Source organism: Balearica regulorum, chromosome Z (genome assembly GCF_011004875.1).
Source record: "Balearica regulorum gibbericeps isolate bBalReg1 chromosome Z, bBalReg1.pri, whole genome shotgun sequence".
NCBI lineage: Eukaryota > Metazoa > Chordata > Aves > Gruiformes > Gruidae > Balearica > Balearica regulorum.
Window position 1 is genome coordinate 44,599,848 of NC_046220.1, and position 288,358 is coordinate 44,888,205.

Here is a 288,358-nt window from a genome sequence, read left to right on the forward strand (position 1 = left end):
GTAACTAAACTTTTTGTTACCCTTTGCTGAAGAAATTAATACTATTGAAGAAATAAAAAGATATATTGCTGGGTTTTATTTCCCACTGGCAGAGTCTAAATATGTATTTCATACAGGTAAACACATACATACACACACATTAATAATGTGGTGTTTTTCCTAGTCCATTTCTGAGAGCTACTGGAATGAGTTCATCTGTTCCCTGGATATGATGGAATTTTTGCTCCTTAGATTTATACATCTGGGGGTTTATATCTTTTCGTTCTCTGAATGTGATTCTGGACATGCTGTGGTGTAAGAGTAACTCCCTGAAAAACAATACATGCAATCAGCTTACAATGAAACAGAATTAGGCCTTTGACCCTGATTTAGCTGTAGAGGCATAGTTAGCACCTTTCCCACTTAAAGGACAGCAAAAGGTAACAGCAATAATTAAGCAAAGTCTGAGACAGATATGTCAGCTGGAGATAGCTCTGTGTTTTATTGCTGGCAACAAATGGCCATGAATACAATAGCAATCAAAATGAGTGAGAAAAAAATCATCTCTATGCAATGTTGTTGAATAGCAGTATACAATAAGTTGAATATAGAGATACAGGAAAAAATTAAGCTGCATCACAACAGAGCTCTACTGTCTGTGCTCTTTTGCTGTCCTTTTAAATTGACTGTCCTACTACCCACATTAGCAACAATGCAAAACAGAAGCACCTTTTCCATTCCTAAAACCTACATACCTATCTGATGTTACTGTGACAGCCCAGATTTTCTTAATTTAAACAGAGTGCTTGATTTCCTTTAGAAGCTAGTAGTAACTGTTCCAAGAAGTGCCATAAAGTACCTTGGCTAAGTAGATTCTGGAGGACGATCTCAACCAAGGTTTTGTGCCAATTTTTACATTTGAAAAGGAGCCTAATGATAAATAATCAGGTGGGACAGAAGCCCCAGTTCAGTTCAAAGAAGCCAAACTGCAGTTTTTACTATGTTACTTTTTTTTTTTCTGTTTAAACATGAGCAGAAAAATAAAGCAGCCAGATCTCTGAAACATCTCTTTCCATGCTGTCTTCTTTTCTTTTCTTTCTTTTTTTTTTTTTTTTTTCAGGTTAAAGGATCATGTTAACTTTGGAGATCTTAGCGCTTATAGCCAAAAACTGCATATGCAGTCTTAAAAGCCACACAATTGGACAGCATTGTACAGTAGGATGCACACCCAGGATTTCAAAATCTTACTAGGAAAGGGTATCTCACAGTAACTAACATGTCATCACTGATCCTCTCAAATCAAACAATTGCTTTGATGAAAAAACTTTTAAAGTGCTGCCTTCTTGTACTGGATGGATGCCTTCCAGCCCTTTGAAACACTGGCTAGACAACTGTTTCAGTTAGTCACCTGATTTCTCTTCTGCTCGTATGATAAAGTGCCCCAAACTATATTGGCTTCAATGGGTTGCTCAGTATTTACATCAATATACAAGACAATGAAACATGTTTAGCTCTATGGAAAAATTGTTGACAATGTGAAGAAAACCTTTTTAGCTTGCACAGGGCAGTAAGACTGCATATAACCCAGGTACTAATTGTCTCACTAACATGGGAAGACACAGAATACTACCGTGAATTTTTCTTATTTTTTTGCATGAACGGTTCGATATATGTAATCCTATAACCCACTCAGGTAGGATGCGTCTTTTGCAATTTTGCCACCTCTTCTATATTAAAAAAAAAATAAAAAAAAAATCATGTTGCCCAGAAGTATGTATGGAATATTATCTTTGGCACAGTTTTGGAAAGTGCAAAACAAATGCTTAGGAGCCACACTTTATATCAAGGACTTCTTGGGCAATAGCGAAGTAATGTTGCAACTACAGAAGTTCTAGTGGCAGCATTTGCCCTGATCCTGGAGAGGTTCCGTGATGTGGACAGGTTGGTTCTCTGCCCTCTTGTCTAAGAGAGACAGAAGGCAACTTTCGGTATTCCAGAATATTCAAGTGAGGGAATGAAGTCTGGCATGAAAAATTTATCCTTTTCCTTCTCCTTCTTGACCTTCCTTTTTTTTTTCCTTTTTTTCTTTTTTTTCTTTTTTTTTCTTTTTTTCTTTTTTGTCAAGAAACAATTTGGTTTGCAGAAATAGACTGGTTTAATAAAACTGGTCTTCTTCCTTCTACTAAGAGTTTACCTGCGAGAGCCCCGAACATAATAAAATCAGATTATGAAGGCAATCATATTTACTTGTAATAAATCAAATCTTGCAGACATCAGTTAAGTCTCCCTTACTGCACTGGGACAATATCACGCATGCATACATCAATACCTGAGGTGTCAGAAATATATTTCATAAGTTCAGAAAAATTGCATACACACTTGCAGCACCATTATAAGCAGTGAATTTGTAATGTGAACATTATGATGTATAAAGTGGCTTTGTTCCTACATTTAATAAGCACCACATGTCAAGCCCACAAACATAATGGAATTTGCTGGTGATTTCTTACCATTAGATGTAGGTTATTGTTTTCAGGAAGAGAACTTTTCCACACTTTATCAACAGTATCCAATTTTAAGAAGCCATCTTCTTTCTCTCCTATGAATGCAGCAGATTCTTTAGATTAGTGAAATAAAATAAAATCCCAGCCAGTGGGATACTCAATTAAGTTGAACTGAAGTAAGCGCAAGACAATTCCAGTTGCAGGGAAAATGTTTCCTTTGGACTACCTCTGCAGAATATATGTCTTTATTATTCTAATTCTGGTAAAGGTTAGGATGCCAGGGAATTTAAAAAAATCTTTACATAACCCGAAAAGGTTGGGTTGCAGAGAGAGATTATTCTTAAAGGACTCTTTAGGTCTTACCTAAGGTACACTGCTCCAGTCCAGCATAAGAGCTACAGTATAACACTCATGCACACGTGCAGAGGTATTTTCACTTGTTTTCTCACCTAGTAAGGTCCATTGACACATCACAGACTTTTTTCAGTCTAAATAATAGAAAAGCAGAATGGTTTTTTTTTCTTCTTTCTTTTAGATATAGATAAAATGAGAAGACATCTACATCTCTGTTGATGGTGAGCCATGAAGGCCCCAGGACTGGAACACTTGCAAGGCTCTGGCAGCCTGGTGACAAGGGTTTCAGAAGCTCCAGGGTCACAACAGGAAAAGTGAGCCAGGAACGTCAGAAAGGGATGGGACTATCAAAAACATCCTGAGAGATGGGTGATCCAGCAACTCGGTTTGGCATTTTCTGTCAGTGAATGATCATATGAAGAAGAAGAAAACCTATAGAAGTGATGTGTATGATGCTTCATGTTTTCTGTACAGATTTGTCTTTCTTGAGGCTCAGGAAGTTTTCCTGGCTCAAGTAGGTGTAATTTCTGGCCCTGTGCTGTTGAATATGGTTTAGTCCATGAAACAAAGAAAAGGACTGTGTGTCTACATTGATAGAAATTCTACCTTTTCATGTGTTACTGTTCACACATTCATTAAAACTTTACTTATTGACCTTTAGAATAAATACACCAGAGTCCAGATCAGAAATTCAGCTCAAGAAACTCTCACAATTTGAATTTCTCTCTGACAATTTGTATTAAATGTTTTTTCTTTGGATCAGGATAATCTCTGACTGTGCTTGCCTGGTGTCTTGCAGTGAGGGTCATCGAATACAGTAAGTCACCAGCTGCCTGCATAGGACAAGCCTTTTGAAATTCTATCAATAAACAATAGAAAGAGAATACAGGAACTGTGTTATGCATAGATGAGGCAATGAAATCCTATACTTCCCAATGATTTTACATTATCTTGTGCAATGCAAATCTATGTGAACCAGGGATCTCAAAAGTTTATCAAATCAAGTAACTTTTGCCACGTGTTTCTCAGAGAATTCACTGAAACATTTCAACTTACAGAAAGATCAAGGCTAAGTAACTCCCTTCTTATCCCAGAAGGAGTCAACAGCAAGGAATTAAAGCACTCTCTGTCTATATATATATATATATATATATAAAATGCCCAGCAGTATAAATGAGCAGGAGACCTGACTCTTCCCTGTTGTACAGTTCAAGCAATCAGTCCTTCCTTTGCATTTCTTATCATCTTCCCATGTGCTCACATTACACAAGTGCAGGCAGTGGAGGATAAAACTGTCTGAGCAGCAAAAAAAATGCAGGCTAGCAACATTGTGGGGGGGTTTTTTTAACAAAAAACCATCCACAATATCTCATCTTGCTCTCACCATAAGCCTTTTCCTGTACACATGCATCGTTATACTGGTTCTGCCACCCACAGTCCAGCTGAGACAGTCTGATGCATTAAATCCAGATAGTCTTTGTTCCAGTTTAAGCTTGTCTAGACTGCAGTTGGAAAGTATACCAGTAGTTTATGCAGAGATAAAGTAACTATGGCTAGTTTGTATGGCAGTAGCAACAGTAAGATTGGCTTCCAGTCCAGGCTGTACTAACTTGCCTGGAACCCAGACTGCTGCTTCAGGCAACTAAAGCACTAGCAAGACCTTATTTGTGTTATCTTGAGTATAGACAACAATTCAATTAAAGCTAGGGCTATACCTACAACTTTTAGAGTAATTCTGTGGAATACACTGCAGAGTCATCATGTGAGATCAGCCCCTTATGTGGGCAAATTGATCATGGAATTAACTGGAATAGAGACTGAATATTACATGGAAAGAAAAGAAGCAATTGAAGACTGTGGAACTGATGGCCAAAGAGGAAGACAATCATTTTAAGAACATTTGATACTTGAGACCCAAAATTAATTGCTAGTGCAGTTTAGTGTCTAGAAAGGTACTGTTCCACCTGAAAATGATGAACCCACATGAAATAAACATTCCTTGAAATGAGTTTATTTTCTTCATTATGGATAATACTATACCACTAGTACATTTAGAGGACAAGTGCTTATCTGCTTGCTGTGCACTTAAGTATTATCCATTAGAAATATTTTACTGGGGAGAAGGTAATTTACAATATTTGAATATCAAGCTATGGACATCTTGAATATTGAACTGTGGAAACAACTTTTCTTTAACTATGAGGTAAAAGGTCTTTAACACATACATATTAAAAAAACATCCCTGTAGACTTTAATGAAGTTCAACAAAGCCAAATGCAAGTTCCTGCACATGGGTTGGCACAATCCCAAGCACAGCTACACGCTGGGCGGAAAATGGATTCAGAGTAACCCTGAGGAGAAGGACTTGAGGGTATTGATTGATGAGAAGCTCAACATGAGCCAGCAGTGTGCGCTTGCAGCCCAGAAGGCCAGCTGTGTCCTGGGCTGCATCAAGAGAGGTGTGACCAGCAGGTCAAGGGAGGTGATCCTGCCCCTCTACTCCGCCCTTTTGAGACCCCACCTGGAGTACTGCGTCCAGCTCTGGGGGCTCCAGTACAAGAAAGACATCGAGCTGTTGGAGCAAGTCCAGAGGAGGGCCACGAAGCTGATCAGGGGGCTGGAGCACCTCTCCTATGAGGACACGCTGAGAGAGTTGGGGTTGTTCAGCCTGGAGAAGAGAAGGCTTCAGGGAGACCTCATTGCGGCCTTCCAGTACCTGAAGGGGCCTACAGGAAAGCTGGAGAGGGACTGTGTGTTGGTTTTGCGTGGCAAGGTTTTGGTAGCAGGGGGGCTACAGGGGTGGCTTCTGTGAGAATCTGCTAGAAGCTTCCCCTGTGTCTGATACAGCCAATGCCAACCGGCTCCAAGATGGACCCGCCACTGGCCAATGCCAAGCCAATCAGTGCCTCTGTGATAACATATCTAAGAAAGAGAAAAAAACAGTTAGAGAGCTCTTTTGCAGCCAGAGACAGGAGTGAGAAGATGTAAGAAACTCTGCAGACACCAAGGTCAGTGAAGAACGAGGGGGAGGAGGTGCTCCAGGCGCTGGAGCAAGATTCCCCCTGCAGCCCATGGTGAAGACCATGGTGAGGCAGGCTGTCCCCTGCAGCCCATGGAGGAAGGATGAGGGGGTGTAGAGATTCCACCTGCAGCCCGTGGAGGACCCCACGCCGGAGCAGGTGGAGGCACCTGAAGGAGGCTGTGGCCTGCGGGAAGCCCGCGCTGGAGCAAGCTTCTGGCAGGACCTGTGGCCCTGTGGAGGGAGGAGCCCACGCTAGAGCAGGTTTGCTGGCAGGACTTGTGACCCTGTGGGGGACCCACACTGGAGCAGTATGCTCCTGAAGGTCTGCACCCCGTGGGAGAGACCCACGCTGGAGCAGTTCGTGAAGGACTGTAGCCCGTGGGAAGGACTCACGTTGGAGAAAGTCGTGAAGGACTGTCTCCCGTGAGAGGGACTCCATGCTGGAGCAGGGGAACGATGAGAGGAGTCCTCCTCCTGAGGAGGAAGAAGCGGCAGAAACACCGTGTGATGAACTGACCGTAACCCCCATTCCCCATCCCCCTGTGCCGCTGAGGGGGGAGGAGGTTGAAGCCGGGAGTGAAGTTGAGCCCGGGAAGATGGGAGGGGTGGGGAGAGGTGTTTTAAGATTTGGGTTTATTTCTCATCCCTCTACTCTGTTTTGCTTAGTAATAAATTAGATTAATTCCCTCTCTAAGTTCGGTTTGTTTTGCTCATGATGATAATTAGAGAATGATCTCTCCCTGTCCTTATCTTGACCCATAAGGTTTTTTTTCATTGTACTTTTTCTCCCCTGTCTAATGAAAGAGGGGAGTGATAGAGTGGGTCTGGTGGGCACCTGGCCCTCAGCCAGGGTCAACCCACCACAGACTGTTTATCAGGGAGTATAGCGATAGGACAAAGGGTAACAGGTTGAAACTAAAAGAGGGTAGAATTAGATTAGATGTTAGGAAGAAACTCTTTACTGTGAGGGTGGTGAGGCACTGGAACAGGTTGCCTGGAGAAGCTGTGGCAGCCCTCTCCATGGAAGTGTTTAAGGCCATGGGGCTTTGGGCAACCTGGTCTCGTGGAGGATGTCCCTGATTTTTGAGGTCCCTTCCAACTCAAACCATTCTATGATTCTATGATTCTAATCCTACCAGGTGACATGAGCCATTAATATTTACTAAGACAAAAGGAGACTGTGTACAGTTGGGCCCTACATTTTTGCTGGTTTTATAATGGGAATAAAGACAGTCAAGTGTGCTAGTTTCATACCTTGCAAGTGCTGTTTTACATTCTCTTAATAAGACCATTCATAGTGTTGTAAACTTTATTCAATGTTGCGACTTACTCTCAAGCAAGTTTACTCCGTAGTGTTTGTGTGTTTCCCAGCAGAGCTCATAAGATCAAATTTAATCAGTAGAGGTTCATATTGCCAATGACTTCTCATTTTGTTTTTGTTTCCTTTCTCCATATGAAATTGCCTGAGGGTATTTACAGCTCTGTTCTCAACAATTTTTTTTTCTTTATTTTTTTTCCCTGAGTAACATTAAAGCAATCCATTATTTAAAAGAATTGGTAAACTTTATTCCTAGAAAGACACTAGCTCTACACCCCACTTGCTCTCTTATAAGCCAGGCCCAGGTTTCCCAGGCATTTGTTTAAGGTAACATTTGTCAGTCCATGTTCCCTGTCCGCTGCCCAGCTGTTTTTTCCAGCCACCATTCCCTTTCCAGTGCCCCCTCAGTTGCCCCAACACAATGTTTGCACAGTCTGGTATAAGGGAAGAAAACATGGTTTCAGACAACCCTGAGAATTGCCTGGTGTTTGGCTGATCACTTCCCCAGTTAGATACACCATTCCGGTAGGAAATATTCTGGCACAAGTGAGGTAAGGCGTAGAGGGGGAGTCTACCTGAATTGTACTTGTCACTGACTGGAGTGCCCAGGAAACCTCTCACCAAAAATAACGTCACTATCTGAAACAGGCAAACATGAAGGAACATGCCACTGTGTTATCCACAGTCCTCATTTGTGTGGCGAGAATAAAATGGAGGAAGAGACAAAACACATGAAAACATCCCAATTTGTTTCGAAGCACACAGCAGATCACATCCCTAGCACTTTAAAAAGGCAAAAAAGTAGGAACAATCAAAATAAAATAAAGCCCCAAATACCTTTTCAGGTCTAGTTCCCTTGATTCATAAGCACTGATAAACTTCACCACACTCCTGTGAAGCATTATATAGCTAGAACTGCATACAATGTTTTAGATGAAATTTGGGGGTTTTGGTAAAAGTTCAGATTTTGAAAGACAAACATTCTACTGAGAGTCATTTGAAAATAAACCCCATTAGTTCTTAAAAATCTAACATTTTTATTTTGGCCTTACTAAGATAAATATTTTTGATACAAAATATTTTCAATGTTTCTTAAAAAAAATTGTAAGCTCTTTTTAAAATTGTTTTTTTCAACATTTCCTTCAACATTATGGGGGATATTTAAAATTTGAAAATCTAGGTGAAACAGATAAAGAAACCTTTTAAGATCTTTTTGATCTACGTTTTTAGGTCTATAAATTCTTGAAACTCTGACTTAATTAGTTCATTATCTTAAAAGAGTACCTAAGCTGTTGTTATTATTACCATATGGATTTTACAAATGAAAACTCAAGATGCATGGAGAGTAGAGGCAAAATGATCAAAGTGTCCATCAGTATGGTGTAACCAACTTGAAACAGAATGACTTGCTTTTCCGCAGCACACAGCTTTGACAAAATGCACGTTCCATTGATTTCAGTTGCAGATGTGAGCACTCAGCATTTCTACAAATCAAGATCCAGGAATCTTAAATTAGTATCAGAAAATGAGAAACATACTCAATTAACCCCTTGGAGAAACTGTGATTTAAAAGTCTTGCCCAAGATCACACGCAAACTTAGTGGGAGAAACGTAGAGTAAGGTGTTCCCTGTAGGACAGCCATCTCCCTCTATGGGATCACCTTTTCTTTCCTTTCAAAACTTTGTGTCATTCATCTTCAGATGAAGTCACCTCTCAAACAAAAGCCTAGTTTATCCTCAGAAGCACTAATAAATGAGGCAAGTGTCTTTTGAGAGGAAAAATGTATTATATTTTTGTGGCTAACTTTTGCCCTGGCACTACTTAAGTTCTGAACACTTTATTTTACAAATTCAGTAGACTATACTGAATATAACAAATAATGGAAAACATTAGTTCTGTTACGTGGAAATGTACCTTCCTACATGCTCATCATCAGTACAGAAGTCCTGTGATTTTAAAATATTACTTATTATCTGTCCTTTAGAAGTTCATATATTGGCCTTATTAGTATGGTCCTTGAGTATCTTCCAGTAGAAGAATGCTACATGATTTATTCCTTCAGTAACTCCACAGACATATGACCGTCTTTGGTTTAGTAGGATCTTCTTTTCTGTTTATGACTTTTGTACAGATTATTAGAAGGAACCTGTTTACCCTGCTTTCAGAGAAAGGGACGATATTGAGAGTTGTGGTGATCCTTAGCTTCTGTGCAGTGGCTCCAGGGAAAACATGTTATATGATAATATGATTAAAACCATATCAGAATAGATACCAGAAGCAATTATTCCAGAAGCAAGAAACTTTATAATTTATCCCCCTTTGAGAACTTGATCTTCAAATTCGTTGTCATAGTGTTAATTTTAAAAATAATTTCATGAACAAAAAACCAGCCAACCAACCAAACAAAAATTTCCCAAGAATTCTTACTATGAAACCACCTTCATCTCTCAAGTAAAAAATTTAAATACTCGGCATGGATTTCTGCTACTTAAAGTAATCAGATTAAGCTGATTGTAGAGAGTTAGTTGGTTACTGAAGTTGAGGAAACAAAGCTTGGCCTTGTGATTAAACAATAGAGGCACACAGAATGTGCAGAAAATTAACAGACAGCAAAGATGAGCTTAGTATTTCATTTTGATTATCCAACAGGTGTCCAGAAAGAAGCAGTCTGTAAGAACAGTTAAGGCAAGAATTTTTTTTTTTTTTTCATTAAGAATTCTGTTTGCCGCACTTATCTGGAAAAAACTCTTTGTCATCTTGTGAGAATAGAAGACTCCTGCTCCTTCTGAGTTATGGATATTACTTCTTCAGATTGGCTGGATTTAGTAAAGAAGTTGGGGAAATCTTGAAATCATATGTCGTGAGAAAGCCTACTTTACTCTCCCAGAAGCTATGTTTCCACATGAACCAGTTTTTGAAGCCAGATGGTGGGTGCTGGTGGGAAGGTATTTCTTTAGCCTGCTCCTGGGACCAAAGTAGTTCAGTCATATCACATTCAGGTCATATATGAAACTCTGTCCTCAAAGCTAGTGTTATGGAGAGATGCTATTTTACCTAATCTCTCCTGTGTACAACAGTCACATTTTAAAATGATCCAAATCCCCAAATGTACTTCAAAAATTTTCAAAAACTCTACTGATTTCTCTGCCAATATATGTGTGTTGGCAGCTGTTTTCTGCTTGGTCTAATGATTCAAAGGGGATTCCAAAATACTAAAGTTATCTGCTTACAAAGCCTTGTCTCCATGGGCAGATAGTTTATCACTTTGAGCAGCAGTTCATCATTCATTCCTTGTTGTATGCCATGTAAATTTAACCAGGAAAAGGAAAAACATTGTCCAAAATTTCCCACTGTGCCTTTTGGAAGCAAGCCATATGCATCATGATCTCCAAGAATGCAAAGAAATTCCACCCAGACAAAACCAATTCAAACAAACAAACAAAAATACCATTGGGCATATTGTAAAAAGAAAGGAAATCCTGGAGGCATTGCACATCAGCACAGTCTAAAAAGTCTTCAGGACTAATAAAAAAAATGCTAAAAAAATTTAGAAAAGCTGACTGAGCAAAAGACTGCCTAGGCACAGCAAAATAATAGTAGACACTGGAAAATATGCTGATGTGGGTGGTCTGAAGTTGCAAAATATTACAGAATGGATGCAAATAAACCCTGCTTGAAAATTGATAAGCTGGCATGTGTAGGTAGACATAGTGTCTGTGATTAACAGCAGATACAAGGGTGTTCTTCTGGGGATGGTTTTACACTGAGGGGTGTTACACTGGGGTTAGAGATACCAGTAGCTTGACTAAATTTGAGATTACTTTGTCTGAGAAGCAGCCTAACATTTCTACCTCCACTGCTATCTCACAGAGTAACTCAAATGTTCTCATGATCTAACTTGCTCCAGCTCTTTACCTCCATAATAGCAAAACCAACCGAATCTGGCTGTTCACTTTAAGAACATATTGCGCACATTTCTCTCAAGAGTGTGCTAATATTTAGCCAAACCATTGCCACAGATTACTTCTGCAGACCAGATAAAAAAAGTGAAGCAAAAGTAATAACCACTCGTGTCAACATAACAACATTCCTTCTTGCTTGACACCCAGCATGCTTCTGAGTTATGTCTACAGTGCTGGATTAAGACACGGACCTCTGTGTCATAGTGCCTTCATCATTCTTGGCATTCTTCTCATTCTTGATGTACTAAAGAGCCATGTGTGTACTTTTCCCCCCCCTTTTTTTCCCAGAGAATGGGTTTATCAGTGCAGAATGTTGTGTTCATCACAGAACATTAGCTACTTTGCTCTTCTGAAAGAAGAGAGCACAGAGATGCTCTGTAAAGTGGACATTACTACCTAACTTCAAACCTCTTCAGAATTCTCTCTAGTCAAAATTGTTCACATTTTCATTAAATGGCAAGGCATTTTGTCCTGTTTAGAGTAAAATGAGATGCAGAGAGAATAAGAAATGAAAGCCAGGCAGCAAGGCAGAAAAGAAGTAGAAAAATGCTCAATGGGGCATCATATAAGAAGGCAAAAGCTGCGGATTCTTTTTCTGAAAGTTTAATACTGAACCAAATGTAATTTCTGTATGATTGCTATAAAAATTAAGAACCAACTGAATTCAGGTGGGAACTTGCATGCCTACTCAGCAATGCTGTGCATCAAAAACACTTGATCCTACTCTCACCACAGCCAAAATGATTCAGATGTGGTTATGTAGGCTGAGGAGGTGACCAAGACATTTTTCACTGATATCAGCACCAGCAGGCTGGAAAATACTTGCCCAGGAATAGCAGAAGCTTTAGGAATTCACCAGCATGAATTTAGGAATTCTTCTACTCTGGAAGAAAATGACACACAGTCCTACATGACACCAACTTGTGCCAGAGAACTGAAGGGTGGCTTCCTGTTTCTACCCTGAACCTTTGGCACCCAGGATAATCAAACCATCCTGTAATTGCTCCGAGAACAAGCAAGGTTTCACCTATTCTCTGGGCAAGAACCAAACGGCGGTGGAGTGCTACACAGGCAGACAAAGAGGGAAGTAGAGATGACATTTCCCTGTCTGTCAACAGACATTAAGTACATTGAAAATGAAAGTAACTTTTTTTCAGCAGACAGACAAACCTGCTGTGAAAGGGGGTGTCTGCATAGCACAATATACCAGAAAAGACACCTGGTAGTATGGAGCCACCGTTGCGGCAAGAACAGAGGAAATAATGAAAACTATGTAGAGATTGAGTGATTTAAAAATTTGTCACAGTCTGTCATACTTCACTTCTTTCTTTTTTTTTTTTTTTTTACTTTTTTTCAATGGAGGCAAAGGGACAGCTAGTAAATTCCAAAGCATTTCAATTCGTCTTGCGTTAATAAACAAATTGATTCATTAGTAGTCCACTTTATATCATCTGATGATGATTGGAATCAACAGCATTAGAGCTGTCCACTCAATAATTTTTCAGTCATTTCTTTTCATTTTATATTCTTGTCAATAGAAAACAATATCAAAGTTCTGGCTGAAAACAACTTCTCATAGTTTCACCCTGGAATCACCATAGAGAAGGCACAGTCTCAGCATTTTAAAATTCTTCCTGTCCTGCAGGACAAATTCTGTTGCCTAATGTCATTTTCCTATAAAACAAGCAATTCAGTGAAACATTTCTTTCCTTTAGGCATAAATGAATTTTACAGTAAAAAGTGTAAGCTCACAGAACCAATTTTTTTTAAACAGAATTCATACCTTCTTTCCATTAATATAAATTAACACTGTACAGACTTGGAATACATAAAGCTGTATGAACCAGTGGTCTGTGTCATTAAGGCAATCAGGATAAAAATATTGCAAGGAAAGAGACCTGGTGTGTGGACGTACAGTTTAGATGGCATGTGCAAGTGACTCTCTCTCTAAGGTGGAGTTGGGATGGGCTGTTGTAACTGTTGAATTAAAATGCTGAAACTAAAAGGAGTTATTGATCTGGGCAAAAGGAATTTCAGGACAAATGCTCGGGTATGTTTGCATGGCCACAATGTGATAGAGAGCTGAAATATAAGGCTTACTACTCTAAGCATCCACACAGCAAATGCTCTTGAAACTAAAATTATAACTGGGAGCTTGAGCACAGGATAATTACAGTCGCCGATGAAGTATACCAGCACTCAGACCTCAAGACTTAAATCAGCTTTCTTGGGAATGGCCCAGACCTTTTACCCAGAAGACTTGCATATGGAAACGATTTGAGAAGCTTCCTCTCAGCTGTTACCTAGTAACTAACTGCGCGAGTGCTTCCAGTCCATTTCACAGCAGAGTTGCACAGGTTAGCTTAAATGGCTCTGCCAGGCAGCCAGAAAGCCCGGGCAAATCAATGCCGTCTGCATGTTAGCAAGGCATTCAGTGGGTGCTCAGGAAGGAGAATGCACCCACATTGAACTTCAGGAAATGTCAGGCAGAAGTATGTGATTCTTACCATCAGGAGTAAATTTCTGTTGGTGGGATCAGTGTTGTCTAGCTCAAGGCAGTGACTAATTACTACTTGGAGCAAGCTGTCACTATCCATCAGCTGCCGGGATGTAGGAGCAGTTCATACGTTCTGATCAGTGGCCCTTTTCATCAGTCGTGATTGCTTATTTATGGAGATAAGCTGGCATCGCTGACCAGCTGCTTTACGCTATGGCTACCTCTGGGGATAAGCAATCACCATGAGGCAACAGATTATTACCGAGGCTGCAAATGCACAGGTATTTACAGCAATGAATTTACCACATAGCGGTTCTTAATTACAATCAGGTGGTATAACTACCACATCCATGTACCTCTCCAAATTTTGTCCTCCCCTCTTTTATCCTCCTCCCTACCCTTTGTTCCAGCACCCTCTACCTTTCTTTGTCTCTGTCAGCTGTCTTATCCATCCTTTCCAGGCACCCTCCTGCCCTCTCCCTACATCCTGCCCAGCACATGAGGGGCCAGGACCCCAGGCGAGCTGCTTAGCCCAGGGGGGTCAGCTGGCTGGCTGGGGGCAGACAGCCTCCCCTGGGGGCATGTGCAGGCTGCTGTGTGCTGGGGGAGGTGGGGATGCCAAAGACCCTGCGCGGGTGCAGTGTTTTGACCAGGGCCCATGTGTCATGGCTTACATGGCTTACATGGCACAGGTATTCAAACAGCACCCGGGAAAAACACAGTGTAGTTACAGCTGCCAAACCCAGCCAAACCCAGTGCTGTGTGGTAATTGTCTAAGCTGGTGGCCACAAGGAGTTCAGAAGCCGAGATGTCAGCCAGCTTGAACATGCTTACCTGTGAAGGTGTACTTCTCTCTTTTGTTCTACTTCTGTTGAGGCAATATTCACTATTTGATCCTAACCTGCATTCATTCACAAGATGAACAGAATACTTTTTGAATGAATTCTGCTTTATAATTAAGACTCTTATATCTATAGACTTGACACTTCTGGAAAATGTCTAGAAGAGTTAAAACTCTGTTCCCAAAACTAGTAAAAAATTTAGAGTTAAAATCATAATTTACACGAAGTCCTGTTAAAAAGTTACTGAAATGCTCATGATCGTTATTTTCTGAATTTGTTATTTACTGTTCTACCATTCCCAGCTGTCTGTACTTTAAAGAAATGAATGTTTTGTCTTCCAAAACCCTAAAGAGAATTGCCTTGGTCATGGTGATGAACTCTGCTTACGCAGACCTCACATGCTTCTCAGAGCTCTTTAGGTTGGACCTGAGCTCTCCAAAACTGAACAAGAAAATGAGGTTTTGACACTGTTGGGTAAATTTCATGGTGAATGTCCTTCAAACAGACACAAAGACAATGTTGCTGTTATCTCTGAGGTTGTTTGAAGTTTTGCCAATGATTTAATTCGGTGTGGAACAAACCTGTTATCTTCTATTTGTCTGAGAGGTGTCATGAAAAAATATGATATTTAATAAATAATTGCCTAATGATGTGTATGTCATCTAATCAAATCCAGCTCAGTTTCTGAGTTGCTCTCTGTCCTCTTAGAAGCTTTCTATTTGGGCCCTTTCTGTCTTTACTTCCTGCTTCTCACTCCACAATTCAAAGGTCTCTTTTTTCTATATGCAGGTTTGTTACAGATTTTGTTTCCTTATTGCCCATATTTTGAATTAACTTGTTTATTCAATCCAGTTCTGGCAATAAACAGTGCTTCCCTGTTTCTCTTTATCTTCTGTGTCTGAACATGGTTACAGTGATTCAAATGGAGACAGAGAGACTTTAATATGATTCCAACACAGTTTTCTTAGTCAGTAGGTAACACAAACCAGGCTTCCCTATTTGATTTTGCCTCTCTACATATGTGGAGTATAACATCTGCGTAATGGTTTCAAATACAAGCAATAAAAGTGAGTGAGCCTACAGTGAACAAATATTGCTTTCTAAATATTCATACTGAATCAATATGAAAGAATGGATGGGCTAATTGTGGCTCAAGCTGTACTAAAGAAATAAAGGTTTTGCATTGCATTTCACACTGGGCTTGATTTGCAACAAAATCACAGAATCATAGAATGGTTTGGGTTGGAAGGAACCTTAAAGACCATCTAGTTCCAAGCCCCCTGCCATGGGCAGGGACACCCTCCATTAGACCAGGTTGCCCAAAGCCCCATCCAAACTGGCCTTGAACACTTTCAAGGATGGGGCCTCCACAGCTTCTCTGGGCAACCTGTTCCAGTGCCTCACCATCTTTATAGTGAAGAATTTTTTCCTAGTATCTAATCTAAATCTACCCTCTTTTACTTTAAAGCCATTACCCCTTGTCCCATCACTAGATGCCCTTGTAAACAGTCCTTTTCCAGCTTTCTTGTAGTCCCTCTTTAGGTACTGGAAGGTACAAGAGAGGGTCAATCGCATATCACCAGAGAGACAGATCACTGACATATTCCAAAGTGCTGCAGTGGAGAGGTGCCAAACATTTTCTTGCTCATTAGCTAGTGAAAGCCAGACTCTTCAGGGCATGAGAGGAGGTGAATTCACCCATCAGCACATAGCTCACTGCTGAGGCTTTGATCCCAGGCCCTGCTTTGCCTCTGACCATCCAAGGTCTCCAACATCAGCTACCCAAATTCAGCTGCATGAGCTGGACGTGAGTCTCTTGGTGTTATGGATATAGCATGAAAGGGAAAAGACGATCTTTGTTCTTCTCTATTGAAACCATTTTAATTTGTGTAAATGAATAACCATAGGACTGAAGCGGGAGGGACACATGGATGGACACAGACAATGACAAAAGCAGGAAGCTTGACTGTAAAGCCTACTGGTGGAGAAATGACAGAAGAAACAAATCCCTTTACTCTTTCCATCTTTAGTTAAATAGGCAATGTGGAATAACTCCATTGTAAGAAGCTGAGACAAACATGCCTCAGAAGAAGAAATGGCTTAAAGTACCTGCCTAAGATATGGGGACTGGTACCAGAATTTTCCATGTTCTAGATTATGCCATTACTAGACATCCTGCAGTATGCTCTTGAACTATTATCCTGCCAAAGTTTATTTTTTACATTTCAGACAGTTTGGTTAAAGATGCATGAAAAATGATGAATCTTTTGTCTGATTTTTTTTTTTCCAATTAAAAAAATATTTCAGTAAAACATCCCTAAGCAGTTTTATTTGCTATGAACAGATCAGACCAGACAGTGACACTGCCAATCTCCTCAGCTCTCTGTCTTGTGTTCAAATTATACCATGATAAGTTAAAAAGGATATATGACCTTGTACTCTGTAGAATGCCTGAAATGCATCTAGCATGAGTATCAAAAGAATACGAATTGTTTGCAGACTATGAATATTTTTTCATTTCAGCATGAATTTTAGCCAATTAGAATATTCAAAGAATTCCAGCTGAAGCTCTACCCCAGGAACACTTTCTACATGACAGCATTATCAAACCCCTTTCCTTTCAAATATGTTTCCAAAAGAAATAATGACTCTTCTAAATTTTTTGCTTGCCATCCCTTTCCTTTTTGCACATGGTCATCTGTTGCTTTCAAAAAACGTGAACAGTGACTCACTTTTTTTTTTTTATCTTAAAACACTGAGAAGCCAAGACTCCCTGTGGAATACAAAATTTCATGCTGAGAATGCAGTCATTATTAAAAAAAAAAATTAGAGAGGAAAAAAATCCATTACTGGGATTTTGTATATTTAAAGCAGAAATATCTGATTATTAAATCCCATTTTCATAACTTTCACAATAATGTCTAGCAGTACAGATATACTTGTATTGTTTCAGTCACTTATGTTGTGAGAGGTTGTCCTCTTCTTTTTACACTTATTGAAATTTCATACAAATCATCTTACACTGAACTCTGACAATACTGTTTTAACCAAATGTAGAGATACTGAAAATTATTCCAATACAGAGATTTTTTGGGGAAATGGATTCCTTGAATGAAAAGAATTCGAGTTGCAAAGAATAGTAACGTAGTTCAATAAGATTTTTTTAAATAAAGTATTAAAATTTTCAAAAGTTACTTCTTTATGAATCAGTTTCTTTAAAGAATCTTTTTTAAAATTCAGTTTGCATTAAAGTCTCTGGGAGACAGAAGATTTAACAAAGCTTAAAGAAGGGTATTATTTTACTGTTCCTCATAAAACTGGCAGAGGACAATCCTGTTCTCATTAGAGGCAAGCAGGAAATAGAATATGAGCTTTGAAGAACCCTCTATTCCTCTCCCTTTCCTTTTCCCTTTCCTTTTGCCTTTCCCTTTCCCCATTCTCATTCCCTATCCCTTTCCCTTTCCCTGTTCACTTTCCCATTTCACCTCTTCTTTCTCCCTGCTTTCTCTCCCCCCCTTCTTCTCTCCCCCTTCCTCCTTCTCCCTTTCCCCCTCCTCTTTCCTTTTTCCTCTTCCTTTATCCCTTTCCCCTAACCTTCTTTGCTTCCTCCCCTTCCCCCTCCCCTCTGTTCTGGAAAAGTTTTGACCAAGTGTGGACATCACTGTTAACATCTAAGGAGAACTGAAAACAGATTTTCTAATACAATTATCCCTAATCTTTGGAAGATGTTTGAATTTGATCCAAGCCTATACATGGACAGTCCTATACAACATCACAGACACTAAGCCTTGGCAGTGGCTCAAGATGTGCATTCTTCCTACAGGAGGTGGTCAAATAATTTACTGCAGTTACTGAGCAACATACATTTAACTCCCAACTTTCTAGCTAGTGAGTGATTTCTGAATGTTTATTTTCTGTGTAGTCTGAACAGGATTAAAGCTATGGGGCATTTGCACACTGTTTAATTTTTCTTGTTCTTTATTAGTGCCACTGGATATATCCCTTAAGTCAAAAGTATTTTTCTCTTCCCTGGCCAAGTGATGTACTTTTTATGCACAATAAAAATGCATATGTGAGTGGAGAAATAGTTACAAGCAGCACCCTTTCTCCAAATATCTGTGAGAACTAAGCATTCATTCATATAACAAACAAAGATAATAATGATCTTTTGATGCTTTCTAGAGTTTGACCCAAGAAGGCAAAGTGGATTCACACTATGAATAAAACAACTGCATGGTGACTGTCTTGTCAATCTTGTCAAACACCAAGTTGATGCTTACTCAGCCACCTGTTGTACTTTTCTGCTCATCACAGTCCAGTCTAATAAAAAAAAAAGGTAACTTAAACAGTTTCTGCAGTATCCTTCTGACCCCTGTACTGAAGTCCTGAAGGGTCAGATTGACAACTGCTGGACATATTTCTTCTATTCAGAGATTTTTCCAGAAAGTATCTTTCCTGGCACCTGTATGGAGTGAAGTGGCATAAAGAGCCTGTGGGGGTGGAATTTCTATCTTTAAACTTACTAATTTTGCAAAGTGCCTTCAGATTTCCACAGCTTGAAAATATCCTTAAGCAATAGTAATTTATAGGCTCTTATCCTTATTTCAGATGAATGTCTTTTCACAACTATTCACATGATTCTGCTTAGAGTAATGAATTAAAAAGGAAGACAGTATTAGCAATTAAAATCACGTGTGCCATCAAGCTTCTAGTAAAGCAACTAGGACAAGTAAATTAGACAACCTCTACCTTAATTTGATAATAGTGCACAAGCCAAGGGGTTTTTTTCTGCCTAAAATTCAAAATCAGAATGATAAAAAGAGGAAATATAGGCAGCTGCATTACGTTTTCTAAAAGATCCCTAAATAAGAGCGAGGGTTTTTTTCAAAATCTAGTGATGCACCAACTCCTACTTTGAGATTTTTCAAAAGACCGTGTTATCTAACATGTTTGGAAACATGGCAATTTATTTCAATGCTCAAATGAGGAGGAGCAGGCCAGGAGGGCCTTGTTTTCCTAGATCCCTGAGAGTCCCACTCATTAGGCTACCTCCATTGACTTCAAATGACTATAGCTAGTGAGTACTGGCAATTCTAATTAATTTTTCTGACCTTCCCCACTCTCTGATTTGCAGTCTCCCTTTGGCAGCAACTGGAGATGCATGACATTTGGTCTTCCAAGCCACACCCCCTTCGAGCAGTGACTCTCATCACCTTTATCCCTCCTAAACCCTGAGACTGAATTACTTTCTCAGCACTGGGTAGGTCAGAGCCAGACTCTCTCTCTCTCTCATCAGTTCTATTGTCACATTTGCTGCTCTGTATATCCCTACCCTCTTTCCTTCACAGTTTCCCACCTATGAAGTAGAGAGGCAATATTTCCCATTCCTCTCTCTCAGCTCAGCTCCAGTTGCAGGGCCAATTACCTCTGCAGAGTTGTTATTTGAGCTCTCCACCAGTTACCTGGTCCAGCAATTTCTTGAGCCACATTAGTGATTCCTTTCGAGTTCAGCCTGCACTCTGTATATTGTGTTTTCTCACACTGAACTCAATTGTTCTGTATAGGAACTCATAAGCCTGAGATGCTTGAAAATACAGCAAGTGCCTAAGCAGTTGTCCCTTGCTCTGCGTGAGGACCGTGAGTGCAGTGTTACACTGGAAACCCTTTTAGCCAAATTAGCAAGTCTGATTTTCAATGCTGTCTACAGATTACTTAGTGCCTACTTAAAGACTGATGCAGTAAATGACAGTCACTCCAGGGAGATGAAGCCCTGAATATTGAAATAATAATATATCCATGTTGTTTTAGAGTTGGAAGAGTGTGTCTTTCCACAGAATTGGAGAAAGAGCCAGCACAAAAATATATGAGTAGAATTTCTTCTGGGAAAAGATAAGATGAAGACAATTCTATGGAACATATTTGCTCTCCTCTCTGCCAAAGCAAATTTTTCTCTTATTCTATGGCCAAAATTTCACAAACTGCTGAGCCCCCAGCAGCCTCTTGTGGGACCCTTGTCAGTAGAGTTTCAAACAATTAACAACCTATTAAATAGAGAGCTTGTTACAGTCCCATTCACCCTTCCCTCTGTGTGTACATACCTATGCACTCTGCTATTTAAGTGCCGTTTCAAAAAAGACTGGTATGAATGTGGCTAAAAAAATTCTGCCTTCTACTCTCAACTTTTCTGGGTCAAGCATGTAGGGACCATATGATTCAGCTTCCCCTCTTTTACACAGCCACTGAAGACTATTCCAAATTTCATGGTTTCACTCACTTAAAATATTCTTCAGACAACATGACAAATACAGAGGTCTGTCTCCTTTGGCAAATGGATGAGAATATACTTCCTTCAGAAGAGCGAAAAAATGGAATGTAGCCACTCAAGGTAGCTGCGTCCCTCTCACAACAGCCCCCTTCCACGGTCAATAATTGCCATTTTTTATTTCTGTTTTCAAAGGGCCTTTGAAATAAAGTAAAACTTCTGTAGCAGCAGGATGCTATCAGTTGCTGTACAAGCACCGTATGATGCAATATATATATGTGGTATATTATATACATTTTTTAATCTTTCAATTTGTTCTCTGCCAAGTCTCTTGACACCATGATATGCTAGGAAATAAGTTTAAAATGTTTAACTTCAGAAATAACCTTCCTTTCTGAAATCTCTTTTACGAAAAAGCCACAGTGACACGATGGAACAGCTTTATATATAGGAAGAGAGATTTGCCCCTTGAAAAAAAAAAAAAAAGATACTCAGAAGGGTGCAGAACAGAATCCCCACAATTTTAAGAAATTTGCATTTCTACATATTGCATTGAAACACTGACGGTGCCATTGGATGCAATCAATTATTTGAATCTAACATTTATATAAAAAAAAAATGGAGATTGTAAAATGGAATTTGACTGACTTCACTTGCAAGAAACCCTATGCCATAAAAATGTCCTTTCTCTAATCAAAATATCACCTGAATGAAGTCATCATGTTTGGCCTGATTGCATTTTTTCTCCATATATGTGCAGCTGCATTTGCCTCTCCATAAATGTCATTTGATTATGAGAAAATAAACAGGGAAGGACTCACAGGGAGTTGGTACAGGGCCTGCTTGTTTACCTGCCGCAGCTTTCCGGGCTGAAGAACAAATGTCATGCAAATGGTGCACCAGCAATGAGCTGCCAATCATCCCGCCTTGGCATTCATGGTGATTTGCTAAATCATTTAAAGAGACATGCTTTACTAAATGAAAAAATATCAGCGGCAAGGGCCTGTGTTTAAACATGGGGCTGAGTTATTATCCCGGTAGGCTGGAATGAAATGAAGACATCTTCCAATTAAAGCTTGCAGATGAACCCAGACAAACCCCCCTTTTTTCATAAAGACAGGCAGATTATGATTGGGAGAGAACAGCGACAGAGGCTTTCATTACAAGCTGATTATGGTGATATAATTCCCAGTGCTGTGTGTCTGCGGGCCCAACTTCACATTTGAAGGTTTTTAATATAATTTCCTTAGGGTGAAATGCTGAAGATTTATTAAACTTTATGAAGGGCTTACAGATCCAATTTAAGAGGACATATCATAGGGCAAAACTGACAGACGATAAAATACATTCCAAGAAGAAAAAAGAAAAAAAAGGAAAAGAAAAGAAAAGAAAAGAAAAGAAAAGAAAAGAAAAGAAAAGAAAAGAAAAGAAAAGAAAAGAAAAGAAAAGAAAAGAAAAGAAAAGAAAAGAAAAGAAAAGAAAAGAAAAGAAAAGAAAAGAAAAGAAAAGAAAAGAAAAGAAAAGAAAAGAAAAGAAAAGAAAAGAAAAGAAAAGAGAAAAGAAAAAGAGAAAAAGAGAAAAAGAGAAAAAGAAAAGAGAGGAGGGAAGGAAGGAAGGAAGGAAGGAAGGAAGGAAGGAAGGAAGGAAGGAAGGAAGGAAGGAAGGAAGGAAGGAAGGAAGGAAGGAAGGAAGGAAGGAAGGAAGGAAGGAAGGAAGGAAGGAAGGAAGGAAGGAAGGGGTTTAAGTTTGGAAACCATCTAAAAAGGATTATTTGTTTATTTAAATTCCCCCTTTTTAAGCAACAGCTTGAATTTCCTCAGGCTTGTCAGAATTCAATTATTCTCAGGTTTGTTTCATGTTTAATAAAACCTAAGTGTTCAGATACTTAAGATTTGGGTGCTTTAATTTTATTGGTTCAAAGGAAAATGGACTAAAAAATAGTGAGATCATCGATTTTTTTTTTTTCAGGTACATATTGTAAAGACCAGATGTATTTCTGCATTTACATGCTCCTTGACACTCCATCTCATTCAGATGTCACTATGTGATTTTATGCAGGTGCATATCCAATTACCTATACATCCATTTGATTGTAAGTAAGAATAAGTGGGTAAGTAAATACACAATAATAACTACAAACATCTAAATAATTCTGAAAAGTCTCAATTACACACACATACACACAATTGCAAGCATGCACATTCACATAACAGTTGGCAGTGAGATTTTTCCCCTACTACATGTGTAGCTGTATCCTTTGACATACAAAAGAATATCGGACTGTGGTTATAATGTATATTCTAGAAAAGATAAGAATAAATCAACACATTGGGTTGTTCTGAAATGGGGATCAAGAGAGATAATAGCAAATTACAATGTATTTATTTTATTTTATTTTATTTTATTTTATTTTGTTTTGTTTTATTTTATTTTATTTTATTTTTTTCCTACTTATGTGCCAGGCTATTTGTTTAGCTTCCAAAACAGAAGAGGAAAGAAAGAGAATACAAATGCAATGATGAATGGCAGCAGCCCTTCACTCTAGACAAATTCAAAAAAACTAAGTCCACCTGGCAAGCACAAGGGTGAGCTAGCAGGAAATATTGTCTCTTTGGGAGTTTCAGTCAATTTTTACATCTTCCAAAGATGAGTTTAGTATTCACGAAAGAGAAAAATTCTGATCACAACTCCAACCTGAACTAGAGGTAGCAGAAGCAGCCAGCTGCTTTGTATCATTGCTTTTGCAGTTTCATCTGCAGAAATTAAGACTTGCCAGCAGAAAAACAAGGCATTAGAGGTCCAATCTCTTCTTTTTACAGGTGCACATCATCTATTCATTGGCTATGATGAACAGGGATCGAATCCTAGTTGAGCATACCCTACCATATCTACACCTTTGATTAGGTAACTAAATTACATTTCCAACATCTGAAGGAGATCCAAAAGTCATAGAAAGTAATCAGTTTCCTGCATAATCAGGATTTACAGAGGAAATCTTACACGGTGATGAATTTTGTTGCCTTAATCTGAAATGACGTCATTAGATCATGCTCTAAACTTTGCCACCAAGTTCATTTTTAGTTTTGATCTAAGTCAATGTTTGATCTCAACTTTCCAGGGATATCCAACAAATATGCTAACTCCAGTTCTAATCTGGTACACAGTAAGCATATTTCACTTTTCCTTCAAAATATAAAGTGTTTTCTAAAATATTACTGTACGAAACTGTAAAGAAAATGAATGCTAACAGACGTACTAATTTAAAGACATTTATTTAAGCTCTTGGTTTGGCTCTTTCTCCTGGAAAGGCCACAGGAAAAAAATCAGGCCTTTTGTCACCCAGCCTTCTGCTCACATCACCTCAAGATATATTTTGATTGACTGCGTATTAAGAGACATACCCACGTCTTATTCTCTTTGAAAATTATGTTCTGTGAAAAGATATTTGAGTTTCTGTACACAGGAAAGGAGACATTTCATCTAGCTTCTTGGCTTGGGGAAGCCATAGCATACCTGCCAACTATTCTTGGTTTTGTTTTATAAGCATCTCTTTAAACCTCAGATCTTTAGGAGAGCAGACGTCTGTTACTCCGTGCTTGTACGGCACACAGTAAAATGGGCAAGCCTTTGCAAACATAGTCTAGGGATACAACAGCAACGGTAAGATAAATGCATTAGACCCTCAGACAGCTAGGCTACTAGCTTGGGTTTGCCTTTTGTAAAGAAGTAAACACAGGGACACACCAAGTACTACACAAGGAATTAGAAATAATAGTGGGGTTGCATGAAACTGTGTTTCATTACTGTGAAACTGAGATAATAAAATGGGACTAAATTTATGAGCTGCTTTGAGATCAATAAGCAAAGATTTAATAAAAGACTTAGCTAATTTCTTCTTGTTATTTCCATGCAACCTAGAAATAAGGATAGTCATCACATGGTATTTAGCTACCATGTACTGATCAGACCAGCCTTTAACAAAAAAATGGCTTTGAATGGCATGGCATATTTGTGTGAGTAACGTTTGGTTATCGTACTGCACACCTCCACGCTTGGATGAATACAAACAGCACAGGCAGCACGTCACATCACTGATTATTATGTTGAGGTGCTGACAACTCTGCAAGGATCCTACCAGTGAATTTGTCTGATGTCAGACAAGATTAACCCTGAGCCACACCACCTCACAAAGACAACTCATGAGCAATTTTAGTTAGTGGCCAAAGCATGCTCTTAGCAAAGCAGTATGTGCATATTGCAGGTTTATCTATAACATCACCTTAATATATGTATATTAAGCAACCCACTGACAAGCTTGAATTACATTTCCTAAATCACAGCCATCACAGTTTAGACCTGCAGAACCTGGCTAATTTAAATAGTGGATATTTATTATTTTTTTCTTTAGATCACATGTTGAGTGCAAGCCACACCCTGGACATTTCTGTGACTGTTTCCCCACTGAAGAATAACAAGGGATGAGATGATTCTAGTTCTGTTCACTCAGTCTTTCTTTGTCTCTCAGCCTGACCTGGTTGAGAAGGTAACTTTATTGTGGTTCGTTCATTTCCTTCTGTCTGAATAAAAGTTCTAATTAGCCATGGTGTCTACTGACGCACAATCAAATCCTCCTGCTATGAACCAAAATCCCATGCAACTTTTAACTAAAAAATGGTTCCTTGATTTCAAAACAAAATCATCACTTTCATCAGTTTGAGACACAAAATCCTATACAAAATCCTATTCAAAACAGGAGGAAAGTCAAACAAGGCATCATCATGTTCTGAAGACTCTTCTGCCAGACTGTAGGCAAAAGTGTATTGATAAAACAGGGTTTAGTCATTACCAGCCAAGCAAAAAAATCCAGGCTTGCTCTAGCCCCAGGTGTTTGAGCCGTATCAGTCACATGCACAGCCAAAACACGTACTCCAGTGCCTGCCCATATTCTCTTATGCTTCCATCAGACATTTTATGAATGCAATCCTACTAGCTAAGAATCTTACATTCATTGCTTCTATTCCAATATGGTTGTTTCATACCCATGAAAAAGGTGTGAAAAAAGTAACCTCTCTCTTTGTATTTCTCCTTTACTCTAGCTACATTTATATAGGACCTCCCACTGTTACACAGAGTAACAATCCACCTTAGTTTGCACAGTGGCAAGCTAAACAGGAGTTTAATTTTGAAACAGATTTTCTTAATTCATTTAGTTTTGGGCCTGTGACTTGCGCTGATATAAAAACACATAAGGTACCTTGAGAAGACTTGTTAGCATGTAATGGAAGGATTAAACAGGATTGATTTCTCCAGGATATGTATATATAAAGCTAAAGTTAGTTGTTCACCAAAAGTTCAGGCTCTGGTGAATGATCATGATTTTAATCGTGCTACAGTTCATCCACAAGGCATGTCAAGATGAAGAGCAGATCAGAAACAATACCTGTAATCCTCGAGAAATTTGCCGTCAGACTGACTACGTATTCTCTAATAGGATTTTTCCCACTTTTAAATCAGACACATTATTGACCTGTAGAACTCACTCACTTGTTAATACTTGCAAAGTGTTGAATTATTAATAATTATAATTATTAATTATTATTAATCTGAGGAGACTAAGTGATGTTCCTTCAGGATGTTTCTAAAAATGTTTAGAAGGCCACATGATGAAAGTAATGTCTGCATGTACATGTGGTAGGAAAAAAAGAATATTATTCAGGCTTTATGGCACAAACAGATCACTACCTGGGATCAAGTGAAGAAGATATGTCACTCAGCTGAGAGATATGTCACTCATTTGAAAAAATTGCACATTTTGAGCCCTATGGTTTTTATGCATTTCGCTAGCAACTCCAGAATTGATTATGATTAGAGATTTATACCAGAAGAGAATGAATTTATCCATTCCAAGATCTTTCTGGCAGAGCAGCCCTTAAGGAGTGATCCCTTCTGATGAAACGGTGAGATTACTCCTAGAGCCCCATAGTAGGGACATATACCCAAGCGCTATAGGTTGATTGCATAAAATGCATGACAGTAATTGCTGTGTATCCAAGAATGACTGTCAAAAGAGTACTTTGAAGTCATTTTCTTGCAGCATTAGGAAGACTGCAGCAGAGAAGCTGAAATCACAAAAACTGTTCTCAGGCTTTCTCAGCTCTGTGAAGTACAGCAACTAAGTTGTATTTCCCCTAATCTTTGGAAAAGTTAGGAAATATAAACCTTAATAGTTTGACATTTAGCACAAAAAATATATACGATGTGCTTTTATAAGTACTGTCTGCTCCCAAAGTCATGAATTTAAAAGCTATAATACTAAGTTCAGACCATGAATAGCTTTGGTTTAAGGGTAAGCCTGGGATATGATGATTCTGAGTCATCTGTAAGACTAAATTATTAAGGACTTGCTTTGTGCTCTGGGCAAAGATATAAGAACTGAATAAAACATATGTGCTTCCACACTAAAAAGAATTGCAAGGCTCATGTTCTGTAGAAAGGTCTATTTGCCAGTCAAGAAACAGGAAGAAGGAGAACTGTAGGTGTCAGCAATAAATAAGTAAGACTGAGGACTTGTTTAATAATTCTACAGGTGAGTGAGAGGTGATTTTTCTGCCAAGTCCTGCTATCAGAAAGTGTTTCTCCTGCAGGAGTTATGCTCAAAACACATAAGCACAGAATAAATCCCACCACATAAGAAGGACCATTACAGGATCCATGGCTGAGCTTGTGCAAGAGAGTGTCCCCAGATGTAGTACCTGATCCCTTCAGTGTTAATGTCAGTGGATACCTTCAGCAGGTTGCAGAGTATGATGCAAGCCACACTTGTTTGTTCAGAGTTTGCATGCTTTTCTTTTTTCCTGACCTATCAATATGAAAGCAACTGAACAGTAGAAAACAAGTGCTTTGGTGTCAGCAGGATTGAAGCACACCTATATTTTGGAAGGAGCAAAATTTTCAGTGATAACCATATCCTGCAACATGCAAAGAATCCCTGCCATATTAAAGACAAACTAATCAGGGGAGTAGCTGGTTGTCAGAAATGGATCCCAAATTGATTTTTATTTTTGATCCAATCTGATTCCTATCTACAAACATACTGTGCAAACTTAAAAATTTTTGTTTTCATTTTTCTCTTTATTACACCTCCATAAGAACCTAATGTGTAAAAGCACAGAGAATATGTAACATACTTCAATCCATTTCATTTCCATATATCACTCCCTCATACAAAATAAACACTGCACTGATAGAGAATTTACCACTTTTGAAACCTCTTTTTATCAAAACCTGGGATATAACATAAGTAATTAACGTAGATTGTTGGGAATGGGTAGTAAGCACAGACTTATGGATGAGATCTACTTTGGTTAGACAAACTGGGTAGAATCTGAACCCAAAGGAATGTGGAATATATCATTAACACATGAAGCAAAAGACTTTAACCTCATTCAGATGCCTATGATTTTCACCAGTGACTGATGTGAATTATACAAGTAGAAAGTAAAAATCATCCCATATCTGGTCAGAAAGAAGAGACTGAGGAGCAATTCAGCCTTCACAGGAGCTGTGCTGTAGGCAAGCGTTACCTGGCTAGCCAACAAGTGAGGAAATCAAATAGAAGCAGGAGTGGAAATAGTTCACTGAATCATGGGACAACCCACGAAAATTCATGTTGATTACACTTAGGCTTGCCATTTGTATCTCCAAATATCATTGAGAGAGACAATCTATTGATATGAAAGTGATGAGAAAGCTATGGAAATGTGGTGATCTTTGGAGGTATTGAAAATACAGGTGAAGAGCAGGAATAATGCAAAAGGGATCTCTGTAAACACTTTCACTTGATGGACCGTATACACTTGCAAAACCACAAAGTCCTGCCTTATGGCTTAATGAAGCCATAAACACTTGAAGAGTGGAAACTCATAGGTTTGGAAGTGTACTTAATTTCTGCAGATGGGAAAAACTCAGCTATAAACTCCTACAGTAATTATGCCCGCTGAATGTGCTATATGTGAGAGATCCACTGAGAAAAGTGAAAAACTGCAACAGAAAAATAAATTAGAACAATCATAATAATTAAAAAAGATTTAAAAAATCATTCTATTTCTATTTTTTTTCTCTTCTTTTTCCTCTTTAAAAAAGCATTATTCTGTAGGCAGGTATCAGCTCTTTCAATACAAGGATATTTTGTTACTGAAAACAACAAAAAATATGGCTTCTGAAAAATCATTATTTTTGCTCACAGGAAAATATTCTAATGCCTCCATGAAAGAAGACTGATATGCCAGTAGAAAGGTGGAATTTGAGCCAAAATTGACCTTCTTTTCTCTCCTAAATCTCCATACAAGAGACAAGAACAGAGAGAGACTGCCGTCACCAAGTGGACCTGTTTCTTTGCTAAGTTCCTCTAGACTTTCCACCCTAAACCAAATCAACTCACACACCAGGGCTTAATCCAGTCAAGTAGCTCACCTCATAATAAATTTAACAATTAGCTGGTGGATTAGATTCCTGTATGGCACTGTATCAAAAGCTTTTGCTAAAATCCAGGTAAAATATGACCATAGCTTTTCCTCTATCAAGCCCTTCAGATACTTACTCAAACAGTTCTTTCAGACATATTAAGCATGACCACATTGTGTGAGCTTAAGCTGATTTATGTTTAATTAAGTCATATGTGTCATGGAGAGTCCTCTGTGTTGCCTTCCTCATTTTTTTTCTCTTCTTTTTTTTCTGATGGCTTTCATAAAAGTTACTTAAGATTTCAAAGGATTAAAACATAAAGCAAAATAACACAAAATGTCTTAGGAAAGGGTGATTTCTATTATGACTCAGAAAGATCACAGCTCATCAACTTTAGTAAATGTTATCACATTTATTCTCTGGTATTGTAGGGTAACACTGTACATGTATTATCAATCCTTTCTAATCACACACTCCATTGAAAGGTGCATTTACAATGCTGCCTGCACAAGCGGAATGAAGCACTTAGCTAAATGTCCTGCCTGGGCCCTCAACTGGATTAAATTAACACTGGAGATGCTACAGAGTCACAGCAGCTAAGAAATTGGACCTCTGCTTTACCCATTGATAAAGCTCTTGAAATAAAATTATGAGATATATGAAGGAGCTGTATATTTCAGGTTTGGTTCTGGCTTTTATATTTGTCAGCCCTTGCTTCTCTGCTGCAAAGAAAAGAAATAGGGCATTATTTAAATTTCTAAACTTTTAAATTTTAAATTTTTTTTCTCTCTCTCTGTGTATTCTTTCTTTGAAATGTGTACAGGGAAATTCAGGATGTGAGCAGGGGTTGTCTCCAGATCTAATGACAAACTTTAACAGCTTGTGGTTGTTTTGCAGAGATCTTGCCTCTAAGTCTACTATCACATATCCATGCATTACTCATAGCTATGGCAAGAATCAGATCTTTTTCATTAGCCAGATGCTGTTTTTCTCTCTCATGCATCCATAGTTCATGGAATGAGTGAGGAGAGAAAGGTTTGGCCCTAATACTTACCTTTCCTTAAAGTATAAAAGATCAAATCATTTTAATGCCTGTAAAACTACTTGGTTCATATCCTTTAACCAGTATGACCTGGCTTATATCTGCAATCTCTCATTGTTAGGAGATCATGCCTTTTACAACCCTTTCCAATTTCTTTTGCTATCTCATCTTGTTCCCTTTTCTGAACAAGTTATCTCTGTCTAACTAATTCCTTTATTATATTCAATTTCAGGCAATAATGATTATCCCCTTATGCTAGTTCTATTGTCCTGGAAATACTCCAGTTTTGGTAATTGCATTCTGTTGACATAAAATCCCTTCTGCAGCTTCAGTTGGATACCATATTCTCCTTTACTTCCTGTCCTAAAGTGCCATGTCTCGTCACTGTGCAGTTCTAAACAGCTGCTCTGTTCTGCTCCACTGCTTTCTGCATTTAACCGATTTGTGCAGTCACACGCTCGTATGCACGTACACAGGCACACTGGTTTGGAAAAGAGAGTCAAGAACCCTTTAGCTGCAATTGCAATGCAGGTTACTGTGTAAATAGAAAATTGTAGTTACTTGACATTTTCCTGTTTCTGTCCCTATGAAACTTTCCCTCATATATTTTGAATACTTATCTGCATTCTTTGAACATATTCTTCCAGCAATAGTTATTTTCTTTGTCATGCTTCTCAAATATAGACACCTTAGTCTTTTTCCTTACCTCTACAGAGGTTTTTACCTCTATTTCATTTAATATGATTTCTTTTTGCCTCTGTAACGTAGACTTTGATTTCACTGCTTGGTAGTCATCATCTTTTTTTTTATCTTTTTTTTTTTCTTTTTTTTCTTTTTTTTCTTTTTTTTCTTTTTTTTCTTTTTTTTCTTTTTTTTTTTTTTTTTTTTTTTTTTTTTATTTTTTTTTTTTTCTGTTCAACTCCCTTCCCATGTTGTGCCTTTTGAAGTTCCTCTCTACTGACCTCATCACACAGATATCCCTGTATGTCTTTTACCACTTTCATGGAACTTTATACTATTGCTTTAGGGTGACTTATTCTGAGTGTTCCACCATCTACCGGCTTCAGCATTGCTTGCTTGCTGCTATTAACCCCTTTATACAAATCATTTCTATCTGGGCAGAACTTAACACACTCTCATGCATTTCAGGGAAGCATCCTACATATTTGACTGTGCCGACAGCCTTCCTGCTTGTGCTGATTTTTTGCAGTTTTACATTCAGTTTTCAGAATTGCCACACTTAAGTTGTGCTTCACTATGCTAGATCGCATTCTCATTTCATGTCTGAGGTTGCATTTTCCTATGATTAAAACAGAAAAGGAAAAAGTCTTCTTCAAATTTGATGTTCACACAGCCTCCTCTATCCGATGTGGTCTGAATATCCACCTTCCTCAACCATTTCAGAGAAACATGTGTTGGAATAATTTTGTTAGTGAAATACATTGAACAACCCTTTTCTTTAGTACACATGTTTTACACTATCACTTTTCTTGCTAGATTCTGTCAGACTTCTTCCAGTACTGAGGTTATGATGTTGAAAAGGACCAAGTTTGCTGTAGTGTTCATGTGATTCGTGTGAGACCTGATTTCTAGAATTTATGAGCACTGACGGTTATACTGAGCTAAGAAACAGAGGTTTAGGGAATTAGTGCATACTTTTTTTAACATCTAGCTGTAAATTTGTATCTGTTATCCTTCTAATGCTTAAATTGAGATGAAAACTTCAAATGAGAGAAATAAGAAGCAAATAATAAAACAGGTAAAACTAGAACTCATCAATCTATTTGAGAAGCATTTTTCTGATTTTAGAAAAGCCCCATTTAATGAATAACTTGTAATCAGATCCTTGTTTTGCCTGCTGTAATAAATATTTATATTTTTTGCATAGTTTGGATGAATAATTTCCAGTTTATTAAGTGATTCAAGAGAACACTCTAATATGACTAATTCTTATTTGTGGTATTCTACTGGTTGTCTAAAGCTTATAATATTTTTTGTACCCCCTCAACAGAGTAAACAGTAGAAGTGAACAACAAATAATGAGCATTTTCATTTATGCACACGTATTTTCCCATTCAGATGATTAACAGTCATTCCCAAAACATTTGCTTAAGGCATCTGCCTATCTTGAAGAAGACACTTCAAGTTTTTCTGCTTTTTTTTTTTAGATTGGACATATGTGTTTAATCAATACAATAGTAGATACAGAAACTCACGAGGCAGCACACAATGAAAGCAAAAAAAGTCCGGAGCCACTAAAAATCAAGCAGTTCTAAACTGATTGTAGCCACTTAGAAAAAGATTTGAAAAATTCCAACAAACTTTTAGGCTGCATTGAGAAATGTGTAAAGAAAAAAATGGCAAAATATTATGCTGTTATTATGCAAACTGACAACATGGCCTCACTTTTAAAACTATGTTCCATCTGGTTGCCTTACCTCCAATAGGAAATAGCAGAAAGAGGAACGATGCAGAGAAGTGCAACAAAAATGACTACAGGAAAAAGAAGAGATTTAATAGATAAACTAATGGACTGTAGCATTGGGACATTCAAGCCCCAAAATGGCTGCATTTTAGAGAAGTGACATAGTTCCTATGTAAAGTGCGTAAACTGGAAGATTGTAGGCTACATGTAGGCTACTACATACATTACAAAAGAAAAATTTGATTCACATACTCAGCAGTTCTGCTGTTTTTCCAGAGGGAGCAAGCTAGGAACCGATTGCTCTTTTGTGACAGGGATGTTTCTTCAGATGCTATTTGTTTGGCTTGAAGGAAGGGGTGATTATTTGGATCAGTTCTTACTTTAACTGAAGCGAACTCACCCGTATATAACACAGGGTAGAGCAGACATCAGGCTAACCTTCCTTCACAGTTCAGTAAATGAATCTCGGACCTCATCTCTAATGTATCACTATTATTCCAACCTGGCACTCTGCTGAGCAGAGAGCTCTGATCATGTCAATTTTTGCTGCGTGGCACTGTAGTTTTTCGACAGGCTAGGAATAAGCCCACTAGGAGCTAGATCACAGCTACTTGTCAATGATATCCACCTACTTTACTACTCAGGCCTTGCACTTCTAAGTAAACAGAGAGCAGCACGGTGACATTATCACACAGCAGATTTCCCCAGTTGCAGCATCGATCCAGTTAGGGCTCCACACTTAGCTAATGTATGTACAGCTACTTTTTTTTTGTTAATTACTTACCTCAGAGATAGCCGGTTTTCAAAGATGCACTTTTAGCTCATTAGAGATCAAATCAGCATTCAAATCAAGTACTGAGTCGGCAGATTTTTAGGTTACTGTAATAATTATTTTAATTTTTTAGAAACAAGAAGCTGCTCACAGTTTGGGGGGTGTTGATAATGTTATTTTATCATGGGAACTATGCTCTGTTTCAAATATTGTTTAGCAATGCAGATGAGATTGTGAAACGATACATCTTTAGCAGGCTGTAGTTATGGATGCAGTACAATGCTAGATAAAATGTTAATTCTTTTTGTCTTAAAAAGAAGTTTAAAAAGGGATATTTTTTTATTTTTATTTTTTAGGTTATTCTCAAGGAAAAAAACAAGTGCAGTTTGGTATTCAACTGATGACAGTCAATTTTTTCTCTCCCATGCACCATTTCTTATGATAAAAATCAAGAGATAATTGATGCAAAGAGAAATTAAGCTGGGGAAAGTTTGGATTAAAAATAAATGCAGTCTCCTTTTGCATTTTTTATATTTTTTTAATGTGCACAAACATAGTCACACATATGCTGTATAGCTAGAATAGACACTTATAGATCTTTGAGTTTTGGAAGGATAGCATATGGAAGCTTCTATCCTAATACATAGAACCAACTTGCTTTTTATTTTTGAAACAAACCACAAACAAATAAAAAATAGTGTAGTGTTTTCTCTGTCTACTTTGAATGACACTCATACATCAAATGTTTTCAGAAGTACTGTAAAATCCTGAAAACTCTGTTTGCTTACTGCTAAAAATGTATTTGATAAGAATTTGTTCAGCCAAAAAGCAACATCATGGAATAAAATGGTGTCTAAAAGAAATAGTCCTAAAAACTCTTCTACCTGTTTCCATTCAGTTATCCATCAGTGGTATCATGTTGTATTCCTAGCTGGCTGTTTGTCTAGGTGAGAAGTTGACAAAAAAATGAGACCTGTTAAGCAATTCATGTTCCTCTACTTTTTCCAGTTGCCACTATGTCCTTTTATTTTGGAGGAGGAGAAAGATGCCCAGTTATGTGTCCTTCTGTTCTGCATTGGGAGAAGAGGTACAGGACACAGAGGAGAACCATTGCACTTTAGGCATCCTCACCTGACCCTTACCTGTCCATTGCAGAACAGCAGAAACAAAGCTGGTGACCTGTGATTTTCCACCAAGAAAAGGGAACCAGCAGCAAATAGTCTTCCTCCGTACCTATCACCTTGAGCTCCAGTAAAATAAAAAAAAAATAAAAAAATAATAAAAAAAGAGAGAAATGTGGGGTGATGGTGTGCTTTCAGTAGAAAAGTTACAGTTGAACTGGACAGAGCTTTGCATTTTGTGAGATGGCCAACCTTACCACAGTTCAGAGACAATAAGCAAATGGCACAGCTCAAGCAACCTTGTTATGCTAGAGCTAGAATGCAATTCTTAGTCAAACCGGTAAAAATACTGCAAACATCCAATCCCTTATTTGATGAAATGAATATAAGTTTGCATGGCTATACACAGAGCTCTCTGATATAATGGAGCTAATAAAACATGTATTACAAGCATCATATGATTCTGCTTTAGCAGGCTGTACACAGAAGCAGTCATAGAATCATAGAGTCATAGAATCATAGAGTCATGGAATGGTTTGAGTTGGAGGGGACCTTGAAAAGTCATCTAGCACAATCCCTCTGCAATGGGGCAGGGACATTGTCAACTGCACCAGGGTGCTCAAAGGCTCATCCAAACTGACCTTGAATGATGCCAAGGATGGGGCATCTACAGTCTCTCTAGGCAACCTGTTCCAGTGTTTCACCACCCTCATCGTGAAAAAATTATTTTTTTATATCTAGTCTGAATCTACCCTCTTTCAGTTTAAAACCATTACCCCTTGTCCTATAACTACAGGCCCTACTAAAAAAACCCTGTCCTTTTCTCTCTTATAAGCCCCCTTTAAGTATTGAAAGGCTGCTGTAAGGTCTCCCTGGAGCCGTCTCTTCTCCAGGCTGAACAACCCCAACGCTCTCGGCCTTCTTCACAGGAGAGGTGCCCCAGCCCTCTGATCATCTTTGTGGCCCTTCTCGGGACCCTCTCCAACAGGTCCATGTGTTTCCTGTACTGAGGACTGCAGAGCTGGATGCAGTACTCCACGTGGGGTCCTTGTACCAAAAGTACATTTGTATCATAACACCATATTGTTTGAACTCATAATGGGAGAAACGTGTTCTGAGCAAAAGAGAGTTTTGTTTATCAGTTAAATATACATCACCATTTTCCATTTCATTTCTTCACTTTTAAATTAGACCCTAATGGAAAATGTCATCTTTTTGAGACTAAGACTCAAATGTAGAAATGTACAGTAAAGCATGGGACAACTAGAGGGAGGACCCATGATTGCAGAAAAATAAGTGCTGGCAATATGGCTTTAAGTGTACTGACTCTATTGTGTTATGGTTTGACTGCATGGTACAAAGCAATATCACTGTCCATAGTCACAGACTATTGATACAGCAGGACATTTTCGTTTCCTGACTAACAAATATTAGTGCAATAAGGCTTCCTGTAAAATAAGCCTTCAGTTTTAAGGAATGCAAAGCACTAATTTTTTCCTATATTAGCCAGTGACACCACTTATATTAAGACTACATTGAGGTTTTTAAAGTGCATTTTCCATTACTTGTGACCTACAGAAATATCCTCTAAGGACAGAGTTTAGGGCTTATTTGTTTTCTTTATGAAAAAATTTGTTTGGCTAAATTGGTATGTCAGCTCTCCAAATACAAGCATAAATATTTTTCTCTTTTTAGGCAAGTTTTAATATACTCTTGTTCATGTAAATAAAGAATGGCATAAATTTACACTTTTAAGTTCTCATTCACAATTGACTGCTTGTGCTGATTGAAAGAAAGGACAAGTAAACAAGTAATAAGTCTTTTAAAACTGCTTCATGCATGCATCGAAGCAGTATTGGCTAATGCTGTAAACTGTTATGCGATTTGGTTGCTAATATTTGTAGACTAAGTTTTCCTTGTTGAAACAATCCAATGCCACATACTTGACTTGACATTCTGCTGAGAGATTTCAAGAGGACTTTGCAAAATAGAACATAATTTAGAACACCAGAAATGATTATAGAGACTACTATACAGGCAGAAATAAAGCATCCTTGGGATTAATTCTTTTATACATTTGAATATTTTTAAATGCAAGATTTGTACGGTGAATTCAGAGCCCAGCAGTTACATTAGGCATATCAACCCCATGGCAGCGCATAATAATTATCGTAAATATTTTAACTTTTTGGCATATGTGTACTTCATTCTGGCATCATTTGTCAATTTGAGTGCTAGATAAGCCATGGTGTATTAAAAGAAATAAAAAAATAAAAAATAATAAAAAAAAAAGAGCTGCAGTGTTGGTTATAGTTCAGACTACCGAATTCTCCCAATCTCTTCCCCAAGGTATGACTGCACAGGGTGCAGACCCTCTGCTTGTGGCCAGCACCAGTGCCTTTGTGACTCGTCTTCCATGTTTGTGGGAAGTGTATTTATTCCATCTCTTAATTCAGTGTTGTATTACTGCTTATTGAATTGCAAAAGGCTATTTTAGACTTCCTCCTTCTCCCCTTTTCCTCAGGAACTGTACCCGACCTAACAGGAGGGCTTGCGTGCTTCAGGAAACCTTAGCATCATAGGGGTAAAAGACTGATGACTTGAAATACTAGAAATGTCAGGGAAGTGCAAATGAAATTAAATTCTGCCTCTTCCTATCCTCTAAAAACCTGAAGATAAATTAGATGAGGTTATTAGTACTGTTAAAACAGGGTCTCTTTTCCTAATTAAAGTATCTAAGACAGTATCTAGGATACAGCCAGGAGATTTTAGGCTCCTTCATTACATATGATGCACTAGTAGATCAGTGGAAACCTTAATTGACCTGAAGCTTTGTTGTTTCCTATCTTTTCCTACATTTCAGCTATTAACATATCAAGGGAGATCTGGGAGGCAGGGCTGATGGCTAAAGCTGATAGGGAGTGGGCTTTTCCTCAGCTGCCAGAACATCGGACAGTTTTTCAGGTGTTTGTTTTCGCTTTTAGGGACTTATTTAATAAAAGTGCATTGGCAGCAGGGTGTCTAGTATCTTGTCCAATATACTGCATTTTGGCATGGTGTAAAGGGGAGAGATAATGAATGGAACTTATTTGCATTTCCTTTTGTGTCAGCCACAATAGGATTTTTCATGTAAGTAAAGCAATGGTATTTTTCCCCTTCACCCAAGAAACTTCTTTATTCCAAGACATTTTCAGGTGTTAACTACACATGTTACCACTTCTCTGGTAAGAAGAGGCTAGTTTAGTTACAGGAGGCCTTAAACTAACAGGAGGTTAGCCAGGACTAGGAGATGTTATCAAAATGGCTCCTGTTGAACTTCACATTCAACCTCAATTTTGAGGGGTGTGGCTCTAATTCAGTACAAACAAGGGTGCAAAACAAATAAAGTGGATTGTTTAGGGCAAAAATATCTGATAGGCAAAATTTCCATAAAGTTTATCTCAATGGTCTCTTACTGGCATGGGCTTTCAAGCAACAGTTAACAGCTACTGTGAGGTTAAAATAGCTCATCATTTTATCAGGATTATTGAGGGTATGGCTGAAGACTTAATAGTCTGGTAGTGCTTTTTGTCACAATTTAATGGTATATTGATCTTGCGAGTGAACAAGCATGACCTTCAACTGCTTACAGGTGCTTTCAAGGGGAAAAGGCTTAAGGAGGTTATTTCTGGGCAACTGGATATGGTGAGCCATGACCCATCTGGATGGGTGCAAGGAGGCCATCTTAAACAGCATGGCATCTTGGGAAATGCTTACCTATGTAATGACAACAAAAAGAGAAAGATCACAAAATATTCATGACCAGCCGTTATTATCACAGGCAATCAATAAAGCAATCATGAGTATCATTAGCAGACAGCAGATTCAAGTCTTAGGCTGTTTAGCATCTATGTTTAGAGATGTCTTTGCTCAGAATGCAGCAAGCATCAAGACAGGATTACTAACCAATCAGGCAAACCTATGGAGTCATGTTTCAGTGGCATTACGTAAAGATAGTGATTTGAAGGGAAGTGATTGTGGTCCAGAAATACATCAAACTCTTTTAGGGGCTGTGCTATCAATGCACTCTCTCATGCTGTGATTGGTAGATTTCTTGTTTCTGATTTTATTTCTTTTCCTCAGCTATTCTCAACAAAACTTAAAAATAATGGTAGCCAGAAGGACCAGATAAACATTCAAAAATTCAGAATCGTCTTCACAAATCCTACCTTGGAAAATATTAGCCTTTCCTTTGACATGCTCAGTCCTTACATACAGAGATTATGAATGTGGATCTTGATATAAAGGCAAAGATATATAAAAAATTCCCCCACAAAAAAAAACCCAACAAAACCCAAACCCCAAAACCCACAAGACCACCTAACTACCATTATTTATCTATACATATTTTGGGTGAAGAAAAGTGTGTATCCAGAAAGGGACTCTGACTATAGTTTCACATTTGTAAATTTTGCACATTATGGGTGAGATACCTGTATTTTCTGTCATCTGATAGCTTAATATGCCTTTGGCTGAAAAGAGTTTTCTGCCAAAGCAGAATACTCCACTCATTTGCTCCTTAGTAAAGTTTTGCAAATGCTTCTTATGTCATTCATTGCATTTCGTAACATGGCAGCATCAAGCATGCTGAGTGACAGGCTTACTGGAAAAGCACTCTCTTGTCTGCTTTGACAATGGCACATGCTAGTAGGCATTTTCAGTCTGTCAAAAAAAGTTGAATATTTAATTATTGATATACTTAGACTCTACAATTCTACATCCTAGTTCTAATACAGTTGATGTGATTTTTACCATCAGCCTTGCCTTAAGTGAAAATTAGCTCAAATGAGCAAGGAGCTGTAATGACCTTTAAAATCCGCCTGTATACTTTATTGACTAAAATGCACAGAAAACAAGGCAGTGCAGTAAACCATATTGAATGTGTTTTACATGGGGAGGGGGGAAGAAACAATTTGTCTCAAATCCAGTAAACAGCCAATAAAAATTCACCTTGCCTCTATATTGTCCTAGGAGAGGCAATCTCATTTACATTTATTAGAAGTAATGATGTAGTGTCCTGCAGATAATTAACACAATAAAATGCTGCTAATTTCACAGTGTCATTATAAAATTTGCCAGTTTAAATTAGAAAGTGATTAACCCTCTGAGTGAGGCAATGACATTTCCATTCCCAGTCTGCGAATTAAATTTGCAAGTTTTTTTTTCACTTTGAAAGTTCATCTGTCTCTCCACTGATATAGTCCTTTACTTTTCCACCCTCCCACTCTGTCCAGTGAAGAAATCTGTTGGCTAAACAATCTGAATCCATGACAATTTCACACTGCTAAGCCAAGCTCATACTGCAGGCATGGATGTGTTAGTTACTAGAGGATAAAGTCTCTCTTAAAAGAAAAAAGAACTAATAATCCCTGATAAGCAGAGGTTCACTGAGTAATGAACTTCTTTGTTGGTGCATATAAGAAAGGAAGGTTTTTCCATTAATGAGGTGTCTCCAGAAAGAGCTTCATTTCGTGTAATGACAGCAAATCCTTAACCTTTTGCCTGGACACTACTTTATCCATTTACTGTATCTATCTCTTCCACAACCTGCTTTAATTAATACCTTAAAACAGGAATAAACTCATTAAAAGAATAGATTTATTGCACAGTAATTTAAATATTCTAACTCAAGTGAAATCCTCTTAAAGAGTGTTTAATGAGGGTACAAAACCAAAAATGAATAAAAACTCAGGTTAATGATAGAATTGTCCAACCCATTAAAACAACTAATAATTGAATAAATTTAATGCATGAATTTACAATGCTGCTAAAAAGACAGTTGGTTAGCCCCCCCCCCCCCCCCAAAAAAAAAAATCAAGATACAAGAATAAATTAGCAATGTACAAAGACTATACTTTAAAATGGAGGAAATATTTCCAAGGTACGTAAGTTTAATTGGCAAATCCTGTTAACTAATAATGAGATTTAGGCTCAAACACTGCTAAAATTTAATTAGAAATAAAATCCTAAATAGTATCCTGTAGATTTACCATATGTTCCATATGTTCAGGGTTCTTCTTATTATAAGGAAATACCTCCACTGGAAAACTTGTTCCAGCAGAAAAGGAAAGAAAAGATTAATATAGTACAATTCTGCATATCAACCTTGCCTTTTTGTTAGACCATTCCCAAAATGACATTCACACTTAGAGTGCAGTGACCATGAGTAGATTTTGACAAGGCTGTTGATCGCTGTTTCACCAGGAGGTACCAAATGGCATTGATGTCTTTGCAGTATCTCACTGGATCCTGTTCCAAGTCAAACCTCAGCCACTGTCGACACGTGGGGAGCAGAAACTCACCTTCGGTCGTGTAAATCAGTGTGAAGCAGCGCACTAGAGTGTAGTGATAGCCACCTACACTCAAGTGCACAATGTGGACCAGACTCTGAAGCAGAACAAGGCCTCATTCTTGCTTGTCTTGCAGAGAAAGGGATGCTATCCACCACATTCAAAGTAAGTAAGTATGACAATAATTTTTGTTAGCATCTAGATTTGTCTCTTTAAAAGATTTTTTTAAACAAAGGACTAGTGATACATTCACTTCATGTAACTATTTAAAAAGTTGTTGTAGCGATACACAGTAAACATATAAACTTGGATTCTCAACTAATTTTATGTAAGTCATCTTGTATTGGGTCTCGCTGAGGTGGAGTTAATTCTCCCCGTAGCACCTCACAGCGTTGTGCTGTGTGTTGGTAGCCAGCAAGGTGTTGATACCGCACCCGTGTGTTGGCTACTGCTGAGCAGCGCCGGCACACATCGAGGCTGTCTCTCCAACACTTCTCCCCCCCTCAGCAGTAGGCCAGGGGTGGGCAAGATCTTGGGAGGGGACACAGCCAGGACAGCTGCCCAAACTGACCAAAGGGATATTCCATACCATACGACGTCTGCTCAGCAATAAGAAGCTGAGAGATAGGGGGAGGAACTGGGGGGCATTCAAGATTTATGACACTTGTCTTCCAGAGCAACCGCTACGCATACTTAAGCCCTGCTTCCCGGGAAGTGGGTGGACATCGCCTGCTGATGGGAAGTAGAGAATAATCTTTGATTTTTGCTTTGCTTCCATGCAGGGCCTTTTGCTTTTACTACTTTAAACTGCCTTTATCTTGGCTCGTGAGTTTGGGGTTGTTTTTTCCATCTTATATTATTCTCCCCTCCCTGCCTTGCTGAGGAGGGGAGAGATAGAGCAGCTTGGTGGACATCGGGCATCCAGCCAAGGTTAAACCACCATGCATCTAATAGAGAGCTCCCATTCAACTTCATGAAATAACAGTGCTGCATTGATTTAAAGTACTGAAAGAAAATAGTAGCTGTCTTCCTGCACTATCTACAAATACCCAGTTCAGGCCACGTGAAGTCCTTTGCTCCAACAAATTCACTCATGGAAGTAGCTGCAGCTGCAGTAGCTGCAACAGGACAGAAGTCCTGAAACCGGAGAGAAGATCATCTGCAGCTAGTCTGGAGGGAAAATTTGTACACAACACACACAGAGGCTGAGTGATTAATTTTTGGTTTGCTATGAAAAAGATGTCAGTGCAAAGATTCCTTTTTAAGGAAGCATCTCGAACCACTCCGACTGTTTCAGCACAGCAGCCTTTCTACAGAAGTCTCCTGATCAGCTTGCATTTAGGGGACAGACACATTCAGAGCAGGAATAGACCAGCTGGCCCACCTGGCTGGTAACTGTCTTCAGCCTCTTTAAGCTGTAGATTTTGCATAGCTAACCTCCTTTCCTTCTATACCAGGCCATTTTTTCCTCCCCAAGGAATCACATGTCTGACCTTCTACACAAAGCCCCTTCCTTGGTTTTTGATGGTGCCTTTCTGGCATCTGCACAATATTTACTTACAGACCAGGGACCGCTGCTCTCCTGGCCCTACTGGCAGCTCATTTCCTGGGAGAAGAGACTCAGTTCCACCTCTGCATTGGCTCAAGACTAACTCTTTCGGGGAAGGAATTCTCCTACAGCAATTCTTCATCCCAACCAGTTCACTGCTGCTCACATAAAGATAGATTTATATAAAAAAAACAATTTATACTTCCTCAAATTTCTTAGGCAGAAAAAAAATCTGGTTTTTGTTCTTTGTTTGGGTTTTTTTTTTTTTTTAACTTATGAAATTACGTGATTTCATATTGAAAATTAAACAAAAAAAAAAGTTTGAATGCAACCACATACAACAGAAGAAATGGGGGGACTGGGCAGTGAAGAAGGAGGAAGGGCAGTAAAAATAAACTTTCCACACAAGTATCTAGTGTATGAAAGACAAATGTTAAAGCAGAGAACAGACAGCAGCTGAGGTAAACGTGAATGAGTATTCGAGAGCACTACAAATCTGAGTAATACAGAAATTTTCTTCACAAATATTATTGCCATTAATCTTTCTACAAAACCTAGTGATATTCTTTTCTTATTCATGTACCAAAGTTTTTATATTATTATAGAAATCTTATGGGTAACACCTGCTACATTTAACATTGCAAAATATTTTGTATTATACTTACTTGTCTTTGCATATTCATGACTTCCTGGAACATTCATTTTTGGGGCCTGCAATTTTTTATAGTTTTTATCTATGTCTGAAAGTAAGTACTTTTTAAAAAGCCCTGCAGATATTTTTTAGTTGAATGTGGTTGCAAAATAATAATTCATATTCTCATTTAAAACCATGACTGATTTCTTTTTTAATCTGGAGCAAAAATACACACGTTTGATCCCTGAAATCTGAAACCTGATATTTGCCTAGAGTACTGTACATTCTCTTGCTGTAATAAACAAAAACTGTGAAACACCTGACACGTGACCAGTTGATATAACTGAAAGAAGTGGATGAGCATTTGGGTTCAGAGTTCCTTCACTGGAGAGGAGAAAAAGCAGCCAAATTGTTAATGAAACATTCTAGCTCTGCATCAGTTCAGAGTGAGCTGCAGTTATCCCAAAATTTGGTAAGGCCATGGTTTGACAAATGATGCAAGTCATCACTACTGCTGAAAGAAGTAGTCCAAAATACTCTCTCTTCTTGGCTGCTCATCCCTGTCTTGCTGGGTAGCGAGCCAGATCAGTGGTTGAAAAATAATGATTTGTTTTTCTAGGTTAGTTTTCTGCTCACATTCAGGGCAAGAGTAAGTAGCTGAGGTGAGGAGGAAGATGGGATTTCAGATGCAGCATCAACTTGGCTTGATCAATGCATTCATGAAGTTACAACTTGATTTCAGTAGACCACCTATCCATGAAATGCAGATTGAAGAAACTGGGTTTGATATTTTTAAATTATTTAAAGCAGTCTGAACTTCATGATTTCAGCTAAGGCTATCCTGCATGCAGCTGTAACTTTGACTGATGTCTTTTAATTTGTATTCTTTCACCCATGCAATGGTTTTTAAACTTCTCTTTCTCACCAAAAATCTTTTGCTTCTTGACTTTAGGAAGAACACTGTTCTGAGATTTGCAATGAAGTCTCAAAAATGGCTAAATATGAGTAATCTTCAATTGTATATCAGGTTAAATCGTCTAAAAAGTCTGAGCAAGATTTTAAAACCTGGATACCAGATAGCAAGACTTCAAAACCTTAGTTTGGGCACCTTGGTAGTTGCTTTGATATTCAAAAGTGTTACTCAGCAGCTCCTAGAGAAATCACTGGGAAAATGGACGGTGCAGAGCTATTTCTGGGTGCATATTATTTATTGGTTTTGTCATATGGTGGTTTTATGGATAGAGTGTAATGTGTATGGAGATTTCATGAGTTATATTTTTACTCTTTTATAAAAGGATCTAAAGCCTGAGAAAATGAAATTTTATATTTTACAATGAAACTGTAAAATAAAAAAACTGTTTTTGATAGAAATGGTGTAAAACTCCAATTATTGGATGCAATATATAAAGAATTAGAATTTCAGTCTCAGTTCAGTTCATGCGTCTATAAAGCTTATTTATACAGTCAGGCTCTCTTTTTGTACTTTAAAGTTTCAGCTTCTATCTACAGATGCTAAAATTAACTAAAATTGCTGGGATAACACCTCAGACCCAATACCATGGATTTTCTGGGTAGAACTATTACCAGATAATAGAGCATGGCTGTTATAATTTAGAAATTCCCATGCCAGCTACGAAAATTAGACTGAATGTTGGTTATTCATTCTCAGAAAGGGGTGCACACAAGCTAAGTGATATCCCTAGTGTTCAAATTATAGTGACTTAAGGCAAAACTTTGCCTTGGGTTTCATATGAGCAAGAGCCTGCTATGGGACTGGGACTATCCCATCATTTGCTAAAAAAAAAGGTTTGCCTACTGTTGCATCCTGTTGCTTACTCACCTGCCCTGTGGGCATCTTGTGAACACCAGTAAGCTGTTTAAAAGGTACAATCTCACTTCCTGTTAGCCTTTGCCTTAAAACTGTTACCCAGTGAAATTTTCTTCTGCTGTCAAGGGCAAAGCTGATGAGGCTTCAGCTGTGGGGATCTCCTGCCCTGTACATGTGTGATGTGGTAAGGAGAACCACCATGGAAATTGCAGAATTGGTCTCTGCCCTCCTTTTCCTCTGAGGCCCTGAAGAAAGGGATGGCCTTTTCTCCTCTCCTCCCGCATGCGTCACTAGTGAAGCATACCCCAATCTTGCCATCCTGTTGCTCTGGGATGAAGGACTACGCAGTTCTCCACAATCAGGACTGACCATTGAAGGATATGAAGCATGGACTGGCAGAGCCTGTCCAAGGTCCTTCACCATGAGCCATTCACTTTTTGCATCAGAATGTCACCTCCTTGCACTATTCCAGGTATCTGACAAGGATCTGACTGTGTGCTTATCTTTCCCTGGAGCTCCTGTAGATGTGGACATCTCTGCTTTGGAGTGCCAGTTTCCTGGTGACATTACCAAATGCTCTGCCTGGTCATCTCAAAGGTAAGGTCATCATCTCCTGTCCTCCCAGATGTTTTTCTGAACCACTGTGCATGAGCATGTAGTGCTGTGCATGAGCATATAGGATGGGAGAGCAGGGCATTGCCAGGATAGGCACCAAGTTGTATCACAAAATGGAATAAAATTTAAATTATTTTCAGATTACCAGATTTTGAGGTAAATAAGCTACTGGCCAGCTACTGGCAGATAAACAAGAGGTTATCTTAAGAACTCTTTTCACTATTTCTGAGTCAATTAAAAGTAAAACATTATTCAAATTCTCAAAAAAATGTCTTTGTCCACTACAGCTTTAGTCCTAACTTTGTTCTGAAACTTTTAAACCATTTGCAGTTTTGTATGTATTGTCATCTGGAGGTGAAAGTGCAAGTGAACTCAGGCAGCTGCATGACCCCATGATGTGGTAATTCAGAACTGTATTTCATGCAGCCATGCTCACATCCGTATGAGGAAAAAAGTATGCTTATCCCCACTTCAGAAGTAAAAGGCTTTAGTACAGAGAGACATGAGGGCTATAATCCAAAGCTGACTTTAATGTATAAAGTGGAATGTAGATAAAATTTAGGTGTCCAAGAATTGGTGCCTTAAAACTTATCATCTCCTACCTTAAAATGTTAAAGTCTACAGGTGCTTAAGCCTTCTGCAGAGAAATTTCCAGATGTCCTTTTGCTTGGGACTGCTTTTGTTATGGACTTCATGACACTCTCTCCCTACCAAAGCTAGCTCAGTATTTTCAAACTCAGCATTCTTCAAAATGAATGTTCCCAGAAAAGCCATATTCAAAAAGTGGCTTTTTCTCCTGTATTATTCTTTTGCTTCTAAAATAGCGACTCCAGAAATACTGCTGCGGCTACTGTCCTGTTTACCCACAGGTGAAAGATGTGGTATTATTCACCTACACAGACCATACTTAGATTTAGGACAAAGATAACTTCAGTCAGATGACCTGATTTCTGAAACACCTCCTCTTCTTCAAGGGATTCAAATACCTCTGCTGTTAATAAGGCTGCCACAACTATTGAGATGCCCTTCACACACATACAGCTGTAGATATTGTGGTATTTTGGGGAAACAGAGAAAAAGATTCTTAATTTAGGCAGACGAGAGGAATCATAGCTCTCCAACTAGGAATTATAATATTTTCATCTGTAAGAGAATTTTGCACAAGTATTTTTAAACTAGTGCAGGTATGTCTACACCATATCATTGTATTGCAGACTCAACCCTTAATGACTTAATTGTGATTTATTTCCAGATAAGACATTAAACCATTAGATACAGCATAATTTCTTCAAATCTGTTAAACGAACATAGGAAGAACACCTCCTTTTAACACAGATAGCTGTTTGCAGCAGTTTGTGAAGATCTCACACATTTCTTGCCTTGTTCATTGAAGCTGGTCTTACTGATCCTCATTTTGTAATGAACATGATGACACTTGGCAAACATCCATAAGAAGTGTTAGGGGTAACTTTTCTAATATCCTATTCCTTAATGCTAATGAAAATATCATTCATCTATGTTCTGAACGGTACTTTAAATTAGCTACGAAGATCTTGGCAGTGCATGCTGCAATGGGTGAACCCATAGAAAAAACCTTTGGCTTGTTAATTGCTTTGCCTTCTCCATTATGGGCAAGAAATTCAATGCTTATACTTAAGTCAGTAAATACTGCATGCCAATCCCTTCATTAGTGATTTCTAAAGTCTTTCTTCACTCCTTCATTCCTCGCTCTAATGTTTACTAACAAAGGTGTAAAATGCCATAGCTATTATTTTGCTGCCATTGGCAATGAGATTTTAATGTTAAAATGGTGGAGATTGATAACTGTGGATCTAATACTGGAAAAAAAAATCAACCCAGTTAAGTAGCCAGGACAAACTGGGGGTGGTCAGCAATACTTACAAAGTTACACAGTACTTTCAGCATTTGGACATTAATGTCAGCTTTCATAAAGACAACTAATTTAAATACTGCAAAATACTATTTTCATATCTTTGTAAATTCCATTCCTTCATAACTAGGATGCCTCATTTTGTTGTGGCATATGTTGCTTCCCAGCCTGAGAAATTTAGGATCCAAGTAAATTTTAGAGTTCATGTATGATTTCACACTTTATCATTCTGTTCAGTTTCTACTAATCTAACTAGGCATCACACTTGTGAACAGAGAATGTGCCAGTGAATAGCAGGTACTTTGATACTACCTCATATATCAGCTTGCACGAATTGCCAGCCTATGGTGTCTCACCACCACTTCACTTTTTTGTCATCACCAGAAGACAAGGACTTCTTGTGTTTTGTTCTAAATTCATATCATGCGTTCCATGTCTCAAATATCTAGGCTCATATTTTAATCACTCTAACACTAAAATTAAACTTGACTTTAAGAGCAGTTACAAGAGAGCTAACATTCATAACAATAGATTTCTTGCAGAGTATTTAAAACACTGCAGTTTGTTTAAAAATCAACAGGTTCCTACAGAGGCTAAAATTAATTAGCTAAATAGGAAGTTATATGTTAGGTATCACATTGACATTTACCAGCAGTTTAGTACGTCATTTAAACACCCATTATCATACTTGTTTTATTGATTGTATATAAATGTATTAGACACTTCATTTCTTCAGGAAGGTAAGAGTTTGTTCCGAAGGACTTTTCACTGGAATAAACAAAATACTGACATACGTCAAAGAAGTTGTGACTGGCCTGTGAAGTCATGTATCACTTCTAGTTCACTTGTGCTTGAACCTTTTTTTGGTTAATATTTTATGCTTTCTGTTCCTCAGTGAGTGTATCTGGTGTTATTATTCTTATTAGCATTTTGAAAGAAAGAAACTTAAAAGGAGTCTGGAAGAAGAGGTGACTGTTAAGATCCTATAAATCCTATAAAACTCTTAAGCGAGCCCTTAACTTTAGAGATCACTGTGTTTAAGTAAATAAGACCACTCACATGTCTGTTTTCTGTGCTTTTCTTAATCAGGGTTAAAGCTTTGATTCTGTTAATTAGTGTTTGTGCATTAGATTATTTAAAAAAAATAAAATGCATAAATTTGCATTCTTATGAAAATTTATCTTAGCCTCCTGCATGTATTCTAAAAACTAAAAAAAAAAAAAAAAAAAAGAACCATAGACTATTAAGTAGCAATATAAAATAAAGCTGGAATGTATCTGAAGTGCACAACACAAATTAGAACACCAACATCTGAATATAGCATGTGCCACCCACTGTGAATAACAGTGGAATAAGCATTAGCTTCACAGCTCACAAAGCTAAGAGGCTACAGCTTATGGGCACCTGAATGCCACTCTTCCATTTTATATTTGCTCACCTGTTAATTCCAAATTACTTAACCCCTTGGCAGAACTTGCCCAGCCACAGAATCATTACTAAAGGCCTGATTTTGCTCAGGGGAAGTCAATATATTTTTGTATTACTTCAAACTCTCCATGCTCAAAACCTAAAACAGCAGAAAATTTGAATATTCAGATAGTTGTGGGAGTATTTTTATTTAAAAAACAAACAAACAAAAACCACAAAATACCCCAAGCAAACAAAAAAAAAAACCCCAACAACCCACAACCAAACCAAAGAAAACACAAAAAACCAAGAAAGGATGTTTTAAGGATTAACATTATTCAGGCACTGTATGTTGTGGGATCCATGAACTCCGAGATAATTCTTGCCCTGATGAGCTCCTAAGGATGTCCACCTCTAAAGGCAAGCAGTTGTATAACATAGTCAGCAGACCAAAAGAGAATGTGGAAAAATCACAGCACAGGTTACTGTCTCCATTTCACATCTATCAAGGAAAAGAAAATCATCTTCTTTGTGAAGACAATGATGTAATAACAGTCAATATCTCTTGAGCACATGCAGAGCCAGAGAGAAGGGGAGAGAAAACCACATAGATGAAAAAAGAAAGTGAAACCCTCTCCATATTCATAAAAGAGAAACACCTCCAGGTGTGACCAGTCATAGTTTAGCAGCTGAGTGGCCCAAATCAGTAAAAAATTATAAGAAAATATAAAAGATGAAAGAAGCATGCCAAACTAGAAAGGTCAACCCATGAACATGACTATCAGACAGTATCTTAGAAGTGAGCTAGGAAAAAGAAGTGTTCACCTTTAGCCTCAGAGGGAGTGAATGGAACATATCAGGAGCTCATGAGCCTGTAACAAGTCATGGGTTTCCATTTCAGCATCTGGCTCAAGATCCAGAGAAAGATTAGTGCTTGCTATTCAGCAAAAGGAATTTGTGAACCTGTCCCATTGTAGATGGATGAGGTCATGAGGTCAGTGCCTTCCTGAGTTAAATGTCATACTGTTCACACTTTGTCATGATACTAGCTTGTGTTGTTTAGCTCATTACCTGCAGTATGCTCTTCAGTTACCATTTCAGCAGCAGCAAAGGCTAGTGCCTTAAATCAAAAGCAACAGAGAAAGAAGAGTTTCATTAATTCCTTGAATGCTCCTTCTACACAAAAATGCATTTCCTTAATATATATTTCAAGAAATGGATTTGACAAGACAGCATTTGCTGCAAAGCTCAAATTGTCATGAAATTTACATTATAAAGGTTGACAATATGATCATTATATTTAAAACCTCTTGAACAAGATCCTTTTCGCACTGATGTCAATGACTTCAATTCAAGCAGTGTTATGGCCCATCCTGATGTTCTGTAGGGATATTTCCAAAGAAAATCAATCTATTCTGATGCGATTTATTCTCTTGTGGCACTCTCAAAATTCATATTGCAGGAGTTAAGAGTAGAACTTTTTTTTTACTTTACCACGTTTTAACAAAGGTTTTATTACAAACACTGAAAAAGTTAAATCAATGGTAATGATGGCCAGAAGTATTTATTTGCAAATACATGATAGACCTAGTATAAACTCTGCCATTTCTTCAGACACCATTTTGGACTGGCCTGTTTGAATAAGAAAAGCATTTTTTCTATGATATTGGCAGCTATGTAGAAATTATGATAGAACATGCAAAACTCACTCATTTTGTGTTTATATTCTTTTGTGGGTTTAGTATCTGTCTTGTAACATTTGGTGATTTTTTTTTAAGATTTCAGGTCTGGAATCATGAGTTTATGAAAGGCTCCAATAGGATTTTATTCTGTATCGGGGGGGGGACAAAAAAAAAAAAAAGGAAAAACTGGAGAGGGACTTTTTACTAGGGCATGGAGTGATAGGACAAACAGTAATGGCCTTAAGCTGAAAGATGGTTGATTTAGATCAGATATTGGGAAGAAATTGTTTGCTGTTAGAGTGGTGAGGCACTAGAACAGGTTGCCGAGAGAAGCTGTGGATGCCCCATCCCTGGAAGTGTTCAAGGCCAGGTTGGATGGGGCTTTGGGCAACCTGGTCTAGTAGAGGGTGTCTCTGTCTGTGGCAGGGGGCTTGGAACTAGATGATCTTTAAGGTCCCTTCCAACCCAAACCATTCTGTGATTCTATGAAAAGGGAGATACTAGCTCTCTCAGCACATGGCTATTTTCAACATACCATTTCCTGAAAATTCAAAACCCAAAAGTAAATAATAACTATTTTTTCCCCAGGTAAAATATAAGGTGTTTCAGGATCTGTCTCATTGTTTTTCTCATTAATTAATGCATAGTTGCTTGTGGCACTGGGAATAGACCTGTGCTATTCTGAGCTAAATAGATCTTTCTGTAACAAATAGCAAACTATGAAAGTGGCTGCAGAAGTTTGCCCAAGCAAGAGCCAAAGACCGTGATAACAGAAGGTGTATAGTTAATATGACATAACCAATCAGTTGCTTCAAGATAACTATAATAAATAGAAACAACTGTTTTTCAAAGCATTAGAAACTTAGTTAAGATTTTCCATTAAATTCTAATAGAGAAAACACATTCCTTAGCAAATCAGGAACATTCAGAAAAGGTGAAAATTTCTATGCACTTCCAAAATGAAAAGAAAATACATATAGAAACCATTACAATCCTAAGTAAACTCAATCAAGCACCCTGAAATATAGATGAATATGGCAAAATTATTAATATATACTGATATCTGGAAGTAAACAGAAGAGTGATGTTAAAGGAGAAAAAAACATCCAAACAAAAAATTACAAAACCCCACACATCCTAACCTCCATTAACCATTGAATCAAATAAGCTGTTAATTACAAAAGGATGAACACCCCCGGAGACACCCGCATACACAAACTGTCAATAGGATGTGATAACATCCAATACAATCAAGAAACATTTGAGTTGAGCAGAGTATTATACATGAGGACCAGAGGATTATGAGACAAGACATTTCTGAATCCAGTAAACAGAAACCACAACATGCCAGCTGGGGAAATTATGGTGTGAGAAATGCAGTTGTGATGAATTAATCCCTGTGAAAACAGTCAGATAAAAGTCCTCCACTATCTTGGACTAATTTTTCAGCCCATCTTGAGGGAAAGGATGGTGTCCTGCTGCTTTTGAGATGTGCAATTCCAAAAGTTTGTTATTTAATTTTTCCTCTAACAATTAACTTATTGCCACTGCAAGTACCATTCATCTAAAGCAAGATATTAGAGAAGCTGCTGTGCAGATACACCTCACTTTTTTTGGAAGTTGTATCACAATTTTTCTAGTCTTGATCCAATAATCCCCATTTTACTCTGATAAAACACTTCCTGCAAGGACCTTACAAATAAGCTCTTCTTTTATTTCTCATCATGATATGCCTTGTCACATGTGCTACCATCATGGACAGTCCACTTTTACCTATGTTCCTTTTCCTTTGTTTTCCAATAAATGTCTCTACAACCTGCTTTCTGAGACTTCTCTGAAGTCCTATCAACCTCTTGCAGTCACATACCTCAGCTGAGCTGAATGACTCACATGCTGCTAGTCAACAGGTTCTCAGCAAGATTCCCAGTGCTTCAAGGTCTAGGGTAGGCTGTTGTTATTCCCTCTTAATTTTTTTTTTTTTTTTTATTAAAATGAATTATTCTGTTATTTTATCACTTCTGATTCTGGTAATATGGCAGTATATAGACATAATTCAAATATTAATGAAATGATAAAATTGAAATTTTACAGCTTTCCTTAATTGTTGTTATGTGAAAACTTGGGGTGAATATTCATATTCAATGCTTAAGACTATTTGGCTCTCTCCAGTAGAATCCCTTCTTGCTGACAATCCATTCTCTGTCTCCTTGACAAAGCAGAAAGGAGTTTGAAATCCTTGTTATTCCAATTACCCAGGACCTAGAAATGGGGGATAGATGGACACCCATCATGATTAAGCTCATCAGTTTAATTCCCTAGATTCAAGTCTGCCAATGATAGAATACTTTAAACTGAATTTGTTGTGCTTGTGATGGTTTAGAAATTGCATAATGAAGTATAATCTGTTTCTTAGGACCAAAATGAGAGGAGGCTTGGTTGCTATAGTATTTATTGTCAATCTATCAATTTATGCCTTTGCTTTAATTCTTGTTTTACCCTGAAAATTCATGTGTACTTACAGCAGGCATTGTACCATTCTCTAGGATTCCACATTTTTCAATTGTAGTCTCTGTCCTGCTGTCTAGTTGCCCTTTCCTAATAACTTTTATACCCTTCTGTCAAATATAATTGAAACCGGTCAACAGGATTGAGTCTCAAGGCACTTAAGTTCCTACAGGTGTCATGAAAATTGGCATTTGGACAGAGAAAGATCTTGTCCTCTCCTGAGGGAAAGGATGAAGCATAGGTAAAATTCTCCTCCTTTCATTTGGCCAGCCAGCCAGCACACACACATCCTAAGCAGCCACACTTGGTGCTGTCTTTGCCAAGTACTGGTTTTGGACTTATTGCAGAAACTTGGTAGGAATCTAACTTACCTTAGCTAAGATATCAGTAATCACCTCCTAGCTCTCAATTCCTCAATGAGTAGGAACAGACCACAGAGCCTATTCACTCAGAGGCACAGATGCAAGGTGTTGTCAGTGAGCTGACAAAAAGACTTGCTCCTCTCTGCAAATCAGAAAAGGCAGGCACCTGGGTTCTCCAGTGTGCAAATTAACAGTACCCCTCTCACCTCACCTAACAAAGAAGTGAGAATACAGCTTGGCCTCATTTGAGCAACTCCCCTGTTTAAACCTATTAAGAGCCATGGACCCCCTTCCATTTGCAAAGGCTACAAACTGCTGGTCATTTGTTCTGTGGTCTCTTGCCTTTTTTTCACGCATGGTCTCCAGCTCTTACCAGAAAAACATCTCTGCTTTTTTATCATACTTCAAGCTTAGAAATCACTGTTAACCACATTAAACTGAGCTAAGCCACACACGATCCTGCTTGCAGTTTGAATGTTGATTTACTAGGGCTTGACCTGCTGTGTTTATTTAAAAATTCTTGTAACAACCAACCTGGATTTTGCTCCTGCCTCCCGATATAGCTAAAAAATTATAAGCTGATGGTTCGCTAAACACCTGATGTTTTCAACACTTCTTTCAACACACTTTGTTTTTAATATACTGCTGTTATAAGCGTCCTTTTCGTACCCGGTTCTATACACGATGAGGCCAGGTCAGTGAACAGCTGAAGCCTCTTTTTTGTTTTCCCCCTGAGTCAGTAATACTGAATGTATTGTTTGTGAAAGGTTTAGAGCTGATAGCAAAAATAGAGGTAGCACTAATCTGGACTTTTGCTGTCAGAGCAATTTGATTCTGAATTCATTGCATGAGGGTGAGACCACCATCTCCTGGGTAATAAGTCAATCCTATCTTTCTGTTCATTGAGCCCATAGACTTCCTTTGCCACATTAATTCCACTTGAACTATAATAACCTCCTGGCTGGCAGCTGCAATTGATAAATCACAAGAGAAACTGGCAAATCGACATTGGAGGTGGACAAGCAAATGTGAACAATAGAAAAATTCATAATGAAGTGTGATCAATAACTAGCATTTTCAGGAAAAAAAACCACACCAAAAGCATTGTTTTTTTTCCTGATTTCAGTCAGATAAGGACATTCTTAAAGCAGTCAGGCTACTGGAGTAGTTGAATACCCGTTACTATTTTACCTCAGGCAGAATTTTTCAATCAACTGTTAGTTAATTAAATATGAAACAATCCAAATTACATTAACCAATCCCTGCTTTCACTCCAATTTACAGTCATCATCATAATACTTTGTTCTTCTGTCTCTTTATCTATCTTTGCAGAGTTTTATGCTTCACTCATGCAGCAGCTCTCAAGAACCTGCTCTGGATAATACCTGCTCTATTCAGTGAATTCCTGAATGATAATAGTCAGACTGTCAGAAACAAAATCATCAGTGGTTACTTATTTATTGGAGGAAAAATGAAAGTTGCAACCTTTTTATCCATAACTGGAGCACATAACCATCTATTGTCATTAAACGCCATCCTCAGCTTCACTTCATTTTACATTTCCCAGTGCATTCTATGCACTGTGTCTTTTCCCCAGTGGTCTTGATCTTCCAAAACTCGCAGCCCTGTATAACTCCATTTATGCAAGCAATCTGACTGAAATCAAACGGACTATATGCAGCTAATGAAAATACACATGGTTTATATGCCCTTGAGAGACAAAGGACTTAATGATCCCTTCAGGACTGGATTTCATCTTGTAAAATGCTTGTGGCTCTTCTAATTCCATGATATCATGAACCTGGGTGAGGAATTTTTTCATAATTGGTAAAGCTGATCAAAATATGGCTATTCCTTCTGTGAAATGTATCCTCTATGACCACTTTCCAATTTAAAAAGAAAATCACAAAAAACCTAAAAACTATGCTTAGAAAGGTACGCATTTTGAACTATTATTAGAAGTGGAAAACAGATTAGCGGATGATATTTTCAATTGAAATTTAAGGTGGCTGTTTGTCCTAGTAAAAAGATACATACATCTCATTTGAAAGAAAAGTATTTTAGCTCCTGTTTTGTTTTTTTCCTCTAGTACACCTTGGAACACTAATACCTTTTAAATAAGTTCATTTGGTTTTGAAACTTCCCATGAAACAATCTATGCTGATTAACTTCCTCATTGACATATGCCATTTTACTTACTAGTTGAAAATCTACTGTGGTAATCAAGCAAAGTACACATCTCACTTGAATGTGCTGATGTCAATGCTTAATTTCACCCCAGCACAGTATCTTGCTGTAATTGCTCTGAAATTTTTGTACTTTGTGCTTGCTAGCCATCTACTTTTTTTTTTTCTTTTCTTCTTTTCCTTTCTTTTCCAATAAAGGGTATGGGGAATACTGGTGGTGAGGGTTTAGCGGATTCTTAGGTGTAATAGCACACGCAAAGATCATGGCACTGGTTTAAGACAGGGGATTACCGTTTCAATCCCTGCCCCATCTCAGTTTTTATGAGAGTGCTTGAACAAGTTCCACTGCAGCTCTCTACCTCAATTTATCATGAGTAAAAGGAGGAAAATGTTTGGGCTTTACCTCACTGGATCTTGTAGGTAACAATTTCATTCAGGAACATCAGATGCTATCACAGAAGCCACCTACATACCTTAAACAGTGTCTCAGATTGCTGCCTTGCTTGCGATAGGAGGAAGACTTTGTAGCAGGGCAGTCCTCCTGTGGAGACTGATGGCCGCATGGGACCAGTGGGACATGGCACGCAGAATTTCACACCGAGTAACCCCTGGAGACTAGAAGGATAAAGCAGGGTGTATTGAGAGATCAACAGTGCTGAATAAAGGCTGAAAAAAAAAGAAAAAGATGAATACTTTCACTCCACTGGGAAGATGAGAACTACTTAATATGTTGGTGGGCATCCCTAGAATGGATTTTTAATCAACAACAGTTCTCATTTACTGGAAGAGTGAGCCTATGAATAGACTAATACTACTGAGTGACATTATGGGCCATTCGTCTGCTTAAGTTGTCTGAAAATTTCAGCCACCAGTGAAGGATTATTATTGATTTTCAGGCTGTCTTTGTTAAATACCTGATATACTGTACCACTCTCTTATTCCCCTCTCCCTCCATTGTCACTGATATTAAAATGAAACCCACCTATTATCAAATCAATCATTCCTGATAAAACTAGTCAGAGTAAGGTGATGTGCATCATATTTACCCACTGAGACTGAAAGGTGGGATTTCAATCATTCAGAAAATATGTGTTTTATTTATTTATTTATTGCTTTTGGTAAGCTGTGTACTACTGCAGCAATTAATTACAGCTCTTTAACAGATGCTATAGGAGGCAGGAATGATTGTATTGTGGTTGAGATGCTGAACTGATGCTCAAGAGCTGTCATTTATGTTTCTGGTTTTAGCAAAGTCTTCTAATGTAACCTTAGGATTCATTTCTCCGGACCACAGTTCTGGTAATAAAAAATTAGCTACAAATTTTCTGTAATTTAAAAACTAAAGACAAAACACCACTTTTCTTGGGCAGGTAGCTATGCAGACAGGTAAGAAATGGGGTAGTTGGAAAAGTCACTGTTAAAGAGAGAGGTTTTGTCATAGGAAATAAAAATATTCCTAAACAATAGACATTTTCTAACTTATGGTAAAAGAATGCAAACTATAACACACACATTGCCTCTTCTGAACACAGAATATCATTACATGCTTTGGTTTTTCATGAAAAAAGAGGGCATTTTTGCTGAAAAAATATAGTAACAAAAAAGTTCTATGAACAAAAGATAGAGATTTGTTTTCCTAATACACAGAATGATATCTCATCTTCCTGATCTCACATTCATCCAGCCGTCTCCAGGTAGCACCATTTGTCCAATTCCTAGGTCTTTTTTCTCCTCTTCTGTTAAGAAAGGACGGCAGGACTTCTTACAGCTATCCCAAATCCTCCACAATACTAGATTACTGAAAATATTCTGAGCTTCAGACTAAAATCTAAAAGAAACATCCACTTTTCTCTCAATCAGTTCACATCTCAGTTAGGCAAGCTCCTGAAGGATATATGTTGATTCTGTTTTGGTTTGTTGGTTTTGGGTTTTTTTAAAATAAAAAAAAAAAAATCTTGCACTCCTTTTTAATTTATGATGTACTTTATTTCTCTCTATCTGCTCAGGTGTATCCCAGTCATTGCAGTCAGTAATCTGTCTTCGTACTATTTTTATCAATCTGTGATTCAAGAAGTTTAATCTGAAGTGTATAACAGAAATAAAAACAACTCTACTGTCATAGTTTCAGAAAGTAAACTGTTACCAAAGTGATCTTTTCCATTTTTTTCATTTACAATCAACTAGAAGTGAATTTATGTTCATACTGAACTGCTTTAGCATTCATCTCTACTGCTTCTATACCTATCCTGTGTGTTACAGCCTCCCAATTACAATACCCCCCTTGATCGTCTTGACTTCATTAACCTTAGAGGTCCACCTGCAGCGTCCTGAGAGCACTACAATCACACCATATACAGTTCATGGATCCCCTAAGCTTTATAGCCTACATTACCTACCAAATTACTTGCCATGGCCTACACTCTCACATGTGCCTCTTAAAAAACTTCAAAACAAACAGCATCTGCAGCTCTCTCAATTACAGCATGGACACAACCAAGCCAGTCTATAGCTTCTAAGTCTGGAGGAAACTTAGAGATGATAAAAGACGTCCATTTCAGCAATGGGCAACATGAGACAGTTGACTTGGCAAGAAGTATATCAAAATGGGCAGAGAAAGGACCTCACAGGATGTAAAATACAGTAGCAATGTCAGTGTTAGGAGTAGTAATTAAGATCCATAACATTCAAGGGGCGGTCTTTTTTATCCTTTTTTGTCAGTAAACAAGACATGAGAAACTTACCTTTCATCTTTATTAGTTTGAACCTAACTTGACTAGATTACAAGTAATGAACATTGGACAAAATCAGAAAGCCAGCCATGTCCTGGGCTGCATCAAAAGTGCGACCAGCAGGTCGAGGGAGGTGATCCTGCCCCTCTACTCTGCTCTTGTGAGACCCCACCTGGAGTACTTCATCCAGCTCTGGGGACCCCAGTACAAGAGAGACATGGATCTGTTGGAATGAGTCCAGAGGAGGGCCACAAAGCTGATCAGAGGGCTGGAGCACCTCTCCTATGAGGACAGGCTGAGAGAGTTGGGGTTGTTCAGCCTGGAGAAGAGAAGGCTCTGGGGAGATCTAATTGCGGCCTTCCAGTGCCTGAAGGGGCCTACAGGAAAGCTGGAGAGGGACTGTTTGTCAGGGAGTGTAGTGATAGGACAAGGGGTAAAGGGTTTAAACTAAAAGAGGGTAGATTTAGATTAGTAATAAGGAATAAACTGTTATTTTTATTAATGGGAGGGTGTCCTGGCCCAAGGCAGTGGGTTTGGAACTAGATGATCTTTGAGAACCCTTCCAACCCAAGCCATTCTATGATTCTGTGATTCTAAAATGTAAATATTTTCTACTCTCTTCTGTTGTTTAACTCTGTGTAGTACTTTTGAGCATGAGATGACTTTCAGAGCTTACCTGTTGCCACCAACCATTCTTTGTTGAGTCTGAGATGGTTTGCTTGCACTTGATAACAGCAAAATATTATTATGCTTGACTGCAGGAGTTCATTTTCACACTATAGAATACATGTCTGTTCTCAGTGCCTTGAGGATGACTGGAGAACAGGAACTGATTCTGCAGTCAGACATTCAGGAAGCAGGTGAGCACTGGCATCCAGGCAAGCCTTGTGCAGAGGCTGGCACAGGAGACTGCTGTCCTCTTTGTCCTATGCTGGGTGCCAGCCAGGGCAGCTGGTTTCATTATCCCTTGGGACAAAATCCACAGCTGCTACATGGCTATTGGAATATACATGGCTGTGTCTGTGTCCACTTGGTAAGGATTCAGAAGAAGACATGATCTTTCTAGTTCTTATATGGACTAACCCTAGTTAATAACAAGTTCGAGTATCATTTTTGGTCTTTTGGTGAATTTTATAAGCTGAAGTGACCCAAGGTAACCATCATACAACCATGAACTTTCATCCTGTTTTTGCAGAAAGGAAAGTGTCCAGAAGACAGGAAGCAGTATCCAACAGTGACCCAGCTTCAGCAGGTTTCAAGAGAATGTGTGCTTGGGAATATACAATCCACGGCCAGTATCTGCATGTGTGCCCAGGGTTCACCAGCCAGGAACAATGCCCAGGAATGATCTAACCTAGCAGCTCAAGGATAGACAGTGAGATGGAGATTTCACATTGGCACTCTAATAAGTAATAAAATTCCAGGTCATCAGTACTCTGTCATCTTGGATGTAGTAAAACCTTGGAAAAAATCATAGACACAAAAAGTTTAGGAGTTTGAACAGATGCAAAAAGAAAAAAATCCTAGTTCCTGGGTTTTCCAATCGGCAAAGATCTAATCCTGACAAGGAAATAGCTTATAGGTAGATGTAAGAAGCAGAAGGAAAAAAATACGTATTTTGTTGAAGACCTATATTTACTCTAATGGACTTGAATTTCTCAGTCTGTTTCTCTTAGAGTTAAAATCTTCACAGTTTTAATACAGTTTGGGTAATCTGTGGACACGTGTCCCGAGAGAAGGCTTTCTACACTGTCTGAAGAATCAATAATCTAATGACCCAAACAGTAAAGTCATGTCCCCTTTATATGCTATGTTACAAGTAGGGCTAGCTGATGTAAGTAAAGCAGCTAATGATTGTTAATGATACCATAGGAAGATGTAATATTTTAATATTTTAGAAAATATTCTGATTATAAGACTACCATTTTAACCAATAAATCTTTAGTATACCTCTAAGCTCCTTCTGGCAGAAAACACCTGATTTAATCTGTTTCCAAACCATACCATGGCTGCATTTTAAGCAGACTTACACTTGGAAGAATTGTAAGGCAAAGGGAGAAACTGGTGGTGCACATGTTGTACTTAAATAGCACTTATATGTTCACAGTGGATTTATGAATAGTTTCACTCAGTAAGGAGGGAGATAAGGTATGAATTCTTAATAGAATATATATATCAATAAGTTAAAGTCTTAAAATTATTCTCACTGTGTATACTGTCTAGTCATGGCCTCCAAGAGTCAAAGAGCCATTTATTTTACACCTTTGCAAGAATCAGGCTAGTTGATAGAGACAAAACATCTCTCACAATATGATGGCTAAATCCTCCCTTCTGCAAGAACACTGATACAATATCCAGTAGTTGAGAGTTTACTGTGCTAAATTGCTAGGTGCTTAATAATACCTTTTCTTTTAGCATAGAAGCTCTGTACTATTATTATCAAAGTGTCTGTAACAGAGTTTCTTTTGGAGCATGAGACATTGTCTCTAACAAAAGCAGTAAGAAAAACAACAACAATTCTATAATGCTGTACTCCAATTACCTTTGTATCAAAAAAAACGTTAACTAGAGAACCTGGGGATAGCATCATTCATTGCTAATACGAGTAAATATTTCAGTTCTCAATAAGCAATTTTTCCCCTTTTAAACTGGAAGCAAGAAAAAATAAAATGTAAGCAAGCATTTCTGCACTTTCTTCATGGCTTTCTATACTGCCCCAATAGTTTTTATTAGTAAAGGGACCTAGCGGCAGCATCAGAAGAGCCATGGCCACCAGGGAGTTGTTCTGTTGTGGTAAGACTGGAGACAAACTGAGGAAGCAGCCAAAAATGAGAAGTGAAATAGGTGAAATTTCTACTTAAGAGAAAGCAGCACCTTCTGTGTTTGTCAGATGCCCTGTGCTGCTTTTCTTCTGGACAGGCATCCTGGCTGCATGGTTCCAGATATGTTTCTTACCTTCTCTTCTGTTCCCTCATTTGTAATTTTCAGATCTGCAAAGATTTTTCATTGTGTTAATAATACTGGGGTTCTAGATGAATCTTCATTTAACACTGATCAGAGGAATTTTAGAGGGTAAAAAGACAGATTCTCAGATGATGTAAATCAGCATACCTCCACTGTTGCTGCTGTATAACTGCTGAAACTCTGGTGCACAGAGTTCATAAAGTACTACATTTGTAAAAACAGTGGTAAAACATGCATTTTGTTACTGCAGAGGGCTTACATAGCCAGATAGAAATTGCCCCTCCAGGAAAAATAGAAGGAGCTGCAGCTAAACTAGCCCATCTTGCAAGGTGGCACTTCCATCTTCTTCACATGCAACACCTGTTACTCCATAGACCAGGTGTGCTGATGGGCCTTTGTGAAGAGGCCTTCCCAAAGGTAGCCTAGACAGTTTCAACAGAAACCTTTGACTGACAGATGAATAGATAAATAAGCCTCTCCACTTGAGAGAATTTCCTCTCTGAGTATTTCTGTCTACGTGTTACACATGTATTGGGAAAACTAATAAGGACATTAATTACATCAGACCAGACAGCGCTAGCTATACTGGTATTATCAAGCCATGATACATAAAACATAGCATCACCCTTTCCATCTCCGTGCAGAAAGTTGCTTTTCCCTGTAATGACAGGTTGAGAAGTACTCAGCTATTCTTTGAGTCAGTTGTAGAAACCAGCAGGATAAGACATTAACAAGCTTAAAATGTATTACCTGTCTAGCCCTACCAGGAGGTTTATGCTGACTGTAGGGGTTTCACATATCTCTTATACTTTCATGAGGGAATTAGTTAAAATTGCCATAGTGGAAAGTATTTGATTTAGATTAATCTCGCTTTCTCAAGCAGTGGAGACTCATTACTCTGATTGGCTGTTCTACCCATACTGCCCTTAATGCTCTAACTATATACTCAGGAAAAAAAAGCCTTCAGTTCAAAGCTCTTGATGGATAAGTAAAATGGATCATTATTATCTTTTCATGAAACCTTTAAAAGACTTGGAAGAATAAACTGAAAAATATATGGAAGTGAGAGATATACCTCCAGCATTCAGTCTGGGCATATGTCAAATTTTTGCTTTCTCAGACGACAAAATTTCTCATCCCGAGAGCAAAAGAGTGTTAAATGTTAATCTTTTAACCTCAGAAATAACCCTGACAATCTTATGGTGCTGATGGGATTCGTCTCCTGTTTCTAGCATGACTGCACGGCATGAGGTGGGATGTCCAAGGTATGCCTTGGTTAGTCTACCAAAACACAGCATATTTTCACGCTTTTAAACATTTTTAGTGTGACTCTTCAGTTCTGCCTGTAGATACAAACTGCAGATCTTTCCAGGCATGAAACTGTCAGAAGCATTAATGGGGACATACAGGAAAATGAGAGTTTCAGTGCCAGAAGCCCTCTGACACTGTAAGAACAGGCTACCCCCGATTGTTTTGTCTGGAAGCAGGTGCCAATCAGCAAAGCTTCACAATGCTGATGCAAGGATGAGTGCCCAATTATGTTTTAATGTCTAACCTTTTAGCCATGCAGGCTGCTAAATCTGTGGCATACAATAAAAACACTGTTTAGGTCCTTTGGACTGTGGTTCGGGCTCAGTTTTCAGTTATTTTAAAGAAGCAGGCATACAAAGGGAATAGGCATGTCATGGTACTAAAGACTTTCAAGTGAGCTAAAACACTAGATGTTTATCTTTCTTTATGGCTTAGACACAGTTATAAGTCATAAGATATCCATTGATCTTGCTGAGATGGTTTTTAACAACTATTAGGATTATTAACAGATCAGTGCAAGCTTGACATCACCAACCAATAATTCTTGCAACTGTATATTTATAAGATCCCCAATGCTAATTTCTTAATGTCAGAATTACCTCCAATATAGTGATTCAGAGGCAGATGATCTGACAGAGGAAGCTACATTTTAAAAAGTGCTATCAGAGATAATGTGTGGAGTCTTGACCTGATTCAATTAGAGCTTTGCCCTTATGTTACCCAAGGGCATATTATCCAGCATTTATAAAGACATTGGCTTGGATAAATGAAAGAGAAAAAAGCACTATTGTTTACTCAGCAGGAGATGGGCTGTGGAAATGGTTAGATTACCCTCTCGTAGAGACACACAATCTTATAAACAAACGCATGCACACAGAGAGGCACAACACACACAGAGAGGCATGCACATGCATAAAACCCTTACAAAATCTCCTCAAAGTCCTTCCCACTACCATAATTACGTATTTTAAATATGAGAAACAAAGTTGGGCGATTTTGATTTTTTTTGGGGGGCGGGGTGGGGGTGGTGGTGTGTGTGCAATAGCCGGGCCCATTTTCAGTGGTTTATATACATGTAATTAGCAGTTTAATTTCCTCTGAGGCTAAATTAGCCCTATGATTTTATTTAATAAGAATGAAAATTTACTGCCATGGCTGAGGTTGCGGTGCCAGCCTTAGCTCTGCACTGCCCTCTGCTGTCTCCCCAACACTCACTCCGGCCAGTTCGAGCTGGAGCACCACATCTGCAAACTACCGTCTGGATGCACGGAAATTGTCTGAAGGAAAGGGTGAGGAAACATTTTCCAGCTTATAACCACATTTTAAGAGGATTCCCCCCCTCCCTTTCTTATCCTCCAGCCACCAAAAATGCAAGAAATATATTCCTATGCTGGGTTTTTTTTCAGCAAACTCCTAGATTATACTCATTACCATATTAGCCTTGTAACAAACCCTTTCACATGGTTTAGTTCAATTATAGATTACATTGTGTGCCTGTACACAGTCCACAAAGCTCAAGAAAATAATGTTGCACAAAGCAGCATCCATCATGCCTGAAGCAATATGATTACTCATGGTGTGCCTCATTTTTGTAAAATCTAATTCAGGCATTATATTTTACTTAAAAATATCTTTTAATAGGGGAAAGCAAATCCATCTGTTGCAAGGGAGGGACATCTTCTCCTGGGACACACCGTACTGACCACCAGTTAATGTCAGAGAAGTTAATTTGTCAGCTAAGAGACTGCCTGCTACTCTCATTTAAAAGGCTTACTCTTCTAGATTTTTTACACATCCACCTCCAGAAGTACATTTTGCACCTAATAACGTTTATACAGCACCTCTCATCCAAGCACTTCAAAATGCGTGGCAGACCTTATAAACTGATTATATATAAATTATAATAATGCTGGCTAACATCAATGGCAAAACTCAAAATTATTTAAAAAACACTGTATGTCCCCACAGAATGCACAGATTACAGTATTCTGAGAGATTACTTTCTTTGTTGCTTGAACTGCAGCCAGTTCTGGTGTAGAAGATGACACACAGAGCACAGCTATACAAAAAACAGTACAAGGGGAGGAAGCGGGAGGGGGGGAATAAGACAAATAATCTTATCCAGTATAATTGCAGAGGGAATTTTAAAAGAAGCAGAAGGTAATGAGCCTACTGGAAGTTAGCCAGAAATAATTGCCCTTTGTTTCTGATGTACTTAAGGAACTACAGCTGGCATCACATTGGCTAATAAGCACAGAAGTCTGGCAGGAAATGAGATCAATTAATTTGAAGAATTGTATTCTGACTAGATAGAGATTCAGGACCAGACTGCATCTGTAGATATGCACAGAGAGGGACCCTATGGAAACAGAGAGTTAGCTCCTGGCAAACAAAACAGCCAGCTCAGTGACATCTAGCCCACACGTTCCTGCATTGTTTTCATTGGGCTGGAGCCATGTGTAGGAAAGAACAGACTCCATGAGAAATTGAGAACTGTGGTTCCCTTTTCAGCCTTGACCAGTTTCAGGCAGGTATCTGGGAAAAGGTAGATGTGGAAGCTATACCCTACACATGGAGAACAGAGGAAAAAAAGGCACAAAGCCATTACAGAAGAAAAAGTTCTTCATGAAGATGGCCCTCATCTTTTGACAATACTTTAAATACAAATCTGGCCAGTAACACAAACATAAATCCTGCTGTCTTGATGGAAGACTTTACTCCAGAAAGTACATTTCACAGGCTTTCTCTTATTTCTTGGTTGTTGTGGGAAAATATAGTCTGGCCTTCATTAAGGCCATCTATAAATCAAATAGTTCTTTTACCTCTCTTTCAAAATTGCAAACCAAAGAAGGTGACTTCTTCAAAGACTTGAAAGAGCTGGTCCAGCAAGTTAATCAGTATAATGTCTGAAGAATTTCTCATTTTCAAATGCTGCTACAATTCTGTCTCTCAGTGCTGTTCTTATGATCTCCTCTGTTTGAGTCTGAGAGCAGGAGGTGTATAGAGTCCTATGTTCTGATGGCCATCGTGCCTCTGGACATTTTTCACCAATAAATGAGCTACTGAAACTTTTTTTTAGGGGAGGGGATAAATTCTGGCTGCTATTTTCCTTGCCTAGCACAGAGAAATCAAATGCAGTGCACTGCTATGCAGGTCCATTATTTCCTCTTCTTTTGTAGGAAATTGACCCTTGGCACTTGAATTCTGGATCACTTACATTTGAAAACAATACAGGAGTTTGAACATTGCAAGGCACAAGGATCTCAGTCATCCTTGCATGATTAATGAAACGTCACAGAGTAATGGGGAGCTGCCAATAGGTTTCTACCCACTTATGTTCTACACTTTGTTGGCTAAGTGTCTTGGGAAATGATACATGCTGAGAGACAATGCACTGCTTCTAGAAGCTCTGATTCAGTTTTGTGAAAGCCAACAAGTGGTAACAGGCAATTTGGCAAGATCATCAAACAGGGCTGGCTGGCTGGCATGTGGCAGGATCCTTGAAGAAAGAACATGGAAAATAAATGTCACCCACTTCCAACTGCTGTGCTGCCTTGGGAGCAGAATCAGATGATGAATCCATTGTTGTAAAATGAAGACACTCTTTTGTGAGGCACTGTGGACAGAGAGGAAAGGAGGTCAAGGAGTGAAGTAAAAAATTTTGTCAGAGGTTGTGCCCCAATGGCTAGTATTACATTTCTGAGGAAACACAGCCAGAAGGAACCACTAGATCATCTCATCTCACCTCCTGTATATCACCCACTTTAAAATGTCATCTAGTTATCTATGTATTAAACTCATTAATTTACATCTAACTGAAGCATAACTTGTGTTTTGACAAAAGCATTAATCACCCTCACTATGTGTGATTTCTTTCCGGTTTGAAATTCCTTCAGGGTCTAGCCATCAGTTCTTGTTTTGCATTTTTCCAAGGCCAAGCAGGACATTGTCTCACAAGCAAAAATGAAGGACCTTGGAGCTCTCTTTAAGTGTGGTTACTGAAATGCACAAGGGACCGTCACTGTCCTGGATACAGACATATTCATTAACAGACGTCATTTAAACAGATTTCACCCCTTCTACTGAAATGGAAAACCAAAATACCACTACAATATAGAGATGTTGCCAAGACATTTTCTGAAGTTGGTCAGGAAACTTCATTTGCCTGGCTTTTCTGTCAGAATTGCTTAAGCTTGTACAGTCAAATCATCCTCTAGCACAACTAGTTTAAAATATGTATATGCCAGTACAAGAGTTTTTGTTTGGCCTTTATTGTTTGGTGTGGTGGCTTTTTAAGACATACAGTATTTTAGACATGGCACTAGTACTATGAAAATGTTTTCTCCTACTGCTAATATACTCTGACAGCTCTTAGAGCAACGTATTGTCAAGGTAAGTTTCATGTCACTCCTGTTGATTTTAGCTAGAACCACTCAGCAAAAACCTTGGTGGATTCACCTCAGTAATTCTAGATGTTTGCGAAGTGTGTGTGTATGTCAGGCCTACTTCTCTGGACTCCTTTTGCAGTTCCTGGATAGAAGGTGGCATATATAAGGAGCAATCCTTCTGACCTATTTTAGCCTTCACCTTCACTAAAATGAGATAGTCTCAAATAAACACCTCTTCCTTCCCACTGACTATATAAGAATGACTCTCCGGGTTGTGGGCATCTACCCCGTAGCTGCTTAAGGTTAGATGGCATGAATCTCACTGCTTCCATCCCACTTGGAATTAGTTATGAATTGCCCTAGCCTTACTAGTATCTGACCTTTGTAGGCCACTGTAGCAGGGAAAGCAATGAGGGATCAATGACTGGTGGAAGCTTCTTTGATTCATGAGGAGACTATGGCTGATACACAGATGTTGATTTTTGCATTATCCCAAGCTTCACAATAGCCTGCCCTTGCCTGGCAGCTCATCAGGATTGGGAGCATCCTGCTATAGGATCGAAATGCCTGCAGCTGAGCAGGATGCTCCAGCGCTATCAGAGTCCATCATTTTGAAGCAGAGAGCAAGATTGTGAAGAATGTTTTATAAAGCCGAAACTGCTTTTCCCAACTGCTGGTTGGGAAAAACTGCTAGGAAAAGAGATGTGGTTTTCAGGATATTTTCATTCTTTAGGAACTGGGTTTGGAGGGAGACAAAGGATCACTGGTTAACGTAAACCTCTCTACGAAAATAACAGAGAGGAGTGAACCTCGGAGCTGATGCAGAAAGCACTTCATATTATCAGGGCTGAGAATTTGATAGCCAGATATACCCTTTCACTGTGTGTTATCCAAAGCTCTTTTGTGTTTATAATCATATAGGAAACCAAGAAACCCTACTGGCAGGCAATAACCCTTAAACTGAAGCTAAATGAGGAAAGGACCTTATTTTTTTCTCCAATAACAACAAAAATTACTTATTACTTAGTGCAGGTCAATAGCATCACTGAATGCAAAGAAATTCATTTGAATGATTATAGTAGCATGTCTGCTTCTCACTCAGTGTTTCCTCTAAAGCAGCAATTTTTCTGATTCATCCACAGGCTCGCGTTATATCGTATCATACAAAACTCGATTTCATCTGACCTGCCACAAAACAAGTTACAAACCAGCGTAACCAATATCTAAAACAATGTATCATTATATGTACACAATACCATGCTAGTGATCTGGACAGCAAAGTACAATTACACAAATTGCCATTTTCGAAATAAAAATACACTTTATCAGGTCTTCTTCATCGTTCCCAGAGAATACGTGTAGCTTATTCTCCTTTCCTCAGGATAGATCTAGAAAGCAGGCAGACAAGCCCTGGGCATAACTCTACAGCAAACTCTCATTGTCAAATTGTATTCAGGGATTGCCTGTCTCTGCTTCCCATGGTACCTCACAAGGCAGCAATGACTGTATTGCTCTGAAGGAGACCATTACCAACAATGGCTGCAACTTTGGTATGGGCGAGAAATGGAATTTCATTATAACTGCATTCAAAGGTATTTCAATCAGCACTGATTGCTGCCTCTTTTTAAAGAAAAAATAATTTACTGAGTAGATTCAGTGGTTGTGGGAATCACACCCCATGATTTCCCACTCTCTGGTCTTTTTTTCTCCTTACAAAAACAGGCATGCACTCTCCTGCTCATCTTTCGGCACTGTCACTGTGCAACCTGAAGCATTCGAAAGGCTACGTTTTGTCATGTAATCTAAAATAGCTAATAACCACACATTTGGGTTTGGGTTTTTGTGACTTTTCTTTGTTCAAGTCAACATTAAAACAAGGTAAAGGAATTTAACTGTACTGACAGGTATCAGTTGGGCAGGCTTGATTTCTTGTCAATAAAATTGATTCATGGCATTTTCCCCAGTCCTGACCCACTGGTGTGCCTCTTCCCTTCCAAGACACCACAAAACAGAGTGATGTGCATCAGACTGCTGCTGCCTCGTGTTCTTTAGCCCCTTAGTCTGAAGTGCAAACTGTGATGGCTGTGCTTTGGAGGAAACAATTTTCTTTGCTAGTTCAACCCGGACTGAGACAGCCAGAAAAACCTACTGGAACAAGTGCCAGTGGCTGCTGCTCGCCTGGCATAGGTTTAATCTGGAAGTGTATGAATTAAAAGAACAATACTATTTTATTAATAAATAGCCTTTCTACCATTGCCCAACCATACTTGGAACAAAAAAATAATTTTACAGATGGTGTTCAGCATAGAAATGTTAGCAAAACATTTTTCATAACAGTGACCTAAGACAACTTAGACAACTAAGCAACTGAGATAAATCCTTGGGGGTTTTGTTCTTTTCTGGGTAAACATTTCTTAAATACATCCAAAACTAAAGTAAAAGAAAAATATGCATATGGAAATGTATACATACATGTGCATGTATGTATGTATATAAATACATAACTGAATATTTTTTTTAATGTACCTCTCAAAAGGCAATATTACTACTTAAGAGGAATGCAAGTCCATAATTATTGTCCTTCCACCACAGAAAGCTGAATTCAGTCTCCTCTTAAGGTTTGGAGATGGCCACTTGTGGCTTTTTAGGATCCTTAAAAATCAAAATGCCAGAAATTGGTGGGAGACATATTCCCAGAATTTTCTGGAGCCAAGCAAGGACTGAGATCAACACCCTGGACAGGCCTCTACGGAAGCAGCAACCCAGCCTGCAGAGATTTAAAAAGAAATTACCCAATTAAGATGTAATGGCCCTCCAGCCTTCCCAGGCTGTGAATGAGAGCAGACGTATTTACAATCACAGGGTATCATAAAACTCTATCCAGTTATATCAAATCAGCAGGGCTAAATTAGCCAGCAACATCCTGATTAGGTGCTGTGCCTCTGTGTGTGTGTGTGTGTTGGATGATTTATGATAAGATCAGTTAGGACTGTCAAAAGAGATTTTAAAATGACCTTCCAGGGGGGAAAAGGGGGGAAGAGAGGGATATTGAGGTTTCAGGAAGACAATTTTACTGCCTTACTGTGAAGGATCTCAGTGAATAGAGGTGAAGAAAGATTACATTTGTCAATGTGTTTGTATGGTGAATACTTATCCGCAGTCTCACACATACTCACACACAAAAATATATAAAGGCAAAGTTCATTTCCCATTGATGAGTTTTGTTATGGTAGGGTTCCTCATCACCATTTAATTATCCTTACAGAGGGATTTACCTTTTTTAGAATGAATCTTATTTATGATTGTGAGCACTGAAGGACCATGCGAGCGCAGCAAAGTGGAGTCCTCTATTTATCCAAAGGTCAGAGATGATTGTAGGCAGGTGGTCCAATTACCCTGGGGAAAAAAAAGTATCTTTCTTCCTGCATCCCTCTCCCCACCTCGTTCTCTCCAGCTAGTCCAGGAAAAATGATAATCAGAAATTTAACCTGGAGCTGCATAAAGAAGGCTGTCAGCCTTTTTGCTTCTGAAGAGAGCAGCAGTACAATTTGGTGTAAGTATAGTGTGTTCATGAATCCAAAACATAAATCACTGCCTTCATAATACTGCGAGAAGGCAGGGAAGAAGCTTCTTTCAGCCAGGAGAGCAACAGCAACAACATCTCAAAGGTGAGGGAGATTAGGCTGCGTTTTTATTTGTCGCCATGCCTCTGCTTTTTCCGCTTCTCCACGGCATTTCTTTCCCTGATATGTGCCCTACCTCTCCAACCCCTGGCCACCCTGAAATTTCTCAGCTGACCGCCTGAGCCCACTAGGTGTGACGCGCTCCAGAAAGGGCTTTCCATGCTTGTTAGTTCCCTCTGCTGCCATAATCCTGCAAAGGAAATATTTTTACAGGGCAGTAATGCGTGGCAGCCTTCACCTTCCCTAAAATATGGATGAGGAATGGTTTCAGTGATTGAGCACAAAATGAAAAAGCTCTTATACTGGGTCCCCCAAAGAGAGAGGATTATCCTCTAGGCCATCATTACAGCACAGTAAAAAAAAAAAAAAAGGAAAAAAAAAATGACAGTACTTTATACCAAATATAGCTTCTGAGGACAACAGCATGCACCATGAAGATGAACACCCCATCAGCTGTTCACAAGCTGGGCACTGTGCCATTGTTATTTCTTAGGAAGCTATTATTACTATTACTATTATTCCAGCTTTGCTAAGCAAATAGGAATCTTCATCTGCCCTTCATCTGGAATTTCCTGGGCATCCGAGGTTCTGCTGAACGATCTGATAACAAGTGAGCACATAGCCAGCCAACAGGTTCAGAGCCCACAGTCACTGTGAGGCTCTGACTGCTAACCCTGCTCCGGTAACCTGTTTAACTTCACCAGGTGAGGTCTGCTGCTCCTGATGCACAGTTTTCAGCAGAGGAAGAGACAAGAGACAGTGTGGCCTATGAGGAGAGAAGTAGGTTCTGCAAACTGAGTCTTTCTTTGAGAAAAGATTTTTATCTTTTTCAAACACAATTGAGGTATGCAAAACATACTCTGTATAATCCAGTTCTCAGGGATGAAAAGTGGTGACAATATGTGACAAAAGAGGTCAGACAGCCCAGAAGGTGGAAAAAATTACAAATTAACAAAGTTCAGCTATCTGACTCTGGTTTTACAGGTACTATAGAGGTACAAAGAAGATTTACACTCTCTAGGGATACAGTGGGAAATCTCATGTCATTTAAGGAACCCTTAAAAGGCAGTAACCCAACACGACCATTCCTCTACCATGTTTCTACAGGGGCATTTCAGCCCAGTCATGTTGCAGCTGCTGGCTGACCAAGCAAGGCCATCACAAGCAGCAGCAGCAGCAGCAAGAAAGGCAGGGGCTGGAGACACCATTCAGGTCCGGGTCCAGGTCCTCGCTTCCCGAAGCATTCACAGAGTATTGGTGAATTCCAGTCCAGTGCTGCTCAAACTGAGTGATTTATTTTCTCCCTGCTGTGAGATTTGATGCCTAAATAAGGCTCTACCTGAGTGCGAACAGGTGACTTCACCAATTACAGAATTGCAGAACTGCGAGGTTTTGAGTTCAAAAGTTTTGAGTTTAAGGTCAGAGTTACTTTTCTGTAACTACCTTAAATAAGAAATCATTGGTATCAAGTCTTGTATTCCTTTCCTTACCTGCTAGGACTTAGGAACTGCACTTTGAAACTTCTAAAAGAAACAATAGGAGCCCTTAAAATATATCTTTCAAGCAATTTCTCTGCCGGATTGAGCCCCAGATGAATACAATAAACTAGCTGAAAATAGATCTTCTCAATTTCCCACTATTTTATTGTCACAGGCAACTTTTACACACTCACTAAACATTCACCTTCTTCCCCTTCATCTTTTTCTGGATTGTAATTCTAAATGAAATATTACTTACAGAGAAGATGTATTCTGTGTAAAAAATTCAATTACATATACAGGGTTAACCAGGGTTTTTTTAAAGATATTGTTTATCTTACAGAAAAAAAATCTTTAATACATGAAGTTTAGTCATTAAAATTTTAATTATGATATTCCATAGCTTGTGCCTAATTATAAAAAGTTATATTGCTAGTAATCTTCTTTGTGCCTTTAATCCTCTCTAAGATGGATGAATGACATATTCTCTTTAAGAATAAACGTGTGGTAATATTGTATTTGTATCTTAGCAACCCATACAATAATTGTTTATATAACCAAGAAAATTAGGTACTGGCCTAAGGTTACTGTAATGTTCAGAAATGTTTGAAATGTTCCTGTGTACCCTTAATACTTACGTAATTACTCTTCACTTGGTTCTGCAGCTGTCCAGAAATGCAGCTTCAGTGTGAAAATGGTGGCATTTGGTCTCAAGGTTCACGTGCGCTGAGACAAGCTAATCACCACCCACCTAACGGTGCTGTATTTGGTTTTCTAGCTGTAAATACATGAGTATTTCCAATGCTTGTCAGCTCCTTGCCCACACTCGCATGCTCTTGGCACAATATTTCTGTTCGTCTCTTTCTGCCCTGTTGGGTGAAAAGTTGGAAAGACTGCAGCTGTATAAAGCAATGGCTAGCACATTTTTTATGAGTAAAATTTATGGAGTAATGTATCTACTTTTAGCATGACTATTGTTAAACCTGGAGATCAAGCAAAGTGACACTGAGTATATTGCTTTATCAATTGGATTCGTTCAAGTGAAAAATGCTGATCATGCCATGTCTATCCCCTGGGTGCAGAAACACTACTTCACTACTTGAGCGGTCGATACATAAAAGTCAAATTCATTATAATTTGTAGCTTTTTTTTCTTGAAGAAGAACGCAGTTCTCAGTACATCAATATCAACTCTTAAATCCACATTGGATGGAGAGGGTACAGCACAGTAATTCAATCTCTTTACACTTAATATGGTCAGGAAGGGAGAATGAAAACAGCCTCTTGTAAAATGATGGAAAAAACAGGATGCAATCATTCTGATGGAGCTGTGCAAAGGAGTCATTTTACACCATTCGTTACCAGGGCAACAAAATATAGTGAGCCCCATACATCTAACAGGTGACATTTTAGCTAAGAAATTGCTTCTTTGGTATTTTTTCTGCCTATGAAAAACAATGTTACTAGCGTTTTCACTTGTCATGTACTATAGGGCAACATATTCCTGCTGACAGGCCCATAATGGAAAAATAGAGCAGTTAAATAGTATTACAGTCTAACTTTTAGGATACATGCTAATCTGCTCTTTAAAGAGACTTCAGACATTTTCAAACACCCTGGAGACTTGAGTGACTGGAAATTTCTGCATGAGTGTATATAGACGAGCAGACAGATGTGTTTAGTGGAAACAAAAAAAAAAACCCTTTTCCAATCTTTTCTGATTTAGCTAAAACCTGAAAGGGTTTTTGGTTTGGTTTTTTTTGTAAATAAATACACTGCAGTGTTTGTAAATGGCCACCCACAAACATACTAGTGCCAGATACATCAAATGGCTTGGTTTCCACACATTTCTACCAGTTAATGTATCAATTATTTCTGGCCTGTATGCATGAAGGTCACATTTCAAATTTCTGTACAAGTGCTACTGAATTCATGAGGGGAAAGAGGCTCAATTTCCATTCCGTATTTTCACATCCGGAGGGGACTGAAGACTTGACATGGGATTTAGTGGGTTTGTGAATGAACCTGTGCATCTCATAAGAGCTAGATTTTAGATACAAATAAACTTTATCAATAACCCCTTTTATTAATTGCAGATGCTCCAGAGGTAGCATAGAGCCCTGGAGCTGGTGCCGCCATGATGACTGAGGCCAGCTGAGAATTGATGTTTAAACATCTGTCTCTGGTCGGTGAAGTATCTGAAGTGAGGGATCGGCACTATGATGGAGTGGTGACAGCCACCAACAGGTCACAAAGATGATGGCATAGGATGAAGATTAGGAAATACTAATGAAAACCTTGGATAAAATTAATGTAATACTCAAAGAAACCTTTGTAGGAGTGCGTGAGGGCAGCACATGCCAGTGGCTAAGAGAAGTCCAGATGCATAGAGATGGCCAGAGGTGACAGAGAATATTGGGTCACATTGGTAGATACAAGAAAGGCAACATACTTGATATAAAGGCTGAGAAGCCTCAGGCCTAGTAGAAAATCATTGACATCAGCTGTGGAACGTGATGTGACCAGCTGGGCCCAGGTTATGATGTGGGGGATTGTAAAAAGAGCAGCACATTACACAACAAGAAAGAGAGGGAGTCATTCTCTTCAGTGGCAAAACAGAAGCAGAAATACGCAGGATCAAGAGAAGAAGCAATCCTAAGGTTAAATGTATGCAGAGGAGACAGGAGGATGAAGAGTAACACCCAGTAGGAAGTGATTCACACTTTCACAGAATAGGAAATTAAAGTAGCAAATCTTCACAAGCCTTGAAATAACTAAGTATGAAGAGATTAGGGTAACTGGAGGTTTGATAACGGACTGTACTTGAGACTGCTTCCCTTTCCCATACAGAATCAGAGCTCAAACATTTAACAGGGTGAGATTAGCCTATTCTGGCTAAAGAGATGGGCTGACACACATAGCTGCGAAGGCACAGAATCATCTATGAGACTGTCCTTGAAATGTGATGTTATGGCCAGGACTTTTAGAGGAAACACTTATTTCTGTTTCCTATGTCATGTACAGTGATTAACGATAGGTATGGTATGAATTGACAGCTTACTGGTTGTTAATTTCTAACTCTTGAATTTAGGTGAAGATAATTTGTCCCTTGCTTCAGTCCTTAGGCCTTACTACTCCCTATGGTGCAGTGATGTGTGTATGGCAAGGCTACAAAACAATACTTTCCTGTAAATGTAAAATGCATTGTTCCTGAAAGCTGCTCAGCTTCCTAAATCATTGCCAATCCATCCTCCCTGAGTGGGTAGTGGGATTGCCAACAGGTCACAGGTGGGTAGAGAGGTGTGTGTGAGATAGACACATCTCTCCAGGATCCTCACCCGACAAAGGACAGCACAGCACAGGCTAGTGCATTGCAGGTCACAGAAGGTGTCTGCTTTTAAAGGTGCCTCCTTTGCTTTGCCCCGTGGATCTGAAATCTGACTGCAGCATTAGTCTTCCTTACTACTCACCATGCATGGCTGTGTCGAGCTGGACTGTGCTTGGGCTGTGCTAGAGCTGTGCCCGAGGCCTCTCTGACCTTGGGCGATGATGATGGAAAGCTTGATTTTGAAAGATGTGATTTTGGAACGCTTGTTCCTCTGACAGTGTGACAGGGCTAATCTGTGCCCTACAAACGTTACCCTCCTGGCTATATTATTTCACCTGTTTCCCTCTCTCTTATCTCTCTCATTTGTTTCTGTACCAAGCATTTAACCCTCCTGTATAGGACTCTCACATTTTTCAATGTGCAGGCACTCCCTGCCTCCGGCCAAGGTAGCCCTAACAACTGGCTGAGAGAGGGCTGCGCAGGAATTACACACTGGTTTATTGTCATTTATGTGCCGGGTCTTCTGTGCTTGTCCGAGTGCTCTGAAACAGAGTAGTCACCTTTGTACACGGACGTATGCTTGGAGAGACACATCTTTTTAGGCATGCCCCCATGCAACAGTGGGGTCGCCCTCTATGTTAAGGAGCGATTTGATTGTTTAGAGCTTAATGTTGGTGACAATAGGTTTGAGTGTTTATTGGTAAGAATCAGAGGGAAGCCCAATAAGACAGATACCATGGTGAGATGCTGTTATAGACCACCCAACCAGGATGAAGAGGCAGACATAATATTCTATAAGCAGCTGGGAGAAGTCTCGTGAACACTACCCCTTGCTCTCCTGGGGGATTTCAATTTACCAGATATCTGCTGGAAATACGATTCAGGAGGTTCCGGCCATGTGTGGAAGATAACTTCCTGACACGGCTGGTGAGGGAGCCAACTAGGGAAGGTGCCCTGCTGGACCTGTTGCTTATGAATAGAGAGGGACTTGTGGGTGATGTGATGGCTGGAGGCCATCTAGAGCACAGCAATCACAAAATTACAGATTTTTCAATTCTTGGAGAAATAAGGAGGGTCAGCAGAACTGCTGCCTTGGACTCCTGGAGGGCAGATTTTGGCCTGTTTAGGAGCCTGGTTGACAGAATCCCTTGAGAGGCAATCCTGACGGGCAAAGGAGTACAGGAAGGCTGGACATTCTTCAAGAAGGAAATGTTAAAGGTGCAGGAGCAGGCCACCCCCGTGAGCCCAAAGACGAGTCGCCGGGAAAGAAGACTGGCCTGGCTGAACAGAGAGCTTTGGCTGGACCTCAGGAGAAAAAGGAGAGTTTATGGCCTTTGGAAGAAGGGACAGGCAACTCAGAGAGGCTATAAAGATGTTGTGAGGTTACGTAGAAATATAGGTTATGAGAAAATTAGAAGCGCTAAAGCCTTACTAGAACTTAACATGGCTACTGCAATTAAAGACAATAAAATATGTATTTGTAAATACATTAGCAACAAAAGGAGGACTAAGGAGAATCTCCACTCTTTGACAGATGCAGGGAGGAAACATAGTGACAAAGGATGAGGAAAAGGTTGAGGTACTTAATGCCTTCTTTGCCTCAGTCTTTAGCAGTAAGACCAGTTGTTCTTTGGGTACCCCAGCCCCCTTTGCTGGAAGACAGGGATGGGGAGCAGAATGAAACCCCCATAATCCAAGGTGAAATGGTTGGGTGGGCATATGCTTCACTGGGTAAAAAACTGGCTGGATGGCCTGGCCCAGAGAGTTGTGGTGAATGGAGTTAAATCCAGCTGGTCACAAGTGGTGTTCCCCAGGGCTCAGTATTGGGGCCAGTTCTCTTTAATATCTTTATCAGTGATCTGGATGAGCAGATCGAGTGCACCCTCAGTAAGTTTGCAGATGACACCAAGTTCAGCAGGAGTGTTGATCTGCTTGAAGACAGGAATGCTCTGCAGAGGGATCTGAACAAGATAGATCAACGGGCCAGGGCCAATTGTAAGAGTTTCAACAAGGCCAAGTGCCAGGTCCTGCACTTGGGTCACAACAAACCCATGCAACGGTACAGCCTTGGGGAAGAGTGGCTGGAAAAGTGCCCAGCAGAAAAGAACCTGGGGGTGTTGGTCAATAGCCAGCTGAATATGAGCCAGCAGTGTGCCCAGGTGGCTAAGAAGGCCAACAGCATCCTGGCTTGTATCAGGAATAGTGTGGCCAGCAGGACAAAGGAAGTGATTGTGCCCCTGTACTTGGCACTGGTGAGGCCGCACCTCAAGTCTTGTGTTCTGGTTTGGGCCCCTCACTACAAGAAAGACATTGAGGTGCTGGAGCATGTCCAGAGAAGGGCAACGAAGCTGATGAAGAGTCTAGAGCACAAGTCTTATGAGGAGCTGAGGGAACTGAGGTTGTTTAGCCTGGAGAAAAGGAGGCTGAGGGGAGATCTTGCTCTCTACAGCTACCTGAAAAGAGGTTTTGGTGAGGTGGGTGTTGGACTCTTCTCCCAAGCACCAAGTGATAGGATGAGAGGAAATAGCTTCAAGCTGCGCCAGGAGAGCTTTAGATTGGATACTAGGAAAAAATTCTTCATGGAAAGGGTTATTAAGCACTGGAACAGGCTGCCCAGGGAAGTGGCTGAGTCACCATCCCTGGATGTATTTAAAAGACGTGTAGATGTGGTGCTTAGGGACATGGTTTAGTGGTTGGACTTGGCAGCATTAGGTTAACAGTTGGACTTGGTGAGTTTAAAGGTTTTTCTCCAACCAAAACAATTCTATGATTCTGTGATTCCAACTCTTGAATAATTTGTGGACTTCATTTGTTTCACATGCATATAGCCTACATCAGATTAAAATGTTATCCAGTATGGTGTTGGAAGCTGTGGTACTACGTGAAGCAAAGTATTCAGGTAAGCATAGTGCAGATGTAAAAATAGACTTTCGTGTTCTCTCAGATGTACAGATGCAGCATCCAGTGACCCAATCTGTATGTATTGTGTAATTAGGAGCTATCATAGCCTATCAAGCCTATGCTTGAAGATGCAGAATTAGGCCCTTAAGAAGAGGAATTGGGCATGTAACTCATCTTGATTCCTTTTAAAATCTCCCTGTAACAATGAACTGATGAAGATGCTGATCGAAGACTGCTCTACAGTTTCCTGTTCTGTGTTTATGGTTTCTTTGAAAACCAGAATGGGAGTTAATAAAGAAGAATCTCAATAACTGTGTAATATTTGTATGTTATGAATTTTCTTAAGTTCTGAATTTAACAAGATTTGAAAAATTAGTCAGTATTTATGAAGCTCCACAACCAAGAATAATACTTCTTTTGTTTTCTGTACACTAAGTGACACGTACTTTAATCAAGTACAGGAGTGCAAAAAAGGCAGAGTATCTCATAGTACTATTAATTACTATCTTTGTCTGCACAGTCCTTTAAACTTGTAAAGCCAAAGCACTAAGAAGATTATAAATTAATATAAAACAATTCATATTCCCATTCTTCAAAAATAGTATACTATTTAAAAGACACATTAACATATTTTCACTTGAAAATTTCACGCTGAGAACCTCTACTGTACATCATAGTTATTCAAAGCAGCAAAACATCTTCAGATTTTTCCTTTTTCTTTCTTAGCAAATTGTTTCTGTGATATTAATGATCTATACTGTAATTGTTTTAAAATAATGTTCTAAGAAGTATATAAACTTTAAATCTTTGAAAGCATCATTCAAAATAAATACACACATTCACACAGATGTTACAGATTCCTATTTATTCAAAATTACTTCTCTCAGATTAAAGCAGATATACAAACAAAATGCACATAAGAATTCAATTTGTACCTATTTCATAGTATAAACATTGCTTGCTGATGTACCTATTGCAAATTCCTATCTAAGTAAGTATTAAGAAAAGAACAAAGAAAAGAAAGGTGCAGAGTCATTTTTAGATTAGACAGTGTCACTTAGGAAGGTCAGTCTCAGAAGACTGTCTACTGTGCCCTAGGTCATTAAAGAGAATGAGGTAGTGTGAATATATATAAATAATATCCCAAAAGCCCTACATAACACTCATGGTGTCAAATGTCTGTTCTGCTTACACTATGAAGGTAAGATTTACTAAGAAGTTTTTCTAGCATCAGCCTTTTATTTGTTTCTGCATTACAGATCTATTCCCTAAGAGCAAGAGAGTTAAATTAGTTGCTCATTCATTTCAGTAAAATAGTTTCATTATTATCAAAGCCAAACTAGAAGGTGAATTTGAACACCCTAAGAATATAGCAGCAGCTGAACTCTTCCTTCTAGCTTTTTTTTTTTTTTCAGTTGTGTTAGTAAATGTTCATTCTTTTGTACTAAAATAAACAACATGCTGTAAGTTCAGAACCTTGGTTTCAATTCAGCATGTGAAATTTAAGGTCCTCGTTGCTATCTTCCCTTTCCCATATTAACATCTTCAGAGCATACACGGTCAAGGTATCCCTGTAACTGGTCTACCAAACAACCCAGAAGCAAGCACCTGCTTTTCATTTTACTTATCCTTACCACTCAAGGTTCATTGCTCCCTGGCACTTCTCCGTTCTCACTGTATGGTGTTTTGGTGCCAGGGTAGCCTCTTCTCTATTCAACTGCCACTCTCCTAACCACTGCCAAGATCCACTCCCCTAATGCTTTTGAAATGAAGGCAGCATAGTGCATGCGAACTAGACTAAATCTGTATCATGTACAATACCATCTGGCCTGGAGAACAAAGGAGAAGACTGGCGGCTGGTTGTGAGTTCACTCAGGGATTATCAGTGGGACTGCAGAGGTCTACAGGCTGTGGTAGGACCAGAAGGACAGGATAAAAGTTCCCACTGTACCAAACATCACACAATGTTTTGACTGGGCAGGCTTACTTTCACCTGAAAACCTGTTGTTTGTCCTATTTACTCCCATCATTAAAAAATCTATAGTCCTGAAAGTTGGGAAGGCACAAAGTGGCCAATTTGCTGTGGAGGAGGTAAGTGCAGGACAGAGACAATCTGTGTATGAAGTTACATGTCAGAGGAATGGACAATTAAAGATACTTGATGTTGTTTACACCAATACAGTGCAGACTGCTTAGAGATGATTAATTGCACAAAGCCTGATGTGGCCATCAGAGTTGACAACCAATCTAGGTAGCCAGAGAAGCAGGAATGGAGACAGGAAAATGTCCAGTAAATTGGATTTTTTTTCTATATAGCTTAACCAATAGTACAAGCCATAGAGAAAATGGATTTGGTTTGGGGAACCATAAATACTTCAAATGAGGGATAATCTTCTTTTGATATGTTCAACAACATGTTTTAGTGTGGAAACTGATAAGTGAGAGTGCAAAGGAAATAGGATGTCAGGAAAACATGGGAAACTAGTTGAGGAGAAAGTTAAGTGGGACAAAAATCAAGTGAAAGATTACTCTTGCTGACATCTTTAGCACTGGATGTATAGAAAAGAAACTACTGGTTAAGGACAAAGTTGTCAGACTTGAGTGTCTGAAGTGAAGCATCTAAATCAATATTTAGGCAACCCAGTGAGTGACCTGGATTTCAGAGATACTAAGTCACTTCAGCTCACACTGATATAGCATGCAACACCTGAGAGTGTCAGACATCTTTTTAGATGCCTCAATGTGAATTATAAATTTATATGCATATAGACAGGTGCTCAAGGCTTGCCTAATTGTTAATAGAGGCTCATCATCACATTAAAACACAAAACCCAGACAAACAGAGGGATATTTGTATATGTGACATTTTCACAGGTTATTGTGATTATTAAAGTTTTATAGGATGAATTTTCCTTTTACATTATTCTATCTGTTTGTGGTCTTTGAGACACCAAGTGAAGGATGGGTCTTCACTGGCAGCTATTAAAGATTGCTATAAATACCAGCACATGGAGTACTGTAGCCTGGGTCAGGCCTGGGCAGATTTCCCCTTGAACAGATGCAATGTATGTGCTGATAAAAAAGAGGTATACAGCCAAACCTGTTCCTCCTTCTCATTTCTTCCTATACCAACTCTTGGTGTTGAAAAAAGAGGAGATGGTGCAAAAGGCTGGTAGGCACAGGAGAAGAAAACACCTCTTTAACGGATACTCCGATAGAACTGCCTGATATGCAAACTCAGACTTGAAAAGATTTCAAAATGAATGTGAAGGAAAGTAAATCTTCAAAACTAATGGAATTTGGGTATGAAGAATCATCTTATACATGATACAATAAGGTGTGATGATAGGGTGTTTCTAATGTCTGCTTGTTTGTAGGAAAATTCCAAGCATGTCTGATGGAAATGACCTCCAAAATCTCTGAATATTGACCTCACAGAAAAAACATTACATTAGTCCTTCAGGAGAATCTTGTTTGAAAGTCTTGGCTTTGTTCTTTAAATTGAAGTAGCAAAGTATACATTAAATCTAATTGTGTTGGGGAGTGTTCATTAATGATTTCAGCATGCTTATATTCCCTTCTAGAGGTGATGTGCAAGTATCTCATGGAAACTATGCTAAGATGAGGTAAGCCGAGGCTCTTTTTCCATGTTTCACCTGTAAGCTACCAATCACTTTGCATTAGATGTGAACACATGTTCATATGTATGTGGCTTTAGCAAAAGCTCACTCAATGGTGTTTATTCCAGTTTTGTAAACTAGGTAGGGGAAGACAGATCATACTGAAGTTACCCTGAAGTCTATCAAGAGAAAAATAGCGCTTCAAAAGTATTTCAAATGAGTTTGAAGGAACAGAGGGAGTTTGCACTGACTCAGCACTACATGTCAAGTGGTTCTCCATTTTTGGCCTTGTACTGAAAATGTTAAAATGGGATGCAATCCTATCTGCACTGTAGCCACTCTGTTCTCCTAGCACATAGAAATATCTAAGATGCCAAGGCAAAGAGCTTCATCTGCAATTAAATTCCTCAGATTCTTTGTAGCTTAGGTCACATATTGGTTACATGCTGAATACTGAGGCAAAAAACAAACCCATACCATTAAGCGACTGGAATTTGACAGTTTCAGTTCATGATAACTCAAGCCACCCTATATTTTTTCTTAGACATGGAGAGCCTCAGGTATTCACCATGTGGTTTGTACTGCTGCATTGCTAGATGGATGCAAGGTGTTAGACAAATGACCAGGCCACCACCTCATACACAAGCTGAATTTATGCAGCATTTTGAGCATGGACAGGAGAAAACCCTAAATACTGTCTGCCCACACTCATTTTATTGAGTACTGTTGTTCCAGGCTCTGCATGATTTATCCTTATCCCAGTTACCTACATGTCCATGGAACTATTGTTTCTAACTCAGCGTGTTTTAAAGTACTTTAAAGATACAAGGTCAAGCATATAAAAAGTATAAGATAACCCAAATTCTTATTGACAATTGAAGAATTCTTACAAGAAAGCATTTCTTAGAAGCCGCCTTCTTATCTAAAGATGTGTAGAGGAAAATGCTGCAATAAAATAAGTTCTGATTCTTTCTAACTAAATTCGACCTTATTTGTGGGGTTTTGCCAATACAATGTTTCAGATGTACATTGGTTTTGAAAGGGAAAGCTTTCTCAGGGGTATCTAATTATCTATGAGCTGATCAGAGATATTTAAATACATGCTACTTTAACTCCACTAAGGTCCATGAAAGCAGTAAATAAATTAACCTACCTTAGGGAATTGCTGTTCTCTGAGCAGTGGGTCATTGTTAGTGGGAAGCATTGATTTTGTTTGACTTTTGCATGGCACAAAATGAGATTGACCCCAGAAAGCTGTTCTGGAACAGTTCATGGCCACTGACCACTGAGAATGCAAAATTTCCCAGTTCTGCCTTAGAAGTGAATTAAATCCATTCCACTGATTGATTGGCTTGTCCAAGCAAATAATCACTATTTAGTCCCAGCCAAGTTCACTGGTTTTCTGTTCTCAAAGGCTGTGAAAAGCAACTTCACTGGTGCCATATTGCCTATGCAAAAGCTAGTATAAATGACAAATAATTTTGTTTTATTCATTTACCTCAAGTAAGGTATTACTTCTTACTGAATTCAGCTGAGCTATGCCACCTCACACCAACTCTGAATCTAACCCCTTTCCTCAGACACCAACTTTTGGGTTCCTGGGTTGTATTTGCCTGAAAGATACACTGATGAAGGGAGAATCATCATGGAGCTGTCTTCTCAAACTTTGCTGAACAGTGTTTATATCCTGAAGAAATTTATGTCAGGTTATCTCTTATTAGATCTTTCTCTTTAGGACTTTTGCAAAAAAAACCACTATGGATTTGAATTATTATCACTAGGAAACTGAGGGGTTTGCGTTTCTGTAGAGTGGACATTATAAAGAAATGCCAGAGTCCATGATTTGGATATAGAAAAAAAATTTAACTAACCTTGAAAAGAGGAACACTGTGTAACTACAATGCACAAGTGGGAAAATGCATTGATTCTGCCGGTGAGACTAATGTCCTGTCTTACTTCGATGTGGACTGTCAACTCTGTCAGTTTAGGTAATTATTTGCTCCTTTAGTTCTAACCAGTTGCCCAAGTGTGTGAATTGTTAATAAGAAACAGGAATGCTTCTGCTGGGGGAGTGTTAGCTGAGAAGGATGGTCTACTGAACTTGTGCGTTAGCAGCAGAGATGATCAGGAAAATTTCTGTACAATACTTTTTGTCAGTGTTGTTGCTTTAGCAAGACGAAAATTTTTCAGAAAAACTTGTATTTTTTTCTGGTTTCTCTAGTGCATGCTTCAGAGATGCTAGAGGAACAGGTGTTACGTGAAGGAAGGCAATTTCTCCCTAAAGAGATTGAACTCCCTTTCTTAGTAGATCTCCCAACCCTGGAGGCCCAGAAAGTGAGAGACCATATGGTCCTATATTTGCTTAGTGTCTTTTTCACAAAGTATGAAATCAGCGCCCTGTTCCACTTATGTTTGCATCTTAAAACCTTTCTGCCAGCCGTGGCTTAGGCAAAACTCTGCATTCATTGCACCTCTCCCCCTCCCCAGAGTGCTGCAATCTTGCTTTTGTTCACTCCCTGGGCTGAGCAACGCGACAGCAGCTCCTCAGCAATCCTCTAAGGAGCCTCCTATGCTCCTTGAAAGATCAAAGAGGACAAGTCTTTTCCATCCGCATTCAGGTCTTGAATTCCTCCCCAAAACAGCCAAGAAGTCAGTGATGACTGTGACAGCAATGTTGGGTTGGTGGCAGTCAGGATTCAGGATGGGGCCCCCTTCATCGTTTCATAACCCCATGTAGCAGCCACTAAGCATAATAATTTTCAGCCACCACACCTTTGATCACATGTTCAGCCACCAGCCTAGGGTTGAAAGGCTCCATAATATTGTTACTAAACCTCTGTTCCATCCAGTTCTTTAAAGCCAAACTATTAAAATTTACTCCAGGGTGAAACTCAGCCCTACTATACGTGCACCACATTTCTACTAACAAGATTTCAACCGCCACCAGCACCACCCACCACAAGCAGGTCAGCATTCAGAAAATATTGAGGAAAAATTACAAATAAAACAAAAACCAAAACAAAAATCCTGGCTGACATGGATTGCAGACCAGAGGAAAAAAGGACAATGTAATTTATAATGTAGAGGAAGGGGAGGGGAGGGGACCAGCACTGGTAATAGGGGTACTTTGTGTTCAAAAATACTTGGGCAATGTTAACAGACAGGTTTAGATGTTGTTCTATCATCTTTTAGCTGTTGCTACCAAATGTACAATGTGCTTCTGTGTACTGTCATAAGTCAGCTAAAACATGTGTAAACATATGCTATGTCAGTCATTAAGGAGAAGGCTATAATTACACTTTTAAATATGGCAAAGCATTTTGAAAGTAGTGTATAATTTTCCAGAGCAGGAACCTTCATGAAACATATCTTTCCCTGAGTGTTTATACAGCCTGACATCTCCAGGTTTGTTCAGATCAAGAGCCCCACTGTGAACAAGCAGGCTTCAGACAAAGGAGGTAATTTGTTCTTTAGGTGCCATTTCAATGAAAGGGAGAGGCAGCAAGAGGTGCAGGGGGGGCGGGACAGGGGACGGGGACACGGGACACGACAGTGAGAAGAGGAAGAAGAAGGGCACACAGTGTTACTGCACACGGTTCAGAAATTTGCAGGATCTGGCATAATTACCCTGGGAAGGACTGTTGAGAGGTGCTTAGTGTCAGGGTGCTGCTTTCACTGCTGGCAAATGATGATGCTGTCATTTTATCCTTGATAGAGTCGAAGAAAGGTATGGAGTTTATACTTCTAATTAAATTAAATAGGCTCACTCCTCACTTGGGGGCAATGGGATCGTGTAATCTTACTGGGAAAGAGGAAGAGCAGGAAAGTGCCAAGGGGGCATCCTACAAAATGCTCATTTCCTCCTTTTGGTATGAGCCCTACACAAGAGGGATTTGCAAAGCCAGGCTAGAAATCTGAACACCCTCTCTCCATTAATTTTGTCATTTTTTTAGGTAATATTCAAAATTATGATCTTTAATGTTTTTAGGCTTCTGAGGATAAACAAAGGCTCTGCATTATTCTGCCTACTAAGCTCAGCTGAGCCATCAGGCTATTTTGGCTTAGCAAGTTACCACTCATCAGCTGAGCCATGATAATCATCACTTCACTTCTATAATACCTTCAATGACTGCAACACAGTGAGATCTCAAACCACAGTAACAGACGAAGAGAAAATTAACATTTGCTAGTACTTGCAATAGGCCAAAACCATATATGAACTGCCTCATTCAGCTGACAGGCAATTTTTTGCATGTTTATCTTACTCCAATACTTACTTTTTTCTAGATATGAAGTATTCCTTGTCCTGTGAAATATTTCATTTTGTCTGGGGGAAAAAAAAAAAAAAAGAAAAAAAAAAGATGCTGATGCTTGTTAAATAACATAAAATTTATGTTTTATGTCCTTTGCATCTTTATAACAGTATTCTGGAAGTCCCTATTAAACCATGGTGAAAGTTTATATTCAATAACTGGTAAATATTTGAAAGAGATGAGGAGATTATAAAATTACTATCAGTGAACACTGATACAAACAATGTTAGGATGATTCCAATCCTCCTTCTCTTCCTGAGAAATTATGTTTTCCCCAACAATTTATTTCTAAAATATAGAAGGAAGATAATAATTGTCCAATCGGTGCTGTTTTCATGTCTTGAAAACAGTAATCCACATCTCTTGCTCACTGTCCATGTTGGTCACTAAAATGCTAGAGCAAGTTAATTTATGTCTGCCTGCAGAAGAAATGAAAGTCATATAGAATACCTATAGAAATAAATATAGAATAACCATATAGAAATAGCCTTGGAGTTATAATGAAAAAGAATCTGTGTATGATAAAACTATGACTATTAATTCATTGCACTTTGATGATTAAGAAGAGAAGTATTTTAAAGTATTAGATACTACTGCTTCACTGCAAAGTGGGAAGAGTTCCCTGTGGGTCCACATACATGTGGAAATTTGAAGGTTTCTAACTGCTGGAGCAGTCATTCACCAAGCTGAAAATGGACATGGATATTGCTGCACTCCTGTAAAACTCTCCAGAGTGCCCAGTTCTGTGCCTGAGAATTTGAACTGTATTGGAAGTTGAGCCTGGGCAATCTGGCACAGTGATCTAATTTTGCTTTCTCATTTTTATTTGTTTCCCAAAATTCTTGCAAATATTCTGAATTTCTAAGAATGTTTTTCTGCAGTGCTAGAAGAATTTGCCCCAAATTCCCAAGACTGTAGCCCAAGTCAAAGTTTAGATAGTCAAGCCCACAATTAAATTGTTTTGAATGTCATGCAATGGTAATTGTCAGGTGAATTTTGATCTGCTGCACTCATGTCTTAACTATTTTAACTGTAGTATAACTTTAATTTATTTCTCCATCATGCTTCTTTGAATTTATATCATACTGTCTTTATAGTCATTTTTAGTTTTAGTTTTGGTCTTACCATATGCCAGAGTCCTGTTTGGTATGGCTGAATACATGACATACAGGCATAGTCAAATGCGTTGTTTGTGCTGCATTCAATAGGCCAGTTGATAACATGATTTGGATCACAGACCACAGCAACAAGACTGTGTGGAAAGAATCATGCAGATTTTTGTTCTGTCAGGGGAAAAATTAATATTTTCATATTTTAAATACCTCTGGAGCTCTCTAGTCCACACCATTTCTTTTGTTACTCCATATGCAGGCCCGAGTCCAATAAAAACACTGCACATCATACACTTAAATTCAATCCTGATGAGTTATCCCACTGAATTTAGCTGCATTGTTCCTATGATCTGTGTAAGATTAGGACTTTCTGTCACAGCAGCAGCCAAAAGTCCCAGTCAAGACAGGTCTGGGCAGTAAAGAAGCAGTCACTTGCATGGTTTTACTGATCATTTATCTGAAACAAAGTACTACAGACAGCAAGGAAAGTCCTAGAGACCTGCATGCTGGTGGTGAGAATGAAAACTGGAGGGATATAATCTTATACATACCTTCTTAGGACCAGGTGCGAACAATAGCCTTGTAATGCGTATTGGAGTTGTCTTTCATATCACTGTGCTGCACCAGATTCTTCTGAAATTGGTGGTTTATCTGTCCTTACCAAACTATGCGTGATGTTCTTCGACAGCAATGTTGATCCTGCTATAGACAAAGCCAAAATGTTATAGCCCCTGAGAAGAAAAAATTAATAGAAATTTATATGCCTCAATAGAGATTTCTTTTCTCCAGTTATCATTGTCCACACAAATTTAGCACTTAATGTCCACTGTCATTAAATTAAAAAGAAGCTGTGTCTAATACAGATTCTAAGCTTGTTAAGCTTACTTTTTCAGCATAACTAAAACCAGTTTGATTTCTACAAGAGAAAATATTTTAAATTGGTTTTAGTAGCAGAAAGTAATTTTAAATATAGAATCTTGGGAGTGGGACTTGATGTTGTAACAAAGTTGTAACAAAGAATGATGGGCACAGTGTTGAGCTCTTACACAGTAAGGGCCTCTGAATCGACCGTTAGCACTCAGTGTCATTCTGGGTAATTCTCTGAAAATGTCAATTCAGTGCTCCGCAGCAACTAAATAAGCAAATAAAATGTTGGGAATGTTAGGACACAAACAGAAAATGGAAAATATGCAAGGTCACATATTGATTATAGAATGGTTCTGGTCCTATACTACTCCTTTAAAGCAGATAGCAGAACAGGAAATGACGCCAAATGCTGTAAAGGTGATCAGAGATCTGACATCTCTCTGAGATATAATAAGTAAATTAGGTAATTTTGGAAATGATGCAGCAGACAGGACATTATTATAAAGGCTGATAAAATTAATGCATAAGGAATGTAACAAAAGAATGATTATGCACCACTTCTCATTATAGAAGAACCAGGAAAGCTCTGTGCAATTTTGAAATAATATGTTGTAAACAAGCAAAAGTAACTACCTTTTCACAACACACAATTTACCTGTGGAATTCTGTGGAAAAAAATCAAAAGACTATTATCAACAAATATGCAGATAGTACCTTTTGATTAAGAAGTCCACAAGCTGCAGTTTGCTAGAATCTTGGAGAATGTGCTGTCACTATCTACTTACCTAGTTTTAACACTCTTCCTCAAAGCATCAATTGCCAGTCACTCTTGAACACCAGACACTGGACAGGGAGGAACCCTGCTTTGGTCTAAAAATAAAGTTTGGTCATTGCATATTTTACCCTACAGCATTTTTAAGACTGCTAATAACCATTACTATTGCATTACAATAAGTTTATCACAGCTAAAATATTTTTCTATTCTTTCATTTCTAAAGCTTTAATAGCAGTCTCTCTTCCCCAGTTTTCATCACATATGCTGCCTAGCAGATATCTCCCATAGCTGAAGTGACTTTATGTGAAAGCTTCTTTGAGAGGGATTTTGTTTTCGAGACAAGTCAAATGCCCCAAGTTAACATGATTCTTGGTCATTCACTCATCCTTGAAAGGTAGCTGTAGTAATAATAAGTAACCTAGTAATAAGATTAAGTAGCACTGACTAAACGTTTAAACTGAACTTTTATTACTTGTTTAAATCCTGGTTGTTTTGCCACACAGCTAAACCAGGCTTTTCCTAGGCTATTCCTCTTGCTATTGGAATAATTTGCTTAGAGCACAGGGAGAAGTTTCTTCTTTTCCAGTAGAAACCAAAGACTGAAATTAATCTCTGGATTGGCTGTGTGCACAAGTCACTTTATGTGTTTATTATTCTACTTGGCAACATGCAGTCATGTAACAAAAGACCCACTGTCATAATTTAAGTACTGGTATAGATGATGGGAGCAGCAATAAAGGTGACCTGTAATGAAAAAGACCTCTACACGAAACTCACACCTTATGCAATTATATTTTCATCAGTTTAATTATAATATGTAGAAGGAATTTACTTACCCTGATGATACAGTTATGGCCTTTTTATACAGGGTTTTAAAAAGGCTCTTAGGCCACAAAATATGTGTTTCGCAAAGTTGAATCATTTTCAAAAAAGCAACACATGCTTAACGGCAAAACAGCATCGGTAGCTGTATCAAACCAATGAAGCAAATACACTTATTTGAAAGATGACCAAGTAGAAAAAAGAATTTGAAGAACATCGATGCAGCCAAACCGCAACTAGAGAGTAACTACAAATTGTTCAATTTTTCCTTACCTCAGTTCCTTGGTGGTAACTAGTTTTTTTTGATGGATTGCTTTCTTTAAATAATTCCACTTTGGGAGAAGTGTTAACAACATGGGACCATAGTTATGAACACTCTTATTGATTACTGCATTGCGTTTTTTTATCTTCCACATACAATTTGCCCAAGAAAACATGTAGAGATTGAATTTAGCATAACTGATAATCAAGCCATGAATACTGAGAATCTACTTCTGCATGTTCTCTAAATGCATAGTCAGTGTACGGTCTGTTTTACCTAAAAGAGGAGAAAACAGCATATCTTCTGAAGTTATCAAATTAAATTTTCTTTTGAGTCTTATTTGAAGCTAGAGTAGATGCACCATTTTTCAGTTTGTAGCGTAACATATTCCCTTACACTGGTGAGCAATAGTAGGCTTACACTACAGAAGAAAAAAGGCCATGCATCTTGTAAAGCACTCATTAAGTAGCACAAATTGTTCCAATTACATCACAAGGATTCTGGCAAACCTTCATTTTCTTCCATCTGATGCCTGCTCATATAAGAGGATATTGTTTCAGTGAAATGAGTTAAAACAAGGAAAACAGAAAAAAATTATTGGAATGACAGAGTTTTCAGAGAGCACTACTGAAAAATGTGTTGGGGTTGAAAAAGACCAACAGAGAGAAGTTGAGAGAAAAGGAAACATTTCCATATAGAGACCTATATCACCTAGTAAAAAGATTAAGTATACTTTGCACATGTACCCAACCTGATGTTGCTTTCTGAAAATTTTTATTATTTCATGTACAAGAAGAATAACATTACTTATTTTGCTCAGACTGTGTTTCACATATCTATTCCCATGGTATTTTGTCTCTAGGCTTGATAGATCTTTGTAGAAAGTCTGTCTGGCAAACAGCTAAATGGAAGATGGGAGACAGCTTAAAGACCTCCCAGGACATTGATGTTCTGGCATTTAGCCTCACAACTAGATTGGAGGATAAAATATAACTTAAACATACTGAACCTTTTGAGCAATAACCTACAGAGTTTCTTATGGCACCTTCAGCACTGCAGTAGCACAGCATCTTAACACAGAGTAATTAAACGATATGATGAACATCTAATATGTGTAGTTCACTATGTTTTTCATCTCCTTCTCAAAAAGGAAAAGGGTATGTGCATTATCTTGTAATGTCTTGTATGTCTCACAAAGTTTGGCTTTATTAATGCTTAAAATCTTGTGCTACTGAAGTTTAAATGTTAAGAGGTAGAAGTCCTACTCTTATCTCCTCTCCCACCAATATTTTGAAGGGTGACTCCTCTTCGCCCCCACTCCTTCCCACCTCAGACTAGGCTGTACAGTGCCTGGCAGTCTGTACCTGTACAAGAGTAAAAGTAAAGGTCAAGGAACAGGGATTTACATTGCAGTTAATGCTTTTAAGTGTCCAAACATCTCTCTGTGCTACGTGTTATAGTTTGTCACTGAAACGTCACCGCTCTGGCTCACTGGGCTGCTCGTGCTTTCCTGGGAAGGAAGGTGAGAGAGAGGTGGCAGTGGCTTTCAAAGCCACACAGCTGGGGTTTGTAATCCTCCATTGATGGGCTGGTGGCATGCTGCCTTCCACAAGAGGCACCTGCTCTCCGGAATCAGAGGCAAGGTGTGAGGCTACCAACAGAGTGTCTATGAGAAGCTAAAAGGAAATGTCTTTGCAGATGTATTCTAATTTCCAAATCTTCCTCTTGCTACATTAGCAAAGCCAAAAGCAGAGCATATTCTTTTCTGCCCCTATTGTGCATCAATGTAAGACTTGCCACCTCTCTTAGATGGAAGGTTGTTGATCCAGGCCACTTGAACACATTAAATCATAACACAAATAGTATCACTGTAACCCAATCATAAGAGAAAAGACAAAATGTTTTATTAAAGCATTAGTTTTAAAACAGCATGCATTATAGAGGAAATGTTAGCCAGGATTCACAAATGTTGCCTGAATTATGATGGGTTTTCCCTTTCTTTGCTTTCTATTCCTCATAACACACCCACTACAATTGAAAAGAGAACCAAAAAAAGAATGTCAGAGACCCAAAGGCTGTTATTGGCAATGTTCAAAGAGGGAGGTGTCATTTTTTTCAAGGCAGGAAGTACCAACTGTGAAGAAATCCCCTGACAGGGACCTCTCTGTTTCTTGCATGTGGGAGATCCCAGAACATGTGAAGATGCTGTAGGCAGTTCCTGCGTCTCCAGCAGATACAGGAAGGAGGTGGAGCACAACTTTTTCTGCCCCACTGTGCCCAAATGTCATGTGAACTCTTAGGGACAGTTGGCAGTAACTTCCCAAGCTCCTATAATCTTCTTTGTAGCCCTGGCTAGAGAGTTAAAAGGGACCCCTGGCTTAGTATTTTATTCTACGTCCAGTGCTGAAAACATAGACACAGGAGAGTCAAAAAACCTTCCCACAATATCCATTCTGGATCTTGCTATCATGGGCAATTGCACCAACTAATCTCTCTCAGAAATGATAAAAATCCGTTTTAAAGTCTCTAAGGGTTCTTGTCCTCACCGCTGTGACTGGAAAACTCTAAACTACATTCAGCATGTAAAAAGGTAGTTAAAATAGCTGCAAGTTAAAAAATAGCTACCAAATAAACCAGAAAATACCTAGCTAAAACACCTGGGAAAATGACTACATTTTCTCTGCTGAAAAGCCTATTCTTTTGCCTTTTCCTGAACGAGGTTTTGCACTCCCCTGCCCATTGCTATAGCCTTCTCTGTAGCTATTCCACGTCAGTTTGGTATTATGGGCATGGGTGACCACACCAAGATGGAAAATGCAAACAAGTTCTCCCCATTGCCTCGTATGAAGTCACTGACATCTTTCTCCCTGTAATGGAAGTATGTCATCTGATATATATGTTTTGTACCACAGATCATGATACTGTTGTGTCATAGTCATCTGACAAGTTACTACATTCTCTCTGCTGACGGTACATCCCATTTTCACAATTGTCCTTGAGACCTCCCCAGTTGTGGTATACCATTTAAAATGCCTGTTAATTCCCAATAGTGGAATCCAGATTTTTGAAGGTGTCAGATTCAAATACAAACTACTGTCTGTAATTAAAAGCTTATTGGAGGCACTCATGTTATTATTTAATTGGTAGCTCTGCTGCTGTATTATATATATATATATTTGTATGTATAGAGAGTGATTTTTTAAAATCCATGCTATTTACCATACATTAATGTCATTAACATGCATTTCATTTAACCCCAAGGAGTCATTTAAACCTCTTGGGTGAATTTACATTTATGAATGTTTCCTGTGAAATGTGTATTATTTATCCACTGCATCATGAGAGGTTTGAAGGAGCCACAAAACTGTAAATATGTGTGTAAGGGTATGAAAAAGAAGCTTCATAAAAAGTCTGATTCTGTAACATCAGTACTGCTAGTCCAGCATCGTACTCCAGGAATAAAGGAATTAAAAAATAAAAAAGATATAAATTGAACTGAGCAAGGCATGGATGAAGAGGATGATGTCAAAAAGGGAACAGGAAAAGCTTTATTGCTTAAGTGTATCTCCTACGTTGTCTAATACTGAAGCTGAATATAGTAGTTAACACAGATACCCAGGGGACTGGCAGAGAAGGACCATCTAAGAGTTGTAATAATCTGGTTCGACTGTGGCTTCTGGATCTTGGATATCATCCACTGCCTGCATACTGGTTGCTTGCCGTGAATTATCTCAGTCCCTTACATATCTCTTGAGGTGGCTATTCACTCCAGAAGATTTTGGACCTTCTCCATCCCAAATGACTGCTTTGCACAAGTTGCCGTTTACACTGCTTGCATCCCCCATGATCAGCTCAACAGTCCAAAATAACACCCAGAAATAGTCATTGCTTTCAACTTGTAGCTTAGCACAAACCATCAGAATCCCCCTCAGATCTTAGTAGAAGCAATATAAGGGTAATGAAAGAAGAGCTACAGGAACATCTGTAAATTAGCCAAAGCTGTATTGGAATAATAAACAGAAAACAGAGGAAAAAATAATGTGTTTGGATGGCTTAAGTACTTCTCAAATAGAAAACTTTTTGGAAAAAATATCATTGTCAGGGATGAAACATATTTAATCTATGCTGACTGAGCATTAAAATGCTTTTGCTACATTGAAAACTTTCAGAAAATTCTATTTTAACTTTAACCCAATTTATTTTTTTTTTTAACTTTGGGATTATCAAACCCAAAATATCCATTATTTCCTTGCCTGTAACTTCAATATATTTCTACTGGGAGATGGATCTTCTTCCCAGAGTAAAAAGAATAAAAAGCTTGAAAATATTCACCCCAAACCACAGAGGAACTAAGAGTCAATAGTGCTGCAAAAACTATTTAGGATACCTCTGCTTAGTGTGCTTTTAGCCACCAGGTAAAAATAAAGGCAAACACAATACCTCAGGCCTGCCCCTATGTCTTCCAGTCCTCATCAGATATTTGGAAACAGTGTCCTGCTCCTGCCCAAGGTGGGCATTGCTACCTCCCAGAAATAATCCATTGAGCCTGAGAACAGCATGGCTTTAAAGGATGGTCAGACACTGGCCACGGCTGTACCTGTGGACCACCACCTCGCTGCTGGAGGAGACTCAGCACAGGTGAGCTGCGCAGAAGGGCACAGCTAAGGATGGACCTAAACAAGATACCATGACACACGAAAACTTCTTCAGGCAGCCTTAGAATCAGTCATTCTCTTCATATTCAGTTATTTTTTCAACAGTGCAAGTTGCTCTCTGAAATTTGAATTCTCTGCAGAGAAAATGTGCTTTTAATTCTTAACAAATATGTCAGCGGCTGTGATCTTCCCTGATAAGAGTTTAGCCTCGAGCATATTTTTATGTCCAAGTTATGATCCCATGAGAATGTAAGTTTATAGTGGATTCTGACAGATCTCTTTAAAGTCTACAGTGTCGCTATCGTTTCAGGTGTTATTTATTAATTTGTATTAAAACATAATAAATATTACTTAAGTAACAGGGATTTTTTAAAGCAAAATTCTGTTTTGAAAGCTGTCTCAAATGTCAAACAGAACGCATATTGCATTGGTTCTGTATAAATTTTTATTGAATTCAAACTTTTAAATAAATCTTCCTATATCTAATGCCTCTTATCAAAGCATGAAAACCCATTATCTGATTATAAGAAGAACCTCAGAACTCACTGACTTCAAATTTAATGGACCTCTGATGCTTTCTTCCCTGCCTAGACTGTTTTTAAGACATTTTACAGTATTTTATACATTATAAATGGATTCCATTCTTGACTTAGTAATTCACCTAATGGACAATGGATAGAAAAAAGCTCTAACTCCAGGGACATTAAATTGGTTCTAAACTCTGAAAATTACAGCTTTTACAAAAAAGAAGAAAATACTAAAAACATGTCTAATGCAACACTGCATCTCATTTTCCACTACTTTCAGAATCTGTCTAAAAGCTACTAAATTTCTTAATGACACAATATGTTAAAATTGCATTCCTTTATATTTAGATCTCTAAAACATCTTTTCTTTTTTACAACCCTGAGGAGATCCACCAGCAAATGGAAAAAAGCATGCTTGGCATTCCAGTAGCTAGGAACACAGAAAGCACCACATTGTACAAGATAAATGCTGTATTTTGTATATGACCATGGTCGAAGCTAAGTACTGCATAGAAAAGCAAATACTCTCTTGTAATGAATGGGATTCTACATCTCACTTTGGATAAGCAACAGTACATAATGATACTTAACATAAGACACACAATTGTACTGTACAGGAAAGTCCACTGTAAAGACCTTGAAAGTCTTTAATCTGAAACATAATTCCTTCCCTTGGATCCTCTGCTTTAGGAATTTTCAGCAGCCATCAATACAACAGATGTAGCACCATCTCTCTGTCTGCTGCTCTCTTTCCTGCCCCTCAGCAATGCTCTGGGATCTACTCTTTGACCTTACACAGCTTGACAGCAACAACAAGCCATACAGAGAAGAGAAGAGAAAAAGCAGGTTTTACTTGCCCCATTAATTTGTATTGCTGTAGAAAGTGGACGCGGGGGTGGAGGAAAGTATGCTTTTCTAATTCCTGCTGCTAACCTATCACTTCCTGAAGCAATGATGTTTATGGCATTACTATAGTAAAAAAAAAACAACAAACAACCATATTTAAAAAGACACACCGAAAAGGGGAAACCTTTCAAGGCAAGAAAACATTATTCTTCAACTGTCTGCTATCAGGTAATTTTTCACTTTTAAAGCAAATTTTTTTAAAAGTATTGTCTTTTATTGGTCTTGTGTGTGCGTACGTGTGTGTATATATATATATGTACATGATACGTATAATCACTTATATTTCCACTTATACTACCACTTTTGTTCTGGTAATAATAATAATAACAAAAAAAGAATAGACCGAGGAAAAAGTATAACCTATTCCATACAATTCATATATCCTCCCTTGTACAGTAAGCACATCTCATGTTACAGTCCCAGACTCACACAGGTTGGACAGGATCTACGAGTTCTTTCCGTTCAACTATCTTCTCAGCATGGTATTAGCACTGAATTTAGACAAGATTGCTTACGACTTTGTCCAGTCTCATCCCCCAAACCTCCAAGGACTAAGATTTTAGAAGCTCCTCGTGCAACCTGCTCCAGTGTTTAATTAATTCCATACATCCACTTAGAACTGGAAATGTTTAATCTTTCCCTAAGTCAAGGTTGGTATGGATCAAAGCATGTCAGTTGCCTTTCTTCTGTTTTTTCTGCCGCATTTGTGTGAAATCAGATAAAGATTGCCAAATACTGTATTCTAGGTTAGTGATACGGAAACCTGAGCAGATGGTAAGAGCAATATTCTCAAAGCTTACTGCCAGAAACTGAAGCTAGCTTTCCCATGTTTGTACCTCTCTATTTGTAAACCTTAATGTGAATAAAGATTTCTTTCCCAAACAGTTCATGAAAAAAGAAATTTAAGCCCTCAGCCATTTTTTTTCCTGATATACACATCTTTATGAGTCAAGCATTAAGGCTTGGGTTCAACAACATCCATGTTAATTTTTAGCTTTGCAGTTTGTAGTTATGAATTGCAGTTATAAGGCTGTTTTCTTAGCACAGTGGAAACTTTTTAAACGAATGTTCACACCCCAACTATCCACAGTAGACAGTCAGTGTTGCAAAATGAGTAAGATATGAAATATAAGAGTATACAAGATGGAAAAACAACACACTAAGACACCCCATCCAGTCCAAACTGACGATTGCATTGCCACTATCTTCCTTTGTAAAAAGACTCAAAGAAGAAAGAATTGTAAATATTGAAGGTGTAACTGTTCCACATACAGCTTTACCATCTGAGCACTGAAAACTACTCTGCTCCAGGAGTACATGGGGAAAGATTGAAGGAGAGAAGGGGAGGAAGACAGGCGAGAGAGAGAGAGAGAGAGAGAAGGGAGGAAGGGAGGAAGGAAAAGAAAGGAAGGCAGGAAGGCAGGAAGGCAGGAAGGCAGGAAGGCAGGAAGGAAGGCAGGAAGGAAGGCAGGAAGGAAGGCAGGAAGGAAGGAAGGAAGGAAGGAAGGAAGGAAGGAAGGAAGGAAGGAAGGAAGGAAGAAAAAGAAAATGGAGAGCTAGAGAGAAGGAGAAAGAGAGAGAGAGCAAGTGAAAGGAACTAAGAGAAGAAAGACTTTTTTTTGAGTGTTCTTTGACAAGAGGTATTCTCTGCCTAAATCAAGAATCTCTTCCCTGCTTTTATGTTCTACTTTCATATGAGCCATGCCAACTGTGATAGTCTTCAAACTTTCACTCGTAAGTGTTTGTAGTTTTTAATTTCATAAGGTCATTTTCATTGACCTCTTTACTACTGACCTGTTATTTTATTGGATTTGGAAGGATCATTTACACTGACCTCTGTTGCCTTACTGGATTTCTCTCCTCTTTGCTCCCATATCACCCAAGCAATTGAATTTCAGTCTCAATTCTAGTTATTGGATACATAAAGTAATTTCATTTGTATTGCTATTATTCCTAGCTGAATTGTCTTTTTGCTGTATGCCTTCCCCAGCTCATAGTTTAAGCCTTTTTAATATTCATTACAGCAGTCTGTTTCCTTCTGGTTATGGTAGAGACTATTCCTTATATTATAGATAATTCCGTTCTCCAAAGACTCCCTTGCTCCTAATAAACTCAAATTTCTCTTATCTGAGTAATCTTCTTAGGCATGCACAGACATTTTCTAATTCACCTGGTGTCCCCATGCTAGAGGTCAGCATCTCTACTACCAGCATTGAGTCTATCAAGTCAGGTGGACTTTGAGGTGCTTTGCAGGGAAAGATCAATGATCTACTGGTTTGTCTGTTTTGTCAGCTTCCCTAGAATTTCAGGCTATCAGCATTGCAACCCATTGCAGGATTCAAGAACTCAGACTATACTCTTTTCCAGATTTTCCCCAATGGTAAGTTTGCAATAAGAGAATATTCCAACATGGTTATAGGCTGGTTGAGAGCAGTACTTTGCCTTCCATGCACAAGAGAAAGCAGCTCTCATGGATTCTGCTGCAAGCTTTCTTTTTAGAAATAATTATTTGTTTTGCATTTCCCCAGCTTCACAAATACAAATGCAAAAGCTATCATTGGCAAGAAGTTTCTCACAGATTTATAGTTCCTAAATTTTTTGTCCAAGGCCCAGTTACAGTCAGTGAACTTTTGCCCCACATTGTGGCACACATCTAGATGGTCTCATTTCAGATATACAAAGTTCAATTAATTGAGTATATTTTTTTAAACTATTGTTTTGATGAAGAATTTTAGCTTATTTGGGACATTGTAACAATTTTCAGAGAGTTTAAATAAAATCTACAATACAGTATTAGGGAAAATAGTGCTCAAAGTACAGGCATACTATTATGGAGAATGTAGCTGAATTGTAGAACTAACCAAAATCCAGCAACAATTTGAAGGGCATGCAGAGAATTTCGCTGTGTAGATTGGCAGCTCCTGAGCTGTGTTTTCAGCTATTTCATTGTAACTAGTTGCTTCACTTTGAAAGTTTATTTCATTTTGAGTTCCCATAGAAGTCTTAGAAGTATTACTGATTTTAACTATGGGAAATCTATATTCAACCATCAGCATCAAGGGAACTTTTAAATCCTATACCTTCTATATGATATTTTACTCATATTGTATATGGATGCTGAATAAGAAACTGATTATCTTGACCTTTTCCATCTTTCTGTCTCTTCATGGCAAAACTGTGGTGTTTTGGAAGATTCAATGTTTAGCAGATGAAGAGTAACTTGCAAAGATTAGCTGAGAAATGAAACAGTCCTAAGTATGGCCAAGACTAGAAAATTCTGGTGGTATAAGAAAGCTGTGTGCTTTTCAGCAAAAATGCACATTTCTTACACATACTTGGATTGATTCTCTGGACTCAGATCAAATTTGCACTTTGCTAATTTGTTTCTTAGATTTTTTTTTTTAATTACAGAAAAGTCTGATGACATCATGGCAAAATTACCAGATGTCCTGGTTCTGGCAAGGATAGAGTTAATTTCACAAGGAGCCGGGAGAGGTGACCCAACCTGGTCAGGGGCTATTCCGTACCATGTGACGTCATGCTCACCATAAAAGGGGGCTAGTGGGGGCGGGGGGGGGGGGGGGGGGGGGGGGGGAAGGGAGGAGGTTCGTCATGGTTCCAGGACAGGCTGAGCATCCCGTTGGTTGTTGGATCGGTAAATCATTCTCTGTTATCACCCATTGTGAATATCTGTTATCAGCACTGCTGTTGATTGTTTCCCTCTCCCTTGCTGTCCCAGTAACCTGTTCTTACCCCAACCCTCGAGGCTTTGCCGTTGTTTTTCCGTTCTCCTCCCCATCCCACTGTGGAGGGAGGGGTGAGAGAGCGGCGTGTGGTGCCCAGCTGCCGGCTGGGGCTGAACCGTGTCACCAGACTGCAGGAAACTCAGATTATAGAAGAAGTAGGAGGAAGGAAAAATAGTTGCAGGTTAATCAACATAACCTATAGGTGATAACACAGTAAAGGGCTGCAAGTTAGGTCTCTTACATTATGTTCTTTGCTTTTCAGTTGATTTCAAGTTAACTACTAAATTACACATTTTTAAATATGGGCATCTAATTTACATCCAGAGATTATGAGATTATGTGTTCATATAGAGTAGTCAAGCCATTACATACCTCAGTATCCCTTTAAAAGCTCATTTCAAATGAAGCAGAGAAAAATATGTTACTTTTAAGGAAGGAAAGGCATGGATTTTTACTGGCACAATTTCTGAGTCAAGATTTTAAAGATTTTCACATGAAAAATGGGTATTATACTGAAATGTAGCACAACCTACCTACTTGACAAGAATATTGCAGGCTTTAATGGAAAAACACTTGGAAATTTTCAGATGAGGGCTGGCTATGGTAGAGCAAGGTGCTTGGGTAATAGTCCAATTTACACAGCTAAAAATAAACAAACAGTAGAGAAAAGTAGAATAACAATTAGAAAATTAAAAACACTTGCTTAAAATAGCCACCACTCTGGGAAAAGGATAAATATTCAACAAGAAACCTGAAGTCTTAGGGCTCACAAGGTCCTATTGCAAAAGACATTTGAAAGAAAAAAATTCCAGCATATTAAATATGTTTTACTTGTATTAACTTCAACATGTGAAACTGTGCCTGACTTCACTATGCATTTGCACTCATTTTAGTTTGCTTTGGAAAGCACATTGTGGACATTGGAAAGGAAACTTCATTTTTTAAATTTATTTTTTTGACAGAGGAAAGTCAAAGCTTCTGAGCCAGAAAGAAAATTGTAATACTCGGTTCCATTGTATGAAAATGTACTGAGATTCATTGTCTTCATCTTGACATTTGAAGACCTAGCATGTGGTTGCTTTGTCCATTTTTTAAGAGTGTGCAATACACTAACATCAGAAAATGTGGAGATATACGTTCTTAGTAGACTGGGGGGCCGGGAAGAGAAATCTCAAGGGCTTTATCAGATTCATGAGCAGCCACAGGAATATGACAAAATACAGATCTTGTTTTCATTTAAAATAAAGGATACTCTGGGAGCAGCATTACATAAAGGGACTGTGGCATTGTTACAGATCAGCTGTAGTGTTTTATGTATTTTGCTTGTCCCTTCCCTATGCAGGAGCAGGTGATGCTTTGGTAAATGCATAGCACATTGGATCAGGACACAGTGCAATAAAAAGACAGAAGAGCCTTCTCTGAACATAAAATGAGGAAAGTTTCCCTTAGAGCAGCCTTCTGGATCTCATTCTGGCTGAGCCTAAAATGTTTTGTGGAATAGATGTAGTTAGTTTCACAGCTCCAGAGGGGATAAAATTCAAGAAGTGGAATAAAAGGTTACTGAAATTTCTATCTAAAAAGGTAGTGTCCAGCAAAATCTGTGTATCTTGAAGAAACCATGTAGAATCCATGTCAATGTTTAAGTGTATGTGTTGGCCTATGTTCAACATGGTATTGTTATTTACTGGTGAAGGGGTTGAGAAAAATGATACTTTTGAAAATCTTCTTGTCTCTACTGTGCACCTTTTCTTTGTTTTCTGTTCACCTATGTATTTATCCTTGTGACGTGCTTCTAACATTGCATGAGGTTTGCCAGCTCTGGCTGCTGTGGAGCAGAACTGATGGCTGCCTCGCTGACACTTCTATGGTGAGGGGTCATTTTTAAGCAGGAGAGCCAGCACCCGCATGCACATTGGATCTCGAACTTCAAAGGCTGGAATGACAGAGACTCCATCATTGCTTAATCCCTCAAAAGTAGAGTCACTTTGGAACTTTATTTTGGTGAATGAGAACTAGAACAAGAGCAGAAAGCTATATATTTTCTTAATAGGAACTAGAATGAAAACGACAGTTTTGGCAGAACTAGAACTGAAAGGTCAACTTGTTTAAAGAATGAGATTTTTTTTTAAAAGCACTATTCAGTACAACCGATTTTTACTGAATTTCTTTGTTATACCAAGAATTACAAATCAAAAATTACAGACCCACAGAATTTATGTACTGACATATATGTGTATATATATATAAAAACTCCTTTCTTTATCCTAACAGTAAATTTCCATACACATTTTTTTCAAAAGGTATGCCTATATTTATTGTAAATCAGGTCTGAAAATGAAAACGTGGAATTTAAATCGTGGATTTTTTTTAAGAAACTAACAATGATGTGCATGGAATAGAGCAAGAATTGATATCAATTCATTATCATGGATATAAAATAACACTCCTTTACTTAGCTTTACCATTAATCGATTGAACACTTGTGTGTGTGGATGCAAACTGCATTTTAATGGATGAAGGAGGAACAAAGACCACTTAGTATGGTCAATTCCAGTAACAGAACTAGGGCACTAAGAAACAGTTAAAAGCAAGCACGTGGGAGATCATGGGGGCTTGTGGTTAGTTGCGTCGTCAGAGGAGGTCTGATGCACTGACAACAATTGTACCAGACATTGCAAAGGGCAGAGGCTCTACCGTGTTAAAAGGAGAGCAGACAGACAGACAGACTGACTGACTATAGGGGAGCTGGAAAAGATACAAGCAAGGAAAATGGTCTGACAGAAAGGAAGTTTAAATCAATTGGGAAAAGAGATAATTGAGAGGAGATGTGACAGCAATATATAGAGTCATGAATAAAACTGAAAACATTACCTAAAACTGCAATTCCTTGTTTTTCCTGTGGTTTAAAACCAGTGGGCCTTCCGTGACATCAGCAAGAGGCAGCCTAAAACTGAGTCAAGGAAATACTTTATCACATGAAATGTAATTAATTTGTGGAACTTACTGTTATAGAATGGAGACACAAAAAATTTTAAGGATTCAACCGTTGGAAGAAAAAAATACATCTAGATACATTAAAGAAAAAGACCCAACCAAGTCAGTCAACTATGTCTTTGTCTTGCTTACATTTTTCCCCAAAGTATCCGCTAGCGACCATTGGCAGACATAGGATACTGGGCTAGATGATAGAACTATTATCACTAAGTATACCTGGTTTTGAATCCTTAGTTACTCTGCACCTTATAGGTGTGCTTGCTAAATAAATGGCTATTTAGGACAGGCTACAAAAGAGTCTGACAATTACAGAGGAGGCCACAATGCTTGCAGTCTTCTGTATGCTTTTTTCCCCCCACAAAATAAAGTGGTACAACAAGGTTGTGTGTTTCTTCTGTCTTTCACAGTTATTAACAAAATGTGTAAAATATGCATTCACAACTAAATCGGTATAGTAGTTAGGAGTTCCACTCTAGTTAAGGAGCATGACATTATCAGGAAGGCAAAATTTCAAGTGAGTGGGGAGTAAAGACCTGAGGAGGGAAATAACATGAGGTATAGAAGGAACATTATTTGTCAAAACATGTCCACTTGCTTAAAAAGAGCACAAAACTTAAGAAGGAAAATGCAAACTGATTTAGGATTTTGTTCTTCTAAAGAATTAAACTAGAAAAATGCATCTATGTCTGGGGTAAGAATCCACTTTAAAACAAACAGTCAACACAGAGAAAGTGTTTGGTTAAGGTGTTTCACCTTGTTTTGTTTCCATTCCGTTAGAGAAAAGGCTGAAAGAAAATTGGCCATATGTTTTGATTCACAGGAAACAGCCAAGTGGATGGCATAATTGCCATTACCTCAATCAGTCTGCAGGTAAATGAACATGATAAGCAGTGTATCATCAAACTAGTGGAACTAATATATGTCACAGATACTCCTAAGTGTGCCTAATTAATGAAAAATTCTTAGATATTTTCTATTTTCTGCAGAGATCTAATGACCCTTTCATTCATTTAAAAAATGAGAATTCCCTTCAACCATAGAATATGCCATGCATTTTTATACTGCTGAACACATTTCATGATGTGGGATATTACCAGCAGAACCTGTGTTTCTGCCAGGGGTCGAGTCACAGTTATGCAAAAGTACCCAGGTAGCGAATACAGAAAGGTTTGTGACTGGCACCGGTGAAAAAGGCCATCTAATATTTGGGCTAGCCAGCAGACTAAAGATTAGATAGTTAGACACTGGGAGGTTTCCCTCACACTTTACACCCAGAGATGCACTGGTAGGTTTCTTGCCTTCTGACCAGAGACCGCCAGCAAGTGATGTTCTACTACATGCATCCTGAGGACTTGCACATGACGTGCACAGTATGGTCAAGTCTTGGTGGCTCTGATTAAATGGTGAAAAAGCTTTCCTCTTTTTCCACTGGCTCCTCTGCTTTCTGAGAGCTTGTGCTCCTCATTGGTCTTATGACCCTAACATTCATCTTGGCTTTGCCTTCATTTTCCCTTTTCTCTACTACAATTAATGTGGCCTGTTCCTTCATCAAAGAGCAACCAGTCCTTCTCCCCGTAACGTTTAGGTCACATCTTGGATTTTCCTTCTAATTTATTGTCAGGCCTTGTAACCTTACCTCATTTCTCTTCCCTTATCCCTTTTAATATTTCTGTATTACATTTTATGTGGAGCATCTTAACAGCTGCTCCAGCCCATCTTTCCATCTCTCAGTTGCATACACACTTTTAAAGCAGAGGCAGATTTCAAGCAGAAAGATCTTTGTCCTCCTCTCCAGGCTTTGAATCAAGCATTAAGCTCAAATTTTTCATGACAGTCCTCTCTCAGTGACATCTCATGAAGAGGCACCAGAGTACGAATTATTTGTACTTCTACGTGGCTTAGTGTTCAGACAAATCACAGATTTTCTAGGTGGACCCACTGATGACACATTTGAAGGGTCTGATGCAGAAAGACAGAGGCATAATAATAGGAGTTGTTAAAGATCACAGGGAGGATGGTGGAGTCAGAAGAAAAAGAGGATTTATAGGAAAGAAATACCTGAAATTTAAAAAGTGACAGAGCTCAGAATACTCTCCCCAAACAAATCAAATCCCACCCATCATTAGTTTTTCAGTATTTATGTTTAAATGCTCTTGTCCATGATTTCACAGGCAAAGCTAGGAATGCCGAGAGCACGTTTGACCATTGCACTCAGAAGTCAGCGTCATACTTCTTTTACAGCCCGCCACACACCATGACATCTGCCAATGCAGAGCAGCCCATCCTTTTACTGGTTCAGAGAGGAAGTATCGATCAGATGAATGTACTTCTCAGCCAGATACTTTGTCTGACTTTTTCAAACACTTTTGAACCACCAGCCTTTTTATCTTGCTACCGAATGGCAGCCCCACGCAGGCCAGATGTTCACCTGAGTGCAGAGGCACAGGAAGCTGGGCTCTCACTGGACCCCTGGGCATACATGCCTCAGGTAAAAGAGTCTGGATTCACCTGCCGCTGCTGGACTGCATTTAGCACAATGCTAGCGGTTCCACACGGGAACCAAGGCAGACTGACAGGGATCAGATGAAGGTCAGAACACTTATCAGCTAGCAATTCAAAAAGCATCGGGGAGATGGGGGGTGAATTCCTTTCCCCACGGATAAATATGTCCTTGAAAAACATCCTTGTGATACTTTTACCAGCCTGATTGCTGAATCTGCACCTGAGATTACTTATGCAAAAAGGTTGATACAGAAAAACTGTTATATCTGAGAAATAGTGAAGAAAGAAAAGCTGTTCTTTTTGAGAACAAGAGTATAGCTGGAAAAAAGACTACCTTCAATACTTAGAGCTAAGGACTCACATCAGCTTCTTTTGCAGTGTCTAAAATTCATTCTGTTTTATTTCTCTTTGCAATTTTTATTTAATAAAGCTAAAAACTGCTGTCTCCACCTTTCTAAAGATGAATAGTCCTGTGCTGCAGTGTGTTCCACAGCCTATCCATGAGCTTTGTGAAACTGACACTTCAGTAGGACCACATGTCCAGACTTGATGTTTTCCCAGCATTTTTTCAGCTGTTCTTTCTTCAGAATCCTTTCCATCTATCTATTTGTTTATATTTAATATTTCTATTGAATATTTCTCAAATTATGTATGAGGGCTTCTGCAGTCATCACTATGGACCAAATGCTACAATATCTAGAGTTAGGGTTGTAAGAGGGTGTGTTATTCAGAGTCCATGATTATAATGTCTTACTGGAGGGTTATAAGGTATGCATGGAACAACCGATGGAGAGGAGGTTAAGATGAAGAGCTCTGAATTTGTACCCTGCAACAGGTAGCAGACAGCTTGGAAATTGTCACTGGAATCAGTGCATGATCTCTAAGCATTAAACTGTTGGATTGGAAAGTTTGTTGCAATCAAGGAATCAATCTCTCTGCACTTTTTATAAACCTTCCCTCACCAGGATAGAGAACCACTTTATGGTAGACGGAGAACAAAGAGGTAGACCTTTTATATGTGGTTGCATGTTGTTGTTAGTAGGTGTGTGGAGTTGTGAAGTTTTGTATCTGAAAACAATGAAAATTCAACGTAATCAAAGCTTCCAAGGGAAAAGTAAATCAAAATGAAACTGCTTTCAGTTATACAGCCAAAGTGAGTGGAATACACATAGGAAACTACTCTTGTCTGAAAAGTAACATCAGAAGTTAAAGTTCATGTACGTATAGGCAACTTGGTCCTCAGAAGTGCTGGCATCTGACTTTAAGTGCTTTTCACATGCTAAATTCTCCAAACCTTCACAAATTTAATTTTCATACATTAAATTTATTAGCCTGAGCTCTGTAAATAAAAGTCCAAACGAATATATGCCAAGCACAGATAGTAAAGTTCACAAAAAAAGTCAGTTCTGTTTTTACCAAGTGTTAGAAAACAGTAAGAAGAATTATGCGCTTTTTTATGTTTTCATATCCCAAATGTCTTTCTCAGTTGCACTGTGTTTGAAAGCATTGGCAGCTGTTACATATCTCATTCAATAGAGAAGGGAGATAGAAAGTTATATTAGAATAGTAGATGATCCTAATAGGCGGTAAAGATCATTCCAAAAGAAACATTATCCATAAAGATTATTCAGCTTGAGACAAGCAACCTAGAGACTAGGTTGTAGAAATAACAGGTTTGTGACCAAAAAAGTGTTGAAACAACATGTCATTGCAACACTTTCTATACCATTAACCTGCTATTTTCTCACTTTATAGGTCATTCATAAACCACAGGATTTATCAGGCTGAGTTATATCATCATTCTGTGCTTTTACTTCTCTAAAACATCAATTTCAAAATATGCTAAAAGTTAACCTTTTTTTCACTGTTAATAAGTTTTTCCTTTTAAACCTGATAAAATCTCTACAAGTTTTTTCAGAGTTATTAATTGATATAGCATTATTTGGTAAGCCAAAAATCAGAAGTAATCACTGGTCTTTGTAAAGGAAAGTAATTAATATTAAATCTAAAACTCCTATATCATTTCTTTCTCTGCCCACTCTTCTATCTCAATTGTGATATGTGTCAATGATTTCCACAAGATGATTATTCATGCAAAAAAAATTTATGTTGATTTGACTTGTTGAGTTTGCAACAATTTATGTTAATATTATGACATTACCATATTTTTATATACAATTATTTGTATTTATTTTAATTCAATTCCATCCCACATATATTAATTTATACATTGTTGGTTTTGTTCTTTTCTGTTTAGTTATTTCCCTCATCCATCACTGCATATAACAAAGATAATTTCATAGAATTTTACTTGATGACACCTAAGGTCATGTTACTGAGCTGTTGCAGTTAATTTAGAACAGAAATGAGCAGAAAGAGGGTTTTTTTTAATTTTCTTCTAATTCACTTTGTACGTCAGACTTCTTGGCAGAGAGGTCATTTACCGCAGTGCTCCCCATTCACTGAAATCATTCTGTTACCTATTTTCAGTGGCAGTCTTCCTGGTGTGCCCTCCTAGGATTCTGCTCACCATGGCACCCAAACTGGCGAATCCATTGGCACAGGTGGCAATATGCCCATACGTCACCCACATATGCAGTTGCCATCAGCATGGGTGCACACCCAGACCCAGGAAATCAGAATCATTTCTGGACTCATGGAGTAAAATTTTATCTCTCAGGATTTACTGAGTAACCACTTTCTTCTCTTGGGTCTTATTCAAATACCTAATTGTGCGCCAGCAGTATACATCTCACTCCCCCTTTTCAAGTACACTAATAACTATACTTTAAAGAGATCTAGACCATTATTATAAACTATATTTATATGGAAGAACCAGGTATCCCTATCTTGCAATCCTAAAATTTATATATGCAGAAAAACTTTAAAACAGTACTCTGCAGCATAGTAATAAGTCTGTTGTAATTTAACATTAATTAAAAATAAATCTTTATAACTTTTGTCTAATATATTTGTGATGTTGTCTCCCAATAAACCATATCACTCTTGTGCTGGCATGTTAGTACTACAATAAACTCCAGTATTACAGCCTTTGCTTGACCAGAAGGAAGAAGTAAGGTAAAACAATTTGCACAGAGGCAGTGAGAGAATGGAAGGTCTCACCTGTTTCCTTACTACCCATGGATGACTATCCTTTCTTAATATGTGGCACAGCTTTTAGAAGAAGTGCCCTGGCTCTGCTGACCTCTTTCTTTTTTTCCCACAAGTGTTCAGATGTAATAAACACTGATGCATTTTGAAAGTGGTATTTAAACAAAATTCTAACTCTATTTCACCTGAGATCTGGGGATATTTTACATCACCAGGATCTTATGAATCAGTTTATATAGCAAGTAAGGCAGGAGTAAAATGCAGCATTTCTGATCTGACTGTTTTTACATCTCTTTGTACTCATTCGAACAAACAAAAGTCACCACAAAAGAGCAAGCCGTGCCCCCCACCCCCAGTAGGGCATTTAAGAATATTTAATATTCTCAGACAAATTTTTTTTAAAGACATAGCACTGAAACAAGGAGCAACTCCTTGTGGGATAAGTCAATCAGAGCAAAGAGAGCAATGTCCAACAGTGTGACAGCATTCCCAAGGGACCCATAGACAACCAGTATCAGCAGGTTGCAGTGGGGGGGGGGGGGTGTGTGTGTGTGTGTGTGTGTGGTTTTTTACTAAGAGATTCATATTGTGTTGTGTGGGTGTCCTGTACCTGTCTGACACATTTTCGGAGAGTTCTATTTTCTTCTATGGACATAATAGCATTGTGTTTATTTGTTTGAGACAGGACATCTGGGAGAAGAAGCTAAAACATATACATACCATGGGGAAGAAAATAAGAATAAGCAAACATATGGAGTGTCTGGACTACAGGATACAAACCCCACAGGATCCAGAGAGCACACATTTTTCCTCACAATAAATGGTAACCAGCTGCATCTACCCTTTTATGTCTTTAGAGCATTTGAGCTTCTATAGACAGAAAACTATTGGAATCTGAAGAGACATAGACTAAGTTGCTGCAATGTAATAATGAAATATTTTCATATGTATATCTTTTATGCTTGACAAAGATCCAGAAAACACTTCTCTGTAGTACACACACGTTTCTTTCTGACTACAACCCTCCCACAAACTCTCTTCTATTCAGACTATGCGCTAGAAGTTAATTTTCTACTGCTCACATGAGAATCTGTGCATTGCATCCATCTCAGTAACTCTGTTGCTTCCATAGCAATTTATCTTGTCGAAAGAGGAGAAGAACTTCTTATATGGAAACAGCAAAGCATACGCAACAATATAAACACAGCACGTCAACAATATAAACAGCATGTCAACAATAAAGTATGCAAAGCCTGAGGCTGAAGGAAAGGTTGCATTGGTGCTCCTGGGCTAGTACAAGATAGGCTTGTAGCAATTAGCAAACACATCCAGAGTCATCACAATCTCTTCTGTTTTAGAAAGAGAGGCTTTCCTGTTACTTAACACTTTTCACTAGTTCCATTCTGCACATGAACTCAGAAATAAACACATATTATGGCTTTCAAACTAATTTACACTGACTGATCCAAGCAATATCACAAAACTCCTGGTTAGATGGCTCTGCACGGGTATTCCAATGCTTTCCAGGCACAACTGAAACAAGTTGAACAATAAAACACCAACATGTCAAAGTTTTTTCCAGTAGTTCCTCCCACCGAAAAGAAAAACCAGAACTCCGTGTCTGGTGGAGCCATCATAAACATATCTGCTAAACATATGCGGAGCAAAAATATGTAACTTCCAGTCTTCATAAAGTCACTGCCATAGTCATCTTCACTCAGATGCCTCCTGAGAACTGGATCCTGCCATAAGAGCATTAGTAGACAATAAATTTTTGCTAGCAGTCAGAGCAAGATTTGCCTTTGACTTCTGGTAATATTGCTAAAAGTGATGGTTCCATCCTTACCTTATTCTGCCCAGCTCCTCTGCCACATAACTTCTGCTTGTGTTTTTTGTTCGCAAGCTCTTTGTAGCAAGGGCTGTCTTTTTAATTATGTGTGCTAACAATACTTGGCTCGATGGAGCAATAAGGAATACTGTACTACAAAACGATAATAAAATACCCTTTCCTTATGGAAGAAACTAAATAAACAGTTCTATTCTTTCTGCAACCCCATTAGAGCACAAATAAACAGAAAATCCTGTACCAAGCTTTAGATATAATGCTCGATCTCTTCAACAGAAAACATGAAACCCACAGAGACTAGAGAAAAGATGAATTTCAAATTCTAATAGACACAAATGGACTTTAATATGTCTCTCCAAAGATCTTCCAACTAGCAAAAATCACAGGGGAGAAGATTAGACAGATTATAGCAAGTCACAATCATGTGTGTATCTGATATGCTTTTAAACTGAACAACAAATCTAAAACAAACAAACAACACATATTCAGAATGGCAAGAACTACTTTTTTCCTGCTTTTGTTCCCTGCTTAAAAATTCCCACCTATCCTGTTTTACTTTCTCCTTTGAGAACAGCTTTTTTAACATCATTCAGACAAACGGAATTTATCACAAAAACTTAGGACATGCAACAGATCAGGACTTGACCTGGTACAACCAATTGCCAAGAGGAAAAAATACCCAGAGACACACAATGAAATCAACAGAACACAACCTATAGTATCAAAATATTACACAAAACTTTGTCGAAAAATGGCAATCATTACAACACTTACAGAAGAAAGATGTCTAAATGGAGTATACTGTTCAGTGGGCAAAAATGGAAACAAAGCTTAATTTATTTTTTTTTAGCAACTTTGCTTGAGCAAATCCAAGCAAGGACAGTGTGAGTGCAGAAGTGGAGAAGGAGGGAGCTGCAGACATCCCTGAGTAGTGCAAAGATTTTGGGGGCAAGTCAGACCTTGGAGGCTCTTGGGTGTAGACGAACATTTGGATGATGATTTTTGTGAGTATTAGGATGCAGGTTCTCTTTCTGATACATGATTTCATCCCAGAAATGACATCCTTACAACTTTATTGCTAAAACAACCTCAGATCAATTCAGTATTTTATCCTCTTTTATGTGCTCCTTACATCACTTTTCATCACATTTTGGATAGGAAACTTTATTCTCACTTTCCTAAGATATTGGTGGCAAACACTGGAATGAGCAAATATTGGGATATTAGAAGAGAATCCACTTAATACAGTTTCAGCCCTATGCCATGCATATGTCTGATAAACATCTGAAAACAAATAAATGAATTTTTTAACATTTGTCTGAAAGCTTAAGTGTTCAACCCTCAGAGGGTGTTCTGTTAATTCTGAATGATCAGCCTTCCAAGACATGAAAAGCAACACCTAATATTTTGATAATCTGTGATGCTGCAAAGCCCACTCATTGTATAAAAAATAATGCTTTTGTTAACAGCACTTACTGCACATAACTGTTGCAGTGTCCAGTGGTTTCAATTGTTTAGAAAATTGCAGGACTCTCAGACTATGATGTGTTTTCCTTTGATTGTGAATGACAAACAATGCACAAATAACAATATATATTTTCCAATTTGTTACTGTGTTCTGAATCACCTAGAGCCCTTCATGATCAAGCTACTGTTTCATACATTTATTCTGGGCAGTTTGCTATGAATTCAAAAGAATAAAGCTGAATTTACCAAATTCTTTACGCAGCAATCAACAACAAATCAAACAAAATAAACAATGCCACTGTCTCATGTAGAACCTGCATAAACTAGTGACATTAGACCAAACAAATGACTGCACTTTCCTTGTGAAATAATTACAATCTCAATAGCTAAGTTTTTTCTAGTCATCAATATTGTACAGATACTGAGCTTGCTTCTCTGTTGCTCTGCAATATAAGCTGTATATAAAAGGGGGACATTTCAAGGAACAACTTTTTTATATCAGTACCAGTTCAGTTAAGACAAATCTAATTCTAAGCATCTTTGTTTAGATTGTTCATCTGAAAGAAAGACCTGAACAAGAAAGCAAATTTTTTTTTACAAAAACATTCTGGTTTCAACTACTGGTATCCTAGAGTTATTTCTCTGCCTTTCTTGCAGGGACAATGACACACTAAATAATAATTTGTATTGCTAACACCAACAGGAGTGGTTTTAAGAATTGGTTTCCATAGGATAGAGATGCAAATGGTTACATGAGATGCAAGATAATGGAAAATCGAGTCCTATTGCGTTTAGGTTGTTCTCCTGGAAGTTACAGAAATGTTGACAGACAGAAGCAAGAACCAGTCCTTTGTCTGTACAATGGATCCCCTAAGTGGTGAATCCTGTTTTTTCATTTTAGATGACTTTCAGGTCTTCCTGTAAGCTCTAACAAATGTATGGTCTGGTGCAAAGTACAAGTCAGTGTAAACACTCCCATCTATTTAAATAGTCTTCAAATAAAGCCTTTAGATACTTATTGCCAGGGAGTGATTGTCCATAAAAATAAAGGGGAAAAAAGAAGGCACAGGGTAAGAGGAGACAGAATGAGATTTTAGTGTGGAGGAAGTCTGTTTCACCTTCTGCTCTTAAAAGAGATCGTGAAAAATTTTCAGAGATATTTTTAACACATTAAAATACTTGCACACCAATATTAGCAACTTCTGGGAATATTTGTGGGGTTTATGTTTCAGTGAAACCAGAAGCAAAACCAAACCAGCTTCTTTTACTTCTTTCTCCACTTTAAAATGTTACAAAAGTCTTCTTTCCCTTCTGACACTTAAAAAATTTAAAACTTTTACTTTCCAAAAGGACAACTTCAGTGCAGTAAATGTATGCATAGGAAAGATTTTTCAAGAGACTATGTTTCTTTTAAATTAGTGTTACAGTTACTTTTGCCATATTATTGAAGGGGAAAAACAAAAAAAAAAAGACAACAAGACGACAGAGCTGTGGCCTTAAAAATGTTGTCCTTGATTTAGTACCAGTACAGAGCAAATGTGTGCATTTGAGGGTGTGTTGGGTTGACCCCGGCTGGAGGCCAGGTGCCCACCAGAGCCGCTCTATCACTGCCCTCCTCAGCTGGGCAGGGGAGAGAAAATACAATGCAAGGCTCCTGGGTCAAGTTAAGGGCAGGGAGAGATCACCCAGCAATTACTGTCACGGGCAAAACAGACTCAACTTAGAAAAAATTCATCTAATTTATTAACAAGCAAAACAGAGTAGAGGAATGAGAAATAAAACCAAATCTTAAACCACCTCCCCCACCCCTCCCTTCTCCCCGGGCTCAACTTCACTCCCCATTTCTCTACCTCTCCCCCGCCAGCAGCACAGGGGGACGGGGAATGGGGGTTGTGGTCAGTTCATCACACGTTGTCTCCGCTGCTCCTTCCTCCTCAGGGGGAGGACTCCTCACACTCTTCCAGCGTGGGGTCCCTCCCATGGGAGACAGTCCTCCACTAACTTCTGCAACGTGAATCCTTCCCACAGGCTGCAGTCCTTCACAAACTGCTCCAGCATGGGTGCCTTCCGTGGTGTGCACACCTTCAGGACCAGACTGCTCCAGCGTGGGTCTCCCACGGGGTCACAAGTCCTGCCAGCAAACCTGCTCCAGCATGGCCACACTCTCTCCACGGGCCACACGTCCTACCAGGAGCCTCGTCCAGCATGGGCTTCCCATGGGAAGCACTCCTTCATGTGCCTCCACCGGCTCCAGCATAGTGTCCTCCATGGGCTGCAGGTGGATATCTGCTCCCCATCATCCTCCATGGGCTGCAGGGGGACAGCCTGCTTCACCATGGTCTTCACCTCCAGTGCTTGGAGCACCTCCTTCCCCTCCTTCTTCACTGACCTTGATGTATGCAGAGTTTCTCACATCTTCTTACTCCTCTCTCTCACTTCAAAAACTGCCGCTAGCTTTTGGGGTTTTTTTCTTCTTAACTATGTTATCCCAGAGGCGCTACCACCATCGCTGATGGGCTCGGCCTTGGCCAGTGACAGGTCCATCTTGGAGCCGGCTGGCATTGTCTCTGTCGGACATGGGGGAAGCTTCTAGTAGCTTCTCACAGATGCCACCCCGGTAGCCCCCTTGCTACCAAAGCCTTGCCACACAAACCTAAAATGGTATAAGCACACACATACATGTATATATTTCTTTCTCCTCTCTGCAAAGTGCTGTGGATAGAGAACAGCAGGGAAAGCTTTTATCCACATTCTGGCATGCTTCTCCAGATAACTATGGTCTACATCAATGTACACAATAAAAATACTTAATGTGAATGTATTTATACTGAAACTATTGACAGGATACAGTACGTTGGACAAATATAACGTAATGTTCATAAGCAGTGTTTTTTGTTTTCCAATCATATGCACACAGCAAATGACAGCAGGGAACAGGAAATGCAATACAAGGGCAGCTCTCCAGTTGAGAGACACCAGTCCTAGATGACTTGAAGTATTATCTTGCCTAGCCCTTGTAATGTCAAGCCTAATGCATTCTGGTTTCTTTCAGCCTCCTGCAATCTACTGGGAAGAACTTTATTCCAGTTTTATACAATGATGAGACTTGCCCTTGCTAGTATTTATAGTATACACAGGGACCTCAGGTCATTGTGAATCACTCAAGGTTTCTTTTTTTTTCTTTACTTCTAAAGAAATGTGAGCTACATCATCCAGCACAGACCACATATGAAAGGAGTTCAACAATCTTGTTAAGTGGCTGCTGGACAATAAGCTGCATCACATGGTAAAGGATTAAAAATAGGAGTGTGTTAAAGAATAAAGGATGGAACAGCAAGTTCTCAAATTAAAGGCTGATTTTACAGAGCTTGAGAGAGGTGGGAAGGCTCTTAACCCCTTATATTCAATTTCAGTGGGAGATAATCCTCTGGAGTTCAGTCATTCACTTGTACGGCCTCTGCATTGGAGCCATCAATGCTAGTGCTGTGCCTCAAGGAATCCCTGCCTGCTTGCCCTGACTCCCCAGCAGACACACTGCGGGCTCTGTTGCATGCAGGTCTTACCATGGGACTCTGTGTCCTCACCACTGAACCTGCATGATAACATAAAACAGCCTATAGTAAAGTAATGTACTCTAATGTAATGTACTGTACTATTCAGTACTATAAAACTTTGCAGCAATGATTAAGAGTAGGAAAAAAGCACTCATAACTAATAACAGTTTGTTATTGGTAAGGTTTCTGTTATCTGAAATATCTCTGTCTCCCAGGTTTGAGGTCATTTATCTCATCTAAAATGTGGTCACCACAGGTTTTGGACAAAGCCTGGTGTTGTGGTTTAACCCCAGCCAGCAACTAAGAACCATGCAGCTGCTTGCTCACTCCCCCTGCAGTAGGATGGGGGGAGAATCAAGGGTAATAGTGAGAAAACTCATGGGTTGAGATAAAGACAGTTTAATAGGTAAAGCAAAAGCCGCGCGCACAAGCAAAGCCAGACAAGGAATTCATTCCCCACTTCCCATGGGCAGGCAGGTGTTCAGCCATCTCCAGGACAGCAGGGCTCCATCATATGTAATGGTGACTTGGGAAGACAAACGCCATTATTCTGAACATCACCCCCCCTCTCCTTCTTCTTCCCCCAGCTTTATAAGCTGAACATGACGTCATATGGTATGGAATACCCCTTTGGTCAGTTGGGGTCAGCTGTCCACAGCTCCCAACTCCTTGTGCATCCCCAGCCTCCTTGCTGGTGGGGTGGTGTGAGAAACAGAAAAGGCCTGGATGCTGTGTAAGCACTGCTCAGCAATAGCTAAAACATCCCTGTGTTATCAACAGTGTTTGCAGCACAAATCCAAAACACAGCCCCATACAAGCTACTATGAAGAAAAATTAACTGTATCCCAGCCAAAACCAGTACACCTGGCAAGAATTGCAGGTAATCATATTTGACATTAACTGTTGTAGTTTGAAAGAAAGTAAAAAAAAAAAAAAAGACCAGGTATTGGTGCACAAACCCATCTTCAGGTGTGCATAGGCAAAAGTGATCTCTAAAGGGATGTCTCACATTGCTGTATATTGAAGATTTAACACAGGGAAGGATATTATTAAGAGAAGGGGGAAGGGTGGTGTTTTGTATGACTGTACCATGTGTTAACATAACATTTGCATTAATAAACTGGGGACAAAGTGGATAGCAGACATGTCTGTTGCACTGGCATGACCAGCTAATGCAACATCAATGTTTGGGGTGGGGGGGGAAGAGAGAAAAAAATTAATGGTAATGAGATGAATTGTAATGCAGAATAAGAATACAACCTCCTATGGTTTAAGACATCGTCCTAAATTAACCTCATATTCCTATTTGATGAAGAATTATTTGATTAGAGTTGACTAGAGTTGTTACTTGCTCAAACCAAAATTAGCTTCAATAATAACTTCAGTACAGAGAGGACACTTCAAATGACTTTTGTGGATGACAAAGTACTGGAAGATTTCATCAGTATGGGAGATGACTAGGTGTTAGTTTGCCCAATACACTCACTTTTAAGTCATCCTGAATACAGGAGTAACATCAACCATACTTTGTAGTATGGTTGTACAAAGTGACGCATGCTGGAATTAATTAGAAAAGTTTCCGTTAGCTGTATCAGCTGAAAAAAATTGGATGTTTCTTTGAATCACACTCACAGAATGCCATCATGAGAAAACTAAAAGGAATTTTAGGATAGATGAAATGAAGCATCAGGATAATACTAGAAAGCATTTGTGCAATGGTAGAAAGAGTTGAGATATATCTGAAATTTGAAATACTGGCCATCAGTGAACGTTATCTCAAACTAGAGTCTGAAGGTAATGAGAAGAGCCTGTTCAGGGAAGCAGAAAACTGTCAAACAAGTCAAAACTAGGTGATTAAGACAGCTTCTGCTGGAATTATCCCTTACGAGTCACCTAGCCAACACTACAATAGTCAGATTAGCTGGTGAAAATAATAAGACATGGTTTCCACAAGTGCTTCATGCATTCAGCCCTTCCTGTGGGCTATAATCTCTGCCAAGACCAAATCCCAGGATCATCCACCACAGTCTATTTAGCCACAGAAGTGCAGAAGTTATGGCCAAAGCATGTAAGAACAAAAGTCACTCAAAATAATGTTGCGCCATAACAACACATAAAACTGAGTTTGTTTGGTTTTGGCTTCTAGGCAGAGACAACAAAAGTGAAGAATCAGTACCCAAATGTAGAGGTTTAAACATTTGTGTTCTTCCTGTCTGACAGTGCTATCAAAGGAACATCTTTCTTATTAGTTCCCATTGTCATATCTGACAATCTCTGAAGACTTACCATCTTCCTTAAGATACACCTAATACTTTTTAAACTGAGTAGCAGGGTCTGTTTTGATTTCTCACAAGTTCTGACACACATGTAAGACAGTGGATTTAACAAGCAGACCAGAGAAGGCTGACACAGGAATTGCTAAAGGAAAAGACCTAAATCTCACATATCATTGAATATCACAGTGCAAGCCTTCCTAATACGTTTTATATTTCATGAATGACATGGATTGCTTCCCTTTTCTGAAGCCCGAGCTGAATAGCAAATACTTAAATGTTCTTCTGCTCTGAAAAAAACTGTCCTCAGCTCCTTTCTGATCTACATTTGCTCCTGCATATAGAAATTTAAATTCATAATGGCTTCTTTCATTTCTGCTCTGAATACATCTTTACTTCTGTTATTATGATAAAGCCCATTTATTCCTGGGAGAGAGAGCACAAATGTAGTGGGTCTGGTGTGTGTCATCAGCAGAACTGCTCATGAGGATTCCACGGTGCAGACAATTATTTCCCCAGTTACTTCTGTGCACTCTTTCTGTGAAGAAAGAGTAAAGGCAATGAAGTCACCTATGTATAACTGAGAAGACTATATGATCTGTTACCAGAAACAATATATGTGCCAGAAATATTATACATTGCTGTTTCAGCAAGAAATACTCCAAGCAAACTCAAATTGGAGTTGTTTAGGAAAAAAGATTCTGGGATTATTATCTTTCCAGAATTGTTAGAGAAGGATTATATTTGAGCATGGATGGAAAGAACAGCTTTGGGAAAAACAAAGTAGTACCATAACATGCTAAGCACTAATAGCCAATACACACAGCTATCTAAAGCATTACAAGATGAACATTAAATGCTATCTGTATCTCCTTCAGTAAGCCTTTTGATGGGGCATGTCACACACATTTGTTCTGTACCTACTGTTTTCACTTCCTAAGGGAGTGCAGTGGAGTCAGTTTTGGAGGAAAAAAGGCTAAGCAAACCAGCTACTCACGTAAGTCTCAAAAATGAGCTCTAAAGTAGACCTTGAACTCCCACAGGGCTGGCTCTGACATCTTCACTGCCTCAGTGCAAAGCTCTTCAGAAAACAGCAAGATGTTCAGAAAACTCACAAGGTGTACCAGTCTGCTGGAGCACCTCTGGGAAAGACCACTGCCCCAGTTGAAGTCTGAGAGACACCTCAGTTGTCTAGTAGACTATCCACACTTCCAAAATTATCAGGTATCATCTTGTTAAAATGTGTGCTTTACATCCCATGATAATAACATTCTATTCCCTGAGTCCCACCTCTGCTGGGCTCATTACATTCAATACAAATAATTATACCTTGAGGCTCTGTGCTTCTGTGGTGTCAAAGGTCCTTAATGATTTTATAGCCAGAAGGATATCATGGGGGTTAAGGTTGGTGCAATGATCTCTTCACTGTGGAAGTTCCACAGGCATTGTAGATGTTGTTGTAACTTTGCAGAGAAGCATGAGCTTTGAAGATCCAGTTGCTCGTGAGAGGTGGGGCTGAGCACAGCTCTGAGTGCGGGGAAGAGCCACCCTCCTCTGTGAGGAGGAGATGCTCTGAGAAGGCACAAAAACAAAAATGAAAGCATCCTTGCAATCCATCCCCGTTAAAAGGAAGCACACATTTCTTCTTAATGCAACCTTGTCTTTTAAAGCCCTCTTTCTAGACCCAGCTAATGATGATTGGGACCCACTTTATTGATCCAGCTGGGCTTACTGTAGCTACATACAGATAACCTATATTTTATTTTCTTCCCTTCAGTTCTTCCCGCACACACTTAGAGTTTCTCAGGCAGAAGCAATATGTGCAAGGTCACTTCTTTCCTTCATATTTTCCCTGCATGACTGGGAATAGCACAATCTATGTGCTACTTTCCCTGGCCAGTATTTTCAAAAGGCTCAGACTTATACTTTTTAATGTAACAGATCGTTCACCATTGTCACTGTGTGTCAGCTGTTGTCTCATTTATGATTTACAGGCTCTGTTATTAATATATAGTTAGAGGATGCACATATGTATAACGTGTGTGTGTGAGCATATACAGTGGGTGTATATAAATGTAAATATACATACATGTAAGGGGGCGCATGTACACACACATAAGATATAAAATCTCAGACCCACACCGAAGCAGCGTTTTCTCAAGAGAGCATTGTGTCAGAGTGGGGTGAGGAAAGGAGCCTTCCTTCTCACAACGGCAACAGGACAGCCTGGACTGCGACTGACTGCAATGCACAACACAAACGGTCCTTGTTTCCCCCGGCTTTCTCTCTCTGTGAGGGACAAGCACGGGAAGATTCATTATAGCTTACTGGAGGACACAGTATTTACAAGTTACCTAATTTTTATGGCACCAGTCAGCACCAATATGGTCAGTGACATTCAAGGGCAGCATTACCCAAGCCAATATAATTCTTATTTAATTGGGAAATGCAAATCAACTTGAGTGTTTTTCTTCCCTTTGCTTCCCAGCTGAGGTGCTGCCTTGCAATGCACATACATAAACAAGCATAGTCAAGCATGCGGGATGCTCAGTGTTGCCACACATAAAGGACTCAAGAAAGAAACGTGCTATTCAGGCTGCCCAGCTCTGCAATGGTATTTACTTCCTATTTACAAGCTGGCTGATCCTCTGAGGACTATCAATGTATATTCTTGTTTCTGATGGGAAATGATTTCACATTTCAAAGCCTCAAAAATAGTTGGGAAACAGAATCTTTGTTTTAAAGTCAGATACATAAACTAATTGTAACATGGCAGAACTTTGGGGTTTTTTCTGTAAGAAAGCATATAACTCACATTCAGAACCCACAATTTTTGTGTAATGTTAAAGAAAGCTAAATTTCCAGCTCTCTGAATCTTCTCAAGAACAGGTAGTGCTGTATAAAGGTCTGTCACTAGGAATTGCTGGGGAAAAGATGGGTTTGGGCCTGACACATCTGTAATCTTGATCCAGAACTTTGTTTAAGCATTATGAAATTAAAAGTGATATTGGGAAGTTGGAAAAACATTATCCATAAACTCTGTCTGAAAAAGACTAGCCTTTCATTCTCAAGAAATCTACCTAAATACCACATTTTTACATCACATAACTTGATACTTTTATTGACTAGAAAGCTGTTGTGTTGGGGGAAACATGCTGTTTTATTGATTTCCAACGGCATTTCTCCATAACTAAAATCACAGCATGGCTGTGTTTCATTCAATACAATGAGGTTTAAAAATTCATCTGTTTGGCAGAATTGAATACTAAACTACTTGAAGAATTTTTCTTATTTCATTAGCTGATGTTAGCAGTATTTGTTGGACAGGTTTCATCTTTACACGTAAACAATATTAAAAACAAATTAACTGCAAATAAAATCCAAGCTTGTATCTACCTATCAACATAACAGCTGAATCTCCACCATAGCTCTTCCATCATAACTTCAGAAATTCACTGCATAGTGTCTGAGTAGTTCTGTTTTTTCCTTTGTGAGAAAGTAAATATCCCTCCCACTCACAGATGCCAGGCAGCACTGAGGACTAGGCAGTATACAAGTCACTCATTAATCACAGTCAAGGTACTTGCTTTAGAAAAGAAACACTTGAATGAAACGTAGTGGCTTCTAATGCAGAGGAGATCAAATTATGTTTGATGTGTCCTTGTATTACGTGACCCTATTCATTTTTAAGCATGATCTGCTGCACTGCCCCTGTGCAGGCCTGTTTCAAAATTAGTAAATTTCTTGCACAAAATTCATAAGGAAGAACTTTTCCTAATTCTGTAATTCTTTAAAATTAGTTTTTACTCAGCCATAGATTTTTTAAAAACTTATTTGTCTTTAAAAAATAGTTTAATCTAATCTGAAGCTACAAATGCTACTTTGTATTAGTGCTATCACACAATCCTTGACTGGAGGATAAGTTTAATGCTTACATCTTTCATTAATTGTGCATTTCTATACCTTTTATTTCCTAAGTTTCTATTAAAACTCCCTGGTTTTATATTTTTTTTCCTTAAAAGACATTATCATTATAACTTGCTGTAACATTACTTTTCTTCAAATTAGTGATATATTACTTTACTCCAATTTAAGATAGTTTTAATATATGGGTCACACATTGAAGAGGCTGTCTGGAAAGGAAGAGAAATTACAAAATGCCAAGAGAGACTGGGTACAGTCCAATAAATAATATTTGATTTCATTTATAATATTCATTTATAAGAAGAGAAAAAAACCTTCTTCAAATGGTTGCGTTTTCATCCTAAAAATGACAGACATTTCAGGTTTTGTAAAGTTGGTCCCTGAAAGTCCCTGCTGTTTTTCCAAAAGGTAAAGAGAATTTATAGGGTTGAAGTGCAGCCTACATTTCAATTTCAAATGTAGTCTTTTGTATGTGACTGATGTTTACTGATATGAGTAAAGATGACGTTCTCTAACCCTGTGCTGACTAGAGTACAAAGAGACATGTTAGAACACTCTGCAAGTCGCAAGTGCTATGAAATATTCATTGGACACTTCAAGGGTTGTTTTATTTTTTTTTCCATATGAAAGTGCTTTGCTTGTTGTAGCTGATCTCCAGAGCTAGTAAAGAGGTATTTGCTAAGAGTAACTTTTCCTTGTCTAATGTTACTCATTGAAATGAACAAAATCATTTGCAGTGTGTTAATTGTTAACTCATGATATTTAATAGTGTCACAATTTTTGCACACAGATATATTTTTGCATGATTAAGGCACAGTAGATTAGACACCAGATGTCTGATACAATCATATCTTATTACTAATTAATATTAGACAGGATAAGAGTCATTAAATAGACAAAAAAATCCCATCTTTTTCATGCATACCTAACTGTAAAATATATATGTCAAATCTTTGCGAACAAGCAGTTAGGATGGCAGATAAAGCTGATAATTCTTTGCTTTCTGGGCTAAAAATCAGATTATTTTTTTTCTTTTTCTCCAGAGCAGCTTTTACAATAGAGAGGTTGAGTATAATTACTATATGCTATCATTTTACTGAAAAATCTGACAATTCAATGCAGCTGCATGAGCCATGAGATTTATAAGCAACTGTCTAAAACCTATTTTTCTACTTTCCAAAGATTTCTGTAAATAAGTTCATTAGTGAAAAAAATCACATGGAATTAAAACTGGCTAAATACCAGTTTCTATTCTGTGTTTAGGAGGTAAAGAACACATAGAAATAGTTAGAGGTGATAATGCAATCTCCAGATATTCGTTGATCTTCTTCATATTTGTACACAGTGTGCTTAAATTTGGGGGCACAGTCACCAGCAGGACTTTTTCCAAGTGAGATATAGGTATAAATCAAAATACTGACATGCCTTGTTTTTATACAGAGATTTACAGAAGATATTTCACATAAGCTTAAATAATATCCCACCAAAATTTAATGAACTAAGTTCAATTTTTGTTTGCTGAGAATACAGGCTGTTTCAAGATTCTACTTTTGATATTTCTTATCCTATAACATCCAAACCAATAAACTCTCCTAGGTTCATAGGAAAGTGTGTTGTCCACAGTAAATCTTTTGATGGCTTGCGGCTGAGTTTTGGGAATTAGATGCTGACTGCAGCAACATACCCTGGATAATTAGAGGCATCTTATTATCCCATTGCTGGAGTAGATCATCTTTGCTAATCCGGGGGTGAGTAAAGTTTAAGGTTCACGCCATGGATGTCCCTACACATTTCCACAAGAAACTAGAAATAAAGAACTCTACTTCATCTCCCCTAATGTTTTCAAAATGTCAATCATGAGTCAAAATGGACAGAAAATCTCCTATACCTCTCATTCTGGCTAAGCCATTAGTTGTCCTGAATTTAACAAAAGAGTAACATTGAGGGAGCTAAAAATATTATGAGGTTTACATGAGAATATTTGAGTCAAAATTACTACCTTGGACTTTCCTAATAGGTAAAATTAATCCCAGATTAAAAACAAAATTAAAGTAACAGCAAGAGAAAGAAAAAATATACATGAAAATAAGTCCTCCAAATCTTGATCAAATATTTAAGCATTTGTTGCGAGAACTGATTTAACTTCAGTGTATAAGAAATGCCCGCGAAATACACTAAGACAATGGCCTGAACTTGCAAAATGACAATTCTAAGCTTGTAAGAAGTAGTTCATTTTTGAGGACACTGCACCAATACACCATATTGGGAGCTGAGAACCTGCTCCTTTTTGAATAGTCGTTGATGAACATTCAAAGTCAGATATAGTCTTGTCAGCTGTACTGCCAAGGAAAATAATAACAAAACTTCAGAATTTTAAAATCTTAGCTTGTTTGTTTGTTTGTTTGTTTGTTTGTTGCATCTCACCTAACTACCACAGTCCTTGAGTGCTAACAAAGTCACTAAAAGGCAAAAACAATACAGCCCATAATGTTATACTCACTATTAAATACAAGATGAAGCATTTCCCATCCGTTACAATTAGAATGCCAGAAATATTTCTCCTTTTAAATATTTCTAAATAATTTATATTATTGCATGTTTTTATTCTTAGTAGCTGCCTCTTGTCTTTTTAAGACACACATTATGACTTCATTTGGCAGTAGGCAAGCAAAAACTTTTTGGTCATCTGAATTAAATGTCACTTGAAAAAATAACATTTGCAAAAGGGAAGATGAAAAAGGGAAAGCTGATTCCACCAGTACTATTGAAGAAAAATCAATCCAAAAGTCTGATTACTGACAAAAAAATATACAGAATCATATCCAAACTTGAATGTCTTTAGTATACATAATAGACTGAATTTTGTTTCAAGATTTACCTAATGAATATTCTTTTCAAAATTAGTAATCTGCCTATCTCCAAAGCCATCATGCTTGTTATAAATTCAGCTACTATTATTCTACATAAAATACCCTCTTTCTCACATTATTATTTCAAATATAATAGCCTCCACACACAAAAGAAGTATTAATTTCATTAGTAAAAACAGCTCTCTGTCTTTCAGATTTGCTTCCTTTTCTGTTTAATGTTGTCAGGACACCCAGCTAGAATCTGATGATGTGAACACCTGTAATATGTTGACAATGTCATAAGTGAAAATTATGTTTAGGAAATTATATGATGAACAGATTTAGGGCTTCTTACTGTTTTAAAGAGTTGACTTATATGAGACTTGCCTATGTAGGGAGAAGAATCTAGCTGTGGGAAGCAAATTAAGAGCACACAGTATTCCAAAGAGGTTTAGTTGCATGCAAACAAATTCTTCATTCTCCCTCCATTGACTATGTGAAAAGGTCAGGTGTATGTGTTTGAATGTTTCCACAAATTGGTGTGTATAGAAAGGATAATATTTATTTCCTGTCATTTTTCAGGAATTATCTTATGTATGCCCATATTTCCTCTCAACTTTTCCCATTCTTTCTTATTCAAGTGTGGGTTTTGCATGGAACAATCATGGCAGCTCTTCCTGTTTGTTCACACTGCATTTCCTGATAGACTTATTTACTGTTGTATGGCTTTTGAAGTCTTCTTTCCCATGTCCGCATAGTTGGATTTTTATCATGAGTGAGAGGTAACTGAGTATAAATAACAATGTCTACCAAGTTTGTAAAATATTTTTTTCTATACTAAAGCATAGTTACTTGTGAAATGAGATGAAGCATTTTCTTATCAAGTCTATTTAAAGAACAGAAAATGAAGATGATATTTTTAGTCAGAATCTGGCTGAGTACATATTAATGACCACTCACCAAAAGGATATCAGGAGTAATTTGTATTTTACAGCATAGTCAGATACTTTCTTATACACTCGGTGCTTTTTTCTGAGTTGCAGTTCTGTTATCCTTTGCCCCTTTCAACAACTGGAACATACAGTACAGCTGTCCTAGGCCTGTTTCCCAGTTTTCTTACATAGCTTAAATTCACACTTACCCAGAACCATATGAAGTGGGTGAAGCTCCTCTTTTGTAATCCAGCTTTTCAAAAGACTTGTGACTGACATGAGCAAACTGCCTGCGCAAAGCATTTATAAGTATAATAGTACTTTACTTGACAAATAAAGCACAACGCTAGCACTACTAAATGCAATGTCCATTACTTACAATTAACTTTTCTTAGGACTCCCTGGAGATCCCACCCATGTTCAGTCACGTGTTTTCTTTATTCTGTATGACTCTGCATGCAGACAGCCCTGCTTCATTTTAAGCTATTGTGCCTCCATCCCTATTCTTTTACGACCTTCCTTTTTCTGTCAATCTCAGCAAATGGCAGACCGACTACAATACCAAGGCAGTACCCTTTCGGCTATTCACTTCTCCCTACGGGTCAGGTTCTGACACTCAAACTCTCACAAATTAGTTTGGTCAATCAAGCTCTCATAAGCAGAATTTTTCCCCACAGATTTTTATAAACACAGTCTTTTCAGTACACTTTTGCAATTCATTGCCCAGGTTCTGTTAACACTTCATCTTTATTTTTCTGTGTCCTTTTCTGTACCATTGGCAAATTTTACCCAGTCAGATCTATTCAAAATTCTTTTCTGTAAAGATCATTCTCTGAAACCGCCTCTTCAACCATATCCTTCTCATTGAATCCCTTTCTAGTGCCTTTTATGTCAAACATAAACTACCTGTCTTTACTTTTAAGATATTTCCATTACTCCCAACTATGGTTGGTTGACCCTGGCTGGACACCAGGCACCCACCAAAGCCATGCTATCACTGCCCTCCTCAGCTGGACAGGGAGGTGAAAATATAACGAAAGGCTTGTAGGTCGAGATAAGGGCAGGGAGAGATCACTCACCAATTACCATCACAGGCAAAACAGACTCAACTTGGGAAAATTAATTTAATTTTTTACCAATAAAATCAGAGTCAAGTAATGAGAAATAAAACCAAATGTTAAAACACCTCCTCCAACCCTTCCCTTCTTCCCAGCCTCAACATCACTCCTGATTTCTCTCCCTCCTCCCCACCAGCAGTGCAGGGGGACAGGGAATGGGGGTTGTGGTCTGTTCATCACACGTTGTCTCTGGTGCTCCTTCCTTCTCAGGGGGAGGACTCCTCACACTCTTCCCCTGCTCCAGCATGGGGTCCCTCCCACAGGAGATCCCACAGTTGGGATTCTCCACCAACTTCTGCAATGTGAGTCCTTCCCATGGGCTGCAGTTCTTCACAAACTGCTCCTACATGGGTCTCTTCTGTGGGGTTCCGTCCTTCAGGACCAGACTGCTCCAGCGTGGGTCCCCCACGAGGTCACAAGTCCTGCCAGCAAACCTGCTCCAGCATGGCTTCCTCTGTCCATCAGATCACAGGTCCTGCCAGGAGCCTGCTCCAGCGCAGGCTTCCCACAGGGTCACAGCCATTTTCAGGTGCCTTCACTGGCTCCAGCATGGGGTCCTCCACGGGCTGCAGGTGGATATTTGCTCCACCATCAACCTCCATGGGCTACAGGGGAACAGCATCCCTCACAATGGTCTTCTGTACGGGCTGCAAGGGAATCTCTGCTCCAGCACCTGGAGCACCTCCTTCCCCTCCTTCTTCAGTGGCCTTGGTGTCTGCAGGGCTGTTCCTCTCTCATGTTATTACTCCTCTCTTCTGGCTGCAGTTGCCACAGCAGGGTTTTTTCCCCCTTCTTAAATATGTTATCCCAGACGTGCTACTACCATTGCTGAGGGGCTCAGCCTTGGCCAGGGGTGGGTCTCTCTTGAAGCCGGCTGGCATTGGCTTTGTCATACATAGGTGAAGCTTCTGGCATCTTCTCACAGATGCCACTCCTGTTGCCCCCTCTCTTGCCTTGCAAACCCAATACACTAACCTATTCCCTTTCTATCATCTTCACTATCGAGATGTTCAGTCCAACCTGCACATCCCACTTGCTTGTAATGAACAATAACAAATCACCAGGAACAGATACTCAAGAGAAACTCAAGGATGAAATAGCCAAGCTACTAACTGCACCGTGTGATCTCATTTAAAACTATGTTGATGCCATAGGAATAGATGGTGACCAGCATGATAAAAATTTTTTAGAGAAGTCATGGGGAAGATCTTGGGAATTACACACTGGGAAGCCTGATGTGCATATCAGAGAGACCAATAACAATTGTTCTAAAGAATAATTATAAGCTACATGACTAAATATGATGTATAGAACAAGCATCAATGTGGCTTCAGTACAAGGAAATAGCGTCTCACTAATTGATGTGGTTTAGGCCCAGCCGGCAGCTGAGCACTACGTGGCCACTCGCTCACTCCTCCCCCAGCGTGATGGGAGGAGAAGTATAACAAAAGGCTTGGGTCGAGATAAGGACAGGGAGAGATCACTCACTAATTATCATGACAAGCAAAACAGGCTGAACTTAGAGAGGAAATAAATCTGATTTATTACTAAACAAAACAGAGTAGAGCAATGAGAAAAAACATCAAGTCTTAAAACACCTCCCCCCACCCCACCCATCTTCCCGGGCTCAACTTCACTCCCAGCTTCAACCTCCGCCCCCCCTCAGCGGCACAGGGGGACAGGGAATGGGGGTTACAGTCAGTTCATCACACGTTGTTTCTGCCGCTTCTTCATCCTCAGGGGGAGGACTCCTCACACTCTTCCCCTGCTCCAACATGGAGCTACAGTCCTTCACGAACTGCTCCAGCGTGGTCTCTCCCATGGGGTGCAGACCTTCAGGAGCAAACTGCTCCAGCGTGGGTCCCCCACGGGGTCACAAGTCCTGCCAGCAAACCTGCTCTGGCATGGGCTTCTCTCTCCACGGGGCCACAGATCCTGCCAGGAGCTTGCTCCAGTGCGGGCTTCCCACAGGCCACAGCCTCCTTCAGGTGCCTCCACCTGCTCCGGCGTGGGTTCCTCCACGGGACGTAGGTGGAATCTCTACACCCCCTCATCCTTCCTCCATGGGCTGCAGGGGGACAGCCTGCCTCACCATGGTCTTCACCACGGGCTGCAGGGGGATCTCTGCCCTGGCACCTGGAGCACCTCCTCCCCCTCCTTCTTCACTGAACTTGGTGTCTGCAGAGTTTCTTACATCTTCTCACTGCTCTGTCTGGCTGCAAAAGCTTCCCTCCCAACTGTTTTGTTTTCCTTCTTAAATATGTTATCACAGAGGTGCTGATTGGCTTGGCCTTGGCCAGCGGCGGGTCCATCTTGGAGCCAGCTGGCATTGGCTCTATCAGACACAGTGGAAGCTTCTAGCAGCTCCTTGCAGAAGCCACCCCTATAGCCCCCCTCGCTACCAAAACCTTGCCACGCAAACCAAACACATTAGTCTATTGCAATCTCTTTAAAAGACGCACTGAGCACAGGGACAAGATAGATCAATTGGTATCCAAAAGATATTTCATAAAATCCCTCACTGGTATCTGATAAAGCAACTAAGGTATTCTTGGAATAAAAGGAAATATTCTCCTGTATATACATAATGAAATAAAAAAAAGTAGGAAGTAGCTCACTAGTGGAATCCCACAGGAGCCTGTATTGCTCAGTGTATTTGCAAGTGATCTGGAAAAGACAGCGATGATACTATGCTTTCCAGGCTGGTAAGGATAAGGGCTACTTACTAAGAGCTGGATGAAAGCCTGAGTAATGGGGTAAAATGGCAAACAAAATTGAGTGCAGATAAATGTAAAGTAATGTGTACAGGAGAAAAAGTCCAAATCCTATGAAACAGGTTTGGAATTAGATTATTAGTACTGAGAAGAAAAGTCTTGAATTTATAAAAGCTGGTTTTTGAAAATGTTGACTCAATACTTGGTTGTCATTAAAAGGGTAACTAGAATGCTAGGTGTTAGTAAGCAAATGTGCAGGGAATAAATGAAAAATATCTTTATGCCTCTCTATAAATCTCTGTTGTGCTAGTAACTCTGAGTGCTGTCCACAGTTCTAGCTTCCCCATATTGAAAGAAGTATGGTAGAAATGGAAAAGTGGTACAGAAAAGTAACAAAGACAGTCAAAGTTATACAAGGAGTGTTTTTTGTATAAGGACCCTTCAGCTATGGAAGATGACTGTGAAATCTGGAAAGGCCCAATCGGGAATGTCTCTTCCAGCACAAGAATGAGGCACAATAAATGGTATCAGCATGCTCAAAGTTAACTCAAGGAGGTACTTCCAGTAGCTAAGGTGTGGAAACATTGTGAGGGTTCAAAATATGCAGGTGTTCAGTTAGTCATGAAGTAAGTTCAAGAAAGAAAAATTTCTCAAGGCATAGCCAGATAGGATGTCTCTTGGAAAATTCCTTCCCAGAGTCAGGGAGAGTGCTCATGGGAAGTTAATACTGTGCATTTGCTCTTTTCTTATAGGCATCCTTATTAACAACAAAGACAGAATAGTGGGCTCATTATGGTTATTCCTGCATTATTACATGTTTAGGAAAGTCCTTTTTTCATCATCCTATTCCTCATCCTGGGGAGGACTTGCCCACAAACATCTCAGGATCTTTCCCTAACTCTGTGCTTTTCCACAAATCCTACAAAAGAACTTGACAGAGAAGCAGACAGTTTATGTGTTGACCTTTGCCAGTTATGACACCTGTTTCTTTTCTTCTAATTTCTCTGTCTTGTCGTACACTTAGATTGTAAGCATTTTTGAGTAGCAGCATTTTCTGATCTGTGCTTGTGCAGCACTGAGCAAAAGGGACGCTGGTTACTGACTAGGGATTCTAAAGGTATGAAAATTGTGGGAATTAATGTGACGAAGAATGTCAGAAATGGATTTTTAAATGTGTAAAATAGTTTAGTTTGTGATTTGCAGCTGTGTGGGATTTGCGGTTTCAAAACATGTAAGATTCATTGAACTGGAGGTGAGAAAAAAACAGCAGCTACCTTCATGATAAACATGCATTAGCATAACAGAAGTTCCTTAAGGCACTTTTCTATTATGGAAAAGGTATCGAATCTTTCTTCAGTCAAAGGGATAAATGCATCTTAACTCTTTGCTAGCTTTAGATACACCAAGTATAACCAGGAAGAAACCTGAATACAAAGAACTAAAAATGCAATTTTCATTGAATGGTATTCTGGAACAAAAGCTGATGTGGTTGCTTTTACATTGGTTGCTCGGGTAAGTCCAAAGTCCTCTAAAAATAAGAGTTGAGAATGTTGCTTCAGGCAAACTTCAAGCCATTCACACAGACATTTACTGAAACAGAGGGGCTGCTGTTGATGTCTCTCCACTACAAAGCTGTCATTGTTTACAATGCTGAGCTATCATGATTTGGATAGTGTTCGTACACATATTTTGTTGTATTTATGTGGCACCCTGAAGGGTACCTAATGGAATAAAATATGCCAAAAATCCTGGGTCACTTTATTCAACAAAAATTAGGTTATTAAGGTGAAAGGCTTCTTTAACAACAACCAAACATTTATTCTGCTTGCAATTACTCATCTCAAAACTTGCTATATGCATAAGAATAGCAAGATAAAATGCTGCTCTAGATGTTACTTCTTTCCAATTCTATTAAAACTGTAATAGCTTGCTTCCATTATACATTTTCCTGTATATTTCAATCAACATGTCACTTAGCTGCTGCTCCTGAAGTGCACTTAATATTTTCATTAAAATCAATAAAGCCAAGAAATGACAAGGGTGCAGGTGGATGCAAGCAATTAAACTTCTCCTATATGTATTGTTAACTAGCAGTTGGAAAAAGAAGCTTCATTCAACACCTGTCCCTTTCCTTTTGAATGGCAGCTAACAGAAATCCACTTAGCCAGCTTTTGTCTGCTTATTTTGCTGACAGATGATGTGAAGAAGTAGGCAGTTCTGGGGCCAGTAATTCAGAATTAATTTTCCCTTCAAAAGAGTGATGTGGACAACTGAGTGCAGTAATGGTACCTGCTCAGAATTCAGGGGGTAAACAAGATAATTTGAGATGATGGGACAGAAATAAAGGCTCTTTAAAGGTTTACTCCTCACACGGCTCTCAACGGCACACTCACTAGCACCTTTTATCCACCTCAAATGAAAGTCAGAAGAGTTAATCATTGATGTATTAGCCTGATGTACTTTTGTGTGTGGTAGGATTGAAAGGGAAGCAAATAAAATAAGAGGCTGAGGATTGTGCCCCACCCCAATATTAAAAATATGTGATAGTGAAAGACAGCACCTAAGCCACACAGCGATTGTTTATCAATCGTATTTTCAGAACACGGTGCAAATTAAAAGGAGCTGCTTGCTGTACATGGACCACGTATTTGCAGTAAAGGGAAGTCATCCAATCATCCAGCAACTTTTTTTTATCCTGTCACCTGTGCAGCACCAACCAGAGTGGACATCATTACTAGGAGAAAAATGTAATGTGGAAAGCACCATTACCTACAGAGGAGCCAAATGCAGTCTCATTGTCTAAGCGTGCACAGGTTTATATAAAAACTGGAAGCCGCAGGTCTGCACCCACTGCTCCAGATGTGTTGTTAAGGTTGTCTACACACGCATACGCATGAAAAACCAAGGCAGGATCTAAAAACGTCTGAGAAAATTGAACATAAGGATAGATTTGCCTGGGTTTTTCCTCTATGAGTACATATACAGGCATGAACATTTCAAGACAACTGTCAAAAAGAAAGAGAAACTTCTCAGCAACTTCTGTTGCCACAAAGGGAGCTACATTTGATGTCTGTCTTTTTAAAGACCTTCAAAGCTCTGTAGACAGCTCTCTATTACTACAGGCACACAAACTTGGAATTGGATATCCCTATTGATCTTTGGCTCTCTTGGATGTAGTTCTAAAGGGAGTTAGTGGGACTATTCATGGGGCAGCTGCCAGACCGGGCTGTATTTGGAGCCTGATGCTGCCTCATAACCTTTCTTTCATCTCTCTCTCTGGCATTCAATCCTATTCTGTCACCCAATCTCATTATTACTAGTTGGCTGTTTCTGTCCTCTAGCAGTTTACTCTGCACTCTAAAAGCTACAGCCTTCAAAATATATGGAGGTATTTAGTACCTAAGTAATGTTTGCTGTGGCTGCACTCTCTAAGAGTCCGAGAAAGGGAGCGGACCAATCTTCAATACACCCCATGATTCAGTCCTGTTCATCTTATATATATGATACTCAGACTCGAGTACAAAAATGTTAAAGAGCAGCCCAGGCTCAGGCTCCCCACAAAACCCAGCTGCTTTTGTCTCTGTCATGCATAGTCAAGCCTTTCCAGGAAAGACTACCTGCTCTTCAGGTTTGCAGCAAAGTATAGTGTTGGTAAGCTGCCAGAGCTGGAAAGTTCACAGATGTGGGGAATGAACAAAGCTCACGTCCAAGCTTCTCTCTTTCATGCCTTTCTTCCTGTGCAGCCTGAAGCGCGAGCGTGCCTAGAATGGGCAGTCGGTGGGCACCGACAGCAGCTACCCTGGATTGAAGCAGGGCTGTCCCTCATCACCAGTCAAGCTGAGCAGCCGCTTACTGCAGCTACAATGGTAAATCCATACATACATTCCTCTTATGTGTCAGGCACTGTGTTCATGGGCTGTTCTTTACAACAGTGCAGCCCTCAGTCTTAGCAGGGTGTCCTTCCCCCAACTCCATCACCACTCTGCACCACCCCAACTTACAGTACAGGCTGTGCAAACCACTGCCGTCTCTTCCTTTGAACCAGATTGCATCAGACAAGAAATATGTGCTGAAGTGTTTCTCTTTTCTTTACTTCTTCCTCCAGTCATGGTACTCTCTTTTGTTAAGTCAGACCTTAAATTAGGACCCAGACCTCCAAAGATTGGTAGACTGTTTTCTGTAAAGCTTATAAGAAGTCGTCCAGGGAGGTGTTCAAGCACAAAATTTTAAACATGTAGAAATATCTGTGCAGGATCAGAGCCTTTGTTTGCAAATCCCTTGGTGTGCAACTCATGTGTTTTATTTATTTGAGGAAAAATTCAGTACATTCTGAGATCTGTTAAAATAATAATGCTCTTATAACCACCTGTAGCAGAATAACAACCATGCCCTCTCATGTTTTCCTGGAAAAGAACAGGCCTTACGCATTGATTATTTGAAATATATCATATGAATTCATTCTAAAGGGCAGCATACTTATCGTATGTGATGGCCTAGTCTGTCTGCAGCTATGATGTTCCATGTAATACACATTCATTCATCATTTATTTCAGATTTACATTGACAAGACTGAGATCAGAATCTGGCCCAGTCTGTGTATGAGGGTCAGGTGATACATAGTTGTCATGGCAATGGCTTATTCCTTTTGAATAGCAGGGTAACTACTTCAGATAAATCCTGTATCTCCTGACATCAAATTGAATCTGTTCCCATCATGTTCCTCACTGACTTGTTGAACTTAAAGGCAGAAATGCTTATTCTGCAAAATAGACCTACTTTATTAAATCTGATCTTGCTGTTGTATCTGGTAATGCTCATCTTGTGGCTATGTATATTTTTGCTGTTCTATGTTTTTGAAGAGAATTCTATGTGTATAGATTGCTAGCATGACCCCAAAGTAAATTTGGATCTCATCAGAATCAGAAGTTTATCAGTTATTTGGTTTTAAGGTACTGCTAAAACATAAGTCTCTGAATTGTTTATCATCATAGCCATGAGGCTGTCTTCCTAAAAGTGGTTAAGTGGAGAGAATTGATGAGCATCGAGCTGCAATCTGACATCAGACCTTAATTACACCTTTAGAGACAGAAAGAATGAAAAGTGAAAAGTAATTGAATTAAAGATCTGATCCAGTGATAATCAAAACAAAAATGTACTTTTTTCACTTGTATATGATGATATAAGAGACTGGTTGGTAAAAAAGAGAAGGTGGTTAAAAAAAAAAAGTTTATCAACCTTTTGGAAGCATGAAGTTGTACATGGATCTGCAGGATATGTTCTCATACTTCATCTTTTATGACTTCTAGACAAATCTGGAGTTTCTTAACATGCAAATCAGCTGGTCTAGTATTCCTACTTCAGGTTTTCAAGCTTGAGCTGAGGAGTCGCTTCGCCACAAAAGTGTTTGTACAACAAAATCTAGTACAGGTTTTAAAGCAAAACTATAAGCACAACTGTATACTGTCTCCATTTGCTTGCTGTGCATGGCATATCTGTTGTTAGCACCTGGTTACTCCAGCTAATTTATTCACTTCATACACTTGCCCTGCAGCACTGAGCATTTTTTAGTAAATGTACCCCAGTCCCCATAGTTCTGTAGCAGTGAGTTCCCAACACAGAGACGTCCATCTCTTCTGAACTTACTCTGAGAATAGGCATAGAATGGTACTTTCAATTGCAGATGAAAAAAATATGAGCTGTGACATACAACAGACATTTGGTTCTTGTTCTTCTGAAACCTGTTACGACAAACCATTTTTAATACATTTTCCTACTCCCTTGTTATTTTTGATAGTCCCTGCAGGTTAAGTGACAAAATTTACTCATTTTTACCTTTAATTGTTGTTTTCACTATTCTGTGTTCAAGATTCAGGAGACTGTTACTGTTTGTCTTCATAACAATAGCTTTCATAAAGGTTTTTTCTAATGAAAGATTATATTAAAAAGCACTTTTTATTGAAATGTTTGTTCTATAGTTCCTTTTCTCCTAAAAACATTAGCTTTTTAAATATAAGGGTGCTGATCAGCACAGGGAAGCAACTTCTTCCTAATCTGAATGATGAAATGTTCTATTCTGAATAAGACACTATCCAATGTGGATAATGAATATAACTAGAGGTAATTCTCAGGAGCATGACAAGTCATATTAAGCAAAATTAACTTTATGGCTTGCTACTGACACTGGTTGCTAAATATAATAATTGTGGGAATATGATAACTATCTTATTTCAGGGGGACATTATATAAATATATAAATATATATGTATGTATGCCAAAATAGATCAGAACATGCCAGGAGGTGATATACAGACTAAATATGTTCATCAAAATCACTTAGTTCATTATAAAGAAATGCAACTCCAAGATTCTTAGGTGAAAGTTTTCTCCACACATGGCCCCAGCCTTGTTATCAAAAATATGCCCACCTTCCCTAAGAGCTACTCTTATAATTTATATTCATAAAGGCTTGTTTAATCAGAGTTATTATTTCAAATGCCCAGGAAATGCCCACTAAATAAACCACTAATCTTCTTTCTACTGGTAATACTAACGATTTCTCCTAATGCAGTTTATTCTGCATTCAAGTGGTAGAAGACAATATTGACATTTTCCAGTTTGCCAGTGACTCTTGACAATGGAGTGGTAGGATCATTGCAATTGCCAGCAGCATTATTTGTGAACACACACCAAATAGCTGAGAAATAAGAACATCACGGCTGTGCAAGAGGACGTCACGTAAATAACAAAGTCAAGCAGTCTATGATTTTCTAGGCGCTATCGCAGCAGTTACATTGTCAGCTCTCTGCTTCTACAGTTCTCAGTACCCTACTGAATTTCAAGCACAGCTTGTGAGTTTCCTGAAAATAGGATATTCATTTTGTATGCTTACATGCATAAGCAGGGATGTTTTTGCTAGTTGCTCTTCTACACAGCTTCTCATTTATTCATACAATATTTATTTATTTGTGCAGGAAATGGTAGTGTCAGACCACCTGACAAGGGAAAATGATCACAGATAGTGACTTGGGAGGTTCAGGCTGAGCATCAGGAAAAAAGCATTTCACTTAGACGGTAGCAGAGAACAGGAAATGTCCACCACAAAGCCTAAGGAATCTCGGAGGCTTTCCACTTCCAGCTCGACACCACCATTACTGTCCTGGTCTAGTGCTGGTGACAATCCTGCAGGAGTTTGGGCTGAAGACCCTGTAGGTCTTTTCCAACCAGTATTTCTGTGACTCTGGGAAAGTAATAACATGAAGAAAAGTACATATTTTTTTTAGCATTACACTTTATTGGTATTTTCCTTTTCTTCTTTAAAATACCTAATCTGAAGGAATAGCTAAAATAAACATTAAAACAATAAGAGAAATGGCTAGTATTGTCTATCATCCCCATTAACGTGTAAAGGATGAGAAACATTTGCCAGCCTGTAGGACTGAGGGCTGTGAGCAAGCTAAGAGAAAGAAGTCTAAGTAGAAAGTAGCTGAAGCTAAAGGAAAACACATTTTTAAAAGGTATAATAAAACATATATAGACTAGAGTTGCTGGTTCATAGGTAAAACCATTGCTCTCTTTGGTTAAAATAGTGATCTCTAGTGGGCAATAATACTACTTAATAGTCCCTTTCTTAACCCAGAAGGCAATTACTTCTTTCCCACTGTAAACCTCAACAAGAGTAATACGTGCATATATATTCCTATTTATAGATCAGAATTAATTTGCAACAGTACAACAAATCATACAGCTATGGAAAATATAAACAAATTAATGGATATAAATAACACAGATATACAATATTGTTGTTGATATCTTTCCTGAAAAAAGAAAATCACTCTATAACATAGTCTTTTCTTCATGCCCAAAACACAAGGAAAAAGCAAAAAATCACTTCAGTTGTCTGTCCAGACACCCTTCCTTTGCCCTTGTAAAAAAAATGCCATATACTAGCAACATTACAAAATTATTTTGTCATCCAAAAGCATCTGGAAAAGTTGACAGGAGATCTTTTCTAAAGTTGTCTTTAATGTTTTAAAGTGCTTTAGCAGCTAGAGTCTTCATCTTTATTTTGCAGCACTCACATTCACTCTCATCAGCCTGTTTTCTCATTTACTGAACAAAGCAGGACTGATCATACGGGCACCATTTCAGACGTGTCTGGGGCATCTGGCTATAAAAGCCTTTTCCATTGGTCTTTTTTTCTCACCAAGATCAAAGCCTCTTTCTGCTTTAAGCTCTGAGGAGTTTTAATATGTCACATGTGTAGGATCAAGTAACTCCTATTTTTTTCATTTCCTGGAAATCTCCCAGTAGGATAAATCACACATCCATGTTTGGGGTTGAGAGAGATGCTCAGAGAAAGTGGGATTCATGTCAGTTTGTGCACAAAATCTCAATGCATCAAGGAAAGAAGGGAAAAAAAAAAAAGCTCAGACCTGCAATAGATAATGCTTCATCTAAATGAGATGATGATCTGTTCATAACCAAAAAGCAAGGTAGTGCTGAATGTTTATTAGAACACTTTATGAATACCCAGCCTGCCCCAGTGGGTGTGGAAGAAGCTAGGCCTCCAAAACAACCCACCTGCTCTCTAAAAGTTCTAGCAAAGTAGCAGACATAATAGCTCTTCCAACCAAATTCCACTTGCAACTTAGCTGTGGCACAACTGTATTTACTGGAAGTGGCATTTCTTCTTTACATTCTCTCACACTTTATACACCTCATACATTTATATTTCCAATATTTCACAATAACAGCTAAGCCATCAAAATTCACTGTGACACCTCTCTTTAAATCCATGTCATCTGTAGATTGGATGGTTCCAAATGTGCTCCTCAAGAGATTCAACAGGTTTCCCTTTCCCACAGCAGAGCTCACACTCCCTGTGGAATTTCTCAAGTGTCCCAGCACAACTCCTTCCCTACCCCATAGGAATTTAACTTAACAGGTAGAACACCCATCCTGCACAATCCTCTGTGTAGAGCCATATCACACTCTGACTTACTGAGGCTCACCACTCACCCTGATTGTTCTTGACATGCAGGGGGATGATCTCAGCCAATTTTAATCTGCAGTGAAGGTACTTTGAGCTTCACTCAGGATATGATCCTTGCTTGGTAACACTAATGCCTCTCCCGAAACAAAACAGGAGGTTACCAAAATAAAAACTTCTTGTGGTTTTGATGCTAAATTAGCATGGGTTTTCTCCCTGTTATGCTGAACTACAAATAAATATATCAAGTTTTCCAGCAAAATGCCTTCCAAGGTTTGCTTAATTCCATTAGACAGTGTGAAACAATGCATTCTAGCTGTACAGAATGGTAAACAGAATGGGAAGTGTTTCTGAGCATGCTGTGGATGGGGTAGAAAAATCAATAGTTTGTGAGGGAAAGCTTCCAGCAATATAGATTGTTTGAACTACTTACCATTATGTCAAATTCACTTTAGCATTAGCAAACAGACACATCGTAAGATGAATATTGAGAAGCGCTATTTCTACTGTTTGCATTTAAAGGCCTAAAATCATATAGACTTTTATAATCAATTAAGTCTTTATAATCCAATAACGAGATTTTTATTTAACCCTTAAACAGTTGATGGACCAAGTATTCTTTTTTCCAAACCCAGTAAAATTTTTAGACATAAAGTTTTCTTTCCTTTATTTACTCCCATGGTATTTATTTTTTAGAACACCCTCCTCTGGGGGAATCATTTTGTCAAGAGACCTGAAAGGACAGTGTCATCTGAAAGCAAATAAACATTCCCCACCTTGAAAAAAACCCACCAAATTTCATATATGGTTGTTACTTTCTGTGAGGAAAATACAATTTCCTCTTAAAAAGTTGTATTCAACATGTGCTTAAAGTTAAATATGCATCATATAGTGTTGAACAGAGATGGAACTAAGCATCCATTTCAAATACTCTGTTGCACCAAAGGCTTGAAATAAGCATGTAATTGATTTCACTTTTAAAGACAGGTATCATGGTTTCTAGTCAACTGGGCTACCAAAACAAAGACCACATTCTTCACATAAGGTTCACAATTGCCCTGCATTTCAGAACTGCAGAGTCCATTCAGAACTGAAGAGTCCATTGCATATTATGATTTATACAGGCTTGCATAAAAAAGGGGGCTATTATAGGTACTCAACCCAACAACAAAGACTTTAGTTTAATTTACTGTGGCATTGTTTATTACCTACTTTGGGTAGGAAAACAGAAAATATGAGATAGAAGCATAAAAAAAAAAAATGTTATTGGAACTTAAATGGAAAAGGGACAGACCTGCATGTAAAACAAAGGATTTACCTACTAGGAGATCTTCAAACTTTTCTTAGGCTTCTTTTCTAAGCTTCCTAGGAAGAGCCCAGCTTTGCCTACACACTGAAGGAAAAGAAGCCTTGAGGGGTCTTGGTTCTGCACTGTTAATACTTCAGCCAAAACATCTCAACTGGCTGATAGCCAGAGCCACACAGATCACTTTCCCCAGGTACTTAGGATTTTAGACACCTAACTTGGTACCTCTTACACTCTTGAAATAGTGTAACTACCTATTCAAGCATGATTGATAGCACTTTCTTATATCCAGGAAACCTTTAACACCTCCAGATGCAAAGCTTTCCTTGGTGACCTTCTGCTTACGATGCTCAGAGTTCCATCAAGGGAGCCAACTTCTGCCATATACATGGTGATGTGGGTAAAAACCTCTTTTCATTAAGTCTTATTAGTGGTTGGTCACTGAATTCCTTAGTTTGGAACTCAAGGCTGTCACAGAGCCAGTTTCAATAAATGGGGGAAAGAGGAAAGACATTTTTTATTAGGTCAAAGGGTTTGGAAGTGGAGGTATTAAGTGTAAAGAATGTGCACTGCTTCTGAAAGCCCTGTCAGAGGTTGTTTACAGGACAGAGCTGAGGACATGAATGAGAACCACAGAATAAGAGCACCATCATGTCTAAGAAATTATAAACACACTTCAGTGCCTGCAATGTTGACATAAGCAATATCCTAGCAAAACAGCAAAGGAATACTAGTTCAGATGGCAGTTCATTTGCTTACACTTCCTTGCACTATGAAGCCCATGTGAAGTGCACTCACACATGCAAGCTTAACAGAAATCCCTTATAAACCAATATCTTCAGGCCACCTACAAAGCCAGGATGGGGCTTTGCTAGAGTTGGACATTATATTGAGCACTTCTTTTAAGCCTATCTTTAGAAAAGCCAAGTTTACAATGCTCCAAAATTAAAATAAAACAGAACAAGCTTTTAAAACTACTGGATCTTTTTTTTTATACTGGCTTGCCCCCAAGCAAAGGCAATTTCAGTCTGCTGGCAAGATGCATAGCACTAGTCATGAAGCATCTGATTTGCTGCAAGCTGATGCAGGTTTTAATAACAGATCTGATTCTCTCAAAAAGAAATAAAACAAACAAAAAAACCCTAAAAGATAATATGGCAACATTTCAGTAACAAATACAATTAGCATTCTAAGTATCCCTCAACTTAGTTTAAGTGTCCATTTTACCATAAAAATCTGATGATGTTATTGTTTAATTAAAAATTGCAACTTGTGATTTTGCTAATGGGAAGATATCTTAGGTGATGGTGTGACAGAAATGATCATTTTCTAACTACTTATATTACCTAATATTTTCTTCAGATTATATATATGGCATGTGCACTTTAGTATGCTACCTGCAAATGTTGTTGCATAACTGTTTACACTGTACCTGAGCACCTTCCAAGAAAGTGTTAAATGTCATAATTTATATTCTCACCCTGTTTTATTTTAGTGGATTGTATTCAACTTTATTAAATACATTTACACCGCCATATGTTTACGCTAGTGAAGATTAGTAGGAAGAGGTATACTCTGCACTAGAAACAAAATGTAATGATGGTCGTTAATTTCTTTGGAGGATCAAAACTCCAACCAGACCTCCAGGTTGCACCAGCTGCAATGAGGTGATGGAGATGGAGAGCTCTGCTGTGTTTGAGAACCAAAACTGTGGACCACCATCATTGTTCCAGACTTATCAACAAACACAGGTCTTACTGCAACAAGCAATGAATTAATCCGTCTTGATGGGATGAGTACATACATTAAAGCTCTTGCAGCTGTTGTTCATCTGAGTACATGACTCCTGAGAAGTTCCTTGGATGCTAGCCTACAGATGTTGAATAAGACTGAAAAAAGTATCTATGTTTTTTAAATGTCTGAAGCTAATAGTGTGATAGCAGGAATTTCCCTTGTACTTGCTCTATAATAAAATTCCGGGCTCTTCAGAGGTTTGTACTATGGTGTCAATAGTTGAGCTGAAGCAGCATGGAGAACACAACACTATCATAATAGTGTTTTATTTTAACATTTTAAGATTCTTTGGTTTACATTCAATTAAGTGAATTACGTTAAGAAATGTCAGTGGTGTTGCTGTGTGCTGTTTTCCTTCCCACTGGTCAAGAATGAAGCAGCTGAAATTCTATCCTGTGTGCTCGATGAGAATCTGTCTGCATGCTGAGTGTGTAGATCCACTGAAGCAGTCAGCAACTAACACACCAGTAAAAGCAGCATCACTGGTGCTTCCAAACCCCGGAGCAAATAGTGGGAGTTCAAAGTGTGTGCCTTCAAAAATTCTATGGGTACCACAGCAGCACCAAAAGCTAATTAACATTCACAACATTCCTGCCTCATTATCTCACCCAGATGTTTCTATGACTGTCCCTTTAAAGAATTCCTGTCTAAATTTTATTTACATTTGTTCAGCAATATTGATGCTTAATGAATAAATGCAGTATGCTGTCAGTACTGGAGACTAATTACATCTATGCATGAGCCTGAGAACCTGATTGAAAAATCTGCAGTAACTAAACTGGGTTTAAATAAACACTTTAGTGTAGTGCTTTAATTACACTTTAGTTTGTAATGTAATTTTTGGCTGTTTAAACCATGATTTAGTCTGAGCTAATTACAAATGATTTTCTACTCGGTAATTAATAATAACAAAATTGTAATTAGACAGCTGCTTTGGATCAGGGTGGCAGTTTGTGTTAGCTGACTCATGATAGACTGGCAGATAGACAAGAGCTGCATTTGGGGACTGGGACATACTGCACCTTTCTGTGCTTCTTTTTCAGTCAGAGGAGCTGTTCTGTTTGGGAATACTCCACAATGGTCCATGTTTTTCAGGACTAAAGTTTGATATTTGCAGCGGGAACTTCTTGTGCTTCTGCCACTTCTGACAGTAGGTCATTCTACCTGTGTCTGCTAGAGATGACACAGGTTCCTTTCTCTTGCTCAACGGAAAAAAAAGCCAAATTCAGGTTTTTCTGCATGTTACATGACTACATCACCACAAAGTACTCTAAGTCATGGCAAGAAGATGAGTAGCATCTGCAGCTTTTTATCCATTACCCACCTGAAAGCTATACACACTACAATAAAGCAAAGGGAAGATTGGGATGATACTTCCATATTTCAACATCTCAGTAAATGCTCCATGCTCCAGAAGTGTTTGGTGACAAATCACCCTCTCCGATAGCAGTATCCTTCCTTACTCCAAATACTGCAGACCCAGCGAATGGGATCAGTCAGGTTAACTCTCCAAACAACACTGCTGTACTTCTGCTGGTTTACAAGCTTCTTCCTCATTATTTATATTCAGCAGGCCATATAAGATAAATAGTGATTCTTTGGACTTGCAGTCAGATAACCATCGCAACTGTCCTATAATCACCAGGGATTGATTCCTGGAGCCTAAAGAGATGCCTGAAAAAAACAAGTAAAAATTGCTACCTCCCATCTCCACTTGGGCTTCCAGACTTGTCAGTTTCTGGCACTGACTTTATTTATTGCTCAGTTTATGTTGCAGATGTTTTGCATTTTGAAAATGCAGTAACATTTCCCCAATTTTGATTTAAAAATAAAAACAAAACCAAACCAAAACAACAAAAAAAAAACCCAAACAAAAAAACCACCAAACTTAAAGGGTTTTAATAGGTTGGCTTTGGGATACATTTTGTATCCTCTTATTCAAAGTAGGCTGTAAAGTGTAAAATTACCCAAAATTGGAGAAAAATATTAAAAAAAAACCACCTCAGCATCAGCTTTTTAGAAGCTATTTCTGCTAACAGCTCAGTTGAGCTTTCTTTTAAAACCATTTGAACAGACCACCAACCACGCCTATGCCACCTAATGAAAGATAATAACTGAACACTGAACGATACACTGAAAAACACCCTTCACATGCCTTAGGATCAGAATCTGCTCTAAGCCATGATGTTGTCATCACATAGACAACATATAGCTGAAGTGAGATTTTTACAGAATTGTTTCTATATATTTTTAAATACACACAGAGTTGTACCACTGGAGGATCTTGAATACATACCTCTACCACCTCATTATTTACAGTAACCTCATGTCCAAATATATGTGAGTTGCTTGCAAATTTGGTGCATCTCTAATTGAAAAATCCACTTAAGGATTAACAAATCACCAGGAACATTTGCACTAAAATATAACTATAAATCAGTCATATAAATAGGAAAATACCACTTCCAGTGTATAATTATGTAAGTAGTTTGAACAACATACTGTAGCTTAGGTTTTACTTAAAATACTTATTTTGAAGCTTGTTGCCTTCTAACAGAGCATAATCATCAATTTTACAATGTCTCCTATGAACCATTTACACAGGAAGAGATTAATTATTTTGTCTGAGTCTAAAATCTAAACCCCTAGACTGTCCTAACCCAGGGCAGGATCACAAAATTGCAAAATAGAATAAAATGACAAGTCTTTGGACAGACACAAAAAGTGTAGGAAATAGTGCCTGCCTGAACACTGTCTCTTTCCATGGCCTACAGAGAGCAAGATAAATCAATCTGAAAATAGATGTGTCTAATTAAAAATCATCTGTGTATCCCTTTTCTGTCTATTTTGGAATACTCCTCTGTTAAAATTGCTCTTGATCTTGTTCTGGTAAGATTCTGTGAAATAGTTTGTAGGCTTATATTTCAGTCTTTAGGTTTCTGATATATTTCTTTATGCAAATTTAAACTAAGATTTCTAAATTTAAGCAACAGCTCTTTGTCTATTGTCATCTCTTTCTATGTCTTCTGTGAAATTTGATAAATTAAAAAGGGAAGCTTTGGGGTTTTGTTGGCTTCCTAAATTGTTGTGAGCAGCAAAAGTAAGTATGTCTCGCAAAAATCAATAGCGCAGTTATATGCCCTTGGTAAGTGGATTAAAAAAGAGCCCTATTTTTAAATGAAATACCATTTTTCATGGGACATTTATTCCCAACTACTGCATCTAAGCTAGCTGGCATCATTCCATAAGCTATTATTGAATGGATCTTTGTCTGGTCCTCTAGGCAAATGTAACACACACCCTGGAGATTTTCAGAGGGCACTAAATTTCACACCCACTCACCTTAGCAACAATATTTTACCCCTAATTTTGATGTACTTGGTTTGATTACAACATTAAAGTTTCGATTCTCATACTCATTGTGCGATGGAATAGAACAACATGAGCAACTACAAGTAGTTAGAAGATACAAAATTATGAATGTTAAGGTTTTCCAAAAGCTATTTTAAACTTTTCTCTGTGGTGTCTTAATGTGTAAGCAGGGCATAAACTTTCATTTGATAAAAGTCAAAGTGTAATGGAGGCATAAGTTAAACCATGTAGCTCCTTTGGATTTGCTCCTATTTTTAATCAGTTTTTCCAAAGTAAGAATCACAGAATATCAGGTTGGAAAGGCCCTCAAGGATCATCTAGTCCAACCTTTCTTGGCAAGAGCACGGTCTAGACAGGATGGCCCAGCACCCTGTCTAGCCAAATCTTAAAAGTGTCCAATGTTGGGGAATCCCAAGAAGAAATCCAGACTGAAGTCTTACAGTTCCTCAGAAGAAAAAAAAAAAGCCAACCACAACATTGCATTACTAAAGCAAAACTACCTAAATTAAAATTTAAAGCTTTTGAGCTTGTTTATGGATTGAGTCAAATTCTTTACTAGCTTTTTTGTTTTGTTTTGGGGGCTATGGCCTCTGTTTATCAGCAGAGTTTAGAGTATCCTGGAAATAACCTTGAAGACTTGATTTGTCGCCACAGCTTCTGATCTAAGGGCTGAATTCATCTTCAGTACTTCCTGCCTCAATACTTTGCCCTATTGTTTCTGTGGTTTAATGAGTTGCATAGTGCTAAATATGTAAAATAACCTATGTTATAGGTGACATAGGTGACAAAAGGAAGACTAGGGAAAACATGGGCATTGCAAAACAAGTTGGGAGACCTGCCTACAGAGGACATGGAAAAGGCCGAATTACTGAATGCTTTCTTTGCCTCAGTTTTTACTAGGAAGACCAGCCTTCAGGAATCCGAGGTTCTGGAGACCTGAAGGAAAGGCTGGAGAAAGGAAGATGTACTCTTGGTGGAAGAGGATCTGGTCAGTGAATACTTAAGCAAACCGGACATACATAAGTCCATGGGCCCTGATGGGATGCACCCACAAGTACTGAGGGAGCTGGGTGATGTCATTGTGAGGCCACTGTCAATAACCTTTGATCAATCACAGCAACTAGGAGAAAAGCCCAAGAACTGGAGAAAAACAAATGTCACTCCTATGTTCAAGAAGGTCAAGAAGTACGACCCAGGGAACTACAAGCATGTCAGCCTCCCCTTGATCCCTGGAAATGTGATAGAACAGCTGATCCTCAAAACCATTTCCTGGCACATTAAGGACAAGAATATCATCAAGTGTAGTCAGCATGGCTCCACCAGAGAGAAGTCATGCTTGATCAACTCAATAAACATCTACAACGAAATGACTGCCCTGGTAGATGAGGGGAGAGCAGGGGATATTGTCTACCTGGACTTCAGTAAGGCCTTTGACACTATATCCCATAAGATCATCATAGACAATCTGGATAAGCAGATGTTGAAGTAAGTTGAAAACTGGCTGAATGGCCAGGCCCAGAGGGTGGTGATCGGTGTCACAAAGTCTAATTGGAGGCCAATAATTCGGAGTGTACCCCAGGGGTCAATACTGGATCCTGTTTAACATCTTCCTTAATGATCTGGATGATAGGGCTGAGTGTACCCTGAGCAAGTTTGCAGACAACACCAAATTAAGAGGACTGCTTGTTACACCAGACAGTTGTGCTGCCATCCAGAGGGACCTCAATAGAAATGCGCTGACAGAAAACTCATGCAGTTCAACAAGGAGAAGCACGAAGTCCTGCACCCAGAGGGACACAGCCCCATGCACTGGTATATGCTGGGGGCCACCCAGCTGGAAAGCAGCTTGGCGGAAAAGGACAGGGGGTCCTGGTGGACACCAAGTTGACCATGACCCAGCGGTGTGTCCTCATGGCAAAGAAGGCATTAGGAGGTGTTGCCTGCAGGTCAAGGGAAGTGATCCTTCCCCCCTCTTCAGCACTGGTGAGGCCACCACTGGCATACTGTGCCCATTTCTGTACTGTGTCCAACCCAGCCAGAGGAATGTGGTCAGAGATATGGTCCAGAGCAGATCCCAGAAACACAACCCACACAGCTCAGTCATCAACAACGTCCTTTCCACTGGCAGAAGGGGGTCTGTGGCAAGCCACAAAGCACAGAGGCACGGCACAGCTCCAGGGCCCTCAAATGCCTCCTTCTAGCTCTTCCCGGGAGTGAAGCCTGCTGAGCACAGGGCCAGCCACGCAGCTGCAGCCTACGAATGCATCAGCAGACCAGTGCTGCGAGCTTGGTTTTTCGCCTGCTGTTGCATCCAATAAACATCCACATGCTTTCCAGGGGCTGGTTTTTTTCCCCATAAAAAGGGATCTGGGATTCCTGGTGGGCACCAAGTTGAACACAAGCCAGCAGTGTTCCTTTATGGCAAAAAAAGAGGCAACAGCCTCCTGGGCTGCATTAGGAGAAGTGTGGCCTGTAGTCCGAGGGAGGGAATCCTTCCCTTCTCCTCAGTACCAGTGAGGCCACACCTTGAATACTGTGTGCAGTTCTGGGGTCCCCAGTTCAAGTGAGGCATGGACATACTGTACAGAATCCAGCGATGGGCCACTAAGATGATGAGGGGACTTGCACATCTCTTATCCTAGAATCATAGAATCACAGAATCATAGAATGGTTTGGGTTGGAAGGGACCTTAAAGATCACCTAGTTCCAATCCCCCTGCCATAGGCAGGGACACCCTCCACTAGACCAGGTTGCCCAAAGCCCCATCCAATCTGGCCTTGAATACTTCCAGCTCCTTCTCTGAGGAAAGGCTGAAAGAGCTGGGACTGTTCGGCCTGGAGAAGAGCAGGCTCAGTGGGGATCTTATTAATGTGTATAAATACCTGAAGGTGCAAAGAGAATGGAGCCAGGCTGTTTATAGTGGTGCCCAGTGGCAGAACAAGAGCCAATGGGCACAAACTGAAATACAGGACGTTCCCTCTGAACATCAGGAAACACTTCACTATGAGGGTGACCAAGCACTGGCACAGGTTGCCCAGGGAGGTTATGGAGTCTCCATCCTTGGAGATATTCAAAAGCCACCTGGACATGGTCCTGGGCAACCAGGTCTGCATGGCCCAGGGCATTGGGCAAGATGATGTCCAGAGACCCCTACCAACCTCAACCATTGTGTGATTCTGTGATTTCAAGTCTCTCTGATCTTTCTGACATTATGCTCTAAGGAACGGGATCCTTTTACTTGTTTGTATTGTTCTGTTTTTATAGCAAAGCCTTGATTTTCATACAGCACTATTAATTGTGAATCTTTATACTTATTCTATAAAACAAAGGGATATCAAATCCTTTCAGGAGAACAGAAAAGAACAGGATATGAATACCTCACATAATTGAGCAAATCATTACTTTCCCGGATCTTCGTGAAGTAAACACAATTATGTAGAGATACTACAATGTCTTTAAGAAGAGAGCCTTTTCTTGTACATTTCTTGTATGTTTTACTATAAATTAATAGATCAATCCATAAATATTTCCCCATATTAATATTAATGGTGATTGATTGATGAAAGTCCCATCTCATGTTCAGAAATGAAATTTCAGTTTAGTTCTGGCAACATTTGTGTGTGTGAGTATGCATGTGTGTGTTTGTGTGTCTGGGCATCCACATAAGTTTATATGCTCCTTCTCTATTTCTAAGGATAAAAAAAAAAATTAGTCCTGATATTTTTCTCATTTATGTTGTTACAAATCAGTTGTACTACTGTAGTCAATGGAGTTACACATGCCTAACACTAGCAAGAAGGGAGTCCAACGTATAAAGTTTTGTAGTGACTTTGTCTAGATTGTTTCCCTTTGAGGTTACTGACTGACTCATGATCTTTTGTTCCCTTCTGAGGAGACATAAATTCTTTCAAAATAAAAGCTTTTGGAACCATTTGACTCATCACTTTGTACAACCCAACATTCAAATGGTACAGACAACCCTTTGTAGTCAAAGGTACTGCCAACCAAAAAAAAAACCAGTAAGTCAGAAAAAAGTCATGAGAAAAATATTTTTCTTATCTTGCCATACAATGTGAAAATGTTTTTTAATTAAATCTAAAAGCTTCAGATTCTTATAGGGATGTGAATATTAACTTCATTAGAGAAAAAGGTTTTGTCTGGACATGAATCTAGTTTCTGTTTCAGTTCAGACTGAGATATTCAGAAGTTAAATGTAGTTAAAAGTCAATGAGAAACAGCTGTTAAAGTACCTAATATTTTAAAGCTTGGAGGAAAACCCCTAAATTCCTTATGTACATTCTAAATATTTTGCTATAATATTAATAGAGCGACTGCCCTTAAAAAGTCAACATTTGCCAAAAACTGCAAAAAATTTTGAGGAGACACTACAGTGAGACACCCTGTACTGGCTAGAGAAAGTCATAGTGACATGGTTGAGGCATTGTGTGAAACACTTTAAGAAATATCTTTTGAAGGAAAAGCATTTCATACATCTTTGTTTCAGGATGCTTGTTTATGAGATGAAAATCAAAACATGCAGCCATTGTTTGCAAGGACAAAAGCAAGATATCAGACCACTTAAAAAAGAACACTAATTTATCAGATACTCCATACTAACTTTTGACTTTGTCATGTATTCTTGATTAAATGGAAGAATATATCTATTGTTTTCCTCATAAATTTATTGATTTCTTTTATTTGTTTCTATCCCTAAGTTTACAATGAAAACTTTATCTGAGTAGTATTAAGTCAGTGTAGCAACACGTCAGCCTTAGAAATAGTATTTCTTTATGCTTCCCATTGAAATCAACATTGCCAACATTTAGTGATGCAGTAAGAATTTGATTTCTTTTTTCACTTCTGCAAGTCTAAATCAGTAGTAAATCAACTCAGCTGAAGAGCTGTAAAGCTAGAGCAAATTCAATCAAAACCATACCCTAAATATACAATGGTATTTTAATCCAACAGCTATTAAAGGTAATTCTGTTTCCTTGCTTGTAGTTCTAAGTACCTTCCAAAACTGTTGAAGCTCTTACTCTGTCTACATCATCTAATGCTTCCCAGAGGTTTCAAACATTTACCACTTTTTTTCTAGTCACAAATGATATGGAACAAATTAAAGGAGAATGAATCTCTTTGAAGTCAGATGTTAAGGTACAGAATTACCTGGATCATTTAAACAGAAGATTGCACCCTAAATCATCCAGAGTAAGGTGGCTGACCCAGAGCATTTGTCACTGGCCACAGAACAGAAGTTGTAAATGCTATGGGATACTATCAAATATCTTAAGCAATCATCGTCACAGAAAATTCTTGTTAAAAAAGACTAAAAATGGCATTGTTAATTCATGATTCCTCATTTAGGATCCAGTTCATCATAGGTCTTCAATACTTGCATACTCCAAGCGCGTGTACATCCCACTGAGGTCAATAGCTGCACAAGGTCAGAGGAATACTTCACTCCTTGTTGAACAAAGGCCTTTGTGCCAGCTCCTCAGAAGCAGTCCACTGTGTTGAATGTTGTCTGCTGCTTCTGTGTTTACCAGTGCTTAGGGAAACACAGTCTATTTTTGTGACTGAAAAACCTAAACTTCATAATAAAATGACCAAATTATCAAGTAACTTGGGAGTTTAACAGGCTCAGGGAAGGGGTTTAGGGAAAAATCTCACTATGGCTCCTTTAGAATGGGAGAAAACTATGGCAGACTTTCCAACCAGCCTGGTAATGACCCAGAAACATTAAGTGTGTTAAGAAATCCTTGTCTTAAGAAACTACCAGTTATAAGACATTAGAATTAACAGTACCTCACTTCATATGACAATGCTGTGAATGTCTGGCACTCATTATTTACAATGACAAAGCAGATTTCCTGGAAAGTAATAATCTCACATTTAAAAAAAAATATCTGAAGTACTGCCTGCTTTTTAGAAAAATAAAAGGTGATGTATGTGCCTTTGGCGATGCTTCTGGAGAACTGTCAATAAAATACAATACAAGGTTTCCAAAGCTGAATATACAAGGAAGGAGAAAAAAAAAATCAGCCTTCAGGAGAAGGAAGAACTTTGCACAACAACTGTTGTTTGTGAGGAATAACAGCGGGCAGACTAATGTTTTGGGTTTTAAAATTATGTGCTGAAAAAATCTGACATGGGTTGGTTGGGGAAATATACCTTTTCACAGGTGGCATGAGGAACTTCACCCACTCCTCATATTCTGACATTGTTCTCTTTTGTCTTTGAATATAGAGCTTATGTTACATGCAACTGTATTGTGTGTGTGTGTGTATGGCAAAGTTTTGGTATTCGGGGGGGGGGGGGGGTATAGGAGTGGCTTCTGTGAGAAGATGCCAGAAGCTTCCCCCATGTTCAACACAGCCAATGCCAGCCAGCTACAAGACGGACCCGCCACTGGCCAAGACTGAGCCCATCAGCGACAGCGGTAGCACCTCTGGGATAACAGTTAAGAATATTGCTGTGCAATAGCAACTGAAAGAGAGGAGTGAAAAGATGAGAGGAACAACTCAGCAGACACCAAGGCCAGCACCAAAGGAGGGGAGGAGGTGCTCCAGGTGCTGGAGCAGAGACTCCCCTGCAGCCCATGAAGAAGACCATGGTGAGACAGGCTGTCCGCCTGCAGCCATGGAGGTCCATGGTAGAGCAGATATCCACCTGCAGCCCATGGAGTACCCAGCCGGAGCTGGTGGAGGTACCCGATGGAGGCTGTGACCCTGTGGGAAGCCTGTGCTGGAGCAGGCTGCTGGCAGGACCTGTGGCCATGTGGAGAGAGGAGCCCATGCTGGAGCAGGTTTGCTGGGGGGACCCACGAGCCTTTTGTTGTATTTTCTCTCCCCTGCCCAGCTGAGGAGGGCAGTGATAGAGCAGCTTTGGTGGGCACATGGCCTTCAGCGAGGGTCAACCCACCACAGCAAGTATTGCTATTGATCTTCCATTTCTAATGTTTCTCTGCATAGACTGTCACGTATTTATAAGTATTCAGGCTCATGGGACAAAATGCAGACCTGCAGTCTTGACTATATTTTTTAGATTTCCAAAACTTGCTTTCTCATCAGAGTAATTATCTGTAATTTCTCTGCCCCTTACTGCACTTTCCACCTCACTCCAACTGTTCCTTGTATTCTGTTGTTTCCCATCCTTATGGTAATGAATAGCTTTACAGCAGACATGGAGGTTTCTTGCATCTCTGGATCTGCCACAGAAATTATCAGGTGAGGGCTGATAGTTTATATGAGACAGGAGACGAGATTAAATGACTGCAATGTCCCCACCTAAAGTTAGAAAGTGTGGCTGATACTAAAAAACTTGAATGGGAACACAAGGGAAAGAGAAAAAAAGTTGGGTCATATTTTAAAGAATAGATATGTGATATCTTGTTGCAAGCCTTCTCTACTACAAAATACTGTCAAATTTCTGGTGCTGAAGATGATGGGGCTTCTACCAAGCAGCAGTTCGAACAGCTGTACCTGCCTTTCTTCCTCTACATTTCAAAGCAAGGTTGCTTTGAAAAAGTCTCTGTAGGAAAGAGCTTCGTGACTCTCTGTTTCCAGCGTAGGGAAGAGTTTTTCTCTTTTATACTTTGATTATGTCTCAGGTATTTCATGAGTACATGAGAGGGATGGATGATTATCACTTCATTTCTAAGTGTTAAGAAAATTATTTAAGTGATACTACAGTAACAAAAATCTCCCTGTCAGTCAGTGCTCAGGGGCTGAGGAAGAACGACAAGAAAATTACAGGTCCAAACGGAAGAACAGGTAAATGCTGCAATAAAATAGAGTTCTATGATATAATTTTAAGTTTCTTACCTCTCTCCTTGATAATAAATACTAACAAAAACACCTCAATAAATTCACAGCTAAAATTAAATTATAGCTAATGCATAATTTTCCAGTCAAATCTTGTTATTACATGAAACCCAAAGTTTACTAAACTCCTCATCCTTTCAAGAGTCTGCCTCAGATTATGCAGTACTCCTTAGGCTGAGAGGAAGCCTTCCACAAGATTACTCCTGACTAGAGCAAAGATGACAGACAGCACAAGTCCATCAGGGTAGGAAGTGCCAAATTTTCAAATTTTGTTTGATACACATGGTTTATATCTACTTCAGTACTTTGTTTCAGAGGAAAAATATTATTCTGAAGTTAAACCCTTTATGTAACTGGTGACTGCACATTGGTTCATTTTTGATATGGGTGAAAATCTTCCTTTTGGAAGAATACAAAAAATGGGTGAAAATCTTTCCTTTTTTGCCTGCTCTGCTCCAGGCATTCAGCAAATGCATCTACCCTCCCATAGGGGTCCAGGGCTGTAACTGAACATCACACAGGCTCAAACCATATCCCTGATAGCAATATTTTGTCCAGCAGACAGGAATAAATATAATCTGAAGTAAGACCTCCAACCAGCACACAGTAGAGATGCCAGGGTCTCAGCTCAAGCTGCTCCAGTCTCCTGGGAAGGGCAGTCTCTAAATCCAGCCTCCTCCCAGACTAGATTCATCAACGAATTAAGATCAGGCTTTTCAGGGCTTTGCTCTGCCCATGTCAAGGCTTGAAAACATCCAAAGACACAGACTCTATAGCTTCTCTGGGCAACCTATCCCAACTTTGATCCTTTCCTATTACACCAAATTTCTCCTTCATGTAAACATAGGCATGGGAACAGATGGGCATTCATGGCATGAAAAATTTTGTATTGCAGGGCCCCTTTTCCATTACCTTTACTCTCCCTATAAAATAGCAATGGATGCAGCTTTTTGCAAGTCAAGGGATGTTTGGGTGTAATTGAATTTGTGTTTCACCTTCTTTAAGTACAGTATAGTGGAGGATTTATATAGTCCAAATCTGCTTTTAATTGTGATAGTTAATTTTCTCTGCACACCTTTGAATAATTCCATTGATAATGCCACTACACAAATGGTCATTTTGATCAGTGGAGGTTAATGTTGGGCAAACATTTGCAAGAATGCTACATGTTTAGTGTCCCTGCCTCAGGCAAAGGAGTCTCAATTTTTTTATTGGTTTTCTCCAGACTTTATTCTGAGTCTGTGATATATCACTTCAACTCAGAATGGTCCTGATGCAACTGTGGTTTCACTGGAACTGCATCATGAAAAATGACGAATCCTATCTATTGCAGCATGCAATAGTATTTGATGATGTTGAATGTTGTGTTTATTTAGAGAGCAAGGTTAATAGCAAAGGGCTTTTATAACAATCACTTTGCTTTAGCACGTGGACCAGTCATGTACACCAACGCAAGACATACAGCACATCTGTACTTTTCAGCTCCTCTTTCAGCTAGCATTTTAGAAGAAAAATAATGAAATGGCCCATGTTGTTAAACACTCATTCAGATTTCTTTCTGTGTATGATAGGCTTCCTACAACTGCTACATAAAGTACCAATTGAAACCAGCCCTGTCATATATACTTCTACAAAATATGAACAGTGCTAAATACTTTAAAGTGAATCGATTTCCAGTGAAAGTGTTTTAACCTCCTTTTAGGTCAAGAAATAGCAATTTTCCAAGCTTACTGTAACCTGAGAATTAATCCTGAGAGGCGGGTGTGCACTGCATACTTCATTTGGTCTGTGAAATTTATTGAAAGTACTCTTTCTCAGAACTGTACTTGAAGCTTTCTATTATAAATTTTAGGTGTGGTTCCTCTAACTTGTCTTCTAAGTTGTATTCAGAGTTGATTTCTCTCAGATCAACTAGAGGATTTGCAATTCACAATCTCTTCCTTTGTTAAGAATATAACAACAGAATGAACAGCAAAACATGACAGGGTATGCTCATACATATAAAACTTGGGTACACTGCTGGAGCAATTTGCAAGTAAAAATATGCACTCTGCATTCGCAAGAGTGGAGTACTTATGAAAATGACATTCTGGTTCTAGTCAATCAAGGGGGTTTTGTGTCGAAATTCTATTTCTAGATGCATTGCATTCAAGATTCAGTATGTAGAAGAGTAACAGCACAAAAAGCATGGCTCACACTGTTGACCCCATAAACAGCTGGTGGTGTAAGGTGAGAAATATTAATTCTTACAGTTTTTCAAGTGACTCTAACCACGCTAGTATCAGAATGCTTCATTCTACAGATCAATGAAATATTGTTACTATTCCTCTGACATCCTTGTCAGTATGTTTATTATTAATCGTAGAAAATATTTTATTTCCTTCATAAAATAGCCATTTGTTCTTCATCCTTAAACCATTTATTCCTAGAGATTAGTATCCCCCATCAGTAATTGAGATCAGGTGTTTGATATAACACATGGCTCTGTAGTAGTGGAATATTTTTTAACTGATTAGATGGTGCCATTTTTTTTTCCTTCTAGTAATGAAATAAATTAGCAACTGCAGCCTGTTGTCCATGGACATTCAACCTGCAGAGAATTGGCTCATCACATGATACACTTCTTCTCACATTTTTAGCCCTAGGCTTTCACAAAATGTAAATTTAGGAGATAATATTCAAAAGGCATAAATGAACTTGTGAAGATGTGTAGGAGTTGGCTAGCTAACTTCCAGTGGCAACTTTAAAACTGTCTCCTAAAAATGTATTATTTTTTTCTAAGGTGTGTTTTTCCCATTGAGGTTATGAGCATAATATCTCCAGAAACATAATGAAATCTACCCTGTACTCCACGCATGGGCCAAAATACTTACTCTGCTTGGTCAGGAGTATGCCAAAAAAATCAAATTATAGGGAAAGCACTGATATGGTAGACCTGTGAATGGTCTGGTTGCAAAGATAAAGATCCCAGTACAAAAAGATTTTATATCTCAAATTTCACATATATTAAAACACAAACTGAAACATCAACACCACCAACAGGTCAACAGAGATGTAAACACCAGTTTTAAATATATGGAGTGCGACTACATCATAGTCATTTAAGTCTATAATTACTCTACACAGTATGTAAAATTTGCGCAGATTTGTACTAGTCAATCAAAGCATCGTCACCAAAATTTGGCCTAATATTTTCCTTTAAGTTTCTGCACCTTTTCACAAGCTCTGCGTTGACATCAATGGAATTTATTGGTCCACTTCCTTTCTCTCTGAAAGGTATCTGACATTTTGTTCCTTCACTCAAAAAACCCACAAAACATTCTTGTCTCAAACAGAATTGCTAATCTGCAGTTGCAATCTTTCTATTTTGTTTAAAACATAATATACGTTGCTTATTCCTGATAAGTACCCTTGGTCTGTGGCACTTTTACTTCTTTTTATGTGGGGATATCTCATCCAGTCAACTTCAGACGTGTGTGTGTGTGTGTGCATGTGTTTATCTCAAAAAATAGATCTAATTTTTTATTTCTAAGAAAATAAGTTCAAGAACTTGTGCTAGGAAAATTGTTGACCTTGCAAACCGCATGAAAACTTCCCGCCAGTAAGAAAGGGGAAGAATGAGTTTTCATATGTCTTCTCTCTCTTGAATTTCCTTTGCAAAACACGTGTGCTCTGAATTCAGGATACTTTGCTGTCAATGAAATACCAGTAATGGGTGAAGATACTCATTACTGAAAGAAAATGAGAATACAGCCTGTTACTTCATGAAAAATGTCCCTACGTCTAATTTGTATCTATTTGCCTGCTGTTTCCAAGATCCTGCGCTGTACATACACACGTACCTACAAAGTAGTCAAAATATATGTAAACATATTTTCAAGCCACAAGCTGAAGTTTGTGTTTCTCACTGAAAGTTACTGCTGTCTGTAGATCAAATCTGGCAGTTCTTAGTCAAAACTCTCTGTAAGTCATTTCAGAATTTTTCTTGAATAAAGATTCAGTATGGACTATTGTTAATGCATCTTTTATTATATTCTTCTGGTGATAGCCACTTTATCATGCCTCTACTAAAATTCCTGAATTTTAGCTCACTGATTAATTTCCAAAGCTCTACTACTAAAAGGAGTTGTCATTATAGATTAATGTACTCAAAATACTTCCTCAGCATTTACAGTGTTTTGCTGTCTATATCTCCTTTGAAAATAGCAGTTAATTAGAACATTGTTATGCACACGCCAAGGTGTTATAAACATATCTGAAAGTATTTTGGTTCACTTTTTTTAATTTCTAACCAGTTATACCCAGTGTTCACTAAGTTTAATGTTGCACAATGCAATTAATACACATAAAAAGAAAGCAAAGGAATGAAGGAATTTAAACCAAATGCAAATCTAAGTGTGCAAGAGGATAAATATACCTCATATAAATGTACTACATGTTGACTGGTTCCTGTATGTGCCACATCATTGCCAACTGGATGTAAAACACCGATGGCAGTCACTATGTATAGTACAGGGAACCTGGAAATCAGGTCCATGGTTTTCTTTTACAGGAAACATGCCTGAGTCTCAACTTCTCATGATGTTGAAGAGGCGGGACTGCAGCAGAGCCAGTGGTGCAACCATGGGGCCTTACGCTCTTTCTACAGAAGCAAACTTATTTGTACTGTTTGTTTAATTGTTGGCATCTCCCTCTAGCCCTCACCAACATTCACTTCCTAACCAACTTTCAGGCGTGGCTGTGCGACAGCATATGGCAGGGATTGCTTTGAATAGCAGTGTGGGTGAGACCAACCTATCCTCAGAGGAAATGGAAGGATGTACCCGTGCTGGTGGAAGCCTTGCCATGCACTTGCACTTGGGGCCAAAAAACAGAGCATGCCCTGTTTTATTTATTTGGGAGCAGTTGGGGGGTGGGGAGAGACTGACAGACAGAAACCAAATAAACTAGTATAGATATATTCATTGTGGAGCTGATGGAAAGCAGCAGGATACAATACTGGCTAAGGCCACCTTAGACGATGTTTTAATGAAAATATTCCAAAATCACCTATATTGAGCTGGCATATTTCTCCATTTACTGAGATACATTTTGAGAGTGATTTTGACATTACCTACTACACAGTACTCTAAATGCTATACCCGAACAGACCGACATGAGTGTGAAGTGACTCCTAGTGAAATTTCAATGGCTAGCACTCAAGCACAAATTGTTAAATAATCAGTAATGGAATACAAAAATATAAAACTCCACAAAAGATCTCAGCTTAGGCCAAGACAAAATCTACCACTGAATAACAATGCCAAAAGTAAGATGAACTATGATTTTTGTAGGTATCCTGGCTTTTAAAACATGGTAAGTAAATAAATTTGCATCCTACTAAAATAATAACAGTTAGGCCTACTAAAATAATAATGGGCTTGTTCCATTTCATCTAATCAGATCAACCTTTTATTGTGTACAAATTACAGTGAGTACAGTTTTCTTACATACAAGCACTGCTGAGAAGAAAAAAACAGCAAACATTTGATTTCAGTTGAATATATATCTATATATTTAAAAATATATATGAAATCTCATCTTCCAGAGATTGACTGACGTTTGTTTTTTCTGGTATATATGGTTTCCAGGTGACAGCTGAGATAATTCTTCACTTGTGTGTTGTGGGAGATCAGCAACTGACATTCATTGGGAGTAAGGATGAAAAACTTTTTTACATGCATTGATGAAATCTTTTCTCAAGTTTTCATTTTTTATAGCAATAGCAAAAACTATAAAATATGGAATACCATGAGAAGGTAGTAAGAAAAAAAAAAAAAGGACACATCTTTCCTACATATGTTTCTTTCTTTTATCATCAGCTCATCGAGAAATGGCCCATCTGAAACATCTAGTGCATAATAGGCGATAAAGTGAGCAATATTACTTCATATCATTGAGGCAGGGCATGAAAAAGCAGGGCTTTCCTCTTTGCTAGTTACACATTGCAGCAAAATTATTGCAATTTCTCACCTCAGAACTGTTATGGCCAGACTCATCACTTTTTTTAAATAGCATTTCAACCATTTATTTTCTAGCAATGACTTTGACATCTAAAAGTAGATATCATTTATTACAGTAGGCCTCCAGAAAAGGCAATATTTAGTATATAAACTTTTTTTCTTTCTTCTACTAGTTTTCCCACATTCTATCTCTATATGTCCCTGCATAAATATAAAATAACTCCACTGAGTTCCCTGATTGCACATAGCTGGAATTATCTCCATCTCAAAAAAAAAAAAAAAAAGTTTACAATTATGATTCTATATTTTCTTCTGAGCAAATAGAAGAGTATTATTTTAGCTGAGTAACTTTTCAGAATAAACGGCACACAAGCATTTGGGAGGGAGGGGGAAATAGCACTGTAAATGGCACATTAAAGATATGCCTAGAAATCATTAGAAATCAATCTAGATACATTGAGTATAGTGTCACTGTATTTATGTCTTTGAAATAGTGTGACATCCTGCTGCTTCCTTCCTTTAAGATCATTTGAAACCACATGAAATTTATCCCTTTCAGGAGACAAACATTCATTGACAATATTCTGTTAAAAGGTACTGAATAAGTGAACCAGTATTGTAATTTCAACTATTCCATATTTAAAAGCTGCCTCCAACTTTTATTTCTGATAAACTTGTACAGGGCTTATGAAATGTTCTTGATTAAAAAAAAATTATTTTATATCTCAAGGTATAAGACCATTTAGAATTCTTTCTGTTTCTCAAACTCCAAAATTTCTTATTAAATTTTCAAGTATATTTCCATATTTTTGAGAAACAACTAATTATGTCTTTTAATTCTTCTTTTTTGCATGTTTTTTGGTGTTTATTGTCTTTTTTTATCTCAAAAGAATAGCATTTCTTCTTCAGCTGGGATGCAGATTTGCTGCTTGGAAACAGACTGGGCATCAGATAGGTTTATTTTCCTTTCGCATGCGGTGAGAAATTGCATTTGTGCATTATTTGTATTATTGCTGTTGTTGTTATGATTATTATGATTATTTTGTTCCATTGTTATCCTATTCAACTGCCTTACCTCAATCCATGATTTTTTGGTTGGGTTTTTTTTTTCCATTCTCCTCTTCATCCCCTTGGTGGGGGGAGGAGTGAGTGAGAGGCAGTGTGGTGCTCAGTGAATATTATCTTATTCAACTAAGCGCTAAAAACTTTGCAGTGAAGCTTTAGAACAGCACAGCACAGAATAGACTATAGACTAGACTAGACCAGACTAGAATAGGAATAGGAATAGGAATAGGAATAGGAATAGGAATAGGAATAGGAATAGGAACAGTTGGAAGGGACCTACTTCAATCATCTAGTCCAGCTGCTTGACCAATTCAGGGCTGACCAAAAGTTAAAGCATGTTGTTAAGGCCATTGTCCAAAAGCCTCTTAAACACTGACAGGCCTGGGGCATCAACCACCTCTCTAGGAAGCCTGTTCCAGTGTTTAACTACTCGGTAAAGAAATGATGTCAAGTCTGAACCTCCTAAGGTCAAATTTGAACCTCCACTGTTGTGTAAACAGTGATCTGAAGAAATAAGGAAGGAAGACAATGTGAGGTCAATAACTTGCCACTCTAAATTAAAAATTGTGACATTTCCATTATTGAAAATTCAGAATTTGGGGGTTTTTTGAACAGTCCAGACCATGCTGATATGCATTATTCAATACACTGCAGATGCAGGTACTACCTTGGAGTGCTTTGGAGTGTTTCAAAGTCCTCTGATTTTCTTCTGCTCCATGCAGTAAGGAAGAAAGAAATTATCAACAGCTGACATAAATTCCCTCAAGCAATGTTTCAGTTGAAATCTTACCATGCATCTTCCCATCCTTTTCATCTGCAGTTTGCATTAGCTTTACACTAAAGTACAGCTCAGAGCAAAGCAGCCCTGTTTGCATGTAGCTTAAGGCCAAGCCTGAAGTCTTAGAGTAGAAGCATAGCACTGCAAAACAGTCTTACAGTTTTTAGCTATAAAAATCACTAAATTTAGGTTGACAAAGCCATTAAGATTCCTCTGTGTGGAACTGTCAAGCTGTTACCAATTCTAGAAGATCAGAGCTCATGGTCAATTGAAGTCCCAAAATCTTCCCTGATGAACAGTTAGATCAAGCCTTCTCCAGTGCTTCTGCTATGAAGCCTGTTTACACCTCAATATTTCTGGGAATGTTATGAGCAAGATAATGTGCAAATAAATATTTGAGGATAATTTAGAGGCTAGGTTGGCCTTGGCCACCTTAAGCTTTAATGAGACGGTTGGGGGTCCAGCTGGAGAATCTTCAAGTTACGTGAAGTTTTCTCACGGCTCCAATTTGTTGCTGAAGGAAATCCAGAAACAGACAAAAGAGAAAATGACTAATGAGAACATATTTAGTTGAAGTATCCATTGTTGCTATGGTCTTGAAAGATGTGACTAATATCTTAGGAGAAAGCCATAAGGTTTGGTTCTTCTTCATAGCATGGAAAACCCAAAACACTTGTGTTCCAGTAACAAAGAACTTCTTGATAGCCAGCATGCTGAATGTTCATCCCCACCTTCTTGCCTATGCTTTGTCTGTGCTATAACAAAAGCCAGGAAGTGCAGTTGAATAATACCCATTGTAGCTTTCTTTCAGGATAAGGGAATTGCCTTTCTCCCTTTGTCACTACAAGTAAAGCTGAAAAACCATTCTACATCCAACATCTGCATGGGCTCCAGCTGCAGCTTCAGGGAAAGAAAACAAAACATACAAACATTGATTTATAGCAGCACATCCTGTTACATATATCTAGAGCATGAGTGACACAAACCTACAAATGCCTACATGCACTGAATCAGAGTGGGGCTGCAACAACTGTGCAGTGCACATGTGGCAGCATGTTTTTCCTAGCACTAACTCTTGTAATGGACTCAGTTGTGTGGTAGCCTGATTTTTTCCAAATAAATAAGTTCCTTGCTTAAAGTTAGTGCTACACATAAGACTTTTCAGAATCCCTGAAAAGCGACTGAAAGGTGGATTCAGGCTTTTCTTTCCTGGAAAGAAAGAAAAGCTGCAAAGCCTTGTGTCTGTTGGAGGGATGCTCAGCATGTGCTTCATTTCTGCACCCCTGGGGTAAAATGACAACTGTGACCTTCCCAGAGAGCTCCCAGACAGTCCCAGCAGAGCACAATCCTTGGTAACTCACTATTTTGCCCTTAGTAATTCCACTAATTAATTAATTCAATTAATTTGCATACATTTCCAGAGACAGAAAAACTACCTCCTGACAACAGTGAATATATGGCATCAGAGGGCTGGAGTAATAGCCATGTCATCCTTATAGGGAGTCCCTGGTGATTCTGCAACCTTAGCTAATGTTTCAGTGCAGCACTGAGACTGCTCTACTGTCCCAGGCTACCATTTCCTCCCATGTCCAAGCCTCCTAAACCATTGTGAAGTGGGAAGGGAAAACCACTTGTCATACTCGGGGTGGAATCCATAACCTGTGGCATAGAATTTCATTTCTGAGGGAAGCTCGTGAAATAAAACTACAGTCATTGATTTTTAGTAAAACAGAAATTCTAAAAATGGGAAAAGACACCTTTTATTTATTTTCACATTTTCATACTTCTTTTAAGCCTTTGATAGAAAAGTTATGGCCTGGTTGTTAGAAAAAAATTGTCATTTCTTACTTCTTTTCTGGATTGAAACTTGGCTACTGGAACCTGATCTATACACAAAAAAACCCATTCCATTCTGGTGCAAATGATCCCCCAGTTTGTCCTCATACCTACTATAGAAGGCTGCCACGAACAAAGCAGACGCTTTGCACAGACTGTGTCATGCCAACAGTTACCCAAATTGTCTCTCACACCATCCTCCACTCATACAGGTAGTAAGGAAAATGTACTTTGATAAAGGATTTGCTGTTGATTGTCAGTGTTCTCAAGTTCCAGTTCACAAGTAACAGCAGGCCAGATGTGGACTGTGTCTGGGTACCTGCCAAAAGCTACAGCATATATGAAGCCCAACAGCACCAGAGAAGCTCCTCTGGTAACTTTCCTCAGCTCAATATCATGCTTTAAAAGAGGAATTACTGCCATGCCTCCACTGGACAGCTCCCTACCTTACAACTCTGCCTTCTGATGCTGCAGTGCAATGATACGGCGCACCTAGTTTACACATAAGAAAGGCGGCGTGCCATAGGATGGCTCTGGCTGGTCTCATCTGTGTGCCCCAGAGAGATGCCTTTCTTTGTTAGCTTGAGTTGGTGACTTCCTTCCACCAGGTATTGGGGACCTGCTAAACCTGCATGCATTAGACTGTTACTTCTCTGTGCATATACTTGTGGTTCAAAACTGCTCATCTCCACAGAAAGACAGTGTTATTAAAAGCCAGCTGAATGCAGTAGTCCAATTAAGCCCCCTCCATTTTCCCTGTAATTATAGGCAAAATGAATGATTTGTTTGGCTTCTGTTGCCTTCTCTGAGTAAAAATTTGCTCCTGTAAGGCCTTCTGCTTATCTCATGACCATGTGAGGCTCCACTCTCCAAAACAGCAGTGGGAATGATGTATGCACTTCACATACGCCATCACTGATGGGGCTCCTCAGCTGTACAAGCATATTCTGTGCAGAGCAGACAGTTCTTCCACTACGGAGTCCATATGGACAGGAGTATGCTTACTGAAATGCATGGCAAAAATGAGAAAGAAGCAGCTCAAAATAATGCAGCCCCTATAGGAATACCTCATGCAGATTGGTGCTATATATGGGTAACTCGTACCAGGAGGGATTTTGCCAGGCTGAACCTGCTGCTCTGGTTCAAGTGGATAATCATGGTGCAATGTGCCAAGTGCAGTAGCTGTCAATATTCTAGATCCCTATTACTACTCATAGATGTACACTCAGCCCCTTCAAAGCTAGGTCCCTTTATCTATTTTCTGATGGATGCAGTCTCCTACTGCTACATACAAGTCTTTGTAGTAGACAAAGAATCAGACAGAAAAGAAACTAACAAGCAGCAACAACCAACAACACAAAACCTTTTTTTTTAAACCATAGCTTCTCTATTTCTTTCTTATATTCAAATGTGGCGATAGCACTGTTTAAGTCCTGCTCAATTGCCCTGTACAAATAAAATAGTTGGACCTTTTCAGAGAATGAGTTGCACCCATATGTAACAGTGCTCGTGATGCAGAGGCAAGAGAGCTATCACACCAAAACAAATACTAAAATCAAGGTCAAAAGGAAACCCACTACATGCCAAAGCTAATGTAATTTTCTAATCCAATATAATTGACTGGAATAAGACATTTTTACTCAACAATTGTTCTTGCAGGCTCACATTTGGTACAAATTTTCAGCCACCATTCTCTTCAAGACACTCTGCAATGAGTCACAATGGACATCAGAGGCCCTCTCTTTGAAATTAGTCATAATAACCCACATGGCTGACACTTAGGGAGCCATATGTGGAGTTTTTCAGATTAGGTTTTGTTTTGAGCTGACAGCCTGATAGATGGGCTTATTTTAACAACAGAGAAAAAAAAAATCATAAATACTTTTGGCAGCTACATTATTCTTAACAATAACACAGTGAAAATTTCCACTCTCAATGACCAAATTGTCTTAGAAGGAGTGAGTTGTGATGGCCATTTTCACTATTCATAAGATGGAAGGAGGAGACAAAATTCCAGGGAATAATTACTCAAATTTCCACTCCAGTGGTTCGGCACTTTCCCTGCTGAGGCACATAAACAGTACAAGAAAAAAAAATTCCTGGAGGATATCTGGGGTATTAGGGATTAGTTACCTGAGCCTAAATAGTTACCCTTAGAGAAATGAGTTTCCTCCCTGAAACCTTACTGAAAGTTTCCCGTTTTCTGTTACAACCTGAAAGATTTCTTCTCTGGGTAAGCAGACAGCAACACAGAGGGAATCAGAATATAAAGGGTTAGTAGAAAATCCTAATGCTAACCCAAGGTATGAAGGTTACTAAAAGCATTTTTTGGCTTAAGTTAGAATCTGTTTTAAGTGTGGGGAGATGTTTTGCAATGAGAGAGAAAAGAAATACAGATAGGAATCGAAGACAGAGGCCAGGAAAAGAACAGACTAGCAGAAAGACTGCACAAAAGGACGTGGACAAAATACATAAGCGTAGAACACATATAGTCAATGGTCTTAAATGCAACGGTAGACAGCTGTATGTATAAATACCTAGGAAACCACACATGTTCACAGAAGCAGAGTGTTGTGGGTTGACCCTGGCTAGATGCCAGGTGCCCAGCAGGCCGCTCTATCAACTGTGCTCCTCAGCCGGGCAGGGGAGAGAAAATATAACAAAAGGCTCCTGGGTCCCCCACGGGGCCACAGGTCCTGCCAGGAGCCTGCTCCAGCGCAGGCTTCCCATGGGGTCACAGCCTCCTTCGGGTACTCCACCAGCTCTCGTCTGGGGTCCTCCATGGGCTGCAGGTGGATATCTGCTCTACCATGGACCTCCATGGGCTGCAGGGGGACAGCCTGCTTCACCATGGTCTTCTTCATGGGCTGCAGGGGAATCTCTGCTCCGGCACCTAAAGCACCTCCACCCCTCCTTCACTGACCTGGGTGTCTGCAGGGCTGTTTCTCTCACATACTCCCACTCCTCTCTCTCTCCTGCTGCTGCTTAGCAGCAGGCCTTTTCCCCCTTCTTAAACACGTATTCCCAAAGGTGCTACCACCGTCGCTGATGGATTCAGCCTTGGCCAGCAGTGGGTCTGCCTTGGAGCCGGCTGGCATTGCCTCTGTTCGACGTAGGGGAAGCTTCTAGCAGCTTCTCACAGAAGCCACCCCTGTAGCCCCCCCAAACTACTAAAACCTTGCCATGCAAACCCAATACACAGTAGTGGGGTTTCAAAAGATGAGATACTATGAGAGCAGAGCACAAGAGATAATTATAATTAGGAAGTTTATTGCCAAAAGGCACTGTTAAGTTTTAACTGCAAGATCAAAGTAAGAACAGACTGGGTAATATGAGCAAGAAAGAAGGAACAGGCTTCCAATTACTTTTGTGTTTTATTACAGTAGCAAACTGACAATGATACACGTATGCACCAGGACCCTGATCATCTCAAACTGCAGCCTGCAATGGTTATTCCTCAGCTTAACAATATTTGTTTTCCAGCTTTTCTGGCAATTATTAATTCACCCCTGTTCGTTAGAAAGAAATTATGATAGATGGAATAACAGATGTTTCTTACCCAAATCTGAAGTTAAATTGAGGTCTAAAATGAAGACATACCCAGAACCTCCCAGATAATTGATTATCATAATTGGAAACCTCCTTATGATTCACGACACACTAGTAACCTGGCACTTGCACTGAACTCCAAGATATGTATTACTGTACTTCAAACATTTGTTACATGTGAAGAATTCATAAGGAGGAGACTAAGCAAGATGATTATGATGTATCCTGCCTTCTCAATAGGGCTAAAAATGAAAGCTTCTTTGAGGGGCTCAGTTACCTTCTCAGGGAAATGCCAGGGGAATTTTAATGGCCATTAAGAGTCCCAGCTGCAATGCAAAAGTTGGTCTAATGTATTGGCCCTAATACAGTGCCTCTTCCCATCACAGCAGAATTGGCTGTTACTGTTATACATGGATTATGTCTATTTTTCCCCTCCTTTACAAAATTTAAGTCAGTGATGTTCTCATCAAGGGAAATGATGACAGAGTTACAGAGGTCTATGATTAAATTTGCTCAGCAGCAATCTGTAAATAACCTGCAGCATACCGTTTCCATTTTTTGTTTCATTCTGTAACCTGCAGTGAGTGTTGACTTCCAAGTACTGTTCAGCAAAAAGGAAAAGCACAGTGCTGACTGATTGGTCCTCATACTCTGAAATGAAAAATGATGAGCAGAAAGTCATCACAGGAAACCCCAGAAAAGAAACCAATTTGAAGCCAGTGCATCTCCCCTACATTTTCACCTGACTACTGCAAAATAGCTTTTGTGCTGTGCCTTGTCCTCCTCATAGGTCAACAAGGACAACTACCTTATGTTTAAGAGAAAGCTGATTGTTGAACTCAGTGATCTCTTCAGAGTGAGGAGGCACACCAAAATGACCATTCATGGGTGATTAGAGTCAGTAACGTTAGAGCCTTGTGTAGTCTTCATCTATTTTTTTCTCATCCATAAAATGAGCTGAGTTTTGCACTGGACTTTGACAGAACAGAGAGAGAGAAGGGCTTCTTCTGAACCCACCTACTGTACCAGTGAGACCTCACTGTTGACAGAGGACTCAAAAGCTGTACTTCTAGGCTGCAGGACAACCTTGACAACAGTGAGATAATCTAGGGACACCCCAGATGAAAGCAACTCTGTAAAGATCTCCATCTAGGTGTTTCCAGACCACATGGCATGTTCATTCTCTGAGATTTCATCATTCTTCCCAAGACTGAAGAGCTGTCTCTGCCCAGTGGAGCCTGGAAGGAGGAAGTGCTTGGAGATCTTTCTAACTGGCCTCTGGCAGTTTTTCATTTCTCTGATCTTTGTGCATTTGTATTCATGGAATTTGTTATTGTTGCTTAACTTCCCAGAGAATCATTGGACTGAAGCACCTCTCTTCATTTCTCTAACTAGTGCCATTTGACCTGCTATACAGTTTAATCCAGCCTCCACTTTTGAATGGATTTTCTCACAAGTGGCAATCTCTAACAGGGTCACTTTGAGAGGCAACCCCATTGCATGTTACCTTGCACCATAATGAGGGCAATTTCAAAAGGCATTCAATCAAAAGAAAGGGTGTTTTCTGCAAGAGGCTTGAGTCCTTGGTTTTCACTTGTCCTTATGGGTGGCTGAAGCTATTGAAATATCTCCATCTATGTCTTGTAATTATGTCAGTTTTGTGTTTCGCAGTGGCAGAAGTTGCAGCACTATGAGGGTACTCTTAGCAGCCAGTGGGAATTCTACAAGTTTAAGGGGAGCTGAATTGTCCCTCAGGAAAATGGGAGGATTCCTGCTTTCTCAGGCAGGTCTTTTCAGGAGACTTCTATTTACTTGGCCTCTGAGACATGAACAGGTAGGAAGGGATGGATAAAGAAGGAAAGCAGGGAAGCTGTCGGTGTAGTATTCTTATTAGTCTCTTTTTCAAGTTGCTGGGAGACTTTGATTTGCACTGTATATCAGAGATTAGAAATTTTTTCTTCCACTGTAACACCACCTTGGCTGTTTATTTGCTAATCAACAGTTCTTTGACATTCATGACATAAGACCTTGTGTCTTTTCACTATCTCTGCCTTTTCTCTTTTTCTCATTTAAAGCTTACAACGTGGCTGGTTTGATAACCTTTGAAACTCGATGTCTATAGAAATAAAGTGCAGCATGGGTGGCTGCAGTGCCTCCCTTCTGCGTGAGCTGAAAAAAAAAAAAAAGCACTGCTTCTGAGGGAAGCTACTTGCTGCTGAGCCTCAGCCTTGCTACAAGGAAACCATACCCCACACAAGGATAGACAACTCCTTCTCCAAAAAGTGAGTGTGGGTGCTCTCGGCAGGAGTTGCCAAAAAGAGTACCAGGTTTTATTAACAATTTTGTGATATTATCAATCGGCCACTGTGAACCTCATGGAGATCAGCAGCATATGTTCTATTATTTTGTTTCAAAATGCAAAATGAATGTGAGTAGAAGCATTTTATTCCATCTGGCTGCTTTGTACCAGAATTATAAAAAACAGCAAAGGCAGGATCAGTTCGTTTAATTAATTGGACAGTTGCCACAGTAAAAAACAAAACAAAACACAACACAAAAACAAACAAACAAAACCCACAAATCAGTTATTTTTAAACAGGCAGTAATACTGTAAAATATCTGAATATCTCAGTGAGGTTTGTTTAAGGGACCATACTGTCTTTGGGGTTTACTGTTTATTTCTACCGACTTGGTTTCTTATGCAGAAGAAAGTCAAGGTAGAGAATACATGGTGAGGAACATCTCGTCTGTAGCTGCTAAACCTCCTTCTTATACATGTCTGCAGAATCATGAAGTATTTTTTAGTAATTTTTAGACTGAATGAGAACCACTGGAGCTCCATGTTCCCATCACAATTTATTTCAGAGGACAAATACTCATGGAAAGTGGGATATATTTCCATGGAAAATTAGGATTAGCTGGATACAAAGAATGCATACCAGCATTTCATTTCCTACTTCTCATCAATGGCATCAGAATTCTGTTTTGTACTAAAAAACATAAGGAAGATAAAAACAATCTTTCTGGCATCCCTAATAAAAAAGAAAAGCTAGAAAGTGCAACCTTAATTTAGTACGTATCCAGTTCTCCATGTCTTCAAGGAAATATATCCCACTTTCCATAACTATTTGTCCTCTGAAATAAATTGTGATGGGAACATGGAGCTCCATTTTCCATGGAAAATAACACAGGATTTATAAACCAAGTTTGTCCTCTATGCTTAGCAAATATGGTAACACTGGTGAGAAAATAAACTGAGTTAATCATTACATAATAGTTCTGAAGGTGTGCAGTTAAAACTGAGTATGTTAGAAAATCTTTTTAAGGATTTTTTTTAAAAAAGGAATTAATAAAATATACTTTGAGATATGAAAAGCAAGTGAATTGCTCAGGCATCTAGGTAGTTCAGCATGAAATTATCTTACTTTCAGAAGCAAAAATAATTAGTAATTTCATGGCCATATCAGATTCTATATAGTTACTGCATACCTTCTACTTGTTTAATTTATGCAAATGAACACACTTTTCCTATCACTCCGTAATGAAGATAGGTACACAGAATGACAGTTGCAGAAGAAGAAGACACGCACCCATACACAAAGACTGGAAAAGAATGACACTTGTCTACAGATACAGGGCTCACATGGTTTCATCCTGCAGTAACGAAGCTGACATAGTAATGAAGATTCAATCCAACAGGTTTCAGTTGTTCAGTAGCATCATTGTATAGGTTACAATGAGGCAAAGAAGAATAATCAGCAAAGCACTGAATTCACATCTGTCTTACAAACTTTGGTGCAGACCAGAAGCGACATAATTATCCATTATGTTCTTTCAACCTGAATGAAGAAAGGAGGGAAGTCTAGGGAGAGATCAGCTAACTGATGACTTGACTTTGACAGAGCCAGACTCTTCTCAGAGGTACACAGTGAAAGGCTAAGAGGCCATGGACAAAAGCTGTATCAAGGGAAATGCTGATTAGATATAAGAACAAAACAGTCACAGCGATGATGGTTGACCATCAGAACAGGTTGTTCAAAGCAGCTGTGGAAAATCTTTGGAGACACTCTAAGTTAAACTGCACAACTGGAGTAACCTGAACTGGTTTTGCTTTGAACAGGAGATCAGACCAGATGACCTTATATTCCATAATTTTGTGATTGCAAAAGCTATGCAGTCTTGGGTACCTTGACAACAGGGAAGCACTTAGCACAGCCAAATCATTGCTGTCCCACTGAAAATACCCTTATGTTTACAGTGTTTCGGAAAAGGGCCAGATGTTTATTAAACAAGTACAAGTAACTGAGCCCTCAAAGATGATTTATATGCAGTCTGAAGATCACCATAAACAGATCAATTAACAGAATAGTCCTTCTTGAGAAACCCATGTGCAAGCCAAATCATTCCTGACCCTTCCTTTAGGCATAAATATGAATGCCTGGCCTCAAGAAAAGACAGGGAAATAATGAAAAACAAACTACACAGTTCTAAGCATATCCACCAAAGGCCAAGGACAGAGGTGGAGTCTCTTGGTCTCAGAAAGTTCAGCTGTGGGAAGTTCCCACAGTGCCTAAGCTCTCACCCATCATTCTCTGACCATCTTTACGAGGAACTCTGGAAGGAGACTGGAGAGCTCAGTACCAAAGGATTTGAGTCAACAGTAGCTTAAATCGTGCTAGGGAGATGTTGAAATACTATCTGAAATGACCCATTGTGCTGCTTCTGCTTCACAGGCACTCACGTGAGGCAGCAGGTTAGCACCCATACAGTTTCATAGCAAGATCCATCAGATACTAGCTCAGATCAGAAAAGATCACACATCTCTGAACAGAAGGTTTCTATCTTAGGGAAAAACTTGATTTACCTATTCAGAATGGGCAGTCCTTATAGGAACCATAGTCCATCAAGAGCAATGGGGTGACAATTTCCCACTCCACAGAATGTTCTGCCCATGAACACAGGATGGTCTATATGGGTAAATGGATAAACACAAACGTCAGCATAAGCAGATACATGACACCCAGAGGACCAGCATTCTCTGATATAGCTCTCTTCACTCCTTTGCCTTTGATGGTTTTTGAGGGGACAATTCTACTTTCACCTGCCAAGTAATATTGTAATAGCCATGGTAACCACAATAGATACCGCACATCCCAGAGTTTCATCACCCTGGGAATCATCCACATGAATAATGAGCATGAATTTGGTCTCAGAGCTAGATGTATTATTCAAGTAAAATAACTTATCAGTTACTTTCATAGGGTGAGAGATTTTTTTTACAAACTTCTACCTACTTTATAAAAAGACATTACTCATATAGGACTCTTATTCCCAAAGGCCTTGCATTGTTCTTGGTGAATATTTATATGTATGTATAATATGTTATATATTGCTATACCAAGCCACCTGGAGCTCAAGGGTTAAATGTGCATATGGAGAAGAAAGATGTGGCAGCTGCTTTCACTCAGCACTCAAGACCAGTGCTAGAATTTGTCTCCCTGTCCACCTCTCTCTCGCTGTGCACAGCTGTGTGAAAGCAGTCCTATTTAGCTATTGATGACTTGATTCTGCAATGGTATTTCCAGGGAGTAGCATCATTCCAATTGCCGTTGTCATCTTGGGACGTGCAAGGAGTCTTCATATGACACTTGTTAGTTGATAAGAGAGGAGGTCTGTAAGTGTCAAAAGTGGGGGTTTTTTCCTAGCTTGTCTCACGATGAGGTTTCATTCTCATACTAGAACCACTTCCCTTAGCAAGGAACAAAGCAATAAAGGGTGATCTCTTTTCACATTTACTCAATATATGTGCTGACCTCCTTGGTAGTGTTTGCTGCTCTTCAGGCTAACTTTCTGGAGCACTTATCAGATGGCATAGATGCCTGCTATGACTGAGAGCATTCTCATACACTGAGTGTATGCAGTCTTGGGTACATTTAGAATACACATACTCTTTTACATTCTACTGTTAAATTTTTTGTCATAATTATATTGTGTGTATTGAATTAGACATGGTCACACCAGCTACTCACCTTTCGCTTATACCTTCCTGCCCTTTTGACAGCCTTAGCTGTAACTGCTGCTGGCAGAGTTTATTTATTCTCTTCTTATCAATGGCGGTAGTTGAAGTAAAGGCTGTTAGCAGGGATTATTTGACTTTGTTTTCTCAATGGAAGAATAACATTCTGAGTCTCCTTTTTCTGCTGCCTTCTCCACTTTTGTTGGAGATGATAGTTTTCCTTCAACAGTAAATAGAAAATATGATAACAGAATAGCAGAAATAGAAAAAAGCTGTTGTCATATTTGACATTTTTAGCAAAAGAAACAGAGTCTGCAATAGAAAGCAGAAGTTTTACTACTTCCTTCCCTTTTTCAACCTACTTTTGTGAACTGCAATATCCACAATCCAGTAGCAGAAGTATTTAGAGTCTGGTGATAGCAAAACTAAGACAAGATTACCCAATACTGCTTTTCTATCAGTACGTCCTGCAAAAAGTAAAGAAACAAGATGGAGTGAAAAGTAGAGTGCTGGGAAAGGCAGCTACAGTTCCAGAACTAAAAAAAAAAAAAAAAAAAAAAAAAAGGTATTATCAACAGCAGTCAGTACAGGATTATTGGTGATATTTTAACTTTGGATGTGCCACTGCAGCTTCGTACCACAGCACACACAGTGTTTAGACAGACACAGTATCTATCTGCCAGGAGAGAGCAGGCTGATGGCCGGTTGACCCCAGCTGGAGGCCAGGTGCCCACCAAAGCTTCTCTGTCATTGCCCTCCTCAGCTGGGCAGGGAGGTGAAAATATAACGCAAGGCTCCTGGGTCAAGATAAGGGCAGGGAGAGATCACTCACCAATTACCGTCACGGGCAAAACAGATTCAACTTAGAAAAAATTCATCTAATTTATTAACAAGCAAAACAGAGCAGAGGAATGAGAAATAAAACCAAATCTTAAAATGCCTCCCCCCAACCTCTCCCTTCTTCCCAGCCTCAACTTCACTCCCAATTTCTCTACCTCCTCCCCACCCAGCGGCACAGGGGGACAGGGAATGGGGGTTGTGGTCAGTTCATCACACATTGTCTCTGCTGCTCCTCTTCCTCTGCTCCAGCATGGGGTCCCTCCCACAGGAGATAGTCCTCAATGAAATTCTCCAACGTGAGTCCTTCCCACAGGCTACAGTTCTTCACGAACTGCTCCAGTGTTGGTCCCCTCCACAGGGTCACAGGTCCTGCCAGAAGCCTGCTCCAGCACGGGCTTCCCACGGGGTCACAGCCTCCTTTCAGTGCAGCCACCTGCTCTGGCGTGGGGTCCTCCATGGGCTGCAAGGGGACAGCCTGCCTCACCATGGTCTTTTCCATTGGCTGCAGGGGAATCTCTGCACTGGCGCCTGGAGCACCTCCTCCCCTCCTTCTTCACTGGCCTTGGTGTCTGCAGGGCTGTTCTTCTCACATATCCTCACTCATCTCTCTGGCTGCAAAAACTGCTGCTCCTTTTTTTCTTCCTTCTTAAATGTATTATCCCAGAGGTGTTACCACCATCACTGAAGGGCTCAGCCTTGGCCAGGGGCAGGTCCGCCTTGGAGGCAGCTGACATTAGCTTTATCAGACCTAGGGGAAGCTTCTAGCAGCTTCTCACAGAAGCCACCCTTGTAGACCCCTACTACCAAAACCTTGCCACACAAACCAAATACAATGTTACATGCCTAATATTCACCCTGAAGAGGCAGACAAAATATTCTATAAGCAGCTGGGAGAAGTCTCATTAAAGCTAGCCCTTGTTCTCATGGGGGATTTCAACCTACAAGATGTCTGCTGGAAATACAATACAGCAGAGAGGAAACAGTCTAGAAGGTTCCTGACTTGTGTGGAAGATAACTTCCTGACACAGCTGGTGAGGGAAGTGAGGGAGCCAACTAGGGAAGGTGCCCTGCTGGACCTGTTGCTTGTGAATAGAGAAGGAAATGTGGGTGATGTGATGGCTGGAGGCCATCTAGGGCACAGCAATAACAAAATTACAGAGTTTTCAATTCTTGAAGAAGTAAGGAGGGTCAGCAGGACTTGGACTTCTGGAGGGCAGACTTTGGCCTGTTTAGGAGCATGGTTGACAGAATCCCTTGAGAGGCAATCCTGATGGGCAAAGGAGTACAGGAAGGCTGGACATTCTTCAAGAAGGAAATATTAAAGGTGCAGGAGCAGGCCATCCCCTTCTGCCAAAAGACAAGATGGTGAGAAAGAAGGCCAGCCTGGCTGAACAGAGAGCTTTGGCTAGACCGCAGGAAACAAAGGAGAGTTTACGGCCTTTAGAAGAAGGGACAGGCAACTCAGAGGGACACCAAAGATGTTGTGAAGTTACACAGGGAGAAAATCAGAAGGGCCATAGCCCAGCTAGAACGTAACATGGCTACTGCAAATAAAGACAATAAAAAAAAAATGTATCTGTAAGTACATTAGCAACAATAGGAGAGCTAAGAAGAATCTCCATCCTTTGTCAGATGCAGGGAGGAAACATAGTGACAAAGGATGAGGAAAAGGTTGAGGTACTTAATGCTTTCTTTGCCTCAGTCTTTAGTAGTAAGACCAGTTGTTCTTTGGGTACCCCAGCCCCCTTTGCTGGAAGACAAGGTTGAGGAGCAGAATGAAGCCCCCACAATCCAAGTGGAAATGGTTAGTGACCTGCTACACCACTTAGATACACACAAGTCTATGGGGCCGGATGGGAACTACCCAAGGGTACTGATGAAACTGGCAAAAATGCTCACCAAGCCACTTCCCATCATTTGTCAGCAGTGCTGACTAAGCAGGGAGGTCCCAGTTGACTGGAGGTTAGAAAATGTGATGCTTATCTACAAGAACAGCTGAAAGGAGGATCCGGGGAACTACAGGCCTGTCAGTCTGCCCTTGGTGCTGGGGAAGTTTATAGAGCACATCATCCTGAGTGCCATCACGCGGCACGTACAGCATAACCAGGTCATCAGGCCCAGTCAGCATGGGTTTATGAAAGGCAGGTCCTGCTTGACTAACCTGATCTCCTTCTATGACAAAGTGACCTGCTTAGTGGATGAAGGAAAGTCTGTGGATGTTGTCTACCTAGACTTTAGTAAAGTCTTTGACACCATTTCCCACAGCATTCTCCTGGAGAAACTGGCTGCTCATGGCTTGGATGAATGTACATTTCACTGGGTGAAAAACTGGCTGGATGGCCAGGCCCAAGGAGTTGTGGTGAATGGAGTTAAATCCAGCTGGTCACAAGTGGTGTTTCCCAGGGCTCAGTATTGGGGCCAGTTTATCTTTACATTATGTTTATCTGGATGTGGGGATTGAGTGCACCATCAGTTTGTAGATGACACCAGGCTGGGCGGGAGTGTTGATCTGCTTGAGGACAGGAAGGTTTTGCAGAGGGATCTGCACAGGCTGGATCGATGGGCCAAGGCCAACTATATGAGATTCAACAAGGCCAAGTGCCAAGTCCTGCACTTGGGTCACAACAAACCCATGCAACGGTACAGCCTTGGGGAAGAGTAGCTGGAAAGCTGCCCAGCAGAAAAGAACCTGGGGGTGTTGGTCAATAGCCAGCTGAATATGAGCCAGCAGTGTGCCCAGGTGGCCAAGAAGACCAACAGCATCCTGGCTTGTATCAGGAATAGTGTGGCCAGCAGGACTAGGGAAGCGATCGTCCCCCTGTACTCAGCACTGGTGAGGCCGCACCTTGAGTCCTGTGTTCCATTTTGGGCCCCTCACTACAAGAGAGACATTGAGGTGCTGGAGCGTGTCCAAAGAAAGGCAATGAAGCTGAGGAAGGGTCTAGAGAACAGGTCTTATGAGGGAACTGGGGTTGTTTAGCCTGGAGAAAAGGAGGCTGAGGGGAGACCTTGCTCTCTACGACTACCTGAAAGGAGGTTGTAGTGAGGTGGGCATCAGTCTCTTCTCCCAAGTAACAAGTGATAGGACAAGAGGAGATGCACTCAAGGTCCACTAGTGAAGGTTTAGATCGGATATTAGGAAAAATTTCTTCATTGAAAGGGTTGTCAAGCACTGCAACAGGCTGCCCAGGGAAGTTGGAGGTATTTAAAAGATGCGTAGATGTAGCCCTTAGGGACATGGTGTAGTGGTGCACTTGGAAGTGCTAGGCTAATAACATTTGGACTCCATGATCTTAAAGGTCTTTTCCAACCTAAACGATTCAATGATCCTATGAATATTTGCTGCCTGTCTTTTGTAATAGCATATGGTGGATATGGCCCACTGCCTTACATTCTGTTAATGGCTTAAAACTCACCAAACAGTGTGTGTGTGTAAGAAGGGATTTTTTCCTCAAAACATTGCAACGGATTCCAAGCTAGAAACCCAAATGCAACATTTGGCTTTATGACAGTCTGGTTTTTAATAATTAAATAACTATCTGTATGAACCTGATTCTCAGAGACAATAAAATATTTCTTACCCCAGGACAGTGAATTGAATTAATATTGAAATTTTAGCCCATGTAGCCTTTTGCCTGTCTTGCAGTCAGGAGGATGGCAGACACTGTGGATAAGCTGCCCCAAAACTCTGTCTAAAGCATGAAGTCATTTTAGAAGCAAATCATGAACGTTTCACAAGATGAGCACAATAAAATTCTGCACTAACAATGGTCATATTTGAAATGCATTAAGGAATCATTAAAACAGCTCAACAGTTACCCGGCACTTGAAAATAACAAGTCAATTACATTGGCTGTATTTCTATCTTCTTCTATGGCCCCCCACTCAGAGATGAGTAGGTCCCAGTCCTGTGAATATATTTTGTGTTCTTTTCTGAGAAGACATGAGACAATGGATTTTTTTAGGAGGAACACCATTTTGCTTTCTTTACTCTCTTCCTTTTGGAACAGCTGGCCACAAGGAAACTATTTGCAGAAGGGCTCTCATCTCACAGTGGGAGGCAGAGTGCCTATTTTCTCCACTACAGCGCTGAGTTGCGGTACTGCCTAAACATCTTTTTTTCATCGTCAGCGGAAGCAGCACTGCAGGCACAGGTAGAGAAGTCCAATCATCTTTTCCTCCCCAGGTACCAAGATATGCCTTAAAAAATTCAAAATAGATTTTGAGTGTAGTCAGTAATATTTTTAATAGCTCATTTCATTTTCAGAAGCCACTCCCAATATTGCTTGCCAAATTACACACCTACACAATGAACTAATGAGCACCAGTTGATTAGTAGTCTTGCAGCATGGACTCCCTCCCCCAGCATTTCTCTAGTAGCAATACACACACAAATGACTAATGTCAATGTCTAAAATCTGATTGCACCCCTCTATTTATAACTTCATAGGTATTAAAATGATTCCCTGACAATCCAAAAAGGTGTAGGGCTTCCAGTGATAGCCACTGGCAGATCCATGCCAAAAGCAATATAACTTGCTGTCGCCCTTGACAGCTGTACTGTTTAATTCTGTGACCTCAATTAACCAGCCCTAGAAATAAAGGGATTTCCTGTGCTTTCACTATCCTATACTTTTCTAATATCTGCATAAACCCCAGCTTTCTCCTGGCTTGCATCATAGCTGTTTGATCTTCCTTTCTACTTTCTGAATTTTATTATAATTGCCTGAAATTATCTTTACTCAGCTGTTAGATCTAAGAATACTTACGTTCCACTACCATCCATCTAGCTCTTTTCTAAGAAAAGCTAAGGTTAGAAGAAGTAACAGCCCACTAAATGGAGTCAAAAGGACTTTTCACAGCCAGATTCCTCTCTATCTCCCTCCACTTCTCAGGTCAACCCAGAAACAAGATAGGAGCAAGAACTAAAGCTCTTCTCATAGTCTTTTTCTTAACAGCATAATTCTCTCCAGCTGAGCCCAGTCACATTTCCAAGGGCCACTCCACTAATTATTTTGCTCAGGGTTTTAGTGTTAACCCTTGATAGGTAAGTCTATAAAATTTCCTATGTATCCATATTTGCAACTTGTGTCTAGTTTACTTTATACTGTAGGTATTCACAGCACACAAAATACCAAAGCCTGCCCTGTTTATCCACATAAAAAAATAAACAAATATTTACCATAATGAAGTGAGATATCTTTTAGCTTGGAAAACTCCTCTGACATATTGTCATGAAGCTATATAAGATACAGGGTAGTTTTGCTGGCAGCCACTACTGTCAATACTGAAATAAGGAGTTAAAGGAACACAGATTACTGTTAAAGGTCACCCAAAGATTAGTATTATAACAGGAGGATAACAAGTTGTGGTTTCATGATGTGCAAATTAAAAAAAAATAAATAAAAAAATATTACTAACTTCTGTGCTGTTAGGACTGTGCATTTTTACCAGGTGTGCTGATAAAATAATATTGTTATTCAATATGTTCTCACAATGCTACTGTAGAGTGCTTGTAAATCATTATTTCTATATGATAGGTGAAAAAAATAAGGATATGGGATAACATTACAAATTTTGGAAGTGATCCTTTATTTTGAAGGGCATTAATTTGGAGGACATCATCCTAGCTGGGTGACATCTCTGAGAAATAGTGTTACCACATGAGCTGAACACCCATATCTCTAGCTGAAATCAAAGATCAGTTCAACTTTTTTGTCAATATTTTCTCAGGGCCAACCAGACATTACATTACTATATACAAGTTTTTGCAAGTTATGCCTTATTCTTTATCACTACTGTCTGGCAAAGAGAACCACATACTTTGCTCCAGAGGACGATCAACTCTTCACATAACAGTTTTTACAAAAGCTATACTAGGTTGTGCTCCCTCATGACACAAGTGGGAGTGATCCCTCTTCAGAAACTGGCCCCATAGTTCACTGAGGTAAGTTACCATTCAATCTCAAACTAAAAAACCTGATCTGACTGCAAAAGCCCTGTGCTTCAAAGATGCAGAGGGGCCCACATAATTCCCTGGGTATGGATCAAGATCTTCAGCCAGGTTACCAAGACTGACTTTTAGTTTAAAAGCTATATACAAGGGGTTTTTAGCTTTAAAAGTTGTAAGGATAGAGTTACTTATTGAATATTTATTGCATGTACATGTAAATGTGAATATGCCACATAACACCCCAAGAGTGATCATAAATTCGGTTGTTCCCTTCTCAACTGCTAGAGATGTCATAGACGTGTATTGGATCATCTTTTTCTTTTTCTCTTTTTTTTTTTTTTTTTTTTGGTGCCAATTATTGTTATACCTTTTCCTCTGAACATTTCCAACACTGTGTGCTCTAGCCCTGTGTTTTCCAACTAGTATGTAATTGACTCAGTGAAAAATGTTTAAGAGCTCTGCTCTGTAATTGTCTTCATGCTTATAGCCTTTTAAAAGAGGTCTTCTATTTTTCTCCCAGTCATTTAGCATCACATTTGTAAAAATATGTTGGCCTATCACACAGAAGAGTTAACTCAGTAAATTTAATGAATACAGTTTGGAGACTGTGGTAGCTGTAAATCTCCAAGAAAACAGGATTCAAAAACTGCAATAATTCTAGCACAAGTTGCACTTAAGAAAGAATTCTAAGTTAGGATTCAGTATGGAGGGAAATAAAGATGCTTTTCGTCATTCTCTGTATTAATACAGAAATGAGGATTGGGGACCAATTCCAGATTGTTTTTAGCTGTTTGCTAAAGGATGTAAAAAATCAGTTGAAGGTCTTCTTTTAATTTTTTGAGAAACATATGTCCAAATTATCTTAGTCTTTGAATGCGTATTATGGTATTTTTAAAGCCCCACGGGTAGTCTAAACTTCTCACTTCAAATTAACATTATATAATGAAAGCATATCCGTAAATATTCATCATTTACCTGTCAGAGGTTTTGAAAGGCACTGTTCTGATTCTAATCAAACACTCCTTTCTGCTGCTGTTTAGAAAGGTTTCTCCCAATTTCAGTAATGTTTTCACTAGATTTTGCACATAGGGTGAGGAATAATAATACAGTATCATTTAATTGAATTGCCATTATGACAGACTTTACAATGAGCCATTTAAGGCACAACATTTTATAGATTGCTATTAAATGGAATTAATTGCTTCAGTAATGTATCTCTGCATGAAATGCACATGTATTGAAACACATGTTTATATACATATGCATGTATGTAAATATATACACTGTGGAAACACCTATCTGGAAAAAGGAGATACAGCCACTGCAAAATTTTGTTTTAAAATCCTGCTTTATAATATTGCCAGAGTCCCAGATAGCAATGCCATTTTCTGTCATAGCTTTTTTCCTATTTTTTCTTCTTCCCCATCCTTTCTTAAAGCATGAGTAAGGGGATTGTGAGATACTTGCATCATACTTGCACACATAGTGAAATCAATGTTTAAGGCTGTTTGTACAGCTGCATCTGACTCTAACAACTCCAGCCTTTTCTTTCCTCAATCTTTCTGTCTTTGGCAATTTTCTGCACACTTCAGTTCCCTGACTTGTGTGGTTATTTGAGAACCCCTGGTTCTGCCTAAAAGTAAAAGGAGTAAGTTCCTCGGGTTGTGCTGGCCATGGGAGCACTGTGACACTGGCAGATCTAACCACTCTCATTTCACCCACAAAAACATTTCAGTTAGTCAAAGTAGAGGTTTCAAACGAGTGCAAATCAGGACCGTATATGTTCTTCCTCCTCTGCTGAACAGCATCTCTCAAGACTCACCTGTGTCTCTGCGGTGCCTCTCAAAAAACTCACTTGCAATATTTGAAATATCCAGATACCCATAAATGGCAAGACACAAGTCTTTCACCATAAGGCTTGTGTTGTGAAAGACCACCTTATTAGGAAAGGCTGCTAGGTAGACGAGGTCTTAAAGACATAAACACACAGGCAGAGATCACCCACACCCTGACAAAGCTTAAGTTTGCAGTTACTTTGGCAAATGAGCAACTGAAACTGCCTTCACACAGCCTTAGGCCTTCACATAAATGCTACGCATCAAAAGGAAAAAGCAGAACTATTAACAATAGCGCATGAGAGTGGGGACTGCAGTTCCTGGCCTCAAAGCGTGGGCCTTAGCCGTGATAACCCCTCCCTTTTCCTTTCCTCTCAAATGGGCACAAAGGGTGTATTTTTTCTAAGTCTTCCAGCCACAAGCCTGGTAAGGCTGACATAAATACATATTCCTATCTCTACCGCCATTGTACTGTACTTCAAACTACCCCTGCTGACTTTTATTATCCCAAACATTGTAATGTTAAAATTGCTCATACTTTTTTTTAAAAAATGCAGTAATGGCTAAAATTCTGATAAATTACTGTGGGTGTTATTTTTAATAATTTAACATAATGGCTGCAGCCTTTTCACTAAAGTAGCAATTAAGTCATCACAGTTGCCCGGTCTACACAAATTTATTGTGTCTGTTTTTATTGCTCATACCTTCAGAACCATTTTGCTGCACAATCTGACACCAAAGTCAGAAATCATGCAGGGTAGAAAAAGAAAGGTCATTAACTGAAACTCTTATTTTTTTATTATGTTCCACTGATATTAACAGAGTTGTAAGTGGCTCTGCAGCTCAAACATTAAGTTTCCCCATGTAATCATCATTGCTGCAGGTGTATGTCTGTTCAAATACATTTCTCATTCTGAACCAGCGATATGCACAGGGACACATCACCAGAATCATCTATTTTTAAGGTGCCTCAGCTGTATAGCTCACCTTTTAATTCTTGGTTAGTTTATGAGCAATACATATACAAGATTCTCATATTTCTGGCATTCCAGTACCTTGTTTTTTCATAGAAGCCAATGTTCTGATGCATAAACAACTTTCACTACAAACTGTTGCTATTCCAGTTGTGGTGGGTTTGCTTTTTTTAATTTTGTTGCTGCGGCAGCTGCTCCCAATACTGAAACAAAGTGCTTGTCACTACTTTACAGCAGGTCAGCAAGGAGTCATGAGGAGGCTTTTAGCAAAAGCCTCACATTTAACATGCGCAGCAGTCAAATTCTTTCCTCCCAGTCTAGTTAGCAATTTGAAGATTTCATTATTTCTTTTTAATATTCCTAAACTGATCAGGAAAGGAAGCCAACAACTAGGCCATAACAATTTGCTTTATGCCTGACCTTATGCATTGCCTTAGACAAAATGCTTAATTTTTCTGTACCTTGTTTCCCTATTTGTTTTGCACGGCAGTGATAGTGACCCAGGAAGTCAAAACTCTGAGCACTTTGTCCCTGGCTCAGCAAAACACGTGTATGCCTTGGCTTCCACAGGGCTTTCATAGAAATCCAAAATTAGGCATAGATGAAATTTCTCCTAATCTCCCTGAGAATTTTTTGGTATCTCAGGGAAGTTATTACAATCACCTACTTCTGATAAGGCTCTCCAAGTTGCCACTCTGGATTATAAGAATATTTGGGAAACACATGGTTGTGTGCCCCTAGTGTATAATTCCATTGTGAGAGGACAGTCATGGAAGTTGGAAAGTATCTGTTCTGGGCACCAACACCAATGGCCTATAAGTGGGTCCAAAGTGTCTCCATGTATTTGATAAAGAAACCCTCCTCCATTCAGAAAGAAATGGCAAGAGAGACACAATCACAACCTTGCAGGCTGGGGAGCCGTCCTACCTCGACAGCCTGCGTGGTGCTCACTGGAGATTTGTGTGAGCGTAAACCCGGTTCCAGTCATGTACTGCAGGTAAGAGCGTGGACACGGGCAAGGACTGTGGAGTAGTCAGCATGTTATCAATCAGCAGCTGAGCTTACCTTATTCATGTAGCCATGCCCCAAGCTACCACTAGACTAAACCACCTAGTAATAAAGTATTAATATACAGCAGGTGCCTAATTATGTAGGCTAAGTTACAACTGGCCCTCATTTCTATGTGAAAAATGGTGGGTTTGAAAATCCTAGCTGAAGGCTTTGCAGAAACAGTATGCTGTCACATCAAAACCCAGTCACATCAGGTATCCTGGTCCTTGGTATAATACAAGACCCAGGGGGACTGATCAGTTTAAAAAGAGAAACTAGTCTGCCCCAGGCAAAAAAATAATTCAGAGCAACACTAATTCACGCTACCAAATGGAATAAGACAGCAAGCTTTCTGCCCTATCTTTTCACTCTCTCTTCAGCTACCCTCCCTCCCTACAAGAAAAAAAAAAATAAAATAAAAAAAAAAGAATTCTGCCTCACCAGCTACTGCAGCTTCAGGGGATTATTATTATTATTCCCCTAAACACCAGTTTAAGTCAGAACATTCTTGCTACCACAAACAAAATGCTACATGTGTGCACTGGGTAAACAGGAAGCATTACAAGAAAGACGTTATCTTAGTCATCTCTTTCACAGCTGTACTATCCTTCATTTCCAACTAAAAGAGGTCCTATCATAGCCACTCATTAAAGAGATTAAATATGTCGTCTTTAATTCCTCTAAAACCAGCAAAATGAACTGCAGATACATACACTCATGTTTCATGTGTCCAACAGCATCACCAGTTCAGGCATCGAGGAAGCTCTGTTCCTGCAATAAACCCACAGTGTTACACAGGGGTGTGGGGGTTTGTCCTTCCCCCTGCCCCAATATCCCTTGCTGCAATCAACAGCTAAATTGATCTGACACTTCATCCGTACAGCAAGGTCCCCAGGGAAAGGGTGCATATGCAGTGTGTGGACTGCATTGGGGAAAGGAGGACCTGGGGAGGGGCGGGGGGGAATAAAGGGTTCAAAAGTAAAGTCATCAAAAATAATGAGGCTGTTCCGCCCAGCTTCCACTGCAGCAGAGAAGCAAAGTGCCCTTTCAAATTGGGTGTCCCAGCTCCACAGCTGAAATAACTGGTCATAGAAAGCTGCAAGCAAATTGCCTTGACAAGGCTGTTACTGTTGTAAGAGTTCAAAGGTTTTGGACACTAGGTCAGCGGCTGCCAATCAAGCGGACAGAAAAAGCCGCTCGTTGAGCCTGTGATTTCTACCTAGGCCGCAATTATCCCTGACTATTCCTGTACCTCAGCAGCTCCTCTGATTAAACCAGCCTCCCTTTTACATCTCTTTCAGAGTGCGATTCACACACTAATTAGTTGCCTGCTCTCCACTGGGATGTCAGACCCTCAGTCAATTTATCTCTATTTCAGCCTGCTCAGAGTGACTTCCCCAGTTATCAAAATTTAATCATGCCTTCAAAAATGTTGAAAAGTGGTCATTAGAGGCAAAAGGCCACAGGATACAATATTCATTTTTCTCTATCTTCCAGTCATCCAGCTGGCATCTATAATGGATATCCTGGGGGCTGTGAGAACACGTTGATTTATGCAACCTTGCTCTTGCTCTCACTGTGGTGCACCAGCCTGCTTTAAAGAACAGGTTTTAACAAGGTCTGAGGTGGGAGGACATTAATCATGGTAGCATTGTATGTGGAAAAGGGTGCTGTGTAGTCAGAAGAACCCCCTACAGCAGGGCAGTTAGATTTTTTTTACCACCTTCTCAGAGATAAAGGAGAGTTTGACAATTGATTAGACCTTTCTGTAACCTTGCAGTCCTGTGAAATGATGAGAGAGAGAAAGGGAGGGGAAAGAACAGTGAGAGGGGGAGGGAGAGAGAGACAGAGAATGATTCTCATACTGACGGTCTTAAATGTGCAATAACTTTATGATTCTTGACTGAAACTGGCTATCAAAATCAGTCCCAACTCAATACAGTCTAAAAAAGAAGATCATTCCTGGAATAAGAGTCCTTTCAGCTGTACATGTCAGAGGCAATCATGGGCACCAGCAGCCTGCAGTGACTCCCCTGAATACTCTGTATTGCACAGTGAAACCCTGATAAAAATGGCATTGGATAACATCAATCCCAGCTGTAACGTTCCAAAGTAGGTTTCAGCAAAATCAACAGTGATGAATTGAAATTTGTTGACAATAGGCCAGGGGAGGAGGGGGACAAGGGGGGGAGTGATTATTATTCTTTTTCTTCCTTGAAACCAGAGGAATGATTTCCAAACCTGGGAGCATGCAACTGAATGCATACATTTGCATGCAATGAGCCAATGTAGAAGGCAAAATCTGAGCGTGCAAATCAGATACTTGCCTTTGCCTATGGAGGGTTCCCTGGTGAGCAATGCATATGCAAATGAGCACTGAAAACTGGGCTCACCTAATTTGTTTAATCTGCCACAATGTTGGTAGTTTTGCCCTTGTCCAACATACAGGATCAGAAGGTCACAACTTAAAGTGGCTAGAGCTGGGCAAAGTGAGAGTACACATTATGTTATGCCTCCCCCATACTGCTCTGGAGATGTGACTTAATCCTGAACCGCAATCCCCTTGCTATTTCAGTCCTGAGCTTTTCTCTCTACCACATGTAATAATTGTCATTTTCCATTCTCCTGTCCTGGGATCTCTCAAGCTGAAGAAGTCTCTCCTGAGCTCTCGCTCTCCCTCCTCACTGATACTTGAGACCTGGGGGGGTAAATGTTCAGCGCAGTATGCAGGCATTGAGCTGAACAACTCATTACTGGTATAGGGAGGAGAATGCAACTAATCCTCATATCACGCTGGAAATTTAACCCTGGATGTCGTAAGAGACTGTTCTTCTCCACAGACAGAATCAAAATGAGCTGGAGAGAAAGTGAAAAATAAAACAAAAATCAAGACCATCCTCCAATAACCCCTCTTTTCAGTGGTGGACTGAAATCCCTTTCCTGGCTGCGGCCAGCCTGCCAGCCTACCTCAGTTTTCCCTTTCCAATGCAGGTCACTGCCAGCCACTTGAGAAGGTGTGGACAGCCTGTCAAGAGCGATCTTTGCCTATGTCAGATTCTCATCTAGGTATTACAGCTCAGTAAACAAAATAGTGTCGGATCTTTAAAAGCTTTGGGGTCACAAAATTCAGGGCCTTTTTTTTCTTTTTTTTTTTTTCCCCTGTACAAGGATATTCTCCATAGCACCTTCTCCCAGGAGAACATGCGGATGTCCTCCAGGCTACAATTAAGTCCACACGTTTCAACAATGCACTGCAACCCTAGATATTAAGGACTTCTGCATTAGGTTGCTAACCTGTTTCTTGGTCTTTCCTGCTGCAGCAGGAAGGACATCAAGCACCAGCTATTCTTCAGTATATCAGCTCCTCCAGGCAATCAGTTTGCTTGTCACTAAGCAGCCCATGTTATGATACACTATGAGACACATTCAAAACAATTTAGGCTTACAATTTAAAGGGGGACATTGGAGATATGAACATGAAAGCTCATGTGCCTAGCCACATTAATTTCAAACCAGACCCTTTGAATTCAGGTGTACTGTTTATACAAGCAAGTCCTGAGTACATTAGTCAAATGTAGCCAGACATAGCATTTGCCTTGGACTGCAGTAGTCTGACTGCTACTGAATGATCGCTCAGTTTCTGAAAAAGAATGAGCAAGCTCTCCTACGTTTTGTAACCAGCTGTCTGAGGTGGGATATGTGAAGGAGGCCACTGTGCATCCTGTGCTACTTGTATTTCTGGGTGAACTCTGAACAACATTCCACCAGGCCACTGCATAAAGACCCTGCCTTCATGCTACCCTACAAGGCACATCAACCCCACGGAAGAATTCGTTTGCTGAATTCTGCCCTCAGCATCTCTGCAAAACCCAACAGTGATGCTCTTGAGAAGAAACCCTCAGTTTTCTGCTATGCTTATTGTGCTTCCAGTCAATAGCACATTCTGCAGGAGGACATACATGGGATATCTCTCAGAAAAGAGGCAAAAAGAGATTTTAAAGGCAGAAAGGATGAATCTTGAATGTAAGCACCAAAAAAGGGGCACAGGTGGTTTTTTCACAGAAACAGATTTGCAATGTTTCTTTCCTGATCTACTCAAGATTATTCAAAGAATACTCATGAGAAAAAATATCATCTATTTTCCTGGACTGTTACAAGGCTGACAGTGTATGTGATTGAAAGGAAACAAAAGGTCCTGGAAAATATTAACTGCACGACAGTAGTAGCCTGTAGTTGCCAGTATATTAGACAGCAGGTATTTTGAATCAAAATCTTCCCATACTGTATCTCAACCACATAGAAACAGAGGCATTAGATGTGCTCTCTGTTTGGCAGAAGTGAGTGGAAGTACAGTACTAAATTATGGTTTTCCTCCAATTGCTCTGTCTTCCTGGCACTGTTGGCAAGCATGAAAGCTGTAATTTTCATTAAAAGACTCATCCAGATATTTGGCAGAGATTATATGATTCCTAGAGCCACTCAGTCACAAACAGATAATTAACCCATAAAGCAGTGCTCATATTAGATTTATTTTCATTTTTATTGTATATCAGTGGTACAAAGAGAGAGAAGAAGCTGCAAGGATGTTTACAATAAAAAAACCCAAAGACCACAAGGCAACAAAATAGTACAGACTATGGAGTTTAGTGGTTCAGTCTCTATTTTTTGTTTCAATAATATAACAGAAGAAATCAAGTAAAGAGCTACAGACAAAATCCGTTCAAAAAATAGAAGAAAATATCCAGATGACATGGAGAACATGAAGGAATAGTAAATCACTTCCAGTATTGTAAAAATTCTGACTATAGCTGATGATAAAATTATAGGAATTAATAAATGTATATGCATGCACTTTCCTGTGTGCATATATACATATTTGCATATATGTTTATACAGACACAAGAGTGAGTTCATATAATAGTGGAACTGACAAGTGTCAACTAAAAGCAAATGAAATTATGATGTACATAAATCACTTCCAAACAGAGACTCATTCTCTATTTTTTCTACTTAAGGATCCAAACTGCCATAAAACAAGTACTTCAAGACACACCATTTTTCAATTGGAAGAGTCTTAGTAATGGACTATTAGATCCAACAATTAACAATAACAGTCATTTACATACTGTGGCAGCACTACAGACACAGTGCACTCACCAGAAAAAAAAGTAAATGCTAAAAATTTTCAAAAGGCTTAATTCAAAAAGTAACTGATCACAAGCCATGTGATCCTGAGCCACTCCACCACATTTTCACTTCCACAACTCTGGAATTCCACTCTGAAATTATCGTTCAAGGAAACACCTAATCCCAGGCAGTTTAACTGAAACTGCAGTTTTCAACCAGAAAAAGCCCTAAAGGTCCTAGCACAAACTTTGAAGAGGTTGGGAGCCCTTCTACAGATTTCAGGCAAACAGCCTCCTTTCTTGAAAAGTGAATTTCTGAAGTTTCATGTTCCATTCTGAACATTATCCATTTTTTATCTGTATTGTATATTACAGGATAGATCTACACTGATAACCGTAAAAAGAGAATTGTCAAAATAGTTCAAAATAAAAGCTTTTAAAAGGAGTAACAGACATTTTTTTCATATATTGCAGTAACTAACAGGCGAGCACACATTCAAAAGCCCAGATAGTGTCCATTTCACAAACACCACCTAACATTTTAAAGCAAAGTATTGTTTGTAAATACGAACTCAGAGATGGTTTCTTGGTTCTAAAATGGAAATAATAATGTACAGTTAAATAATCTTTTGGAATCACTGTCTTAATTTCACATTTTTTACCCCTGCACAAGGTAGCTAAGGTACAAGGTAGAAGCCACTGCCAAATCCAGGGAAATAACCTGATAACATGCGTATTACTCACAACAAAATACACACTTTCAAGATATACAGATAAAATAACCCACATGTTCTAAAGTAACTCACATATAGCAAAATTATAACCCTGCTATATTTATACACACGGGTGCAGTTTTCATACACTATTATAGTCTCATATTATATATCTTTAAATCATGCTGTGAAAGTTTCTGCCTTCCCCTAATGCTGGCTCTAATTTAGGATGAACAACTACTCTCATAAAGAAAAACTGCTGCTGCTGCTGTTTATTAGGCTGCAGAAAGGTCTCACTGACTAATGTCCCAGGATTAAATGAATGTGGAATAATAAGAGCTGATTTATTTGTGCTCCAGTAGGATAAAGCTGCCACTGATTTTACAAGAAACTATTCATCTGAGGGCTACTATAGCTAGTAAATTGTGGCTGTTGCTGAAATTAGTCTCCAGGCCTTCATGCAATCTACAGAGTGAAGTAGCAATACGGTAATAAAGCTATTGTGAGTACTTGGTGTATTTAAAAGGTCCCGCTTTTATCCCTGTCTTAAGGGATTCTAAAAGTCAGCTTTCAGAGATTCCCACCAGAAATTCTACTGCCCTTTGCCTACAATTTAGATTTCTACCCTGGGAATGTATGAGAATTAAAAAATGTATAGGTGGCAATAAAGCAGAAGAAATCTCATGCTTGTGGGTTTTGGGTTTGGGTTTCCTTTACACAATCTGGAGTAATGTTTTATTTTCAGCAATACAGTGGGTACATGGGACTCTGCCCAGCCCACAAATTTTAATGAAAATAACAGTAAAAAGAATCCTCAATAAGATAGCATAAACCTCTTTTTTTTTAAGATTTCCTAAAATTTTTCTGATGTTTGCACTTAGATAATAATAAACCAAAAATGAACCAAATCACAATAAAAGATATAAAATTAAATTGATTGAACAGCAAGGAATTACCAGAGCCTTTTAAAAATAAGAAATGATGGGAAATTATTGGAATAAGAATTTAAAAGTTCTGTAAACTTTTTTTAAAAACATACTTATACAGGACTGGGAGCATTATATCCTGATTCAGTAAAAAACTGAATAGTATTACATCGAATAGACATTTGCAGAGGTAAGAATGAATTGCTGAGCTCTATGGACAACCACCCATATTGAAAATAAAAGTGAAAGACTTTTCATCAAATTTATAAATCTCAACATGCAAATTTTATTGAAAATTAATTACATTTTTCTCTGTCAGGCATATTTCTTTCAGGCTAAAGATCAGGTTGTATTTCTAGAGTTATCTTTCATTATCTGACTTGTACCTCTTCCCTGAATAAAATACAACACACAACATCATTCTCTGACAGTTCATAGTTACTAAATCCACTTCAGCTGTAATAAATGGACACGCATGTTCTACACATATTTGTACATTGGAGTGTAGCAGCCCCTATTTCTTTCATAAGAAGAAAACCCTGTTGGTAATATCGCTATAGTGGTGTTGGCATGATATACATTTATGTGGAAATGCGTATCAGCAGCACACATCACCTGAAACTGACATTAACTCTCACAACTGATTCCGAAATAACAATGTAACTGTTAAACAGAGGGTCCACACATGCACACCAAAAGGCATAGTACAAATACAGTCCTAAAACTTTGCAGGTGAGAGATGACATCTCCTATGAAGAATTCTGCCACTTCATTTTACGCTTCTTACTATTTTTGTTGCATATGTTTGAAGTGAGCACAGAAGTAAATAAGACCCATTTAGGCTTGGCATAAAAATTCAGCCCGGGATTTCTCCAGATGAAGAGCATTCATTAGTGAATTATTCCAAGGCAGTGAACAAGCTGAGAGAGTCCTCTATCTCCAGTTCAGAATTTGCTAGATAACACTTCTCGCCTATAGTGGATTTCATTTCTTTGTATCGTAACTATAGTGACAAATTTTATCCATAAAATACATTGCACTTAGCGCTAGAGATTTTTTGTTTTCAAATGTGAGGTTATCAGCCTTTTTTTTTTTATATAGTGTTTTATAACTGTTATGCCTCGCATCTTCAGCTATCCCATCTCTACTTTCAGGTGTAGTCAGTCTTTACAGTATATTATAAATATTTCACATAGTGTATCCTTAATAGTGCCAAAAGCCCTACAGGTGAGGACTATTGTCAAGACAATACTAGAGTTTTAAGTTCCTTTTCAGGAGAGGAGGAAGCAGTGATACATATATTTGAATGTCAGCATCCATGATAATTGTAGGAAAACTTACCACTGCCTCTAAGCTTTCCATGTCCACACATTCAGGTACATTGGAAACATTCATTTGCAGAAAATCAGGATTTTTCTAGTCTGTTAGGGACTAAAACTATTACCAAGCTCAATTCAAATTTCTAAAACTATGATGTGTTTTTACATTGAAGAAACAAGAGTTAAAAAATTGTGTTGATCTTCTCCCTTCAACAACTTTTGAACATCTTGCTCTTGCAAATGGACAGGAACTGTGCATTTTGGGGAAGGGAAGAAATATGATGAAATACACTAAAAGGTACTAAGGGTAAACACCAAGGTGTCCCAGGATAAGGAAATAAAGTTAGCACATTCACTTGGTCTTGAGTGATACACAGGTAGCTTCTTCTACGGTGGAACTACGTTACGTTAGCTGGTGAAGTTTTTCTGCAGTAGTTTTCTCATCCTGTCTTCCTCTGTTAATAACATCATACTGTTAACTTTCTCCTAGTTTACTTTAACTTCCTATCACTACAGTTTATGAGGTGGTATTTGGTGTAGTGCATGTCAGTATTATCACAATTTTAGTGGAGATTTCAATGCACACATTACACCAACAAAGCACAATAACTGCTGTCTAGAAAATTACATTTATTAGTATGAAAATAGCCAGAGTGTCAACAATGATTTTAAAGCATTCTAGCTAGGTACTTTTTTTTTTTCTCCTATCTTTTTTCAAGCATTTTTGTAAATTGAAATCCTTTATGAAGGATCTTTTTCAAAGAAAACCAAGTGATTTTGAATCAATGTACCAGATATACTAGCTAAAAAATTCAGGGTTCAAGGTAAAGCACTTTTACTGCTCTTTTCAAAAAACAACAAAGAGAGAAAATCTGAAGGTTTCTTTATTAGCCTCTGGAGTTTTACAACAGATTAACATAATTACAGAAACATTTATTTTCTCCATCATTCCTAAGGTGCAATGCTGGTTGGTGTTCATCTTTGTTGTCTTGTCAGAATAAAATGGCTACTGAATTAGAAGCTGTCCTTTTATTGAAACTGAAAGGATAAATTAACTTCTTAAAGCTCATTTGTAAGTCTAGCTGTTCCTAAAGTAACAGTAACACTGCAGATGCATGTTTCATCAGTTTATCAGCTGCGGTCCTATTTAGTTCTATTCAGGTTTTTGTGTCACATCTAATATTGAGATTAATTAAGCCCCACATCTGCGAAAAAGTCTGCCTGTATGGATTAAGTTTATTAATTACTGCGAGTAAAAAGTAAACTTCTCTTTCTCTGAACATCAAGAAATCCAGCAAGGAAGAGTTCTTTTTTTGCCCTTTGTCCAAACCTTTTCAGCCAGAACATAATCCAAAAGCGTCTTTTCTTAGACAAATCTCTCTCAGTAGCAGTAGCTCAAGCTGCTACTTGTTCTCAAGTTTTCTCTTCCTTCTCTCTGGTTTTCTGTGATGTTTCCTTTGCTCTCCTTCTCTCTTTTCCTGTTTTTCTGATAAACATACTTTAACTACATGTTAAAATGAAGTATGATGAACAATATATGAACATTCATACATACAATTCAAATGATTTTGTGGAATTATATTTGCTTAAAATGGTGACAGATGCCAGTGTTTGGGGTATAAACTGCTTTCATTTCCCAAAGAGTTTTGACATTTTGTATACTTAGATTTTTGCTGTCTTCCATACATAAACATATGAAGTTCCGAGGAATAGTTTGTTGTGTATATGCAGCACTCACAGAGCTTTAATTTAAAGAATTAAAGAAGTTATTAAAATGAATCTGAAATTTTTCTTTGGCAAGTATTGGAGGATAATCGAAGGCATTTGAGTTGCAGTTGTAATGTGAGGAGGAAATTGAAACCACAGTTGTGCTCTAGCTGGGTGTCAGGGTTGTACTTGTGTGCAAACCCAGTGCACCCTGTCGTCAAGTCCCCATGTCATCCAGGAATACTGCAACCAGTTTCTGCATAGGTATGACAGCAGACTGACCTAAGGCATGGTGATGGACTCCACTTCTAGCCATCTTTGCAACAAAGCTTTTGATGAGATTCTACCACGGAACTCTCCACAGGAATTGTGGACTCTGGAAGATCCCCCCCACCCCAGGCAGCCCTTGCTGTGCATAGCCCAGCTGATGGGCACTATCTGTACACTTACATGTGTTGATTAATATCCTGGGTGGAGACTCTGGCCATCCTGGAGATGCCTACAGGCTGTTCCTGCTGCAAATCTGACCAAATTGCACATAGATGACACCCTAGTAAATTTCAGAAACTAGTCCTGCAGATCGAGAAACAGCCATGTAGGACAGCCTTTTCTATCACCTAGTTGTGTGTGTTTGTGATGTACACAGTCAAAGATAATCAATAGCAACAGATGGATTATGCATATGTGGGAGTGCTCACGTAGGACCACTGACCAAGGGGATTATAAGAAGTCATAAGAACAACAGTTCAGGGAGTCTCAGCTGATCCAGCTGAAGAAGCCACCACAAAGCCCTTCACAACCCAGACAATTGACCATTTCAAGAGATTCAGTTCCACACGTGATCGCTAACCTTTGCAAAATATTAAATAAAGCTAGTTTTGAACAAACATTCTGTCCACAAGTGACTGTGGAACAGAAAAAAATATGTGCTGGAATCCATCTTAGAGTCTATGAACTCATACTGAAACAGCTAAGATGTCAGCACTGAGCAGGTAACCAGCAAGTCTTAAACATAGTTTCTGACATTGTCCTTACAATACTATCTCTGTAGCTTACCTTACAGTTTTACCTCTGTAAATCTTTTCCTTTCTGAGATATCGTGAAAAATATATGGAGGAACTTTCAGAAACCTTCAAAATGCCCTGAAAAACCTCTCGATGGTTTTGGGCTTGGTGATGTATTGACTTTTGACAAAACATCTCAGTAACAGTTCTGAAAAGGACTTATTTTTGTTCAAGTTAGTACATTTTGCAACATTTTTTTTCTTGTAAGCACAAAGTAGATTGCTTCCTTCCATATTTATATCCACTGTATTGTTAAAATTTTGTTCACACAATACCATTGAGGGGGATTTTTTTTGTTTAGACTAAGAACATAGTATTTTGTTAGCATTAAGAAAGAAGCTGTTCATCTTAAGTGAAATTGAGGACATACTGAACTCAATAGAAAATCCCCTATAGGGAAGGATTCTCATCTCAACTCTTTACAGTGCTGTGGAATAAATTAAGAATGCGAAAATCAGTCTAGCAAAAAAGCTACTGACAACAGTTTTCTGGAAATGTCTATCCAAGCTTTTAAAAGAATATTCTTCCAATCAGTTTACAAATTTTCTTTGTTTTGTTGTTTGCTAATATTGTGGCAAACTTCGAGACAAGAGTGTTTGTAGAAGTCATCTCCAACAGATTTGTAACAGAAATCTAAATAATTTTTTATTTTAAAAAGCTACACTCATCAGTGGTGTTTTGTTGACTGTCTGCTGTATCAGTCAATATGATAGGACTGATCAATGCAATCTGGATATTAATTTCTATCTAATAAGGAAGAAAACAAAAACAACCCATTTTGAGTTACACTGGGACAAAACAGGTCAAAGAAAATTCAAATTCTCAGAGCTATGTGATCAAGGTCAAAGATGATGAAAAATGACAAAAAGTAGTGATATGGACACTGTGAAACTACAGTATGATTACAATCTCATCTTACATCAAGGAAATTGCTTGAACACAAATAGAACACATCTTCTAGCTAACTTTTTACTCTGTAAACCTTTTAGATGTTCTTGTGGAATGTTTGATGAAATTTTCTTCCCCTGTACAATAGCCTTTTGTAGCTTTTCTTATTAGTGTGGACCTGCAGCCTGCCAGTATTAAACATTAATCCTCTGTATAATGAAACTGTGAGAATGGATTTCTATGAAATTTCGCACATTTGTTAGTCTGGTGTGGAAGATGCTCATTTTCATGTCTGGCTTTTCAAGGTTTTCTGATTAAAAAAAGCATCTCTAAAATCAAGATTGGTTGGAATCTGAGAATAACTTGTTTCGTTCTTATTGGTGTTAATGTTTCAATTTAATATTTAATAAAAAAGAAAACATCCAAAAATACTCAGTGGGAAATATTTGGGTTCAAACAAAGCATATAGTACGTACCAGAGCTATGCACAACTCACGCCAGGCAGAGAAGTACCACATGCTCAGCACTATCCAAGTATGCCAGGTGATAATTCATAGTACATCTTAGCTTATACCTGTTTAGCATCACACCTTCTGGCATTTATTTGCACTTGTACAAATCTAGTTAGTTTAGACACAAGAACTAACTGGATCTATACATCACCAGTGTTTCCAGGCTTAAGAAGCTTGCAAGGGAAGGGAGTCCCCAGACTTTAAGGTTTAAACTATTTGACTGACTTTAGCAAAATAGGGATGTCCCTTTGCAGATGGGGGATAGCAGGTTGCAAACAGTCGTATTCAGCTGGGTGGAGACATTGCATGAGACAATAAGGGAAACTGTCAACTAGGTGAACCTGCATTGGGTTAAATTGCTCTGTTTTGGGAACCAGAGAGAATAAAAGCTCTTTTAGCAGACTCTCCTCATGGATGAAGACGCCCTAGTGAATTTGTGGTTAAATGCAGTCAAGGTGATAATCTCAGGCTGCCTTCTGAGGGCATTATCCAATGCCTCGGCAACGGGTAAGAGCCATCCCTGACAGAAGTTCTTTTGGCTTCAGCAAGCATCTTCCATGAGTCAAAGGACCATTCCAGAAATGCAGCAGAAACTGTCTGCCTATGCTTAGCAGAGCACTTGGGCTATTTTTGTCACCAGCACCCCTAGTAACCAGGTGCAAAAAAAAGTCATTGTATTTGACATAAATAAGGGAAATGGGGATTTTAGATCATAACATTAGATATATATATCAACATTTTCTCTAGCTGGGCTTTAAGCACATATCTAATCATTTATACATGCAGTTACCTAATATTGGCACACAGTCCCAGTGCATTATAAATGCAAACATAGACATACATCTTATTAGTTCCTGAATGAATTTGGAAGTGTTGGTCTTGGAATGCTTTCCTTGAGAGAGACTGACAGTTTCACAAGTTACTTCAGAAGTCTGTAGGGCAGAGAAGAGAGCAGATCAAAGTAAAACTTTGCAAATGTTTAACAAAGAACAGATACAAGTGAAATTACAAATGCTGTACTAAGAACTAAAACGAATGTCCATGGTGTTAGACAGTTAACGTGCTGTTGTACTAATTCAGAGAGGGGGAGAGGAATTAGCAAGATAGCAGTTTTGCAGGATTGAATGTGATCTGCCAGTCACAGCTCCCATTCTGAATTCTGTTGCCCACTTCTTACCAATGCTTAAAGAGGCACTTTAAAACCAAAATATAGCTTCTAGAGTTTCAAAAGGAGCCAGAAGATCACTTCTCTTGGACAAAATAATATTAAAAAGCAGCCACTAGTTATGCTCAGCACTGTAAGGTGAGATTGGCTAACATCTATGGAGTACACTACACTTTAAAGTTTCAGATGAGACAGAAATGTCAATTTGGATGGGATTCTGCTCTTATTTAGAGTTAAGGCATTTAGGATGCACCAGGTCTCAAAACATGAGATGTTGCTCAGGCATCAAGCTGAAGACCTCCTTCTTTAAAAAAGTAAATGAAGATATATAGAAGGTGGAAAGGATACAAACACCACAACAAAAGACCAGTTTGATGGCTGATACAAATGTCTTTCCTTGCTCATATATATGAGTTAAAACTCCTCACTTATTCTTAATTCTCTCCATAATCATTCAACACCCCCTGGCTTGTTCCCACATTCACTGCCATGTATTTTGCTATCAGTTTGAGCTCACTCCATGTCTATCTACCAATTCCTTCCTCTCATATATATATGAGCTGAACAGTAGCATCCTAAAATAAATAGATAAATGGATCATTTAGCTGTTTCTCCTGACGTGGCTTAGCCCCAGCCGGCAGCTGGGCACCACGCGCCGCTTGCTCACCCCTCCCCCCGCAGTGGGATGGGGAGGAGCATGGGAAAGACAAAGACAAAGCCTGGAGGGTTGGGGTAAGGACAGGTTACTGGAACAGCAAGGGAAAGGGAAACAATCAACAACAGCGCTGATAACAGATATTAACAATGGGTGATAGCAGAAAGCAATTTACTGATCCAACAACCAACCGGAAGCTCAGCCCGTCCCGGAGCCACAACGAACCCGCCCCTCCCCAACTAGGCCCTTTTATGGTGAGCATGACATCACATGGTATGGAATAGCCCCTGGCCAGCTTGGGTCACCTGTCCTGGCTCCTTGTGAAATTAACTCTATCCTAGCCAGAACCAGGTCATTATCCACCCCTTATTCTATACCATCTATGTCATGCCCAGATTATTCACAGATAACATTCCCTTACTCTATGGGCTATCGCTCTAAAGTGTCCATCAAATTCATTTAGTCCATGGCTTTGGGTTCCATCTGTCATTACAGTCTCTCAGGGCAGGAGCAATGGTGTGTGCTGCTGGACTGTTGCACGCTGCATCCGGAGTTTCACAGCTGGTGTATCTGGCACAGTCCATGCTCGCAGTCAGGGTGTCGAAGATGTTATTTTCGATAAAGTTTCTGAGCACCAGTTGAAGTCAGTTCTAGTTCCATCATCATGGCACTCTGCTCAGTTTCAAAGTCCATCTTTCATTAGTTTTGGGTGATTCTTATGGTCATACCATTGATACAGCATATACCTATTAACATCATACAATTTAATTCATTGGCTATTTTCGCCCAAAATCAAATCCCCTTGAGGTACACACCGGACTTCCCCATCCTTTCTCATCACCCACCAAGTGCACCCTGGTCCCTGAGCAAAAGCAATCCCACAGATGGGTTTGTCTTTGCCTGGAGCAGGGATAACCCAAACTGTCTTCCCCAACATATTTTTAATGCGTACTACAGGAACTTTATCCCCTTCTACTGGGTGTGGAAATTTTGATTGGGCAGGGCCAGCTCGATTGGCAGATCCCCTAGTGTTAACTAACCAGGTGGCCTTCGCTAAATGTGTGTCCCAGTGTTTGAGGGTCCCACCACCCATTGCTCTCAGGGTAGTTTTTAGCAGTCCATTGTACCTTTCGATCTTCCCAGAGACTAGTGCATGGTAGGGGATGTGATACACCCACTCAATGCCATGCTCTTTGGCCCAGGTGTCTATGAGGTTGTTCCGAAAATGAGTCCCGTTGTCTGACTCAGTTCTCTCTGGGGTGCCGTGTCGCCACAAGACTTGCTTTTCAAGACTCAGGATAGTTTTCCGGGCAGTGGCATGGGGCACAGGATATGTTTCCAGCCATCCAGTGGCTGCTTCCACCATTGTAAGAACGTAATGTTTGCCTTGGCTGGTTTGTGGGAGTGTGATGTAGTCGATTTGCCATGCTTCCCTGTATTTATATTTCAACCATCGTCCTCCATTCCACAGAGGCTTTACCCGCTTGGCTGGCTTGATTGCAGTGCATGTTTCACATTGATGGATGACCTGTGAGATGGCGTCTGTTCTCAAGTCCACCCCTTGATCACGGCCCCATCTATATGTCGCATCTCTTCCTTGATGGCCTGAGGTGTCATGGGCCCACCGAGCTAGAAATAATTCACCCTTACGCTGCCAGTCCAAATCCACCTGAGCCACTTCAATCTTGGTGGCCTGATCCACCTGCTGGTTATTCTGATGTTCCTCAGTGGCCTGACTCTTGGGTACATGGGCATCTACATGACCTACCTTTACAACCAGCTTCTCTAGCCGGGCAGCAATATCTTGCCACAATGGGGCAGCCCAGATGGGTTAGCCTCTGCATTGCCAGTTGCTCCACTTCCACTGCTGTAACCACCCCCACAGGGCATTAGCCACCATCCATGAGTCAGTGTAGAGGTACAGCGTTGGCCACTTTTCTCTTTCAGTAATATCTAAAGCCAGCTGGATGGCTTTCACCTCTGCAAACTGGCTCGATCCACCTTCTCCTTCAGCAGCTTCTGCAACTCGCCGTGTAGGACTCCATACAGCGGCCTTCCACCTTTGATGCTTTCCCACGATGCAACAGGACCCATCAGTGAATAGGGCATTTGGTTTCTCATCTTCTGTTAGTTTATTATATGGTGAGGCTTCTTCAGCACGTGTCACCTCCTCCTCTGGCGACATTCCAAAATCTTTCCCTTCTGGCCAGTCTGTGATCACCTCCAGAATCCCTGGACGATTGGGGCTTCCTATTCTAGCCCGCTGTGTAATCAGTGCAACACACTTACTCCACGTAGCATCAGTTGCATGATGTGTAGAAGGGGCCTTCTCTTTGAACATCCAGCCCAGCACTGGCAGTCGGGGTGCCAAGAGGAGCTGTGCTTCAGTGCCATCACCTCTGAAGCAGCTCAAACCCCTTCACAGGCTGCCAATATCTTCTTTTCTGTTGGACTGTAGCGGGCCTCGGGCCCTCTGTATCCCCCTGTCACACCAGAAACAGAGATGGGTTCCAACCCTTCAAAGCTGGATGGCATTAAAGTACGCTATGCACCGGTGTCCACTAGGGCCTTGTACTCCTGTGGGTCCAATGTGCCAGGCCATCGGATCCACACAATCCAATACACCCTAGTATCCCTTTCCTCCACCTGGCTGGAGGCAGGGCCCCTCTAATCCTGTTCATCATAGTCGCTACTCACTTCTTGCAAAAAGAACTTAGAAGTCCCTCCAAGAGGATCCTAAGTGCGATCAGGCCTTTCACTAAATCTGGGGGGCTGCCTGGTGGAAACTGGGGCAGTATTCTTCCTGGAAGAATCCCTTTTTACGACTGTCTTGCCTTGCAGCTCATGTACTCGTGCTCACAGGGTTGAGGTAGGCTTCCCATCCCATTTCTTCATGTCTTCTCCATGGTCACGCAGATAGAACCACAGGATACCTCGTGGTGTGTATGCTTTACTTCCAGAGCAGAGGGATGCTTACTCCTAACAGCTGAAATACGAGTCTGTGCAGGTGGGGAGTAAGATATGTCCTCTTTGAGTTGTCGGACATCCTGGGACAGTTTCTCCACAGCCAAGATGAAGGAGGAACAAAGGCTCTCTTCATATTGCCAGAGTCAGCCAGCCACTTCATCCACTGTTGGTGCCTCTTCACTTTTCCAGTCGATTACTGCCAGTGACATGGCGCACGATGATGGTGCGCTCCGTATAAATTTTCACCACATGGGTCAGGTACACTGGACTTCATCGGGGTCTGTGGGCAACTGTGCGTTGTCCGGATCATAATAAACTATTATCATCTCCCACGTGGCTAATTCGCTCAGGTACTGGATACCTCTCTCCATGGTGGTCCACTTGCCTGGCCGATATACAACATCACTGAAGGTATACCTTTCCCTCACACTTGACAGGAGTCGCCTCCAGAGGCTAAGGACCTGTGCCTTCTTCCCAATTGCCTTGTCAATGCCCCCTTCCCTAGACAGGGATCCCAGTTGCTTGGCCTCCCTGCCCTCCAGTTCCAGACTACTGGCCCCATTATCCCAGCAGCGGAGCAGCCAGGTTAGAATGTGTTCCCCTGGAAGGCACCTGAAATCTGTCCGCATATCTCACAGCTCACTCAGGGACAGGGACCAGGTGATCACCTCTGGTTCTAGCTCTTCTTCCTGTTCTCGTGACGGTCCCAGTTCACCATCATCCTTCACTAAGCGAACCAACTTCCTTGTCTATTTCTTTTTGTGTATAGTGGCGACTGATACTGGTATGGGTTGATCTTTTGGCTCTGCTACAGTGCCTGTTGCGGGGGTTTGCATAGCTGTAGTGCCTGTTGCAGGGGTTTGGGTATCCGCAGTGCCTGTGGGTCTGTTCTCTCTCTCTCCTCCCTGATGGTGCTGTCTACTATCAAGCAGTGTTTGACAGATTGTGGCCAGGGCCCAGCACAGCGCAGTAAGTTGTGTCTCCTTAGAATCCCCACAGCATTTTCCTTTCAAATATTCTACCATTTTATTGGGGTCTTGCAGTTGTTCGGGAATGAAGCTCCAAACCATTGTGGGGTGAGAATGTCTATAGATACCCACACATACTCTCCCACACGCCATGCCAGCCCTGACCATTCAGCCTTGGGGAAGATCCCTGGGTGGTACTCTTGAAACAATTTTTGCTAACCCTGAACAGGACTTGAAAAACATTCAGGAGACCTAGCAATAGGACTATACTGGCTTGAACATTCCAAGGGTATTCAAAATTTTCAAAAATTGTTGTAACCAACCAAAAGGGAAAAGAGGAGGTGAAAGAGTGGGAGAAGGTATTCCCCCCCCCCATCTTCCCCATAGATTGGGTGCAATTATTAATCAATTCTGAGAGATGTTGACCAAGGTGTGGGCATGACAGAAATGCTATGTACAAGTACCGGCTTAGACTCATGACCATCGATGATATCTTATCATAAGTCATTATCACACAATACAACAACATGAGAATACAAACCCCTCTCCCAGAGGTGATAAACAGCACCACAGGGATTACGTAAACACAGGTTTACAAACCAGAGCCATGTGACCAAACAGAACATCATTGTGACCAGCCACTGTTTAAATGACATTATAAATGCTTGTAACAACTTTGTTTTAACACACTTGGGTCAGACTTTTCACTATCACAACCCCTCGAGCCCCACGTTGGGCATCAAAAAGGACTGACGTGGTTCAGCCCCAGCCGGCAGCTGGGCACCACGCACTGCTTGCTCACCCCTCCCGCCACAGTGGGATGGGGAGGAGAATGGGAAAGACAAAGACAAAGCCTGGAGGGTTGGGGTAAGGGCAGTTTACTGGGACAGCAAGGGAAAGGGAAACAATTAACAACAGTACTGATAACAGATATTCACAATGGGTGATAGCAGAAAGCAATTTACCGATCCAACAACCAACCAAAGCTCAGCCAGGCCTGGAGCCACGCGGAGCCCGCCCCTGCCCGACTAGCCCCCTTTTATGGTGAGCATGACGTCACATGGTATGGAATAGCCCCTGGCCAGCTTGGGTCACCTGTCCTGGCTCCTTGTGAAATTAACTCTATCCTTGCCAGAACCAGGACACTCCTTAGCAACAAGTCAATGGCTGTTTGGGGGAGATTTCACTGAGTAGCTTTGTGAGATACTGATATGTTGCAGCATTGGTAAATAAAATGGCATTTATTGGTAAGTGAAAACATCTAAATGGGTCAGTTTTCCAATTCTGGATTCAAGTCACAATACATATCCTTGCAAAGTATCTCATTTTCCATGTTCCCTCACCTCTGTGACATAAGATTAGTGAACTTCAGATTGTCATGGAGTAGTCACACCTGTATCACTTAGGTGAATCCTTTAATAAAATGCATGGATAAGTATCGGAGGGAGAGACTTTCTCCTGACAGAATTATATAAAATGACAGACTGTAGATTTGCCAAGACATTGGATATGTTCTGTAAAATTGCCCTGCTTACAAGCATAAATCTAGATAGTTAACCTATACCAATGTTGCGGGCAGGAGGAATTTTTGCCATTTCAATAAGAAAAGTATACAGACATTCCAAAAACAAATAATAGAGGATAAAATAAAAAAATAGAGCAGAATCAATGTTTTCTTAATTTGCTAGTTGTCCACAACATCATTTGTGTATCAAGATAGAGACCAGATTAGAAAATGGCAAATACAAACCTAATGGATAAAACAGAGAATTAAAGTGATGTTATATTGGATGGCACGTCTAGAAAGTCATCAAGACACATAAACTAAAACTGATCACTTGAGTAGGACACAGAGACACATGAAGTTAAGCATATTGGCAGCGTGCAGTTCAGATCAGTGCCAGAAAGGAAAATCCCAGCACTTAGATGACTGCTACAAGTCATATGAAAAGGTGCCAATATTCAGCTAATCAACCACTTTGAGCATACATTTAGTCAGAAGAATTATTCATTGAAACAATAGGTGCCAAGAAACACATTTGTGTTAGGTTTGTTTTCTCCAAAGACAAACAGTGAAACTGTCCAAAGAACCATAAAGATTTGTTTCTTTCATGGAAAAAATATTTGGACACATAGGGCCAAGATTTGCAACGCTATCAAGATGCAAGAGATGCCAATAAATTGTAGTTGCTGGACTCCAAAGGATTTCTGAATTTCTGAGGTCTGGATGCCTCATACAATATCCACATCTCAATCTAGCAGCATACTTGTATATGTTATAAGGAACGTAACTCCTCTTGACTTCTAGTTTAAAAACTCAGAGCCTACTTAGGGACTATTACAAATCGTGCAATTAAAGGTGGTGTAAAGATACTGAACAGCCTCTGAACAAGCTCATCTTTTTACATAGCACAGTGAAGGGCCATTCAGAGACATTTGCTGGCATCCCTGAAGCAGGACAGCATTGCTAATTAAACGGATAAGTAGAGGCAGAACTAATTAACCCAGTGCAAATACTACTAGACTACGCTGGGGTCCAGAACTCCTACTGGCACTATATGGCACCACGCAGAAGTACAGTAAAGGCTTATTTACCATTTTGCAGCTTACTTGAACTTCATACCTGTCCAGTACTGTAAATCTCATCTGCAGGCCTTAAAATCTCATTTATTTTTAAAGTATGCCTTCTTCAAAGGGAAGAGTACAGCAATGCATTTCACTGGGTTAAAAAAATACCATACAAATAATAGCCACAACAAGGACCCTTCACTTTAGCATACTGCAGTACACTGAGGCATTTCGCTCAAAAATCACAGAATCACAGAATCAGGATCACAGATTCACAGATTGGTAGGGGTTGGAAGGGTCCTCTGGAGATCATCTAGTCCAACCCCCCTGCTAAAGCAGGATCACTTAGAGTAGGTTGCACAGGATCATGTCCAAGTGGGTTTTGACTATGTCCAGAGAAGGAGACTCCTCAGCCTCTCTGGGCAGTCTCTTCCAGTGTTCAGTCATCCTCAAAGTGAAGTTTTTTCTTATATTGAGATGGAACTTCCTGTGTTCCAGTTTGTGCCCATTGCCCCTTATCCCATCACTGGGCACCACTGAGAAGAGTCTGGCCCCTTCCTCTTGACACTTGCCTTTTAGATATTTATAAGCGTTGATGAGATACCCTCTCAGTCTTCTCTTCTCCAGACTAAACGGACCCAGCTCTCTCAGCCTTTCCTCATATGGCAGATGCTCCAGTCCCATCATCATCTTTGCAGCCCTCTGCTGGACCCTCTCCAGTAGTTCCCTGCCTTTCTTGATCTGGGGAGCCCAGAACTGGACACAATATTCCAGACGTGGCCTCACCAGGGCAGAGTAGAGGGGGACGATAACCTCCCTCGACCTGCTGGCCACACGCTTCTTAATGCATCCCAGGATACCATTGGCCTTCTTGGCCACAAGGGCACACTGCTGGCTCATGGAGAGCTTGTTGTCCACCAGGAGTTTCAGGTCCTTTCTCCGCAGTGCTGCTTCCCAGCAGGTCAACCCCTAACCTGTACTGGTGCCTGGAGTTATTCCTCCCTAGGTGCAGGACCCTACACTTGCCCTTATTGAATTTCATATGGTTCCTCTCCTCCCAACTCTCTAGCCTGGCCAGGTCTTGCTGAATGACATCACAGCCTTCTGGTGTATCGGCCACTCCTCCCAGTTTTGTACCATCAGCAAACTTGCTGAGGGTACACTCTGTCCCTAATGTCCCTAAATGCTGTGCCTGATAGATTTTTTTCTATAAATACTAGAAAATCTGTTCAAATGCCATTCTTAGAAGGGCCATTAAGTACATATATATGACTTCAAAAGAGAGAGATGACCATTTATAGTAGCCAAGAGCCTGCCCCACCATAATTTACTGGTTTTGATGTTACTGGAAACCACACAAGCTTTGTTCTCATGATCAGTGATTGCACAGTAACATTCAAAATGGCCCAATTTCTTTCATCAGCCTTGTCAGTTACATAGCAAACAGAGCCTATATTTGTATAGCTCTCTGGCTTCAAATAACTTATGTGGCATCTTCTCACACTGAATTAAAGACTACCCTAAAAGTCTAATCCTTATTTATGATAAGATCCTTTTCACCTCTGTTCATGAAGGATGTACTCATTTAAATGTCCCTCTACTCCCTGTCAGAGTATATAGGAGACTTACCACAAATGAAAATCTATTCCTAAATACACAAAAAGATGAAGTGACTGGGTAATGTATTGAAATCATTTCCCAGCACTGCAGAGGATATGCACGTATATCCCTTTCTCCTTGTGTGTCTATTACTACATGTATGTGAACATTTATTTGAATGCTGTTCTTTAAAGGGCTTCCTGCACACTTATCATATAGATCACCATTAATAGCTGAAGGAGACCACTAGCACGGTTTGTCCTCATAGACCAATATAAAGACAGTAGTGGAAAATCAATAATGTCATCAGGTCAAGGGCACTTGGTAGTGCGGAGCCAAAAACTGTCTCTTGCCTACATTTAAACAGAATACCTCGGGGGAAAAAAGAAATCTCTGCTCATGTAAAAATCCTGAGCCTTTGCGACTATGGAAGTTACTATATAGTACATATTTCTGCAGTCAGAGTTCTTCTGTCAGTACATATAAACCATGAAGTGCTTTTGCTGCTGATTTGGCTATTATGGGAGGAAAATGACCTGTAAAGATGTTTTGAGTAGCTAAGCATTTTGCATACATTATGGCAATGTGAGACATAAAGAAAAGTGGTAAGAATGAAGTTTACTAAAGTCAGTACAAGTAGGTTTATTTTCCATATCACAGCAAGGACTTCATAATCTTCTACACTAAAGGGAAACAAGTCTGTCAAGATAAACACTCACAGAATTTGGGATTTGGAGGATCAGATGAAAAACATTTCCCACATGCAAAAAAATATGCTTTTAAAATTACAAAGGCAAATAACATAAAACTTCTGTCTTACTAGACCTCCCCTCAGTGTTGCCAAGCAGAGAGCACATATGTGAAGGGAAGTATTATAAGTGCGGGTCCCAATTTCCCATAAACACCCAGATTGCTATTGCAATAATTTTCCCAAGGGCTGTGATGAAGGCAGAGGGCAGACAGTAGGCCCAGGACCATGTTCACCATGCTGGCATAGACTGGTACCTAGCAAGGGGCAGCCCTCCACAGCCCTCCCAGGCATTTCCTAGAGATGGACACTTCCTACACCAGTGCTTCTCAGATGCATGATCTTGTATATATTCATGCTCTTATGTATCTGTGCTCCTCTGCTGTTCTTCAAAGGAGCTAAGTCCCCAGGCAGAGCCAGGTCCTGTTGGACTTCATGTACAAACTACTTGAGATTTCAATCCCGTGCTCAAGAGAAGCACCCAACCCGCCCAGAACAGTTTCTCCTTCAGCTAATGCTGTCAAACCAAACTGGCAGTAGGCTACACACATGAGTGATGTCATTCTCAGAGAGTCCCATGATGCCAAGGGAAGTCTTTCCATGTGGTCCCATGTGTTTTGGTTCAAGCCTCCAGTCTGCTCAGCTAAGCCACAGGAATACACCGGTCAATGAACAGCAACAATTCTTCCTATTTTGCACCAGGCAATTAACTATTTTGCTACTGAATGAAAAAGGTAATTGAGGTAAGAAGAGACCCTCTCCCACTGATATTGGTCAAAAATTGAATGAACCTTTTGGGTTTTAAGTGTATTGAGCTTTATAATCATATCATTGCAGCTGTTACCCTATGCTCAACACCACTTCTGGAGGACAGAGAAGCACCTATGATTTACAAGAGTTAAAGAGATTTGTGTTGTTACTTTTAATTTTTATTAGCTCTCATGAACACCACTGCAGCAAAAGGTCTGTCAGCATTTCCATTAAAAAAAAAAAAAATCAGTAGTTTGTATCTCAACCATAAAAATTCACTCCAGCCTACCACTGGTCAAACAATTTCTTAACTGAGGAGTAAATCAGGATTTTTTTTGGTTGGTTGCTTGCTTATTTTTTCTTTTATTTATTTAATGCATTTAAAAGGAGTTTTAGTTATTTAAAAGTTAAGTAGATTCAACTCTAGAAATAAAGGGCTAAGCAATTTAAGCTGCATAAAAAGGTCTTTGTTTCCAAAGGAAATTTTGGACACAAGTTACAGTAAACTACAACAAATATAGCTTGGCATTTATAAAGAAAATAAAAACAGGATAATGATTCACTTTTTAACATTTTTCTATTGGCATCAAAGTTCTATAAACACATCTCCACATCAAAGTGCATGATTGAATGACTGGCTAATTATCTGCTCATAAAGTGTGTCTAGATAACATTTTCAGGTCTTGAGTCATGTAATGCTTTAGGTCAGCTTCCAAATTTCTTCATCCTATCTTCTATCTTGCTTAAAAATAGAAGACAATTTCTATGCAGACATCTCATCAAGTACAGAAGATGCAGGTGTGTAGTTTAACAGGGAATTACACCCATAGTTTTCAAGTGGATAAACTTCTTATATATCATTTGCATTTACAACATGTCACATATGCAGCAGTTGCAGGTAGACTTCTCAGCTATCTATGGTCATTGTGTGGTTGCATTCAATAGCAATTTAGCTTTTCCATTAAATGTACTTTGAAGGACAGATAGGTGGACTGACAGTAAAATAAACATGACCCTGAGGGCCATCAGTTTAACTCAGACAATTGTGGGATCCAGGAAAATTCTCCAAATTTGGAGAAGGCTGAGAGTGTTTAGAAAGCTCTCAGGCAAAGAAAAAAAAAAAAAAACAACAACATATAAGCACAAGTGGCAGCAGTCTGTGGAGGACAGTGGGGTGGTTAAGAGGAAAGAAGGTCTCATGCTTAGTCATCACTGTTCATACAACAACCAAAAAGAACAACTACAGAAAGTAATGTAAAGAGCTATGGAAAACTGCTTTACATTTCTACATATGTTCCTGGGACCAGACGTTACCTTCTCATGAGATAAGGAGAATTTCTTCTCTGAAATTGAGACTAAACTTGGTGAGCAGACACGGGCATGCTGAGGTATGACCAACTTACTGTTAAAAGTTGTCTACCACAGGTCTTCTGAGCCAGAAACTTTCTTCAGTTAATCAAAGGAGACGGGTAAGAAAGGCAGCTGCTGAAGTACAAGCATTCAGATTTACAAGCAGTAATTGTGTAAGAGGACCTTAGTGAACAGCATTTAAGAGAGCCCAGTGAGTTCCCCTCACAGAGCTGATGGATATGCAACACATGCTGTTTCACACACAGCCTAGGGTACTATGAAATTGTTCCCCAGATAGCAGAGCTGAGCCCTGACAATCATGTAATTAAATGAGCCAGGGGGACATATAGCTTTAGCTTTTGTAACTAAAGGTACTCATACACACACACAAAGACATATATGTGTAATTGTTTGTCCCATATGCATGTAATGTCTCCTAGAAATACAGCATTTCAGGCATGTATGATTTATTATCAGTCAATCAAGGCATTTTATCACTGCAACTGTCATCCAAACATAATTCTTAACATACAACAATGATATTTTAAAGTATCCTAAAAACCTTATCTTTTCCTTCCTTCCTTCCTTCCTCTCATCGTCCCTTCCTCCCTTCCCTCCCTCTCTCCCTCCCTTTCATCCTCTTCTCTCCCTCCCTTCTTTCTTCTCATTTGAAATACCTTCTCCCCCTGGAACAGTTTCATTCCTGGCAGAATAAAAATCTCAATAATTTCTTCACTCTTTGGTCATGTTCATACACATTGCATGACTGAGTAAGGAGAGGCGATATTTAATAGTCAGAAGAATGAAAGAGAAAGCAGCCCTTGATTTAGCAAAGAGTCTCCACTGGTGAAGAAAGAATTTTCTCAGATTGCTAGTGATGGTTAATCACTAGGTATAAGAACATTCTTTTTAGCACTGACCTAAAATGCTATGGTATCTTTGCATTTAATTCACTGAATGCAAAATACTTCTTTGATTTCTTCTATAGCAACAGAATGCTATATATTTTCTCTTGTGAACTCAGAGCCTCATTTTATTTGGTTCATGTATTGTTTTTACTTTGTAGTGAGCTGCAAACCAGGTTAATGCACCACTGTTCCTAAAATTTCAGTTTTCAATAGTCATACAGGCATGTATTGCTTAGCTTGGATTTATCTCAAGCCCTAGATACTGCAGACCAATCTGATAATGCGTGCAGACAGTAGACATCGGAAAATATGTCCTTGTGTAAACACAATATAGCTGAACCTGTTTGTCAGGATGGAAAGGTGTATGAAAGGACACTGCACTTGGTGCCCCAAAGGGAAAATATGATGTACTATCCAAGGCAGAGTATTAATCATAGCTGATATTTCTGGACAATAAAGTAGAGTAATCCTTGTGAACAATCTCTCTTCAAGGATAAAAAGGGAAAATAAGGAACTGGCAGTATTATATGAAACGACATAGCCTGACATAGGATAAAGCTAGAAGCATCTCAGAAATCTCATCTGGAAAACAGCTTAATAATTGCTACATGGTTTATTGTGGCTAAGGTAATTTTTTTTCCTATTGCATCAGGGTCATTTTCTTGCTTGCACCACAGACACCTGGGCTCCCTGTAAAGTTGGCAAACCTGTTGTAAGTGAAAGCACTTGTCCATTTAGACTTGCAGAGTTCACAAGGTTAGACCATTTCTCCCGCAGAAGAGAAAATGTTAGTACAATTTCAAAACCCCCAGGAACTGGATGTGCAGACAGTTATATTCTTACCCACTCCTACAAGGCACTTCAGCTGTTAGATGTCTGATATGTACCAGTATCATGCGATGAAACACAAATTACATGATGAGGCACAGCAGGTTTAGGTTTAAAGAAACATTTCTCTTCACGATGAATGTACTGAGCAAACCTGGAGCCAACATATAATTTTAGGACAACAGCACTGGGAATAGCTGCAATGGAGGAGTTTACTCAAGTTCTGACTATGCAATGTCAGGAGCATGGGAAAGTTCCGACATCTCACAGAGGCTAAGTTCCTTTGATTATCAACTGTGCACAGTAAGTATGACACCTTTCTAAAAACAGACAACAAATATATGTTAAAATGGAAAGAACTGAGATACTTTCCAACACAGTGGATCTGTATAAATCTAGGTTGAAAACAGTGAAGACAAAGACATGCAAGAAATTAATTAAACTGCAGCTACACAAAAACCACTGAAAATTCTATACTTCTGAAAGCCAAAATCAACTATTTTTCATTCTCCATGGAAAAGATCACCAAGTTTTTCAACTAGAAACCCTAGACTTTAACTCATCTGGGACAGAAATGTGGTCATAATTTGCCAGGGCCAAAGAAATGTTCCTGCTCTTTATCATCCTGGCGGGAGGGATCTGAGATAGTCCATAACATTTCAAATGCATTATGGATAATGCACAGTTTCAGGTTCAAGATGAAACACATTGTTTCTTTCTTTGGGAAGTTTCAGGGTTGCATTGTACCTAAATTATTGGTGAGTGAGCAAAAAGTGAGGGTGGGGGCTGGGAAATGCTTTTGGCCTAGAACACCTGGTGCCATGTTGTGGCTTTGCAGCCCTTCCTGCTGCTGCTGTCGACCATCAAAGACGCTATGGGCAGCACTGGGCTTTCCCTGTCCCTCCTACTTTCTCCATCCTCAACATCTTCTCAATCTTCTCAATCCTTTCTCCCACCCCATTGCCCTTTTCCATCCCCATCTCTCCACAGAGGCTCCCCTCACAGCAGCTGGATGTATGGTACCACACAAACAGTAGAAAAGGCTCTCAGATAAAGACAGAGGCATGTTGGACACACAAACTGCCACTGCCCAGGTCCTGGTTGCCCTTTGTGCACAGCTGGCGTTGGCCAGACCCAAGAAGGAGTGTGTCCAAAGCCTTTGTGCAAGACAGGCTATCCTCTAACACATCATGCTGTGCAGACAATGTCATCAGCCTCCAGCTGGCCTAGTTGTTGGCCTCATTCCCCTCCTTAGTCAGAAACAGACACAAATTACACTTATGGTTTAAAATAGGTACATGGCATACAGGTTTCCCTTGAAGGTCCATGAAGAAGGAAGCAGCAACAGGTCATCTTCAAGCAGAGGCTTCTGCTTCACTTTCAGTTGGTCAGCACAGCCCGTGCTGAGGATGTAGCAAATCACATGAATGGAGTTACAGATGGAACGTGAGCCGTTGAAAAGGGACCATCTTCAGTCACAGCCATTTACTGAGCCCTCTCCTGCTGTCCCACCTCATGTCCCCAACCTTCGTGTTCCCCATCTCCATACTCCAAGGACTGGATAAGCTTAGGCTGCTGCCAATCTTACTACATATTCAACAAGTGAACAGCATGCTGTCAAGTGGCACATTTCAAGTACTCCACAAATGTCATTTATCTTAAAATATTTGTTTGGGTTTAAATTTTTCATCTAAAATACAAAATTAATGTGGCAAACAGTGAAAGAGAGAAATATTTTATAAACACATTTACAAAAAAAAAAAAAAGACCCCTTCATGTTGCTGCCTAACAATGGAATATTTTAAGAATGCTTCTCTAATACTTTTCTTTCTTATCTGATCCAGAGCTTAATGCAGTAGGATTTAATTTTTAGTGTCACCATGAAATGCAGTGTGCAGCACATGAAATGTTAATGTAATGCATAAATGTGCAATTCAAAAAAACAAGGTGATGTAAATAAGCAAGTATTGAATCGGTGAAATATTCCACAGCTTGCAAGTGCCATTAGGCACAAAAATAATGGATTATTTCATCCATTCAAACTTTGACTCAGTTATCTCTCTTTTTTCCTTTCTTCTAACCTCCGAAGTTTCCTCTCTGAACTGAGAGGAGCCAAATGTTCATTAAGCCAAACTTAATATTGCACTGATTTACGCAAAGAGCACTGGACTTTCTATAGATGTGAACCAATCTAACTTCAATGCCACCAGTAAAGCTATATGATTTAACACCTGCTGAAACTTAACTTTCTTGGGTAGTAAATGCCAAGTAGGGGCACTCCAGAAGGACAACTAGACCTGTAAAACACCCCGTTACTTCTTTCTGGTATATGAAATTTTGTTTGAGATTCAGCATGCTCTCATCTGCATCTTTTCCACAATGCTCTTTGCACCTGGGTTTGGATGACTGAAATAACTCCAGCATGTGGTAACTCCTGTGTTTCACCTTAACTCAGAATCTTATACATAAAACCTACACTTTGCAAGATTTCAGCAAACTCCAAAAGCACATTTTCTCCTTCAGTGAAATGAGGAGGACAGTATTTTCCTGCTTCGTAAAGCTGTTATGAGGCTAAATATACTAAATTGTCCAGGTTTACAGATACTAAGTAATATGGTCATTTAAGTGTCTCTGCTGTAAGACAGAGGTATGAATAGAGTTCAAAATTAGTTATAACTGTAATGAATAAATAAAACAAGCATTTCAGTAAGATAGTCAAAGTCAAGTGATTACAGAGACATTACCCCATTTGTGTTTGGACTACAGTTGTCCTGTCTATAATTACACACAATTAAAACTGTTTATCAGCATAAGAAGAAAATACTGATAGAACACACAACAAAATGTATTTTTTACATTTTAATTGAATAACAAGGACTAACATTAAGGCTGGGTCTACGCCACTGGATTTCTCTGATGTAGAATGTTATGCCCTGTTCCCAGGGCAAATGGTAGAGATTGGCTCATGTCTTTTTTAGACTTAAATCTCTCAATGGTTGCCCATTCAGGTCCACACACTGCACAAGGCTTGGCCCAGCTCTCCTCGGTGCTCAGGTCTGTGCTTTTAAGTCACCACTAGACTTTTATCTGTGAACTTTTTTCTTTTTTCACTATGCCTAAAATAGTAGGGCACAGTTATCACAATGAGGTTTTTGTAGTATTGTGTTGATGGTAGGTGTTTTGTGGTCTGGGGTATTTGCCTGAGGGCAGATAAGGTCACTTAGGAGTGCAATGTAGCATGATATGATATATGATAGTATACAAATGACAGTATAACCTCTGTAGTGTAGACAGAGGCAAACGTGGTGAAACCTAATCCTTATTGCTTCCGCTGAGAGATCAACATAGCGTCCCATATGGAAACAGTTTGCTCACTATATAGAGGACCCAGCAATGAGATGTCATACATGCATTGCTGTTGTGGTTCAACCCCAGGAGGCAGCTGAACACTACACAGCCACTTGCTCAGTGACCCCCCTCGGTGGGATGGGGGAAGATTCAGAGGGTAAAAGTGGGTCTCAACTAATGGCTTGAGATAAAGACAGATTAATAATTAAAAAGGAAGGGGGGGGGGGCAAAAGAAAAACAAGTGATGCAAAAGAAAATTGCTCATCACTTACTGACCTATGTCCAGCCAGTCCCTGAGTGACAGCAGCCCCTGCCGACGTCCGCTCTCCAGTTTCACTGCTGAGCATGACATCATATGGTATGGAATATCCCTTTGGTGAGCTGGGGTCAGCTGACCCCCACTGTGTCCCCTCCCAGCCCTTTGTACACCCCCAGCCTCCTCGCTGGTAGCGCCATGTGAGAAGCAGAAGAGGCCTTGGCTCTGTGCAAGCACTGCTCTGCAACTATTATGTGTTGGGTTTGCGTGGCAAGCTTTCGGTAGCAGGTGGGGGCTATAGGGGTGGCTCCTGTGAAGAGCTTCTAGAAGCTTCCCCTGTGTCTGACAGAGCCAATGCCAGCCGGCTCCAAGACGGGCCCGCCCCTGGCCAAGGCCGAGCCAATCAGCACCTCTGTGATAACATATTTAAGAAGGGAAAAAACAAGTTTGGGGAGCTTTTGCAGCCAGAGGGAGAAGTGAGAAGATGTAAGAAACTCTGCAGACACCAAGGTCAGTGAAGAAGGAGGGGGAGGAGGTGCTCCAGGTGCCAGGGCAGAGATCACCCTGCAGCCCGTGATGAAGACCATGGTGAAGCAGGCTGTCCCCCTGCAGCCCATGGAGGAAGGATGAGGGGGTGTAGAGATTCCTCCTGCAGCCCATGAGGACCCCATGCTGGAGCAGGTGGAAGCACCTGAAGGAGGCTGTGGCCCATGGGAGGTCCACACTGGAGCAAGTTCCTGGCAGGACCTGTGGCCCTGTGGAGAGAGGAGCCCATGCTAGAGCAGGTTTGCTGGCAGGACTTGTGACCCCGTGGAGGACCCATGCTGGAGCAGTTTGCTCCTGAAGGTCTGCACCCCGTGGGAGAGACCCACGCTGGAGCAGTTTGTGAAGGACTGTAGCCTGTGGGAGGGACTCCGTGCTGAAGCAGGGGAAGAGTGTGAGGAGTCCTCCCCCTGAGGATGAAGAAGCGGCAGACACACTGTGTGATGAACTGACCGTAACCCCCATTCCCCGTCCCCATGTGCTGCTGAGGGGGCAGTAGGTAGAAACCGGGAGTGAAGTTGAGCCCGGGAAGATGGGAGGGGTCGGGGGAGGTGTTTTAAGATTTGATTTTATTTCTCATTACTCTGTTTTGCTCTAAGTTCGGTCTGTTTTGCTCATGACGATAATTAGTGAGTGATCTCTCCCTGTCCTTATCTCGACCCACAAGCATTTCATTATACCTTTTCTCCGCTGTCTAGTGAACGAGGGCAGTGATCGAGCGGCTCTGGTGGGCATCTGGCCCCCAGCCAGGGTCAACACACCAAAATCACAAATCCAAATCATGGCCAAGTACAAGCTACTATGATGAAAATTAACTCTTTCTTGGGCCAAAACAATTGCAAAGAGTGGGTGGATCAGGAAACATTCATGTCTCCTTCTGGTCTTGAATAGAAACACAAGAAAAATGCAAAAGCTTTTGTGTCCTCAAATCTAAATGTATTGCATATTTCTCCTTGATTTAGATTTTTTAAATATCTGATTTGAGGAGTAAATTGTAAAGTTACCTTTTCTAGCAAGATTTGACACAAAATGATCTTTGGAGAAAAAAATAAAAGTTTTAAAATCCAAAATTTCTATTTTCCTGTATATTAAATATTTAACAGCGGGTAATACACAGTACTTATAATTTGAAACAATAACCAATCTAAATAAGATGTTTTAATAGGCAGGTGCTAGTAATTGTTCATTTCTCTTCAAAAGGCAATGAAAATATCATAGCCATCACAATTAAGGCCGTATAAAGATATGAAATGTTTTGATCTGCTTCTCTATTGTCCATCTATTTCAAGAAAGTAATAAAAATAACGTTAAAAGTATTAGCTTTGTATCACAATTTGTGATACATTCATATCTTGATTTTATTGCAGAGTGCTTAAATCTTGACTTCCACTTTGAATAAATTAAAACAGTTACCTTAAATGTAAATGTCTAGCTAATTTCTAATGAGATCTGGGCCAACACATTTGAAGCTAGAAGTAAAGCCATAGGGCCACCAACTTTTTGACTTTTGCATAAGAGAATTAAATTGACCTTCTCAATTTCTCCAATATTTTAGAGTCAGAAAAAATTGGAGCCTTGCAGCCAGACCAGCTCAAGACCTCCCACAGGTTACACCAAGTAACTCCCACAAACGCAAAGCTCATGTTCCACAGCCGTCAGCAAAATTGAATCTGTCTTATCTGAGGTACTATGGGCTAGGATCTCTCTAACCAGGCAGCAATGGCAAGCCAAGGGGTGAGCAGAGGTGATCAGCACCCACAGAGATAGGGACACTGGGGGTATCCCTGGAGAGACAGTTTCTCACTGTCAGAGGTGAAGCAGGAGGCAGGCAAAGATATTTCTGACCACTAGCAGCAGACGCCTCAAATCTCCTGTCCAAGCCACCTGCCTACTTTGCTTGCGCTTAGTGTCAGTCTCATACCCACTCCAAATTTGTTCTTCAGACCCAGATATTCCTCCCTGTGCTGTTGTATAGAAACTTTTCCAGGACTTACTTCATTCCCCAAGTATTAAATCTATGGCGAACCGATAATGTTTTCATTATCTGTAATATTAGTAGGAGCAACAGTAGCTTTGTTAGCAGTATTAAGTAGCTCGAGCTGGTGTCTCCTGATTCCAGAGCCTTGGCAGTAAACACTCGAACAGGAAACATCCCAGTCAGTACTGTGAGAGCACTCCAGCTTTCAGCAGTGCAGTACCTAGCCTTATCAAGTTTCAGATAACCCAGAGGGAAATACTGGTGCAACTTTGCTGCTCCTCTGAAACTTGATTTTGAAGCTCTTCCATTTCTTTTGTAAGAAAACTCGATGAGTTTAGTTTTAAGCTCCTCCCTTCTCTCCTGAGCTGTCTTTGACAACTCTGTCCAGAAACGGAATACTAAACTTAGTTCTAGGTTACAAATCTCACTGGAAGTCATTAACAAGATCACCTTTTGTGATATTTTTACAGTGCAAGTTTAACCTTGCAACACAAGTTGCACAGACAGAATTGATTTCAGCAGTATTGTCTTGGATGTTTATGAGAGCACACTTGAACGAGCAGTAGATTATGCAAGAGACCAACAAAGCTAAATCCCATTACCTTAAGAAGGAGACAGTTTGTGCTTTATGATACAAATCATAAGATCAGTCTGGATTCCAAAACTTCTCAAGCATACTTTTTCTGTAACAGCCTGATGCAGAAAGAGCATTTTTTTTCTCATGTGCAAGCTGTGCTTTACATTGCACAGTGCTTTCTCCTGAGGTTCTACCTCTTAGAAGTACAAAACAGGCCTCTGAATAAACTCTAAAGAAATTTTTTCATTTAAAATAAATAATATTTATAATGGAATACTTAATTATATTTAATTATAATAATTCATACTTTATTGATAATAAATTTTGTTTAAATAAAAGATTATCAAGTTAGATCACCTCTGGTCAGAAGAGTTTCTGTTCTGAAACTATATGTAAACAGAAAAATTTGTGATGAAGAATTGCAAGATCTGTTTGAGAGTATGGATGCTTTTTGCTTATTTCAGCTCCCCTTCCACTGTTTCACAAAATTCCTTTTACATTGCTCTTCCTTTATTCGAGTTCCTTTCTACCTCCCCACACGCCCTTTTCTACTTGCCTTTCCCTTGCTTGCTCTTTGGGTTTAAAACTTTTTTTCTCTGATACAAGAAAAAAATGCAAAAAACATATACAAATGTACCTCTATATTTTTCTGCCAAGGATTTAAGGAGAAATCCTCTGGACTGCACTGATATTCCTGTGACCATCCACCTCTGTTTTCTCTTTTTTTCTTTCTGTCCTCCTTTGTGTAAACTTTCTCCATTATCTGTTCCACTGCTCATCTCAAATGTGTTGATATCCTGAGAAAGAGGCTACCTGAGAAAGCACCCTGGGTTATTTCTGATCCTTGCCAAACTATATTTTTTCCAGGGAACTGAAATTTCCCTTTCCAACAGAAAAGGGAAGTAACTGTATGCAAAATAGCTCCAGTTCCTTTTATGTAGCTTTACCACAGCGTAGCGAATCAGTGCTTAAGAAGGGTGCCATTAAAAATAAGAATTAACAGTGGTTGATACCTTTCCAACACAATGACTTTTCATTCAAAGCTACTGCTTGTTCAAAAAATTTAATGTTTGGCAAACTCTTACCGAAAGCTAGACAGATTTCTACCAGAAACCTTCCCCTTCTCCCATCAGTTCACTTGACAACTACAGATCACCCTGCACTCGGAGACACGGTTGATCTCAGGGCTGGGGACCCCAGAGCCTTCAGGCTCAGAGATGGAGGAAAGCCCTGATCTGAATGAGAATTCATGGTGTTTCTGAGTTCCCCCCAGTCTCAGATCTGATAGCCCAAAGTGCCACAAGAGACTGATAGCAGAACTCTGCAACCCGAGGATGCAAGGGGAGTTCTTTGTTTGGACAAATGATATTTAGAAGGTGGGTTACTCACAGACTGTACCTTGACCTTTCATGCAGTCTGTAGATTATCTAAGCCACTACTTTCTGAGTAGAAGTTGCAAGATTTTACAAGCAGTGTAACAATGGCGTGAAGAGATGTTTCGTTTCTAAACTTGTGGGATTAGTAAACCCCCTTTCACTGAAAAATATTTAACAAAATGCAGATAATCTGTAAATGCTTGTAGATAATTTATATGAATCAAGGCATTTATTCAAATGAAAAGCCCCATTCAAAAGCATTTCTGTGCAACAGGATCGTATTTTACTTATTTAACAAGTCCAGATTGTGCTTTATGCGGCATTCTCAAGCACTCTGTCCAGTAGAATTTTCAATGACTCAAGCAGCAATGGGCCTACACCGCATCCCTTAGGACACAATTTCACAAACCAGAAGACCTCACACAGGAAAGACACCCGAAAATGCTCCTTCCAAGATAGTCTTTCACTCTGGCATGCCCTCCCAGCCTTCTTGCAGCATTAACAAGAAGCTCTAGTCATACCTCACATAAGCAGGTGAGAATTTGATGGCAGGGGAGGTGCTGTCAGCTCCACAACATTTATAACATTTTGGTTCTGAGATGCACTCCTGTAATTGTTGTGCACTGAAGCTAAACTATGGGTTGCAGGGAGGAAAGGACAATCCTGCTTAGACTTTTTGTTCAGTTTTGGAAAGGATGATTCTAAACCGAGGAGGGAGACACAGCACAAGCCTTAACATTTGTAGTCATGAATTGACATTCAACGATCAGGCAGGGATGTTTAGCCCACTAAAAAGAAGGGATGAAGCAGGATCCAGTCCTGAAGGATTGGATCTTTGAATTTGATTTGGGCTTCCTAACCAGAAATGCTACAGAGATACAGATACGAAGATAGTAATGAAGTGGAGAATGGTATGGAGAAATGAGACAACTCTGAAAGGTAACCAAATAACACTGCTTATATATATCCTCCACAAGTACTGAACATCTGCAGGAGACACATTTGTAAATGGACTAGAGCCCTGGAATAGTTAGTGAGTCCTCCACCTCACTGCAGTGTATAGAATAGATAGATAAATAAATAGTGGGCATATGTGATATATATTTAGATCGTGCATTAGGCTTTAAAATCTCTGTCTAACTGAATGCATTAGCCTGTATTTTCTGTTTATGTCTCTGGGATGCCATGGAAACATAGCACTGAATCCTAATGGGTCTCTCCTGGCAATAAATAAACACAGACTTTGTCTATTTATGTTTCAATTTATTTCTTTTTTCTTTTTTTCATGTAATGTACAATTTCAGAAGGAAAACAGACTTACCCCCACCCATTCTCTTTGGTTGTAAAGTGTGCTGAAGATAAATGCAAAATACACCTTCTAGTGGCCACTGCAGCTTTCTACACAGCTGCTACTACCATCTGTAAGTAGTGAACGCCACCTATTTGTGTTCAACTTCTTTATAAGGAAAAAAATTGTCCTATATAATTAAACCTTGAGTTGGGGTTCTTTTAGTAAATTGCAGCCTAACCTAAAGAGCACTTAATATACTTGTTGAAATTGAAAGCTGATACATAAAAGAGCAGACATAAAATCTGTTCTTTTCCTTACAAGTCTAAGAGGCTACAGGCAGTCCCTTTTTATATAGACAGTAACAATGTTCATTGCCTTTAAACTGCTCCTCCAAAGCAATGACACACTATCACTTCCCGTGCTCCAGAGCTTATTAGAGCGAACCGAAGCAATCATCCCCATCAGGCTAACACACAGGAGCAAGGTGAAACTCTAAGCACCAAGCGATAGAAATACTGAGTATCACACAGCATCGGTTTGCCATCTGGCACCTGCTGTCCCTGTCTGAAATGAATAAAGTCATCGAGAGGGGATGTTGTGCAGTAACATGAGTAATAGGAAGACTGATAATTATCTATGTGGAGAAGTGGGCAGATTTAATTAGACTACTCAAATCTGAAGAGTCAACTGAATCCAAAGGCAGTAACCTCGGCTGTGGAGGGCAGCCATATGGTCGCTCTCAAGCTTTCAGGTCAGGCTGAAATTCAACAGGGACCTTCATAACTAATTTAGAAATGCAGCGCCACGTGCTTGGCTTCGCATCTGTCAGGCAGTTCTTGGGCAAGAACGACAGCAATACCAGGTATGCAGTTTGGTGCAATGCATGCTACAGTCCTGTTGTACCAGGACTGAATAATAAGCTAACTCCTGTGAGCCTTTCCAGCCAGCCCAGCAGAGACAGCAGGGCAGCCCTGGGAAGAGGGCAGTGTACAAAATGCCCTCAGGTATATGGCTCTCCACTATAAGGGTGAAACTGGGACACTTTATAGCAGCCTTGAGTCTCCAAAATACACAAAGGCTGCTGATGAAGTGAGGCAGATCACCTGGGTGGTGCAACTGATGTTAGTATGAATCCAATTCATATAATGATAAATTACTGTGCAGGGGACCAGGTGGTGGAGAAGCAATCTTGGAAATGACAGGTGCAGCATGTGAGTCTTGAAAATCTTCTCTCTTACCCTTCTCCCAAAGTGCGTATATGCACATAAAAGAAAATTCATGGATTGCTTTCTATTCCTGCTTTTATTTTTTCTGCTTCCAGAGGAACGGAAACATTTGTTCATTCATACTCATATTTTACTTTTTTTCAATCTGACCAGCAGCTAGGATAATAAATATTTCAACTTTAAGAAATAATAATATACTTAATGTTTTTATGGTTTTCCCTGGGAAAAAAAATAATTTGTTCAAACCCACACAGTGCTTAAGGAACAGTCAGACTGTCACAATATATTCTGCAGAGACAGGTGCTAACAAAGGAACTAGCCATGACAACTGAACAAGAAAATTAAGTAGATAGGTGGACTTAATTTAGGCTGTTGCTCTAGCATTAGCAAAATTTGTAAGGCCTTGATTGCACTTCTCTTTTGCACATGAAAGAAGGCAGTAGATTGTGAGGAATTTACCATGCAGGGAATGACCATTCTTGTCGAGTGCCTTTCTCCTCCTGTGTCATGTATGGCTACAGCGCAGTTGCTTCCCCTGCTCCTGGCCAGCAAAGAGAGGGAGCAAATGCTGCCCCAGAAAGCTCAAGGGCAGCCTTGGCTGCAGTGACCACAAAATGGTGGAATTCAGGATCCTCAGGGCAGCGAGGAGGGTGCGCAGCAAGCTCACTACCCTGGAATTCAGGAGAGCAGACTTTGGCCTCTTCAGGGATCTGCTTGGTAGAGTACCATGGGACAAAGCCCTGGAGGGAAGAGGGGCCCAAGACAGCTGGCTAATATTCAAGGGTCACCTCCTCCGAGCTCAGGAGCGATGCATCCCAGCAAAGAGGAAGTCAAGCAAAAACACCAAGAGGCTCCCGTGGATGAACAAGGAGCTCCTGGGCAAAGTCAAACAAAAAAAGGAAGCCTACAGAGAGTGGAAGCAAGGGCAGGTAGCCTGGGAAGAATACAGAGAAACTGTCCAAGCAGCCAGGGATCAGGTTAGGAAAGCCAAAGCCCTGGTAGAAATTAGTCTGGCCAGGGATGTCGAGGACAACAAGAAAAGCTTCTATACATATGTTAGTGATAAAAGGAGGACGACGGAAAATGTGGGTCCCCTCCGGGATGAAACAGGTGACCTGGTTACCCAGGATATGGAGAAGACTGAGGTACTCAGTGACTTCTTTGCCTCAGTCTTCACTGGCAAATGCTTCAGCCACACTGCCCAGGTCACAGAAGGCAGGGACTGGGAGAATGCAGAGCCGCCCACTGTAGGAAAAGATCAGGTTCGAGAATATCTAAGGAACCTGAAGGTGCACAAGTCCATGGGACCTGATGAGTTGCATCCGCAGGTCTTGAGGGAACTGGCGGATGAAGTGGCCAGGCCACTCTCCATCATATTTGAGAAGTCCTGGCAGTCTGGTGAAGTTTCTGCCAACTGTAAGAGGGGAAACAGAACCCCCATTTTTAAGAAGGGTAAAAAGGAAGACCCAGGGAACTACAGGCTGGTCAGTCTCACCTCCGTGCCTGGCAAGATTATGGAGCAGACCCTCCTGGAGACTATGCTCAGGCACATGGAAAATAGGGAGGTGGTTGGTGACAGCCAACACGGCTTCACTAAGGGGAAATTGTGCCTGACAAACTCGGTGGCCTTCTATGATGGGGTTACAGCATCGGTGGATAAGGGAAGGGCAACTGACATCATCTACCTGGAGCTGTGCAAGGCATTTGACACTGTCCCGCACAACATCCTTGTCTCTAAATTGGAGAGACATGGATTCAATGGATGAACCACTCGGTGGATAAGGAATTGGCTGGATGGTCACACTGTAAGAGTTGTGGTCAATGGCTCAATGCCCAAGTGGAGAACGGTGACGAATGGCGTTCCTCAGGGGTTGGTACTGGGACCGGCACTGTTCAACATCTTTGTCAGCAACATGGACGGTGGGATCAAGTGCACCCTCAGCAAGTTTGCCAACGATACCAAGCTGTGTGGTGTGGTCGACACGCTGGAGGGAAGGGATGCCATCCAGAGGGACCTTGACAGGCTTGAGAGGTGGGCCCATGCGAACCGCATGAAGTTCAACAAGGCCAAGTGCAAGGTCGTTCACATGGGTCGGTGCAATCCCAAGCACGACTATAGGCTGAGTGAGGAATGGATTGAAAGCAGCCCCGAGGAGAAGGACTTGGGGGTATTGATTGATGAGAAGCTCAACATGAGCCGGCAGTGTGCGCTTGCAGCCCAGAAAGCCAACTGTGTCCTGGGCTGCATCAAAAGAGGTGTGACCAGCAGGTCGAAGGAGGTGATCCTGCCCCTCTACTCCGCTCTTGGGAGACCCCACCTGGAGTACTGCATCCAGCTCTGGGGGCCCCAGTACAGGAGAGACATGGAGCTGTTGGAGCAAGTCCAGAGGAGGCCACGAAGCTGACCAGAGGGCTGGAGCACCTCTCCTGTGAAGACAGGCTGAGAGAGTTGGGCTTGTTCAGCCTGGAGAAGAGAAGACTCCAGGGACACCTTATAGCAGCCTTCCAGTACCTGAAGAGGCCTACAGGAAAGCTGGTGAGGGACTGTGTCCTGGTTCTGGCAAGGATAGAGTTAATTTCCCAAGGAGCCAGGACAGGTGAGCCAAGCTGGCCGGGGGCTATTCCATACCATGTGACATCATGCTCCCCATAAAAGGGGGCCAGGCGGGGAGGGGCGGGTTCGGCGTGTCGGCGTGGCTCCGGGACGGGTCGAGCGTCCGGTCGGTCGGTCGTCGGATCGGTAAAATCGTTCTCTGTTACACCATTGTTACTATCTGTTATCAGCACTGTTGTTGATTGTTCTCCCTCTCCCTTGCTGTCCCAGTAAACTGCCCTTATCCCAACCCTCCAGGCTTTGCCGTTGTTTTTCCGTTCTCCTCCCCATCCCGCCGGGGGAGGGGTGAGCGAGCAGCTGGGGCTAAACCACGTCAGACTGTTTATCAGGGAGTGTAGTGACAGGACAAGGGGTAACGGGTTTAAGCTGAAGGAGGGTAGAATTAGATTAGATGTTAGGAAGAAATTCTTTACTGTGAGGGTGGTGAGGCACTGGAGCAGGTTGCCCAGAGAGGTTGTGGATGCCCCCTCCCTGGAAGTGTTCAAGGCCAGGTTGGATGAGGCTTTGGGCAACCTGGTCTAGTTGAGGGTGTCCCTGTCTGCAGCAGGGGGATTGGAACTAGATGATCTTTAAGGTCCCTTCCAACCCTAACCATTCTATGATTCTATGATTCTATGACAGTAACTTAGTATTTGAAGAGGTGGCAGCAGTACAAACAACCCAGACCAAAAGAGAAGCTGGATGCAAGTAAATTTTGGACTTTGCAGTTGGGCTCAAGTCAGAGATGGATAGGAGGGACACAGTGAGCAACACAACATGAACTACTCTCAGCCCAGAAAGCTACAAATTTCAGTTCACCATTAGCAGATCAGAGCTTCCCCCACCTTAGTGATCTGGGAGAGCCATAAAAAAACATGGCACAAATAGTGATGATTAATACTAAATTTTAAGTTGTAACTGGTTAAAATATGGTACTTGGCTATAGCCACCTTCTCCTTTTTTGCCACACTGGTTAGATACAAATTTTACAGTACTGACATGTCCAAGTGGTGGGGTCAAGAGACCCTGCTGTCTAAGGCACTTGCTTTCAGCTAGTGGAGATCTGGCGAAAATTGCCAGTTTAATAGGAATTGTTCAGAAATCACACAGGTACATGTCACAGTCTGCTTCCTTCAGTGTCTGTGTAGCACTAGGTTATGTGAACCTCTGTGTGACACAGTAGTCAGTCTTACGCTCTTGCCAGGTGTCTTTTAAATGTATAGTTCTCCGCACTTTGTCTAAGTGGTGAACACCAACACAGAATGGCTAAAACAATTACAGAAGATTCCAGGAATTTTGGACTGGAGTTATCTACAAATGTGCAAAAAAGGCACGACCTAATCCCTTCTTCTTTGACACAGGGAGCCAAATAGCAACTCTTCAGTTGAGGCCAACAGAGTCAAAAATACTCTTTTCAATGGCTTTTTCAGAGAAAAAAGAGAGAGAGAGACAGACGGCTACACAAAGCTGTTATACTGCATCAAGCACTTGCTTCAAATTCACATGCAGCACTGTTGTATCACAGAGAACATCATGTTTTGCCTACATTTACCCTCTGTCCCTTTTTTTATGAATATGTCCAGGCCAGGTTGTTAAATACCTTAAAGTAGTGGCTGCAAATATAACTCAGATTACTTTTGACATTCAATGTACGGCACAACAGAACAGCATAATCTAATCATTCTGATGACAAATGCTGCAGAAGGTTAACATCAACAACTTAATGTTTACTGGTGTATGGCATTTTTCACCACTAGGGTTCTGAGTGCTTCCCAGCTCTTAGAGAAAGCTTGACTCTTGTTTGAGTTTAAAAATCTGAACTGAAATCTGAATTTTTTAAGTGTTTTCTACCTACGTAGTGAAGCTTTGGGACGTATAAAATGCAGATGTTCATCCCAGTTTTGTGACTTGCTTGTTACCTGAAGAGCTTACCATCTATGTATGTGACAGAATTACTCTCTCATCTTCCTACGCAGTCCTATGGCTTCTAACTCAGTAGCATCTGAAAGCAGACAAACCTTTTCATTGCTATCAGCATACACAACTGAGTTTTATATCAGACATATGTGTCTCATTGTAATCCCTACAGGGGGTCTTACACTTCACTGAAATGAGTCCTCTGATCATGCCCTTCTTCCCTGCCCTCAGCCATGCCTATTAAGACCTGGGCATATGGCTTCCAAATATTCTGTAAGGCAACATGTTCTTCTTATGCAAATACCAAATAATTGCATCATTCATGCATTCAGATCCATTTTTTCCCTATGCACTTGCTTCTTTACCGCTTTGAGTTCCATCAGTTCTCCTCTCCTTGCCCCACCAACTGTACACATAGTCCACACATTAAGCTGAATGGTTTTGATGTCAGAAAAATGTTTTAGATTAATGGTGTTTTTTTCTCTAGTAGGATATTTTTCTCAGTCCTTTGAAACAAAAGGCACCATTTTTCTGATACTCTGTGTTTAACACCTCTGACGCATGGAGGCAAATGCATCACACAAGATCACCAGGAGCTTCTGAAGCTCTATGGAGTGCTTGCCAGAGCTTTCTGGTGCTGATGACTCTGTGAAATGAAACTACTACAACAAGGGCCAAAGATAGGATATCTATTCCTCTGACTACTTTAGTCAGCCCTCAGTTTTACTTGTTATTTTCCTCTATTCTGAGGATGTCATGCCTTAGTAGTTGGATCAAAGGGAGATTTTGTCCGATAGTTGCATTGCTTCATATTATTGCACTGTTTCACATGGTAATATCTTTAAAACATATGCATGTATATTCACATACACAGATTACTTAAACCTCATAACACCATCCTTATGCCACACTAATTGTCTATTCTCAGGCTGTGCTTTTTGAATATATCCATATCTGATCCTTTAAAAACACTTCTGATACTTAATCAATTGATGTCAAACTGACTGGTCTAATTTCCTGCAATTCTTCTAGATCCGTTTCAAAAGTAATTGGGTGTTGCATTAGTTATTTCTCTGGCCTCCAGAAACTTCTTATTTTCTTTCTAAATTTTCTTTAAGTTTTTCTGCTGTCTTTATTCTTTGCCTGCATCTTGTTCCTGGTCAGATTCAAGACCCTTTAAAGGGTTCAAGACCCTTTAAGACACCATCGGCTTGAAGATCACACTCTGTCTACATGCTTTTCAACTCTTACTGTTACAAATAACACCAAAGGCACCTAGAATCAAAAGAGACTAGAGAAAATTATGCTCCCATTTTCTTTACTTTGTACACTTGAAAGTACTTCCTTCTGCAGCTAGTTTTATGGTTTTCCTTACTTTAACTAGCTTCACTCAAGCAGCTGCAGGAAACAGAACAGCACAGTTTAAAATAAGGAGTAAAAAGATTAAAAACACCTGGAGGACCTGGAAGCAAACTGTGGCAACAACTGTTTTTAACTTATTTTCTAAGCAGACTAGATTTGAAATTATTATCAGCTCTTCAAGTGGAAAGAGAATAGGTGACAGCAATCTGTGCTGCCAAAGAGGAATGATGTTGAGACCTGCACAAGATATGTTTTTAAAGGTCCCTTGCAGACCAACACATCAGATGAAAAAGGCCCCCCAACTTGCCCTCCTCTACACAGTTATGTTCCAGACACACAACAGCTACCTGGTTGTCAGAGCATCGGTGCGATCTCTTTCACCTCCCTCTCTTTGCTGACAATAAAAGTTTTCATTTGCCGTTTACCTACCATCCCACCACCAACAGCACCAAGACAGCTGCTGAACACAGAGCAGCACATTCCCCACCCCAGGTTGGGCAGCTGGGACACTCTGCCCTGGGAGCTGGTATCCACAAAACCGTTGGGGCTCCCCACAAATTCCCCAGCACAGGCAGGATGACTAGCATCTCCTTTGTAGAGCTGGTCATCATGGACACCAGGTGTCCACCCACATCACACAGAAATCCAGGATATTTCCTCCCTGGAGATGTGGCCTGAGTGGAGAGACTGTCACTAGGCCCACTGTCGTTCTTCCCAAGCATCAGAACTGATGCAGCTTCAATCCGTGAATATCTCCAGTCAACAGGCTTTTACAAATAGACCCTTCTCCTCAAGGCCTCTGCACTTGGCAAAGGCAGAGCACTTCAACCTGGTACATACTTTCTAGATGTTCCCTCTGGCATATCCCTACATAGCATGGTGTGCAAGATCTGAACAAAATTTAATAGCAGAGAGGAAATACCTAGATTTATGAATTTAGCACAAACTCATGCCATACTGTCAATATCATCTGACCAAGAAAGGAGGCAAATACGGTCTTACTTGTATTAGTCTATATATTTCCAGTAGATAGGAAGTACTAAAATCATAAAAAATCCTAGTGAGGACTCATTGTTTTTCAGTTCTGGTTGTTTGTGTTTAAAAAAGAGAAAGTAAAAAGATGATGCAATATATTTCTAAGGTATCAAAAATAGCTTTGAATAACGTTGGCCACCAAAAGCAGCCTACCACACAGAATTAGGACTCCAGCTATAGAGAACATTTCAAATGAATTATTTGTCAAAATTTTATTTTTAATTGCTTGATACATTTCCAGGGAGTTGGCATTTCCAAGTAAAGAACTAACTAAAGTTCATAACATTTGGTAGCAAGTTGCAACCACAGACTTCACTCAGCAGGGGAATGTCCCAAGCACTGAATTTAATGGATTAATTTACTTAAAAATATTTCCCTTAACTTCAAAATTTCAAATCAGATTTCATCTCCAGGTCTTTTGTAGAACTTTAAGTGATATTGGGTTTGTTGATTGGTTGGTTAGTTGATTGACTGGTTGGTTGGTTTTTTTCTTTTTTGAAAAGCAAAACTAAAGATATTTGATCTTGTTAAAAATAAAGTATGTCTGTGAACTTCAGTGTGTTCCTGCACCCAAGTGACAGGGGAGAAAGCTGGGTAGAATTATCAGTGGTGTTACTTTCAGAACATCTTTACAGCAGTCAAAGGCCTGAGAAGTGGAGGAACATGGTTTCCAATTTTTTGGTACAGAATAAATTAAGTAGTTCTGCCAACACAGCATTCATTTTATTCATTAACAGAGACAACCATTGCATTTATTCAGATAGCTACAGTAAGACCTAGATCTCAATTCCTTCAACTCCAACCAGTTGAACAGCTGGGAAAAAGGTTTCTTCAAATCTTGGTTTTCTGTGTGGTCATTGCTTGAGACAGATAAAGAAACAAACCTAACCTGAAATGTCAGCATTCTTCTTTTCTGAATAAATAGCATTTTCTAAAAAACGTGAATCTCCCCACTGTATTAAGGTGCTTTCTCAGTTTGTGTTTATAAAGTTCTACAACATTGCATTAAAATAATCATCATTATGGTGCTTTGATTTGAGTCTTGGAATAAGAATATCCTTAATCTTCATACATCATATCACAAAAATCAGTCTTCCATGCAAACTAAAAAATGTCCAGATGTGACACTGAAAAAGATTTGAATGGGCTTTGCTCAAAAATACAAGCCACAGCAAGCAGTGTTAAGTTCAGAACATGCATGGAAAAAAAGTCATCAAAGCAATTTCTTTAGGAACGTTAATAGCAGATAAATAATGATTGCTAAAAAATAAATTGAATTTCAGTCTTCTCCATAACAACCACAGCGACAACTTGAGGTTTTAACTCACTAAGATGCATTTGAAAAATAATAATGTGAACTACTATGTTGTCCTTTTCCTGACCTCTTTCTACCAAACTAAACAGTCAGATTTTGAATATTCATATTCAATAAATGGAATAAAGCGCTGAGTGTTTGTGCCCCACTGCCTAATAATAGGTGCATTTGAGGAAATCATGTAGTTTGAGAGGAAAAAGAGGCTAAATTTAACAAATTATTCACCGGAGATTACTCACTTTTCTCTGATGAGAGCAGGAAAATGTGACAGCATGAACAAAGTTTATAAGCTCATTCGTGTCAGCTGAGCATAGTTTTATGTCAAAAAGAATGAATGATAAAAGCCACAAAGCAGAATATTAAAATAAATACCTTCAGGGGAAAAAGACAGCCAAGACTACAACAAAAGAAAAAGACAGCATAGATGGAGCCTTTTCTGAAAGTACAGCAAAGAATTCATCACTTTACTTTGTATTTCTAATTAAGAGAAACACAGGAAAGGCACAGAACTGTAACATCAAGCAGTAGCTATTGTGCTTTCACAGCCCCCAGTCCTTTAAGGAAGGAAATGACAAAGGGATGTGACACTGTACCTACCCACCCCTGGTGCCATATCTTTTCTTTGACCCAGGCTCTTCTTCCACAGAGTATGGAGCAGTGCTGAAGCAACTGTGTCCAGTGACCAACTACGTGAAGATGTAACCAAGTATTTGACGAATAGTTCTTCATCACTGCAGGAAAGTGGAGTATAATTTTGATTCTTTGTAAATCAAAGGTAAGCTTTGCCTTCAGTGAAGTCAGGAAGTGTATCGTGATACCACAGATGATGGGCAGAAGATTGACCTCAAAGGTGTACCTTTGAGACATGAGTGCTTTGTATTTTACCCAAATTCCTTCTGATCTCTCAAGTTTTGGTGCTAAATGTTTAAAATTCTGCTCAATCACTAAAAGAGTCATCTGAAGTTGCTTTTAATGGCCAAGTAAAATACTATTTATTTTCATTTCAGACAGTGAGTAACTTGATTTTCTGCCCGAGATGGTAATTTTTCAGGCTACTAGATTACCAACACTCTGGTAGTCTATGGCAAGTTTTTTTCAGATGTTACGCTTTTGCTGGTGATAATAGCTAAGGAAATATGGCTGGGTCTTCATTGATTTTGCTGGATCTGCCTTTATGGCCCCTCAAAACTCATCCACTCCCTTTCTGAGCAAAGAGAGAGATGGAGAAGCGAGGAAAAGAGAGAGAAAACAAAGTTGATTGAGAGGCTTTAACATGTGTGTGAAGGAGTACTGTTTTTGTCATCTTGTTGTAATCCAACATGACAAGCTGAAAAGAAAGTGTTATTATGCACTTGCTCAGAAGAGAAAGCAGAGGTGTCACATACAGAACAGAAAACAGTAATCACGATATGATCTGGCCAGACTATTCAATCCTTTGCCAAAGAAGCCCAACACCAACACTGAGAGGCCATGAAGGTGCTGGTTAGTTTACTACGTCTCACCCTGAGAACTAGAAGGAAGAAAAGATGACAAGAATGCCTTCTCCAAAATGAAACTACCAAACCATTTCCATATATAAAACAAAAACTCTCAAGGAAACAGAAAAAAAAATAATGCATGCATTACAAAATCGTGAGAACTGTCAATATGAATCGTAGAATCATAGAATGGTTTGCTTTCTGGTCTAGGTAAGTATATATTTTTTCTTTCTCCTCCCCACCCTAAAAGTTTATTTGGGGCTGGAGTTTCTAATACTTGTTTTCAGGCTGTAATTGAATTCTCACGGAAAGAGTGAAAAAGACATCTAATCGATACATACCTGAGTGGCCCACATATAGCTATATCAGAAAAGCCATCTTTTCATGTAATCATGAAGATCCTTCCCATTGTTTTTCTCTGGAATCAGCAAGGGATGGTTTGCCCACTGCTTTATGGCACTTCAAGATTTAATGTTAGAAACAGTAAATAGTTATGGTTAGAAATTTTCAAAGAAAACTCTTTGTTCATTGAAAATCACCATATACCATCTTAGATGTCTTTTACCAGCTGCTACTAAATTTTTTATTGATGAGTAGCGTCTGCTTAGAGGCAATGTCTTGTGACCTTGGATCTTGCTGAGTTTGTGGGGGCTTATTTAATACCTTATCCCAATAAGACAGACCTTTACTTCTTCCATTATTTCATATCTAAACACTCACTTAAGTTTTTGGAAGAGATAAGGAAGTAAAGACAAAAAATATCTGAATTAAAAACTAACTAATAAAAATCTTTATTGGCCCAAATCAGCGTGAGAGAGAAGCAGATAAACTTCAAAATAAGAAGCAAAAGGCATATTTGTGGTTTTTGCTCTTTGCACAGCATACATAACATGAAGGGGCCTGGTAAGCACAGCAGAATCAAAATATCTGGTTTATGAAACGTATAAGAAAGGTCTGTATACAATGTAAGTATTCTTATACATATGCAAAATAAACACGCTGTGTACAACATCAGTACCCTGTCTGGCAGTAAGCTGGTGGCTTCCAAAATCCAGGGGGCATGCAAGGTTCCTGTTGCATTGTTAACAGCTATGGCCTCAGTTTCCCTCCCTTAGGGTGAATTGTCTTGCAACAGGAGGAAGGTGTGAGAAAGCTGGCTAAGCTTGGTAGGAATATCATCATATTAAGGACCTTCTCCCTTCCCAGGGACAGCCCACAGCAGGTGATGTGGGAGAAGCTGCTGGAGCAGAAAGCCAGAGCACTGGAGGGGTCTGAAATAGCTTAAGACTTCCCTCACTGTAGGGCTGCTCTGGGGCCTGGGTGGCTGAAGGGTGACCCCCAAAAGATTTGAGAAGCAGCCTAACAAATGGCTTCAAGTCACCTTAGGACAAAAAGGCCAAGGACAGGCCCACACAGCACTCATAGGGATACTCCAAATCCAGCCAGTCCAGGTTATATGGAGGTTACAGAATCTGAACAGAAATGTCATTGTGCCTGACAAGACTGTTTGGCAGGAGCAGAGAAAGTGGTCAGCACTTTGCAATTTGTACCTCATGCATTTGGTAGCAGCTAGAACAGCTTCATGAGTTGAGTCATCTTTTTGTGGCATTTGCTGCGATATGAGATACATCACTAACAGCAGTAGGCATTCTAGCATTCACGTTGGATGACAGTGGAAACCAGATACATGATACTACAGAAATACATCAGACATTCATGCCTGGCAGGCTTGGAAAACATTAGCTCTAACTTAGACAGCTAGCTTAGATCAGCTTCTGCTTTTGCATGAATTGACCCATTCTCAGTGTTCCTATCTTTAAAATTAAGTGTCTGCATGATTATTTTGAAAGGAATTTGTTTTTATAGGGAGATGACTAAGTTTGAGCTAAATCATGATAGCCCTTTTTTGACAGCTTCTACCCATACAAGCCTTTTTACCAGCTTGGATGCCAGACTTAATGTGGGACAATGAAGCGGGGGGGGGGGGGGTGGGTGGGGGAGATGAAAGGGCAGGTTTAGCCGTGGCTCCATCCATTCTTTTCTAGCCAAAGAAGCCAGAGAGTAAGTTTTTCTGTTAACACAAGTAGCCTACTCTATGAAGCAGAGTACTATGGCCTGCACCTCCTCTGCAGAGCAGTTACATCTCTGAAAATCAACATTGATTCTCTGCACTGATCCAGAAGCGATACAGACCACTCCTCACCGTGAGTGGACATTTTACATTCTGTTTCCAGTCTTTTGCTACTCTGTTTTTTTATGCAGTTCACATCTAGGCCTAAATTCTGACTGATAGTGCATGGATGCTCTGGAAGAAAAACATTTTGAGGGTCCAGCTGCCTTCTCCCCATCTTCTGAGCACATCCAGGAGTGAGAGACAAGACAAATTCCACCACAGCAGTAAAACAACATGATTAGTAGACCAGAACGAGATAATGTGCAACAAGCATTATTCAGCCATCAGGGAATGAATTCAGATAGTTCAGTGCTGTGCTCGTACTCTTCACAGACTATATTGCACTGAGCTGCAGGTCAGGGTGCTCATTTGTTTGGAGCAGCGGTATGTTGCATCATGAAGTTTCTTCCCTGTGAATTCCCAGATTCATTCTGTCCCATGTTGACTGCTCTCTTGCTATCAGAAAAGAGATTTTATCTTAATCCATGTTCAATTTATTGCAAAAATTTGCAATCTATTGGAATACTTGAGCTTTCCATCATGGAGAAATCTGCTGTTAGAGATGGGTGAATTAAGTTGGATAAATCAGGACTGAATGTGATGATTCATCAAAACTCAGACTGCAGAAAGTTTACTTTCTCGGTAAAGATTGTGTGAATTTTTGGGGTTTGTTGGTTGGTTTTAAAATATGTCCAGATTAAATTTTGTCAAAAATATTAGAGGCAATACCCAAGTTACCCAGGTCTGAAAAACTCAGAAAGCTTAAAGGCTCATTTTCTAGACCAGAACGGAGACCTGACTAATGTAGATTGAAACAGCAGGAATACCTGAAGTTCTATCTGCTTCTCTTCAAAGCTTTCGAGATTTTCTTATTATGAATTATTATAATACTCTCAAGTAATTTATGTACTGTATGTATGGTAGCATTGCTTCTCTCAGTAAAACAGATTTTTTGTTCTTTCCGGTCCTCCAAACATCTCTCACAGTAGGTTTACATTCCTGGGAGAACAGGCTTTTAGTTGTTATGCATCTACTATGAGCTTTGAAACATATTCCCACAAGCCACTGGGGATATGCTATCCCTGATGGATTTAAGACTTGCGCTGGCTTGTCTCTGGACTTCAATGTTCTATCTGCTGTGTACATAACAACTTTGCAGGCTCAAGGAATCTATGTATTGTCCTCTGTCAACATATCGGCCTTATGGATACACTTAATAGATTTGAACATGCAACTGTTGAAGGTTTTTATGTATTAACTGTATTCTAAACTGCATCAGTGATGTCAGTTAGCCTCTTCTGAGGCTGAGTCATTCTATTTCATATTCTTTGTTTTTGGAGGGATGGCAATACTGTTGGTGCTATTCTTAGATACTATTAGAGCTGGCTAGAGGACAACAATTCTATTTGATGACACCTTTCAAAGTTTCCAATTTTTTCCTTCCTCTCTGCACTGGAATAAAAAAGTCTTTTGAAGGTTGCAATGAAGCTGCATTGTGCTAAACAGCCATTTATAAACTGGAAAAGATGTGTGCTCACTGTTTTTTTCTCTCTTTTTTCTCCAGAATGTCCATCTTGAATTTATAAAACCACATAGTTGTAACTTCTGTCAAAATCTATGAGGTTTTATCAGAATTTTGGTGCTGGCTACAAATCACAACTGAAGAAAACACTTAGTCCTAGTCTTAGGAGATCTATCTTCCTAATCATAGAATCCTAGAGACATAGAATCATAGAATATCTCAAATTGGAAGAGAACCATAAGAATCATCAAGTCCAGCTCCCTGCTTTTCACATAAATCTAAATTATATGACTAAAAGCATCATGCAGATGCTCCTTGAACTCTGACAGGCTTGGTGCCATGACCACTTCCCTGGGGAGCCTGTTCCACTGAACCACCAGCCTCTCAGTGAAGAAACTTTTCCTAATGTCCAATCTGAACTTCCCCTGACACAGCTTCACTCAATTTCCTTGTGTCCTATCACTGGTCACCAGAGAGAGGGGATTAGCATCTTCTCTACCTCTGCCTCCTCTTGAGGAAGTTGTAGACTGCAATGAAGTCACCCCTCAGACTTCTCTTCTCCAAGCTAAATGAACCAAGTGACCACAGCTGCTCCTTGTTAAGTCTTCCCCTCTAGGCCTTTCACCATCTTGTTCACCCTCTTCTGGACACTTTCTATAAGTTTTATGTCCTTCTTAGATTGAGGCGCCCATAACTGCACACAGTGCTGGAGGTGGGGCCACACCAGTGCAGAAGCAGAGTGGGACAATCACCTTCCTCAGCCTCTGCCTATGCTGTGCTTGATGCACCCCAGGACATGTTTGGCCCTTTTCGCTGCCAGGGCACACTGTTGACTCATATTCAACTTGCCATCAACCCAAACCCTAGATCTCTTTCTGTGGGGCTGCTCTCCAGCCTCTCTTCCCCCAGTTTCAATGTATAACCAGGATTACCAGGTGGAGAAGCCTGCAGTTGCTGGTGTTAAATTTCATATGATTGGTGATTGCCCAGCTCTAGTCTATCCACATCTCTCTGTAAGGCCTCTCTACCCTTGAGGGAGTCCACAGCCCCTCCCAGTTTATTATCATCAGCAAACTTACTTAATGTACATTCAATTCCTGTGTCCAGATCATTTATAAAAACATTAAAGAGCACTGGCCCTAAAATTGAGCCCTGGGGAACCCCACTGGTGACTGGCCACCAGCCTGATGTAAACCCATTTACAATAACTCTTTAGGCTCAACCTATCTGCCAATTGCTCACCCAACATATTCTGGACTTGTCTAGCTGTGTGCTGGACATTTTGTCCAGAAAGATACTGTGAGAGACAATAACTAACTGAAGAAATTTTCCTGAACTGAAGCAGAACAAGCCAAATCTTTTACTGAAGACAGGTTGAATTTCATATAAGTTCCCAGCACTTAACATATAAACATCTTGTTTTTTCTCCCAAGCACTATTGGTTTTCTCAGTATAATTGAGGTTTATTGGATAGCAGTTGTTGCCCCAGCTGGCACTGCCTCGAATTGTAAGAAAGAGCATTGTTTTCTCTGCTCATTTTCTTCTTAGTGCAACTCAATATGTATTGTTGCATACATGATAAAGAACACTAGTACTCCTTTTGTTCTTAGTTCACAAAGGGATATATTTTTAAAAAACCTAACCTAATTGTTTTCCAAAACTGGTTATTATCAGGCTTGCAATGACTTGAGATGTGTCTCCTAGGACAGTATCACTCTGTGGTTTCATGGCACTGCAGCTGCCCTTGTTAAAAAGAGAATTCTGAACATACTTCTGAATCTTCCTCCACCTCAGTTTTAGAACAGAGACTGGCTTTGTAATGTTAAAAGTGAAATAACATTAACTTTTGGCCATCATAAATCTTGCATACGCCGAATGGGTAGAACACTACAAATTTTGCCAAGATCAACTCTATTCTTTTGACAGAAATGCAGTGCAGTTAATGTCTATGGTGGATAAATTGCGGATCAATTCACATTGCATCCTTCAGGTTTGGGATATTCAGCCCTTGAGGGCTGAACTGTTTTACCCTGCACATTGCTGTTGTTCTTTTAAAAGGGTAATATGTAAATGTTTCTGGTAGGATTGTATATTGTAAACTCCATGACAAAAGGATTTTTCCCCTTTAAGTGAAAATATAGAATTCAAGCATTGTATGTACTGTCAGTCTGAAGTTTGTAAACTGTTTCTTAAGATAGCAGAACCATATACTTCCAGTTGAGCATATCTTCTTTTAAGTTATGGCAAAGTGCAATTACAGTTTAAAGGGAATATTTATGTACATTAGTTAACAACATCATTGCGACTTGGTGCTCACACATCAACACTTAATTAGTGTAAGCATAAGTGACATAATTGCTACAAGGCATGCATTACCCATAATGTGAGGTAATTTCATGCACTATGCACATTTTAAATATCTACTCCGTATATTTGCCACAGTGAATTTTTAAATCAATAGGAGATGTTTGCATATAGAGACACCTTAACCTATTTTCCATTTTACTTGAGTGCAGAATGTTGTCCAGTAATAGGGCAAAAGCCTTTGTTTTTCCTCAAGGAAACTCTAACCAACTTTCAATCTCCAAACTTGCAAGTTCAAAAATGTTTAATTTCAAAACAGCACATACCGTCTATGTGAACAGTATGGTAAGTTTTCTATTAAAAAAACATAATTTTTGTGCCTTTTCCACAGAATTGTCAGCCTTAATATGCTGAGGTTGTTCTTCTGTGAGCCTAACTATGCTTTTGTCCGGTCTTCCTCTTCGCATGAAATGCCCTTGTTAGCTGATCAGCAAAGCCAGTGGCCTCTTCAAAATTCAATATGTCCTGAAGAAACCCAGCTGTTACAATAGCTACAAGAAACCAGTGAGCTAATGAGTAGATAGGGCATCTGGGACTACATTATGGGTGTATAAGTAAGTAGGTTCATATGTACAAATAAAAATGCAGCCATTCATTCCCTGCTCTATTTTGTTTTCTACTTGATAAGAGGATTGTCTCTTGGATTTTATTTCCTGTTTGAGAGGGAATGATTCTACCATATTCTATCAAACATTGAATGTATTTTGTGTACCACTACATCCTAAGAAAAAAGAAAAGTAGCTTTATAATCTAAAGACAGTAAATGTATATGTCTTCCTTTGGGATAATTCACAGAAGAAGTTATACATGATCAAATGGAGGCAAGAAGGAACCAAGCAGTTTTAGAAAGTTTTAATATTCCCTTGTCATGTTACATAAAGGGCTAGAAATCTTCAATAAGATTGCTGCTTCCTGCCTAAAACCTAATATCACATGCAGCAATTAGTGCTTAATAGTCCTGTTGAAGGGATAATCTAAACTTAAGACCATCCTTCCCTCTCGTTACCTACAACTTATTATAAATAAGATCTGAGGTTTAAGTATCGGGAAGAGATTAGGATCAGATATTTTTCTCTGCTTTTTTTTTTTTTTGGGGGGGGGGGTGTAGTTAGCATAGTTGACAGAATTTTATATGTAATCATTTCACTGTTGCTCTTCCTTAGTCAGTTAAAGTACTTTTAAAGCTGGAGGAAAATTTACCAAGGGAATATTTTCCTACTAGAAAATGTTCTTTCTTATCATATAAAGTCTTCTGCAACAATACATCAACGTTGAAAAGTTTCTTTAAAGAAATAAAGAAAAAAATAATTATTAGACTGAGTGGTGGCATTTTTTACTATGTCAGAGCTGACAGTTTGAATTTTTATTGCAAAAAGACTTTCATTACTGATTTTAATTTTTGTTGTTATAAGCTGAATAAATACTTTAAAGTAAAGACTAAAACTGAATATTTTTCTCTAAAACTCTTCTTTTTTGAGAGTAATTAAAAATGCTAATGTCATTGCAATTTGCAATAATTAAATTACACGGAAAAAAAATCTGATGCCTGTACAAGTCCACCTGCAAGCTTACTGAAAGAATTTCTACAAATGCTTATGGAATCAAGGCCTTCAAATAGGGTTTTTTGTTGTTCACATAAGTCTAGTTTCTTTACGCCATGACTTACCAAGATACATTAAAACAAGCATATAACATGATAACTTGTTACTGTTTTTGAAAAAATACTTATGCATGTGCTTATCTTAGAAATCTTTTTTGATTGTCGTTGATGTGAACTTTAGGTTTTTGTACATACTGAAAGGGTTAGTCAAACAGTCATCAAAATTCAGGAAGACGTTGCAACTAGAAGCACCAACAATTTTGGGATAATCCCATGACAGTTAAAAAAACTGACTTCTCCTAAGTTCTTATTTTAAATCACCCACAAGTTAGATCTGGAGAAAGCTTGATAGATTCCCACAAGTCATCCCACAAGTCTCTCCATATATTAACTAAACTTTACCAAGCTGAAGAATTTGTCCTTTTATCCAAAGGATTTATGTGTTCCCTTATGCCAAAGCTATTCTAAAATCTCAGTTTTCCCATGGTGGGAAATATGCACATTTGCAGTCCTTTATTTGCTACATTCCCTATGTCCTTGTGTACCAGCAGTAATCTCCATTTAAAAGATTTTCTCAGAGGGGTAACACAATAATGATTCTAAATACAGCAATCTTTTTTTTCTTGGTCTACCAACCCAAACTTGTCTAGGGTCCTCTGATATGATGTGTCCTGTTTCCTGGACTTCTCAGTTGCCCTCTTCTGCACCCACTCCAGTTTGAGTACACCTTTCTGAGTAACCAAAATTGGATATGGTGACTGGTGTCACTAGTACCTTGTACAACAGCATTAATACCGCTTTTACTGAAACAATCTTGCTTGATACATCCTAAATCAGATTAGCTGGGTTTTACTGACATCTCACATTAATGACTCATGCTCAACCTGAGATCAATGAGAACATCCAAAGTCTTATCCTTCTATGTTGGGTCAAATGCTGAGCCCATCAATTTATAGCTTATTTTAATTTGAAAAGCATTTTATGGTTTATTTTAATCTGAAAAATACGTTTATAAAAATAAGAGCCATAAGGTATGTAAAAGATGAGACATTAGCTTAGAATATGCATTGGTATTTGCCAGCAAGCTTTTCTATATTCTTATATGAATATAAATATGTATATCCACATATGATTATATATATTCTAGTGTGTAAAACCAGTTTTATAGTTTATCATTACTGTTATTATTATTTATGTAATTAAATGCATCCTTCATACAGCTTCTCTCTCTAACCTACAATGTATTCCTGCAAACTCAGATCTCCTGCTTGACAAGATAATATATTGCTGTCACCCCACTGAATATTAGTATAATTCTGATTTTAGTCTACTAAAGTGACAAGTGTAGCTACTTTATAGCTGCTTTGGACCATAAAACATTTTGAAAGTTATTTTGCCATTGAATCAGCACTGGAGCAGATATGCATGAAGATTTGGCATTTAATATGTGAGGTGGTTTTGCCCCTTTTCTGATGTGGGAAATTTGGTTATAAATTTTTCATGACATAGTTCTTTTGTCTGTCAGCACCTTTTACTTTGGGAAAAAAATCTGCTTGACAGCCACTTTGAGCCTGCTCCTCCAGAGCTTTTACTCATCACAGAAAAAAAAGTTTAGGAACAATAAAAAAAAAATGGACAAAAAGAGGAATTTAAGAAAATATTCCCTTTTTCATTGTTCCTTTTTTTTAAAGTACTAGATATAAGATAGCTGTCATCAGATAAGATAAGGAAGTGTTTTATGGTCCAGGAAGAAATCAGAAGAATGTGTTTTTAGTTGCAGGCCAAAGTCTACAGTATTATCTGTGTTCTACATTGCATCCAGGCCTAAAAGCCATCCCTTTGGAGGAATCAGACTGAGAAAGGAAAGGCCCTACCCCATCAAAGAGTGATACTTGTGCTTAATCTTATGGACTGTGACAACTTCCACCCATTTAGTGGAGCTTGTTATGATGCACATAAAGCTAGGTGTATACAGAAATAGTCACAGGTCAAAACCAAGCTTAGGCTTCAGGATTAACTGGCATACTACTATCATTACAAAGACAATGAACACAATAGTAGCTTGTCTCTGTATATATGCAACCAGTGTTGTATGTAAGTAAGCAGATCATGAAAAGGTAGCAAGAAATAGATAGTTCAGTGTTCTGGGTGAAAAAATATAAGAACCATGTAACTACAGATATACCTGTATAGAAATATTCAGCTATGCCAGTCTTTATCAGCATGTTTCCTCAGAAAACACTTCAAAAGACTCAGCTTTCGGTGTTAATAGACTGAGAAAGGAGCAAGGTTATTTATTAAGACAACTTAGGCGTAGGTAGTAGGGACGTAAGTTAAATGCACAAATGTTGTGTCGCATCTACGCAAGGTGCACAGTACCTCATGAGAAAATGTAGTTTTCCTTTCGCAGATAGTCTGTAACAACTTCTTTTGTTTAATCTAAGGTGGATGGTTATTGGTTGTCATCTCTCGACAACTTGCCTGACTGCCATTCCAAGGAAGAGAGTACCTCTGTCCTCCCGAGGACATCAGGGCAAGGCAAACATGACAGCCTGCGTACAGATCAATGCCACAGAGAAAGCTGCTTTCTTTCCTCCAGAGCAGTGCCATCAGCATCGCTGTCATTTTTCTTAACCCAAAAAATTCCAATTTAGTTAGTTTGAAGAGAAGGGCTTGTTTTCCAGAAAAAAGCCCACTTTAATAACTCCCATCAAACAAGCCACAAATGTAAAACAACACAACCAACCCAAAAAGACCTCTTCTTCAAAATTCTGCATGTAACTCATACCTGACAACAACTAAGTCCCCAGCTTATTAACTATATAGTTCATTCCATGTATTCAATTTTCCCTTTACATCATTAGCAACTTTTTTAAAAAATGGTTAGTCAGCATAGCTATGCAACAGTCCATAAATCACTACAAAACAGTGAAAATCAGGATTTCCAAAATGTAAAGCTGAAAGGCAATCATATAACATTAGACCTTGTGAGAGAGACACTAGTCCTCCTCCTCAGAACCTTAACTTTAACTGTCCTGCATGAAATTAGTTGTGCTGCCCAAGGAATGGGGATTTTCCTGTGTGAGTTGCTTTCTTTTTTCATCATTCTATGTGTGCAGTCCTTCCTTCATCGTCCGAGTCCTTGAAAATCATGTCATCAGTCTTTGACCAACCGAAATCACTCTCAGTTTCCCTTATCCCAACCCTCGAGGCTTTGCCGTTTTTTTTTCCCTTTCTCCTCCCCATCCCACTGGGGAAGGAGTGAGTGAGCGGCTGCGTGGCGCTCAGCTGCCGGCTGGGCCTAAACCACATCAGTTTCTAAAAGAATTGGCTTTCTATATAATCCCTTATTATACAAAAATGTATAGAACAGATAAAATAGATATATATTTTATATATAGATAAAGAATTGCTGGGAAAACACCATTGTTTTATGTTTATCCTGTGCATTCACCTTCATGCAACAAGCATAGCTGGAGAAAGCAAACAAATGAAATCACAAGTCACAGCAACCCTGAGCAATTCAAATGGCCACCCAAACTACAGTTAGCCCAACAACTATTGTGAATATTTCAGTGGCTTCTGTGGTCTACAATGATTGTCAATATGAACCGTAGCAACATCCAGGCATCAAGGCAATAAGAAATGGGTTTTTTCAGGCTAAAAACTGTTCCTGATTATATCCCACTGGCCATGCACAAATGCAACCTAATAGTCAAGATGAGCAACAATGAAATTCCCAGTTTCATTGAAATTTCTTGTACTTTCTGGGTTTTGGGGGGCTTGGAGCGGGGTGGGGGGGAGCAAACAAGAAAACTCAAAATTTAATATGCAATTATGAAAAAATGTATGGTTTTGATAGATAAGGATATTGTTTGACAACATCACATTATGTTCTACCTTTGGAGCATTAGTTTAAAATACAAAACGTGTAATTTGGAAAAAAAATTTAAAACAAAACTCAAAATGTTCCATCATCAAGAATGCCAGATTTTGAGATTTTTATTCTTTGTGCATCGTAATAAAGACAAGAATTTTCCTAAAACGTTCCATGAGAAATTTCTTTAGCCAGTTATAGTTACCATGCAGTTAGAGAACAATTTTACTAAAAAATTGTGTTAGATCACTGGAAAGGGAATGTTCCCACTCCCGTGAATAGTAAAAGGTTACAGGCCCTCTTCACCTAACCATTGATGACCGAGAGAGACTTGAGAAACATGACTCAGCTGCAGGACTATGTTGGCTGCCTCCTCCCTCTGAAAAGAGTCCAAATTAATATGCTGAACTCTGCTATCTCAAGTTTAAAACCTGCATATGAAAGAAACTTTCTCATCTTTCTCCTACTGTTTTCACTGTGTATTTTACCATACTCTTGAAAAACTTTCCCCTGTGCTCTTGGATGTCATCTTCAGCAGATTGGATAAAAAATTCTGCATTCCCTTCCTTGTAGAAATGGAATGGAAGTTGATATTAAGTAGAAACACCTTTTTCTCTATGTGGATTCTTATAGCTTTCTGTAGGTCACTTTTTCTTTTTGGTCAATAACACAATAACATTAATATTGATTATTTTAGAGTTTTCTTTACCTTTTGCTGTCCTACTCACTTCTTATCTCTGTTGGTAAACTTAAAAATTTATATAAGTTTAGGGAAAATTACCAGAGGGCTTTCACATATCCAAGTTGTTATTTTGTCACTTTGAAGAGGAAGTTAGGGTAAGGAGAAGGTCATTATTACCTTCTCAACTTCAGCATTATGCAATCTAGATGTGTTTCTAGCACAAACATTGGTCTTTAATGGGTTTTTATTAATATCAAAGGTAAGCAGAGTGATCTAAATGTAATTCCTCTCAAACACCTACTGGACCCAAAGCAAGGACTTACATTTTTATCACAATTACATTTCAATGGCAATGCTGACGTCACCGTAAATGACATCGGTTTAGCAACACAAAAGCCATGAGAAGTTGTCTTTTGCTTGCACATGGAAATTTCTTTTGATAGCATCTTGATCATATAAAAATCAAAGAAATGAATCATTTCCAATTACAGCAAATACATCCATGTTGTCATCTTGTTATGAACTGAATTCGTATTAAATCTTCGGAGAATTATATCTCTTCCTTACTCAGTCTGCCACTGTCTTACAAAAAACCCTTCAGCTAAAGCTATATTGGAATAAATTCATATACTGAAACAGAGAAATTACAGCTAGTAATAAGCTGCAGCTTACATTTTTACTACCACTGGAATGAGGAATGATTCCTTAGTGAAATCAACATTTTAGTAAATAAGGCATACTAATTATTTTCACAGAAAATGTTCTGCATTTCCAGGATTGCCTCTGTTTTCCCTGCCTAAACCCTAGGCAAGGATTAACACTTTGCAGCTGTAACTCGACAAACACACCCAGCCACTAGCCACCTTCCCTCCCCAGCACAAAACACCCCTCGGTCACAGGAGCAAGCAAACTCCCACAAAAGGAGGTTTTCTCTGTCCTGAGACTACTCTGTTCACTCCCCATCCCAGTTACACATGTAGGTAACTATTAATGGCTCTGACAAGTCTTGCCACGTGCGTCTATTTTCCTTTCCATCTCTGGACTGTGATACTTTTTAATTTGCAAATAATGGATATGTTAGTCTATACTGCCCATCTAAAAGTTTGATAGGTTAGGCTGATACAGAAGCTCAACAGATAAAATTAAACATGCTTGCCAAAAACAGAGGGATGGAAAACAAAATACATACCCAAAATATTTTTTTTCCTTTACTTCTAGTTTCCCCCCGCTAAAAGGTATTTTTCCTCTGCTAGAAATAACAAATGACCCTGCAGTTATTACATGGAAATAAGAAGTAGGAGTTTAAGGAGAAAAATCTGATGAGAACAAAAATTTCATTCTTTAGCAGTTCAGGTTTTGTTTAATTATTGTAGGCTGTACTAATAGGGAAACAGGTGCAGTTCAGCAGTTGTAGCACATATAAAAGTGCAGCCAATTTTGCTTGTCTCAAAATCTCCCTAGCTTTCATTTTTGGGAGGATACATTCCAAAAAACACAACACCTTACCACACCATTCATTTCAAGGGACTGGAGAGATTTCTGCAGACCCAGTACACGTTTTGTTTTAGAAAAGGAAACATTAGGCTCAGAAAGTTCTACCTCTTATGTGAAATTGAGACTGCGTCTTTAAATTATAAAAAAGTCTGCCTATTCCCGGTGTGGAGTGAGGTTTTTTTATGGATTGCTAAGGATGTTATAATGTGTCTAAGTGAGAAACCTAGAAGGAAGACAACCAGGGAAGACTTGTTACTGATCTGAGTTATCTGGAGTAAAAATAATTTCTCCTCCTTGAATTTCCCGTGTGCTCTGGCATGTTTATGTTCTGTAATTGTTGTCACAAGGCTTCAGATAAATCAGTAAAGATTTGCCTTTCTTGTCAAGCTGGTGTTTGTTTTTTTTTAAAATTCAGCACACACATTCAGTGCTGGTTGCAGGGTTCTCCCCTCCTCAAGACAGAAACATTCACATACACACACATATGTGCGAGCACATGCGCGCGCGCACACACACACACACACACGACAGCTTCTTGCTTACTAGACAGAGATAAATTCCTCACCAGTGTGATCATCAGACACTAAGCCAAACTCATCTTCTTTTCCTCCTTTTTTTTTCCCCCCACTCTGTTATTCATAGAGACCACAGGTGAACCAGGAGAAAATTATTACAGTGTGATGACTGCTGAAATGATAGAAGGTAAAGAAGATGGATTATCACGGTGCTGACATGATTTGTATGGATTTCCAGAATTAAGCTGTTCACTTAAAGTGACCGTCTTCTTTGCACCCATGATATTGCAGCTGCCCTAGTAATAACCTTCATCTGCACTTGTGAGCCAAGTGAGCAGAGCACGTTTCCCATTACCTGTCAAGCGAGTATGTAGAGTTCTTCTGGCCCCGCAGTAATAGCAGGGCTGCTGGTGAACAGAGTAATAAACACCTACTGAGAGGGATGTAGCGTGAAAAGATCTCATCACCTGCCATTAGCACGCTGATGAATAATGCAGCATTTTCGGTGGCAGATGTCAGGGGTGGGAGGAAGAATCACTTCTGTAAATGCTCTGGTGAGCACTTCAGCACAAAGTGAGAGGTGATAGCAACAGATGCATGTGACAAAATTACACTCGCTATTGTATTTTAAAAGAAATGGGAACATTTACTTCACAAATAGCTGGCAGACTTTCTCCCCCCCCCCCCCCCCCCCCCTTTTTTTTTTCCATCAGAGTCAAAGGATGCTGCAAACTAGCAAACTAATTCACATACTGCTAAGGATTTACAAGCTCCTAACTTAACTGCTGTGTAAGGGGGCAGTGAGGCTTGGCTGTCCAGCAAGTTGAATGCTTTTTCCTGCAGACCCAAACTGGCAAATTGATTGAATAGGTAAGATTTTAAAAAAATAAGAATCTTATTTCTGTCTAAATTCCCCTCCCACCATACATTTCATTTTTCTCTTTCAAATAATCTACAAACCACTGTTTAAGTGAAGTGACGATTCCTGGCTTTTATGCACTTAAACCCATCAGAGGCTCTGGCACCAGGAAAAAGGTCTTGCTAATGTTAAAGTTACCGAGAAACCTCCTATTACTGCCCCTGTTCCACCCACCCATTTTCCTGCTGTAAATGAGGCAAAGAAAGGATATAGCTGTAACATGACTGTTTTCCGGCTGTGATTTTAACTGTGGCAGTCCCTCTCAGCTAACCTAAATTAATGCAGGTCTTATTAATTGTTGACTTTTTTTTTTCCACTTGACAGAAGTCACAGATCTGGACCAAGCCCTTGTTAATGACAAAAGGTGATGCATGGCAGGGTGGGGGGTGGGGTGGAGTGTAAATAAGACTTCCAAGCTGCCAAGCTGCCACAGCGACTTAATTCCCTGTAACCTTAAAGGAACAGCTCTCAGAGAGAGCCCAGTGTAATTTTACATAAGTTTTGTGCCATTGCTGTCTTTCAGAGATAGTTCCTTAGCACTAGTTATGAATGAGGTCCAAAATCTGTCATATCTGACACCTACATATACTGTGGGAAAAAATATGAATTCACAACCAATAATAATATTACATGATTGAAACTTTATTCTTGACACATGTTATCATCTTGTCTGGAAAATCACAAATTCAGATGGTTTAAAGCAACAAGTCCCAAATCGGAAATGTTTTCTGATTTAAGTTTATCTTCAGACTTCCATCTCCAGTGGTGTTTTGAGCCAAACAGCTCTTTTTGGTCAATTGCTGTCACTCAGCACAGTAACTTATAAACATCAAAAGTCCTGGGTAACAGATGGCTTGATGCCACAAATGGTGAGATTTTAATACAGAAAAAGACTCGAGCTCCCAGATGCCTGCACTCTGGAGGCCGTGAGGGCTGGATACACAGTAATAGTCATTTGTTTGATGTCTGCAGGACAGCTGAGAAGAGAAAGGAAGAACTGTTAAAAACTAGAGGGTGGGAATGCTTAAGAGCCTTTCTGTAACAGGCAAGCCACAAGATGGCATAGATGTTGTCATTGCTCAGAAGGGTCCTGTTCATATTCACATGCACTGCACAAGTCACAAAAGTAAAATGTTATGCCAGGAGTCCTTGTGTCTGCCCCTCTGCAAGCCATGCACACATTTAGATTCTCATAATTGTCTGACTATAAAAGGCTGCTGGAGGAAAATGGATTGGGATTAAAGAACTCTGAAGGGATGAAAAAAATGTCTCCATCATTAAGCAGGATTCTAGAAAATATATTTCAGGGCAGAATCTCTCTTCTGGTCACCTTTTGGTTACAGTTGCTATGACCTGAGTTCCTTCTGCACTGCCTGTTCACACAGATTTCAGAGGTCAGCGCTCTCCTGTTAGCCAGGGCTGTGTCAGAAAGAGACAGCGTGACTTAGAGAAGGATGCATCGCTTCAGCAAGAACTGTGTGATGAGAATACAATGTATTTGGAAGATATCCGTATAGCTGCAACACAATGAAAAAAAAAGGAGATGAATGAACTATATGGCAGAGGAAGGAAAATAAAAGGCTAGGTAAGGAGGCCATTTCTGATTTCCTTCAAATGATAAGTGCCATTATTAGAAGCAGAGTAGGCAGAGCATAGATCCCAACAGAAATAGAGAATGTTCTTTAAGAAGAAAGGTATATAATCAACATGTAGCAGGGATAATCAAGACAAGGAAAATACTCATAATAATCCCATATCCACTCAGCTTTTATTAGAAGCAGGTTGCTTTGAACTGTGATTTGAACACACAGTAGAACTGAGGCAGAGAGAGACACAGTTACCAGTAAATCTGGCACAGTGGAGCTGTGCCTCCTAACACAGAAAATTTCGGAGGATGTGTATAAATAATGGCAGTCTCCTCTGGGCGACAGCCATGAATAAATTGGAAAAAAAGATCACCACCTCCTCCCCCTCACCACCCAGCATTTCTTCCAAATCAGTTGCGCCAAACCCAAAATGTAAATGCACGTTAGTTTGTTTGGCATTTCTCTTTGCAATATGCCAGATTAGTGTGGAAGTTGGGCTGCAAACAATATTCTTCTCAGTCCCGTGGATGGAACTGGAAAGTTGCTGAAGTAGAGTAAAAAGACACATCTCTTCAAGATTTAGGCTCAACTTCCCTGCAGATATTCCTTGGATTAGCCAAGATTCTGCATTTCAAACTTAAAGTGAAAAAGAAATACTATAAATTGGAAAACAAATGCTGCTGTGAAAAGAACAAGTAGCAATTTCATATGGTCTCTTTTTCCATAGGAGAACAGGTTGAGATTCTTTAAAAATTGGGTTCCAACTGTTTTGTAAAGTATATATGTGTCTGGAAACCTGTTGTATTATAATATTTCTTTTTTTACTCATAACTTCATAGCTTTTTAGGAAGAAAATACATCTTACCCACCTTTTAAACTTGTAATTCTTCATTGTTGCACTTATAGTTTGATATACTTATTAACAGGTAATGTTCACATATGTTGTATAAATAGCATGTTAATCCAGAAGTCAATCCTGGAAAGACATTAAAAGCTAAAAAAATTTGATAAAAAGCAACATTTTCTGTGTGTTTTTTTGCCCTACTATTATTCCCACCGATGTGTAAGGCTAAAAAGGGCCACCTATTACTGTAGAGATGTATCTAAAAAATCTCTCAAGCTGCCTGTAATAATCTCCATTATGTATAATGACCATTTTGATAATAGTCTTTAGAAGAGGTAATGGCCCTGCTGAATGGTTATTACCTGTCTGTTCACGCTGGAAGCAAGATGCAGAAGCCAAAGGGGACAGTGAAATGGTCCTTGTAGTGCAGTCTGAAGGAATAAGAAATATTTAACAGAATGCAAGAAACAGACAAGCAAGCACCTTTGGTTGTAAAACTGTCTGCAGTGGTGCAGTGAGCCATTGTGAATTTTGTGAAATACGAAAGATGTAAAATAGTAATTAATAATAATAGGCAAACTATCACTGCGAAAGCTATTCTAATTTTAAGTGTAACAGGGAGGGCATCTCTTTGAAGGCGGGGCATTGCGCAGGCCGAGTGGGAGACTCGAAGGAGACAAACCCCATCGACTGGGCACCACTCTGTGACCACCTGCACAGGTCACCTGCCCTCGTCCCACCTGACCCTCAAGGCACAGCGGCGGGCAAACGGTCATCTGCAAAGACTGCAGCTCCGGCTGGGGGGTCTGCACCATCTACCGCAGCGGTGGCCGATGCCTCCACCCAGACGGAGCTGCTGAAGGAGAGGCTGCGGTGCAGACCTCAGGCTGCAGGGAGGGCCCAGACTTTTCTCCTGGGGCAGGGGGGCAAGTGGCAGACCTGCCTGCACAAGGTGTGCCCAGGTGTAGGACCTCCTGCGGCAGGCAGCTGAGCTGCAGCGGGCGATGAGAAGGCTGCTGAACATCAGGGAGGCTGAGAAGAGTTAGATAGCTGCTTCCAAGCGCAGTCTGCAGTGGAGCCACGGCCCACGGCCAAAGAGTCAAAACCTCCTCCACCGGCACACACAGAATGGAGGGGGCCAATAATGCAGAAGAACGGAAGCTTGTGATGGTGAGGACAACAGGAGGAAGAGTCTTCCCCCGAAGCCCGAGGTGTCCTTGCAGAACCACTGCAGTGCTCTGCAGACTGAAGAGGGAAGAGCTGCCACATCAGGAGAGATGCTGGAGCTGAATGAGGCAGCCTGGTCTGCTCCCCGTGTAAGTGCCAGCACAACGAAGAAAAGGTGACGGGTGAGAGCGGTAGGTGAGTCTCTTCTGAGAGGCACAGAGGCACCATGTGCCAACCTGACGCGCTCCCCAGAGACACGTGCTGCTTACGGGGGCTTGGATCGGGGGTGTCACCGAGAGACTACCAAGCCTCGTACAGTCCTCTGACTGTTATCCGCTGCTCTTGTTTCATGTGGGCAGTCTGAGGAGTATCAGAAGGGTTGCAGAGCAGTGAGGGACTCTGGAGCACAGGTAGTTTTTTCATCCGTCCTCCCAGTCAAAGGGAGGGTGTACGAAAGGGCCAGTTGAATCTGGCAAATCAATGGATGGTTACGTGACTGGTGCCAAGGCCAGGGGTTCAACTGCTTAGGCCATGGGACTTTCTTTGAGAAACCTGGTCTACTGGGGGCTGAGGGGGTCCATCTGTCAGAGCAGGGAAAGAGCATCTTCGGTCACAGGCTAACCAAGCTGGTAAAGAGGGCTTTAAACTAAAGTTGCCAGCAAAGGGGAACCTCAAAATGTCCCACTCCTACCAGTTTGATGCCAGTGCCAGCAACAGATGCCCAGAGCCAGGAGAAGGATCACAGGTCAGCATGAGAGCACCTAAGGTGCAGCACAAAGAAATTCCAGCCGGTCAGTCAGCTTCATCGGGGGCCCAAGTTCGATGCCTTTGTGCAAGCACAGGTAGCATGGGGAATAAACAAGAGGAGTTGGAGACATGCACACGCCTGCAGAGCTATGATCTTATTGGCATCATGGAGACTTGGTGGGATGGTTCCTATGATGGAAGTCTTGGAACAGAAGGATACAGGCTCTTTAGGAAGGAAAGGCAGGGGAGACAAAGAGGAGGGGGTGTTGCCCTCTATGGCAGTGACCAGCTGGAGTGCATGGAGCTTCACCTGGGGATGGATGAGGAGCTGACCGAGAGCTTATGGGTCAGGATTAAAGGGAGAGCAGGGACAGGGAACATTATAGTGGGGGTCTGCTATAGATCTGCTCAGCACAACCACCGCAGAAGTATCCCTACATACAAAAACATGGGGTTATAAAAACAGCAAATAAGTCATGTCAGAGCTATAAGGACTCAGACTGACTTTTAAAAGACAGAATTGTCTTGTAAATGAAGCCTGAACACAGACAATCCACTGCCACAAAAACATCAGATCTCAGCAACTTATGTCACCTCTGCTGAGGCTAGATGACCAGCTCTAGAAGTTAACTCTTAATTCTTACGCTTAAAAATGATAAGTTCTTCAAACCAGAGATTGCTTTAAAACCTGCACCATGTTTAGTAAAATTTGGCCCTAATTTCAGCTGTGACCTGTGAGATTTACCATAGATTAAAACGGCATCTAATGAATAACTCCTGAATTATGGAAAAGTGAAATTATGAATTATCTTATTCTGGCCTCAATGTTAGAAGCATACTGGGAAGTTGTTTCACTCAATAAAATTGGATTAAAGAGATGCAATGAAAAAAAGAAGATCCTATTGTCAAAACTAGAAGAAAGAGACAATCCAAAAAAATTCAGTTTGACAAAAAAAAGGTTAAATCTTGGTTCAAAATGCACACCACCATGAATGCTGAGTGTTTTATTCTGTGAAGACTGAAATATATCACTGAATAGTGGAATTTGAAGAACACAATACAAATATGTGTTTCTGTCTTTACATGTAATATGTTTTCCTTAAAAATTGCATTGTTTCTATCCCTCAGCAGCTCTGCATGTGAGAGGAAAACGTGAGCGTTCAGAAAGAAGGATCTCAGCCAGATGTGTCATTATTTGAAATAGGGAATGTATTTAGCAGACATTCATTTTGTCAGCAGCCTTTGGGGTTCAGGGAAACACAAAAATCCCAGTAAGAGGGCTCTCATGCCCTTAGACATTTTATTGCTTCATCCTCCAGGGTGATCAGAAAGGGGTGAAGAAATGCCAGCTGCATGTACTCTTCTGATGCCTTGTTGGTATTTGTGCACTGAATGGGGACATTCCATTGCTCAAGGAGAAAGAGTGACTAGAGCAGACCAGTAGGCACTGGCAGTCCTGGATCCTGCTCTCCATTTTAGGTTGGCTTGCACTGTGACTTAAAATGAAAAGATTAGTCTGCATTGATAGTGATGATATCCCCTGTCTTGCTTTTCTCCATTATTATTATCCTAACCTGTTATCACTGGCAAAAGAAAGAGGGCAAATTACAATCTAGATGTAACATGTAACATGTTTCATTTACTACTACAGCCAATAGAATGGAGTGTTTTTTCCATCCTCTCCACCAATTTTGACTCCTTCTGGTCTTAAGTTGGATTCCAAAAGCCATCCCTCACCTTTAAAATAACTTCCCTTACATCAGTTTTAGAATATGTTGATCTTAGATCATCTACATTCCCAGCAAGAGTTCATTCTCACTACCTATGTGAAATCACTTTTTCCATCCCATCACTTTATTTTACTTTACTTTAACTTTACTTTACTTTACTTTTTAACTTTAGTCTACAGAGAGCAAGTTGCCCTCTGGCTGAGAAGTCCATAAGTATCGAATGGACGTAAAAGAGTGACTCAGGACATCTTAAAGACCTGATTAGTTGAAGGAGTTTGAACAGATTCTGCAAACACAGTTGGAACCCTGTGTCATGAGGGGGTGTGTGAGGAAATAACAATAATAAAAATACAAATAATATGCTAATGGCTTATGCCCCATAAGGGAGTCCAGAATAAGAAATTACTTCAAAGAGAACCACCCTCAGTGTCAGAAAGAGGCAACAGCATGCACCAGCAGGAGAAAAAAGGGACTACCCTGCTGTTTCTTCAATTCGCAGTTGCTGGTCAGTTCACCCGAATTTAATCATAGAGAGCATCCTACTGGTCCTCGGTGAGGTACAATAAAAACAAATGACTAGGTAGCGTCTGAAAACACTAATGCTGAAAAGCACAGGTAACTTAAATTATAACACAGAAAAATTACAGTGTGGAAACCCAGGTTGAAATTGTACAGCCTTGGCACATAATTAATGCCACTAAATAGAAAATTAAATCCTTGTTATTAGTACCACTGCTCCAAAAAACGTGTTCTCACAGGAAAAAATCCAAGGGAATACAGAAGTAAGATGAAATGTGGAACTGCTCTAGTAAGTTCCTGGTGGTCTGTATCTCATCTGGAAAGATGTTTTTACTGGAGTACTCAATAGTGTTTCAGGGCAAAATACAAGACTGTATAACATACAGTTATAGAAGATCGCCTTTCATTTGCTGCCTCGTCACTACAGTTTGTGAACTGCTCAGGCTTTTTCTAATGAAATTAGGTAATACATGACTTATATATGAAAAATTCATTTGTGTTTATCTTATCTGATAAATGGATGGTGGATTTTGACATCTATCTAAATTTTCTTAACATCTCTAAAATCTTTGCCTTAGTAATAGCCTCCAGCATTTACTTCTACTGGGCAATTAGGTATTTTCTGGAGGGAAAAAAAAGTAAAAAGAAAAAAAAGAAAAAATGAAAAGAATCATTCCTGTACCATTTATAAATATGGGAATTCTTTGGTTACAATTCAATTCTCCTTTTGATACTGACATTCAAGCCATCTCAGATATCTCATCAAGAGAAAGCATCCTTGTGGAGAATACAAAGTCCTTACAACTGTCCTTTCAAACTTTCATCTAATCTGAAAGAAAAACAAATCTGTTCTCATTTGAAAAAGATAAGGATGAAAAAATGCTCATAAATACAAATGAATAAATAAATATCCTAATTAGTTTTACAGTACAGAAGAAAGAGTGAAAATAAAATAATTTTTGCTTTTCTTTTTTTAATTTAAAATCCTTTTTTTGTGTATTAAAGCTGTAAGTCACAAGTGTAAAAAATTCTGCTTAGAAGTGTTACCAGGTAGACTACAATGGCTTTCTTTTGTTACTCTTTAATGACATTTTTGCTTATAAAAAAGCACAGACAAAAAAAAGTATTTTCTATATTAGGTAAAGATTTTTGTGTTGTCAGAATGGATTTCTTTTCAGGAAAAGAAAAAAAAATTGGCAACACTGCCTACCTATGCAGATTCTGATGGAATTTCCCAAGTACTTTAGAGGCTGAGGTTCATATCCTTCAATGGCTACAGGCCGTGTTGGAGAGGTTGTACTTAACTTCATGGTTCAGTCCTTTGTAACACTGGGATAACAGTACTTTTTGCTGTTTTGCAGACTTCTCATCCCTTTAAAGACTTCAGTCTCCTATGCTGTAGCAACAGCAGCTAGACACCTACCACCTCCAAGGCACATGGGTCAGGAGCTCAAGATTCCAATTTGCCCCCAGGTTCCCTAGTTATCCATGCAGCATAAATATTTCTTACCCTGGTTTGCTGGAGAGAAAGGCAACTGTGTTCCTGGGAAGAGAAAATGAGGCACAGAGGGTTGGGTGACCACACATCCTGCCCCTATTGGTCTCCTGCATAGCACTGGTTCACCTTCTTGCTCTGCTGGCTCCTTCCATAGTCAATCACACCCACCGAAGGCAAGGCATACTTAGCAGACAGCACTTCGGTGCTTGGAAAACTCTGGACTTTTCACCAATCAATTTTTGTCACAGCTGAAAACAACATATTATTATCAGGCAGCAGCAGAGAACCGAATGTTCCAGAAATATATTTGTTTCATACACTCAGTATATGAGTCATGCTTAAGCTGACAGGGCAGCCTGCTCCAAGATCTGTCCCTCCACTCTTGCCACCACTTGCTATTTACTTTATTTATTTTCACATTTATGAAACATTTCTGTTAACCATGTTTTAGTATGTTCATAATAAACAAGTATTAAAAACCACAGAAACACAGAATGGTTGAGTTTAGAAGGAACCTTTGGAGGTCAACTGGCCCAACCACTTGCTGAAGCAGGACCACGTAGGCCTAGATATTTTTGTCCATGGCCAGTTGCCTAGGACTGTGTCCACATCTACTTTTGAATAAATCCAAATAAATGGGTACCAAAATATACAGACTTTATAGTAGATACTTGTAGATTGTTCCTGGAGTACATAGGAAAGAATAACATTATCTTTTTTATATGGCTATAGCACCATATGTGTCTGTGCATGTGAAAAATATTGCTGAAGTGTAGAACATCTAACGTTCCTATGCAGTTAATGAAACAAGCCAACACACTTCTCCTCAAAATTTAAAAACAGCTACGGAAATCCAAAGGAGTTTTTCTTTTAGATATAGAAATTATCATTCCTAGCAACACTGGAGTGAGCAGATATGCTACCAGGTAAGTGCAAAAGCAGTTTAGTTTGGGTGGTGTGATTACTGCTTTAGAATGCCAAATATATCTGGCATGGTATGATGTGATCTCAGTCAGCTTAGCCTGGAACAGAGGACATGCAACACCAATCAAAGAATCAGGCTCAGTTCAGGTCTTTGTAAATGGTGCTTGCAGGTGAAGAAGAACAGGAAAAGAAAGGAGGCAAAACAATAAATATCTGTTAGCACACAGAATACGCTTTCTGGGCCGAAATAAATACATTTGAACAGATTTTATGCCAAAGTTATCAATTTCAGATGACAACAATAATTCTTTTTCATTTGTAGTCATATAAATTTTAAATTATATCTGAAGTGTAAACAGGGTAGAAGGAATACACATTGGTAAAGTCAGAGAAAATCATGGTGTAGAGTCAAGCTTGATTCTTACACAAAAGGGTCAAAAGTTTATTCTGCAAAAAAGATATTATCTAGTCTCTCAATTGTACAAACAAGTTGATTTTAGACCTTGATACAAAGGGTGCAAAATGTCAGTGAAATCAGAAAACAAGTATTAACAGAAAAACTATAAAATTGTAGTTCTGTGTTCAGATATCATTCTTATTCTTTCTTTCCTTTTCTCTTGCTTTTTAAATCCCAAATCATATAAGCTTTTTAATTCAGCCTGATCAATATAATACATGAATTTGTCTCTTGTCTACTTTTTCCTTTTTTTAGCAGCAACAAAGAATTACTGTAATGAAATAATTTCTGGCTGGCATGGTGCCCAGCAAACTTGGGGAACCATTGAGACCGGTTTACATTCGTTCCTCACAACAGCCATTTGAATACAAAGTTCTGGGATGATAATTTATTTCTCCTGCAGTTTTATGGTATTTCAATGGCCTGAAATATCCTACTTGATGGCAATTTGCATCATTATGGGTCTGCCATAAATGATGCAAATTGCCATAAAACGTTAGGAAAAGCTACATCACATCTTTATCTAGATTTCTCATTGATGACATTTGAGTTTGCTTCAGATAATTTTATTTGTTTAGTTGCAAAAAAACATTTCGCTCTTATCAGGTATTACTGGACAATACATTTAGGTTTTTTGGTGACTATTAAATCGGACAAAGAAATAGAATTATTTTCCAGTGCACTAAGCAACAGCTCAGGAGTAAAGAAAAACACATCAATTGTGACATTGTTTACTACCAGCTAAAGAGAACCACCTACAGTTCCTCTTTTTTCTTTTTTTTTCCCCTCCTTGTGGAACCCCCATTACAGCCAGATTAACAGCTCTGATCCCTATCCATATTACTGCTGCTAGACAAAAGTGCTTACACCTTTAGGAAAGGGACTGGCCTGAGTCTAAATCTTGCTACAGGAGATTGTCTATCATCTCATTTACTGCTTAACTATCAAAACTTGAAATATCAAGCATATGAGAAGCTTTGAAGGAAAATACAGGAAGGTTGTAAACAGTAACTGCACTTCTGTTTGTGATATATTGGCTGTGAGAAGAGAGAGTCTACCGCATGGATGGAGGGGCTTGCCTATCTTTCCAGCTGTCACCAGGCATTTCCAAAGCGCACATCACCTTTATGCAGGGCAAAGGCTCGGCTCATCTTCATTGTCATGAAACTCTGTTAATAATTATTTTATTATTACTAATAATTAACTATGTTAATAATAATTAATTTGGCTAAGTGTAGCCAAGAACTGATCTCACATTCAGATTTAAGGCAACAGTAGGTCCAACATGAATGCTGCTATCTGAAAGTATTCACAGTGAAACTGAGAGCAAAACTGGAACAAATGTGGCTACCTAGTACAGCACCAATAACGTAGAAAACACACACACATACACACACACACACACACCCCCTTCATCAGGAGAAATTCTAACTTGGAATCAGCACATATATTCTGACTTACAACAGGAAAATGACACAACCTTGTGACGCCCCTTTCATCTACATTGAACATTATTCGTCCCAGCAGAGCTCTGACATTCTGAGCAATGCATACTGGTGTGAACCTGCAGTAAATTCTTTGAAATCAATGGGATAGTCCTGGCTTTATGCCAGTGTAGTGGAGACAAGGATCTGGGCCAGTATTTTGACAGAAGCTTCAAATATTCACTTGGAGATTGTGCCTCAGACACCAAAAACAAATCTCAGACAGATTTTCATCAAGGCTTTTCAATACAAGCACAGAAACCAAATAAATCAAACAATCAAGGTATGTGTAAATCAGCAGAAGCCACGGTTCTACTATCCCAACCCTGCTCACAACTCAGTTCCACCATGAAACCTGATACTGGGGCACAATCCCAATTTCTCTTTGATTAGATAAAACTGAACTTCTGGAATCCATTCTGAGAGGGCAAAAAAGGAGCGAGCTGCTTCTTGGGCCCACTGCACACAGCCACCCTCATGCAAAGAGGCTTACCCACTTCTGTGAACAATTCAACAACCTAAACACTTCTCTTCTTTAGACTGAAGAGGGAGACTGAGACTGTTATTATTCATGTGGTTACACAGTTGAAAGATCTTCAAGGAAGAAGCAGAAAGATTGACATTTAGGACTCTACTTCCAATCAGACAATAACAGTAGCAATTTCTGCACTTACTGTAACAATATATGTCTGTAAGAGCTACCTATTCTCAGTTTTAATTACCTGTGATAAAAACCCTAAGTGTGGCAAAAATTTAAATGCAATATGAGCACTTAGCACCTTCCCAGAACAGGTTGCCATTCACTGTGGTTCTCAGATTTCTTCTTTTGCCTTATTGTGGCTCCACTGCCGGTATTACCCATTCCTACACTAGCACAGGTCCATTTTGCTGAAAACCTCACTTGAAAGCGACATAGGTATCTCTATTCTAGCACATGCTCCAAAAAGAAGCTGCCTGGGTTTCAGACTGACTTTTTTTGGCACTACACAAACTCCATTCCAGATTTGGATGCTCTTTAACATCCTGCCTCTTCTTTTCACATCCTACCTCTTCTTTTCACAGAGGATATCCATTTTGTCCTGACATCATAAATTCTCAGCACTTTATTCAATTCTCCACAGACAGCAAGGAAAAGATACAAAATTGAAAACTTGTTTCAATTCTCAAGTGTATGTAGTTGTTTCACAGCTTCCAAATAATTTACTAGCATTCTTATTTTATCTCCAGACATAAAAATAGCTTGGACACATTTACAAGATTAATTTACTGCAGGTTAGCATCATTCTCAAAAATGTCTGTCAATGCCATAATTGTCTGCAGTCTGAATAACTTTGCCAGTTGGGTTACAGTGGTGTAAATAAAGTAATATCCAATGGAATAGTTATTTAAGAAATGCAAAGTACTGAGTTAATACTGATTATCAGGGAGTAAGTCTATCTAGGTATCTAGATATGTCAACAGTATTTCTCTCTGTTCCTTGCACTAGATCATCTTAGCGTATTTCTTCCATCACTTTTCATAGTGTTGTTGACATCCTATTGATAAGTAGGGATGTTCAGGCAGTTTTGTCAGTTGTTAACTAGTTTGCCAAAAGGTCTAATTGTGAGTCATCAGCCCTATTCATTGTAATGATTTGAGCAGTATTTCATTAAAATCCCTGCTTGTTAAACCAATGTTAATGTCAATTTTCCATCACGGGTGAATGCAACAAATTTATTATTTGCAAAGAAAAATCATGTTTGCCTCTAGCCTGCAGACCACGTCACACATGAAACCTGATAGTAGCAGTAGAAGGAATAGAAGAATCACAACCCAACATTAGGCTGACAGAGAGAAGAAGAGACCTCCCTTTTCCCAGCAGAGAACTCATTTGATAATCCACAAAGAGCAAAAATTCATGGTTGTGTCCTCCATGTCTTGTGTATACAAGTCAGCCGGCATGTACATATGCTGTAAAACACTGATTACAGATTTGTAATCACTCATTAAGTTTGATCTCCTTGAACATCAGCTGTTCCAGATTAGTTCTGTTTAGTAAGTAATTATCAGGAATAAAGTCTTTTTTTCAGTCTTCCTACTGCAAACGTCAGACAACAGATCAGAAAGTGGTAGAGTCCAGGTCAACTGCTGTGAGCAACGATCCCCGTCGTGTTACTGTGAAATCCAGGTAATGTAAATGTGGCCGTGAGTAGGAGTCCTCATACTTATGTATTCAGGGACAAAGGCAATCAGAACTAAGAGGGGCTGATCAACTTAACTCCTTCTTGCTCTTTGCATTTTTGATTTCAAAATACTTTTAGCACTAATAATAACATTCAAGAAGATGTTAACCAAAGTAGAAAAGGAAATATTTTTGTCAGTGGTGGTTATAGAGACATAAACAGGAAAGTGCTAAAAGTGGTCCTACACTGTAACTCCGTACTAGGGGCTAACTCCACATATGTATCTTGCTTCTATTGTACAGCTTCTTCAGGTGAGAAGTGCCCACAAAGCTGTGCTGTAAAATTAGGAAAATACTCCAGTCAACACCAGTCCTCCTGAAGGCTTAGCTAGGAGACCCAGGGGAACGTTGTAGAGAGTCATACTTAAAAAGTGTAATCATTTCTCATTTGGAGCATGAACTTTGTCCATGGAACAGACAAAAAAGCCCAGGAAAGCTAGAGAATAAGCCATATAAGATGAAGTTTTCTTTTCCTCATTATATCATTCTCTGAGGGGCTTTTAAGAATCAAAAGTGCCACTGTGAGAGGTTCCCGGAGAAGATTGAAAGGAAATTCACAGGAACACTCTAAAGCAGCTCTCTAAAGACCCCAAATTCAAACCGGAAATATGTCCCTGGGACCCAACATGAGTGAGAACTCAACAGCTCTTGCCAGCATGAACAAGGAACCTGCCACAGTGTGGGGCTAGTGGAGAAGGCATCACACAGGAACTGTGAAGCAGAAGCTGATCTATAGCTAAGGGGAGAAGCATTTCACCCATCATCACTGGCTCCTCTGGAGGAGGTTTCCAGGAGAGTAGTGTGGTAGAGCTTCTCTGACTTGCCCAGGGCAAAACAGATTTGCCAAACACCAAAGGACCTCATGACTGGGTGCAGGGAAGGCAAGGTGGTAAAAATGTAATCACATCTTCGGTCATGTTTCTCAGATGAGCAGAATATGATTTACCAGATACTGCAGTTCTACAAACCTTGTACGTGTTCCATCAACAAGATGCAAATCAACTTCTCTTTATAGTACTCAGACAATAATAAAAAAAAATAAAATTAAAAGATAACACTCATTAGCATTAGAAGCAAGCAACACCCACCCAAAATAAAGCGCGCACACACTGTTTACACACTGCTCCCAAAGCTAAAGGATTTTTTTCTGTTTTTCAACAGAAATATACCAAATATTTTTCAAAGTCCCAGTCAGCACTTCTTTTCATGTTTTCTGGCTGCTATGATGTCTGAAGAAAATCAGGACAATGGTACTCTTAAAAATCAAGTTAATTTAGGGCATTTGTAGGAGATTAGGTAAGAGATTAATATAAAACCCCAAAATAGCTTGTGTGTCTGATCTGCTTAGAAAGTAGCTGCTCTGTGATAGTATCCATCTATATTTTGCACTACACTGATTACCGTACTTCTGATTAACAAGTAATAAATAATTATAATATTATTTAATGCTATAAACTAGTACATTAATAACTGTAATAGTAATGCTAGGACTGCATCCATATATTAATAGTAAATTTCTCCGTCTTTCTCCAATTCTCTTCCCAAACTAAATGAAAAATATTCTGAATTCAGGAAAGAACTGCAAGAAATAGGATAAAAGATACTTGAAAGCAAAGCACAGAGAGCTGCTCCATGCACAAAACCTTTCCTGATGCTTCTTGTTTCTTTGGTTTTCTTTAGTTGACTGGAGATGAGACAGCCAGGAAGACTAAAATACTTACAAAAGAGAGAGAGAGAAATTGTCAATGCACACTGTGAGGAGGATGGGGGGGGGTGGGGGTATGGGGAAGTCGGGGGGGGGGGGGTGGGTGGTGAAGGGGTGCGCATGTAATAACTCAGGCTCCATTCCAGTCAGCAGAACCCAAATTTCAGCCTAAACTTTGCGTATCAGGTGATCTTCATAATGATTCCTGCTGCCACTTTGCTCTCCACGGCAAAGCATGCGAAGCATCTGCAGCAGAGCTGAAATTAGCCCTATCCTGATGTCCCTCTCTAAATGTTTCCCCGTTATCTCCCACTTGTCTTGATAGCTAATACAGTTCCTACAGCTGCTATATCATATTAGGTCAGAGCGATGAAAACGAATGCCATTTTCTTGATGGCTTATGCAGAATTGTTGTAATTTGAATCAAGCCTCCCTAGCCTCTTTCTTTTTTTCTCTCCTATTTTTTCTGCCCCTCATACTGAATATATTGGGGCCCTGGCAAGCTGCCATTCTAACTGCACATTAGAAATGGTAGAGTTTTCCTCTATCTGATTCTCTAAAATGAGTTCACCAAAAGGTGCAGACCCAGCACATTTGTGGTTTTTCCTATAAATTACTTTAACACTGTGTCCAATCATATATATAATTTCAGATTTTCAATTTCAACTCACTGCTGTGTCAGCACAGACTCCACTGATATGTCTAACGTATTTAGCTTAAAATGAAACGGATGGCATTTCATTACCAGGAAGATAATATTTTTGAATATGTTTGCTGCATGGCAGGATCCATCATTATTCTGCCATTTTATGTTCGGAGTGTGTAATAGCTTTTTAATGCTTTGATGTATTTTATTTATATATGTAATATTTTTCTAATATCATGGGGCAGTTTAACTCATTGGACACATTATAAAATCTTAATTGAATGCTTTTAAATATTAGTTAGGGGGGAAAGGCTTAACAAATTGCCAATATTTTGTTTGAAATTTAATGGAGAGTAGCTGAAACACTGAAAAACCCATCTCATTCTCACTCTTTCCCATTGCTCCTCAGCTCCCTCTGACACTCAAAACACTTTGAAAGCAAAAAAAAAAAGGGGGGGAAAGAAAATCCCACAGTCCCCTGAGACGTTCAAGCTGTCAGCATGAAGGTAAGTAACACAGGAAATCTTGAATGTGCCCAACTGTGAATGACAGAAGTCCTCTTATTGGAGGAAGCTTCTGACAGGCCTGAAATCCTTAATACCTGGTATTTCAGTCCTTTGACCAAAGTCATGGAATTTTAAAACTACTAAAAATTTCTTCAAAGTTGATTTTGGTGGGGGTTTTTTGGGGTTGATTTTTTTGAGGTTTGGTTTTGTTGGTTTTTTTTACTTGCAAGGAAATGATACTATTTATGGATAGTAGTGAAATACCACAGCTAAAAGCATTCCAGATGAACAGGTAAGTATTAAAGGGCATTTCTTGATCTTAGCAGCAAATGCTAAAATGAGCCTGCTAACTGCTCTTTGCACTGTACTAGTCCTGTTGTTATGCTCTGCAAGCAGTTGAATAAGAATGCTCTTTGCTTAAATGAAAGTTGTCTTTTGACAGTGTGTGATGTTAACTATGACCTTCTACATCCAATTTTTTTAAATTGTCATGTTCTTTTCGATTTTTCCTTTTAAAACAGCTATAGCCACTCATTTTTCCAATAGTTTCTGTTTGTTCATAGGAGAGACTCCATGCCCCAGATGACCAGTGTTATATTGTGGAAAGCATCATTTTCCCTAAGCTATTTAAACAGCACTCTTCAGAAAGCATTGCTATCCTTCTAAAAGCAGGGCCAAGGTACAAATAAGTTAAAGTCAACCCTCTCAAGAAGGGCTGCTTAAAATTAAGTGTTTAAACTTTGTATGACTTCATGTTTTTCAGAGGTACCAAGGGTCTTTTAATCCTCTTGAAGCTGGCTATACATTCTTGAAAATCAGGTTACTTCTTTAGATGTCTAAACATGGAACTAGGGACCTGTCTTCACATTTTGTGAGATTGTTAGTAGCAGACATCAGGAGACAGCAATTTATTTTATCTTATCTTACTGCTTGCTCTGACAGGCAGAATATCAAGTTTATTTTTAGGGAAAGTGGCAATTTTTTATATGGGATAACTGATTTTAAATAACTAGCCAAATAACTTGGGAGGTAGGAGGAAGGAAAAAATTTTTAAAAATGCAGAATTAATAATTCCCAGGGAGAAGAGGCTGAAAATTATAATAACACATTGTTTGTTGGTCTAGCAGGAATTTGTGCTGAAAATGAGAATATCAAAGGAACTCTATGCTTCCTTAGCAAAAGATATTGGAAAATAAAACATATTCTAGATAAGTCCTTTTTATTTATTGTTGGGGTTTAATTTCTTCTTTTAAGTTTTTTCCCTGCACAACAGACCACAACAGTAATACATATCTAAAATATAACAGATAGCTTTATAGCAGCTCCTTCTCATATCTTCCAAAAGAGCTGGATTATTAAGGTAAAAGGTGCAGCCCTCTTTCTCCACCATTCACAACCTGCTTTCTTCTTCTTATTTTATGCAGACCACTTCTGCGTCATCCAGTATCATAGAATCATAGAATCACAGAATCATAGAATGGCCTGGGTTGGAAGCGATCTTAAAGATCATCTAGTTCTGACCCCCATCCATTAGACCAGTCTGCCCAAAGCCCCATCCAACCTGGTCTTAAACACTGCCAGGGATGGGGCATCCACAACCTCTCTGGGCAATCTGTTCCAGTACCTCACCACCTTCACAGTAAAGAATTTCTTCCTAACATCTAATCTAAATCGACCCTCCTTCAGCTTAAACCCATTACCCCTTGTCCTGTCACTACACTCCCTGATAAACAGTCCCTCTCCAGCTTTCCTGTAGGCCCCTTCAGGTACTGGAAGGCTGCTATAAGGTGTCCCTGGAGTCTTCTCGTCTCCAGGCTGAACAAGCCCAACTCTCTCAGCCTGTCTTCACAGGAGAGGTGCTCCGGTCCTCTGATCATCTTCATGGCCCTCCTCTGGACCCACTCCAAGAGGTCCAACAGGTCTTTCTTGTACTGTGGATGCCAGAGCTGGATGCAGTACTCCAGGTGGGGTCTCACAAGAGCGGAGTAGAGAGGGACAATCATCACCTCCCTCAACCTGCCAGTCACTCTTCTTTTGGTGCAGCCCAGGATACAGTTGGCTTTCTGGGCTGCAAGCACACACTGCCAGCTCATCTTGAGCTTCTCATCCACCAGCACCCCCAAGTCCTTCTCCTCGGGGCTGCTTTCAATCCATTCTCCACCCAGCCTGTATTTGTGCTTGGGATTGACCCAATCCATGTGCAGGACTTTGCACTTGGCCTTGTTGAGCGTTCGCACAGGCCCACCTCTCAAGCCTATGAGTGTCCATCTGGATGGCATCCCTTCCCTCCAGTATGTCAACCGCACCACACAGCTTGGTGTCATGAGCAAACTTGCTGAGGATGCACTCCATCCAGCTGTCCATGTGGCTGACAAAGATGTCCCAATACCAGCCCCTGAGGAACACCATGTCACTGATCTCGACTTGGACATCGAGCTATTGACCACAAATTTATGAGTGCGACCACCCAGCCAATTCCTTATCCGCCGAGTAGTCCATCCATCAAAGCCATGTCTCTCCAATTTAGAGACAAGGATGTCATGTGGGACAGTGTCAAATGCTTTGCACAAATCCAGGTAGATGACATCAATTCCTATCAATGCTGTAACCCCATCATAGAAGGCCACCAAACTTGTCAGGCACAATTTACCCTTAGTGAAGCCATGTTGGCTGTCACCAGTCACCTCCTTATTTTCCATGTGCCTGAGCATAGTTTCCAGGAGGATCTGTTCCATGATCTTGCCAGGTGCAGAGGTGAGACTAACCAGTCCAGAGTTCCCTGGGTCTCCCTTTTTACCCTTCTTAAAAATCAGGGTTATGTTTCCCGGTTTTCCAGTCAATGGGAACTTCACCGGACTGCCATGACTTATCAAATATGATGGGGAATGGCTTAGCCACTTCATCTGCCAGTTCCCTCAGGACCCACGGATGCATCTTATCAGGTCCCATGGACTTATGCACCTTCAGGTTCCTGAGACAGTCTTGAACCTGATCTTCTCCTGCAGTGGGTGGTTCTTCATTCTGCCAGTCCCTGTCTTTGCCTTGTGTGACTTGGGCTGTGTGGCTCGAGCACTTGCTGGTGAAGACTGAGGCAAAGAAGTTGTTGAGTACCTCAGCCTTCTCCATATTCTGGCAACCAGGTCTTCCATTTCATTCTGGAGGCTGCCCATATTTTCCCTCTGTCGTGGTTTAGGCCCAGCCGGCAGCAGGGAACCATGAGGCCGCTCGCTCACCCCTCCCCCAGTGTGATGGGGAGAAGTATAACAAAAGGCTTGGGTCGAGATAAGGACAGGGAGAGATCACTCACTAATTATCATCACGAGCAAAACAGACTGAACTTAGAGAGGGGATTCATCTAATTTATTACTAAACAAAACAGAGTAGAGCAATGAGAAATAACATCAAGTCTTAAAACACCTCCCCCCACCCCTCCCATCTTCCCGGGCTCAACTTCACTCCCGGCTTCAACCTCCGCCCCCCTCAGCGGCACAGGGGGACGGGGAATGGGGGTTACGGTCAGTTCATCACACGGTGTTTCTGCCGCTTCTTCATCCTCAGGGGGAGGACTCCTCTCACCGTTCCCCTGCTCCAACATGGAGTCCCTCTCACGGCAGACAGTCCTTCACAAACTTCTCCAACGTGAGTCTCTCCCACAGGCTACAGTCCTTCACGAACTGCTCCAGCATGGGTCTCTTCCATGGGGTGCAGACCTTCAGGAGCAAACTGCTCCAGCGTGGGGTCCCCCACGGGGTCACAAGTCCTGCCAGCAAACCTGCTCTGGCGTGGGCTCCTCTCTCCACGGGGCCACAGGTCCTGCCAGGAGCTTGCTCCAGCGTGGGCTTTCCACAGGCCACAGCTTCCTTCAGGTGCCTCCACCTGCTCCAGCATGGGGTCCTCCACGGGCTGCAGGTGGAATCTCTACACCCCCTCATCCTTCCTCCATGGGCTGCAGGGGACAGCCTGCTTCACCACGGTCTTCACCACGGGCTGCAGGGGGATCTCTGCTCTGGTGCCTGGAGTGCCTCCTCCCCCTCCTTCTGAACTGACCTTGGTGTCTGCAAAGTTTCTTACATCTTCTCACTTCTCTCTCCAGCTGCAAATCCCCCCCAACTGTTTGGTTTTTTTTTAATCCTTCTTAAATACGTTATCACAGAGGCGCTGATTGGCTTGGCCTTGGCCAGCAGCGGGTCCGTCTTGGAGCTGGCTGGCATTGGCTCTGTCAGACACAGGGGAAGCTTCTAGCAGCTTCTCACAGAAGCCACCCCTGTAGCCCTCCCACTACCAAAACCTTGCCACACAAACCCAACACACTGGGTTTTCTAGGTTAGCATACACAAATGAGGACCAAGTCAGAGCCTCCTCAACAATTAGCATCTACAATGAGACAACTGCCTGATTTGAGATTTAGGCTCCACTCTCCTTAGTAAATTTGGAAGGTAGTCCAAATTTTTTGAAGGCCAATGTTTTGCCTTCAAAACCAGTCTCCTGGAGTAGTTGAATCTTGATGCAACTGTGGGCTTTTTTACTGCCTGGTGCACGTTTTCATAAAGAGCTCAAATAGTCACACCTTTGATCTGTATTTCAGTTTCTCCATTGCAAGCTAATGGTAAAAATGCTTACTCATTGGAATTGTGAGTCACATAAACTCAATGATTCGTTATTTTGGCACACTTCAAGTCAATTAACCCCACAGCACATCCATCTCTGAACATAAGGCAGTGCCTCATTGAAGTAACCCAGCCCTGAAACTGAATGTATTCAACTACATGTATCTTTGTTTAGAAGCTACCCTCAATTAGAGGCTGCTCTCCTTTAGTAGCTGTAGCATTACCCTGCAAGCCTCCAGGGAAACTAATTAAACTTAATAGAAGCTGCACTCCATTTAAAGCTGTAGAGAAAATTAATTAAATATTGTAGGAACCCTGGACTTGAAATGAAGATGTATGGCAAATACAAATCAATCCGCACATCCCAGCATCTTTACCCAGTCATTTTAACCCTTCTGTAGAGTGTTGTCCCATGTACATATACCATATTCTAACACTGGAAGAAATGTAATGTATCCCAGGAACTATTGTAAAAATTCTGCAAGTTCTGTTATTCTTTAAATTGGAACATCATATAAAAGCAAAATTTTAAGTTGACTCATCAAAATGCAACATGTTGATCCAGCAATAAATTATGGCTATCATTAATTACTTTTTATATGATGTTGAGCGTACAGTTTGTCTCACATTCTGAAAGGGATTTGGCAGGAATTACAGCCTTCAATATCTTGGATGCTCTAGGTCTGTGTGCATCCATCAGAAGGAGCTTGCTTATCTGATCTGCACTTATGTATCTTAGGTCACAGCTTTCCTCAATGGCTGAGAAGATGTGGGACTATGTGTGCAGAAACATCTGGCCTCACACTGAATTAAGAGCACATTTTCCATGACAATTTTCCTACAAAGTGAAGATTATGGATGTTGGTAAGAATTCTGATACAATTGGTGCCATACACTCTTCATTTAAACTTCAGGACAGGACTGAGATGAGTTAGTGAGAAGAACACACAGGGCAATAGACTGATGTGCCAAAACACCATTTCCAAGCACTGAGTTCCTGAACATACCAGGATAGGGGAGGGGAGGGGAGGGGAGGAGAAGAGAAGAGAAGAGAAGAGAAGAGAAGAGAAGAGAAGAGAAGAGAAGAGAAGAGAAGAGAAGAGAAGAGAAGAGAAGAGAAGAGAAGAGAAGAGAAGAGAAGAGAAGAGAAGAGAGGAGAGGAGAGGAGAGGAGAGGAGAGGAGAGGAGAGGAGAGGAGAGGAGAAGAGAAGAGAAGAGAAGAGAAGAGAAGAGAAGAGAAGAGAAGAGAAGAGAAGAGAAGAGAAGAGAAGAGAAGAGAAGAGAAGAGAAGAGAAGAGAAGAGAAGAGAAGAGAAGAGAAGAGAAGAGAAGAGAAGAGAAGAGAAGAGAAGAGAAGAGAAGAGAAGAGAAGAGAAGAGAAGAGAAGAGAAGAGAAGAGAGAAAAGGGAGAAGAGTACAGTTGAAAGGGATCACCTAGTCCAACTGTAGTCAAACACCTACCTTAAAGAAACAATTAAGCACTAAGGTGAGGTGAATATACTTGTGGATTACAGTCCTGCATCTGCAGAGAAATTGCAGATGTGGCCAAGGTGCTGCACCTCTCTGATACTTCTGGTGGTCACTAAGGCACCCATCCCAAGGGTTAGTCAAACCAGACCCTGAATACTCCAGGAGCTAGGAAAGTATAAAAGTTGCTATTCTCAAGTAAGTTTCTTCAGGCTCTGTGCTAAGCAAAATCTTGCAAGTGGTGTAAACTTTAAAAAAAAAAAAAAAAAAAATTCCATGCAATGCAACACATATAACTTAGATTTGCATGTACTTCACCCAGCAGCTTTCTAGATATTAAGACCCTTGTTTCTAAGGGGAGTTGAGCAGCTATAACTCTCACTGAAAGTTAACAGAAACTGCAGAAACTACCCCCTTCTCTAGATTGTCCCATAAAATCTAATCTCTGCTGAAGTAGCATATGATCCACAGCTACTCTGAATAGACAAGGCAGACATAGAAATAAAGTAGTTTTCTATTCTTTGATTATCAAAAGTCTTAAATAAGATAAAATACCTTTCCTCTAATGCTAGGACTATTTTTCTTTGACTTAGTATTTTTGTTTTCCTGACTTCTTAAACCAGAAGATATGCAGGAATCTGAGCTCTAAATTTTCAGAATCTTCAGCTGGTAACATTACAAGCCATAATATGATGGAAATAATGTAGCTTCTGGCTATACTTTAATTCTGAGCTGTCCACAGCTATGTGCTTACGTGCAAAGTGTCTTGCCATCCCCTTTTAGTTTCACATACCATGTCCCACCATAGCAACAAAAAGAAAAGCCACAAAACTGTTTTTACGTATTTTGAACTGATGGGTCTATTCAAGACCTTTCTTACTTCTGGTGCATCTGACAGAGACCCAGAAACTGTTCACAAGAGTTGAAAGGCATCTCTTTGTCTAGTTTCTCAGTTTCATTTTCACTTTCATACTAAATTACTTATTTTAGTTAATAAAAAAAAAAAAAAAAACCACATATAAACTTTATTAGTAAAGGTAAGAGTTATTATATCCCCATCTGAAAAGTAGCTATACACTAATATCTATATTTTATAGATGTTCAATGTCAAGACATCAACCCTTTGCATAAATCTTAACACAACAGCATTTGAAATTTCACAGTCCTTCATGACCTGCTAGCCAGATATCAGCCACACTGGCAAGAAATATCTTCCTGGAGAAGAAAGCACAGATTTAAGTATATGCTTCCAAGAGACCCTTCAACAAGGGTAAGTCAGAAAAGAGGAGAAATTCTAAGAGAACCAGACAGGAATGAAATAGTATAACAACAGTATATTAAAAAAAAAAAAAAAAAAAAAAAAAAAGTAGATCAAAATAATAATATAGGAACCAGGATTATCTCAAGATGCATCTTTTGTATTTTTCAAGCTACTGAGCAGAACACAGTGCTGGAACCTTTTGCTCAGTTTCAGCAAAATAAGTTTCAGCAATTAATGTGTTTGCATTAATTTGGCTATATTTTAGTTTGCCAAAGAGTAAGCAGTACAGTAATATGTTTTTTCCATCTTTTTTCATGAAGCTGCTGCCAATCACTTGCTTTCACACAGTTTTGTAATCTAAGACAAGTTGAACTAATTCAAGCCTCTCAAATTTCATACTGTACAATTGGACCCATGACCCATGACTGAAAGAATTCCCATCGACCATGCCCTAAGCCATTTCTCTTTTAGACAACTTTTAAAACAAAATATATTGTTCTTACCGGATGTACATTCTGATTGCTGGTTTGTATGAAGAGGACAAAGCAAAGAAAATTATCTGGCAGAAATTTTCCATACTTCTAACAATATCTTAATTTTTTGGGTTGGATTTTTAAAAATGGAATTAAATTAGTCAGGAAACTATACATACAGTTTTATGCTTACAGCTGAATGCTTCTTTATTACATTTTTGCCCATAGATGAGATTCTGGTATCCAAACCACTGAGCAGGCCAGGCTGCTGCTAGTTTGTGGCAACGCAACAACTGAATAAACATAAGTTTACCAGAAACCATTCTGAAACAGATTTTTTTAAGGGACAGTTCCAGCTGCGAAACAAACTCCCATATAAACTAAAGGCCATCCCAAATCTCTGCATTTTCCACTCTAGGTGTAAAACACATTCAATCTGCCTTCTTCCATGTAAATGTATAACTGAATACAATTTAAAAAAAAAAAAGAAAACAAAAAAACTACACTGACCTAAGTTTTCCTCCTAGAGGGAGAGAGACCAAGGAGAAAGAACATAGATTAGTTATAACATATAATGTGCAATATACGTTTATCAACATTCAAAGCAATATGGATTATACAGTCAATATAATCAAACAGAAAAGAAGCAAAGAGAGAAAAGAATTACAACTACCAGCTTCTGAAAGAGGTTTCGAAATGTTTGCCTTAATAAACAGATATATTTTATGGACATCACATTAGTGGTTATCAGCATAAATGATGTTATACTTTTAAAGAGTCAACTCTTTTAATCCCTTTGCAGTTTAGTGCTGCGTAATTCTGCTGACCTCATTCCATTTTCATTTTATAATGAAGTAGCTGTTTGAAATCAGGCCCATAGTTTTACTTATTTTTTACCTGTGAAAAGTTTGTTAGCTAATGCACAATGTTTTCATGAAGCCTAAGCACATCAGTTGGTCATTAAACCATTTCAGATATTCATACAAACACAATTTATACCAGAAACTTACTACCCAGAGCTCCCCTTGTTCACCTAGGAAGTCTACTAATCTCCAAGATTCTTCTGTTAAATCAAATTATATCATAAAGACTGCAATATTTCCACAATAAAATATAGGCTTTGGAGAATAAAGCATGAAGGTGTCCATAGCATCTTTCTTTGACATTTATCCATTTATATAAAGATGGGATATACTCCAAGTACACTCCAAGAGACAGGGATTTTAATCCCATTTATTCAAAGATGCCTCCACCATTCTAAGACTATATAAAGGGACCTGAAAAAGGTGAACATGCCAGGTTTAAGGCCTCTTTATATTTTACTAATAGGAGATCAACTTCTTTAGCAGATGTGTGTGAGGCCCCTAATTCCTTTAACTAAAAGGAACTAACCAGGTCACAATGTATTAAACCGTGGATGAGTGTGAAGTACCTTTAAAACCACCCCATAGCAGGTTTTTTTTATGATGAACCATAGAAGTAGTGCATGATTTTTTATCATTGTTCTATAAAACCCAAAGTGCAAGTCCCTCATGTAGAATTACTGTATTGTTGCAAAGTTCATAATTTAGTCATTCAAAGATTTGCTATAAAATTCATACATTTGTTAGCTGGATTTTATCCTGAATTATATGTCTAGAAGTCACTAAATTTGAAATGACCTCAACCAGAGGCAGTTCTTAGCACTGACTTATTCATACCAGCTAACACAAAAGGTGGAACAATCACCTCTCCTGCTTGAATGCACTGCTGAATCTGCTTAAGGGAATAGTGCCAGGTATACCCCGACTCTGGGGAGCACTGCTGTGCACTTGCGTAGTGAAACATCAACAAGAGGATTTTCTTTTCTTTTACAATAGATCTTCATGTTTTGCAGTGGACTATTCTGCAGTATGCGTGGATGTTCTTTTAGACTTGTATTGTGGGAAATACATAATATTCAAATTTATCATCTGCTTTGTTCATATGTTCCCCCCCTCACAAAAAAAGAATATTCTCTTTCCCTCTCTGGCTGGCTAAAATGTAGTGCTCCCTCCTCTGCTCTCGGATAACCACCAATCCACACATTCATGAGTTCCCTGTTTGAAAACCACAGTTGCAACAGCAGCAGTCTTGAAAAGCTCTGCCTGACTGAAAATACAACAGCTTCATGCCAAGCAGAATGAGTCACTTCTGTCACTTTGAGCCCTCAGACTAAAAATTAAAAAAATTCCTGTGCATGGAGGCTCAGACTTGAAGTTCTCTTCCTAACTTTAAAAGCTTTCAATTCCCTAAGCCCCGAGCTACTTCCAGAGCTGTTTCTTCACCATCAATCACAAATTTTCCAGAGCCATAGTGTATTCAGGACAACAAAGGGGACTCATGAAGACAGGGATGCAGACCTCTCTAAGAATGAATGCAGACAGCACTGCTATCTGCAGAAAATACAAAATCACCAAATTTTCCCATAATGAAGAACAGTCATAATGGGAACTTACTTCATAACAGCTGTGTCTCTTCTGCTCCAGTATCTTTACTCTTGAAAGCTGTTCATATCCTGTCTATAAGATATTCTCTTCTCCATCACAAGAAACATATTAAACATCTCTAACATTACCACTTACACCTAACTTTCTGGACAGTGAATCAGTAGTTCTCACTCGGCACTCTTTGATACATGAGATATATGTACAGAATACAAAAAGTATTGATTGAAGAAAACTTCAGTCAAAGCTCATGCCAAAAGGTCAAATGAAGCACAGAGGAGAATTGCCTGTAGATATTTTCTCAAAATGAATAAATGGTGGAAGGCAACAGAAAACAAGCCCTGATATGGGTCAGCAGAGCAGAGGGGAGAACCAGGCAGTCAGAGCAACTTGACAGAATGGTCAGTCACCATGAACAAGAAGTGGAATAAATGTGGACATATTTTTTTGAGATTTTGTGTTATGCTTACTGCACAGTTTCAAAAGTTTGGGAAGGAATAAGAGTTATGGAAAAACACACTCACAGAAATGATTCTCCAGTACTGCAAAAGCTGTGTTAGGTATTCATTCAAAGTGCTGTCGAATCACACATACAAAAATTACTGCTTAATGGTTTTATTGAACACTCTGATCCCCCTGCTTCTGAGTCCCTTACAGTGGTTATGCAAAAGAAAGCAGGAGGCATATGGTTCGTAAGTGGAATGAATTGATTTCTCTTCTATAGATCTAGCTAGTGTTTATCATCAACTGCTTCTGTACCAAGGCAGTTGTGAGTGACTTGACCTCACTGGGAGGCTTTTTTGCATTTGAAGGACTTTTCTACTATCAACTTGCATATGCTTGACAGCAACTTTTCATAAAATTGTGATAGATGTATTGCATAAATTGAAAGCCATGTAAAGGCAAATAAATGAGAAGGTTTATTTAGAGCTAATAGTCATAGCAGTCATAGCACGGTGTAATTGTATGGTTTCCTCTGGGGTAAATCTGTTCAAAAACAAATGAGGGGGGGAAAAAAATACTTATTTCAGAAAACTTTGTACTTCTGGACACCATCAATTTCTTGAACCATGGTCATACCACAATCTGTCACAAACAACAAACTGCTGGATACAGTTTAGTACAATTTGCCCACTTGATACCACAGAAGCTTTTAGTCATGTGCACTGCTGCAGGTATGTTATTACATTGATTGGGCATTATAGTAAATTACCTGAAATCACCTTCATGTTATATGTTGCCATGTAACAATAATGCCACTTACTCAGCTCTGGTGTTCACCCACTAAGGAAACCTCTTCTAAATCGTGTATGATAATGGCTCTTAGCTTACCTCCACTGACTTTGTTGTTATCCTCCAATGTGCACATAGGTTTGTTAATAGGTTATCCCCAGCCCAAAAAGGAATTTGAAAAACTTAGTCCTGTTAGTCATGTCCCACACAGCCTATTAAGAACCAAAACAAGTGACAGTATCTGGCTGAAACATGCTTTCTTCATCATTTTTGACCATACCAGATGCTTGTTACTGTATCATTTGGCAAGTCTTTTTCAGAGAAAGGTCCTTAGTGACCTCTAGCACGCTGCCTCCTTCTTTTTCTGTATGAACAGCCAAGCAATTGTAACAACAAAGTCATTTTCTGAGTAGTGAGAACCTGGACAAAATACACCATGTATGAAAGAGAGAGGACAAAACAGCGACAACAATCAATTCACAACCTTGACATTGTCTGTCTTTGCTTCATTTGAATATTTTTCATCAGCAAAGACATCTTTCATGTTTCTTTAACTGAAAGAAAGTTTTCAGAATTTTTTACACCACTACAGATGAGAACATATTTGTGGAAAAGAAGAAGGGAAGAAGGGGAAGAAGGGAAGGAAGGAAGGAAGGAAGGAAGGAAGGAAGGAAGGAAGGAAGGAAGGAAGGCAGGCATGAGCAGAAAAGCACATATGCACAACTGTTCCAGAAGACAGTAATATTTAAAATTTGAGCCTGAATCTGGGATAGCAAGTTTTCATCTAAACAGTTTCTGGTTCAAAAAAGCATCTTCAGTTTTAATTCTCCCTTAAACTACAGAATACTTTGACCATGAAGCTGTTGACTGTTCTGGAACTGGTCTTCCCTCAAGCATAGCTAGACAAAATAAATGAAACAAATTGTGTGGATGATTTTTTTTATTTTCTTGGAGGGACAAAGGAGAGGTGAAATGAAGCAAGCAGGGCAGGGGGATAGCACTGAGGATTGTTTGGTCAGCTGATATGTAGTATTGCATTATTAAACCTCTGGAAGACAGGGAACAAAAGCTAGAGAGCAGTAGAGAGATCAGTGTCTTAACAGATCAGTGCCACCTTTTCAGAACTTTGTAAGTGTTGTAGCATGTATACCCATGCTTTGTGCCATGCTAGGCAGAAATGAAGGCTACAACTAGCTCTGATGGCCAGACCAGCACCAGGTCTAACAATGGCATCCCTCTGTCTTTCAAAGTCCCCTGGCATGCAAGTACCAACATTTCTTTCTTACAGCTTGCTAACAATTTGCAGCTTGTCTATAATTGTTACAAAAACACGCCTCATTTAATTGAAGCCTTGTAGTACTCCACCAGAAAGCAGCTGATCAATATGACAGGAACATTTCAAAATATGCCAGTGGGAAAGGATTTCTCCAATGGTTTCAGAATGGCAGCCTTAGAGGATATCTCTGTCCATATCAGCACTAGTTTATATGTAGACTGTTCATACCAATGATGGCACTGCCATGCCTTCTATGACTTCTGAGACAAAAGTGGCAGTCTCAGGCCATTCACTTCATAATGCAGATGGGTGAAAACACACGACAAGCTTTGCCACACCATGCAAGTCCAGCCAGCAATCTCTCATGCTGGACTTCTTCTCCCTCCCTTTATACTCATCACTGCTGAAGTGGCAAAAGACTTAATTGCCCCAGGGTAGTGTGGTCAATCATTCTGGAGATTCAGCTGCCTGCTTTCAGCTTGCAGAGCAAGAGGAACTGAGCAATTCCCTTCAGGCAATCTATATGGTCTAGCAGTTCACCATGTAAGCGATGCCTTATTGATTTCTGCCATAGCCCCCATAGCTGACTCAAGGATCAGAGGCTTTGACAATGGCTAACAAGTTTAAACCATTAGTCCCATTTGTAACTACTTGGTGAAAGGCTTATCAGTCTCAATGTTACCTTATACTGCAGCTTTTAGTGGATTTCTAGTCCCATTCATTTTGCCACAATGACCTCTGTAGTTAATGGGGGTTATTGTAGAATTATTTTTTTCTTCAAAAGCTTTTCCTTTCTCCTCCCTGCTTTTTCTTTTTGGAACATAAAAAAACATTTGGGTTGTGATGTTACAAAACATTAATGCAGGCAATAATCTGTTGCTCTCTAGTGAAAAAATATGTGTCCTTGTGTACTGTATGTTGCGTCTGGTACTAAAAAACATCTTTGTCAGTCAGGTGCCAGCAAAGTAATTCATTTTGAACAGAAAGGTTTTCTGAGAGCAGTATTATTCTTTTAAATGGTCATATTAAAAATCCTAACCCTCTTCAAGGCTGAGGATGTGCCATTAATATCATTTCACCATATTAAAACCTTTCTTTTTTCCATTTCTAACCTTCCCAGAGCACAAGTTTGCAGTTTTGTCATACACATAGTAAAATTGCTTCCTTTAGATCAAACCATGTGAGATTCCTACTAGTGAATGGGCACAATTGTGCCAATTTTCATAATAATTAACACTACACACTATAAGTAGGTTCTACTATCTTTGGCTGTGCTGTTACCTTAGATCACTCTCAAGGGCCACTTCAAAAATGGCCTAGTTTTTACAATCCCTGTCCTTACTGCAGGCCTAACAGCCCTGGGGATTTCCCCCTCATTGCCTGGAGCAACCTGTGGTCAGACATGTATCTAAACCAATGTCCTGTTGAAGGGAATGTGTTTACCATCATCTTTTGATCTCTGTGCCAGTATGGCAAAAGAGATGGTGACTTGCAAGGTTTAGAGGAAGAACCAGGATGTTCCAGAGCAAACCTGCTTGGCTAAAGATACAGCTCATCTCAGCAACCACAGGTTACATCCCATAAAAAGAAACACCCCAGCCATTCTCAGATTTGCTAACAGGATATGCACATTGCTGGAGCCTGCCACAGCTGAGGCTTGACCACTGAAGTGGTTGATCTGGGTATGCATTGCAACCACTTACTAGTGGATCATGCCACTGCCAGACAAAATGTTGACCAGTAGTAGATACGTAACTTCTAGATGCAAAGCCTCCAGCTCAAGGGGCAGTACATGAGTTCTAACTTCCCATTTTACTCTGTTGGTCCATTTTTATCTGTTTTGCTTACTGGGTCATTTGTACCATTTCTCTATTTCACCCATTCAAATGGAATAGAAATTTAGTTCCCTGTACCTGTCTATATCACAGGAGTCTGTGAGGCCACGTGTCCTCCAGTTTATCACTTCCTAATGATGACTTCTGTACTAAAAAGCAACTAAACAAGATGCATTCAAATGTCCCCTAGAGAGGGCCCACACTTGCTGTGGTTATGTGTAGAGACAGAAATGTCTCCTGCTCCATGGTCTCAGAGGCCACCGTGGGCCACCAACAGTAGCTTCATTTGCTGTCTGCACGAAGTCTTCTTGGTTTTGCACTCTGATGTACGTCCCCTGGAGTCATGGATCTATGTACTTAGGTGCTGCCATTGGGTAAGCCACTGATAAATTGACATGGATGTGAGTATAACTGCACTTTCTCATCCTGCCAAAAATTCATCAAGTGTAATTTTCAGCTGCTCAGAACTGTTGCCACTGTTTATCCTTGTCACCAGCATGAAAAGTAGCACTAACAAAGCATCAGGTCCTACCTCACCAGCTGAGTGATGCACAGAGCTCAGCAATTGCTGGTGGGTGCAAGGAGGCTTGCATCATTGGTGCCTGACAGCAACCACACATGAGCTACCAGCAGACTCTCAGCCCCTGTCACTTGAAATAAAAGGTGTGTCCTTCTTTCAAGGCTCATTACAACCAGCATAAACAGGAGGAAGGCTTACAGAAGGAGAGGACAAGGCCTCTCTCCCATCTCACAAGGAAAATATTGCCACCAGCACACTGCTCTAGAAATGCAAAAAAGACATTCCCACTCTGTGGTTGGGGCTGTAGCACCCCTTTATGCCCTCATCACATTCAGACACTGCCACAAGTATCTCCTGATCTCTGTTCCTTTCTCTAATATCTGTGCTCAGATGCAAGTGCAATTATGAGGTTGTTGCCCTGGCCAGTGCCAGGCATAAGCCAAAGTATGCAGTGGCCCCAAATCCCAGCTAAGTCCCAGGTGTAACTGGAGAATGACACTACATATTTCTTCAATTTTCTTCTTCATCCCTGTGAGCCTTCAGTCCTGGAGCTCTTCCTTGCCTCTCTTGGCTCTGCAGGAATTGTCAGTTAGCTTTTCAATGATGTCACCTCCTCCAGGGAGAGGGTATGCAATGCTGTCACCTGGGCACTAAAAGGCAGTGGGGGAAAAGAGTGGACACTTGCTTAAAAAGGCATAAATAACATTTATAACACCACCACTGTTGACACACTGCCAGGGCTGTGAGAATCACGTGGGGAGACCAAATGTTTCAATACCATCCTTTCCAGAGGAAGTTAGAGGGTGAAAAAAAACAGGTTTATGATGCCTCCTTCCCTCTGGGTGTCTACTATCCCTTCCCTGCTTGGTGACCAACATCCCACCAGTTGAAAACACGGCCATACACACCACATACAGGGTAAGCAGTGGCCCTTTTCTCAAGAACATCAGGAGTACCTCAGACACTGGCTGAAAACACTTCTTTTTGTTTCTCTCTAACTAACAAAACAGGGGTTACCATCCTTGACCCAGGTCCCTCGCTGCCTCTGCCATGGCACAGCACCGCTCTCCTGGAAGCCGTCTGCAACCATAGTCAGCCTCCTTAGCCAGCAAGTCACCTCTGTATGGCCATAGCCTGTCCAAGAAGGTCTTTGCCTACACACAGCCTTGTCCAGCAACGCATCTGGGGAGGTGGACTGACTGGCTGCTAGGAAGAAAAGCACTTGGTGACCCAGCCATACCACAGAGCTATTTTATCTAAACAAGTGGCATTTAGGAAACTCTGGACAGTGAAATAAGTTATGAGATGGGACAGATTGTAATGTACGGCTGTGATGGTAATGTGCAGCCAGGCCAGGAGCAAGGATGGGTCAGACCAAAGGATTGAAGGGACTTTCCCATGGCTGCCCAGAAGCACTGTGGGTACAGTGCCAGGCAGATGCCCTTGCGAGTATTTCAGAGGGTCCTCTGGCAAAATTTTACCTGAAGAAAGTCAAAAGAGAACAGCATAGAATCAGTAAAAGAAATCAAAGTGTAAGAGTGAGAAAGAGGAATCAGCCATGGTCCTAACAAAACTTAGGTGTACACTTAATATCACAGAATTAAGAGGAAGCATCTGAACTTTAGCTCTTCTCTGACCTAATCAGCAAGACCTGAGCACTAGGCTCTGTGCTTCTTTTGCTGTAGAGATATTGTTGATGCGCAGCATCAGAGAAAAGACCTATCATATCCTTTTTCCATTAGGAGTTTGAATTCGGCAAAAGACATGTATAACTGAATACAGCAGTCCTTGCTCTCAGAATTCCCCAATTTATCTTTAGGTTGTAAATAAATATTTTTGGCTGGCTTAAATTTCCATGCTGTGCACCTCAGCCAGCCTCAGGTCAGAAGATAGAATCACGTTTTGACTGCAGAGTCACTTAAAAGATACTTTAGGTGTGACTTTCTCATCCCTCCCTTAGAGCTGAGGTAAGACGAAGTGTTCATTTGCACAAGGTTTTCCCAGAGAACATTTTCTGACTGTGGTGTTGGCCTTATCTTGAAGTTACAGTACTTACTTAGGCAGCAGCCATAAAGAGGCATATGTGTAGACAGCATGTCCTTATCTAATCTCCCAGAAAAAAAAAAAGTTAACAAATCCAGGCCAAATATGACAGAAGTGTGAAAGATCACAGTCCTCCCAAGAAATAAATCTAAGAAAGAAAGAATTAAACACACATTTTTCCACTAAAACAGGAATACAGAAAATGAGATCTCCTCTGTCAGTGATTATCCTTTCAACTGATTATTTCTGCGGCTGGCATCTGTAGGCTGCCATATTATCACTGCTTAATTGTAGCATGTGTCGTGGTTTAGCCCCAGCCAGCAGCTGAGCACCACACAGCCATCTGCTCACTCCTGCCCCCCCCCCACCATGGGTTGTGGGGGGAGAATCAGCAGAAAAAGGTAAAACTCGTGGGTTGGGATAAAGGCAGTTTACTAAGACAGCAAATGGAGAGGAAAGTAACAACAGTGCTTATAACAGAATATACAAAACGGGTGATACACACTGCACTTTGCTCACCACCCGGAACCCAATGCCCAGCCTGTCCCTGAGCAGCAACTCCTTCCCAGCCAGCTCCCCCTTTATAGATGAGCATGACATCACATGGTATGCAATACCCCTTTGGCTAGTTTGGGTTAGCTGTCCTGGTTGTGTTCCCTCCCAGGTTCTTGTGAAAATTGACTCTATCCCAGCTGAAAACCAGGACAGCATGAAGTAGAGGAAATAATTGCTGTTATATTTTAGAATGGGTGCAATTCTTTGAAAACTTAATACTCTTATGCACTTTACTTCCACCTAGTTGGATGTCTGTGGTAGTAAGAGATGACAAAGCGTGTCCCCCAGCACTACCTTTTGGAGAGATGAGCAGGAAAAGTGAATAGTGGAATAACCTCCTTAAGCACTTAGGAACAACTGCCATAAAAACACTTCTGGATTTCTTCTGGATCATCAACAGTTTCACAAGGACTGCTGGCAGGATCTATATGCTATAGTTTCAAAGAAATAGAGGTGGAGGTTGTTCCCAAGCTTCCAACAGGTCTATACCCACTAGTTTATTAAAAAGGCATGATGAGTGTTCACTGTAGGTTATCCTATGAGCTTTATTTTCTCCTCAAGAACACATAAAAAGAAAAGAAATAAACATGTTTCTCGGTTTAGCTTAAGAAATCTTAAATAAAAATAAAAATTAAAAGCTAAAAGTCATCCTGGATTGTGTAGTGACATCTTGTGGTGCAAAGAGAGTACAGCTGAGTGGGAGCTCAGAATAGCGATTATTATTAGCACAACTCCAAAACGCATAATAGCACTTTGTGTCTGGCTTTTGATTGCTTCAACAGAGGACTGTTGTGGGATTATCATTGCACCCTGTTCATTATGCCACCTAAAATGCTTTTTCTGAACGGGGTATTAACTTATAATTAATCATCTCACATTAATGTAAATTTATCCATGCAGGCATATTTAATCAGAGCTCTTTCATTTTTCATAATATTTTAATAACAGAGCACTAAAGGAGACTTGCAAGATATAAAGTTACATGAACAGTGTTCATAATCTGAGTCTATTCAAGAGGTTCAAATTCTTGACTTTCAAGGAAGCTGAAAAATGACATAATTTGAACCTATGCACTATCATTAAGATTAACCTGCAAAATGTATATAGTTACGGAACGGAACACTCTGCCCTATCTTAATGACACCCTCCATAGAGGTCATACATAACAATGACGTGTTTTCCAATAAGAGTAGTTATAAGATAATAGGACTTAATTTATTTTAGGAGCCTCAGTACAGCAGTATATCACCAGAACAATCAGAAGTGGAAGCCTTTCAGTGAATGCCATGGGTGTTCATGCAAGTGGATGTATTTAAATGTGCGGCAGGTTTTAGGATTATCTCATTCAATTTTTTAAATCCTTGCTCTATAAACAGTGTAAGGGTCTGGTATTTCTAATGAGTATTGATGACAGCTGTCTCTAAAAAGACTGGCTTCTTGTGATTTGTAAGTCTGCACTCATTGTAGGAGAATACTACCACCACATTTCTGGCAACATTGTTTACACCTTATCTTCTTCCTGAAACACCAAAGAACTGCAATATACTCTACCATTCTTTGACAAATTTCCTATTCAAGGATGAGGCAGGCAGGTTATGAACAATAGAAACACCTCAAAATCTTCAGGAACTCAGAGGCCAGTGGATAAAGCAAACGTTGCTCAAACTTGTTCTCACTAACCACAGGTAAATTTAGAATAAAACTGTCTCTGATGTGGACCATAAACAATTCCTAATTCTGCTCAGATTTAATGCACATTCTGTTAGCTTTCCAAAGGGTCCAACTTAGCTCTCATCCAAAGGATGTTTTTTCCAGTGTGACATTAAAGAACCTAATAAATTAACTGCAAGCAGTCAACTTTTTTAAACTATGAATGCTAACAATAATAACATCACCACCTGAAGTAAACCAGTAGGTGCTTTGTACTATGTATTGATTGTGACCAGTTTCTACTCTCATTAGAAATATTCATTACTAAAGCAACCAGTTGTTGAAAAAATTGGGTGTTTCTCCAGAATTAATGGCCGCCTGGGAGGAGATTAAACCTTGCTGCGTATCCAAGGCCATTAAGACCATTTCATACTTAGTACTAAGAAAATGCCCAGTACAAAATTATTTATTCAAGATGTTTGTTTTTTCCAATTGAGGAAATGTTTGATCCTTCCAATTAAGGATCTCCCTGTGCTTTACAAACAGCAATGAACTCATAGCTCTGCATCCACAGTGGGTAGAGAAGGATCGTTATCCCCCTTTCTGAGATAATGGAAAAAGAGACCCAGAAAAATTAAATAAACTATCGCAAATTCCAGAGGATATCTGCTAAAACCTTTTTTTTTCCTGACGTTTGCTTTTGTGTCAGGATCAAAAGGGATAATTTTTCTTCCGAGCAAGAGCTTCAGCAGTTACAGAGAACATGCTCTACACTGAGAGCCCGTGGTACCGCTTTCATACGCTCTGTCTTCCACTTGGTTTATGGTTGTTTCTGGCTGCTCCCTACACACCACTTTCTCTGAGTAAAACAGCCACCACACACACCACCAAAAGAGCCAGCTTGCTGTTGAATTACCTACTACCAAATATCAATGTTAAGAGATTTTAATTTTGGTAAATGATAGGTGGAAGATGTCTCTTGTTTTCTCCTTCAACCATTTTTATATACTTTCCTCCATATAAACAGAGGGGAGAGAGAGTGAGAATTGTTTAAGTTATGTAAGTCAGAAACACATTCAAAATGAAGAATACTCAATAATGAACAGCTGAGTCCCTCAGTGGAAAAGAGATTTCCTGAGAAGAGAGTCAGACCTTGTTTATTACAGCCATATTTTCTCCTCAGGAAAAAAAAAAAAAAAAAAAAAAAAAAAGTTTCCTGTAAAAAAACCAACATTTAAAGTAAGAAAAGGGAGGAAAAATTAAAGTGTATGATATGTAAAGTGGCTGCAAAACTGGAATCTTATGATGCTGTTGCAGTTAGATGAGGTTGATGGTAGCACTGGAGTTCATCATTACTTTTGGCACTATGTGCCGTGGGGCAGAGAAGTGATGAGGGACACAGTGAAGGTTATTCCCTCAAATAAGAGGTATCAGAGCGAAGTGGAATGAAACAAGTATTTGCTGTAAACTCAGGGGATTAAAAGCTGTTTGAATTATTTAGAAATTGGTCACTGGGTCTGCATCCTTTCACTGACTGTCCACTGGGCTGAAGAAACTCACAGGTGCTGCAGCAAGTAATTGGCTGTGTGAGGAACACAGTATTTCCTGGCAGCGTTTCTCAGCAGTCCTCTTCCAGTACTGAAATGGAGAGGAGTAGGGGTAATACTTAAACCTCACCGGCATGGCTTCCTCACCTCTCTTCTGCCATAAGTGCAGTACAAAAATCTTCAATGGCCTGAGGCACACTTTCTCAAGATTCATGTACATTTATAACATGAGCTGTAGTCTCTTCTCTGAAGTGGAAGGTGGACTATAATGATTTAGGTAAGGATCTTCCTTGTTTGGGAGACATGCAGAAAACACAGACCTCCACAGAGTGCAGTGGTCAAGGGAAGGCGGCGGGGGAAAGCCTCAGGGCAGTGCTGAACTCCTAACACAATCCAAACATGTGACCCGGGTAACTGCTAACTGCAGCCAAAATTCCTGTATCTGGTTTTCTTGTTACCTCCCCCAGTCCCCCAAGAAAGGAATTCTGGAGGCATAAACTAGGCAGGAGCTGCAATCTGCTCCAACAAGTCCCTGGTATATGGTCAGGATTGGTTTAGACACAGCTGGATGAGTTTGACTATGCTTGCGTTAAACTTGCCCTTTGCCACAGGCTGTCTACAGATCCTATTTTTACTCTGCTACTGTTCTGTATTGCCAATCCAAATGTTCAAAATCAAGTGTCCTAAAAATCTAGAGATGGATGTAACAATAATGATTTCTTTGCAAATAACACGCATGAAGTGTATTTTCCTTCTAGGTTCTGAGCTTCACAGCAAGATGGGTTCAACTCATTTCATATTTTTAAGCCTTTTTATTCAGTTATGATACTCGTGGTACAGACTTGTGAAGTAAGAACTCCAATGTTGATATTTAAGTCTATTATATATTCTTATACACACTACATTTGGAATCTACCCCCTGAAGTTGCTCCAACAAGTGCCTGTAATATTACACTTTTAAAGTCTTTTTACCTTAAAAATAATTCAATGCTACACCACTGTTTCATAATGTCACTTCAGAGTCTTGTTAGGGCTGTTGAGGGAAGCAAGATCAACACTGAAAACCAGAATAAAATGTAAGCAGTCATGTCATTAAGATATTAACTCAAAATAGCAAACAATGCCAGTTGTTTGAAGAGAAATAGTTGGCAGTATTGGTTTTAGTAATCTGAAGTTGGCTATCATCTGACCTGACCTCCTTCCTAAAGCCTTTCAAAAATGTCTGCCAATAAAACAGAAGGAAATAAACAGTCCTAAAAGTCTGTAATCTTTTCTGTTTCTGTACTTCCTTATTTAAATTTTCTGTATTCCTCCTTATACTCCTTGTACTAAGCACCACCATTTTTCCTTCACAACTGTCTAGAACTTTTTTCACTTTTCTGTTCATAACTGTCTCTCTTTTACCTGCTCTCTTCTATCTCTCTTGTCTCCTTTCTAAAAAAAAAAAAAAAAAAATCTTCTTATGTATTTCTTATCACGTTCATGGCAATATCCTCTCTCCTAGGACCTGCTTTGCTTTTCAGCCCCATTTCACTTCTCCCTGATGACCCTGCCTCCTCGTCCCTTGCCTCAGGTTATTGACAAGGGAAACATCAGCTCAGCCCCCACTTGCCTGCAGGAATAACAGATTGGTTGAAGGGAGCAATGTGTCCGCTAGATGAATTTATATAAGCCATTCCACCTGGCCATTTGTCCCATGGTCAGCTGCCTACCCACCTTCCTACGTTACTGTGCTGCCCTTTCCATGCTTCTCCCCCACATAACTATGTTTCCAGCTGGAATTTTATGCCTAAACACTGTCACAGGGCAGGCAACACCCACCTTGTTAAGCCAGATATGTAGCAGGAGGCTGGAAAAGCAGGCTTTCCCCATGACGCAAGAATTCCCTCCTGCAGAAGTGGTGCTCAGCACCATGCAAGGATTTCCTTCCATTATTGCACGTTCACACCATAGCCAGGATCCTGGAAATCCCCCAGTGCTGTAAGATGGGAGAAGCTGATAAAATATCTGGCAGAACAAAGAGAAACTGATAATATGTGAAATAGAAGTGGGAAAGAATCAGCTCCATCCTAAATGGACTTCAAATTGTCTTAGGAGAAAGCCCATCAGGTAGACCCTGACATTGCTACACTGCATTTTCTCTCTAGGAGGCCTCAGCACAGGTCACGGTTGCTTGCTGTTACGAAAAAGAAATGGCACGCAAATGGTTAGTTCTCAGATGGAGCAAGAACAGAGAAAGAGAGTCATCCTAAATGGAGATAATGTGGCCATGGAAAAATGACTACATGAGAATATATACTCACTCTAAATGTTTGCAATTCTACGAACCTTTTATTGAGTATACAAAATCAACACTGTTAAGACAACCAGCAGCTCTGTCTTCCTTCTTATTGTACTGAGATCAAAAGGCATCCTGTGTTAGTCATGGGAGACAGAATTTCTCATATCTATCTAGTTAGTTAAATAACCAGAGTGCACTGTATTCATTTTCACTGTGATCTTAATTTGAAAATATGCCGATGCTCTGCTTTAGTGAGTATTTCCTCATTTTACAAATCAGGTTCAGCACATGGGGCCAATTCTTGTTTCCAGTGAAGTCAAACCTCACATTTATCTTTATCTGGATTCAGAACCAACCTTCCCCCATGATGTTATCTGCTTAACTAAGAGAGGCAAGGACTTGTTATTTTTTTTTAAATTCCCAAGGTCATACCTGAGGCAGGCAGACCACCTCTGAACACAATTTTTCTTCAGGAGCAAATTCTAGTTAGCCTTGACCTAACAGCAGTGAAAGAAGAAAAAATATGAGCAGCTCTTCCCTGCCTCCCAGAACACCTGAGTATAACTTTGCCAGATGTAATTAAACTGCATATGGTTATGCCGAAGTTTGCAATACCGAATCTAGCTTGTCCCCTTTCTTCAGGAAGGACCTGAACTACAGGATGGCAATGTCCACCAGGAAGACTGGCCCCCTAGAGACTGGTCCTGCCAAGGTCGGCAGCTGAGATGCTATTTACAGCTTTTGTACCAGCACAGGTCCACTAGCTTAAATAGTGATGTGCACTGATTCAGGCTGTCCAAGGTTAACTGAAACCTCTGAGCAACTTGCTGTTTACAACCAAATAAAATAACGGCATTGCATGGATCAGGACATATCGGAGGTAAACCATAGTTTCAGATACCTGGACCCTAACATGCACAGCAGGACCTCACATTTTAACTGGCTTTCAAATGGGTCCTTGAAATCCCAGCACAGAGTAAGGCTAGATGCGTACAGCGGTCATGTAGCACAGAGTGTGGTAAAAGAAATGGGGGAAAGCACCAACATAATAGAAACATTCCTGGTTCAGTGTGATCCTTTAACTTTCATGAGCTCTGGATCAGATTTTCAAAACAAGTAAGAGAGATTAGAAATTGGTGCAAATGGCTATGATGTTAGAAACGCTGGCCATGAAAAACATGCAAAGTTCTGAACTACTGACAACGAGGAGAATCCCTGCTCCATCCATTGGCTTCTGGCCCATCCTGACAAAAAATCCAGAACTAGGAAGAACCACATGGGCAGAAAACAGGCATAGGAATAGCCCTCTTTTATTGCACCTAATGAACGGTAGGCATGCGAGTCTTTGTATCATTCATTTATAAGCCAGTAGATAAGATACAGAGATCACATTTGTAATTTAGATGTTAAAGTGCATGGATGTTTTTCACCCTCCTAAGTGCTGCTTTGAACATCTTCAATATTTCAAGTTCTCTCTTCAAAATTACATCAGACATCTGGGATAGCTGACTGTTCTTGTTAATTAATTCTTATGTTTAGTGCTCTGCTGTTGTCACCATTTGTTCATGGACTTTTCATTATCATAATATTTGTTTATCTGACTAAATAAAGCAAACAATAACATTTTGAAGTACAGTACAGTAAACGCAGCTTCCAGTGCAGGCAGAAAAGCATACATGAAAGTCTCTTTACGAAAACATGTTCCTGCCAAACCACATGCAGTGATGCCTCTAAATGAGTAAATTTAGGTAATTAACACAAAGCCAAGCCAAAGAAATACAGCAGGAATGAGCTGCCAGGCACCAATTACCTGTACAGCTGAAAATGGGGACATGAATTTGCAAAGGCTTCTATATCAAAACTGGGGGGGGGGGGGGGGGGGGGTGTTTAGTTGTTTTGGGTTTTTTAATCAAAAAAATAGACTCTCAGCTCTGACTTACGGCCAGGTTTTCCTTCTGATTAAGTAAGGCTGATGAGAAAAGTAGAAACAGATAAACTAGTTTCAGTGAAGTTAAAGCCCCCCAAACTCTCAAGACACACTTTGAAGCCAAAACTGACCCCAGCAATAGGGATTAATAGCTAGAAAATATTACGCATTCTTTATGATTACAGCTGAACGGAAGTATAAAGAACATTCCTCACCATTCACAGAAAAGTGGGACCCAGGAGAGCCCTTTAGCAATATGCAGATGTAAAATCTATCAGTACGGTAGGAAAAAGCAAGTTCTTTGTGGTATCTGCTGTGGTGGAGCATGCTCCAGGCCATTCCTGCCTAGCTGCCTGAGAAGGACTGCAGAAGTCTCCTCCAACACATGGTAGCACATGCTCAGCCATCACAGGTTAGGCTCATGGCAGATGAGGTATCATCAAGACAGAATGAGAAAATATTTCCAGTTTCTTTTATACTGCATACTGGACCACAGAAGTATCCCTAAATTCAGGAATTACCTTTTTTTTTTCTTTTACAAGTGACTTCACCTAAGCACTAACATCCAGTTCCTAGAAAGAAACCCTACTCCTGAAAGGATGTCCAATTGGAGAGGCTGGAAGAGCCTTGATGTTTCCAACAGCACTCATGGAGAAACCTCAAAATTTCATCATAAAAGCACGAAGCTCCTCAAACACTAAGAGAAATGAATAAAACTGCTGGCTAGCTTCTCTACTAAATTTAAATAGCCATACTTAGGAAAGTAAAGCTTAACTAATCCTACTGCCTTTTAATTTTTTTAATTAATCTAGGTCAAATTCCTCTCCTTAGTTTATCAAATAAAGATTCTCCATCAGACTCCACAAGCCTTCTGTTCTACTCTTCCTTTAAATTTACAAATATGAGTTGTATAATCAGATAGGCAGAGGAATCCTCTTTATCTGATTCATTCACATACCATGGGAGGAAATCTGACTGAAAAAGTCAGAATAAATTTAGCTTGATTTATAATTGCATTATTTACATAATAAAGAAAATTATTCCTCATTTTGCTGACTTGATCATCAAATAATAAGAGCTCTCCTAGAAGAAATATACATGGAGACCTGGTTATCCTCTCATTTACTCTAATTTTACATTGATGTAATTCCACTGACCTCAGATAAGTTACCCTAGACTTATGTCAGCGTAAATGAATGGAGCACTGAGATAGAAAAAAAGACTGTTGGGCTGAAACCGTTATTCACATATTCAAATTCAACCCTGGACAAGTTTTACAGTCTCCTTCTCTGCTGTAAAACTCAGCAAAATCACCGATAGTCAATCAGTCCCCTAAGATTTACAAGGATATCTCTGATACCACCTTGGAAGTCTAGAGATACACACACACAGAGGTATGAATGAGCAAAACCCCCTGGGGATTACAATACTCTACCTCACATGTGAATCACCAGAATTACTAACTCTGCCTCAGCAGTGAGAGTAGGGAAATGCATAGAGACCGTAATGCAAGAACGAACAAATAGGAGTTTAGCAATGAAGAATTACATGTATAAATTATTTTGCCTACACTTTTATTTCCCCATAATTATATTAATTTATTTCCTATTATTCACTGCAATAACACTGATCTCAATGAATTCATTTGGTATTAATGCTGCTATGAGAAACACTTCCAAAAGAGTTCTACAGTAATTCAGAATTAGTTAAATGTACCATTAAATCAAAATGTGCTCACTTCATTTTTGTTGTTATTTTCAGGGTCTATTGAAAACAGATTTTCTTTCAGTCAGCTTTCTGAGACATTCATCAGACCTGTAGTTTCTGTTAGGGTGTGCCAGTCATTTAACCTTCATCCTCCTTCAGTTTTCATCCTGATGCATTTGTATTAAACCACAGACTGATAAATGAGCATTGCTTTGGCTACATGAAAGAACAATCATTAAAGAAACCTCTCATAAGGTATGAATCAACGACTGGAAACCTTTACTCTTTTTTCACTCAATCTTCCCTGGCTGAGGGACTGCCTGCAGTGGCATACTCCTCTTATATTTGTGTTTTGCCTTTTTTTTTCCCCTATTCCCCAACCATTTTTAGCTATTTCTCAGCTGCTTTTGTAAAAGATACACCAGTATACCCAGGTAATAGACAGTCTGCTACCAATTGTTATAGTACGGTTTGATAGATGTCTGTTATAAGTCTGAAATATTAGTCTAATCCAGCATAAGGAACCATGAAAACAAGAAGGGCATGAAGGCAAAGAAACAGGCATCCTCATGTGAGAAACATGTCTAATTAATGAAATGAGATATGCAGAGAATTTAGACCGTTTATCCTAATGATTTTTTAAAATACAGAGCGATGGGACTGACAAGTTTATGCTTCGCATGCACAAATGCACAAGAATTTTTGCTGTTTCTTTTGAACAGCTCAAAGCAATTTTTCATGACCTTTGTCCTTGCATAGTCATCTCTGCTTGTGAAAATCAGTGACAAGTGTAAACCTTAGCAGGATCAGTTCTTTGATCTTATTATTCTGTACATAGCTTGTTTCATCTTATACTTTTGCTTTACTTCATT